We start from the raw sequence: 220,224 nt of genomic DNA on the forward strand, positions 1-220,224 counted from the left end.
AGAGGTGCATTGAGAGAAATACAAACCATGATAGTTTAAATGCTGATATAAGCAAAATTTGTATATAGGCACTTCGGTTATGTCAGTCTGGCGAAAGGAAAAAGATGATAAGGAAACCAAAAAAATCGCAAAAACGTGTCATTGGATGACGGACTTCTACTCTCTTACTGCTACTACAACACCTTCAGTTGCTGGCGATAGCTCCGACTCCACACCGGATCCAACAATCATTGCGGCGCCAACATTGTCAAAAAGTCAGCAAGAACTCGAGCTAATTGTCGAACATATGCCAGCTCTATCAAAAAAAATTAAGCGCGTCTCTAATTCCAAGTCGGAAATAGGTGGTTTGAAAGCCTATGAATCCCTTCGCTTATTAAGTATTTCCAAGTACTTTGAGTGCCGCCAAAATGGCATGAAGAAAGGTGAAGCATGCATGTAAGTAGCAACGACGCTTTGGCAAGGTGGCTCTATTTACTGCAGCCGTGCAATTGGCCATTGGACAAAGACGTATCTCGCTTTGAACGGTCACTTACCATCGCACCGTCAAGGAAAGCATGCCAAGCGCAAATCATTTTTGAGCGACGAGGATGTGAAAAAAGCATGTATTGCTTTCTGGAAGAAGACCAAGCCAGAGCTGCGCTCAGCTGCTTTGTTGAAAAGTGAGCTGCAAAATCGAATAATTCCAGAAACACTTGGAGTACAAGGATCTGTAGCTGAAGATACGATTTTGAACCATTTGCATGCATGGGGCTACAGATATAAGCGCTACACGAAAAATGTGAGTAGAAGGAATAGGCAGCAATGATGATGTATAATTACGTCAAATATTGACTAATCCTTATAATCCCATAATAAGATCTACTATGACGGACATGAAAGACCTGACGTTGTAGTATACCGCATTGAATGGGCAAAAAGAATGTTGGATTACCGAAAGCTGATGATTCAGTATACAGGTGATGATATGGAATAAGAGATCATGCCAGATCTAACAAACGGACGTCTCCGCCATGTCCTCGTCACTCACGATGAATCCACCTTCTATTCAAATGATGCCAAGGCTGATATTTGGGTTGAAGAAGGGGATACGGTGCTGCGAAAAAAGGGTTTAGGAGGCTCGATCATGGTCAGCGATTTTCTTTGCGAGTGCTATGGTCCAATGCGCCTTGATCCTGGATTTGCCGAACAGCACAATATTCCATTTGAAGCCCGAGAATATTTCAAGGCCAGTAAAAATAACGAAGGATATTGGAAGAATGAGCATATGCTCGAACAGTTAACAAAAAAGGCATTGCCGATTTTCGAGGCACTCCACCCTAGTTGCATTGGTATGTCATGCAGAAGGAAGTTATCTTCAAAATGACTTAAATGTATGCAATTGTTAGGTGTCTTCTGTTTTGACCAAAGCTCAAACCACAATGCCTATGCTGCAAACGCCTTGCGCCCAAGCCGGATGATCCTCAAGGACCAAAAGGTAGAAGACTTGAAGTACCCATTCAAAGCTCAAGGCTACACTTTGAATGAGAATGGATCAGCAAAGCTCTACGACTTTTACTACGAGGACAAGCAGTATACAAGACGCCGTAACGGAGCCCGCTATAAGCAAAGATACTTCAAAGGGATTCAAACAGTAAGATTAAACCATCACAATTTTTCATAAAGTGGGTAAGTACTCAGAACATATACTCTACAAAACATGATATTATAGATTTTGAAAGAAAGGGGCAAATGGCCTGAAGGTGGAGTACGTGCAAGTTGTGGCGCTGAATCAGCAACTAATATTCAATGTTGTGCTCGCCATATTCTTGCAAACGAGCCTGATTTTAAAAATCAGAAATCCGCTCTAGAGGAAGCTGTGAAAAAAAGACATCACAAGTTTGAGCTCTATCCAAAATTCCATTACGAGACAAACTTCATAGAATGCTATTGGGGCAGAGCAAAGCGTGAAGCACGTTTGCAGTGCGACTATTCTTATAGATTGCTTGAGAGAGTTAAACATAAATCTGATGATTACAAAAAATTCTTAATTTTTTTATCATCTATAATATTTATATAGTTAATATAAATAATTTAAAACAAATTGTTTTCTTTTTCTATTCTTCCTCCTTCTCCTCCTCAAAATAAATAACAATAACAATAATAACAACAAACCCTTAATAGGCTTTGTATGTTCTTATTTATATATATTAAAAAATAATTAAAATCGTTGATTTTTATGTTTTTTTTCTTTCGGAAAAACATAATTTGTATTACAAATAATTGTTTTTTAATTCAGCTACATTGAAAAAATTTAAAAAAAGTTAAAATATATATATAAAAAGTAAAATTATAATTTCAAATTAAACTTTATATTAAAAATAATAGAAAAAATAAGAACATATCAATGTTGTTGTTTGTTGTTGTTTATTGTTGTTTATGACATAATTAATATTTAAATAAATATAAAAAGATATATACAATTTTAATAATCTAGTGATTGATAAAAAATTAAGAAATTTTTGTAATCACTAAATTATTGATTAAACCTCTGAGCGACGTCTTCCAGGAATTCTAAATTCTGTTTCTTTGCCAATGATCTGGCGCTTCGCTGCCAAATCATAGCTTTATATAGAGATTTATGCTAGAGGGAATGTTGATGGCCGCGAAGTAGATGAGCTTTACAAAAAGCAAAAACTGTCTTCACCTCCATTGTCGCCCTAGTCGCATGTAATAATTTCCTTTTATAGTAGCGGGATTTCAAATCAAAATTTTGTTATAAATTTTCATTTTTGTCTATTTAAAATCGGTTGCACCATAAAAAAGGGATTGTAAACAAAAATTAGAAAAATAATAAAGGAAATGGTATCATCAGACTATCCATCCTATTGAATGAACTAGTACTTTGCAGCCTCATGGGTTCACCTATTCCTAGTCAATGTATTTATCTGTATAAACATGTGTATATCGGATTAATTATATGAATATCAAAAAAAGAGAGAGGAAGAAAAGTAAAGGAAGAGAAGAGAGAGAAAAGAAAGAGTGGGCAAGAAGAGACATTGTGCTACTAAAAATGATAAGGTCCAGTTAGGTCAACTGGCTCAGAATCAGAGTGTTCTGTTTCAGATCTAGATGAAAGAGAATGTGCATTTAAGTTTTCTGGAAGGGGAATATTCACATGGATCATGCTTTCGAATGCGTCTTGGAATAAGGGATACCATTGATCACCTCGGATTCTGGCACCACCATCTTTGCGGCCTTTAGAACATCGTAAACACACGTCGTCGTCCAAGATTCACACATAAAAGCAACCGCCATCCCTTAACATGCACCATGAAGAGCAGTGCACGCTTAAGACAAACGACATACTAAACCCTGCTGCATGTCCAAAGTAACCATTGCTCAAACGATTATGCTATGGGAACATAACCATACGGTCTTAATGAGGCAGCTACAGCGGCATCAGCCCATAGGACTTACATAGATTGTGAATACGTGTACACAGTGAAAAGAAAAAAATCATGGCTCCCAAAAAACAATGACGTAAAAACGTAAAAATTAAAAATAATCTCCGAAAAGAATGGTTCAGCTTCCTTTAGGTAACCTAATTTGGAAACGTGACCAATTTTTAAAAACCTTGGCTTGTTTTGTGAGTTTTCCTACCCGTTTTCAATTTTTCACTGAAACGGATTCGGTAAATACGTTTTTCCGAAACGAATGTATATTTACCCGGTGATATCCATACGTCTGTTGTTGTATATTTATGCTTTTTTTTGTCGATGTCTTCCCTCGGTTAAAATCATCCTTTGTTATTACTGATCCGTTTATTTCTCACCCATACAAATACTATATATGTTCGTGTTCGAATATGTAATTGTGGTATTGTTGAAATGATGTCCAACTTAAGTATATGATGTTTGATAATATATATGTATATATTTGGGCCGTAAGAATAAGGAATTGTGAGTAATATATAGAAAAAATGAGATAGGAAGTTAAAAAAAATGTAAGGGAATTAAAGGAAGATAACGGGTGTACCGATGATCATTAGAGTATGTTCTTCTTCTTCGTGCGTTTCTATGACGACTCTATCGATAAATAGTTGTCAATATCGTTACGATCGACAGCTCCTCAAATAACGCTGCGTTGCCGTTCTAGCAGCATAGAAGTGTAATAATCAATGCTTTCTAAAAAGCGACGACGAGCTTCGGAAATTGCTTGTTCAGCAGCACTTAGTCTTGCCCATTCATCTTCTTCATCGTCATCGAAGAAAAGAATGGTAGTGGTGGGAAGCGTGTTTGAAGTAGAAGGTGGAGGATCAGATGAAGATGAAGAAGAGCTTGGTTGCAAGGCCGATGTTAGAGACGTAGCGGCGACTGGGCTTGGTAACGATGGCGAAGGTGGTAAGAGTGCCTCGATGGTTGGTGGGAGATACAGAGATATGTATGGATAAAGATGACACTTGTAATCGTCAAATGAGTCAATTGTCTCCTTTTTACTAATGCATAAGAAAATTAAACCTACTTCTTTGAGCTGCACAAACGGAGGTGTATTGCTACGACATATATAATAGTTGAAGCGCTCCAAAAGTTGAACGAACATTGCGGTTGGCAGCGTAGTATTGACTGATCAAATGCTTGCAAAGCATGTATCGATTGGTGGTAAAAGATTGGCATCCACACGTCCAAGTATCGAGTGACACGTAGTAATGAGTGTTTGCATCAAGTCGTTGGGTTCCACCACGGTTTTTGACACGTTTCCACTCCCGTACGAATGCTGTTTCCCAATCCATAACTAATCTTCGCAAGAAAATTGGCATGCACTACTGACATCTGCTGTTCGATGATTGTCCACACGAGGAAGTCCAAACGTGGTCTGTTCTTATCGCCAAGGAAGTCTTTCTTGGGAACTTTCCATTGAGCTTCAATCATTATAGTTGTTCTGCCCATCGGAATAGCATCGGGAAGACTGCTTCATGCCCATCTCACCCACCAAACAGGAGCATACCATCTGCTGTACTATTAGACCCAAGCATCTGGCAAATCACGCTCCACGCACAGGTTATACATCTCTCCGACGGCCTGCAAATGTAGCTGCGCTGCTGTGCGGTGACCAACTATGAACATGTGTTAATATCTTTAGTAGCTCTTAAATGATGTATCGGCCTACATTTGATGTTTAAGCCTACCTCCTTCAAGTGGGATCAGCGGATGCCATTTATGATGCTACGCATCATATCTATTATCGCAGTCCGGTCAGCGACATCATCGCAGATTTTCCCTTTCTGTCTTGTGGAGGTTGAAAATGCATGCTAATGAAAGGAAACTTGAGCAACGCATCTCTGGGGATGTATCTTCTTTCATGTAGCTTTTCCTCCGCAAGTTTCTTCTTCACAGAGCGGACAAGATGCCAGGAGCACAGGCGAAGAACACTGCGATTACTCCAGACCGTCTCGATTGCATTTATCTGACCCCAATTTTTTGTCGGTGAACATGAGTCTTGGATGGAGACCAGCTTGTTTTAAACAAGTGAAATACTCGGCAAGCACACCTGTGCGAGCAGTTGTTTCATCATTGCGTACTACGCCACCCACATTAGCACGTTGATTGTTAGGCGTAAGCTTTAGCAACAAATACGCGATCAAATAGCCAACACCATTAACTGTTGCAACTACGGCAAAAAGCTCGTATCCTTCTCTATTTGTCGAATCGACATGGAATTCTTCTGCCAGTTGACGAGAACCACAAATTACGTCAAACAATGGCATAGTGAGTCCAACGGCAGTGCAGTATGTTTGTTCTGAAATAAAGATCTGTTTATGGTTCATTTATGCGTTATTAATGGATCACCTTATACTTTATTATATCAAGCCCATTTGTACAGCGTCCTAAAATACATGTATAATGATGGTTTTTATATACCAAAGATTCTGAACATACCTTCCGAACACCTTTTCTGCGGCTCTATCGATAATCATATCGGCCGACGTAAAATGGTTCCTGTGCAGGGTGCACTGGTTTGTAACTGCTTTACATGCCCAGTAATAAACCTGAGATTGCAGAACGCGGCCTGCAACATGCGGAAAATGCCGGATCACCCTACGAAACAAGTTTCGAGGTTCCACTTCGAGGGCATGCTCTGCTATGTAATCACAAACATCATGGGGGACTTGGGTCATCTCGGACAAAGGAGCGGCGTTATGTCCGTCACTAGTTCGATGTTGAGATGGGCGTAGTGGTTTTGTCTATCGACCAAGCCTCTTATATGACCACTACAGAAAAAGGTATCCATATGCATATGCAGTCGTTGACGATTGGCTATCAAGACCTGGCCTTGGACATCATAGTCATGGGAGCAGACGTAATGGAAGGACCATCCAAACTTTTTTCTTGGTTCTGTCACATGTTTTTGATAGTATCTGCAACCGTCGATACCTTGGATTTGAGCGCGAATACGTGTCAAGAGTTGCTCGTTCGACAGTGCCGCCATTTCGTCATCAAGTTGGAGATAGACATCAAGGGAATATCCTTCTAAGATCGTCGATCCAACTTTGCAAAGCCCTGTGAGAGGAAATCAGCTCGAGCAGCTCGTCCATCGTAATGAGCAACTGTTCCGAGATCGGCTTGCCGATGTCGCTCTGGCGTTCACGCCAGCTTCTACAAGTACGGTAGTTTTCACGATTGCCAATAAATATTTCTTGTGGTCGAAAACCTTTGCAGTTTGTGCATTTTCACAATGTTGATTCCTGCTGCCTTGCTGATGGAGGACACAATCGATTTTGTTGCTGGATTTGCATATTCATTTTGATTTTTATTATAACAAGGTGAACACTATGACTTTTACCATTTGTGTAACTGATGTCCTTGCTCGGGACAACTATTCACCGAATCCGTTTCCGTGAAAAATTGGGCACTTGAAGTTATTTACTCATACTGTACACACACGTACACACAGCATCCCATGTAGATATATACGACGCATACTTATACCATCCCTTTTCAGTATAGCCCTTTAATATTGCCATGTGTTATTTACATATACAAGAATACGAAATTTCCATCCTATTGTGCATCTTCTCCTTTGCTGTTGGCTGTATTTTGCTCTTGGTATTGCTGGGAATCGCTAGTGATTGATGATGACGTTTTTGGAGTGATGCCTCCATGCTGTGCCAGTTCATCGATGAACGCTTCGTGACGTAGACAATCAGCGACTCGTTCGTAAAGTTCCTGTTGCGAGCTTTCTTCTGCTGATGCCTTGACATCATTGGCCTTGTTTGTAGCGTTATCGTATACTTGTACTATTTGCTTCAAATTTTGCTTCATCCGCCGCAACTCATGTTCCTTCTCGATGATATCGTCTTCAAGTTGCGTGATTGACTGACCCAAAGAGCACAGCCAGGGAGGACTGTTTTGATTATTTGTTAGAGCGCACTTTTCATCTTCAAACTCTTACTTCTTTCACGTAGACATTGCTTACACGTTGTTGACTTTGACGTACTTTTGCTGCTGTGATTGTAGAGGAGACATTCTGTAGTTGTGGTTGTTGTTATTGCTATTGCTAGTGGGACCGTTCTTCTTGGCTGCTCTTGCTCTCTGTCCATGTGTCACGCTTTGCAAGTCATGTAAGAGAAGCGTGTACGTGTCGCTGGCACCTTGAAGTAGCGCAAGAGCTCGCTCACAAACTTCATCTACCATTGTGATTTGTTTGAGTTTTGTTATAAAACTGTCGCAAAACGAGTAGATGAGCAGAAAGACCAAAGAAAAATAAAAAGAGAAACAGGCGCGCATATTAATACCGGCATTATCATCATCTGACTTGGTTTTAATCGTGTTGATTTTGTGGCCGCTTGCCGCACTGTTCGCGTCAATAACAGTGTTGTCTTCGCCTTTGGCACATGGTCTCGTATCCGACGACGACGTCTGCACATCCAAACCAGCGACCATGGCATCATTCACAGTAACTTTGACTTTGTCGCTTTCAGACAAAGAAGGACATTCGATTGTCGATTTATCTATTTCAGGATATAATACAAAAGCAGGTGCATGAGCTTTGATAAGTAAGGATGGCAGCTACAGCATTTGTTTTACACGCCTATTGTTGAACTTGCCGAGTTTACCTGCTGCATTAGCGATATCATTGTTGTCAGTGGTTTCTGGTGAGAGGAAACTATCCTCACGAGATGCTTTGGTTTCTGTCGTTTCTACAAAAGGAGGCAAACTTAGTTCAGAAACTATCATCATACTTTATAAAACGCGAAAAATCTTTGAATGACATCTCACCATCATCATCCTCCCTCTTCTTCTTGCCAATATCTACATTGGCTACAGCAGAAATGCAGGTACCATCGGATATTCTCGTAGTCGTAGTGCTGTGGTCAGTTGCAGGAATAGCATCAGTATCGTTACCCGTAAAAGACTCGGTAGAAGTCTTGTGCGGCTGAGTAGTAGAACCAGCATCGACTACTTTACGTATATGATATTCATATGAAACTGTTAAATGATAATGTGCAAGTAATTTAATAATTTTGACGCCAGTCTACAAAGTACCTTGATCAACTGGAGTATTGTGAGCTTCTTTGTCGGACGTACTAGGTGTCTTTTCATTAGTTGATACAGCGCTATGGTGCGCCCCACCACTTTTGTCAGGCTCGTTTGTGGCGTTGTTGTTTCGGTCACTGGTAGCGGGAGAAATAGCTGGATCAGCGGCACCTTCTATACTATCAGTGGGTCCCATCTTTTTATGCTCTTGTTTAGGACTGTTTGTTTCGTTGCCGGTACTAGACACGATAGCCGATGTGAGGGTGGAAGAAGGGAGTGATGGATTGCTCGTTGGTGTCGAAGCGGTGCAACTTAACGATACTCCAGCGGTCTTTGTGAACGATTTAAATGACGCAGTAGCTTCTGATATAATAATATGTGAAAGCAGAAAAGGAGGTGAGAGATATACTTCATCGGTCATTAAAGCTGGTCAATGCATGATAAATTTACCTGATTTCTGTTGTCGCTGATTTGGCTGTGGGTTCGCTGAAGCAGTCTTGGAGGTTTTGTTAGAGCTACTAGCTTTATTATCTGCGTGGGTATGAGGTGTGACGATAACTTTTGCAAATGAGAATCCTTCTTCTGGCTTAGCCAGCGGTGAGTGTCCAGTGTCGCCGTTACCCAATTGCTTCCTTGGTTGCTCCCGTGACTCGGCCATCCTACTTTTGACTTTGCTGGGTCCGAACGGTGACCATACACGCATCATTGTCGTCAGTCCATTATCGTCACCGTTTATAGTCTGCTGATCACTAGTAGCAGGAGCAGGAGCAGCACGAAAACCCCAATGAGGCCCCTGGGTAGCTGCTGTCTTGCCAGTAGTAGGCGATCCAAATGTAAACGCAGGTGCAGCTCGCGATTTATCCTCCTTGTTGTCAACTGCTCTTCGTCTCGCCAGCAGTTGCTTCAGATCGGCAAGATATCTATCAGCCTTCTCCGCCGGTGTATATTCACTTGGGGCACCACCGAATGGAGACGGATTATTTTGAAAAGAGAACGATGTTTCTCCAAAACGCATTGCTGCTGGCTTGTTATCGGAGCTGAAACCAGGCATTGTTGGTTTGCCAAATGTCGGTACGGCAGTTACTATGGATGAGGAGGGCGAACGAGCACCAGGTTGTATTTCAAGGTTTTTGAACGACGGTAACGGTTTTTGTGTGCCACGTTGCTGTTGCTGTTGTTGATCAATTGCGTAGATGAACGGATTCTTTGCTAACAGGGGTCCGGCGAAATCAAAGCCTGTTCGTCCCGCTGGTGGAGAAGGTATATCTTGATACAAGGTTTTGACGCGCACCATGCCACTATATATCGAGAAAACCGTTTTGCTGACATCTTCATCATCGCCGCCACTTTGAATGTGAAATCCCTTAAGCATGCCTTCATTGGTCATATAGTACAATACTGGAGTTATTTGGTCATACGACGTCGGCCCAAACACTGATGACGTTGTGCTGTAATCGACCATCATGCCCACTGGATATACCATGTCGAACACGTTTGCATGTTTGTAGAGTTGCTCTTCCCGATATGCTCTCGTTGCCGCCTTGACGATCGCTGGTTGCTGACGATGCTGTGTTCTCCCATTATGATGGTTGCTGTGGCTGTTTTCCCGATAGTGAAAATGACTCGAATATCCAGGACATTCCCACGTCGCCCAATTCCCACTTTTGTCTTGACCTACGACCATGATACTATGGGAAAATGTACTGGCAACGATGATAGCGCATTTGACTTCGTCGCTGAAATCATGGATCACGTGAAGATAGAAATTTTGTTCCTCGTGCAACTTGGTTTTCCGCGTATAATCTGCTCCGTGGTGGCAACGATCACTACAAGCTGTCGCCATGGGTGCCACATCGCCGAGTATCACGTAGTTGACGGATTCTCTCGGCGTCTTTGGTCGCTTGACAATACGTGCCTCATTGCCGCTCTCATTTGTATAAATAACAAAGAGAGTATATTTATCCACCCAAACCACTTTGTTTACTATAGTTTCAGCATGTACACACCCGATTGTTAATTTTTGACAATTTCCTCCTCTTCATTGATAAATTATATATGAATCTGCCATTTTTGCTTCTCTCTCTCGACACATATATGAGCATATCCACGACTTACCATACCGTGATAACTCGTCTTTGCTGTGTGGTGATGGTATTTCATACTTTTTGAGTCCGAATATCGAATAAAAATGCAAGGATCCATCCGATAACCCACAAACAAAATGTTGCGCATGAGCACTCCTAGTATTGTCATCATCATTGGCCATAGTAAAAGACGATGGAGAGGTCTGAAAAGTGGGAGACCAGCACATGGATGTGACATTTTTATGTAAAACAGCTGCCTTGATGAACCCAGTATGCAAGTTGATGATACAACACGTATCCCAAATTTTTGAATTTGGACTTTTGATCAGCACAGTCGCCAGCTCTCCCCCTTTTGTATCTGGGCATATTTGGAAGTCCAGGATGTCGTTGCCGATATGAAACGACCACTTTGGCTCAACCTTGGCTTTCTAGGATGTTTTATTATGAACGTCAGTATATTCTGTTTATTCGCAACCACCAGGTTATTTTCTACCTAATAGATATCTCCATCATTCATTTTGCCGCTCCATATATGCTTACCTTATACAGAATATCCCTTACATTATAAACCACCGTTTTGCCTCCCGACAGACAAGCAATTACGCGTAGCTCGTCGCCAGACAGTCGCAAATGCTGTACCGAGAGTTTGTGTGGAACATTGATTACGGACTTCATTTGTCGTACTGTAGTTTCTGGATTTGACGCACGTAAAAGCTGGCGAAGACGCACCGTTTCTCCCAAAATGAACCCTAGATAATTTTTCCATACATATTCTGTTTAGCTTCCATGTACTTGATAATTGGGTTGTTAAGCTTCTATCGAGCATATGTGTATACACTATCTACTTTATTTGTCAACCACATTTAACTTATTACCATCGGTCGTAGCCGCCACAAAGTAGCCATACTTGTGCGAGCAAGCCAAAAGGGATACAGGAGTAGGATATTCGCTTCGAAACAGGCCAGTCGTGCCGACAGGAATTTGAGTGTCGTTGAATGTGAGACTTTTGAAATTGACACGCTAGAGTGCATCGCAGGCCAAAAAAAAAAAGATTAGACGTGTTGCCGAGCAATCGGTTGTGTCATTTTCCCTTTTGACTCTGCATATGAATGAACACGGTTCAGATTATTACATTGGTTTGCTTAATGTTTGCGACACTTTTATTTTCTGGCGTGGTGTTTGCTGATTTAGCTGGTCGTTTGTATGTACGTGTCATGTGCGAAAAGTAAAAGTGCGAAGGAGAAAGAGACAGAGAAAAAGAAAAGTGCGTATTTGCTGCGCAGTAAACGGCATCAAAGCGTGGACCTAAGCACACATTTTTTTTTTGGCAAATCTGTAAAACAAGCAAGCCACACTAGCTTCAAGGTCATGCTCTGCAATGGCAGCAAGTCAACAGCAGCAATTCCTCCTTCCTCTGCTCATGTTAACTTTACTACAACCATTTTTTCATTCATATTATCATGATCATTCCTTGATGTATAATATATCACAAAACAAAGGTACGTGCAGTAATCTAGTAATTAATCAATTCGGAAACGGTCCGATTCCGACGGACAGTAGATTTTCGAGAACCGATTAAACTTAAGTTCGGTTTGCTTTTCTGCTGAAGGTTTGAACATCATTTTCCTACAATATGATTACTATTACTTGCCTCTTAACCATTCTTTTTTTTTTGGGAGGGTCAATAAGTGTCAAGTAAAGTTGATTCTTCTTACCATAACTCTTTTGCAAACCATTCATGGGCAAGCACCGACGGATGGAAACAATCCACGTCGCTAATTTCATAAACCGTCTCATATTAGCATGATTGTCACATAATAGAGCAGAAGCCTTGTAAACACATTTACCTGATCGCTTCAATAGGGAAGCTCAAAATGTCCGTTTTGAGTGGCTGAAATGTAACTGCAAAAGAATCATTGGCCATGTAGCTATCAGCAATCGTTTGTAATCCAACATTATACTGCGGTGTCAATGTTGCCATGACTGTCCTGTTGGCTGGCGTATGCGCGCACTCGCATTCATGATCATGCAGCACAAAGTCCGAAAAAGGAAATGGCTGGCAGTATTCCGGATAGTTCTGTGACTCGACAAAGATCTCGTCCACCCGCATGACGCCCACTTTTTTTTGATAGCATCATCAGCACACATTTACTTGTACTCACAGCACTAACAACGTATTCAATTGTCATTACCTATTTGTAAAAAGACATTGCGGATTGTCAGCCGCACCCGATCAACAGCAGCAGCAACGTTCATGATAAACGGCGGCGGGAGCGACGTTGGTGTGGTGCATGAATGACAGATATCATTGCTTCCAATAAACAGCGTGAGTAGTTTCCAGTCCTGTGGTTTGATTGTGCCAGATACGTAGGCATCATCGAGTTGTTCTAAAAGGTAATCAATTTCGTGATCCAAGTTTGAACTGCGAGCTCCAGATTGAGCTGCATTCAGATAACCGATGTCGGGCTTGTATTGCCCTTTTGGACAAAACTCGTCACCTGGTGGAGAATAGAGACATGGATCTTGGGTCAGTTCAGGGCTAGGGAAGATTGGGACGCCTATTCAATGTATCTTGCTACGTATATAGGTTGAGCTTACCAAAACAAATGGTAAAAAGCTGCGATCCAACGGATGAGCCATATAGGGAGGGAGTATAATAGTGGATAAGATTCGGTAATGTAGTGGCACCAATGTCCTGCACAAAGATAATAGATGATGAGTAGGAGAAGAGCCATGAATTGTTAGCGACGATATTTTGCGGTATAAAGTTTGTATGCAACTGCTCGACTAGAGTGTTAATGAGAGCAACATACCCCACCCATAGCAAACGAGACACCACGATCTTCATTTAGTGTTTTCATGCTAACAAATCGATCATTCTGAAGTCCCTTGGCACCAAATCCAGCCATCACACTTGCAAAGTGAAAACGCAGAATTACAAAAAGAATCGAACGTTAAAATCCTTTCTCTCTCTTGTTGTGTTTTTTATACCTAAATAACATACACCCTTAATAATGAAAATATTCGTACCTGTCTCCGATACCAATGACCACCTTGATATCATCCGGCCGAAGATCTTTGACCGACTTTGCCCCACCATCCGGACGTGACGGAAGTCGTGGGCAACCGATTTCCAAAGGAACATCGAATCCGTTCGGCCCATTATTTGCAGGCACACCGCTGGGATCCACATAAGCGAGTGCTGTAGTTTTGAGTACGGACGGCATCAGAAATACTGTATAGAGGACCGAGAGAACTGATAATATGGCCGCACCGATTAAACATGCTGGTAAGGATTCGACAGCCTTAGCCGTATATGAATCATAATACAGCGTTGGATGGTGTGCTTCTGACCCAATGTTATTACCGACTTGCGCCCGGTCACTGTTTGTGCGATTGCCTCGTGTTGACTCTGTTTCTGCATCTTCTTCTAATCGAACAGGTGGGGGAGACGACGAAAAGGAAGACAGGAACGCAGATCCTTTTACGTAAAACATTGCTACTTTTGTTTTCCTTCTTGCAACTGAGGATCATTCCCAGATTATTATTATCATTTATATATACAAGGTCTCTATAAGTGGCATATTAAAAGGAGTATGCATAAATACCATCACAAAATTATGATAAAGTTAGACGGTATATTTGGACACCCGTCCGCTGTGCCAATCCTGGGACCCATTTGGCTTCTGGATCATTTTCTTCCTTGACCACACCACCTTTGCTATTGTTGTTTTGCTCTTGTTGCTGCTGCAAAAGGGTAATCTTGAATCCATGGTCTTGGCATGTTTTCCAAAATCGGTCTTCTTCTGTTGTATCCAATCCGCGTCGCTTATAGCCAATATAGATTCGCGTAGTAGATGGCACGGACAAATCTTCAAGTGCTTGAACCAGATCTTGGAAGAACTCGGCCTCGTATAATACATCCGATGCCACAATAATATCGGCCTTGCCACATGCTTCTGCTTGTTCCTTATTACCCCATAACAATGGCCGTATATTGACTCTTCTCGCTACCGGATCATCAACATCATGATTCAACTTTGCATTCACTTGGATCAACCCCATCGCTTCTTCCAATTCGGTAATGGTCACATTGATGTCCTTTTTCATCTTGTTGACATAGAATCCCAATAGACCTGTCCTATCAGTAAACGAAAAAGACATGTTGAGTTCTTGTTTCCAACACATAATTCTGTTACGCTCCCGTTTTTTCTACATTCTATATCAATCGTTTCATTTATCTTGCTCGCTCATATCTTCTCTCTCTCTCTCTCTCTTTTTTTTTTACCCTGATGATTACCCTGCACTTAGATCCACCACATGTTTTGCGTCCTTTAGTGACATGTTTTTGAGAAACTCAAGCATAACCACAGCTGAATCCCAGATTTTGCCCGGAATGCCCGCATCCCAGTATTCCTTGACCATGGTGTTTGAAAACAGTCGATAAATGTCGTGTTCCATTTCTGTACCTTCTGGCCAGGATTCGATTGGTGCATTGGTTGGACACTCGCTCTGTTGTTGCTGCGTGGACGCCGTGGCAACGGTATGCACGTGGATTGGGCCGACAACCAATGGTAAGATATTTGGCGACAACGCGCATGATTCGACACGCTCCATGTTAATATGTAAGTAAAAAGATGCGTTGCTTTGTTTATCGTTGTCGTCTTTGATGCTGCTGTCATTATTCTTGTTGGCGCCGGGGTGGTGGTGTTGGATGATTCGGTACTCAAACCCGCCTTTGCCTGATGCTTCAAATCCAACAACTGTCTGCTTCGTTCCCTGAACAGCTCTTGTCTCGATTGACCAAGCTTCTTTAGCCACAGGCTGCGAATTGTGTGTATTCAATAATTGACATTGTACGTGGACTTTGCCGTTAGGTTGAACGTCAGCGCGTCGAAATAGACCAAGTTCGTTGACGAGTAATAGATCGACGCGGTACCACTTATCCACCAGTATCTTTGAGACTATGGGAAGTCGCAAGTTGAATCGGTACAGTGCGAAATGACCGTCGAGTCGTGCCCGAAATTGCTCATCGCTTAGTTCTTCTGGCATTCGTTTACTTTGGAGTTTGTGTATTTTTTTGTTGTGAGGGAGGCACAAAGAAAGTCCGGTATGTTTTATTTATGCTTTGCTACCGACGCATACAAGAACACCTGCAATAACTAAAAACATACCAAGCCAAGTGTCTTTATGGAATTAAAAAAGTTGGGGATTTAGTTTTTAGTTTTCTCGGAATTTATGAAAAGAAGAATGTTTACCTCGACCACCAAGATCTTCCCCTAACAATAATCCCGTCAATAGTGAGAATATAAACGTCAACGAATTCGTAATGGGAACAGCAAGCGACATTTCTTATACAAAACAAAATTAGCTCTTTTTACATTCTATATGGTATAATGCTTCCCCTTTACTTACCTGATTTGCCGAGGGTATAGTAGTAGACAACGGATCCACTCAGATTAAGTGCCAAGGGAAGAATGTACTGTTTTTTTTCGCGTGGAAACGATGGTTCGATTAGCAAAACTATAGAGCTATGCTTCTTACATATCCTTTCCTTCCTTACCTGCCAGCGTGTCAATAGATAAAAGAGCTCGGCAAACCATTTGCGGTAACCTCCTTCTGGGTACCTTTGTGAGACCTGTTCAAGGCCATCTGTGCCCTTTTTGATAAAAGGATTGGTCGAGCCCCAGCAAATCGCAACTAAAACATCAAGAAGACTGGTTTGAATAACAACAATGGCTGTTGCAGCGAGCGAATTATTATGATCTTATGTACCTAGGATAAAGCCGCCGGCCTTTTCTATATATACAGTAGTCAAATGTAAGTTATTCAATGAAGGTGGTAGCAAAAACAAAATAAGTGTGAGTTACTAACTAACCTAGTATGTTGGTGAAATCCATTTTTGTGGGGAAGGAAGAAAGAGGACGTTCGTTCATGTACCTGAAATCGAAATCTGCATAAGAAATTCGTGACTCCTACTACCTTGTTTGTGCAGGATTACTATAGGCAGTAACCTGCTGAAACATGAGTTGAGACATGCAACAACTGCTACTATTCATTCTTTTTTCTTGCTTAGGATATGCGCGTAATGCAATACACGCAGTTGCGATTGTGTTTCTCACAGACAAGGACAGTGGCAGTAAAAAAAACCGCATGCTCACGCTATCGTAGCAGCTATGCCTGTGATTAAAGTGTGTTGTTGATAGGTAAAAAAAAGGAGAACAAATCAAAAGGCAATAATGATATACAGAGAGAATCAAAGTATGATATAGTTCTTATTGAATGAATTCACAACCCTTTATAAATGTCGTTTGCAATGCTGTCTCCTTTTGAATAAGCCGATGGATGAATCGCGGACATGCTGGGTATTGGACGTTTTCAAGATGAGGAAGGATGAGAAAGGTGGAGCTTGGATGCCATGATAATGGATGTTGTCTTGCGGGTGTGTAAAGAGTTATTCTTTTTTTTAATTAGCGTGTTGCTTAAAACAGTGGCAACGAGATACAGCCTTTTTGCAAACACTTTTTCCTACTGAAGAAGAAGTGAAGTCTGCCACGTTGAAGCTGGAACTCCAAATAGTTCCATGGGGAGTTTGGCAATTATGTCAAATCACACATCATTGCAAACAAGAAGCTTTACAATGTAGTATATTCTTTTTAATAATCGGTGAAAATCAATGAGTATCATAGCTATGGTCTCTTTAATAGTTTCGCACCATCGTACAGCGTAAAGGCAAACATCCTCACAAATTCTGTGAGCGATTCGCTATTAAGTTAAGATTTTTGATCCTAACGCGATTCCGGAAATGTTCCACGAAAAGAGAACTCAAGTGTACGGATGGTTTTATGAAGATGCACGGTCCGTCGTATTGCAACATGTACTATTTACCTCTTTATATGTGGCATATGAAACGGCAGCTATTGTACGTTGCTCAGCTTTTTCAAGAACACGCATCTCAAACAATAATGACCGTATGCAGAATCCTACCATAGCGCATTGGCATCCGAAAAAAAGAACAATTGGAACGATGTTTCAAGGATACAGCAAGAAGCATTGGATAACTCTGTATCTTCAGGAGGTGTGCAGTTATACCGAAGAAACGATGACTCGAATGAGGAGCTGTTTGGCAATGCCAATTGAGGAAGGCTTGGTAGCTGAGGTATTTAGCCAGAGTATGTAGTAGGACATAGGGCAAATATAATCAATTCATCATATATATATATATATCATTGAGAATGTTATTTTTGATAAACCGGATATAACATGGATGATTAAAAGAAAATACAGGATTACTTTAGATTATTTAAAAGCCTACCAAAAGTACCATCCATTCTGTTGTCCAGCTTTCATAGTCAGTATCATAGATGAACAACAGCATCTACCAAAAGGGGTCCAACGAAGTAGTAGTAGTTGTAGTAGTAAATATCTCCCCTCACATAACAACAGTTTGCAGTTGATATACAAATGGAGCACATAACCAGTGAATGAGGCAAGCATGTATTACAAGGCTTCATCATCCGTGTGCGACTATTACAACAAAGTGGAGATTATCTGCTCGTGTAATATTTTTCTTTCTGCTGTTGATCAACAAAACTGTGAATTATACTTTTGCTTTAAATGTGTATTTCTTGGAAACGAATATACCTCTTTGCGTTCTCTTCTTCTCTACGATGAGTCTGCCTCACAATCATATAGCAATCTTGAGTGTGGTTTAAAAAACTCCCGCTTCTAATTGATTATCGACGCAGAGTCCAAGAGTCCAAAGAAGAGAAAATCTAAATCTTGGAGCTTAGAGCAGATCGTTGAACGAACAAGTGACTTGATAAAAATATGCCGATTGGCGATCAAAGTGAAGAGCCTTCAGTAAAAAATCCACATGTAGTCAAACTACAATAGATACAGAGAAGGTAACTTTCCCGCTCCAGGCAACATGTCGATAGCAGCATAAGAATCGCGCCAACTACTGCAATTTTGACGCATCACCGCCGTGCTATAACTGCTCATACCAGATATTGTACACGAAACAAAGATTAAAAAAAACAAGAATGCATAAATATGTCTTTCCTCGCCCCACATATATATCAAAAAGGTCGTCGTACTAGCTGGGTACATTGAAGGGTATGTTTAGGTGATGGAAAAAAAGTAAGCCAGAAAAAAAAAACAGGACCTTTGTCTGCAGGATATGCTGTTATTGGCAACGGATGTATAAGCAAATAAGCATAGGCAGGAAGAACAGATCAGTTGATTCAGTGGAAAGACGATTCGTGGTTTCCATTAGAAACGTCTCTTTTACTTTCGACGTGTAACTATGTCTCTTTGAGCTGTAATATGTATGTACACTACTACGAGTGCATAACCACGGCGACGCACTACATGTCTTCCAGCGAGTAAACAGAGAAAGACATACCAAAACAGTATGCCCACGATGTGTTCAGAATGAGTTCATTGTCATCTGTAACCATAATGACCACTCGCGCTTTCCCTCTTCTTCTCAAATATCTCACCGACCCCTCCATTTTTTTCTACCCAGCCAGCTCAAATAATAATAATCTCTTTTTTTTTAATACATGTATATAAAAAGTGGATAGATCGCGTATAGAGAGTATATAGACACAGAGCAAAGAGCTTTTATATAAAGATATATATAAAAGAGGGGTCTTTATAGATAATAAACGGAAGAAACGGGGGGTGTTTTGGGTAGATAGGTGGGTATGATATATAAAGGATTGTTGTTTGATAATAAATCATTTTAGTTTGACAAAACCAACGTAACAAAGTCCACATAGTTGATACGACCATCCTTGCCAACCTCGACTTCCTTGAGCAACTCATCGACCTCCTCTTCCGACAACTTTTCACCCAGGTTGGTCAAGACATAGCGGAGCTCACCCGCCGAAATAAAGCCATCGCCTTCCTTATCAAAGACCTGGAAGCCCTGGATGAACTCTTGCGACGAGCCTGCAGGCTTGAATCCATCCGGTCGCGTCAGAATCGTCAAAAAGGTACCAAAATCAATATCGGCCTCTTGTCTTTCACTGCCGCCTGCCGATTTCACCAGTTCGCGGACTTCGGCTTGCGTAGGGTTCTGGCCAAGACCTCGTAGTAAATCCCCCAGATTGGCAGATGACACAGTGCTGTTGCCCTTTTTGTCATACAGCGAGAAGGCTTCTTTCCACTCGTCAAGTTGTTCTTGTGTAGGTTGGTTGGTGGGACTCATTGTGTTGGTTCTAGGCGATTCGTTTAGATGAAGAAAACTGATGGGTGGTTGTTTTTTGGTGAAAGGAAGAAATAAAAGGTACGCAAACCGGAAGCGGACGCGGGGTTTCAGGAGGGACAGATTCGGTCCGCATCGCATGTGACTCGTTCATCATGCGCTGCGCCCGTTTCATTCACAGCAGCAGCAGCAACCTCTCTTTTTAACTGTTTCCAAACCTTTCAAACCGTAAAACGCCATGGACGCCGAGACTGCCCAGAAGAACTGGGAACTCGAAAACAACATTGTCACGGTCGATCCGGCTCAAGACCAAATCTACTACTACGATGTTGAAAAGAATAAAGAGAATGTCAATCAACAGCCCTGGAAGACAAAGTAAAAAAACGCTAATCGCCTTCGTTTCTTTGATATCTCCACTTTTTTTTTTTTTGAAAACAAGAACATTAGCTAACGGGAGGCTGGGGGTACTTTTCTATGTTTTTCAGTCCAAACCATTACAAACATGTCAAAATCTCTGCCATTGCTCTCATTAAAATGGTAAAAGCTCGATTCTTTTAACCTAACCTGCCCCGTTCCAACCATCTCTCTCTATAACCTATTTTCGCCCGAAAAAAAGAAACTGATACAATGATTTTCTTACCAGGTGATGCATGCGCGTTCAGGTGGTAATATCGAAGTGATGGGTTTAATGCAAGGCAAAGTAGAAGGCGACACCATGATCATCATGGACGCGTTTGGTCTTCCTGTGGAAGGAACCGAGACGCGTGTCAATGCTCAAAGTGAGGCGTATGAATATATGGTGTCGTATATGGAAAAGGCCAAAGAGGTAAAACACGTCATTATGTGATCATTTTGGATACAAAAAAAAAGAGTCTAAAGTACTTTAAATAGGTGGGTCGGCTTGAAAATGCAATCGGATGGTATCATTCACATCCAGGCTATGGCTGTTGGCTGTCGGGTATCGACGTCAATACACAAATGTTGAATCAACAGTATCAGGAGCCCTGGGTTGCTGTTGTGGTCAGTTAGATGAAACACGAGTACTTGCTCCATGTGAATCGGCAATGTAGTGTTGACACATGCATTTCTATCAAACAAAACAATAGATAGATCCCAACCGAACCATGTCTGCTGGCAAAGTCGAGATCGGCGCATTCAGAACATACCCCAAAGACTACAAGGCGCCTGATGATGGCCCTTCACAATACCAAACCATTCCTTTGAACAAGATTGAAGATTTCGGTGTGCACGCTAAATCGTATGTATTCTCCCCTCTTTTTTTTTTCTACCTTTCGATCTGTGCTACTACTCACTTTTGCCTATGAACAACTTGTACAGCTACTATTCCTTGGAGATCTCACATTTCAAATCAACGCTGGATAACCAGTTACTGGAAGTGCTGTGGAACAAATATTGGGTCAACACACTGTCTCAATCACCGCTCTTGACTGTATGTACTTTTGTGAAGAAAGAGAGAGAGAGAGAGACGACCTCCAAACATAAGCAACTAACGAACGCTCTTTTTTAGAACCGTGACTATTCGATGCAACAAATGGCCGATCTGACACAAAAGCTTGAACAAACCAACGATACCATGTCAACGCGCATGGGTGGTTACTATGGCGACCGAAAGAAGCATGATGAAAGTCAGTTGGGCAAACTGACAAAGGACAGGTAAAGTCGTTTTTGTTCCCCCCACCCCTCTCCAGGTTGGGTTCTGAGCTAAAACAAAAGGTTGGTTTTTTTTTTTTGTTTAGCTCCAAGATCACAAGTGAAGCTATGCATGGCTTATTATCTCAAGTACTTAAAGATCTTATCTTTAACTCCACTCGATCTACTGTTTCCTCTTCGTCTTTACAAAAAACAAAGCATGTATAAAACTGAACTCCATAAACTGGATATTGCTGCTTTTCGCTTACACACACACACACACACACACACAAAATAAAACATCAAGACAATCTCTTTCTGATGCGGTTTTTTTTAATGGAATAATAAAAAGAAATAAAGAACAATACAAACGTTGGAAAGAAAGGTGTGCGTGGGTTGTCATACAAGAATGGAAAAGAGAACATTACTGATACAATTCATGCCCTTGGATATGTTTTGTCTTTTTTGGCATAAATAAACGAGAAAAAAAGTGTGTGTGTGTGTGTGTTTTGAGTGAGAGAAGAATATGTACAAGGCGAACCAATAAAGAAATGTGTTGTGTGCTTGTGGAAAGGGGGAGGAGGAGAGTGAGTGAGTGAATAGAGAGAGAGAGAGAGAGAGAGAGAGAGAGAGAGAGACAGAGGAAGGGCTGTTGATGTTGTTGTTACTATTCTTGTGCAAGTGAGTGAGTGTCTTTTGGGGTCAAGTAACGGAAACAGAAGGACGAGGGAGAGAGGGTTTCTTTAAATACAAGATGTCTTTTTTAAAAGGAATGCGCACCAGACAAGGTAGACAGGTCCGTGAATTCAGGATGAGGATGATGATGATGCTGCTGCTGCTGCTGAGGATGATGAGGATGATGATGGCTTGCTGCAGGAGGAGGAGGAGGAGGTGGAGGAGGGCCCGGGTACCCTTGCTGATGTTGCCATGGCAAGTATGAAGTGGTTGCAGAGTGCGATGGAAGGAACGGTGAAGGTGTTGCTGCTGCTGCTGCTGCCTGTGCTGCTGCCGCCACCGCTGCCTGTGCCGCTACTTGTTGTTGTTGTTGCTGCTGATGGTGATGTTGCTGTTGTTGATACTGAGCATTTGTAGCTGCTACAGCAGCGACTGCATTCTCTTGTTGTTGTTGACGACTCGCCTCCCGCTCACGCTTTTGTTTCCTCCATTGCTTTCGAAGCTCTTTGAATTCAGTCGGCAGACGTTTGGGACCCTAACATTAAATCTTGGAGAGTCAGCCAAAAAAACATTTTTTTATTTATATATATGATAATAAAAAGGTGGATCTAATTCTTACGTGATTTTGCATCGAAACATGAGCGTTGAGATGGTTCAAAGTACCATAGGCCTTGGCACATCCGGGATAGCTGCAATGATACAAACGCTCGACCTCGTGATACTTGCGACGAGGTCGCTTCTTGTGGTTGACGCCTGGGATGGGCACGAACGAAAAGACTTTTTGCGCGGCGTCCGAGGAGGAAGACGACGACGGGGTCGTGGTTGAGGCGGCTAAAGTAGCAGCTGCCATGGCGGCAGCTTGTTGTTGAGCAGCCATCACCGCAGCAGACGAAACAACACCGTCTGTGCAAGACTGGGGTGGCGAAGGCAAATGATGTGTAGTGGTGTGAGGCCCTGTACTGGCAGAACTAGCAGTAGTAGTAGTAGTAGTAGCAGCAGCAGCGGTAGGAAAGACGGGTAACATGGTGCTTGGAACAACGGGTTGATCGTAGGGTCCTGCTGCTGGTGGTGCAGTAAAATAAGGTTGTTGTTGTTGCTGTTGTTGTTGATGATGATGAGAAGGACGAGGTGGGTATGGATGATGATGAAGTTGTAGATCGAGTGGTGTTGTGGATGTCGTGGCCATGGTAGCTACACTGGTCGGATCGGCAGCAGCAGCAGCAGCAGCGGCAGCAGAGATAGTGCTTACAGAAGGGCTAGCAGATGCTGTTGTGGATGTTGTGGCAGCGGCTGGCGGCTGAGCATGCGATAAGACCGTGTGACGAACAGCAGTGGTGGACGAGACAGGCGGTAAGAGTTGCGACAAGGGAGGTAGTGAAGGCGTAGGCAGACCTGCAGCGGCGGCAGCGGCTACGGCAGCGGCAGCAGTAGTCGTGTTGTACGATGGCTTTGTCGAAGAAGAAGAAGCAGTAGAAGGATGATAATGGTAGTTGGAGGATGATGTGGTGGTGGCAGGATACGGTGATTGATAGAACGGGTGTTGTGGTGTTGATGATGAGTCCATTTTCTTGTTCTGGGTGGGGTGTTGACGATGCTCTCTTTTTTTTTATATAAGCCAGGTGTGTGTGTGTGTGTGTGTGTATAAAGAGAAAAGAAAGACGCAAAGTGACAAAAGGAAAGCGAGCGGATAAAGAAGGAAGAAAAGAAGAAGAAGAAGAAGAGGAACGAGCCGAGATGTTTTTGCTGTGTGCAGAATTTATGTTTGTCTCCATGGCCCTCTCTCATATTAGTGCTGTGGTGATGATGAATGAGAGTGTGTGTGAGTGAGTGAGTGGGTGAGTGGGTGGGTGAGTGGGCCCATGCTTCTTTTAGTAAAGGTCGTCTGTTTGAGGTATAGTTCATAAAGCACAGGAGCCAATGAATTTTTTCTGCAGATGATCTTCGGGCGTCGATCCCCCAGCTGGCTGTGTGTGCGACTCCCTTCCTATACTCCGTCACACCTTTCTTCTTTGCCCAAACGACCATGTACATATTCCTTGTAGAGAGAGAGTGTGTGTGTGTCTATGAACACCACGATCACCACCACTACACATCCCATTTTTTTTTACAAGTCAGCCATTCTGGCCTACTACCTTTTCTAGTAAGGCCCTCTCCTCTCTCTCTCTACCCCTTTGTGCACCCGAAATTAATGAACACAAGTGAACTCTTGGCAAAAGAGTGGGACTGATTGGGCTACTACCCTTTGGGGATCTACCTCTTATTTAAAGACAGTGATAATGATGACGGGGGCGGCCGTCGGAAAAAGGCAAGAAAGACAAAAAGAAAAAAAGATCGACGGCCGTCCTATTTTGAGTCTAGCTCTTAAACCCTAATGATCGTTTTGTGTTTCTTTTTCCAAAGAGCCCTACACGTAAACTTCCAAGAGTCGTAGTACTTGTCCCCCTCAAGTACATCCACCGTGGCCTACCCTTCACATGTGTCCACTAGATCTTTTTTTCATTTAAAAAATAACAAGGATCCCCTCCCCATCCAAGAAAGAAGTTTCTGAACCAAAGTAGTAGATAGATGATCTCTTGTCATATATACAGAGCCATCTCGCCCTACTATTTTTACAGAAAATCACATATGACAAAAAACAACCTATTACCCGCCCGAACCCACTACTACTACTACTACTACTATACTACGACTGATCGACTCCCCGATAAAGCAAGTTCTCGAATTGAAGCCCTGTCTTGATTGGAAGCCTGTCAGATCATTCCCAGAAATTTTTTTTTCCATGCTCCGCTACAAAAATAAAGAGCCGACCACTCACAAGCCGTTGCGGATATTGGCTTTTTTTTTTTTTTTAATTGGTCCCCAAGCTTATTGTTCGCCAAGAAAATCCTTTGGATGGTTTTTTTGCGTATATAAATGTATTGGAAGCTGTGCGCGTGCATGTGTGTTGTGTATATAATTTCATTTTCTCTTTCGTAAGAGTCAGAGGGGGACAGGTTGTAGACTGATAAAACCAGCTATCAGGGATACGATGATGGGTTGTTTGCTTGCTTGCTTGCTTGCTTGATTGATAGGAATTTGTTACAAAATGCTATAATGAGGGATGAAGAAAAGAAAAAGAAATAATTGCATGCCATAAAAGTGTGAAAGGGGAGGGAGGGGAGGGGATATCAACATTTTTTCTTGGAAAAAAACGTTAATGGGGTGCGTGTGTGTGTATAATGAATGGAGAAAAGAATAATTGCTTGCTTTTTTTTTGTTGTTGTTGTAGAGGATCATGGTGTTGCATGTTTGTTATTGTTGAGCTGAAGAAGAAGAAGAAGAAGAAGATGCTGATGATGATGCAGTAGGAATATTAGGCGTAACCGTTATAGTAGTAGTAGCGGTAGTAGTTGATGGGCGCACAGCGCTTTTCGCCAAAGAAGTACTCCTGCTTAGGCAAGACGCACGGACAGCAGAATACTCCTCTGGCGTCACGGGTGGTGACATGATGGATGCCGTTGCGTCGCTCCCATCCAAAGAAGCAGGTCCTTGTAGTGACGGCATACCGACAAGCTGCAAGTCGCCGTTGTTGTTATTGGACTGTTGTTCAACGTTACTACTGCTGGGCATGTTGTTATTGTTCACCGTCGTCAGGCTCTGTGCCAGCAGCGCCTCATTGACATTGAGTAATGATTGGAGATAATCGGGTGAAGGTCCACTGGTCGGCGATGCTTGTTGCATCAACAAGTGTAACGACTGCTGCTGTTGTTGCTGTTGTTGTTGTTGTTGTTGTTGCAGCTTATCTGCTGTCACTAACCCACCCTCAGAGCCAAGTTGAGATTCAGGTGAAAGTGGTGTCGTCGGGTATGGATCGCATATTTGTTCATGTTGCGATTGATCGAGAGCAACAGGGTGCTGGTCATTAGAAGCGTCGTTATCCAGTGGCTGTAACACGTTCTTCGAAGGCGATGCGTCTGAAGAGTCCGCTGCTGCTGCTGCTGCTTGGATTTGTTCCAATGAACCCATCCAACCAATGCCTGCACCACTGCAATAAAAATAACAAAGGAAATGTTGGTTGTCCATTGTCACAGATTTCACACACAGAATTTATATACAACAATGGTTTGTGGTTTTATTTTTTGTATAAAGTAACTGTATAATGGTAAACTGTACCTTTCTTCCCATTCTTGACCCATCTTTTTCATTACAAGTTCGAGATGCTCCCGTTGCCGCTCCAGCTCTTCAAGACTTTGGTCATAGTCAGAAAGTGTCTTGTCCATTCGAGCGCGTGGAGGGTTGAAGAGTGTTGGTTTTGAGTGTTTTAGTAGTGTTGAGTCAGATAGTGGAAGAGAGAGAAGATAATTGAATGGGGGTGGAAAAAGAACAGCAGTTCAATATATAATCGATTTTTTCTTAGACTTATGGGTTGTTGTTGTTGTTGTTGTTGTTGTTGTTGGAAAAGAGAATTTCAAAGGAAAAGAAAGAAAGAAAAAAGAAGTTGGGGGGGTGTTCTCAGCAAGTACTACTCTTACTTGATTGTTGGCTTTTTCAGGTTCCGGTCCTTGTTATTGGTTCGTAAATTGGAGGTACCACCACCATCCATAGTAAGTAGTAGGCCAGAACCAGACGTACGGCCCCCCTCCCGGCTTCTCTCACACTGGTCCTTGCATGGAATACTGTACAACTGATACAAGTATGGATGGGGTGTGAACAAGTGCCTTCATAGCGACGTGCATGTGTGCGGTGTGTGGCTGGAAATGGCTTGGATTAGAAGAAAAAAAAAAAAAGAAACCCGTGGCGCGTTTTCTATCTGATCTTTAAACTTTTTCCTTTTGGATCTGCCTTTTCGGGTCAAGTTTTCTTTTTTTTTTTTGCTGTTACCAATAAAGCCCTTATCTCTCATTGTAGCGTTGCTTATACTGCTCCATTCTTTGTCACTGACCCACTAACTACTCGTGTCAGTGGTGTGTGGGCAAATAGAAGGGGGAGAGTCATGGAAAAAGAGATTTTGAATGGTTTTGGGGGAAAAAACGAAGGGGTGTGTGTCCGGGTCGCACTGAGGGGCGGACCTTTTGATATTGAAAGTTTCTTGGAAATGAGCCACTGCCATTGGTGTGTATTTATCATCAAAAGAAGCAAAAAAAAAAAAAAAAAAGTGGTTCCCATGGTTTTGAACCTTGCGTCTTGTGCGAGAGAGCAACTTTCTTGATTGAAGGTGTGGGGGTTTCTTTTAATTGACGCGTGAACATTCTGTGTTGATGAAGGATGATGTGCCACTTGCATAATCACTTTTTGTTCCGGTGAGCCTCTTTTCACATGAAAAGGGGGGGGAGGGGTTAAGGCAATTGTGGTGGTAGAAGAAGAAGAAGAAGCGGTTCCCTCTCAGTGTATAGCGGGAATGCTCTTTGTCGATTGTACCGTCTATATTTATTCTTACGTTCGCCCGCTTTCTTTCACCCTCTCTCCCAGCCGGTCCGTCGCCATCCGAACAATGTTGCGGTACTCAAGGCCGAGAATACGGTACGAGCGGATATATGTGTGTGTGTGTAACCTTGACAACTTGTTCAACCAGCAATCATAAAAAGACTCCGCGCACAGACTCTTGGGGGGTGCGTGTATTGTACGAGGGCAAAAAGGAGGCGAAGAAAAATAGGGGGGGGGGAATCAAACACATCACCCTCCCCTCCTGGTCATCAACAGCACGCCTTTAGGCTAGTTCATTCTAAAAGGAGGGGGTGGTAGTGGCACTGCTGTTGTGTTCTATAGTCTTCCATGGGCGTGTTGTACAGCGTTGGTTTCCAAAAAGTTCTATTGGTGCTCAATTGGGTTCGTCATTCTTCCGCATGAAAAAATACAAACATGGTGACTTTTTTTCACACACGACTACCTGAAACCCAACAAGGATCTAGAAAAGCTCACAGAAGGAAGAACGTAGAACACGTCGCACCTAGCAAACGAAACTCGGTGGTGCTTGTATTCTGTAGCACTAAAGACGCACTCATCCGTTGCCACGTTATCAAGGCGTCCATCGTTACGCTATGCATGTTGTTCCAGATGCATGACATGGTACAGGCAGCAACAATACTCGAGAGGTCGGTTTCTTCGTTGCCATGAATGGAACTTTGAAAGGCTGGGATCTATTTCACGACGACAAAAGGATCAGACGCGTTTCAGAGTAATAAAATCAATGAACTTTGCAGAACCAAATACAGCAGATGGACCCAGTTTATCGGGTTCGCTTGGACTTGAACTAAAAGCATGCTTTTAATTCATATGCTTCGATTTATTTCGCAGCAGCGGTCAATATAAAGAACAAAGCATGGCGTTCCCCTACTATTTTATCGTGGACCTAGTGGGGCAAAAAGGGTAAAAGTTTTATAAAATAGCTATTCGCATAAAGTATCCTCAGAGAAAAGTTTATTTTCATATATATAGCGTCCTTCTACATTTGTAGGATACTACCTTACTTACTGTAACAAATAACAAATTGCTTGTTCGTGTCAAATAATCCTCCACGCTGGACCTGATTTTTCTAGCAATCTACAGTATCTACTGTCGCCTTCCTGCTTAAATGCAACGTGGGAGCATGAGACCCTTTCACACTGCTATAACCAAGAGTATACACGTTTGACCGGAAATAGGGAGACCATTTTTTTCTTTACAATACAGTAATAGATGTTACTTTTCAACGCGTTATCCAAAATGAACGATCGATAGTGGATTTGCTTCTCGATGACGGGCATATAGATGCTAGAAGAAATGGTGCGTAAATCTTTCAGGCCTTGGTTTTATATACGTTGATCACACGCTTCTGGTATTGTCACAAGTCGACTTGTTGGGAATATCGAATGGTACGTGGTCCCTCATATTTTTTATGTCCTCAGCAGCGCATAGTGTGCTAGGTGTATGCAGATTGCTATGCTATTTGCGCAGACATGGGTTGTTGTTCATAGTGTTGCTGAAGGATGTTTTCACTCGAAAAATTGTTGCATCGTCACCTCATTGATACCGCAAACATTGTTACTGCCTTATATCAATTCTGAAACAACCGCTTCCAGCGCCCTATAAATGTAAAAGGCCATGATGTATTATTGAACACTATCTCGTCGTTGCTATTTTTCCATCTGCACAAGACAGCAACCGTCAAGCATAAATAGATACTCCCAGTTTGGCAGGAGAAGCGTTGTTGAAACACGCCTCCCAACCCCCTTTCCTGTTTCATGCACACTGATTATCCTCTTTGTTCTAAAATTACACAACAGTATCAAAGTTGCTGGTGACGCAATCCCAGTTTGCTTCTTTACTCTCTTGAGAAAAATGTCAACAGTCAAGATCTACACTGTCGCTCAGCTACCGTCATTACCACATGAGATTCAGCATAAAGTTTTTGAGCGTTTGTCATTTGATGAATGCAAGAGATGCAGCCAACTGTCAAGAGCATGGCGATCGGCAGTACTCAATTGGCCAGGAATGTGGAGGTGTCTACAGATGAACAAAAAGTTCAGATACTTTCAAATCCATTGCGACCGTATCGAAAAGTCAGCGTTGAAGGGTATCGACATAGACACTTATTCTGGTAAAACCATACTTTGGATCAAACTAGTCAGCTTTTTAGCCAAGCAAAATTTCAATGCAATCAACTGGGGTACGTGAACGTAATGATATGGCTTCTTGGGAGTATATCAGCCTTGATATCAACAGCTTATTCTATATATAATAGCAAGGTTGAAAATCGATTTTCTGTCAAAAGACACCGCGCTGATGTTCCTCAACACGTGCGGGAACGCGCTTTCATACTTGCACATTTCCTTGCACTTAGCACGAAAAGTCGACTTTGCGGCGAGTGTCGGCCCAGACATGTTCGTTCAGAAATGTCCCAACTTGACGAAACTGACATTCATTGGACCCATTGTAAGATGTCTGCCTGCTACCAAGCGTCTGTTACATGATACATTTCTGCATCATCTCAACTATTAGTTGTATTTGTAGGCCGATGTAACCGAGTGGAGACCTAGCACTGCGTTGAAGAACATAAAGCACCAGCGTCTTACCGATTTGGCGCTCGTTATCTCCAATATTCACGACAATATGGATATCGTGACGTTTCTTAAAGCTGTGCCAAAACTCAAGTACCTGGCCGTATCATATAACATCGCGCACACAACCTCTGATCCATCGTTTCCGATGGAACTACAGCAATATTGTCCAGACCTAGCTACTATCGTCATTTCTGACAGTCATATAAGCCCATATGGTTTTCTAGATACTTACGACGAATATAAACCAAAAGTACGTCATGTAACTAAGCCAGGAGCGGAAGACCTTGTGCTCCATAATTCCGTATTGATGAATCAGGAAATGGCCGTCCTGTTTCGATATCTACTTTACAGTGTGCGCAGTAAAATCCGGTTCCTCAACATTTCAGGCTCTGCTCTGTTTGAACCTCGTTTGCAACAACTTAATCCAGCTGTTCCCCGTCTGATCGAGTACACATTTCCATCATTGACTCGTCTGGACCTTCGTCGTGTAAACACAACAGGCCCCTCGAATGAATTACGCAACTTGTTCACCCTATTGTCACCAAAGCTGACGTCTCTCTCTTTACGCGATTGTCGCTTTGTCGACGACGACTTTCTTTCGGCACTTGGCGCTCATGTTACGGGCTTACGCGAGTTCATGATATTTAAATGCAACTCGTTCAATAGCAATGCTTTAGTGCAATTCTTGGAGATGGCGGCAAAACCTGAACGTAGTTTGCAGAAGGTCGGATTTTGTTCGATCATGGAAGGTCTTGATCGGCACGTTCTCCACACCATCGCAACATTAAATACATGTGTCATTGACGATTTGACTATAAAACGTTGCGGGAATCTAACGGTTGAGGACTTTGAAGCGTTTGCTCACGCTATGCATGCTCAAGACAACAACAACAACAACAGTTGTCGGATGAAGAACATGGATTTGGAAATTCCAATCCGATACCCACAAAGATATTGCAGCAGCGATAAGAGCAAATTGCTTCTTAAATTGTTGGATTCCATGGCGGATACATGGAAAGTAGAGTTTTATGATCCGGGCCCTTATGCTTATAAGTATCAAAATCAGCTGCACACACATAGCACCTACAGAAAGCGCGAGCAAGGAGAACTGTCACAATAAAAGGTCCCACAAAAATTTACCCTGCAGGTTGGTCTGCGTTCCATTTATCACATTTGAGGCACAATATTTTGGTAATATAAGGTAATGAGGCACATAATGGTGATATACTGGTTAATCAGCGCACCATAAAAAGCAACAGGCGCAATGGATCCACCAGTATGGAAAAGGTTTATGGGCCAGCGCTGCGCGCGTACAATACCTACGTCCGCCCGATTCTGATATATGACCTAGCCATTACAGCTATGTCATCTAAACAAATGGAGAAACTACACAACGCACAGAAGGGTTGCAAAAGCGTTGAACCGCAATACAAGGACACAGTTTCCGACAATTGGTAGGATCGCCGTTGTTAAATCCATGTGTCTTACAGTGTTATTAATGACTAATTCGTACTTTATACTGTGTTTGGCCTGCTTGCTAGCGACGCAAGTGTGTCATCACCATTATCGCCACCATCAAACCTGTTTTGATGTTTTACTGTGTATACACTCTTTAAAAAAGAACTTCGACTCGGTGACTGTTGAGCTTGAATTCTCCAACAGCCAAAATATGTCTCAGAGACAAAAGAAGTCAGATTGGCTCATGAAGAACAACGTAACATGTTCTGTCTATGATCTGCGAAAGTTGAAGGGGCTCTTCTTCTTTATTTCATCTTATGGTAACACTTGCAATGCAAAGCATAGACACGTATAAGAGTAGGCATGTGGTATTTAGCGCTGAACATATTCCATAGGAACTTATCGATTTCACAACGATCAATTGGTATACGATACGTTGCACGTTAATCAGGTTTCTACTTTTCAAGACATCCAAGAAGAATTAAATAAACCTATGATAGATAACGCTGTCGGAGAGAAGGGTAATTTGAGCAAAGGTCGGTTGGGATGAGTTTTGTTGCTAAGAAGCTAAACATATCCTATAATTGCTATAGAGTGCCTTTCGTATCCACAATGCATATCATAGTAAAAAGTATATCAGTGATGTTTAAAGTGTGACTAGTAATATAATGAATTTTCGCGTTCTTCTCTTCATGTAGAAACGATACCAAAGAATATGTATGTGGTCTAAACAAGAAAACGGAAGCAATCGTTTCTCCTCAAAATGTTGGTCGTAGTTCGTACGTTAAACATCTGATGCAGTCGACCCCTTTTATTTCACACCCGTTAGCGCCCAACCCTCGGTGCTTTCAAAGGTTATATAGCTATCATTACTCGATACCTTTCAGCCCTTCCTATTTCCACACGAAGTTTGAGGATTTACGCTATGAAAGTATTGGGGGTCTATTGTTAGAACACTTTTCAAACTCAAATAGCTACTGTACTTATTATCGATAAACAAAGTCCTGGTAAAAAACAATACACATTTTACTTTTAATGATTATAACTTACAATAATACAGCGCTGATGGATATGTTATCAATAATAATTGAGGAACGGTTAGGTAGACCAAAGATTGATCTTTTGAATGAAGAGTCAATTTCCAGGCTCACTGACTTGCTCTTTTTCATCTTCATCAGCAATTTCGGGGGTGCAATTGACTCATTTGATGCGTTTGTATCTGTAACGTCTAGATTTTCCGTAAAAGTTGCGTTCGCTTGTTTCTGCAAGGGCAGGTTGAGCAGCGGCCTCGTAATCAAGTGCGTCTCCAGCAGCCAAGCAGTAATCCGTAAGACGACGTGATTGGAAAGACAACCACACGGGAGTGGATGATGATCGCGACACAGTCGATAGGTACGAGGAAGATTGAGCATAGACATCACCAAAGACGAAGGAAACCGGCTACGAGCCAGCTGGACGATGCTGGAGATGTCAAAGGCCGCATGCAGGGAGCGTGCACAACGCGGCACACAGAAGTTGAATGATGAGCGGGGACAACAGCAGGAAATACAGCAAGATCACGACTGCGGTGGACATGGTAACGGAGAGAAACTCGTGAACGGGCTTGAGCACAAAAATTTCAATGACACTGTAAACCACAAAATCTGCCGGTTTCTATGCAGTGTGATGTGTTAAGATACGCTTCAGTCTCGGTGCTGTGTATATTACTTGTAGGCACCGATAGGAAATGGATACAAATATGAGAAGTATGATATATAATATACATTGGCTGCGCTTGCCAAATGTAAAAGCTGGAACTCTGATAGCGAGGATTATGACCATTTATCTATGTACTCTTGCCAACACCTGCGGACGATTAACGTTTTCTGCGAGGACCAATAGCGTCCGCTTAGACCATTTGCATTTGTGTGAGGGTTGTATCAACTGATGCGTGTATAGCTACCACCGCCTATTCAGCCTATCCGGAACGACCGCCTGCGTGTTTCGCCAGTAAATACTGTCCCGTACAGTCAAAAACTATGATCTATTATCTATGCGTTTGTTTTAAAACATATCTTTTCATATGTGTCTAATGCGTGGTATTAAATGCGAGATTATATGGAGGAGAAGCGAAAGAATCAAATTTAAACTAATGTTGAATAGTAGGATTTCAAAGGTAGCAGAATACATACTGTAACACAAATTGCTTGTTCATTCATGATAACGGGTTCTTTGTAGCAGTACATATGTTTGCATCCAAAGCCAGCACAGAAAACAGTCCCCATAATAACGACATCCAGTACATCCAAAAGGCCAGGCTATTCGTCGAAAATAAAGAAAAGCCGAAGCGATTCCGTTCATGCACATCAGCCTACCGGGACCTGCAGGGGTAAGTTGTACGTAGATCAAATGTACTCAAGTCCATTACTAATACCAATGCAGCATAGTTTGGATGATAGTGGTACCGGCATGACGACAACGTTGGCCACATGCGGTGTATTAATTTGTGCCCTACTGGTTGCTGCAGTTGAAGTTGCTATTCGCAAAGTTGGTCTCAGAGCGCATTCCTTGGGTGTACAGCACCTTTATGAAGGTAGCACTAGAGTGGTCATTCTTCTATATTTCGCAAGTACTTCTTTTGTTCTAGGAGGAAGGTTGCGATGATGGCAAAAAGGATTTGGAAAAGACATGTTTATTTTTTATGGTAATATAAGCTTTTAGTAGTAAAATTATATTTAAAGAATCGTGCATTCCTACAAATGTTAGTAAGCTTTTGTCCGTGGTAACGATAGTCCTCTGATTTTTTTTTGTCTTTCTTTTTTTCTTCAATAATTTTTTTCTCTAACTACATAATATTCTGATTCATGGGATTCGTCTGTGGCAGTTGATATGGCCTTTTTCGTCTTGATAATGGTCGTCTTCAGTAGCTTGAGGTACATGATATCTTCTGTGTGATTTGCTTGTTGATATCTTCGGTTATTTTTGAATGTGTTATCATGTCGTGTTATTTTTGCGTTCGAGTATGTATGTCGATCTGTTTTCTTGTTTCTTTTTTTTTTTCGCGCAGTCTTCGCTAAATGCTCTGTTGTCTTGAGCTCGACGCGAATGATATTGAGGCCGTTGAAGTCGATAATAGACTGTGCTTGTGACTTTGTATCGATGATGATCCTCAGCGCTGTATTTTGTCTCTAAATCATATCAATAAGCCTTTCACGTTAGTTATCAAAGTCTTATTCCAAAGTAAATCCGTGTGCCTTGTTTGTACTTACTGTTGATTAATTTCACTTTATAGTTGCCCAAATCTTGCTTTTCAGTCTGGTAGTAAAATCGACTGCAATTCGATATCGCTTGGTATGTTTTGTATGTGATGCTGTGTGTCTTGTGTAGACTTCATCTTTTCTTCGCTGATTTCTTTCCAAAAGATTGTCTTGTATAAATCGCTGCTGTTGTTGGATGTGCTAGCTTTTGATGCGATGTTGATCGGGTATGTAGTGCCGTTGTAAGCAAACTTGCTTAGGGTGATCAGACAGCCACCGACTTGTTGACATTTTCTTGGTGCCGTATTGTACGAAAGGCAGTGATGATTTTTTTCTTGACAATTGTTTCTGACTTTTTGTTGCCTTGAATTTCGCTACTTTTGCTTTCCGTCATCTTAGACCGCGTGATGCTTGGTGTTGCTTTTACATTCTCTCTAATCTACTACTAATCTACTTCCTGATTTTCTTTTCTTTTCTTTTTTCTTTTTTTTGTTCGTATTTTGTGGGGCTATCGTTACCTGGACCGTAACTTACCAACGCTTTGTCAGAAGAGATTTCCTGGGTAAAAAATGTCGAATTTTGCGTTGCATGAATAGCGGCGTTCACTAACGATATGATTGTAGCAAAGTCACAATGAGCAGATAATTTTACAAATGCATGGATAGTCAATTGTTTCTCTTGGTTTTGCTTCTTACCATGATACAGCAATGTATGCTTCTTCTGTTTCGATTTCCAAGGTAGTGTGACCATGAAATTGTATTGTCTCCATATATACTAATGACTGTCCTTGTAGCTAACGCTTGATTTAGAAGAAATGACAGAAAGCTCCCTTGTTTGCTGCGTGCCATCCATTGATTTGTCATGGATACACATGCACGATGCCTTCCTTAAGGTAGTATCATCGAGTAGTCATGTCGCCCACCGCTTTTACTAAAAGATGAATCGATCTAAATGAGTACGTATAATACATACACCAGTGCTAATCGCCTCATATTCCGCTCCAAACTCATATCATGTAAATTCAAATTACCTTAAAAGTTCTCTCCTATCAACGGTCAAGCTGCTGCCATAAACAATATGTGTGTGCGAATGTCAATAATGCGCAGTTCTTGAATGCATGTCCCGTGCGACAGGAGCCATCGACCGATTCTCTCGTCGAGTAGCATTTATCGGTTGTGCGATCAGTGTCTTCAACGTGAGCTCGCCAGCATGCATTCAAAAGTCGGATACGGATAGTGCCGCCATTATTGCGTCTACGCAATGCCGTCGGATCCCTCTGGTAATAATGTGCCCCTTGTTGATAGTGACCTTTAGACGCAGTGTTTGCTTGATGCGTCTTGGACAGGTGTGCTTCTCGTCCCTTCTTTTGTCCCCATTGCTGCTTCACCACTAAAGCAGAAATGAAACCGCCACGATAATATGATACTGCTCCATCGAATAGCCGTGTCCCGTGTGCATCGTTGTCCTTGATATTCTTTGCCCGCCCATGTCGATGAGTTTGCTTTGTTGTTTTTCATGAGCAACTTTCAGATTGTTCGCCATCTTTCCCCCCAAGAAGAAATTGAATGTAAGAATCACATTTTGCCCGACTTGATATCGTTAAGATAGAACTTACTATATGCTTTGCATCCACCTAGCGTCTGAAGTGTTGTCATTAAATATGTCTCCTCGTATCTTGTCGCCAATTCTTCCCGTGGTGCAGCTTGGATCGTGTTGCCACCATAACGCACGCTGTTTACCAGGAGCTGTCGATAAAATGATACTTGTTCACATGGGCAGATGCATAGGGTTACGATGTGATATCTCTTGGTCCAGTGTCAAACAGTCGCATGTGTGGCGCTCCATAGATGCTTTGTTGCCAGTATTGATTGTCAGATGTGTTGCATTGCCACCGGGCTTCATTGCCGCAATAGCCTTCTGTGCTTGGTTGCTACCACATATATGCTCCAATGATTCCTGGTTGATTTTTCTTTGTCGCCAAGAAAAGAGGAGTTGCCACCTTGTAGATAGATTGTTGTTGAGGCAGCTTGAATAGTTGCCATGCGTGCTGCTACTGTAACGGTGCATACCGTTACGACGATATCCAACCTGCATGGTTGACGATCGACAACGCATGGTTCAGACGATAGGATGACTTGCGGTCAACCGCATGGTTGAATATGGAGTAATAGGCGTGGATATTCTAGATAGAAGTTATGATGTAGATCAATACTTAGACGATAGCTAGCCCCCTATTACTCGACGTATATATAAAGACGGGATCCTGAGTTATATGGATCCCTATCGTTTTATCCTTTGATATATCCGAGTCTCACCTTATTCATTGATCCACACTGTCTACCCATTCACGTTCCCGATTGTAAGTATCTGGGCCGACACTGTTACAGCTACCCAGTTTTTACTGTTTGTCTTTTGCACTCAATTGCCACCATAATAGAAGTCGCCAGTCTTTCTGCTTTGGTGCCGTCTGATAGAAATGATGAAGACGCATTCGAATGGCCGTCCATTGCCCGATGTTGTCCCCATATTGAAAGCTGACAATGCCAATGTCGTCTTTTTGTCGCCATGCTGCTGTCTCCACAAGTCTCCTCGTCGTAAACCGAGATAGATGAGGATTGTTTTCATCTCCTTGACTTGACGTTGACTGATTTGAATAGTTGTAATGAGTGTTGCCGTCACATTACACCTTGTGATTCTGAACGGATTGAATTGTCGTATGCATTGTTGCAGTTTTTGTCGCTGAAGTATCTTGCTCCATGTGGCCATCATAGGTAGCGATGGACACTGTTTGTCGATACGATGTTTGCCGCTGCTCCTTTTGTTGCCGCTTTCTCTTTGGGGTTTCACCACAAAAGTAGGGATGAATAATGATGATGATGATGATCGTGCCGTTGATGTGAAACCATCCCACATATTTGCCCGCATGCTTGGTGAATTGATCCGTCTACGGCCACACAGTTTGAAATTTTTGACCGGCTTGAGATTTTTGACCAGCTTGCATATTCCTCGTAAAGATGTGCCATAAGTGATTTATTGCTGCTGCGCCTGAGTATGACTCGCCCATAAATTATATGTCGCCTTTTCCGCCTGTCACTTTTTCGTCCGCTGAAAACAGTTGATGCCAAAGGCTGTCCACCCGACTTGCACTTGATCCGCCTATGCACGTGTTAAATGTATGCAATTTTCCGCTCAGAAGGGGAAGTGTCATATTGGATCACTTGAGAACAGATATCCGCACTCGCTTGAAGAGTCCTTGCCACTATAGCATCGCCAGTAGACAATAAACTTGCTCCTTCCACACTGGGAATATTCAATCCGAGTTAGAACGTCGAATGCAGTTGTTGCCTGGACCAACGGGAAGAAAACCAGAGGATGCCAACGATTGGATAATGCTGATCGATCTTGATAGTCTATCGCCAAAAGACTAGTCAAGCCAAAGACGGGATTCTACCAATCCTCGAATCGACATCAAGTAAAAGAGATTGTTTTTACTCGGCTAGCCTGGAAATCTGACGCCACCTGTAGCAGCATAACCATCATGGATCATCTACCAAGACCACACGAGACGATGTGATCAAGCCAAAGACGGGATTCGCACAACACCCCGAATTTTTACTCGGCTAGCCTGGAAAGCTGACGCTCTCCATCGCGGCGTACCACCCACGCCGCTGGCTGGACACCCCAACCCGCACACCCCAACCCGGATACCCCAGCTTCAAGGAATTCCGAGGCAAAGGTGAAGGCTGAGGCTGGACTAACATGGCTGTGGCACTGACTACAACCGGTGGAGGATCCAAGGTATGGAAAGGGCGAGGACAACTCCGGTTGAGCTTTCGGTGGCAGGGATTGGGTGAGCAATATTGCTCCGGTTGGCCAGGGCTTACGCAGGAACACCATCCACATGAGCTGGAACTGACTGGGATGACAACGTTAGAAAGGAATAAATTCCTAATACTGGGCCCCTCTTCGCCTTCTCCACACCACATCCGTGTCGAATGCGATACGAAGAAGGGAAGAAGGAAAGGAAAAAGGATATATCAGTTAGCAAGCCTCTTCTTATTAATATGGCCGTAGGTATTAAAGAAAGCATAGTACGTACCATAATCATACAAGCATGACACCTTGGGTTGTCATTTGCTGTCAAGAACCGCCGCTGTACATGTGCCTCGATGGTGGATTCCTGCTGCCTACACAACCAGAGCGTTGCTCACCTCCCCACCACCGGCTCAACCATCATCACTGTCCCTATGTGCCCCCCAAACCCCTTCACCCCTGGTAGCTGCAGCCAGTGCCGGCGCCAATGCCAACCCCAACCGCCTTTACCTCAAGAAACCATCCACTGAGATGCCCGGGCCACACCCCATCGCCTGACGAAGGCGGAGACCGCCAGACACACCCAAAACACGCCACATGCGCTCTATTTGAAATAAAAACAGTAAACTCATCAGCATCAGTACTGTATGCATCTTGCTCAAGCAGAACTGCTGAGACACTTACCCCGACCAAGCGCACACGTGCAACCACAAACATCACCTGACGCAGGCGTACACGACAACGCCAAGCACGGCACCAGAGGAAAAGAAAGAAAGCACGGAAAAGAGGAGACAGCGACACAAACGGCGGATTCAAAGTGGGCGACACCAGGAAAGGGAAAGGGGAGAGACCAAAGGAACGGAGAGAAACACGCACACAGACAGAACAAATGCCTAAAGAAGGCCATCTAAAGAGGACATTGCAATTAGTATCGATCTGGGCAATACAAAAGCACTCGACAGCGAAATCAATAGAAGATGTAGCCACTTACACGCCGACAAGACCTGCTCCATCTCGGAGACTCGGTCGATGTCAACACAAGCAGCCTGCAGCAGACCAGCAAAGAGCGCCTCATCGTCGCCAGACTCGAGGAGACGCTGCAACTCCTCATACTCCTCAAACGTGACACCCAAGTTTGCTGCCATCATTGCAGCAAACTCTGCACCGGGGTTAATCTTTAACCATAATTCTTTAAAAGGTTTTATTAATTAAGGATATATCCTTGTTTAAACATGTTTAGGAAAAATAAAAAATTAGATTATAATTTTTTTATTTTTTAAACTTTTAACTTTTTTTTTAATTCTTTAAAAGGTTTAGGTTTTATATAAACCTTTTAAACCTTTAAAAAAGTTATATCCTTTTATAATTGATTTAACACAGGCTAGGAGGTACGACGACGCCCAGTTCAATAAAAAATCAACGAAGTTAGATTTTTATTAGAACGCTTGACAGTGAAATCCTTAACTAAAATTAATTTACTATTTACAGTAATATTAATTGTTATGGATTGATACTCACCTTCTTCATCACCTTCTTCTTCTTCGTCGTCGTCGTCGTCTTCTTCGTCACCATCTTCTTCTTCGTCGTCTTCCTCGGTGCACACGTCGTACTCTTCTTCTCCTTCTTCGACATCTTCTTCCATGCTCTCTGGGCCGCAAACGACAGGAACGTGAGCCATTGGCTCTGGTGCAACGACGGACATGGGGGTGTTTGCGGAGGCGAAAGTGGTGGATGCAGCGATAGGGCAGGAAGAGACGGAAGGGAAGAATAGCTGTAAGGTGTTGCACTGGCAGTTGTGGTGATAGTGACAGCGATGGGTGGAGCGGAGGAGGTACGCAGAAGGATAGGGACGGGAACGGACTTGTTGATGAGGACAGTAGTGGCGGTGGGTTGAAAGAGCGACTGCGGGGACGAATGGAACGGAAGAAGCGAACAGCGGCAAGTAATAGTGGTGACGGTGGCGGTAGCGGATTTCACGCTGGGAGGTTAACTACTAGCAGCAGTTTTCATTGAAAACTATTAGTTAAGAATTATTTAGGGGTTGAGAATTTCTCTTGTGGTTGAGAATTTTCAAAATTGAATTTTATAATAATAATAAAATATGGAGCCTGAACTTAATATTGAAGAACAAATAAATAATGAAGTAGATAAAATTGTTATTAAAATTGAAAATTTTTAGATACTAATTGGCCTATAATACATTATAATTATAAATATAGAGTAGAAATAAAACATATAAAATTAATAAATGAAATCAAAAAAGAATTAGTAGATAAATTAGGATATATTGCAGTTTTTTTCTTTTTAACAGTAATATATACAAATAAGGAATATCCAGGACCATATTTTGAAATTGAAAAAGGACTATTTTTGTTTTATCATTTAGTTTCAGGTATTTCAGGAATAGATATAAATAGATATCTTCCTCAAAGTAGCTTTCATAAATATTATAAAAAATTTTGGATGGATGAAGAAAATTATAAAAGGATAAATAAAATTATAAATGAATCATTAAAAAATATGTTTTCTTCCATAAAATTAAGAGTACTATCAGCACATAAATATAATCCATCATTATTCAAACATGTAACATTAATAATTGATAGCCATGATAGTAGAATTAATTATTTTAATACAGATATAAAACGTGACAAATTATTTTCTTATAAATTTAAAAAAAATGGACTTAGAACTCAAATTATTAGTGATATAAATGATATGATATTATATATTTCAAAAACTGATATGTGTGCAGAAAGCTTAGATGGAAGTATGTTTTTATATATGAAGCTATATAGTAAATTTAATAATTATGATGCTTTAGCAATGGATGGAGGATATACACTTTTTGTTAATCAACTTATTGAATTATCTAGTCAAAAAGGATTTGATTTTAATAATAGTAAGTTTATATATCCTATTAGAAAAGATGTTAACGTTGATTTGAATGCAGATGAAAGATATTTTAATGATGTTTTTGGAAGTTTTCGTTCTAAAGTAGAAAATCAATTTTCTGAAATCGGTAACAAAGTTAATAGATTTAGTAATAGTAATTCAATTGCTAAAATTGATAATATCAAATTTTATAATTTACAGTAAGGGTCCTCACGGGCCGGGCCGGGACGGTTCTCTGCCAGAACCGTCCCGAGCACAATGTACATCAGAACCGACTCGACCCGGCCCGAGAACCGACCCGAGAACCGAGATTAGAACCGAGTTCTTCAACTGCAATTTCAAGAGGGATGGAATTACACAAGATTACAATGATAATCGCGTGAATCGAAGGGAAGGCGTAATTATTGTAGTGCATAGCGAAATTTGTGAATAGAAAATGTGTTTTATTTCAATTGTGGATATACAGTATGACCGTGCGTGGTTGATTGTTGAATTAAAGTATGAAATGTGTTCTAATCGCTGATCTGGTGGGGGGATTTCAGAGATTGCCGGAAAAAAGATTGCTGTATCAATTGTGTAATGACGTGTGTACAGATTGCTGAGAAGACAATTTTGACGTGCCTTTGGTTTGGTTCGCAGCATTAAACGCTGCGTGCTCAGCAGTGCTAATTATACTTATACTGCTAATAACGAATGGACACGAACGATTAAAGGAAGAACACTGAAAGCAAAAATCGCGCACTCAGCAGTGGTACAGCTCAGCATGCTGCTGACTTCTAAAAACTTCCTTTTACGAAATGACAGGCGAGGTATTACTTAGCACTATTTGAAGAGAAGCTGCCGTTTGGTATCATTATCCTCAACGCGTCATGGAAAGTATAAAAGCAACAACTTTATTTTTGGGCAAAATAACTCAACTATTTACTTACATACAGCTTGAACCATTCTACTCTATATCCGTACCTTTTTATATCACATCCAACGCAATGACCTACCCAAACTACTCAGTTGGCTCCAGCTCTGACGACGCTCGTGGTGCTCTTTCTGATCGCGTAAGATTAATCTAAGATACTCCATCATATGCAATATCACCTGCAACCAGCTGATGATAGTACCATTTTATAGAGAGAGTCCAGCCGTAATTCGTCCTTATCCAACACAAGTCGTTCGTTATCAAGTTTTGTTCCTCCTTCCCTAGCCCGTGATCAATCCAACGTCTCCATGGCGTCAGTCGGTTCGCATGTAATGGACACTGATGAAGAGTGCTTCGATGATTCCGCTTCCATGATCGACCACTAAGAAATCACACAGCTTGCCGGTGACGGCGCGAACATTGACACGAGCGGTAAAGAAAAGCAGTCAGTAAGCAGCTGGGTTCTCACTCATGAATACGGCAAACGCGTCTCTATCAACGGTCAACCGAAATCAAGTGCCAGCGGCCTGGTTGCAACAAGGTGTACGACGCAAAGCAAGGTAATACGTCTGGGCTTGTGAAGCACCTGAAGAATGTCCATCGAATCACGCAAACAACTGGTCCGCACGTTCAGGGGAACAAGCGCCAAGCCGGCCCAATGGACCAGCATGTCGAATTTAAGCGTAAGCGTACGTTTGAAAAGGGCGCCTTCCAACGACAATTCGTCAAATTTTTGGTCAAGAGCAAGCTCCCATTTACTTTGGCCGAAAGCGAAGAATTGCAGGAGTTGTTCTACATGGCACAATCAGCACCTACGCAAGAATCCGTCAAGCTTTTGAATGCTGACAGTATGTCGAGAAAGGTAAACTTCGTTTCATGTTTTGTTAAACAAGGATTCAGACATATACTTAACTTTCACTGAAATAGCTGGACGAAGAATACGTCAGAGCCAAAGAACAAACCGCCGCCTTGCTCAAGAGCGTGCCAAAAATTTCTTGCACCGTCGACAGCTGGACCAGCCCATTCCGGCAAGAATTTCTTGGTGTGACAGCACACTGGATGTGCAGATCGACGTGGACTCTGCAAGAAGTTCGCCTAGGGTTCCAGCCTTTGGAAGGTCCACATACTGGAGAGAACCTTGCCGACGCCTTCTTGAAAGTCTTGGATGAGTTCGATCTTTGTTCGAGGCTTTTCACAATTACGAGTGACAACGCATCGAATATGACCAAGATGATGACCGTAATCGAACGACGCGCGAAAGAGAAAGATTGGTAAGTTACTGGGATTATGCTGCTTTGCCAAGATACTCATAAAAAACTATGTGCTCACCAACAACTTATAAAACCAAGGCCATTCCGCAAAGACATCCATCATATCCCTTGTGTTGGACACGTCCTTAACTTGGCAATTTAGGATATCCTGCGAGTTGGTCTTTCAGCACAGGCACCAGAAGAAGAAATCGTTGACGACGACGAAGAACAAATGCCTACCAACTCTAATGTGCTGGTCAAACTACGAAGAGGCGTTACCAAGATAAGGTAGTCATCAGTTAATTAAGCATTAAACTATTTTTCAAGTGATTAACAGGTTTTGATCTATTACCTTAGATCGTCACCGCAACGCTTACAGAAGAAGTTCCTGTGTACCTTAAACAACGAAGGCTGTCCCAAACTCAAGCTCATTCCTGATGTCCGTACTCGTTGGAATTCGACGTTTGAAATGATCACGCGGGCTATCGCGGTCGAGGCTGGCTACAACGCAATGTGCACTGAGGCGCTGGCACAGTATAGGTTGACTGCACAAGAATGGGAGCGCCTGAAGCAGATCCGTGCTCTCCTTGAGCCGTTCGAGAAAGTGACCAAGAGGTTGTCAGCCAGCAAGTCGCATGCCACCATCAACCTCACCATCCTTTGCTATAACCATCTGATGGACAGGCTTGAGGACTATAAGACCAGCCCATCCACACCCATCGACCTGTGCGAAGCAGCGGAAGTCGGTCTCGTTAAGCTGCGAAAGTATTACGGCAAGACTGACACGTCCAACGTTTATGCGTGCGCCACTGCAATGGATCCTAGCCTGAAGTTTGTCTGATGGGCTAAGAGCGGCTGGGAAAGGGAATGGCAGGAGTATAGCCAGCAAATTGTCCGGGATACCTGGTCGACGTTCAAGGATCGCGCGGATGTCGATATCAAAGTGAGCGAGCAGCTGCAGGAGATGTATACGTTGTACCGGATCGACCGAAGCCAAGACGAATTAGAGGAATACATTGGCGAACAACCGATGATGCCAATGGTGGAAGCAGGCAAGCACACAGAGCTAATCTTCTGGGAGTCCCAGTCACAGAAATGGCCGAACTTAAGCAACATGGCTGTACAATACTTGGCGGTGCCAGCAACATCGACTCCTTCTGAGCGTTCTTTCTCGGCAGCTCGACATTTGCTACCGTACACCCGCAATCGTTTGTCTGAGGAAACTATAAAAAAGTTAATGCTTTTGAACTCCTGGTACCCTTAAAATTTTTTGGCTTTTCCTCTTTTCTCCTTTGTTCCTGCCAACTCCGTCCCTTTTCTCTTGTCTTTGCACTTTCTTTTTCATACTTTCTTTTACTCCACCCATTTCACAACCTTTCTTTTTTTAATAGATAGATATAAGTTATATAACATATTGATTTTTCTTAGAAGAAATAAATAAACCTACGCTCGGAAAAACACAACTTCACTCATCCCTCCATTAACAATTATTCTTGCACAGTCAATGCATTTAGTTGCAATGACACGACGAATCTATAGTCGGTTCCTCGGTTCCAACCAAAGAGAACCGAGTCGGTTCTGGTTCGGTTCTTCCATGGAACCGGCCCGACCAGAACCGACCTGACCCAACTTTTGGATCGGTTCTTCGGTTCCTATGAGGATCCTTAATTTACAGTTCCGTTTAGCATATTTATTGAAAAATATAAATAAATTTAGTAATAGATTTAATATAAATATACAAGCACATCATAAATCATGGGAAACTAAAGATTTTGAGTTTCCTTATGAAGCTAAATTAGTAGATATTGTTATTAGTAATTCTATAGAACAAGCAAAAAGAAAAGATGAAATGTTAGAATTACAGAAAAATTTATTATCTTTAAATATAAATAATGAAAGAATGGAAGTTGATAATTATAGTGACAAAAATTTAGAAGATAGTAGTGAAGATGATATACCAAAATTTAATGAAAAGAAACGGCGTAGAAAAGGTAAAGGAAAAGAAAGAGAAAATAATATACAATTTATAAGAAATATAGGAGATAATAGTGAATCATATGAAATAGAAAAAATTACTGGACATAAATATCAAAACAATATATACATGTTTTCAGTTAAGTGGAAAAATTATAATCATAAACATAATAGTTGGTTATCAGCTAATAAATTTAATGAAAAAGATTTATTAATAGCATATATCGAAAAGCATAATATAGATACAGAATTATAAATATCTATGGCAAAATACCATTAAAACATAAGAAAAAAGGATTCCCTATAGTTATTTTTATTAGTTTTCTTTTTTTTTCTTTTTTATAATAGGGTTATCTACCTCTTGTATAGTATTTTCACTTTTTATTATTTTTTCTTCCCTTTTTTTAGGTATATGGTCTGGATTATGTTTTCTACAGACATATTTTTTTTTATTCCCATTTTTAGTTATTTTTTTTTCCACAGAATTTGCCATTATTCTTTCCCGGTCTAAACTTATGAACACAAAAGTCATTATGCATAGAAAGGTATAGAAAATGGTCTGAAGAAAATAGTTTTTTTATTTTGTTATTTAATTTTTTTTTGAGTTTTTTAATAATATTTTGTTCTATAAAGTAATCAAATTCAGATTCTATAAAGGTGTTTAATTCATTACGTAAATTTAAAGATAACTGAATGTGGTTAATTGAAAGAAATTCATTTAGAGCAACCATTCTAAGATATTATTTTTATATAATAAAACAAATTCAATTTTGTTTTAAAATAATTTTTTTAAATATGCATGATTTCAAACTCCGAAGATAAGAAACTTCAATAATTTATATAAAATCTACCAAACAATCTCAAACATCAGCATAATGATTACCCCTCTGTGCGATAAAAAGAAAAGAAAACGCGTGACGTCACGGCCTTTGAAATTTTCATGACAATAAAAAAAAGTAGTTTCCAGCTCTCCTTTTTTCTTCTTTACTAGCATCTATATTCCAAAATGTCAGAAACCGATAAGCCCTTGTCTTATGCCCTGTGTGCACTGCTGATGTATCCAATCGCTTTAGCGTATATCGCCTGTCGTTGGCTAATTGCCACGGGAGTAAATCCTTAACTGTAATTCCTTAAAAGGTTTTATTGATCAAAGGTAAATCATTGTTTAAAGATATATTGTATTTTTCAGCAATGAAGAGACAGTCTCAGAGAAAATAAGAGAAAATTATTGGATAAAATAAGAGAAAATTATTAGATCAATTAAGAGAAAATTTTAGATCAATTAAGAGAAAACTGACCAATAAAATAAGAGAAAAACTCAGGAAAAATTAAGAGAAAAAAAAAGGGGCAATTAGTAGAAAGCTTATTTATGCTTTAATCTCATTATAAGTTTTTCTCCAGGGCTAAGCGCTTTTCAAAGAATCTGAGGGAATGGTGGATCCAGCCTTGGCAGTCTTTCTTGGTTACCTTGGAGCAGGCATCCATGATTCTGGGTGTGAGTGTCTCACCAGTTTCGAAAGGTTTTCTTTTGACACCATACTTCACCTTCGACCAGAATAGCTCAATTGGGTTTAGGAATAGTGAGTATGGTGGAAGATATGCACACCTAAAGCCTCTGCTTTCTATCAAATTTCTTACTGTAGCTGGCTTATGTATGGGAGCATTGTCCATTACCAAGTAAAAGCCCCTCATGTTGTTTTGGTCAAGAACATCCATCACATTACTCAAGTAATTTAGATAATGCTCGGCCCTTGTTCCAATTTTGGCTCTTGTTGTAACAACTTTACCATCTACTCTTATCTTCTTAGCTCCCGAAACCATTATTGGCTTTCTCAAAGAAATGTCAATAACGCCGGCACTTGAGATGGCACCCAGGATGGTTATTGTAGTGCCTTTTGAAGCAGGGGATAGTTGTCTTAGCAGGTGCTCCCTTCTTAGACCAGCCACGAGTGTGTGTCATGTGAAGATTGAATCCTGCTTCATCCAAAAATACGCAATTGTTCTCAAAGTCCATTTCTCTATCAGCTAGCCATTGAAGGATGGTCTCCTTTCTCTTCTTCAAAGTTTCTTCTGAATTTCTAGCAGCTGAAATCTTCTCCAACTTCTTCATAGATAGTGCACAGCTGGTCCTAAGATCTCTGTATACTGCAGATGAGCTTGCAGAGAGACTTGGAAACTCTATGATCAACAACTCGTGTATTCCAGCTACAGTTGTAGTTGAATGCTCATCAACAAGGTCGATAATAAACTTCGAGTGCTTCTCAGTAAGCTCAGAGACAGTTCCCATTCTGTATCCTCTTTTCGTCTGTTGAGGTACCTCCCTAGTTTTCTGCTACTGCGATTTGAAACGGTAGGCTGATTTTTCATTTATTCCTGTCTTTAAAGCTGCATCCTTTATAGGTACCTATTCAACTAACAGAGCAATAAGCTTGTTGATATCCTACTGAGTGTATACACGTCTAGCATTGCTAGCGTCGTCTTTTTTTTCAGTCAGGTCTCTGAGAGGCTTCTCTTCTTTCATATCGCTCTCACTACTCTGCACATCAGCTTCATTTTCCTCCTCATCCGAGCTATTACTGGGCTCAACACCCTCATGCCCTTCCTTCAGCTCCATCGTCACATCTTCATCTAACTCCATGGGGTATGTACTCTAGTTGTGATATTTCATAAAAATTAAGAGTTATAAATTTCTTAGGAGTTATAAAAATTCTTTATATTTACAAATTAATTTAGAAAACACAATAAAACATTTCAGAAATTTAATGAAATATCTACATATTTTTTTAGAAATTATAACAATATTTAAGAGCTTATTTTATTTATTTTGGTTTTTAATTATATTGAAAATAACAATATTATTTAATAATTCTAAACATTTAAAGAAATTGTTATATTTAGAAATTTACTTTACTTTAAAATAAATATAGATTTATCATATCTAACTTATATTTATTTTCAAAATTTTCTATAAGAACATTAATTATATAAAATATAAAATCTCTCTCTCTCTCTTCCAGTCTTTGTTGAAGACAAAACCTAGGAACGGAGTGAGCAATGGAGTGACCTCTAGGAGCGAAGCTCCGACAAAAAGGTTTAATATTTCTACTAGAAAAATACCTGCTGGTATTTTTCACATATAATAACTTATTATAATTCTTAAATATAAAAAAATACCCACTGGTGTTTTCTTTAAATTAATATTTTTATTCATTTTTAAAAAACCAAATTTAATATTTTAGAATTTAAAAATGCTTGGCATTTTAAATTCTTATGTAATAATAAAAAAGAAAAATAAAAATACTCAATTTTTATTTTCTTTTTTTAAAAATAATTAAATTTATTTAGAAAAAATACCAGTAGGTATTTTTTTAATATAATTAATATTAAAAGAAGAGGAGCTTTGCTCACAGAAAAAACTTCGTTTTTTGGTTCACCGTTGGTGAGACTGGAAGGAAGAAGAAGAAGGAGGAAGTTGTTTATATTTTAAGAATATATAATAACATCATAAATAGTATATTATATTTATAAAGTTAAATTTTGTTTTTAAAATAGATTATTTTAATATGCTCAATTTAAATCTCAGAAATAATAAAAAAGTTATTTTTAAAAGAAAATTTACAATAATTTTGTAATCACTATACTATGAGATGTTCTCCCATGGCTGATGCAGTGATGTTATACTCCCACTTCTTTCTCATCATCGACATTACACTGACAATAATCTCGGGTACAGCTTCAATATCTTCGTCGTGTAGAGAGATCTCGTTCATATCATAGTCAATATCCATTTTTTGTTAATAATAGTGAGAAAAGTGCTTTCTACTAATTGCCCTTTTTTTTTCTTTGTACACTCTTTCCGGAAACAATTTGCGCATGCAGCCATGAATTTTTCAGTTTGCCCTTTATTCAAGTATTACGGATAACTAATGCGCAAAACGCGCTGAGTAATCATCCAGCGATACCGGTACAATTACTTTTTTTGCTTCAAACATCATTTTCATATAGGTTGTGGGGCATCGATATTCCCAGGTTCAAATTTTGCCATACTTTTCTGTCAAATGCCCATCCAAACTCGTCTGCCACGAGATTCACGCCAGTTGCTTTTTTTATAAGATAGCCATGCTCTCTTCACAAGCAATGGACAAGAGTTTGGCATTCAATGATTGAGGAACCGCGCTCACTAGTCGCACAGGTTGCCGAGAAGCAGTTCCTTTCGGAGGTGTGTACCAGGTGTCCCGTTGCGGAGAGCTATCCTGCGTTGCTGATGTCATTTGTGCCTTGGGTAGATTCAGTGATTTTAATTGCTTGTTGCTGATGAGGTGTTCCATGACAAAGTTGACTGATTTGAGGACTTCACGGTGAAATGTGAGGAGATCTACCATAATTTTTTCAAACTTGATCAATTCAGCGGTGGATCGTGGTAACATGATATCAAAACGCGGTAGAGCAATATAGAGACCTTGATCTGATAGATGTAAGGAGAAAATCAGACAAGATGGTCCCATAATTTACACACCCCATGCTGTGCAGGCGCGCGATTCATATTGTACCAAAGACATCATTGCATCAAGATCGTCCTTAACTTCCCGATTGAGTTTTCCCTCGTCTGCAATAATTTTGTCGTCATTTGCACTGTTACAACAAGCTTCAACTGAACATACATCAAATTCTAAACCACCTTAGTGAACGACAAATCGCAAATCGATTTTGAAACCTGTCACATTTGATGCACCTGGGTAAAGTTGTTGCTTAGAAGCAGTGGAGAATGGGAATGTAGTTTTGCCAGTTTTGATCTGTATGTTGGTGCCAGCATGGAACAGCCTTCTAAACAGGGGGAGCCAAATGTACGCGACGTAGTCAGTTTCAGAGATCATAGTAGTGGGCTTGGCTTGGAGTAAATCAGATTCCTGATCCAGTAGATTCAGTACATGTTCAAGAATTTGGAGAGAAGGCATAAGGCTGGTAGAATGGTGCTTGCCATAGATTTTGTATAGATAAAGTAGTCCCATTTTGATGTTAGAGGTCTGCTTTAACGTGGCAGCGATGACTTTCAAGGTTGTACTGAGGGTAGGATTCAGGGGGGAAGTATCTGGGATGCGATGTTGTTTTGGAATAGTTGGTTGATTTGTTGCCATTCTGCGGATGTAAAAAGCTTTCACTGAGAAGTGTACGATTGATCAACCAGATCCAAGATCGACGATAGGCCATTGGACATAATCTTTCGCTGTCGCGAAGATAGGGGGTTTCCATGCTTATATTGGTCATGTAAGTTGGTTGCCTCCCGTTTGATAATTGTGGCAATGGATAGCTTAGTAGTGTCGCAGACAATACCATCTGTTTCAACTACTTCTGAGGAGAGGGGGGGTGATGACATTGCATTGGTTTCAAGAATAGGGACGGGTGAATGCAATAGTCCTGATTTTGTGGGCGAGAACAGCGATGGTTGCGTGTCATTAAGCTTCGGAGCAGATGATAAGCGTCCTGAGGGTGTTGATGGTGATATATCTGTGGCATGCTTTGGTGAGTTTTCTGTTTCAGTTAATGGATTGGATGTGGATGGCAATGAATCACTAGACAGTCGAGTGGATGATTCTTCTTCAGATAAAGATGGAATTTTCAAGTGTGAAGTTGATGATGATAAGTTTATAAGTCGTTTTTTGGACGAAGTCGAAGCTGGCGATGATTCCTGCAGTCGTTTGGTGCTTATTGACGATTGCTCAAGTTGTTTAGAATGCTGTGACATCAGTGAGCTTTCGATACTAATGATGCTAGTTTCCAATTTTGTTTGCGACCTCTATCGATCGACAATATCTTGTTGCAAAGCAATGGCATGATTGTCCCAAAAGTAATTGTTGATGACGTCCTTTTTCGCATTGCTCAGCTGTTTCTTGACTCGTGACACTTCTCTCATTATCTTGGTATTAATAAATGCATTGGCAAGTCTATCAAGGTCTTCGCCCATGTATATATGGCATGAACGCTTGCTGGTAAACTGCCTGCGAGAAAGGCTTTCGTCATAGGATGTGATGTTCCAGTCGGTGCATGCATTCGATTTCCAATATTCTACGAGGGAAAAAGAACAGGAGGTTATTTGTTTGATCTTTTTTTTAACTTTTGGTTTTATGAAGTGAGTGAAATACCATAATTAACAAGGCTGTCCTTCAAATGGAGCCATATAATATAATCTCATAGTCATCGTTTTCACTGTTCTTGTTGGTTTTGTTGCACTTGGACATGATCCCGTTTTTAAACTGCAAACAAAGCGAAAGTAGCTTTCACGATCGATTTTACAGGAAGAGCTCTTAATTTTGATTGTGGCTTAGTAGGCGTCATCGTTCTTTTTTTTTAGCCAACAAACAGGAAAAATATTTTTTTTTTCATCTTAGCCTCACAACATCCTTGACGACATCTTTAACGTGCTACTGTTTATCTGATGCTTGATCAGTTTTACAGTAAATACCTGCCCCATATGGTGCACGCCACCTTAAACCATACCTCCAGTAAAAACTACTGTCAATTTTTTAATTTAAATCCCCGGTATTTTTCAAATCCCGCATATGAAATGGATAGATATTTTTTTAACATGTTCTTTTTTGTTGTCTTCCAATTGTAAAGAGTCATCTTTGCCTTGATCAGTGTGTTCCTTGTTTGGTGAAGTCTCACCTTTGGTTGCTCTCATTTCGCTCCGTACAGAGAACACCATACCCCAATGTAGTAATGGAAAATAAATTTTCCATTTTTTTTTCCAAAAGAGGGCTTCTCGGAGGCCTCCAATTTTGGTAATGGCTTCTCCGATGGAAAGGCCTCTGTGGTGGCTCGCTCGGATCGATATAAAAGGAAACTGTCACTTTATGAATAATAAAAGATTGAAAGAAAAATACACCTCTATTTTTCATCTATTTTATCTGCTTTTATCAAAAAATGAACAATATTCCACCATCAGCTATTATTCGCAATCGCGTTGTTATTCATGCAACACCTTGGGGTATGTACAGAAAAGGAAGTTTCTTGGCGCGTTGCGCCTTTATCTCGATCCGAGTAGAGAGGACTTTAAATTTTTGCAAAACTGTTTTGGGTTCTCTGTTCGGAGCGAAATGAGAGCAACCTTTGTTAGTGCTGGAATTAGTATCTGCTCTTTGACAGGTACACTTCGCTCAACTCAGATAAGCTAGATTCAAAGGAAGTGCTGACTACTCGAGAATAGGACAATGTGTATACAAGGGTTAGTCTTGAGTTATTCTCAATTGTGATCCATGTTTGAGAGATTATTGATATGGTGCTAATTATGTAATATTTGATTCATCCGTGTGTGTGGTGTTCTCTCTACTGTATTCTAATGGTCACGAAGACGGCGGAGTGGGTTGACTTGTCTGGATCAATCTTAAAGTAGTGTGGTTTACCACAGATGGAGGTGCATAAGACTAGAATCTACTCACGAAATTCTATACGCAGCAGCAATGTATCAATAATTGGTGAAGATCTCATGTGATACAAATGTGGCAGATATATTTGCCGAACGAACGAAAGCTCCTGATTGGATTACGCTGGATTCGAACTACTGTCAATTTTGCCCTTCACTTATAAACTTGTTCTGACTTTGAGCGACAGTAACTCAAAACTTTATTAGAAAAATAAAAAATCGAAACCGATAACTTTGTTCTCCTGGTCAAAAGGAACATTTTTATTGGTTTAAAATTTTGATACCGGGTGCTGAGATGGTTTCACAGTAATTTAAAGTTACCCACTAAAGTGGTATGGTTTAAGGTGGCATGCACCATATGCGTTGAGCAGTGCGTCCCAGAATTGAGTCCCCACTATATCAGGGACTTGGGAAAAATATTTTTCAAAACGCGAATACCAGACTGCCCATTTTTATGCAGTGAATTTATTCGATATTTACAGGAATGCGAGGTTCAGGCACCCTATTGTAAAATACACACTACTTTGAGATTGATCCAGACAACTCAACCCACTCCGACGTCTTCGTAACCATTAGAATGCAGTAGAGAGAACACCACACACACAGATGAGTCAGATATTAGATAATCAGCACCATATCGATAATCTCTCAAACATGGATCACAATCGAGAATAACTCAGGACCAACCATTGTCAGTACTTCGTTTCAATCTAATATTGATAATCTCTCAAACATGGATCACAACCGAGTCAGTACTTCGTTTCAATCTAGTTTATCTGAGTTGAGCGAATTGTACCTGTCAAAGAGCAGATATCAATTCCAGCACAGACAAAGGCGAGACTGCACCAAACAAGTAACACACTGATCAAGGCAAAGATAACTCTTTACAATCGGAAGGCAACAACATCCTTCATCATGGCCGCCAAACTCAACCTTCCTATCCTTCTTCATCTTTAAAACATCCGAAATTCGCCATGTCCGCGATCCAATCATCAGTTCATCCAAACGGAAGTCTTGACCGCATCTTTCAACAGTATATAAAGGGTTGTGAATTCATTAAAAAAAATCTCACAATCGACTCTCACTGTATTTTCATATTATCTTTATTTAACCTCTTTTCTATTATTATCTACCCGCGTTTATCACACACCCGGCTTTCCTTGACTAAACACACTTCACTCTTCATATCATATCTCCGTAATTATGGGTGGTTCTGGAAGCGGACGAAGACAGCTTAATGGCACTCCTGTCCAAAGTCGAAACAGAAACAGAGATTTCGCTCTGACCGAGTTGTCTCTGCAGAACGATGCTGAACCTGCTGCAGCGACTGTCGAAAACGATGGAGGTATGGCTTACAAAGAGGCCAGAGATCGCGCTGCCCTCGAGACGTTTAGGCTGGCTCGTGAAAGCCGCCCTGCAAACACCATTAATCAGTACTCGAACCGTCAAAAAGAGTTCAAAGGATGGTGTACCAAGATGGGTGTGAGTCCCATCCCTGACGATGGAAAACTACACCTTTTTTTGAAAGAAGAGGTTGGTTCTCTTTGTTCACGATAAATACGTAGAGATGAATGAACACAATTTTATTGATCATAACTTTCTATAAGGTTGCTTTCCGAGCTCACCGAAAGCGAGGAAAGAAAAGAGCTGCACCGGAGGACGTTCATGAGCCTGAAGTGGGACCTTCACCTGTACTTGCTGCCGCGAATAGCTTGTCTGACGGCATTACGGAGCTCAACACACTGCCCAATGTCGATACAGCTTACGAAGTGATGGACATGATGGACACTATGGACGAGGCCAGAGAAGCATCAACGGTCGCTTCTACCATCGGCACCACCATCAACACAACTAGTACTACCACGACCATAACCACCAATAGCACTACCGCTGCCGCTTCCTCCTCCTCCTCCTCCTCCACTACCGAGCCGCTCATTAATCCAGAATTCGCTGCGTATGCTCAACTTGCTGCAGGCGTCTCTGGAAAGAGGGTGCGATACACGACCGTCGAAGCATATGCTGCTGCAATTGTCGACCTATGGGCCGAACAATGCTTAGTCGACAACACTTTCCGCCCGAGCCCTCGCGGAAAACGTGTTAAAGCGTTACTCGACTGGTTGCGCAGAGAGGATCAGAAGATTGCTCGCGCCAATTTCGATGATAGAGTAAGTTAAAGAAGCCATTGATTTTATAGCACAGTAACTTAATAGATCCGCTTTTCATTTAAAGGGTGCCTTCACTGCAGCAGACGGATACACAACTCATACAGAGATGGAAAAGATCGTCGAGCAGTTCTGGGCAAAGGGAACTGAAAACGGCCTCCGCAACGGCACCGCGTTCCTTTTGCAGCACTACGGTTTGCTTCGTGGCGAGAGCATCCGAAAGATGGAGTTTGCAGATTTGCAAACATTACATCTAGAGGATGAAGGTTCAAGTCCTTGCCATGCCCTCGTAATGGTTTTAAAACAAGGCAAGACCAACAAGTTTGGGCGCGTGGAGGTTGCTGGCTGTATGCGCAACAAAAACGTCAACATCTGTCCTCAAATGATGCTCGCTTGCTATTTGTTCAGTCGCTACGAGATAACCGGGGAACAATTTCCGGGTGTCAACAAGAACGTGGACTGGTTCCTACACAAAGTGATCAAGGCGTCGCCGACAGCTCCTGAAAAGGAGATGTCATACAGCCAGCACCTCAAAGCAATCACCAAGGCTTTCGAGGGAGCCTCGCTTCATTCGAAAGCCAAGACACATGCTATGCGTGGCGCCGCTGCTCGGATGGCAGAGATTGGTGGCTCGAGCGAGGGCGCAATTCGTCGTACAGGCCGTTGGAACACCAGCTCTTTGACGACCGCCTACCTCACCAACCTCCCCCACGAACTCCTGCGAACTCTTGCAGGTTTTCAAAAGGAACGCGGCTTTTTTTACCTTCCTCGCGCCAATGTTGAACCACCGGAAGAACTGCGCAAGCAAATCTTCAAGTTTGTCGATTACTGGCGTCAAAGGTTAGATGAAGGCAGAGTTGAAGAAGAATCTTGCGCCGCCGACATGCTTTTGAAGCTGTTGGATGAGCTGCGTGTTGTCTTTCTGCAGGATTCCGTTCTTCTTAAGAAACAGTATCCTCAGCATTACCTTTGGAACCATCCTTTGTTCCAAAGCGAGTTGTATCAGCTGTTCGAAAGGTAACTATATTGAGAATCATATATAGTGTGTTCTTATCCTTTTAACGCCTATTTGTTAGTTCTGTTGAGGCGGCTGTACAAGAGACAGAAGAGCCGGAGCAGATGCGACTAAGAAGGACAGTTCCCGAGATCGCACATCAACTCTCTGATCTCAACCATCAGTTCGCATCGCGTTTTGAGGCACAAGCTCGACACCAACAAGCGCAACATGAGGCTCACATGCAAGTCCTCCAATCACTGCTGTCTGCCATCACACCTTTGCAAGCGCTTGTTCCGCATATCAACAGCCTTGCTACATTTGCGCAGCAGCTAACAAGCTACACGTCTGGACAGGTGCCTTTGACTTTGACGCTAAACCTTGGCAACGCATCTCAGCAACAACAACGGCAACCACAACATCGGCAACCGCAGCAGCAGCCATCACAGCAACAGCCTCAACAGCAGCAACTAGAGCAGCAACCAGAGCAGCAGCAGCAGCCAGCAGAGCAACAAATTCAACAACAACAACAACAACCGCTGCAGGATACAGCAACCATCTCTCTTCCCTTTTTCCCGCCACCACCACCTGTGCAAAGGATCGCACTCGCGACGCACGCATCTGCATCACCATCAGCATCATTAGATCATCCATTGCCTACACCAGAGTACAGAATGTCACGCCATACTGTAACGCTTGATATGCTTTGGCGCGAATGGTACCATGGCTTGGCTGGTGGACCTGCAGTTGATGAATTGGAGCGCGAGCACGGCGTTGCGTGGCGGCGAGCAGAGTCAGAACGCCGGTTTTATAACCGAAGACGTATAATTATCGATAACATCAGAGACTATGCCACTCAACACAGACTGACCAACGAGGCAGCTGTCACAATCCTAGAAGCGAAAAGAAGCAGACAAAAAAGAACCTTGCATTGGATTGCTGAAAACCCAAATCTTTTCTTCAATAACTAGCTTTCCTATGCTCCCACTCACACGTCTTTATATTTTCCGCTTCTCTCGCTCTCTCTCTCTCCATCATCTATATGTCTCTTCGTTACCACTCTGCCTCTGCTGTTCTGCTAATTTTCTGTTGTGTCTCTTTGTCATTCTGTCTCTCTCGCTCTCTCTCTCTCTCGCTCTCTCTCTCTCTCTTCTTTTACTATCCCAGCTCACTTACACAACGCACACATACACATTACATTTAGTAACGTTATTTCACATGCGTTTGCATCATATCTTCTGAACTTTTCCCTCACCCTCACCTCTTTTACATATTATAGATTTCTTTTCACCTTCAATTTCTGCTTTTGCTCTTCATTGGTCATAGTCGCCTCTTTTTTCCACCAGCTTCGACTTTCTTTTATTCAATAACATTAACGATTCAGCCATTACAGATTTCCAAGCATGATTATTGTCATTACTAACTAATCGATAACAGTAGCATAAGTACGGGTTTCACTGACTGCAGGCAATTATTTTCGAATGTAAAAGCTATCATATATCAGATATCACAAGAGTACTATAGCTTACCTTATTTTTATGTAAGGACAATGGTGCGTGCTGCATTCTATGTTGTTCAAGACCAGACTGTATATTGCAAGGATGTTATATAAGGACGACGTGAAACAACTGCGCAACTCGTTGATGCTCTAAATAATAGAGTGGCCAGTGTTCTTTTGCGTTCTAATTCTAAGAAACCGAAAACACCCGTGGTCAAAGAGATTAGCACCAAACTGTCCTCTGGCATAGTAGATACAGACTGTTATTGTTGCACTTGATTATCACGCACTTCTTCTATGGTGTCATGAACCATGGTGCTGTCCTCAAATGAGAATCTCATATCGACAAGATATTGATCGCCTTTTACTTTACCAGATTGTTTTTCTCTCTACAATCATGTTGATCGTCTAGTGAGTATCTATGGTAGCTTATCTGTTGTCTAGGTTTATTACAATAAGAAAAACACGCGAGAAACACTGGCGTTTAACTGTTTGCTCTCTATTGTACTTATATATGTTTTAAGTATCGTGTATAATTCTAACATTAAGTTAGTGTACCATTTTTATTGCGATTTTCGCGGTCATCACGTAGAAAGATGTACAATTTGATTCAGTAATCGAAATGGTGAAGGTAGTTTTCAAGAGCAACCCCTTTAACAAAATTAGCTTCCGCTCGTTGTAATGCAGTATGGACTGCTTTCTTTACGCTGGGGGACTTGGAGTGAATATAAATCACTTATTTATTCCCTTTGAGCAAGATAACTGGCTTAAAAATTGACCAAGTCCCGTTGGGTTTCAATTCCTGGGGACCTCGCTGGACGCAGTGGGACTTTGAGGTTTTATAAAAAAAAACATATAATCACCGAATCATGCGTACTGAACACAACAGGCGAAGCTCCTACTATCGATTGCCCATGATGAACTGCATAATAAGTAATCTCTTCCTACTGTAGTTCGTTTTCAAACGGGAATTTCTTTATTGCTTTGCAAGTGTAAATAAATTTTTTTCAAGTAGGAGGAAAGGAAAATTACCACTGATGTGTTGCTGCTGGCTAATTCCAATAACTACAGGTGTATGGTGTATGATAGCAGAATTTTTTTTAAGTAAAAACATGCTCTGGATTTTTTGCCCTTCAAAATGTTTCAAAGGTGACACATAACTAGCTAGACTTTTTATGTGCTGAACATAAGCATCTTGTTTGTAACTGTGGGTGTGTAAATGCGAATCGCTGAACACTGCTCGATGATGGTTGGTTCAGTACTCAATGCAACAACGTCGCAACTGCTTTAAACTGTGTGTGAAGATAGCACCGATTTAGACTTAGACTGAATAACTACTGCTACTGCTCATAAGCGCCCTTTCGATGAAGGTGTATATGTACACTGCTTTATGTTCATTTGCAGTTTATCGCCGACGTCCCATATTATCTGTTCTTTCCCTCACAAACAGCAGCTGTTGCTGGTAATCCATATCACAAATGTGCGTTTGCTTTCCTGCCATATTGAAGATTCCACTGATGCACTAACGGAAGACATGTGGATTATGTAGCTAAATAAAGCTCTAACTAACTGGTGCGTTTGTTCTTTGCCCGCAGCACCATAGCATACATACAAGAATAGATTCTGTATTCTCTAACGAATACATCAGTATTCTCTTTTCACACACATTGCTTTTTGTTAAGTAATAGCATGATGCGGTCAGAGGAGCGGCTATAATTTTTGTTGCATACCTAATCTTTAACCCATATGCAGCTTGCAGATTTGCGGGAATGTAATATACAAAAACGATCTTTTTACATGAATATCATAAAAAAGGACATTATAAATCTCTGTTGCATGGTTGGCTATGGATGCTTGTCGTGTATTATTACCTGAATACAGTTTTCAAGGTTTTTTCATTGAAAAATATTACAAACCCTTTTTGTAGCCTCCGCTGTCAATAAGGCTCGGGTACTATGTTTATTATTGCATAAGTAGCTGTGGGTTGGAGAATAAAGTTCAGACTTACTTGTTTTGATCTGTCATCACCTGTCTCCTACTCTTTTGTCTCTCCATCAAGCTCTGTGAAAAATGCGAGGCATTTTTTTCCTCTACGAAAAGCACTGATTTTGACGTCTGAAGTTGGGGGTTACTGCCATAGTTGACGAAAAGCAGTTTTCAGGTCAAAAGCAAAAGCTGGAAATTACCCTTGCTGCTGCGGCAGATATCTCGCGATGAGTTCCTTACAAGAGCCGCCATAACAGTTATCATGCACTTTTTTGTTTACAATCAACAACTTCAAAATAAAAATGTATAGACTGGTCACGCTATTGTTACTACTGCTCACAAACAACATACTTGAGGACACTAACGTCCTTTTATTCTGAATACAGTGATTAAATAGATACATACCTGGGTTGTCGTAGGCTCTTACCGTGCTTTAAGCAGTAAGAGGCGATGCAGCACATGCGGCAATCAAACATTACGATCGGTATTTTCTGTGCCACCTGTAGTATAGTTATCTAGAAAGTTTGAATAGACATTGTTTACTGCGTGACCACAACCGTCATCATCGTCAATGGCTGAGCGACAGTGATAGTGACTCAGAACTGAAAGTCTGCGTTTTGGTTTGGGGGGTCCAGATTGTGATGTGGTCATTGACAATGACGTTGTGGAACGACATGCATCACAAAAACTGCAAAACAACAATGCAAACTCCGTGATACGCGTCTTCTGGCCTTTCAATACCGAGTAATCAGAACAATTTCGGAACTCATGATTTTCCACTACCACAGTCATGATGGTAAACACGGCAATAGCAATACTGGCAAAGAACAACGGACTACATTTTTAAAAGATAAACATTTGTTAAATAAGCGATAGCTGAGTGGTTTATGGCGGCTAGACAGAAGATGCTATTGTTTTGTTATCATGTTTTTTTAAATTCCGCGAATATAAACAAGAGTAACGCTGCTGCATATGTATACCAGGAGCGATTATTTTGACAGAAACGAGTAAAATACGCACATATTATAGAAATAGCACTGCTCCTGCATAAAAGAGTTATATATTGTATACAATTGTGGAAATAACGAATTTGATTGGTTTACTTCATATACAAATAATACTAAGGACATACTGTACTAGGCAGAAAGAGAGAAAATTATACATGTAACGATTTTTAAGGGGTGTGTGTGCTACTTGGTGATTATGATGGTGGCTGGATTGGTGTGGTGGATATTATGGAATGAGTAGTTTTGTGTAGGCTGTAGGTCAACTGACGTTGTTGTAGTGTGAAAATTCAAAGAAAGAGTGTGTGTTTTGTTGAAACAAAAAAGAGTATATACACGATAAATGGACTGTTTGATGAATGTGGAATGGAGAACAAAGGTGAAAAGACTGCGAAGGAAAGAGTATGAGTTATTTACAAGAAAGAATGAACAGAGAAATGGGATATCGCTTATTATAATGCCAAGTCGACGCGGTGTCGTTCGACATAGTCATGAACGTCCTTTTCATCCACCCAGCATTGATACTTGATGAGCTTTAGGAAGGCACGTTCGAGCATATTAATGTCTTCAAGTGAAAAGAGGCCACCACACATGTCACACAGTCGGCGATTAGTGATTGGACCCACATAGTAAGAGTTTGCATAACCGTAGTAACGTGCCCAAGATGCGGCCAACAAAGCCGAATCGGCCGTAGAGACGGCATTGGAGTGGGTGTATGTCGGCGCCCATGCTGTGTCCTGAAGGAACTTGGATGCCAGTAACAATGCACCTAGCAGCATGCGATGGCAAGTATCTAGGTTTATTCGTGACGGTGTGAGCAAATTTCTGACGATCGAGCCCAAAAATACCTCTTTTCTATTCACTAGAAAAAAAAATTCGCCGTATGGTGTTTGCCACCAACAACAAGAACACAAAAAATGATAATTACCATAACTACCGACAGAGTTTCGGGGAAGGGACTTTTTGGCTCGTTCCAAGTAGATGAGTGCTACAAGTGCTGTGCGGCAGTTGATTCCGGCTTGATGAGTGATTTTTTGAATAAAGTATACGAGCTCGGGGACGGGTCGACGCGGTTGTTTCTGTTGTTGCTGATCAATAGGCTGCTGTGTGGGAGAACCAGGTGCGGATGAGTTTCGTCGTTTGGACAGTGAAGAGGAAGGTCGACGTTGGTTTCGGAATGGGATGATATCACATAGTGTGATTGCCATGAAATCTGTTGTCGTTATCAATCATAAATACGAAAAGTGATCACGTTAGTATGTTGTCAATAGCCAATATATCAGTAGCAGCAGATGAACGTACCGATGAGTACAGATGGGAGCGGTCTCCAGCGACTAGATTCAAGCGTCTGCTGCTGTTGGATTGATGATGATGAATTCGCGCTTGATTGAGCTGAAGACGTTGGCTGTAGCATGGTGTCAAGCATAATTTGCATGATGCTTATGATTATGAGGAGTGAAATAGGTTTGTGAGGTGTTAAAGAAGAATAAAAAGTAATAAGTAGTAGTAAGTGCTAGTAAGTAGGAATAGAGGGAATCAAAAGAAAAGGGAAACAGTGGAGTGGGGGAAGAAGAAAAGTTGGCCCCTATTTATAAAGCAAACACACAAACACAGCGCACATTAATCGAGACCAACCAGCAACAAGAACATTCATTGTTATATTGTTTCCCATCATCAAACAGCTCTCCTTGGTCGTTTCTCTTTTTCTGTCGATCGCCCATTTCGGATGCCACTCCGAATTTATCAAAGCTGAGAGCGCACAAGATCGCTGCCATTCTTGAAGTGTATACATACCATCCTTTTGTGAAACCTGGTGTCGGTGAACTTTGATACTTTTGTCACGTCGGAAATGAAAATACACAATCGTAATGATGTTGGTGGGCGAAAACCACAAAGCATGTTTGCACTACACCCGCTTTATCATCCGGAATTACTGTTTACGGTAATTCCTACCTTCAATCTGCTCACGCGCTTGACAAGGAGAGAGAGTCCCAGGGGATATGCAGCTGAAGCAACCCACCCACTTACTGCACCCCATAGCTATACTTACATGGTACCATTTTTCCTCCTCATTGTGCCAGGGTTGGCAAATGCGCTGCTCCCTGTAGAAAAGACAAACGTGTGTTGCTTTGCCACTTTTGTGATAGCTAGATGGATATACAAAATACGCGTTGTATTGCCAGATACTCAAATAGTTTCAGTAAGTGCTGTTCTCAACGATAATTGCAAGTGAATGTACATTAGCCTGCTTGTATCAAGAGTACTACCCGTAGCAGCTTACTGTTCAAAAGGTCTGGAACGATTCCTTTTGTTTTATCGACTAACGAAGGAGCGACCCAATGATGAGACGACCATTATCAACAACAATAACAGCAAATTATAATGCATCTACACGTCTTCGCTAACTGCTTTTGTCCTTCCGGAATTTCCGGACGAGCTTGTTTACGCCACGTTAATTCAATATTCAAAATCAGCCCTTCGTTGGTTTCCTTCTCCCACCCCCGCCCAACTAACTCGCCAAGATAGATAGGGAATGGGATTGATTATATTTTATACGTTATGTCAAACAGGTATCTTAAGCCCACGGTCTTCCACAATGTTGAGTCGATCCAATGCTTCTGCTGCCGTAGATGGATGATGGAGTCCTGGTCGTTCGTCGATAAGGGCACCACTAAAAATCAAGTGGATTTCTTCTAAAGAGCGTCCCTAAATTTCATTTTGCGGGTTAGCGATGACGATGTTGACAGGCGGGAAAAAGAGTTAATTGTTTCAAGATTTCTTCTGCCTACTGTGCCACTTTCAAATCAACAAGTCGGATGTACTCTCTATACTTTGTCATCCAAACACACCCTCTTTTATGTCCCTTCTTTTGTTCCTCCGTCCCACCGCCAGAAAACAAAATATAGCTATTAACAGTTATATCACCAGGGCCCTCGATAATATATATTAAAGACTTACCCGAGTCTCGGGATAAAAGGCATGAACAACCCAAGCAATCAAAAGGCACGAACAACCAAAGACAACATATGTGCCCCAAGTAATATGTCGGAACAAGACTGGTGCGATCTGCGAGATGAACAGGTTGAAGGAGTAGCTCGCTGCAGTGGTCACGCCCATGGCCTTTGCGCGAATCAGTTGAGGATAAATCTCGGCTGGGTAGATCCATCCCAATGGGCCCCAGCTGAGTGCAAAACATGCAATGAATAGACACAATACGGTCAAAATGCTATATGTGGCAGCCTTGTTGTTGATAAACACGTTCTCAGTGCCATTCTTATCGCTGTAAGCGCCGAGTACCGTAGCCGTCGTAATCATACAAATCGCCATGGCAAGTGACCCTCCTGTGAGAATCCGGCGGCGATCCCACTTGTCAATCTGTGTTTTTCACAGAGATGATAGAATGCCATCATCAACAAAAGAATCAGCTTTTCTTCTTCGTTTTGTTATCATTGGTCCCGTGAGTTTTGAGTTTTGTTTGCTTTTTTGTCGTGTTATCAGAAATATGTATTTCCTTACAAAGAAAAAGACCGGGACAGTTGCAAGCATGTTCACCATGCCGCTCACACCGTTTCCTAATGAAGAAAATGTTAAAGGAGAGGGGAGTGGGGAGCGGTCAAAAAAGTCATGGGACAATATATCTGTTAAGAACTAACCGGACGACATTACGTACCCAAGAGTTCTGAATTTATCTCGGTGATCCCGGTAGATTGTAGAATATGTGGTAAATAATACCTGGCTTACGAGTCAACCCATATGCTTTCTTTTACTTCCCGTAAATGATACGTCCGTCAAGAAGACCATGAATTACAGCACGTTTCAAATACTTTCAGAAACTTACAAAAGTACATTTATGCCGGTAAGTTGCGTCAGCATATGAATTCCGACCCCCAGCAAGGTCCGCCTTCGATTGTTCTCGATACCTTTGTGCATCAACGAAGAATAGCTTTTGGAAGAAAAGTGCTTATCGAACGAAACATCTTGTACAATGCCAATGTATTCCATCTGGATCGAGTCTTCACCGACACTGCTACGAATACTGGTTAAGATAGTAAACGCTTCTGCCATACGCTCTCGATAGATGAGCCAACGTGGGCTATTAGAACTTTTAGGGCCGATCATGTTGTGATGGGTGTGTGTCACAATAACAAAGCATGTATACCTCTCAGGTAACGCGAATAGGCCAGCAAATAATAGAAAAGGCGGCAATATCTGGAGCCCTAAAGGAAGCCTAGAAACTCACGTGTGTGCTATTAATCAATAAAGATGTATTCGGAAGAAGACATAGCTTGTCGCGCTATCGTATGTATGCAAATGATGCGTAAAGGATATATGTTACCTCCACGACAAATTGGTGGAAATATGACTCGTTCCGTAGCCGATCCAAAATGCAACGCAAAATCCGAGTGTGACACCCAATTGATAAAAGGCAATGAGCCGACCGCGATGCTCGGGCTGCGATATTTCGCTCTGATCTATTACATTTGTAGCACATGAATACATACTCCTCCTTCCCCCTTAAGTATGGATTTTTATACAAATATGGAAATTGTTGTTCATGCTGCAAAAAAAAGAAACTTGCATAATGGTACAAGCATGCTAAAGATACTAGATGACGACGGTGAAGCATCGGCATAAGGATCAATAACAACAAGCTGATGTCGGCGTGCTTCTTCCGAGTGTTCATAAAATACAAGACAATTTACCCAATCGCATAGAATGAAATGATCCGGCCGAGTATCAAGGTTCCGATTGAAGTTGCCATGATCTGGACCAACGATCCTGTAAATTTTGAGATAGCAGCAACAAAAAAGTAGTTCCTTCGGCCAATCCGGTCGGCAACCGGTCCTGAAAGCTAATCTTATTTTGAATGTCCTGGATGTAACAAAGAGTAGCTGTGTGTGTTATGAGACTCACTATAGATCCAAAAACAGATGCAGCTAGTGGAATTGATACGATACTGGAGTTACTGGGTAGGTCACTGACAGAGAACGTTCTCTGGAAATCCGCCATGACTAAACATCCCGAGAGTGTGCCGCTGTCGTATCTTTATGATTTGATTATGCATACATTGTCATCAGCTCATATCTTTTGATTCAGCTCTTCATTATCGCTTGTACGATTTCGGCATTATATATTTACATACCCATACTATGCATGAGCAAGAGTTTCAAATGACATACATAGAGCGTATTTATCAACGGGTAAAGATGGATGCGTGTGGCACCTTATTTTTATTATATAACCATACTTACCATGAAACCACCAAGCGATACAAATCTATCTGATGAGCATATGATGAAACATCGAAGGCATGTCATTTTTTATCGATTTCATCATTGCCTTTTTGCGAGAGAGGACTTGTCTTACCCGCATATAACGTAGAGTCTGTTATTGCCAGATATAGGCATACAAGACCATGTCATTTCTCATATATGTTAACAACAGTTCTAAAATGAGTATTCAATATAAGAAGCAACGGATGCGTTATATTAAATTTGGATAGCTTCTCTGATTCGTGAAGAGAAAGGAAAGAGCGCGAGGAAGGGGATAGTGGAAATCTGCTAACGACATATGAAATAAGAAAAGCTATGCCGTCCTTGAAGCCGGCAAAGGAGGTGGCGGCAAAAGTGGTAAATGAAGAGAGCCGGTTGGGACTACAATATACAGTAAAGGAAGAAAAAGGATGGAGGAAAGGAATGACGGTGCTTTGTTCATTGTTTTTACAAAGTGCGCGACACTTGCCAGACGCGGACCAGGTTGTCAGAGTGACCAGAGAACAAAGTCGAGCCGTCAGCAGACCAGGCAAGCGACAAGCATTGAGGATCCTGGACCTTGTTGGTAGCAGTGAAAGTAGGGCGAAGCACCTCAACCAATTTCTTGTTCTCCAAATCCCAGACCTTGATTGACGAACCAGTGGCAGCGCAAAGCCAGTAGCGGTTAGGCGAGAAGATAAGTGCATGGACCACATCATTGGCTTCGAGCGAGTAGAGATGCTTGGAATCATTCAGGTCCCACAGCATGACAACGCCATCCTTGCCGGCTGAAGCACACAACGAACCATCAGGCGAAACAGTGACAGTGTTGACGTAGCCATTGTGGCCGATGAAGTTCGAGCGCAGCTTGAGTTTGGTAAGGTCCCAGATCTATTACCATGTTAATTACGCAGTTAGCGTCAATCCATTTTCCTTTAATATATCACAGTATTGTAGGAATCTCATCAAGAGGAAGAAAGAACAAAGAACGCTAGGTTGCTCGTCTTATCCGACATGTGTCTTCTCCAAACTTTCTTTCTCTTGCCACTGTAATAAAGAAGGCAAACAATTACCTTGACAACCTTGTCCCAACCACCCGAAACGATGACAGGGTTGGCAGGATTAGGCGAGAATTGCACACACGAGACCCAGTCTTGATGACCATCTTCAGTCAAGCTGTACTTGCACTCACCCCTAATAACATTGGCACATTACAGATCAATCAATAACTGCAATTCCTAAAATTTCCATATAACCACACCGCCACATACACCTCGTGCCTTGAAAAAGATCCAATAAACTTACAAAGTGTTCCACAACTTGATGGACTTGTCGCGAGAGCCAGACACGATCTGGCGGTTGTCAGCCGAGAAAGACACGGACATGACATCGTTCGTGTGGCCCACGAAGCGACGGGTGGTGGTACCCGTGTTCAAATCCCAGAGACGAAGCGTCTTGTCCCAGGAAGCCGACAAGGCAAACTGACCATCGGAAGAGATAGCCAAGTCTTCGACAAAGTGGTTGTGACCCAAGAGAGATTTGCGAGGAACTCCATAGTCAATTTCATCCCTTTTTTCATATATTTAGAATATAAAATACACAATCAGGGCAATCGTGAGCAATTTTTCCATTAGAAAAAATGGCATTCACTTCAACTTTGAGGTAGTTCCCAAAACTCTCTTTCACAACCTTGGATAAACTATAAGAATAAATAAATAGAAATTTACCTGACACGGAATTAGCATCGTAAAGTTCATTATTACTGAAACCTCTCTCCACGTCTTTCCTCCAAATCAACAAACCTCGTAATGTGCCAAACAATGATTGACTTGTCTATTAAATAGTTATTATTAGCATGAAGCTCGAGTGCTAGTATATTTTAAAAGGAAGCATGTTGCTGGGCGAGTCAAACTTACCGCGCGAGGCGGAAAGAATCATGTCTGGTGCCTCGGCCGACGTAACAATCGAAGTGACCCAGCCGTTGTGGCCTAAATCCATCCGTTAGTTTTCCTTCAATTTTGTCCATCCGTCCATCCATCCATCCATCTATCCCCATTTTTCGAACCTACCCTTAAGTTCTCCGCGGAAAGTGAGTGTGTCCATGATGAATGTGCTGTGATATAAGAAAGTGAAAGAGAGAGTATTCACCCTTACCCCCTTCTGCCAATTTTCTCGCACATTTCCAATTCCGGCACTGCCTGGACTTCATGCGCGTGCGATCATTAGCAGGAAACAGATCCATTCCTTTCTACTTCTTAGTCTTATCACTAGTTCTTAGCAGCAGGGTCAGGTATCGACTTCATATGCAACATGATTCTCAATCTCCCTTTACATAGCCTTGTAGCTCACCATGAAAAAGGGCTTGTCTTTCTTTCATGTTTCTATTGGATTGAGGATGCACGAAAACAATGAAACAGCATAAAGAATAGTATATGAAATCTTGTCCTGACTTGCGCTGTAATATATAGCGCTGATTTTCACTATGCCGTTGCAGAGGGCGAGTCGTGCTCAACACTGTTCAGGATAGCCCTGATAAAAAGGGCAAGCTTCTTACATATAAGGTCGAGCCGAGTTGTGTCCAAAACACGCATTGTCGTCTTTGTATCCATCGTTACTACTTTGTAGCAGCCTTACAGGATACACGCTTATGACGACCCAATCTTATTATTGTTGCATACAAGTGTAGCACTTTAAAAAGAGGTACAGTACAACAGCGTTGAATCCAGTCAGTTCATATAGTGTTCGTTGCATTGTACATGAACTTCCTCCTGTAAACGAATATGTAAAACTTCAATATAATGCATGTACATGGGCACCTCTCTTTAATTATAGCCGCTAAAAGATATATTTTCTACATTCTAAATACACCAAACTTGGTCTTTTCGATAGGGGCGTTTAAGCTAGCGCTCAGCGCCAGTCCGAGCACATTACGCGTGTCCCGTGGGTTGATAATACCATCGTCCCATAAGCGTGCACTGGAAAAGTAGGGATGACCTTCAGCCTCGTACTTTTCACGGATAGGTGCCTTGAATTTCTCTTCTTCGTCCACAGGCCACTCTTCGCCTCGCTTGGCCTTGCTTTCGCGAGTGATTTGAGCTAGAACATTGGCACTTTGTTCACCACCCATGACGGAAATTCGGGCATTCTATTGATATTTTACATCCTATTAGGGCCTAATACATCACCATTCAAAAGTGAGGAGGTAAGGAAAAAGAGTAAATCAACTTACAGGCCACATCCACAAAAAGCGTGGAGAATATGCGCGACCACACATGCCATAGTTACCCGCACCGAAACTGCCACCAGTGATCACAGTAAATTTGGGTACCTTGGCGCAGGAAACAGCAGTGACAAGTTTGGCACCGTTCTTGGCAATGCCACCTGCCTCAGCCGAAGAACCGACCATGAAACCGGTGATGTTCTGCAAGAACACTAATGGAATACCGCGCTGCGAGCAAAGTTCAATAAAGTGGGCGCCTTTAAGAGCCGACTCGGAAAACAAGATACCATTGTTGGCAACAATACCGACAGGATAGCCATGAATATGAGCAAAGCCTAGCAATAGGTTATTAGTGTGTAATTCATAGATAAGATAGGCAGTAAAAGTGGTATATAACCGGAGAGATATACGGAGTCGGGCATGTGTCATCATGTACCTGTTACCAAGCTTGTGCCATAATGTTCCTTGAATTCGGCAAATCGACTGCCATCCACAACACGTGCAATAATGTTCTTGCTGTCAAAAGTCTTTTTCAAGTTGTCACCAACAATACCGCCGATTTCATCAGCAGAATAGAGGGGATCTTCAGGTGTACGGATGGCAAGTTGGGGATCCTTGACCCGATTCAGTGTGCCAACAACTCTGCGAGCAAGAACCAATGCGTGTTCGTCATCCAAAGCATAATGATCCGTCACACCCGAAGTACGGCCTAAGTAGCAAACAGTATCAATCCAGGTTTGAGAGCGTTAAAGCTCTTGCTTTTTCTTTCCTTAACTTTCCCCCCCCTTTTTTTTTTATCAAATTATCCGCAAATCAGCTTACAATGTAAATCAGCACCACCTAGATCTTCTGCACTGATGTTTTCGCCAATAGCGGCTTTAACTAGCGGCGGTCCAGCAAGGAAAATGGTTCCCTGTTTCTTGACAATGATACTTTCGTCGGACATGGCGGGTACATAAGCACCACCGGCAGTACAGGAGCCCATCACAGCAGCAATCTGAGGGATACCCATGGCGGACATGTTTGCTTGGTTGAAGAAAATGCGACCAAAATGCTCACGATCGGGAAACACATCAGCCTGGCGAGGCAAGTTGGCACCTCCGGAATCGACTATCAAATAGAACGCAATGTGTTCAGCATAGACGCACGCAATATGGCTGTGCCATGCCTTTCTCCTTTTCCATCCAATTTGCAATGTTTTAGAAAACAGGTTTCTTAATTACCCAAATAGATACAGGGAAGGTTATTATCTTTGGCAACTTCTTGTGCTCGCAAATGCTTCTTGACTAAATGGTTTGACTCCACTTGAGTATTCTTGATGCCGATAAAAGTTTATCGCTTCTATATGCTATCTCTTACCTGTGATGGGATAGTAGGATCCACCCTATAGAGTACATGATCACATATTGAATATCATATCTCAAAATACAGTAATGAGGCCGGATCATTAACAGCAGCTACTGCTTACCTTGACAGTAGGATCATTTGCAACAATCATACATTCGACGCTAAATGCAGCAAAAAAAAAATGCTTAGTCTTCAATTGATCCCTTGTGGCAAAAAGTTCTTCTCACTGAAACTTACCCATTAACGCGTCCGATACCTGTGATGATGCCACCTGCAGGAACATCATCCTCGTATAATTCGTAACCAGCCAAAGGCGACAGTTCCAAGAATGGTGAGCTAACCCGTTAGATATTACCGTCAGTAAGTATCCCTTATGATTAGACAAAGCGGAGTCATTTCGTTTCCTTACTTTTGATCCAACAGACGATTAATTCTATTTTATCAGGCAGTGTGCCCAAATGAAATTAGCATGTGAATTAGATATCAGACTGGATATCCAACCCAACAACAACCACACACACAAGCCCATCATCGCATCCTTGTTACCTGTCGCGTGGCAGCAATTTGTTTCTGGACAAGTGTCGTTGACGTGCGCGTTCGCCACCACCTTAACGAGCGTGTCAGTCTCTTTCATATCAAGTCCGCGGCGTACACGCGCTTGCATACACTCACTATCTTACCCAGTTTGATTTTTTCAATTTTCAGTTCAAGGTCCTCAATGGCTTTTTGCATGCTTGCCGCGTTTTCCTACAACATAGTAAACAGACGCCATGAACATTGGAAGCAGGAATTGGGGATGATGATGATGCCGTCTGTCCAGCTGTTGTGGAGGTTCTCTTATTCTTGGTTTTTGTTTTGTCCTTACCTTGAACGTCGCGCTGGCAGCCTCGACTTTATTGGGAAGCACAGTGGCTTGCTGTTCGTGTATGGTGTGATAGCATCGTGAAACCGCCTGAAGAGTCAAGGGACGAAGCGAAGTCGAAACAACCGGTCGTATGCGAGCTGCGAGCATGGGGGCGACGAAGTTTGTAGGTGAAAGAAGCGTGTGGGCGTCGTGTAAAAGGTGGAGCGAGAATAAGAGGCGGGGGCAGTCGGCGAAAGTGAACACAAAAATTCCCACGCTTCAGACATGTATTTTTAAACTCCTCATTATCATCCATCCCCAATGCCGACCCACCAAAGTGCAAATGCGGGGTTGCCCGTGGTAATTTTCTTCTTTTCTATCTCACCATCAAGTAGGATTTATTGAAGCCAGTACTCATCTGTACCGCTGTAAGGGTGCATTGTAATCGAGACAGTTATTTGAATTGGAAAATATGTGTGGGAGGGGGTATAATGGAAATGTCGCTTCTTATGATACAACTTTAATCACTCCATCTCTGTCACCGCTGATGATCATTGGATAAGGCACTTCTGTCAAAATCACGTCCGTAATAGCGTCGGTATGGTTGCGTAGCAAATGCTGTTGCTGTGCAAAGTTTGTTTCACTGGGCGTTTGATGATTGCCGCGGCCACTGCTATTGCTGTCGCTGTATCCCATCTGCATAGAGGCTGCGGACGACGGGTTGCGTAGTGCATATGGGTATTCGAAATGGAACTTGATTTGATCATGGACAGTTGCGCTAGATAGGTTACGAAGAGCATCTGTTAATATCTCCATTGTTTGCTATTATACGGCATCCGTCCTACACATATTACATTCAATTCAACCAGAAAAATATATTTACATGTAACGCGGTTTTGGTTCATCCGAATCAAGTCCCAAAAGTACACTTGAGCTCTCTGCCCGTGCAGTATCCCAGAACCTGAGCTTGCGGTCTGATCCACCCGTGATGATAAATCGACAGTCAGATGGTGATACAATCGCCTTGATTGAGTTTTCCGCAAAGTGGACTTCATTAATGATATTGGGCTCTTCGAAAAGATCATCTTCAGACGGTGCTTCGACGAGCTATGATAACAGCACATGTATCATCAGTCCCGCACGTATCATTAACAAGCATATGACTCTCAATTGGCAAAAGTAGAAAAAAGCTCTATAGTGTGTACCTTGTAGTGATCCGTACGAATGTCATTGGCGGCTTTAGGCATATCTTCACCCAGCTTGACCGCAAAGACTTCAACACAGCGTAGCTGCATAATGTCCCAAACAGATACTTCATTGCTTCCAGCTGCGATAATGACGTGCTTTCCTTCAGCTTTTGGATCATGACTTAGCAGCATATAATTGATTCGACTTCCGCTGTGATGAAGCCATGACCGTAACGGGATCTGGAATCGTAGATCATACAAGGTCAAAAAGCCGCGCGTAGTTCCCACTAGCATCCACGTGTGAAGACGATCTGTTACGACGCTGCTAATTACACCATAACTCAAGGGGTTCTTCAATTTCCATAATGTTTCCATAGTCAGTAGATCCAAGGCATAGATGTTTCCTTTGTTGCTTGCAAGTAGCAATATGGACTTCGATCCAGCCATCGTGTTTGAGGCATCTGCAATAAATGGATATATTAGAAAGTGCGAAACTTAAATTAAATCAATACTACTGCCGTTACCACTAGTAAAATGCTTGATAGTCATAGCGTATTCGTTGTCCAGTTGGTGCTTCCTGACAGGAACACATTTTCCAAACTTCAAAGCGGAGCCCGCATTACGCATGTCCACACTGTAAAGAGATAGTGTTAATGGGAAAGGAGCACAGTTCGCATATCTAACTATGCTTTACTCACCGAAAGACATGTACACTTCCATTATCAGATGCAGCTGCAATACTGTATGTTTGTTGGATAAAAGTCAAGCATTTGATTCGGCCACCTAGAGTAGCACATCATTAATAAACGGTCTCCCGCCATATACCACATATCATTCAGAGAGTCTTTCTTACCTTGTTGATTATATGTCACGCGAGATCGATTGGTAACGTTCCGTTCAAGCCGAGAACAGTCCCATATTTTCACTGATCCATCATCAGAACATGATGCAAACAACAAATTATCCCACGAAATCGCCAGCTGATTGACAGACGCCGTATGCTCAGTAAAGTGAGCGACCAAGTTGCCTGGTATAACCACCCTTAATATACTTTGCAAATCGAAAAAAAAGAACGTACAAATAATTTGTGTCCGAAAAGAAATTACCTTCAGGTTTCCAGCTACTGATACTGCGGAATGAAGACGCTCCTTGAGGAAGTCGCCGGATCCGTTTCATAACAGCAGGATCACCAGCGAATTCTATACGAAATATTAGCCAACCTCCCTTTTTCGATGATTCATTGAGTCAAAAACGTACCTGGCATATGTGGTGGAAACGCCTCCTGAGCAACCTTGGTCAGCAAATTTTGTAAATGGCTATAGCCAGCTATAATAATGGGCAAAAATAGAAGAAAGAATAAGCATCATATTCAGGAAGAAGTACAGTATATCAATCACAGGATACAGAAGGTAACTTGAAAGACAAACCTGTAGATTTTCGAAGCTCATGGTCACTCTTTGTGTGTGGTCCTGCCGACCTTGACACTGTTAATGCAACACCTGTGTCATTGAAGTTTTACAAAGTTATGCTTTTTCAAAACGGAGAGAGCGGGGATATTATAATGTATACTTACCATCGAGCTTTGATGCGACTTCACCAGACCGATTCGCGCGTGGTGTTGGTGCTGAACGAACAGTAGCACGATCATCTGTACTCATCCTTTCGTTAAGAGACAGGTTATCGACTGCGTTAGAATGTTCATCTACTAGGCCAGGGAGGATGGCTTGGACATGTGGCTCGCTTGCGACACGGTTAAGCTTGCATACATCTTGTTTGGACTGAGTTTGCATCAATGCATTCCTATCGTAACCGACATGATTGTCAGCTTGACTATCTATCTGCAATATTACTCTAGGATAACAAGGGGACGTACTTTTCGGTTGGGCTCGTCTAATAAATGTTGCGTCATATAAGTTACTAATCCATTTTCAAAAAAGTTATTCTTTTGTGTGTGTTTACCGTTTGATTGGAGAGATCATTGGGAACGTCTGGCAGAAAGACTGTCAGAGGTGTTACGCCAATGCTTTTCAAAAAGACTTCGCCACTCTAAAAAGCATCAGCGTATGTTAGATGTTGCTTATCTTGTTTTACTGGAATTCTAGTGCATTGTTACTTACAAAAATGCTAAACTCGTCGAATCCTCTCGGTCGACTATTACAAGATGGCATATTAATTCATTGTTCCCTCATTCATATATCAGCACTATAAATGAAAAACTTGATAATTCTCTTTTTACCTCAGTTTGGAACGTGATACTTTGTACAAGTATTCACGCATGTATAATAGCTTCTCTTCGTCCTCAGCGTCCATTCCAATATTTCGCAAGCGCTCGAGATACCCCTCATCCCTTTTATCATATTGTTGATTTAGAAATTATGAATGGGGACAGCACGTCGGTTTCGTACTTACTCTTTTGATATTTGAGCTTGGTCGGATACATTTATATCGTTATTCGCGCTATTGAATGGCCAGTCTAGAAGTAGTATTCAATTATTGCTCCATGGAAAGAAAAAACGAGGAAAACAGTAAACTTACTTTGCGTTCGGCCCTCTGAACGGTAGCTAGGAAAAATGGCATTGGGTGTCTTTGACTTTTTGGCCTTGGGCACTTGCCAATAGATCGACTGTGATGTTGCTTTACCAGCCCAAGAAATGGCTCGTTCATAAACTTGACGTGAAAGCTAAATTGGGTATACAGTTAGTTTTGAATACGCAAAATACCAGTAAATAAATGACTTACCGGTGCTTTAACATTCTCCATAAGATGATACTCATCAATCTCAACAATCTCTGTCGTCAAGAAAGGCATCAAACGGGGGTATACGATACACCATAAATCAGTCTGTGATAGATTTTTTGATGCGGACGCAATAAATCCAATGGCGCCTACATACGATTTTTCATCAGCCTTCCATCTTTTCTTTTGCAAAAGTTCCTACTTGTGGCATCTCACGATAATAAATTCAACGTACCATAACGTATCCAAGTACTAGGGTGGCACATTAATGGCGCTACGGTACCAATAAGTTCCCACAGCTTGATCTTGTTGAAGAGATCCAGATCGGTCAAACTTGTTAATGAATTCAACACTTTTTCTATCACAAACTCCTCGGCATCTATATGAGAAGATTCAGTTACATGCATCCACAATGTATTCACCATCTCATACCTGTCAACGCTTGTATCATCAGAGGGAGTATATATTCATCCAAGCTTCTTGCACCAACATATGTTCCAACTCCTTTAATGCTCTCGAAAAATGTACTGATGGACATAATTTAGCATAAACATCAGTGTGCTTTATATTCCATTCCTTTCTTAATTGTTATTTACTACAAACCTTCGCAACATCCAATCCTTGTCATTGAGATATGTAATCATATGGCTGAGCAAGATGTCGTTAGCTTTCTGTCTTCCAAAAAACACACAGAGGCACGTAATGTTGGAAAGCAGCGCACGCTTCACAGTGCTTTCTGAGTCGATTAAAAGAGTCGTCACTTGCTCCTGGATAACAGACTTTAAATCTTGTAGCGAGGAGTCATATGTTGACTATTACACAGACGTATAAAGTGTGTTAGCAAATCAGACAGAATTCGATTGAAAAACTATTGCAACTATACCTCAAAGTCAAGCTCTTCAGTGTCGGCATCACCCAAAAGATAAGCATTGTTGTTCTTCAATAGCTGCGTCATTTCTAGGAATCGAAGGGCGGTCTCTGCCAAAAGCGCTATACAGCTGGCGTAGGTCGTTCGCACGAGGACATCTTGATCGGTAGCAAATTCTCGGACGCTTGGTAAGATATATTCGGGGAATATACGTGCGTTGATGGGTGAAATTGATTCCACCATGCATAACTGTCAGAAGATTATAATTGAGACAACCACCAGTAAGAAAGAAATATTATATCACTTTTTAACAGTTTGCTCTATAACCCTTTGTGCTTTTGTATATTTACCACTTGTGTGAGTGTTTTGATTGCATTGGCTCGCACAAGCGCTGTTTCGTCCGTGAGTAAAGTCATGAGATATGGTACAAGTCTGTCTAATTTGACATCATCGGGCAAATGTTCACCAAGAGCCAACAGTATATCTAGCGCCTTTAATTTCGAGCTTGGATATGCCGCATTGCGCAGCAAGGAGCAAACAAATGACAAGAATATAAGCGAGCCCTGTTCTGATGTGGCTTTGATTTAGTTCAGCGATAGAATATCCATTTACTCGGAAGAGAAGTATATAGCCTACCTCCAGGTTTTCGCAAAGATCCCGTCCGATTTGTAAATGCGCTATCTGGCTCGTAATTGGGAATATTCAGCGTTGGCGGTAAAATAATCTATTCACATAGAATACACTCGTTAATATATATACTCTTTTCCTTTGCTTTTTACAGAAAAAAAAATGACATCTTTTAATGCTTACCGCCGACGCGATTGTTTTGGGTAAATCTAAACATTCTCGTTGTCAGATCAAATTTCGCATTAAGAGTAAAATAATGGATTAATTAGCATTGCATTATACCTGACAATGTGCGTCGTCGCTCATCAATAAGCGAGCCGGTATCTGTATTAGAATCTCCTTGTGACACATTGGCATCCACAAAATAAGCAATCTTGTCAAAGTCGTGGTATATTCGCTCGATTTTCTCGTCTGCATCCGTAAGCTTTCGATTGGTAGTATTTAACCCCGAAATCGCCTGTGTAGTAGTCGATGCAGGTGCGTTAGGTGCAGTAGTACCGTCCTGTGTCGATACATTGTAGCCTTTGTCGGTGACTGAGCTGATATAATGATGTAGAAAGGTATAAAAATACCGAGGGAATGCCTTGTCGCACCTGTACGATAGTGGTTAGCACTTCAATTATCTCGGTAGCGCAGCGATTAATGCATTTTTTTTAAAAAGCACGAACCACTCTGCAAGATATCGATCCGCTGTGTAACGTGCATTGGGATCCAACTGAATCATATGCTTCACCATGTCCTAAATTACGACCGCATTAGTGTTTTCAATTTTAAAGATCTGGTAAGCTTTATACTTGTCTTACCCTTATATGTTCATCCTCAATCTTATCCAAGTTCGCATTTGGCGAATATTCATCTGACCGATACTTGAAAAGTTGGGATAATGAAAAGACAGATGTTCCCTCCAAAAAAAGCTCAGCTATAATACAACTGCACGACCATGTTTAGTACACATACTTTTTTTTCCATTCTCTTCATCTCTAAGCAATACCCGACAGAAAATATGTCCATTTCCGGCGTCAATTCGTCAATTTGATCACCAATACCCAAGTTTTTCTAATTAATCACTACTAGTTAGCAAAAGCATTCACTCTTTTTTTCCATTGACTTATAGCGATAACGGACTTAATCATACCATGCGTTGATCGATCTCGGTTCCAGACTGATAAAAACGTTCCGGAGCAATGTAACAACTACGCCGTGAAGACATATCAAAAAAGAACAAAAAGTCCGCTGGATCGTCCTGATTTTATGCAAAATACAACAATTTGTCAGGAACCCCATCAGCTCGCCTCGCCTGTCCATTTCATCCACATGCGTATAGAGTACTTGACTCTTTCAATAATCCACCTGATACATACTTCAGGAAGATATGTCGGCTTGTACGATGCAAAATCGACTAGGTATGCCCAATTCCAAGATGTCACCATGACATTTTCGGTCTTAATATCTCCATGATAGATCTTGCAAAAAGTGATAAAAATACGGGTGATGAGCAACGACGCCTATGAAACAGCTTATAGCCCTCTAAATCGAAAAGCATTACATTTTTCGCGTGTGCATCGGCAACTCCTCTTAGAATTTGATAAGAGATCCATTTCTTCTCGATAAGGGTCAAGAACGGGCGAGTACTGTCGTTTCGTCACGAGAACCGTTTTGTTTTTGTAAGCTGCACATATTTCTGAAAGGCAAAATAGGATATGCCAGATAAATTTGTAGTACGCTACCTTATTCTGTCGTATAGACTGCTGTAGAAATATTGTCGTACAATGTAAGCTGCCTTTTCGGTTTCGAGAATACGTTGGCATGAAAATGTGTTTGGGACATCGTTCAAGGCGTCATGTTCATCTATCCACAGAAATGATCGCATGAGTTTATGAAATTATACACCGACACTCTATTTTAACAAAAGTATGAAAGAGAAACCTTGCAGTTTTTTGACATTTTTTGAAAGTGACAGTTGGGGATCGGATTTGACGAATATCTTTACAACGACAAGTGAATCTTTATGCCGCCCGCATATGGTTTTCATAAAACGCGCATTGCCAATGCTAATTATAACTCTTTATTAATATTGTGACTCTGGGTATAATGCTTTCTAACAGCAAAGGTTACGTGTACCTTTTCTCATAATAAATGTCACCCAACTCGCTCACATAGCTGTCTATACCAGCGATCGCAGTGACATTGGATATTTTGTTGCCCATGTCGAAAAGGTTACGCTATAAGAAGCGAAAAAGTGGGGAAACAGCAGCAGAACAAGTGGAGTTTGATTCCTGTGATACGCAGCTGCTTGGGCCCTCTCATTGATTGAATGCGCAGTTTTTGCTATATTGACGGACAAGTGATTAACAGATAGTGTGATATGTTTTTGCTTGTTGAGAAGAGAGAACTCTGCGTAGTAGTTTGTATAGATGTCCATTTATTAAGCATTAGGTTGCTGATTAAACTGTATATCAGACGAAATGAATCGTTTATGTTCCTCCTATGTAGTAGACGACAAAAGCTAATACGTCCGACGGATGGTTTCCTTCCACACTTCTACCCTTAATGTACCCTTTCTGTACTGAACATGCTGTTGGATCTGGGTTTGAAGCGATTAGGCAAGCCGATAATAGTGAACACCCAGCAGACTAAACTACTATGATGTACTTGAAAAAAAGAATTGGGTAAATACCAGCGCCTTAGCAGATGGTTTTAAAAAAAGGTCAATTTAACATTTCTTATATGTAGGATGGCAGTGGTAGCTGATGGAAGAACATTAGGCAAAGATGTACAACAAGAAGCGATATCTCTAAAGTAGTAAATCTGGATACGATAATCGAGACTTCAGAGTGTTTTTTGATATACGTATGATCATTACACATAAACATTATCGCTTCCAATAGAGAAAGAGTCTCGATAATAGAAAAAGCTTCAATAAGCCATTCACATCCTGCTTTGTCTATGAAAGCAATCCACGATAAAGGGAAGATTTACACTGCATGCAAGTTAAACGCTATATCGAGAACAAGTAGCAAAATAGCTATACTTTTTCACCGATACATATGCAAGGTATCAAAAGTGTACATATCATACTCTCAGCCATGTAAAGCGAAAATGGAAGCACTGAGAAACGGCTATATGCTATGTTTATATGTCGGTTACATGGACGCAATAATAACACGTTTTCCGACGGGAAAAAAAGACAGGCACGTTTATTTCTCCCGCCACCCGTAATCGAGTATGTCTAGTAGCATAAACCACTCTAGAGCGACAAAAAGTAGGGATTTGTACTTAAGATGCTATGCGAGCAACTTTTTATGATCCACACTGTCCGATTGCGTCATGAGAAGCAAACGCTTTTCGATCCAAATTCCCGTTACAAGAACCAGTTCTCCCAACCTAGCACATCCCATTTATCCCGTCCAATCACATTTGAAGAAGACTTAAGCATGTTGATATTATGTTTATATGGACATGTTTACAAATGCATTTTATTCTCCTCTCTCGTGAGGGCAAGGTTTTTTTCGTTATAAAGTTCTATACATATGATAAAGAAAGAAAGGAAAATGTGTGGGAAATCGTTAAGGAGGTGTTTGTGGGATTGGAAAAATGTTTTTTTTAGACCTTCAAGTTCTATAAGAAAGAAAGAAAGAACGTTTAGCCTTTGACGGGACAAAAAAAAAAAAAAAACGGCGGAGTTAGTTATATTCTTCTTTACCTGGATGACAGCGTTGGTGTACTGGGTGTTGGTGGAGCGACCGCCCAAGTCAGCAGTAAGGGCCTTGCCCTCAGCGATGGTCTTGAAGACAGCCTGTTCAATGTTGCTGGCTTGCTCGTTCAAGCGCATGTGTCTCAACATCATGATACCCGACAAAAGCAAGGCGGTGGGGTTGGCCTTATCTTGACCCTACAATGTGCGTATAAAAAAAAGTGTCCGGCTTATGTCAGGGCTACCCTGAAAAAACAACAACAACAACAACCTTAAATTGTATAACAATAAGAAAGAGAGAGAGGGACAACTTACAGCAATATCAGGGGCGGTACCGTGGACAGCCTCGAAGATGGAGGCGTCACGGCCAATGTTACCGGAAGGAGTCAAGCCAAGACCACCGATCAAACCGGCGCACATATCAGACAAAATGTCACCATACAAGTTAGGCATGACCATGACGGTATCAGCGTAGATGGCGGGATCAGCGACAATCTAATTATGTAAACATATGTCGTCGTCCCATTAAGCATACTCTCACTATAGCCTGCCACTTTTATTTTCCCTTTTAATTTCTTAAAGACTTACGTGGAGACAGGCACGGTCCAAAAGGACTTCATCGAACTTGATGTTAGGGAACTCCTTGGAGACTTGTCGGCAGACATCCAAGAAAAGACCATCGGATAATTTCCTAACCGAATCCATCCCGTTTAGAAACACCTTCTCTACTTCTTTGACTCCTCTCTCTCACTTGCACTCCGCATGAAGAAAGATAGGAAAAACGAAAAACTCTTGCTTACATGATGTTAGCCTTGTGGACGGCAGTGACATGGTCTCTGCCAACCGACTCGGCGTAGGTGAAAGCATAACGAGCGACACGCTCAGAAGCATCCTTGGTGATTAACTTGATGGACTGAACGACGCCATTGACGACCTAATAACGTAGACACGTATACACACACACACCGAGAAAGATTAGACAAAGAACAGAGGAGCCTTCTACCATTTCTTCCCCGTATTACCCGCGCGCGCAAAAAAAAAACTCATTTTTACCTCGTGTTCAATGCCAGAGTATTCACCCTCAGTGTTTTCACGGATGAGGACAGTGTTGACGTTCTCATAAGGGGTCTTGAAGCCCTCGACCGAACGGCAAGGACGGACGTTGGCATAGAGGTTGAAGGTACGGCGGAGCGTCAAGTTGAGGGAAACGTGACCCTTGCCAATGGGTGTAGCGAGGGGACCCTTGAGAGCAACGGTGCTGGCACGGACGCTCTGGATAGCTTCGTCAGGAATAGCAGTCTTGCCGTCCTTGATGATGGGGGTGACGTCCACTTCCTCCCAGTCAATAGGTGTGTTGGCAGCAGCAAAAATGTTCTTGACCGACTGGGCAATCTCAGGACCGATACCGTCACCAGGAATAAGTGTCACGGTGTAGTTGCCCTTTTATTTAATTCCAAAAACCCATCCCAAATTAGAGTGATTTAGTTTGGAGCGAGAGCATGAACCTTTTTTTTTTTTTGGTCAGCAGGGCTTTAGTATAAAGCTACACTTACGTTGGCCTTCTTCTGGGCATTGAAGGCTTGGGTAATGGTGGGGGTGGCGGTGGTAATGGAGCGAGCCGCGTTAGACTACAGAGAGAGAAAAAGCAGGGACAATGGCGTGTGAATTGTCACGTAGCAACAAGAGCGAAGCTCAGGCAATCTGTTGAGAGGAAGAAGCACGGTACTTTACCTTGGCAGCAGACATGGCAGAGAGTTTGAAGGCGTTGGCGGCGGTGCGGGACAAGAGCATGGTTTATGACAAGGGTAGCTGTTTAAAAAACAGAAAAAAAGATAGGAAGCGACGGGAAGAAGTTGAAAATCTTTTCTCGTGAAAATTAAAGCTCTCCCGGTCTTGTCGGGACGCGCGTCATAAACATTTAGCCACCTCTTTATTACCAGCAGTCCCCTCTTCTTTTTCCTTTGCTGCTATACGCTCATTATTTGGTATACATGCTACTTATAATAGCGCTTCTTTGTTTTAGTCACTTTGCAGTCAAAAGTAGAGCGCATGGATATTTGCATATACTAATGAGGAACCCTCAACATCTGTGTATTCTGCAGGGCATGCCAGTATGGACGAAATAGGCATGGGTGTGTGTAGTGGTAGTGGTTGTATAGAGGAGGTAAATATATAAGAGAAGACCGTCACAATGAGCGATTCTGGTTGGCTGTGGGAGACGATTGCATTGTTTGCCTTCAAACAATGGCTTGACATATTCCACAAAGGCATTGTTTGGAAGGAGTTCCCATCCAACGAGAAGAGGCATTGATCCTGCAGAGATACGCTTCACTCGGATCTAACCGTGCGCAGCAACATGGACGAGACTCGGGAAATCAGGGAAGCGAAGGCATCATCGGATCAGTTTACCCCGCACTACTTTAAAAAGACGTCTATTTCCAAGAAGCCGCTTTGATCCGCCACCCCCACTTTGGATCGTTACAGCATAGCGACATACGTGCACCCTCACGACTGCTGCCATAGATACCATCCTGTATACGAATAGAAGGAATGCGACGAGAGCCTTGTACCAGCCCTTGGTGCTACTAGTACCATGAAACCGCCAGTCGACTTTTGATACAATGACGCAAATTGTAAAACTCGCTTTGAATGCAAAAATGCAATAGGTAACAGTAGGTAAGGACACCGACGACCGTGAGACCCCGGATCATGCCGAGATCAGGAATGCTACAACCTTCCCCGCACTATTTGATACGGTTTTCGGACGGACTGTACCGATGATTGCTCCGAAGAGGCTCCAGGGCGTGGTAAAAAAAACAGCAATGAAGAGTAGATCAAAAAAAGATTTTATATTACTTTTTTTATTCTTTACACAAAAAAAAACGGTATGAACACAGATTTATTGGAGGGAGGGAGGGAGGGAGGGAGGGAGGGACGACGACAAGAGGGGAAAGAAAATCAAATCAAAAACTTTTTATTTTTTTACAAAATCTTTTCAACCACGCCAATGTTCTCCTTCTCGAGCAACTCCATGATGGGGTTGTTGATCTCAGGAGTCATGGGAGCAAGGACACCCTTCTGGTTGAGCTTGCCGTCGAGGATAAGCTGGGTGGCGATACCGCAGGGAACACCGACCGTCTTGGCCATGGCAGAAAAGCCGCCGGGCGTACCATATTCGATCATGGTCGAAGTGCGGGTCTGGTGCGAGCCGTCCTTCAACTCAATCTCGAAACGATGCTGCAAGAAGCACATGTCGCGCTCGCCTTCCTCGTACTGCATCTTTTCTTCCAAAGTGGCGCAGAAGGTGTCCAACAAGTTGCCACGACGATGGGCCTTGACGTCGGAGAAGAAACCCAACCAGCGCATACCGTCAAGGATCTGGGCCAAGCGAGGGCTGTCGGCAATGCCGGCCTTTTCAATGATGGCGGCCTTCAAGGCATCTTCAGCAGTAGAGTTGATGCCGACGACCTGGGCAATGACCTGGCTCCAGGTAATGTCACCAGCGTCAGCAGCCAAGTGGGCAACGGGCTCTTCGCTCAAGAAGCCGAGGCTGACAAGAGCCTTGGCGAATTGGGGGAAACCGTCATAGCGGATGGAGCCACGGATGATGGTCTCGGCATCAGGGATGTTGTAGCGCTTGTCATAGGGAGTGGAGTCACGGTTACCATAGCCGACGAAGGAATAGCCGGGATAGCCAGTGTTGAGAACGCGAACAGAGTCCATAAGTTCAGGACCCGACACTTCAACGACCTATTCGCAGAGAGAGAGAGAGAGACAGAGAACGATTCATTAAGATATACGTCATTGCTGTCACCTAAATATTCATGCCGCAACCTCCCGCCACACTCTCACTTGGTATGTGTGCTTACCTTGCCCTTTTCAAGGTACTTTGCAGTGTTCTTCAAAGCCAACAAGACGCCACGGGCGGACCAGGAGAACTTGTAACCGAAGGGGTTATCCGAGTTCTCGGGTGCGGGGAGACCACCGCAGAACGAGATGAACTCCTTGAGCTGTCAATTTTAATTTTTCACACGCACACACACCAACAATAGGTTAGTCATTTACCCTTGTGGGGGGAAAACCACGCAGAACAAAAGAGGCCACTCTTTTACCTTGCCACCCTCCTTGTGGACTTCATCGATGGTCTTGACAGCGTACAAGTGATCGATACCAGGGTCCAAACCGATCTCGTTCATGACAGTGATACCAGCATCCTTGGCACTGTATATAACAACACCCCATGGTTAGAAACTCGATGGCTACCTTAGTGTCACCTTTCATTCCTTTGGGAGAAAACTTACGCTTGGTCATATTCCATCATGGCAGGCGAGACGTACGAGGTGGTGACGACATTCTTCTTGTGCTTGACAGCAGCGGCAATGACCTTGGCGTGGTAGATATAAGGGATCAAGCTATTTTTTCCGAGACCACGTTAGAAACAGCAACAACTCACCGCTCTTTTCTCCCTCAAGAACATACCTGATGGCAATGTCGTGCTGGGCAACGAGATCTTCAATAGCCTTGTCATCAGTGATATCGACGGCAACAGCAGTGGTGTTGTTGGGGTATTTGGCAGCAAGAGCCTGAGCGTTGGCCAAAGTGCGGCTGGCTACAAGCAGTACACGATGAGAAACAGCAGAATAGACACACACAACTTCAAATTTTGCTACTTTACCAACAGTCAACTTGTTCTCAGGACGACGAAGGACGTATTCGACAAAGGGAGCAGCGACAAAGCCGGATCCAAGCAAAAGAATCTTCCTGTTGTCGTCAAGAACGGTGAGTCTCTTTCTTTCTTGCGCTATCCCTCTAGCACCTGCTCCAACAGGCCTTGGCTATTTTCTTACTTTTCAGACATGATGGATTCTCTATAAAGACAGAAGGGAGAAGAGCGAAAAGGACGTGTGTATTAAAAAAACGCGGGTTTAAAAGGAAACAGTCAAAACCACATCGGAGATCGCTTTTCCCCATTTGAAAGCTATCAAAGATCGCGGCCTGTCATTGGATGAAAAGTACGAAGCCCGTCCCATCGAGCCTTTACCAATTCGAGGATTGCATGGCTGTTTGTTGCTGCTGCTCTTGGCTATCAATTCAATTTTTACATGTACACACACGTTGTCAAGAACGACAAAGTGTGTTGAATCGCCAAAGCCCTGGCCTAGAGGTTGCAAGGTGCTTGTGTTGATCACGATAGTCAGCAACAGCTAAGCAGCTTTAATATACCAGACGTAGTTTCAACCCATCATACGATGTTTTTCTAGAGGAGCGACAGTAGACACGTAACGAGAGCGATGGGAAGGGAGGGCCCCACACTCTGTTTGTATGCATGAATCCGTTTCGTCCTGAGAAGTGAGATTCCCACACCACTTTTTTTTTTCTCTTTACTTCTTCTTTCTTCTTTTGTATTTACAGTAACTCTTTTTAAAACTTTCCCCACTCTCTCTTTCTCTCTCTCTCTCTCTCTCTCTCTCTCTCTCTCTCTCTCTCTCTCTCTCTCTCTCTTCAGTTATAATGTATCCCGCTGTTATTGGCCGCACTGCTCTTCGTTCGCGTGTAGCTACACGTCAGCTCATTCGCTCCGACCTCTACCATTTCGAAAACTCAAATGGCCAGGTTAGTTGAACAATACCTTAAAAACGGGTCGAGGTGGAGGTGGGAGGGGGGTGTGGGGGAACGGTATTACATGATAAAAATTAACGAGTGTGGCATCAGAACCTTCCTTTCAAGACCAGCAACAAGACGGGCCTTGCTGTGAAGATGACAGTGTTCTTGGGGTTGGGCTTTGCTGCCCCCTTCCTCGGTAAGGTTTCTGCTGTTTTGGAGCTGGAGCAGTAGTCGTTGTTGTACTACGACAGAACAAAAAAAAAAGAGGCTAACGTGAGAGAGGATGATGATGTTGTCATTTGTATCCATCCCATTTTTACGAATAGGCGCGGCGTGGCAGTTGTAAGCTAGGTTTTTCTTTTTTTTTTGGGTGTGATGCACATACTAACAAACATGCTTGTTTGTAGCCACAAGGCAGGCTAAGCAAGCACAACGAGCAGCTGTCGTTGCTGCACTACACACACAGCCCTCGCATACAGAGCACAAGAAATAGATTTTTACGTTTTCCAAGCCCTTCGTTGTACGCACGCCATCTATTTCCAGTGCCAAATAAAAACAAATTATCTTTTCGACGATCCCTCCTTTTTCCCCTTCTTCTTTTCTTTTTTTCGTCTTGCTTGCTTGCCTGCTTACACTTGCTTGCTTTGCCTGGCGATAGTCTCTTTTATATTCTTGCGCTCTTGGATGGCAACTCGATGCAATTTGTCTTAACCACACAATTGGGTCTCGACCGCCATGATATATTTACTCTGCAGTACTGTTATGCATCCAGTGCCATTGCTGATAACAACAAAATCAACAATAATAATGGCAGCACTCCTGCTTTCCATCATCCTCCTAGTATCGCCTTCACTTGTTCTTGTTGCTGCCCAGGATGTTCCTAGTCCTACTACAGATGCTGATCATGATTTTACACGTCTGCTCGGTCTACCTCGCCACAATCATTGCGCGTTCGCGTCTAATAACTCGCTCTATATCTTTGGTGGCAGCCATCAGTCATTGTCATTGTCGACAACAACAACCCTCAATGATAGTGCATTCCATCTCAGCTTTTCCCCTTCCCTCGACGCTCGTCCCGCAATGGAGCAACTCGCTGATAGCCAGCAGCCCGCGCTTAACGACATTGCGCTTGGCGCTGGCTGTGCTGTCACAAGCTACGGTCATGCGCTCTTTCTTCCGCCGCACGGAGCACTTTTAACTTACAACGTGCTCACACACCAATGGACGACTTTTGGCGACCACGACGTACATGGCTCGCCTGCGGCATTAGCATCATTTAACGGAACAAGCTCGTTCCGGCGGCGCGAAATGGCCTCAGCCATGTGGAACGACATGTGGATTATTTTTGGTGGACGTGTCGATAATAGCAACAGCTTTACCCAAAGTACATTTGTTCTCGATGCACGTATGCAGTCTCCCTGGATCTGGTTCGAATCACCTATTACATTTTATACACCACCACCACCACCCTCATCACAACAGTCACCAGGCACAATGGTCGCCACGTCGCGTTGGGTCTTGTATTTTGCCATTACCACCGCCACCACCACTACCACTACTACTACTACTAGTAATAACACTGTAGCACCAATACCGTTCAACACTAGACCATACAATGTGGCGGTGCATTGCTTTGATCCGTATGTGCTACTATGGGTAGGCCAGGTAGCTAACTTTACCGCCTCGACAAACCATCTACACGCCGTGAGCTTCGACCTCGACTCTGTGCTCGTTGTTCCCGCTTATTCATCATCATCATCATCATTTAATAATACTACTACCATTACCGAAACCAACAGTAATAATAATAGCACCAACAGCGAAGAAACACGAATGGCTGTCCTGCCACCTCAAGGGTTATGGCGTTTAGACATGTCACGGGACTCAGCTGCAGGTACCGTCAATTGGATCGGTGACGCAAGGCCATTCCGGCCTCTCGAGGGAGGCACAGTAACAAGACTCACGGACGATCTAATTGTATTATACGGCGGAGCACCATTTAGTCATGACAGTTTACGATTCTGGAATATCACTGCGGGCAATTTCGTTGACCCAGCATGGTGGCGTGAGACACAGTGGAATACTAGACCTAGCGGGGATGGACCCACTACTACTGCTGCTAACGATAACGATGGTGGACCCAACATACTAGCCATTGTACTTGGAACAGTACTGGGTTTTTTGGGGCTGATACTAGTCATTCTGGCCATCTATTATTTCTGTTGTTATCGACGACGACGACGACGACGATGGGATGGAGCGAAAAAAGAAACACGATCCCGTCAAATGAGAGGACGATCTGCAACGCCAATTTCCATTCGAACCAATGTGTCGTCGTCCCTGCGTCGCGGCACTGCTGAGTTGTTTTCTGTGGAGAATAACAATAATCATAACAGAAATTTATCGCCGGCGACAACGACGAGCACTGCAGCAGCGGATCAAGAAGACGCGGGAACATGGGCTGTGCAGCTAAGGCGTACGCTTTCGGCAATAGCACGCAGCAACCGCGTTCCTTGGTCACGTTCTTCACCTCAGGCTTTGCAGGACATGATCTCGTCGGGTTCACCGTCAAACGACAGATTAATGTCTTTGTCGTCTCCTGTTGCTGGAGATGCGACAGCGGTTGGAGCAGCAGCAGGGAACAGCTACCATAATGACGACAACGACGACAGAACCAACAATGCACCTATCCCTCCTGGTGACATTGATAGTGAGCGACATCGACGGATACGTGAAAGCAGCAGATTTAGCGAGCATTTTGACTTGATGGCACCGCCTGAATCCATCCGTCTTTCGCAAGTCATGGAGGAAAATGACGAGCCCTAAAAAAAACCTTAATCTACTTTAATCTTTCTATTCTACACGTCTTCTTTCTAGCATTTCCAACCATCCCCTTACGTTTTAGACATAAGCATCTTTATACATACATATTACTTTCATCTATACATACTTTCATCTATACAACGTGCACTTGTACATGTAATTGCTGTTTCCTCTCTCTCTCTCTCTCTCTCTTTCCTTCCACTCTCCCCCATTGTAACGTTGTAATATTGTTCCCTACTTTTAATGGTTGCTGTTTGTAGATAAGGAAAAAAAAATAACCGTATACTATATTAAAAAACAACGCGTGGAAAGACACAAAAAAAAGTGACACAGAAATCTGGGCTGTGCTTCCCTCTTTCTCCAAGCAAACATGATACAAACTTACAACAATGCCATGAAATATCGGTGGCTCAGGTTTTACATACGGCTAGACTTATTATAGAGTATAGTGAGTCCTCTCTCTCTCTCCTCACTGATTATTTATCGTGACACGGTTTCATCATTTTGAGGCAACCGCTGCACCAAAAAAATAGAAAAAAAATAAGCCCATCACTGTTAGCTACTATTAATACAATTAACCTTTCTTTTCTTGATCTGAAATCGAGAACACACACTTTTACCCGGTTACAGATTATTCTCAGGGTCAGCACACTATCCTCATCTTTTACCTGGCTCATTGTGTAATATCATAACTGCAGCGGTAGTAAGCACAAGGTCTCTCCGAACTTTAAATCCTACTCTTGGAACTATTGGTATTCGGCTTTGTAACAGCAATTTATAAAAGCAAGTTACTGTAGCAGCTGACGATGATGAGCTAGCAGTACATAACATGGCTATCCAGTTCTTTTCAGCGAATGATATTGTAGTTGCGCCATACAGCAGAAAATGCATTGACCAACAACTTCAACAACTTTGTATACAAACATAGTTTAGGTGAATAAACTTGCAGCTATTTTTTCTTGTAAACAAGTTGGACGGTTCCCTGGTTGTTGCCATTATTTATTTCGTCGTTGAAAGTCTTCTTAGTCTTCCATTGATGCTGGTAGTGACTACGATCCGTCGTACGACTTTCCGACTTCCTTTGCGATACCAAGGACATACTAGATAAATGATGTGGTATCAGCGGGAGTGTTCAAACGTCAGAGTGATAGTTAGTCGATGTACACCTGTGATCTGGAGCAATTCAGACTGTCTGATTATCTTGGAGCGTCATACGATTCGTTCGAGAAATGTACTGTCCAGTGGGATGATGGACGCTCTTGAATTCTCCCAAATTTTTGCGAGCCAAAAATCGACTCGCTAAACTACTTGTTGATCCTGTACCTTATTTTTTAAAACAAACTCAAAAACAACTCCCACCACCCCCACAAGCACCTAACTCCCCTTTGCCTACTTCCGCTCCTATACTACTTTGCCCTCTTCCGTGAAGGAAAAGAAGAACTATGGAAAGCCAGGAGGGTCGCGAAGGCAACCTCAATTATTCTCCAGCAGAAGATCTTCAACTGTGTAAATCATGGTTCAAGTTCTCGATTAGTGCCGAAACAGGAACAGACCAGGATGGTGGCCAATGCTGGGAAAAAAGTTTGCTGTTCACTTTGCTTCGCATATCGAGGAATCAAGAGGCGAACGTACGGCCAAAGCTTTGATGGGGCCGTTGGAGTCGTAACATCCAAAAAGAAGTTGCAAAGTTCTGTGGACATTACGCGCTCTGCGACAAAGTGGTCAGAATGAGTTGGATCTGGTTAGTATTAATTTAAAAAAGTTAAAGAAAAAACATGTTTAGTTATACAGGGCCTGACATTAGTAACTTTCAGCGTACGCAAGCGAAGGAAGCGTATTTCAAATTTGAAAAGAAACAATTCGCTTTTGAGCTCTTGTTGGGAAACCCTCCGTTCTTTCGACAGGTGGAATGACAAGCTGGAAGAAATGAAGGCACCTGCAGCTTTCAATGTCGATCAAGAAGGCGAAAATGGTGAATCGTCGACCGCGCAACCCACCAACAAAAGACCTGACGGCAACAAAAAGGGAAGGGTTCGAACAGAGCTCAAGCGCGACTTTGATCAAGCGATGAAGAAACAAGCCGCATCTCTTGAAGAAACGAGAAAAAAGAGCAAATATTTGGAGCAGCTCGTGGCCGTAGAGAAAAGAAAAGCGAAGGACGACAGAAAAGAAAGGGATGAGAAGATCATGGCTGTCGATCCTTCACAATTGGATCCCATCCGCCGTCAGTTCTATGAGATCTGGCAAAAACAGATCTTAGAAAGATTGCTTGCAGGAGGAGCAGAAGATGAAGAGGATAAAGAAGACGATGGAGAAGAAGATGAACGAAGAAGTTGAAGAAGTAGAAGCAGTAGAACAATCAGGGGATGAACATGATGTAGTTGAGTAGGATTAAGATGATGATAAGAGTTTTTTTAATCAAGAAAAAGTATCCATCATTTGACTTTACCATACGATTTCCACAAATGTACAACAAGATCATCTTGTAGTTGTTGATGCTTCTGAGTATCGCGGATTTCTTGATATCGACTAAGATACTGTTTGAAAACAGCGTCATCACCGGGCACTGTTGCTAATGTTGTTGCTGCAACCTCTTCTGAATTCACATCAACACCATCTGAATTAGATGTGCTAGCTCGAACTCGCTTTCTGTCTTTATTGCGGCGTGCTTTTTCTCGGCGAGTTGCTTCATCATCATACTCATGATCAACTTCTGTACTGCGTCCATCCTCAATGGTCATATTGTGGAGAATAATGCAAGCTTTTATGATGTTGGTGAGAGTTGCAATGTTCCATTGTCTTGCTGGCTGCTGGATGATGTGATATCGAGCCTTTAAAACACCAAACGCGCGCTCAACATCTTTGCGCACGCTTTCTTGCATCTTGCTGAAATGCTACAAAGGATAAATGATTATTATATTGGCGTTACAAATCGAATAGTTTAATATACCTGTTCTTGAAGGTCATCAGGCATCTTGATGGATTGCACCAATGTTGCCCATGTAGGGTATATCCCATCAGCAAGATTATATGATACCGGCGGTGTACGTCCAGCAGCAAGATCCGAAAACAGAGGCGAGCGATCCAACACATTGATATCATTGAGGCTTCCTGGAAGCCCGAAATAAGCATGCCATATCCATAAATCAAAAAATTTGCTACTACTGTACTTCCAAGATTACCAGCTTCTCCTTCCTTGCCCCTGTACATCCCATGCGATGCTTTGGGACAATTCTTTTAAACCCAATGAGTGCAATCCACCGAGCCTAGCATCCCAAGGAAGCCGCGTGCTTCTCCTTGAGCTAACAGTCTTGCCATGTCTGTTTCATTTGGTGCACGTGAATACGTTTCACTAAATATATTGATGACTGCTTGACAAAAACGGAGCAGACATTGACGAGTAGTCTCTTCGCCCATACGTAAGTAGTCATCTACTGCATCAGCAGGCACACCATAGGCAAGTTGCCTCATTGCTGCAGTTGCTTTCGCGATGGCCGGAAACATAAGCTTGCCAGCAGCATCCTTCTTTTGAGTGAAGTAATCGTCTTGCTTACCCATCGCATCGACGATTCTTAGGAAAAGTGGGCGGAACATTCGAAAACGACGGCGAAATTTCTCTGGACCATGAAGTGGAACGTCGTCGAAATAATCATGTTGAAGCAACATTTGTACCACTTCGCGTCTTCTCTCTTTGTACTTTCGCCCAAAGACTGATCCACGTTTCAAAGTACCTCCTTCCTCAATCTCCTTCCTTAATGCTTTGCAATGCGCGGTGGTGAAGTTCAAGCCAGAGTAGCTCATCGGCATCAATGTCAGAAAATATTTGGGTAATTCGCGAGTGGTTGGCATGTTCTGAAAGAGTTCGAGATTTCGCGATACCGCTGGGATGCTTTAAACAACCCATAAATATTGCTCTCGTCCAAACTACTCCAGGATTAGGGTATATCACGGTTTCACGCTTGTGATAAAGGCGATCAGAAATTCTAATGGCAGAACCAGTCGGCGATGGTCACATGTATCTAGCAACGCTTTAAAAACGCACAAAAGCCAGTGTCGAATCGTCCAACTAACTACGCGAGATTACGTACAGAACGACCAAGACCATGATGAGCCACAGAGTGCCCTTCGTTAGCTCATGTATAGACTCAGTCAACAAGTTAGGTGGCCGAACTTAACATCAACACCAAGCACTGCAAGATTCAACCTCCCTAAGAAACGACTAGCTGCTTAAATCGTGGTTGAATAGCGCTCATTCTTCCACACTTGCGTTCCCAGTCCTCTTTATGACTCTGCATTTCTCAATGTTATATTTAAATTGGTGAAGCTTCCGCGTATATATTTGATGAATTGATGTTCAGCTCTTTTGAATGTTATTAAGATCCACAAGGATTCTAATGTTCTTTATTTTGAAATTAAAACGAAATGCCCTTTGTAAGTCACGATGCTTAAACAAAGTTAATTGAGAATCAGATCTTCGGCACAGTTTATGGTGTTTTATCATTTTCTTATTATTTTATCATTTTCTTATTACTTTAATGGCCAGAAGGCTGAAACCCGAAGGTCGAAGCCCGAAGACTAATTGAACCCGAAGGTCGATTGAACCCGTAGGTCGAAGCCCGAAGACTAATTGAACCCGAAGGTCGATTGAACCCGCAGGTCGATTGAACCCGAAGGTCGAAGCCCGAAGACTAATTGAACCCGAAGGTCGATTGAACCCGCAGGTCGAAGCCAGAAGATTAATTGAACCCGAAGGTCGATTGAACCCGCAGGTCGATTGAACCCGAAGGTCGAAGCCCGAAGACTAATTGAACCCGAAGGTCGATTGAACCCGTAGGTCGAAGCCCGAAGACTAATTGAACCCGAAGGTCGATTGAACCCGAAGGTCGAAGCCCAAAAGGCTGAAAGAAAAAGAAGCTCTAAAGGCTGAAAGAAAAAGAAGCCCAAAAGGCTGAAAGAAAAAAGGCTGATAGCTTATTGAAAGAAAAGAAAAAAAAAGAGTAATAATATGTAATAATGTACAGTACATAATACAAAGACAAAAGACGCCTACAAATTATACCGTGGTATACTGTATACGTTTTTGGTGGTGCTACACTGTAATATTACCATGGACATCCTTAGCAACATAACCTCTTTCGTTTATATGTACATATTATAGCAACATATATTTTTGCTACGATGGAAGCTCAAAGGCCATTCTGGACTCAATTAAGCGGATTAATTCAATGCTTATAAGCAGCAGTATTCATTGGATTACTTTCAATTGTTTCATTGATATTGCCGGCCAAATCATCAACTATTTTCACTTTGCTTTTCCAGTATGCAACTATCATATCGGCAATCTCAGTGCTAAAAGCGTCTTTATTCCCGGGCAGACAACTATCATATATAGGAGAATGGTTTAACAACTGCCAAATCCCATTAGTATGTTTCACACTACTGTAGTAGAGACTGTTCTCTTTGTCATGCTCTGTGTGTTTCGGTATGATTTTGAGATCACTAGCTTATAGATACAGTACCGCTCGTTAAACCGATCACCTCTGATTTTCGAGAAAGTGATCGGTTTAACGAATGATCGGTTTAAAGATTGAGGGTCCACTGTATGACATACATACTGCTTACCAAGCTGGTATTTTGGGGAAGTGATTGGTTTAACGAAATATCGGTTTAAAGGTGATCGGCTTAACGAGCGGGTACTGTACATAGACGTTACATTCTCAAATTCTATCGTTATAAACAGGATATTAGCTTGCTGTGATGTCTTTCTTCAACTACAGTCGTCCGACGGGCAGTGGTTTTCAATGAATAGCAATACCGGTAGTTGTATGCATCGTATGATAGAAATCGCTCTTGAAAGCCGTTCCTCAGCTCGTATTCAGCTCCTAGGGAAGCATCTTTGCAAGCAGATAAAGCTGCAGGTAACTCTAGCAGATTCACTTGGATTCAATGAGATCGTACTAAATTATCAATAATATGTTTAAAGTGATAAAGTAAAAAAAGAGAAGCTTACACAACGACAAACACTGTAAGAAAGATGTAGGTTGTGAAAGTAGGACTTTTTACTCAGGAATCTCTCCAGCAGTCTCTCCCTGCACGACCTGATTCTCGATTTCAAACCTGCCATCACGGTGAAGCCAGAGCTTGCAAATATGTTTCGTGCACGGGGTCCGCAATAGTTTGGACGTGAAGTTTTGCTAGTTTGGATTTGTAAGCATCCCGTATCATGCATAATGCAATGACGCCAAACAACCCTGACACAAGCCGCGCATTTGCTTATAACTTACTTGAGGGCCAACCAAGGTCTAGATCGTACAGAGAGGACATGTTAGAGCGTTTGTTAGAGACCGGTTTGCTCGACATAAAGTGTAGGTGTGGATAAAGAATAGACTTTGGAACGGACTTGGGCCACAAGTCATCTTTCCGCTCAGAATTCTCGTCGCATATCGAGCACACTCGTGTTTCGTTTTGCACAATGTTGTGAGTAAAGTCATTTGTTATTACTTCACATTGGAGAGAGAGGCGCAAAGACGTTAGAGAATGTGAAAGAGAGACTGCGTTACTTGGACGACGAGATCCTTGTGTAACTTAGACCCGTTCAATTGTTCTGCAGGATGACCTGTCGAAAGATATTGACAGTTTGCTGCATTTCTCCTTTCAACATACCCAGCGTGATATTGCACATGGGGACGAGGAGAGATCAATATCTACGGAAATCTAAATTTGTGCTCGATGACATGTAGTGATCTTCCGGCTACATAAAGCATAGTTGTTACAGGCATCTTTGGCGCAGCAGGACAAAGCAGGCAGGCAGCTGACGAAGGGCGATTAAAATGTCAAGAATGCATGCGTTTCCATTTCAGACGTGTGTTGTAATACTTGGATTACATTGAGATGATTAATAAGAGACAATGCAGCCGAGCACTACGCATAATCTGATTGCTTCTTCCACCAATCAAAGGGCATCCCTTTCTTTTCATGACTGAGATCACGATACCACACCGTGTAGCGAGCAGTGGTTTCGACGCACAGACACACTAAATTCATATTCCGTTCCAGAAAAAAAAGGATTATGATTGCTTCTTGGTCGATTCGCTCTCTTCCCTTTACTATTCCTGCCCATCATCCATTATCAGTAAAGAGTATAAAAGAACAACGGAAATTGGCAACCTGCCCCCAAAAAGAGTTACCATGGATATCATACAGCCTTCCGAATATTACGACGAAGTACGTCTTTTTTTCTTTCACTCGCGGTGGTGATTGGTTAATTAATGGTTTGTTATGATAATTAAGAAACACCCACAGCGCAGTCACCATCAGGGTATTTTCATCACGCTCACAGACATTGCCCATTGATTAACATGGAGCAGTGGATAGAGTATCAGACTGCGTGAAAAGAGACAATGTAGCACCACATAGTAGGCGGTTCTTAGTCTTCCTAATATGTGAGCTACAAGAAGAAGATTACTGCAGTCAGCCTTCCTACAGTAGTGCCTTCTTTTTTAGGCCTTATTCCATCGCTTTTACAACATGGCGACGAAATGTCGGTTTTACCGCTGCTGGTGCTGTTGTTACTAGAATATCTCATTGTCGTTGTTGTTTACTTGTTCAAGACATAGCACGCATCCAAGTACCATGCTAGATCCACACCCCCGTTGTATTCTGTTCGTAGTTCGCAGGATCCTATGCCATTCGAATGTAGATATTAGTTTTGTAGCGTGACCATGGTAGGACAATCAATATTGCATCGGCGAAACGCCTTGGATACAGTCATGCACCGAAGGATATCACCAAAAGAGAGCTCGTTTAGGATCACGGTGAGCATCATGTCCGTACGCTTTTCAAGCATATGGTGAGCTTCATTGGAGATGTAGAATATTGTGTCTGTCAGCGGATTATATCGGAACTTGCGGAACCCTCCTTCACCGTTATTCAGAACCCTGCGCATATCGCTATTGCTTTCTTGAATCTCTGTTGTCTGATCAAAAATACGTGCGGCGATACCATATGTCCTCAAATAGCCGGGGAAGTTGTCGACAAAGAATAAGGCATCACTATACACCTTAGTGACTTTCCCTGTTGCGCGTATGCTTTGACGCGGACTGCCAGGAACTGCTCTAGATATCTGTGTAGCTGAGCGAGTGCTGAGGTTGAGTCATGAACTGCTGTCGCGAGATTGCGTGCTTGGAAGGCTTCGCTTCGATTTATGCAAAGTGTCTTCCAGTGAAGCCAGCGATGGCAACTCGGTCACAGAGTCCAGGTGGGGATCAGGAGTTGTGACGATCCCATCAGTACGCCGTTGATAAGTACTTTGTGTTGGGCAACAGCGAGAACATGCCATACTATTATAGCAACGACTCTTAGCGGTCACTTATGCCTCAGTTGCCATCGCAAACGTCTATTACATCAAAGCGACAAAAGCTCGCGCGATACACGCTATTAAAAAACAGAAATATTTGTAAAGGGAAACAGATGGAAAAGTTATTTTATTATTTCAAAGAATGTAAGAAAATTAACAAAGGTGAAAAAAGAGTCTAGCTGAAAAAAAGAAGAAGGCATTGACAGTTCTCTCGTCCATTGATTTGACAATGAACGAGAAAGAAGGAGGTTGAGAAAAGGCACAAAGCACATTTCAACCTCCATGTCCACCACAGCCTCAGTCCCAGCTCGAAGCTGGAACCTACACCGCCAATCCTTCCAGCAAGCCTTCCGGCAAGCCTTCAGGAATGGCACCAATGCCAATGCCTTTTCCGTCAATTCCTTTTTCCGTCAATTCCTCAAGCGTTATTTCAGGACTATCTGACAGACCCACCATACTCCGGAGAGTACGGCAAGTCCAGGCTACAACAGACACGCTTGTGATCGTCCAAGGCGGGACCCGATCGTTCAGGATAGCCACTGAAGGTGATCGAGCTCTTCTTCGCGGGGCCGATGCGACTAATGGTCTCCCAAAATGAACAATAGACCTCGACGTAGCGCCCACCTTTGTGTCAAGCCAGGAGTCGAACCTGCAAACGTGCCCAGAAACACTACCGACACATTCAAAAAGTTGGTGGACCTTTGAAAAAGGCCACTACGGTTATTCACAGCTGAAACACAGGTGTGAGCGTGTGTAAAGCAGCAGAAGCAGTGTTATAAAGGAATTTACCTGTGATTGGCTTAAGGCCGCGTTTATGACGATTACGACTGCGCGAAATAGAAAAGCATGGAGATAAGGGAAAGAGAAGCGAAAAGGCAACTGAGCTGAGATAGCCGGACTTTATAACCATGGGAATTCTTATCGATTCTGATTGGCCGCCGCTTGAACAGCAAACTTCTCAAAGCTGCCCCGCGCAAATTTTGTGATTTGGGTTGGTGTACCCATAGTCGTATCCTAGAATGGACGATACTGCTTCTGTTGGATATGTAGTTCTGCACCACTCCCTCTTTCAATGAAGATGGTGATGAAGTACGCCATGCGCATGTATGGATAAATAACAAATAGTAAATGCACGTTATTTGCAGCTTCACGCGACAAACATGATGTGACATTTAAAAAGGTCGATAAACAACCTCTCTTTTATTTTTCTTAGCTACACATCTACCAGCTTTTGAGATTACTATTGACAAGTATGATACTCATAAGCTCAACTTTCAAATGGTAGTACAGACAGCAACAGCGCGACGCTTCTTGTCTTGCCTTCTCGACATCCACCTTGTCACGAGGATGCAGCGACAGTCTTAAGCTAAATATAATTCTCCCACATTGTTCTGCACTGAAACTCGAGCAGAAGTGCTCGGCTAAAGCTACATCCCCACAATCACTGAAGCATAGAAGCTAAATGGAGCAAAAATGTGCATATGTAAATTGTCACTGTAAAGTGAACGCCGGCTGTATACAATTGTTCTGAATTTTAGCTAATGCAAACTCTTTCAGATGAAAGATCAAACCACTCTATATTGTGATTATGGATTGTACTGATGTTTTGCGGCATAATATGCGCTTTTTAAAGGAAGAGCTAGAGGAGCCTCTCCTATGATATCATTCCTTACTCTTTAGAAGTATCAATGGTATCATCAATAGTGTTTATTAGTATGTAATGAGAGCAAGATATCGAACATACAGTATTTGCTTTATTTTATTTCTATAATACTCTTTTGATCTCCAACTCAAGCACACACTTAGACTAATCGTAATATGTACGCTCATTTGTCATCAGCTCTTTCTTTCGAATATATACGAATTCCCGATCTTAATAGATAAAGGGATTTGCGATTGTTGTTAGTAATACATAGCGTTGCTGGGGGTGTATGATTTGGATAGGATGAGTAACGATGTCGATGGGTCTTGTTTTGTAGGTAGGTCAGTTTTTCGTAGTAGAGCTTGTATGATACAAAGAAACTGCCATCATGTGTGCGTTTGTAAATCTTTGATGTAAGATAGTTGCTACGAGCTAAATCTTCTATATGGCAATAAATAAAGAGATGTGCTGATAAGCATGGGAGCTCACTATATAATGCTACTGTACAGCTTATCACAGCGAGACAAAAAGGTGAATCCTTCTTTTTGAAAAGTCAAATACAGACCGGAAATGTCAAGGTCGAATGTGTATGACTCGACCTATAGCTTGCATTGCTTTGCGCGAGCTTTTGAGTTCTAACAGTGCTGGGTTACTTCCAACAGTACTAATCGAACGTTCTGTGGATATTCAACATAAAAATGAGGTCCAGCCTCACCATTGTCTAAATCTAATCAATTGCAAAAAGTAGTGTACTACCTCAAACCCACAAGAGGCACTCCAGCCTGCTTTCCAGGTACCGCTGCTTTCACACAACATTAACCTCTGTTAATCTTATTTTTCACGATGATTCCCACTTTAGTGCATCCGATATCATACCCATCTTAGTCCGCCCTACAACGGCCCGAATGCGACCGTCTTATACCATGTTGTTGGTAACCTTTGAGGGGACGAACAAGTTGCTGGTTGAACCAACCGCCATTCAGCACCGAGGTGGCTTTTGCAAAGAAAAAAAGGCACCGGCACTATCATAGCACCGCAGATCGGTTCGTTATCCACAGCCAACCGCTGAACAATCCATGCGTTTATTCGTCAGATATAAAATCCATACGTTAGCAAGAATCCTCCATAAATAAATTCAAACACTATTCCAGTCTTATACATATCTGCAATACCCTCCCAAATCAAATGATATCTTACATAAACCTTAATAACCTCTTTCTTGTTCTTTAGTTTACATTCTTTTAACGATGTGAGGATACATCTTTCTTTCTCAGGCCAAGTGCTATGCGATATTGTAGACTATCATAGTCACTGTTGAGGCCCGCTAGAGATATAACCGCGATCACAGGGTAATAGAGGATATCAAAAGTATCATAGCTACACCCCCCCCCAAAGAGTTACCATCTCCATTCAGCATTTACCAGCCTATGCACCGTATTATCTGACCGCCTTCATTAAAGGTTAATAGATAACTTAGCTTTAACCTCCACTCTCTCGTTCTCAAAACAAGTCGTATCAAAACTACAGAATGATGATCTCTTTGTCATATGGGGACAACGCTTACGGAACCGCACTGGACGAAAATACAATTCGACCGACAAATCGTTCAAGCCATGCTGTGGAATTTAATGAGGGTTACCTCCATCTCTCTCATTGGTTACAAGCGCTTTGTCCACCCTCAGTCTTCAACTGCCAAGCAGCAATATCTACCGAGGCATCAATAACTCCACAAACCCGTATCTATACAGCATTTTACAACTGCTACCCTTCGACGAACTTAATGGCAACCCACGACGTCTTCCAAGAAGCACCGGTGCTCTCTTGTTCAAAAATGGCGGCGTTTCTGGCGTGCCCAATCCAACATTACACGCGCACACGACCTGGTGGCGCCTGCTAAGAGAGCGCATAATACCCACTCGCATCGTGGTCCAATACCTTTATGCCGGATCGTTCTCCATATGATATGTCATAACGAAGATTATTATATATGGTTAGAAAAAGACATCCTATATTGTTCAGACACAAAAGTAGGGCTACAAGGGAGAACCAGAGGATTGAAACTACAGATCGTAATAAGTGTGCCCCAGACCATCTCTATTAGTACACAGGAGAAGCTTTCTGAGCTTGCTGTATAAATTGCCACACACTAACGACAGGAAGGTAAATAAAGCGAAATAGAGTGATATATCCCGAACAATGATATTTTCCATTTTTTTAAACATTGAAATGTACACCAGAAGAAGAAGAACTATATGGAGAAAGGGGAAGCAAAAAAGAGGACACGAGGTAAGAGAAGGGTAAAGGGAGACTATATTGCATCGATGTGGGAACAGAAAATGAAGACGTAGAAAAAAAAAGAAATGTATGTTACATGAGAGAGAGAGAGAGAGTTGTTGCTGTTTTTTGTTCAGAGGGCAATGGGTTCTTGTGTGTTTATATGGTAGTAGGACATATTGCCTCCCTGTCATTGTGTTGTGTGTTTGCGTGAAAGGAAGATGTGTTGCTGTTGTTGCTGTGTATATAAAAATGCAATTATAAAATAAGAAGGGGGGAAAATATGCTTTTTTTTTAAAAAGAAGTTGGTTGCTGTTGTTGCTTATTTACCGAGATACGCTTTCAAAGAGGCGTTCAATATCAGTGGCGCATCGGACAAACTTGTATTCCCAGAACTTGTACGATGGGTTCTTCATCAATTCGATAAACGTGATCAGTAGACCCCATGGGTGTGGACGGTTGACGATCAATCGCTCCAGCAGCACACGTGTGATTTGTTCCTTGATAAACTCGTCGTTGGACTCTTTGAATAGCGAGAGCAAGACACAGCTGAAATAGTGCGTGTGGCTATTGGGATAGCGTAATTGGTTGGCAATCGCGCTCAAGTAAAGGTAGCGACCTAAAGAAAAGAAGGTGGGATGAATAAGTTTAACGAAAACACCTCCTCTCTCTTTTCGTATACACCGCTTTCTTTGTTTGCTTCTTACCTTCAGGGTCCAGTTGAACAAGAACTTGCTCAAGGGCCTTCCAGTGTACGCTTTGATGCACTTCGGTCTGCTTTCCAATACCGTCCAATCCGACGTAAAACACAAATGCATTGATCTTGGAGACATCATATTCACCGTCCGTTCTCAGTTGGTCGCACACTGTCGCCAAAAAGTTGCTAGGTGACTGCGTCTTCAGATACTCGTCAATCTGCTCCTTGAAATTGCCTGGTTCAAGTGCTGCTGTGTAGTCTGACAAGATCTGTGGCTCCACCCGGATCTCGGGAAGCAAGTCCACCTTCAACTGTGGAGTGAATGGATCGGGCAGACGCATGTTGCGAGGGAACGCGCTCAAGACCAAGTTGCGTAGTTGCACACACGATGCCGGAATGACGTCGCAGAAGCTTTGATGGTAGTCGCACAAAAACTCGGGGAAATCATGCAGTAGGACCAAAAGCATGCGTAGAGTACCTTTATAGAGCAGTCGAGTTGTGTCTCGAAGCTCGGATGATAGATATGGGCTCATGAATTGAAGGCCAGAAGACAAAAGGCGATGGAATAACGGCCAGCCCTATAGAGAAATGAAAAACCACACATTTAATGAGTTGCTTTTTTTGTGTGCGTACAAACTAAACACTTACCGCTTGGTTTTCGGTCAACAATAACTTGGGCATGAACATGCGATGTGAGATGAGCTGGAACCAGGCAAATGTAAAACCGGGGAAATGTCTAGGTTGAACAACATATAGGATATTGCCGATAGCCGAGAGTGCAGTGAAGCACAGAGCATCCGAGCCTCGGTGATACTCGTTCAATAAGCTAACAAACAGGCGCATAAATGGTCGCTGATCAAACTGCTGCTGCCGTGCTTCGTGATAACGCGCCAGCACAACAATGATGACCGACAAAAACTGGGTCAGATCGTGGTTTCGTTCTCCACTGTTCTCGACGAGCAACTGAGAATAGCCCATAAGAAGCTTGGCCAAAGCATCCATCGGAATGTACACGGACAGCTTGTTGGCATCCTTGTCCATCTGGCGCATGGCGTGCTCGACCGACGTTTCAATGGCAATACGGAAAAACAGCGACACGGCTTCGCTGTTACTGCCATTCTTGAAGATGCCTTGTTCAAAGAGCTGCACGATGAATGTGCGTCGCGACTGCTCGGTTGCTGCTGCAAGTTGGCAGTGCTTGACCCAATCTACAAACTGCACCCGGAACTGCTCACAGATAGATGCTTCGTACTCGCTTCGTTCGATGGCTGTCAGCTGCCGTATTTCGCTCATCAATAACTTGACGCTGTCGGGTGCAGGACTACGCAGACGGCTTATTGCCTCAAGGGATGTGATCATATCTTGTCTTGTAGCCAACGGAGGGTCTGCAAACAGCGTCGCATGGATCAAACGTGCCGTATAATCGACCGCACCAGTATGACCTTGTTCAACAAGTCGAGACAGTTCGCGATCATAGTCAGGCAAATGAATCATTCCACCTTTGATCAGAGCAAGCGTCACTGGCAGCACAAACTTGCGTTCATCGTCTGCACGTCCAATCCATGCCTTGACCTGCTGAGCAACCTCGGGCGAAATTTCACACAGACGGTCCAAGAGCACGACATGTGTTTCAATAGCCAGCTGTGTTTCACTGCGGTACAGAAGCTGCATGAGCCGCTGGGCAAGTTCACGGACAATTTCAGTCTTGTCGTAGCTGGACATCACCAACAACAGGATTTCACGGATGATCAAGCGGATGTCGTGTTGGGCAGGAAGCGAGTCAAAGCTTGGAAGGTGGTATTGATTGGCAAGGATGCTAAGATCAGCAACGAGTTGTGCAGTGGTGTCGATAATCTGTGCAGTGTTGCCAGGCCCCTGGGATCCTTGCATCGATACAGCATCGTAGCGTCCAGGGTGGCTCATACCGCCCGGTGTCATTGGGCCCGGGCTGCCGTACTGGTGGTGCTCAACGCCGCCGAGCTGATTCTCTGCAAGACCTTCGTTTGCGGCTGCGTTGTTCATCATCGACTTGAGTCGAGGCAGTCTTGCAAACTCTTCGTAGACCACAAGGTATCCTGGCTGGACGCCACCGGGCGTGATTCGGAGGGGAGGAGGCAGTCTGGCAACATAGCGTGCCATCGATGCGTATTCAGGGTCAATGTACGTCTGATCAGGTCGCTGTTCACGGTGATTTCGGCGTGTGGCATACGATTCCATGAGCGCACGATCTACCTGGGACTTGGCTTTCTGGATGGTCACTCTTTCGACTACGACACATGCAAGCTCCATGTTGTCCGCTGCAGTGAGGAAGGCGGCTTGCTCTGCAAGAGACTGTACATGGATATGAGGGTTTATCATGTAAGTGAAACATAGATTACCATAACAGCATTCTTCCTTTTAAACATACCTCAGCAATACCATGGTGGACGAATACAGTATGCAGACCAGAGACCAAAGTGGGCTTCAAAGATTCTTTGCATGTCACGATTGCAAAACCACTTGCCAATCCAGACACCATCATATGGGCAGCCTCGCGCATCTTTTCTCCGTCTGAATCTAACGCAAAGTCCTTGGCGATGATATCACGAGTCGAAAAGGCCGCAATACTGACGGATCTTTCGACGATAGCATGAACAACCTACATATTCAATTGTAAACGTTTAGCAAAACAGAAATAACCCAGTAATCTCTATTTCATCATACCTCTCGAACGCTCTGCAAAATGGATTGAACGACCACACGTCTCAAGTCTGGTTCGGTACTGTACATGTTGATTTGTGAATTAAAGGTAATATAGGGTGCGATTTCGGCAAGCATGGTAGATAATTCTGGCTCAGCGTGCGATGATAGTGCAGCCTCTGCATCCGAGCCAGCGGTATGCACCGAGGAAGCAACCGTGGGCTTTCCAGGTGTTGTAGTTGCTAGGTGGTGTTCACCCAGTCTGCCAGCAGCTGAGATAGCTTTCTTTTTTGGACGTTCAGCGTTAAGTAAAGATGTAGGCTCGATTTCTAATGGTAAAAGTTTAGTTGAATACGACCCTTATTTTGCATTATCGTTGTGCAACAGAGAAAGACTTTACCTTCCAGCCCAACATCAAGACTTTTGCATAATACTTCAATCTCAAACTTCAAATTCAACCGAAGGTCGGCTGAATGATATAGCTCGACCAATAGTTTCATTACTGCCATCAGCCATGGATTAGGCGGTCTAAATACGCGACTTTTGGCGCCTTGTTCAAGAACTTTGCACACGAATGGGATTATCACGATCAAACGCTTGCTGTCATAGCCCTCGAGCAATAGATCCTAAATGTTTAATACACAAATTAGTTTTCCCTTCCTTTTCCACCGTCAACAATAGAAAAGGAAATGTAGCCGATTACTTACCTTGAAAGACACATTCTTTTGCTTGAGTGGTCGATTTTTTGCAAGCGTCAGTCCGCCCAGCCATGCTCCCAGGTTTTTCAACAGACTACGTTCGCTGGATGAGGACGTTGTCTTGGCCGAATTGAGTAAGATTTTGATATTGGCAAAGGTCTCTCGAAGGACATGCTTGTACAAGAGAGGGCTTTCCAAAGCGTCCAACAGGAGGAGATAAAGCTCGTGGTAGTTGGGCTCGATGCTGGCGCGCTTGACGACAAGATAATCACTGAACCATTGATATGATGATGCCTCTAATTGCTGCTTTAAATCCTCCAGTTTGGAATCAAAGTTGTCACGAGCAATATTGTTGATGATGAACAGAATCTTGTCCTGAATCTTTTCGTCTGGGGTGATGTATTCGGTATTGCCTTCATCATATGGCACTCCAGGAACGTACAACGCAGTGAACACCGGTTCAGAGACAGATCGTTCATCACCGCCGTGGCCGGCGCCAGTGACGGATAGTACTTTAGCCCCTGCTGCTACTCTTGCTGCGTTGTTATCCGCCACTGTTGGTTGAGATGCAGGACCTGCTGCTGCTGCTCGTGGTGTACTGCTACTACCAGCAGGATCCTGTTGTTGCTGCAATGCTCGTCGTACAAACTGAACAAGATCCGGACTGACTTGCTCCAGATAGGGGATCTGCAGCAGTTGGCGACAGTAATCAGGCCATTCAGGAATCTGGCCCTTGAAGCGCAACAAGGCCTGAATACCGAAATTGGACATTTTCGAGCCAGGCTCGTGGTTCTGTAAAGCATCAACAACGAGGCGCAGAGCAATCGGTAACGCCGCTGGTGGCATCAATCGGTTTTGGATCATGGCGCCAAACAAGTTTGCGGTGATGGACAGTTCTTTATCAGGGTATTTGGTGAAAAAGTGATACTCGTCGAGAATATTGTGAATGATGCATTTGTAAACGTCGTTTTCGTACTTGACTGGCGAAGAACTAAAGCGCATGAGCAAGTCGATCATTTGGTCCATCGTCAATGTGCCACTGTATAATCGTACGTAATATCCGTTCGCTTCGGCTTCAATCTCCTGAGATACGGCATTCGCATCTTCGGTATCGGCTCCTGCTCCAGTAGCACCTGTAGTGGCAGCAGCAGCAGCAGCACTGCCACCACTCGCACTGCCAACGTCAGCTTGAATTCCTGCACTGGCCAGATCGGGGTATACTCTGATGCTTTTGGTTTGCAGTTCCTTCAAGAGACTCTGCTCCTCGGGACTCATCGGGCTAAAAGGATCCAGTGAAATAAAAAAAAGATGAGTTGAAAAAGAGGAGTTAAATTTATAGCGCGAAAAAGATGCTGATAGAAAGGAAAATCATTTGATCAATGTGTTGGGCAACTTACCATTCAGATATAGTTTTCAAAAACGTAGCAACGGTGTCCAATGACAACGGGATAGTTGTCAATGGTGCGTTAGGATCCGTCCGCTTTTGCTCGGCAGTGACTTTTTGCTCAACGAACTCCAACGATGCCTGCACAAGCCCCTCTTTGCCCGAATGTAAAGTCTCATAGAGCCATTTTGCCAAATTTAAATGCTGTCGTCGTGATGCCAAGGCTGCCATATCCATCGACATGAAAAATGGCAGATCAACCATGATGTCAGGGAAGATCTAAATAGTTTTTTTTTTTCAAATTTGGTTATTTTTTACAGTATGAAGGAGCATGTTCACTTCACACGAGCATTTTATACAACACTAAACAAATAATGACATACCTGCAATTCCATCACAATATCCATGACACGTGTCAGCGTTTTTGGATCCTTGTTGTACATTTCAATGAATCCTTGCTTCAGGAGCTCCGGGTTGGCCTGTTGAGCTTTGGCCAAAACTAATGTGCTGCTTGGGTTGCCCGCAAGGTAGTGTAAAAGGAGCTGCTTCAATAGCGGACGATGGAAAGAAAGCTTGATTGGCTATTTGTATAATATATCTGTCAGTATCAGTATCCTGAAACTGGGATTTGAAAAAGTTATGCTTGGCTTACAATGAACAACATACCTGAATTTGCACCATACCCAGGAACACCAATTCAGCGCTTTGATGAAGTAGCATGTCCAAAAACAGCTTGACGTCGTCCGTTGGGTTACTTTCGCCCATATTCAATACACATTCGATGAGGTCTAAAGAGTTCAATTGGCTTTGAACCAGCTGCAATGCCATGGACCGGGTTTCTCTCGAGCATGACTTGAAGTCCTCCATCTCCATGACTTTTCTTTTTGAACAAGCCAACACATCAACAAGCTTTGCCGGTGCACTGATTATTCGATATAGCGCGCTCACTTGACCCTTGACGTTTTGCCACTTGCCAAAGAATTTATTTACCGGGAACGGATGTTGGTTCTGTATTATTTATCATCATCATCATCAGTACATATTACATCTATTAAACCACCCATTCCCTTTTCCCAAATAATAACTATGAGAACTACAATTTTCACAAAGTTCCGTTACCTCTGAGCTACATTGCCATGCATGCACAAGGACGTTAAGACCCTCAGGATCATACAGAAAGAAGTCGTCGCAATCAAGGTTTTCAACCACCTTGAACCAATCCAGGCCGGGAGCCTACATATCGAATGGGAAACGTACAAGCATGTAAGTCCCTTTTTTCCATTGTACACGTAATATCGGCATCATTACACACACACACACACACACACACACACAAGATCACTTGTTCTAAACTTTCGGTCGAATTAAAGAGAAAACATACCACTTCTGTCACTGCAGTTACAAAATTTTGTACATTCCAGCCATACAAGGGCGACTTGGTATCTCTTTCATTTTGAGACCGAGACATCACTGCGAGGGCTTGACCCACATCCCTTTCTGTAAGTTTCAATCCGCTGAGGATATTGAGAATTGATTCGATAGATTCGCAGCATTCGTTTCCGGAATTGAGTAGCTTAGCACCTAGCGCACTGCTTGCCGTCGTTGAAGTTGTTGGTGCAGACGCCAATTTTTCACTGTGTCCTCTAATAATGTTATATTGTAAGATACACATGATTAATCATTCTTCACTAACTTTTACTACATATCCCCAAATATATCTAATTGAGATATATATATATATAACACGTACTTGTCTCTCATTTTTCCAATAATCTTCTCCTGTAATTCTTTTGCGCTTGGCTGCTGCTGTTCTCCCGACTTTTCCACGAGAGCTGATACTAAGTGAGTAAGTTCTTTTTGTTGTTGTTGTTGTTCCGTGCCCAGTAGGTTATCCACGCCAGCGTCAATCAGTTTGAGAGTCCAAAGAGCAAGCGGTTGTAACGATCCTCCAAAGTTACCAGCTGCTATGATAGTTGTTGCACCGCTTATGCTTCGAGTTGCTATTATTTGTGCTAGAAGTAATAGAATGGTTCCCAAGATATCAATAATTCGTAAGTTTTATTTTCCTTTTTTCTCCCTTCTCATCGCACTGTCACCATGTCACTCGTAGTGGTAATGTCACTCTTTGCACTTTTTCGATACCATCCCCCATCCCAACCCCTTTACAAACAAACAACAACGTGTAACTAAATAATGAAAAAAAAAAGAAACTCTTACCTTGAGATGCAATGGCTTCTTGAACGTCGACCAGGAGAGATGTTGAATAAAGGAATTGATCAAAAGCGTCAAGTTCGAGATGTTCAAAGAGGAGAGCCAGATCCACACGCGTATTGGCGTCTTGTTGACAAAAGAGTTGAAGTGCGTGTGCAAAAGCAATAGCGTTCTCTTTGGTTGCAAATGTGCCTGTGTCTTTTAAGAGGCGAAGGAGTTGAGGTTGCGTGCGTTTTTTCGCTTGTAGAGGTTGTTGTTTAAATATTTCAATTAAAATGTGACGGTAAAGGTATTCTCGTATATCGTTTCCGTGGGTTTCGAGCAGCTATTAAAAATATATATAATAACGATAGAACGCAGATGATGACAAAAAAATATTTACTTAATTTACAAAGATAAAATGAAAACAGAAAAAGAGAAAGAGAGAAAGAGAGAAAGACATGCAAGGAGGAAGAAGAAGAAGAAGAAAAGAAAAATAAAATAAAATATACAAAATAGTTTACCGAGCGAATCTCTGATGCGTTCCTTGCATAGTTCTCGTTGCTTAGATTGGATAATAATAGGACGACCTGTGCCTTGACAATGCGTACAAGACTCGATCGTTGTGATCGCGTAGATAATGAATTATAAGAGGGAGGGCTCGTGTTACTAAGTTCTGATCCACTACTCATGCTTCCAAAGAGAGGGATCAATCATGGACCATGGTACTTTTTTCGCGTAGAAGTTTTTTTTTGGTGGGTAAGAAAAAAAAAGAAGAGGGTACAGCGGGATTTCATTTCGAACAAAATGCTTACGTACTTGTTGCTGCCGCGTGAGCTTCTCGTATCATGATGCATATGAAGCCTACGATGCAGCATAATTCAGATGTATACTATTATTCAGTTAAAGATAGCCTATTTGGATATGCTCTTATCATACGATGGTACATAATTTTTGCAACGTATTAAGCATTCAACATAGAGTGGACTCCATGAAATCAAGGATACTGAAGTGGAGGTTGACACACAAAATTTGGGTTTCTTAATGTTTTTTCTCTCTTTTGTCTTTATTACAAAATACTTTTATCTTTAAAACATCCTTACATTCACTTTTGTATCAAATAAGCGTCTGCTCTCTCATTTTTGTCTGTACAATTAATCAACTCGTTAATATGATGACTGTTACATACATAGAACATCCAATATTGATCATTCACACTCTATCTTCTGAAAACCAGATATAATCTGTAAATGGGCTGGCTGTCAATGTGCCGCACATTTAAACAATAAGAGAGCCTCTATTCTTTTCGTTTTGTTGATCCACGGGTTATCCATTGTTATACCTCTAACAAAAACAATTTAGATACTGCAGAGGAGAAGTGTATCATCGGTTGCTTAGCTCACAAAGCATCAGTCGACTAGCAGGCTTCAGGTGATTCCATGGGAGGCCCGAACAAGATACTGCATGCGCTGTCGAGCCCAGTACGTACATACTAGTACAGACCGTTGTCAAGCAGAATAAAACCATCGGGAGGCAAGTGACCAAAGATCGTGCTGCGATTATTACCAACTTATCTTTGTTGAGAGAACCGTTGTTGTGAACAATGCTGCAAGGCCGATGGCTGCCCAGGATGTGCTTCCTTGGTGAATTGCTCTATATGCCCCAAGAACCTCGCAGAAACAGGCAATTGAGTTCTTGGAGCTCGTTGACGTTCGGTACACAACATGTAATTGTTTCGCCTTCTCTCATTATACGTTCTCAGCCTATGTTTGTACATATGGTAAATGTAAAGGGTAGTCTATCCAAACTGATAGAATCATCAAAGTTACATATAAACTTGACTTGTAAAAATCTATACCGTAGTTCTCGCACTCAAGAAATGGTGATTGTTGGTTGATTGTGCGGCACTACATAAAGCTATGTTCGATGACACGCTGAAAAGCAGTATGACCATCGCGCCTGACCACCTTCAGCAGCTTTTCCGACTTCTGTCCGCAAGTCGTGTCACATCGATCGACTTTCGACGACTGCTCGCTATGTGGAGCCATTATGGCCAAGCACCTGATCCACCGACTATTCCAACATTGACAAGCATTCGTATCAGACACCCGGACATTGGCGCAAAAGACGGCTCGGCTAGAAGATATTTAAAATGTTAACAGATGTATTCGTTGACCGCTGTCTCAACCTCAACACGCTTATCGTTACTCCTTGGCAAACCACCGAGGAAAAGATTCTGCGATTAGGGCAATCTGTGCTCCCACGATCCCCAACAGTACTGTTGTAAAAAACTATACATATCCAAGCAACCATCCCTCTACCGCATTACTGCATTATCTTTGAAAGTTTTGTAGTTTTCTTTTGCTTTTGTATATTAAGATACAGTAATGTTTGTATAAAGCTCCAGTCAGTGTGACAGCAATTTAGTAGATATCATACTAGTATTCGCGCTGTTGTGCTTAACGTTTGGGAGTTCAGTACTATGGTATAAAGCTCACTATAGTCCGACATCTGACGCATGGCGCACTTTTTTGTTATTTATACTTGTTCTGTGATGTTTACAGCACTACTACGGGAACACTACATAGTACATATGTACCATGTGGAATTGTGATGAGAGCGAACCCTGGCATACGCACTATGTATGACTTATCATTCCTGCTGGTCGCAACACCGAGAATATTAGTTTTGCAATGCCCTATGATATTGATTATCTTCTGTGATCGTTGTTCGTTCAATCAATAGCGGTTGTGCTCAAGAGTAACGTAATATCAGAGTTAGGTATCCATATGGGTTTCCGTAACCTTATTTTGGCGAAAGAAGAGTTATCAGAATTTGTTATAGCAATATCGAAGGCATGCTGTCGACACTTTGCAGAGCTTGTAAAGTTGCTCTTATAAAAAATCACATAAACTACACCGCAACTACATTGGTAGAAAAGTATCGACAGCTATACATGTACGTATACGCGTCGACATTTTACAGTGTTACTTGGTGACTACTTTGTACCTTATAGGTCGATTGCACAACTTGCTAGCTTCGCGAGTGCGTCATCATCATCATCATCAGGTCTGCCGCGGACGCCTAACCGCTCATCGACTTGATGACTGTAGGAGAGCTTAATAAACTGCCTAACAGCCACAAAGGGTCCCAAAGACAAAACGAAAATTGGCTCAAGAAGAACAAAGTAAGAGGATGGACGCTTCTGCGGTAACTGGCATGGAAAAACCGTTACAAACGGTTGGTGAAAGTATACGATTTTCCTCTGTATATTAGATCACGACTGTACTAAACGTACAACGCATTTCATTGTTTTGAAAATTTGACGGAGTGTTACTTTGGTTGGTCGAACTCGACACCTTTTAATTAATAGCATCCCCTATCGATGACTTGTGAATGTAAAAGCGTTCTTTTCCTTCTTTATACCTCAGCTGAACGTAGCACTTGGAATGTAAGTTTTCACAATTAGGCTTGTGGTATTGAACGCTGAATACGTATATTACATAGAAAACCGTCGACTATACGGCAATTAATCTGTATTATAAACTGGAGTCACAAAAATAAAGAATATATACAGGGGAATGATAGCCAACGAGAGCAAGAAGCATGGACTATCATGCTATGTTGTTTGATAATTTGTAATCTGCCTCTATTTCAGATTAAAATGCTTTTTTCTTTTGTGGAGAATGGAGGTGCTCTAACTAAGTGATGTACATCGTAAAGTAGAGCGCCTATATCATACATGGTTCATAAGCACTTACGTGACTATTTCAATAAGCTCAAGGTTTTTGGAGAGCAAACCGATTTCTGTAGAGAGCGCAGTGGATTGCGGATCAGTGTTGTCTGGGAGGGTATGTATTGCTATAAGGTGCACCAGGTGGCTGATCTCAGTGTGGAGCTTATGGAGAGTGTACATCATAATGTGTGCATTTGACAAGAACCAAACTCCTATCAATAGTTGTTGTTGTTGTTGTCAGGACCCATTACGCAAAAACGGTAAAGTATGCGACTTGTTTAAAATATGAACTAGTCATATCTTTATCAGGTCTTTCCTGTCAAGATTAAGCTTAAGCTGGTGTAAATAGGGATTTTATGGTCGTCTAATAACAAATTCTGTCTATTCACGATGCGACTTGGGCTTGTTGTTCCTGTAATTTTCTCTAGCTTTTGCGACGTGCACCCATTACGAAATTTGCCGCTGCATTTAAAAAATGGGGTTGCCATATGAAGTTGGGTGAAGCGTGCGATTTACCCAGTTCTTGCTCCTCCTAGCTCTTAGTAGCACTAGTGCAGCACTTTTTCTCTCTTCCCCCCCCCTCCCCTCAACCTTGTTGTACTAGAACCTTAGTAGGCTACCCACTTTTTATTTCGGCCTTTATTCCTTACTCCTCTTTACTTTATTCCACTTTTTTGTTGTTTCTTCCTCCCTTATACACATACACACATACGATGCAATAATGACGAACCCGTCGACTGATCCCGCATTTAACATATTTACGCTCCCGACAAACGTCGAATCGTTCATTAGCCCGTTCTGGGAAACCTTGCAGGAGAATAACCATTTTTTACTGCAACGGATAAAAACACGCAAGAGTTCAATTATGCGCAATGTGCTGGGCACTGTGCAGAATGTGTAAGCTTCTTCTTTTTTTTTCGTTGTCTAACAACAGGAATGGAGAGAGAGAGAGAGAGCTATTGCAATTGACAAATATATACGTCTTGTTGTTTTATAAAAAAGACTTGATACAAAGCAATCGCCATACCGTATCCTATATCGACGTGCAAACGGTACTTGTCTCCAAGTCGCAGTAGGAGAGACAGAGAAACAAACGGATCTAGCCTGGCGTTGGATCGAGGGTACATACATATCTCGTATTTCTATATAGTTGCATTTATATATGCAAATGGACTGTATAAAGTCTTTTGATATGGTCTGGACTCATATTTGTTTCTCTAAAACACAATATAGCCAATCTACTACCTCCGTTGACCGTGTTGGAAGATGGTGAGAAAGAAGAATTTGTTGCTACCAAGGTAAATTCCATTGTCACACGGAGAGGTATGTAGTATATATGCTTTGCGTTTCCGGGAGTATGTTATAAATATAGATTCACCGTGCGTTTCATTTTTGCTTAAATTATATCTTTCGCCATCCATGAATATAAATAGATGCTGGAACGGATGAAATCTCGACCGACGAAAAAGTACGCACAGCATCACGAAGCTTTCGTCAAACGTTCAATGTTCCTCCTATCGAGCGTCTTGTAAACTGTGAGTAAACGCACAGCCGAGGAGGCGAGGGAGACAGAAGGAATGATCTTTGCTAAGAATGCTTTACCGGCATAGATTATTCATGCGCTTATTATACCAACCGATTCACGAGCCAAGGCTGGCTTTATATCAGCGAGAATTACGTCGCATTCTATTCTTATCTACTGGGCTACGAGACAAAGCTGCTTGTAGAACTAAAGGCTATCCAAGATATCCGTAAGGAAAAGTCAAAACGAGGTGTATTTTCGGATGCGATCAAATTGGTGATGAAAGATAAGACCGAGGTAACAAGAATCTCATTTCAAGAAGCATATGGGAAAATACAGTTTTATTTTTTTTGCTGAGCCCGTTACTGGATGATTTATTAGCATTTTTTCTCCAATCTCTTCAAACGGGATCAGGTAAGCACTTGCTATCCGCACATACAATCCCCCCCTCCCCCTCAAAAAGAACTTGTCGAATCCTGTGATCATTTCCGCTTTCAGCTAGATCAGCTTGATAGAGCTGTACCGACGGATCAGAAAATATTTGTTTATTGACACACTGCTATTTCCCAGGTGTATGACACACTTGTGCAATTGACAGGCCTGGCAATGCAACGGGTGCTGAAGAGTACAGCACTAGAACAGGCGCCAGGTGGCGAAATTTCGATCGATATTCGAGACAGTGACATTGATGCGGCTAGCGACAAAGACCTGACAATGACAAAGGTGGGGGCTTTGCCCGCGTCCGAAATCCGCAAAATGATGCAGCCGCTGAAAATGGATTTGGAAGCACAAAAACGCGACGAACGATTCCGTGCACGGTTCCGGTTACCAGCGACCGAGCCACTCTTGATGAATGTCAGCGCCGCCCATTTCATTGAAACGGAAGAGGGTGACGAGAAACGAATTCACGGTCGGATGTGTCTCTCGGAAGCGTTCTTGACCTTCAGCTCAACCGACAGAGGTCAATACTACGAAGCAATCATACCCCTTTACACCATCCGTCGAGTAGAACGATTGAATGAAAAGATTCATCCTTTTGCGATAAAGCTTGTAAACTGGCACCAGGCTCATACGCAATTCCGTCTCAACGTGTAAGATCCTATTATTATCTGGAGATAGTGTCAAAGATGTCTGCAATTGGTGTGAAGTGTTAAGAAAGCGGGGTGGGGGGGGGGAGATGTTGATCTATGTGGATCATGCGGATTTCTTATATGTGAATTTTTAAAACCATCCTAGTTCGAAACAACAGTATGAAGAATTCTCAAATCGACTCACTGCCAATCTGCGCAAGCAAATCAAATCTATGAAGATGCTTAAACGATTCTTGACCACGTGTCCGTCAGAGCTTGTCGTTGCTGATAAGACAAATACAGAAATCGATCAATCACCTGGTGGACTTGGTCTCACCTTTGGGTTCCCTGGTGATGCAAAGAAACTCAAGGACAAAAGCAAAATGAAGTTATGGAAGAAATATTTCAATGGTAAAAAAAAAGGTGGCTTTACATGAGCCGATGTGTTATTTTTCTGGAACCAGAAACAAAAAAAAAAAAAAAAAAACGGGGAACTTTTAACGTGAATAGTAACTTGATTTGTATGACTTGAAAAAAAAGAGTACGGCCGAAATTTGACCATCGTCAAGACTGCACAGTTTGGTCGACTCGTCCGTGTTGGCTTACCGAACCGTTTACGCGGCGAAATATGGGAAACGTGCTCCGGCTCTATCCATCAGCGATTCATGAATCAGGGCTTATACACTAGAATTCTGGAGGAAAATAAGGATAAGACTTCGTTTAGTCTGGAGGAAATCGAAAAGGATTTGAATAGGTAAAGAAAGAAGGCATTTGAAACAGGTACAGTGTTTGTGGGTTACTAACTAGACATTCGCGTTGACTTGGGCCACTGTGTGCAGATCCTTACCAGAGTACTCTGCATACCAAACTCCTCAAGGCATTGATAGCTTACGTCGAGTTTTGAGTGCATATTCTTGGAAGGATCCCGAGCTTGGCTACTGTCAAGCCATGAATATTGTTACGTCGGCCATCTTAATGTAAGTCTTGTTCTATTGATGTAAGAGCGGCGGAAAGAATAATGGCAACGACGGTGTATACTAATCCGATACATGTATAGTTATATGAGTGAAGAGCAAGCTTTCTATACGCTGAGTGTACTATGTGACGATATGTTGCCCGGATACTATAGTACATCCATGTACGGCGCTTTGCTAGACCAGATTATTTTTGAGCACTTGCTAGAAAGCACCATGCCTGTATTATTCAACCACTTTAAAAAGACGGATATCCAGCTCTCAGTCGCTTGCTTGCCCTGGTTTTTAAGTCTTTATATCAATTCGATGCCTCTACTGTTTGCCTTCCGAGTCCTTGATTGTTTCTTTATGGATGGTCCCAAGATTTTGTTCCAAATTGGGTATGTAAAGATGTGTATATATATATATATACCACGAAGGAGTAATTTTTAAAGACAAACCTGTGCTAACGCCACTTTGTAAACAAAACAGGTTAGGTATGTTGTATACATTGGATAGCAGGTTATGTGTGGAAAATCATGTTATTGACGGACAGAAATAAAAAACAGCTATTCTCAAGATCAACGGTGACGATTTGATGCGCACGTCTGACGATGGTGCTTTTATGGATGTACTCAAAAAGTACTTTAACTCGCTGCATGAGCCGCTCTATCCGGATTCTGAGAACGTGAAAGCGCGAACGTTAACGGTAAGCGATAGTAGTATTAGTAGTAGTTTGGATTGGACAGTACTTGTGTGCGTGTGGGACCCCCTGCCGTTTCTAACTTGATTGTGTATATAAAGCGATTCAACGAGCTATTACTTGTCGCATATCGTGAATTCAGCATTATCAGCGACGAAAAAATCCGAGAACTTCGACAAACGCATCAACTCAAGGTTGTTGCTGGCATTGAGTCATTTGCCAAACGGTCGACGATTAGGAACATTGATGAAACAGCTGGTTTTTCTAAAGAGGAAATGGGTATCTTGTACGACAAATTCTACAATGTCCTATATTACCGCCAAAAGCAACAACAAAAGGGCGATCGAATGGATTATTCAGCGTTTGAAAAGTTCATTGGCACTTTGGCCGATTGGGCCAAGTTCCCCATGTCGGAACATCCAAGCGACCAGGATGAACGACAAAATAAGGTTGGTAAAACGTTTATGGTGCGACTCTATAAAAAGTTTGATCGAGGCGACCAAGGCAGCGTGAATCTCCAGGTAAAAGATTTTTGTATTACATTGCATTGAATCAACTCTCTCGGTTAAACCAATTAACCCTAACTAACGCACAAAAAAAAACAACAATGATCAGGATGCAATTATTGGTCTGGGTTCGATTCTCAAAGGAAACCACAACGATCAAATCTCGTTGTTCTTTGAGTTACACGACGTGGATAAGGACGATTATCTGAATCGAGACGAACTGTTGCAATTCTCAGAAACGCTACTATGGGTATTCCGGGATCAGCCTGACGACGATGAGGGACAGCATCTGCATGCCGTGTCGACGTTCCTACGAAACGCATTTGAGTATTCTGAAGTCAAAGAGGAAGGCTCGCAAGAAAAGTTTCTTTCACTCGCATCATTAAGGTATATTTGTTTTTCTTTTTAAAAAGAGAGATACTTTTTGATGATAACTGATTCAACAATTGCATTTTGTATCTAGAATGCTTGTCTTGGCGGATGAAGTACTCGAAACCTTTTTCGAGCATGAGTTCTCGAGCTCGTTCCGATTGGTGGAAAAGGCCGTTGAAAAGCAACGTAGTCTTGGCAGAGAAATCTTTGACAGTTTATTTGCCACAGGGGTCAGGTTTGCCAACAGTCGACCCAAGGTTCTGCCGCCATCATCACCCACCAGTGTTTCATCTCCCACAGGCAGCGCCAGCAATACCAGTGCGGCATCATTGTCTACATTGTCTCCACAGGTTACCATAAAGGATGCTAGTAGTGCTGCAACGGAACAGACGCCGACGTCCTCCCCAAGCCCCGCTTCCTCCCCCGCAGATGCGACCAGTAACAGCAGCACTGCTTCTACTGCTGCTGCTGCTACTGCTGCTGCTGCTGCTGCTGAGCATGAGCCACACAAGCCAGAAGAGGAAAAGACCAAGAAGCCGGATGAGGCTAAAAGGAACGATAAGAATGGCGATGGTGCTGATGTCACTGCAGCACACACTCAGAGCGACGATGAGGACGATGACGAGGACGATGACGATGAAGAAGGAGGGGATGTCTTGGAAGAAGTGGATAGGTTACTCAAGGAATATGGAGACGACGATGAAAATTAACCGCCCGCACTGTGAATTTTTCATTTCTATCTTCTTTCCCTCTTTCCTTTTTTAATTAACTGGGTTCATCCCAAAAGCCTCAACGCACCCACCTCCTTTCATTCACTCAAATCCCCACCCACCCCCCCTGCGTATATATTGCCTTAACTTACCCTCTACTGCTGTTGGCTCTCTATAAAGTGGCTGGTGCTTATAGCTTTGTGTGTGTGTGTGTATTCTCAAAACTAAAGACAAATTACACAGAAAAAACAAAACAAAACAAAACAGATAACAGCACGTTAGACTCGTTCAGGTCCTCTCCCCTTTTAGCCTGTCTTTCTATATTTTTCTTCTTTTTCTTCTTTCTTTTTTTGTCCCCTTCATTCTGCCTTTTTCCACTTTGTTAACAACCTAGTTTTCAAAACCACATGACCATTTCGCAGAGACCACCATCACCACCAACGCATTTCTTTCATACGGATAAAGCAGCAGCAGCACCTTACAATGACCCAACACCAACGAACTCAGCACAGCGAAACCAGAGCACTAGATGGTTAAGCGGGAACAACAATGGTCTATTCCGATTCACCAGTGCCTTAGGCCGTCGCTCTACCACTACTACTACTACTACTGCTACTGCTGCTGCTTCTGCTTCAGGTCCACCGCCACCCCCGCGTCATTCCTTACAATCCTCGCCACAACAGCAAAGAGGACGTTGGGAAAAAGTATATTTCAAAGAACAACCGAATTCTCGGGTCAGCAAAAGTCCTGCTGCTTCTCGCCAAGAAAGCGCAGTAATAAGTGAGACGACAACAGGACAAGGTATACAGCACATTTGTCAATTATCAAGTTATTAGAAAAAGGAACACTGTTTTTCTGTTTCTCTCTCTCTCTCTCTCTCTCTCTCTCTCTCTCTCTCTCTCTCTCTCTCACATTTTGTTGATTTCCTGTCCCTGCTACCAACGACACAAGGACAAAGACTAGATCTTGGACAAAGTAACATCGACAACATCAGTAACAATAGCAACCCCAACGCCACATCATCTATCACCGAGCCACAACCAGGAAGAGGAGCAGGAGAAATGTACAATACAACGTATTCTGCATACTTATCGGTTGTCGCCCGTGAGTTCCGACGACGGATAGTTCTGGTGGATAGAGTCAAGAACGGCATCGAGTATAAAAACGTCTTTGACGGACGAGAGGCTGTGGTAACAAACTCGATTATTTTTTGATGTCATCTGAGAAATAGAATAGCATTCTAAACTCAAGAACACCTGACAATAATGTTATATTCTGCTGCATCAGGATAAACTCACCAGCATAGTATCCGATCATAAACGACGGGATGTTGCGTTACGACTCGGACGGGCATTAGGAGCACAACGGTTTTTCCACGATGTCAATTACGAAAATCGATTGATCGATACGGATTCAGAGATATATCAATTCTATGACGATAACGAATACTACAGCTCTAGCAGCAGCGACGATACGAGTAGCGCGATTGCGTCTGCAGGTACCATGACAACTGCGAGCAGCAATATAAGTGACTTGTCGTCTGTGACGATGTTGCGTGATGCGGATGCTATTGCTGCTGCTGTCGCTGCCAATACGACCCCTACCACAGAATTCGACGAAGAAGAAGTAGACAATGATGTCGATGAGGACTCGGAAGGACCAACGTGGGATGCATTGCCTAATGGTGTGTTCACCGACTTGACACATTGCTATGTACCTACATGTGTTGGCCGAAAACCATGCTATAGTTTCTCATGTCCCAAACGTGAGGTAAAAACAACAACAACTGTATTATTGTAGTTTTCATGAGAATGCTATTCAAGGGAACGGGAAAACTGAACAAAAGGCCTGGGGATTATACAGAAATTACGACGACGGCAACGGCCCGAGAGCATTGATGCACGTTTAGCACGATCAACAACGCACGCTTATTTGCGACAAAAAAATCAACAATTATGGTCAACTGTTGTTCCAGTACATGTATCCGAATCCGTAACACCGAGCGAACGGAAGCGACAGGAAACCATTTTCGAATTAGCGTATACGGAAGACGATTTTGTAAAGGACCTTGAATACGTCAATGAGGTATGTTGTAACCCATTGCTGTAACATACGAGATGGCAAAAAAAAAAGAGATTGTAACTAAAAAGCTAATGGGATCTATTCTCATTTGTACTATGAAACAAGATGTGGATCCAACCGTTACGTAAAAAAGACATCATTCCTGTGGAACGGAGAGAGGCGTTCATCGACAAGGTGTTTTGCAATATCATGACGATCCATGAAGTCAATTTACGGTTTCTATCGGCACTACGTGTGCGACAAAAGGAAAACTTTATTGTTGCACACATTGGCGATGTTGTACTCGACTTTGTGGTCTTGTTGGAACCGTTTCTATTGTATGGATCGCGACAGCATGAGGCAAAATACATGGTGGACACCGAACGTGCCGTGAACCCCAAATTTGCTGCCTTTGCGGAGGTAATGTAACATGGATGAATGCGGGGGAAGAGGATTGGCTGCATAATTAAAGATTGTGTCACACACTCAAATTAAAACAATAGCAAACGGAGCGACACCCGTCTTCATACCGTCTAGAATTGGATGGTTACTTGAGCAAGCCCACGGCTCGGCTTGGTCGATACACTCTGCTTTTGGATGCTATTTTGAAACATACGACCGATGAGAGCCATCCGGATCGAGTGCATATCCCCAAGGCTACAGATATCATCAAGCGGTTTCTGACGCGTGTCAATGAGGAGAATGGCAAAGCCAAAAACCGGTTTGATTTAGAACGCATTGAGCAAAAACTGCTGTTTCGACACGACAAAATGGTACGGGATGCTTTTCTGCTTATTTACTTCGGCTATTTGTGCTGCGTATGTGTTTTTGGGCGTTCCACCACCACCACTTTTCTTTCGTAAATGAAAAAGTCGGGGGCAAAGTCTCTTCTTTTTTTTAAAAGCTTTGTATATGAATTCAGGATTTACGACTGTCGGATGAATGTCGCAAGTTTGTCAAACAAGTAAAACTGCGCAAGACTGCAAATCCAGATTCTCCCGAGTATCATTTGCTTTTGTTCGACCATTATCTCGTGATCACCAAAGTCAAATATATCAAGAGACATGAGCGTTTTGTGGTCAAGAGAAAGGTAACAAACCTCTTTAATGAAGATGCTTTTTTTTTTTTTGCTCACAGCATGTATGGTCATCCATTTAGCCCATTCCGTTGGAATTACTTGAAGTAACGTTACAAGGTAGCCCCAGCCCTCCGAAGCGAGCGAGCTCAATATTACCGCATGTTGGACCATTAGCTTACCATAACCCAGGCGCGGCAACCAGGCCATCTGTTGACTTGAATCGCAGTAACACGAGCGCTACGCTCAACGATCCACTAGCGCCAAGTCGGCTCGGGTATCCGATTACATTCCAACATTTAGGGCGTCGAGGGTCCGGGCCGATCACGTTGTTTGCCTCAGCGTTACCGATTTTGAAGCCATGGGTCGAACAAATAAAAAACCAGCAGGCTCTCAAGTCGCACCGCAGGCCTGTTTTTGAACTTGTACCCGCTGTTCAAGAACATCGGTTCCTGTATGATGCCAAGGTCAATCATATCGTCACGTTCAGTAAGTTACTTGTTGCCATGCATCGTTTTTTATAAGCTCATGTCAATGCCCCTCCCCACATACATATTTCAAATAACTGAATTGGAACAAAACAGATGCAGGAAAACAATATGTGCTGGCCACTGATGTAGGTGTGTTTGTTGGCCACACGGGCAAATCCAGCAGGCCACACAAAGTTCTTGCGATCGACAAGGCGGTACAGGTGCAAGTGTTGGAAGAGGCACAGCTCTTACTCGTGCTTGCAGATCGAACCTTGTGGGAATACAGCTTGGATGTTTTGAATGGTAAGCCCGAGCAACAACCTGCAGGCCGTCGTGTTCAGGCACATGTGCCTCACTTTCATGTAGGCACAAGCATGCATCGGCAACTCGTGTGTGTGCCACGCGTATCACCGCTCAATTCAACCATTACGCTCTTTGAACCGTCAAGACCACAGGAATTGTTAAAGAGCAAAAAGTTTTTGGGAAAATTGGTGCGTGTACCAGCGTCCGATCTCCATTTACGAAGGTACAAGGACTGTTACATCCCTTCAGAAGCGTGGGCTGTGGGACTATCCGCGAGCCAAATGCTGATCACGTGTCCACGCGGTATCGTGATGGTGGATTTACAGACGAGTAAGCCGCAACGTAAGTCTTTTATATTCTTTTTGAGAGACCAGTAGTGAACTGGTAGTAAGGTTAAAGCTGGAGTGTGTACACTGACAAGCTACGAATGGGCCATTATGTACACTAGAAATGTTGAATCCTGCCGACAGGTCTTTAAGCTTTGTGACTGAACGTGAGAAGGATGAATCGCGGATGAGCATACGGCCGCCAGTCAAACATATTGCAGTGTTCCGGACTCCGCGTGGTGACCATTTGGTCTGTTACGATGGTAAGCGATATAATGGGTGGCTGACAGCAGAAAGGAGATTTCGAAAAACTGACTCTATACAGAATACGCATTCTATATTGATGGCAAAGGGAATCGCACGTACCGGAATTTCCGGATAGAGTTTGAAGGTGCGCCGGAAGCATATGCATTCTACTATCCATATGTCATTGCCTTTGATCGCGACTTTATCGAAGTACGCCATGTCATCACTGTAAGTATCGTGAACTGGCTACACTACACGTTGAAAAGCGGTCGTCTGAAGCTTTATTTGATGATGATTGATAGGGAGAGCTAGAGCAAATCATTCGTGGCAGAGACATTCAATGCATCAACAACGGACACAAGACTGACAAAGCCTACATCTTTGGTGCCATGACCGATCGAAACGACGCCACGTTCCAGTACATCTTTCAACTGCAACCTGTTTTCGAAGACCCTTTACTTCCTACTACCTCTTTATTATAACATACAACAACCAGTCTTCTTCTTCTCCTTCCCTATCTTTCCCCTCTGCATCGAATACATCATCATCATCATCATCATCGCATCACTCATTCTTAGTTACTACTTTTTCTTCTCTTTACCATCGTATATCTACCATACCATTATTCGTTTTTTTCCTTTTCTGTCTTGTTCTATTGTATTACCTACCTTATTACTATACTTTTATTATTCACTCTTCTACTATATTATACGTATTAACAAATCCTTTATCTCCCTCCATCCATCCCCCAACCCTTACCACATCTTCCATCATCACCTCTTGACGGAACACGTTCCTTCTTCCCACTCCACATGTAATCATCTAGAGTTCAAAAAATGACCTTCGGCTTAAAGTTTATTCTTGCACACACACACACACACACACTCGCTCTCTCTTTTTTAAACAACACACGTTTTTTCCACTAATGTAATTTCTCACGTAATCGAGAGCGAATAAGATTTGAGGAAACAATTTGGAAAAGAGAATCCAACCATAGAATGACGCGATTTTTCCAATTGGAGCTCTTTTATCTTTTTCTTTCTTTTCCCCACTTTCCACCTTTGATACATACGCTTTTTGGTTAAATAGAAAAAACAATGGCAGCTACTACTACTATATAATACTATGACTACAACACTGGAACCATCGACGCCAGCCAACAACACCATGATCCCAGTATTGGATTTATCAAAGTTCCAACCCGATGATCCAAACAGCTCCGTTTCTACACAAGAGTTCCTTGACGAACTCTATACTGCCATGCATAAAGTTGGGTTCTTCTAAGTCCGAAACCACAGTGTGAAATCCGAGTTGTTGCAAGCAGGTTTTGAAGCAAGCAAGGCGTTCTTTGATCTATCCCTAGAAGAAAAACTCGAGATGGAAGAGATCCATTCGTCTCATTTTCGAGGATATACACGGTTATGTAAAGTATCCAATCATTTATTCCTCTTTATACATACATACTTATAAACCTCTGACAAGGGAACTATTATATATCCTACAATATAATAGATCACGAAATCACCGATTATAAACAAGACAATAGGTACATGATACATACGCATGTTGCTATGTTTATGGTGGAGCAGCAAGTTGTGGCACAGCATGACAAATTAACCGTATACATTTCTCACGGATATCATACATTCTACATACAGTCACTTCAGAAAGTAAAGTCGCTGATTTTGAGTTTAATGTCGTGCAAAAAAATTGTGCGTTCAATAATGATGTCGATTGATCCAAAAATAAAGTCGTGCTCACGTGGTATGAACTTCGTTTAATTTTAGTTGTCGCTTAGTAATTATCCAATTAAATTTCTTGGCATCACTTATTTCTAAGAAAAGGGGGGGGGGACGAATTTCTGTGTCCATTTTACTTTCTTCTTCCTATTTATAATTTATTTTACAGATATTGAAGATGAGTATGCAATTTTTTTATTTTATGAAGATGGACAAGGGCACGTTGTTGATGAGAATGGCGTTGAGCCGATGGATGTTGTTGTGGATGAGGAGCTATTCGCTATTGAAACAATAAGTTCTCGTACTCAGTTCCTAATGAATAAACCTTCGGAAAGGCCTAATCCTGTAATGCATCCAGTTATGGATAAGAGGAATAGTGAAGATATTGATATGGAACTATGCAACAAGCGACGCTATACGGTTTACTCTGATGAAGACAAGACTAGATTTTTTCATTTATTTTTTAGCAAATGCTTGAAAGCGTTATTACGAGAACCCTGAAAACATCTTTGAGAAGAAAAATAAGTCAGGTCGGCGTCGTATTCTTGGAAAAGAGCATAAACAGTTTCTTTTAAATTATATTGTTGAGAACCCTTCTGCCGTTGTCAATGAAGTGGTGGAAAGTTTGAAACAAAACTTTGAAGGTCTCAACGTTTCTCGTAGTACTGTTTACAACTTTATGACAACTCGGTGTAATCTGTCAATTAAGCAAGCACAGTTTCATCCTGTGGAAAGGAACAGTGAGGAAAAGATTCAGCAAAGATACGACTGGGTCCAAAGTGGCAGCAAACTGACCTGGATTTCACAACAAATTGTGTTTTTCTTGATGAATCAGCCTTTCACATTAATTTGAAACGGGGTATGGCTTGGTCAAAGAAAGGCACTCCTGCAATAGTTACAGTGCCTACAACGAAAGCAAACGCAACATCGATTTTAGGTGCAATATCTGCAAATGGCTTAATTAATGTTAGCTTGCGAGTTCCAAAGCGTATCAAAAAGAGAAAGCTTGGACGTGCGACTGATGGTTATAGCATAGGGACAGTGACAGGCCATTATCTAAGCTTTGTAAAGGCTACTCTCGACGAAATGGACAAGTATCCCGATATGAAGGGACACTACCTTGTCATGGATAATGCTCCTATTCACAACTCAGCAGACATTGGTAAGTATATCAATTCACGAGGATACAGATTCGTATGTCTTCCTCCATATTCTCCTGAACTGAATCCAATTGAGCAGTTCTGGTCAGTTGTCAAAAGTAAAGTTAAGTGAAATAAATTTTTGTAAAAAGAATTGCTAATGACTAGAATTGAAGCATGCGATAGCTTGTATTTGAGTGATTTCAAAGGCTTTGTTTCTCAATCTGTCAAATGCTTTGGTAAATGTTTAAACAAGGAGAGATTGTGAAGAGTTTTCTTCTTCTTTTTTTTTTGTGTAGGCTGTCTTTTTTTTGTGCAGGCTGTTTGTGCAGGCTGTCTTTTTTTTTGTGCAGGCTGTTTGAGTTTCAATCTATAACAATTAATTTAGCAATAAATTGCTAATTAATTTTAGTTATTCCTTTCACTGTCAAGCTAAGCTGCGTCCAAGTATTCCTTGCTTAGAGGAGGGAATGCTCACTACCGTTCCGCCACTATAAGTTTTGAATTAATCATTAAAGGATATTACATTTTAAACGATTTAAAAAAGGTTTATACAGAACCTAAACCTTTTAAAGAAAAAAAAAGTTAAAAAAAATCTTAAACGTTTAAAAAATAAATAAATTATAATCTAATTTTTTATTTTTTTATATATATCTTTGAACAATGATATACGTTTAATTAATAAAACCTTTTTTAAACAACAGTTAAGGATTAATCCCCTTTGTGCAGACTGTCTTTTTTTGTGCAGGCTGTTTGCGCAGGCTGTCTTTTTTTTTTATCAGGCTGTTTGTGCAGGCTGTTTGTGCAGACTGTCTTTTTTTGTGCAGGCTGTTTATGCAGACTGTCTTTTTTTTTGTGTACACTATCTTTTTTTCTTTTTGTCATCCTTCTTTTCAGCAACCTTTTCTTTTTATCGCCATGGTTACAATCAGCAGAGAACAGGCTATATGCATGTTTTACTGTGAGCCGTATAATGAATCAAACGTCGTCAAGTTATCAAAGTTGATTGATGACATGAACAATATCGAAATCTACTACTCGGACGATCCAACAGAGCCTATGTTAGTCTCACTCAAATCACTCTACGCTAGTCCCTTCGAATATCATCAATATCCTGCTTTGCTATTCTTAAGGTCTGTAAAAAGGACAAGGACAACAATCATGCCAATGGATGAGAGAAAACACAATTCATATATTTGTGTCGTATTTTTTTTTATTTAAACATACAAATTTTGGACACAATAATAAATCTTTCCTACTTTGATCTTTGATGTGGCTTCTTCCTGCATTCAAATTTTTTTAACATTTCTGGCTCATTCAATAGCTGATTTCGTTCATAGATATGAATGACGCTCTTGGTTAGCATGGTGTCGATCATGACTTTTTCAAGGTTTAGATGTTGTCTATTACAAAACGCAGTTAATGAGCTATTCTGATTTCACAGGGTTTCATAACTATCCGCTTAGAGGACGTATTGGTTTATTTCTATATTAATTTGCATTATCAGATTTGGTATCATCAGTTGGATTTTGAAAATCGGAATTAAATTCAATTATCAACAAAAATTGAATTTTTTTTATTAAAGTAGAAATATTTCAGTATATAATAAAGATGGTCTGTTTGAATAAAAATATTCTTTTTGATAAATTAAAATTAAAAAACAATTTAAAGACTAAGTTATGTGAAACATTAGAGTTAGAATTTGAATTAGATATAAAAAAAATTATTATAGAAAGAATAATAGAATTATTAACAATAAAATAAATGAATCATTTGAATCCGATTACTTTATATATTTAAATATGTCTAAAGATGTATGTACCCATACATACAAAAAAGGAAAAAGAGATGGGTTTTTTTGTCATAAAAAGATAACATCTAATGGAGATAAAAATACATATTCGTGCACTAAATATAATAAAAATCATATGCCCAAAAAAAGAATAAAAAAAGTACAAAAAGTGGAACTTCCTAATGTTATTGCTAATAAAGGTTATGATAAAAAAATAATACAAAAAAATAAAAAAGATATTAAAAAGGTGTTTAAAAAGAAAAGAACAAAGAGTATTTATTTATGTAATGGTAGATATATAAATTTAGGAAAAATAATAGAAAAGTTACTTGAATAAATAAAAATAAAAATATAGACATGTTCGATCTCTTTAAATATATAGGTAAGAGTATAGTCTTTTTTATTATTGTATATTTTTATCTTTCAAATACTGGTGTATAATATCTTTGGTATTAAATTCCGATTGTTTAACCCAAGTATTATCTTCATTACCATAACCCAACCATTTTACATAGAAACATATTTACCATTATTATCTATCATATAGTTTAAAATTTGTTCAACTTCATATACATCTTCTTTAATTTTATTTTTATTTCGTTTTCTTTTTTAGATGAATCTTGTAAAATATCATTATTTTCTATATCCATTTTTTAATCATCTACTTCAATATCTTCAATATTAAGGTCTATTATTTTAGCTTGTAATTCTATCATTTCATTATATTCTTTTTTTACTTTTTATTCATTATTAAAAACTAAATTAATTTTATTTAATTTTGAAGGAAAATCAAACCTATCACCATACCAAAGTTTATGATGTGGCTGAACTTCTATATTAAAATTTTCACAAAAATTATGTATATTTTTTATTAAACAAGCAATACGAAACTGTAAATTATAGTATTTTTTATCAGTCATTTGAAGTGCAGCTTTATTATTATTAAATCTATTAAATTTAGATGCTAAAATTGAAAAATTGATTTTCTATTTCGGACCTAAATGACCCAAATTTACTATTAAAATTTGATTCTGAAGCTGTCAGTTTATTATTAATTTCTTTTCTAATTGGATATACAAAATTTCTATTATCAAAATTATATCCATATTCAGCAGCATTTTCAATAAATTTTTCTACAAATAAATTATAACCTCCATCCATACCTAAACAATCTAATATATGCATATATTTATATAATTTCATATTTAAAAACATAGTACCGTCATTACTAATAGCACATTTATCGCTATTAGAAACAAAAATAATACTTTTATTAATATCTACTACAATTTGTGTTCTTAATCCTAAACCTTTTAATTTATATGAATATAATTTTTTAGTATTTTCATTAGGATTATAGTATTTAATCTTACTATCATGCCCATTTATAAATAAAGTTATGAGAAACATTCCATATTATATAACTTTAAATTTATCCTTTAATTTATCTATTTTTAAAGTTTTTTGACAATTTTAAATACTAAAATATATTTATTTTTTAATTATTATTATTGTTTTAAAGCTTTTATTATATTTAAACTTTTTATTATCTTAAAATCTCATTTTATCTTTAAAACTTAAATTATATTTAATAAATTTAAACCCCGCAACTACTTTGAAATACCCAATGTCTGTACTATGTTTCTCTATATTATTAAAACCATCAGGATTATAAGCCTTTGTAGATAATACTCTGATTTTATATTTAAAAATAAACTTTGTAAATCTATTTTAACTTTTTTATTTGAATCTGAATAATTACTAATCCAAAAATCTTTATATTAATCATAAAAGGTAGTATATGGAATTATATTTGCCATTTCTGGTCCTGTCCTTCCTGATACTATATGATATAATAAAATTAATCCTTTTTCTACTTCCCTAAAGGACCTAGATATTCTTTATTTGTATTTAAAATGGTTAAAAAATAATATACAGGAATATATCCTAATTTTTCTAATAATTCATTTTTTATTTCTTTCATAATATCATTATCTTTAATATCTTTTATTTTTGCTCTATGGTTAAATCTATTTCTAATTTCAGGCCATTCCTTATCTAAAAAATCCCATTTATTTAAAATTAATTTTTTCAATTTCAGTCTTTAATTTGTTTTCAAAAATAATACAGTGGTCCCCCGCTTTTTGCAGCAGCGGTTTTTGGTGGAAAAAACTGCAAAAAGTGGGGAACTGCAAAAAGTGAGGATGAGTATGAGATGTTACACAGACTGAGTCTATTATGTTAATCAAGTGTCAATGATAGGGGGTTAAACCTTAACTGTAATTCCTTAAAAGGTTTTATTGTTTAAAGATAAATCATTGTTTAAACATATTTAGGAAAAATAAAAAATTAAATTATAATTTTTTTATTTTTAAAACTTTTATCTTTTTTTTAAACTTTTATCTTTTTTTTTAAAACTTTTTTTTTTAATTCTTTGAAAGGTTTATGTTTCATATAAACCTTTTTAAACCTTTTAAAGAGTTATATCCTTTAAGGTTTAATATTTAATTTGAAAAGTAGCGGACCGGTAGGGAGCATACCCCCTCTAGGCTAGGAGGAACGACGACGCCTCGGAGTGAATGAAATGAACGGAGCTTGACAGTGGAAATCCTTAACTAAAATTAAATCACTGTTTACAGTAGATTTAATTGTTATGGATTGAAACTCTTGGTGGTGGTAATGTTGTGGGGCGTCAACATTACATCAACACCACCATAGGGGTGCTTCCATTTTAAATATAAATTATAAAAGAAAATTTATTTTCTTTATAATTATATTTATCCTAATATAAAAAATAGAAACATTTATGTTTCATTTATTTATATGGCTCCACAGCGGTAGCGAGGATAGGGCCGAGTAATGGGTGGGGGTGTTTAGAATAATATATAAAGTTAGCCCCCCACTGGAGGCTTTTAACCCTGGAAGGGTAACTTTATATATGATAGCGAATGAAATGAGCTATTAATAGAAAGGTAGCGAATGAAATGAGCTATTAGGGGGTTAAACCTTAACTGTAATTCCTTAAAAGGTTTTATTGTTTAAAGATAAATCATTGTTTAAACATATTTAGGAAAAATAAAAAATTAAATTATAATTTTTTTATTTTTAAAACTTTTATCTTTTTTTTAAACTTTTATCTTTTTTTTTAAAACTTTTTTTTTTAATTCTTTGAAAGGTTTATGTTTCATATAAACCTTTTTAAACCTTTTAAAGAGTTATATCCTTTAAGGTTTAATATTTAATTTGAAAAGTAGCGGACCGGTAGGGAGCATACCCCCTCTAGGCTAGGAGGAACGACGACGCCTCAGAGTGAATGAAATGAACGGAGCTTGACAGTGGAAATCCTTAACTAAAATTAAATCACTGTTTACAGTAGATTTAATTGTTATGGATTGAAACTCATAGTAAACCAATTAAAAGTGTCGGTGTTGTACTGAGGCTACTTATTATAAATCAACTCTTATATAAAAGGCTGTCGTCTCATTCTTGATGTTTATATACTGCACTATCGACACCTCCACACCACTATGGTAAAAGCAAAATACCCAAAGCTTACTGACGAGCAAAAGGACGCTATCTATCAACATTACATGTAGATGTCACTGGTTCAAGACTCTGTGTCCCAGGCTCTCGAGTTAATAGCGGAAAATTGCAGGTCCCCATTTTTGGCCTGCAAAATGCAAAAAGTGAGGAAACTGCAATTTTACTAAGTGATGAGCGGGTATGCTCCAACAAAATCTGCAAAAATTGAGGATCTGCAAAAAGTGGGGCTGCAAAAAGCGGGGGACCACTGTACTAACATTATTTTCAAGTTCCATTTTATATGAATGAAAAATTCAATTTTGTCTGTAATATATAAAATAATTGAATCTTGAGAATCAAGGTAATACCGATTTGTCCCCTTACGTCAAGAATCCGTACAAGTCATTGCAGTTGGTTGATAAGCCGGCATAGTCCAATGCTACCAAGCAAATTTTTTCTGTATTCGTAATCTACACCAGTATATCTAGTAAAAAGAAGCAATCAACAAATTTGGATACAATGAGACACTGATTTACTTACCTTGAGTATTTCCTTCCATAGATAACTGTGTGAGCAGTTCATCTTTCTGCTTCATATCTCGTTCAGCCAATGGATCATTAGCCTGAGAATTATAAGAGACGAACACGTGGTTGACTAACGATCGTTCTTTTAACCGTTGACACATGAGATTCAATAATTTGATCCGTGTTTCGTGGTCTTCGGCTCCTTCCGACTTTCTTGCATAACCCAATATTTTGAATCCTTGCTTCTTCAAATTTCGAATCTCTGTTTGGTATTCAGTCAGGAATCGAACAATCCTTTTCACGATTTCGGCTAAAATTTCAAAAAAAATTAATCCGTTGCATTTGTATTCTTAGAACACATACAGTATTCATCCCGTCTTACTAAAATATTCTTCCTTTAGGATGTATAGCGACCGAACAGAGATCATTGAATTATTGGTATAACGTTTCCTTTTGGGCTTGCACATCAAAAAGTCAACTTTCTTTGATGAACACCAGTTTCCGAAAGACGTGACACTCTTGTCGTTGAATATTTCTGTGTGTTGCAATAATGTTGAAAATATGTCGCCATTCGTAACATTTTTCTTTTCATAGAGTTGGTCGTTACCCAGATCATAAGGTAGAAAACATGTATTCAAGAATTGCACAACCTGTTGTTGATTCGCTGTATAAAAGTAACAAGAGTGTTAATGTTGGTGTATCTAGTATCAGCTGTGCTTTCATTTTTTTTTTGTTCACTTTACTGAGAAACATGTGATCCTGAACCATTTCATTCTCTATTATACGCGACGAAATCACATTTCTGCTGATGTACGTTTTGAATTTGACAGGGTTTTGGTTGATTCTTGTTTGACAAATGAGCATAGGCTCTGTTGGATCGTCCGAGTGGCAGATTTCGATATTGTTTATGTCATCAATCAACTTTGATAACTTGACGACGTTTGATTCATTATATGGTTCACAGTAAGACATGCATATAGCCTGTTCTCTGCTGATTGTAACCATGGCGATAAAAAGAAAAGGTTGCTGAAAAGAAGGATGACAAAAAGAAAAAAAGATAGTGTACACAAAAAAAAAGACAGTCTGCATAAACAGCCTGCACAAAAAAAGACAGTCTGCACAAACAGCCTGCACAAACAGCCTGATAAAAAAATAAAAGACAGCCTGTGCAAACAGCCTGCACAAAAAAAAGACAGCCTGCACAAACAGCCTGCACAAAAAAAAGACAGCCTACACAAAAAAAAAAGAAGAAAACTCTTCACAATCTCTCCTTGTTTAAACATTTACCAAAGCATTTGACAGAATGAGAAACAAAGCCTTTGAAATCACTCAAATACAAGCTATCGCATGCTTCAATTCTAGTCATTAGCAATTCTTTTTCCAAAAATTTATTTCACTTAACTTTACTTTTGACAACTGACCAGAACTGCTCAATTGGATTCAGTTCAGGAGAATATGGAGGAAGACATACGGATCTGTATCCTCGTGAATTGATATACTTACCAATGTCTGCTGAGTTGTGAATAGGAGCATTATCCATGACAAGGTAGTGTCCCTTCATTTCGGGATACTTGTCCATTTCGTCGAGAGTAGCCTTTACAAAGCTTAGATAATGGCCTGTCACTGTCCCTGTGCTATAACCATCAGTCGCACGTCCAAGCTTTTCTCTTTTTGATACGCTTTGGAACTCGCAAGCTAACATTAATTAAGCCATTTGCAGATATTGCACCTAAAATCGATGTTGCGTTTGCTTTCGTTGTAGGCACTGTAACTATTGCAGGAGTGCCTTTCTTTGACCAAGCCATACCCCGTTTCAAATTAATGTGAAAGGCTGATTCATCAAGAAAAACACAATTTGTTGTGAAATCCAGGTCAGTTTGCTGCCACTTTGGACCCAGTCGTATCTTTGCTGAATCTTTTCCTCACTGTTCCTTTCCACAGGATGAAACTGTGCTTGCTTAATTGACAGATTACACCGAGTTGTCATAAAGTTGTAAACAGTACTACGAGAAACGTTGAGACCTTCAAAGTTTTGTTTCAAACTTTCCACCACTTCATTGACAACGGCAGAAGGGTTCTCAACAATATAATTTAAAAGAAACTGTTTATGCTCTTTTCCAAGAATACGACGGCGACCTGACTTATTTTTCTTCTCAAAGATGTTTTCAGGGTTCTCGTAATAACGTTTGACCCATCTCTGTGCTACTCGGATATGAATACCTAATTGCCTTGCAGCAGCAGAAGCTTTCAAGCATTTGCTAAAAAATAAATGAAAAAATCTAGTCTTGTCTTCATCAGAGTAAACCGTATAGCGTCGCTTGTTGCATAGTTCCATATCAATATCTTCACTATTCCTCTTATCCATAACTGGATGCATTACAGGATTAGGCCTTTCCGAAGGTTTATTCATTAAGAACTGAGTACAAGAACTTATTGTTTCAATAACGAATAGCTCCTCATCCACAACAACATCCATCGGCTCAACGCCATTCTCATCAACAACGTGCCCTTGTCCATTTTCATAAAAAAATTGCATACTCATCTTCAATATCTGTAAAATAAATTATAAATAGGAAGAAGAAAGTAAAATGGACACAGAAATTCGTCCCCCCCCCTTTCTTAGAAATAATTGATGCCAAGAAATTTAATTGGATAATTACTAAGCGACAACTTAAAATAAACGAAGTTCATAACACGTGAGCACGACTTTACTTTCTGAAGTGACTGTACTACTATAGAGAACAAGTGGATATTGGCCGTGAGTTTCCAGCTGAGCCAATAGACGATGGAGGTCCTCTGTATGCATCGCTGCGTGGACCCAACCTGTGGCCAAAGAGCATACCCGACTTTAAGACAACCATCTTGGATTTGATGCAAGCGATGACAGATGTTGGCATTATCATCTTGAGTGCTATGGCGAAAAATCTGAAAGTGGTGGATGAAAAGGCGTTCATGGAAATGTTCAATAGCGACTACAGCGCACGTATGAAACTGACTCGGTATCCTGGCATGAAGAATACAACCGATCGTCCGTTAGAGCATGGATTAGGTGTTGGACCACACAAGGTAGAGACAGATTCGTAATAAGGAATGTCATGACACGTCTTTTTGGTTCACAAGGAAAAAAAAATATATTCCAGGATTATGGATTTTTAGCTGTATTGTTGCAAGATCCCATTGGTGGCCTTCAGGTCCAAACGCACGATGGTCAATGGATTGTAAGCTCTCTCTCTCTCTCCATCGTCCACCTTTCGCCAATTGACTCTATTACCTTTTTTAATATATAAGGATGCAACACCAATCCCGGATACATTCGTAGTCAATATTGGAGAAACATTCGAACGGTTGACACGCAAAATCTTCATCGCTACGACACATCGGGTATTGAATAACCCAGAGGATCGGGATCGATTCTCCATTCCAGTATTTCTGGCAGCCTCTCTTGATACCCGCGTTCCTCAAGTCATTGCGTCTGCGGTTGAGCTAGACAACAAGAAAATTGTTTCTGATGTTCAGGAGAACCAGCTGTTGCAAGAAGAGGTTTACGGTGTCAACGAATTGAATGGCTATATGCGCAGCCATCCGCGAGTGCGTGATCGATGGTACAATTATGATGAAAAGACCAAGCTTTGGTCGCGTCGCGTTGAACCTCTACTACCGTCTGCCCAAAATAGTTGTAGCTCTTAAATGTATATATCATGCACATTCGCTAAGCTAGAAATTGTGTTGTTGATGCAATAAATTTCTGGTAGTTTGCAACAAATGACAAATACAACGCTGTCTTTCTAATCGAAAAGACCGAAACCAAAATCGGTTATAAGTTGCAAGTTCTTCCGTTTGTTCGTGGGACCACGAAAATGCGTGTATCATAGTACAATGGCATCTTGTATCAGGATCAATAGATGTCAAACGACAACACTTATCAATGCCAATCATCGTTTTTTTTGTGCTTACAGTAATTCGCTTTAGTCCACTTTGTTATAAACATTCTAATAAACTTGCATCACAATCAGCTACCTACAGCTTGTTGTTGTGTGTCAGATCCAGACATCTATCATTTGGTCTTCATATATCCCACATGATCAATAATGCACACTAGTAAATAAGGATTTCCTGCTATTACAGCTTCACTTCTGTCCGTTTACTGTTCCAGACCTGTTGCTTTCATGCATTGTATTATCCGACTGATTAACGCCTGAAGGGTTGTATAAGCCCTCTTACTATTTTAAGGCGTCTCATTGGTTATTCATTGACGTTACTTTTTGTGCTTACCCCATGTGAGACTCAAAAAAGGACCATCTTAATTTTTCGTTGGGGGCGTTTCTTTGTCTTTAAAGAAACTATTAAATGGGATATAGCGTAAAGAAAAAGTTGAGTACGTGCTTTTGCCTCTGTAGAGGATATGCGTCCTTTTTCTCAGGAGGCTATGCTGCCAATGCCGTGTTTAGCATGTAGTTATTACAGTGTGCATATAATATGCCTTTTTCTTCGGTCAGTTGAACACTTTGATAGAATGTGCACTCAGCATAATCACATTCTTAAAGTACATCATTGCATCTTATGTGTTTATCACCATTAATGGATGGATTCGTTCAGACACGTATCTACCAATCATCCTGGCTGAAGGACAATCTAGTACATACTATGATATTCTATCTTTTCCATACTACAACAGTTAAAAAAAGATTTAGTCATTACAACTTATCTGGAGCTACGTAGAGAAGCAACACGAGGAAACAAGCATACTTACAATAGACAAAAAATCATTACAAAGATTCTGTCTAGAGATAGATGCTATCCTGCTACTGCTAGTCTATAATATTAGATAGAAGCGGTGTTGTTTCTCGTGATATCATGGTACATATCAACATGTTGTTTGAACAACGGGATGATGGGCGTGTATGTATGAGTGGATAAATCACCCTCTTATGTCTCGCGGAGTTGCCCAAAAAAGGAATACACACCTAAACGTGGAACGAGAGAAGCAAAAAAAATAAATCTTAAACTCTTACCAATACCATTGATTTATAGAATGTCGACAAACTTCATTGGTATCGTATTATGGAGGGTTTCTTTATCTTTTTGTTTACGTTTTCACTGTGAAATATTATATTAACCTTTCGGTTGTTCCGGGAACGGGGGTTCTCAAATAATACATTAGGTTTGGTAATACAGCCGAATGAACCATTGACACTTGCCATCGATGAAGGCATTCATTTCACAATGGCAAGTAGACCTATTCAAAAACCGCGTTCGAGAATTGTTGTCTAAGAAGAAGAATAGGTGGTGCCGAAATTCACTTTTATCCCGTCCTCGAAACTAATTAGTACGCGATATGTGTGTATATATATATATATAGGCCTCACTGATTGACGATGCAAAACCGGGACGATCCACACTAAAAGTACGCGTAAGGGACCAAGAATTTGCCCTTTGCTCGCTCACGTTCGATGAGGTAATAATAACAACATAGAACAGTGTTAAGCTTTCTCTTCTCTTGCGTACCCTTTCCCCCTATTATTTCTAACACAACTTGAATATAGGTTGAACAGCAAGCTCTAGATGTCTATTTTAAAGATGTGGATGAACCAACTTTAATATTAACTGGAGTCAAGTAACGTATCGAATTCAATGTATCTGTTGTTGTTGTTGTTGTGGCGACCAAACACGATCCTATTCGGGAAAAGCAGAGAGGCTAGGGCTTGGAAGCTCTTGAATGTTGAAAACCAATGCGCCTTTTTTCCATTTCTTTTAGTCCGATCAACCTTACTGGTAATATCATGCTAGAAGACGGCGATTTCGTTCCCGAAGAAGAAGATGAAGAGGATGATTATGGCCCGATACAGTTCCGTGATCCATCCGATGAACGGTTCCTTGGTGGATTTGAACTTCGGCATTTCGGCCTTGAGCCCCATTATTCGTTTTATCCCGACAAAATTGATCTGCGGAAAGAAGAGTCGGATGAAGAGGATACCATGCTACAGTAAGCATTAGTCTTCACTTTTTGTGTGTGTGTGTGTGTGTAATCAAGGGATGGTTTGATGACTCAACATACATGTGTTTTTCGTCTTCTTAGTGACAATATCGCCATGGGATTAATCAATTCTATGCTGAACAGCGGCAATGAAGTCAAAGTGAAAAAGGCAAAAGCTATATTAGGTAAAAGAATATATACCTTTCCAAAATTCCAAAGCCTCCTGGATTGTATATATCCTTCAATGATACTTTCTCGAGATGCTTACTATGTATGATGATATAGAAACATTGAAATCAAAGGCAAACGACACATCCTCACAACAGAATCATGGAAAGATATCCAAAAAGCAAACTTCAATTAAAAGTAGCAGTGGTAGTAGCAAGTCACAGCAACAACAATCTAAGAAGAAGGACAAGAAAAAGAAAAATAAATCATAGCTACAAATGGACATACATCAATACATATGTCGCATAACCAATGCTTCTTTGACTGCTGTATTTCACAGTTTGCTAGTCACAGCAACCACCACTCTACACGAATGTGTTGATGTGCACGCTTTATGATATTTCCTTAATAATGTATCCCGCAGGAACATGTACAATAGTACAATCACAGTACGCCAGCTAATTAAACTGCCAAGAGCACTAGCATATGGAGAAGAAGAGGAAAGACTATATTTATAAATGTAAGCTGTTGGCTACTACAATTATCTTCAGGGTTGGACACATGGCAATTATGGCAGATGGAGGGAAAGACAAATGGCGTGGTTATGTAGCATGCATACTCCAGTTAAAGAGATGGGAGGGGGGGAATATCGTTATGCAAAGTCGGACGTGTGATAGATGCAGAATATTGGGTAAAAGGGTTTTGTGTATTTTTGTTTTGTGTGTTTACAGGCGTAATATACAGGGAAGGAAAAGAGCATGGGTGTGTGTGTGTGTGTGTGTGTGTGTATGTGAAGCGGTTAGAAAAGTGCATTTTGGTAAAAGGGTCTTTTTCGTACTCTTGCTTTTGTTTGATATACAGGAGGGGTGGGGAGCCGATTGATTGTTTGTAAGAACAAGTCCTTCATCAACAGATGCGTGCACCAGCAAATGCTCGAGCACCGGAATAACCAATGACGGCAACATATTGCAGATCAATGTTTTCCGAGTCTCCTTCAGCTCTTAGCAATTTGATCAGTACGTATTTTCCGACCCTATATTCTAACAGTGAGTCATTCCGAGTAACATGTAGAATCGTTAATAAAAAAGAGAGATGATGTACCTGTCGTCGAGATGCACACTATCCTGTCTATTGCTCGACATGCTGAACCACGCTACTGGATCCGTATCATCAAGACAATCAAGACCACCCTTTAATCGCACGTATCTCTCATAATCGTTTTTTGTGAAATGATCGAATTTTGCAGTACCTAATAAGAACATTGTATCAGACCCGTAACTGTTTGTTAGGCAACCCAACTCCCCCTCCAAATGGATAACTTACTGTCAATGTCGATTGGGTTATATGAAACGAAAAAGAGACCTTCTTTGCCTATTTATTAGTAATTTTTTGTTCTTAGTAATTAAAGGCCTTTTATTTCCACGTTGTTCTTTTAATGCCATACATGGTGCAGTAAATCTAGTAGACAAAGATTCACAGACAAAAAGATGTGAGTGTGATGTTTGGATATACACGTGAGATAGAGAAGGTTGTTCTTAAATTACCCTTGTTGCGGCGATTTGATTACAATCTGGGAAATCACGCAACTCTTGTCCGCCATGACCGGATTGTTCACAGCCGAGCCGCAGTATTGCATGAGGATATTGATCGTGCCACTTCTTCCGGAGCTATTAATCAAAACAGTTTAATGAGATCCATAGTAGTTTACTATTGCTGCTGATGCTGCTGCTGCTACGGCCGAGATAAATGTGCTTATTTACCAATAGACTGAATCATCGTTTTGCAAGATATTTTCGACACCGAACAATGAGCTAAAGTTATAACAGAGAGCCGGAGTTCCAATCTATCAGCATTATGCATATGCAAAAAACAAAGCTGCTTGTGCTCCTTCCACACACACACACACAGTATCTCTCTAGTTGGACTGCTTACCTCCCGTCGTCATCTCCATCGTCGTACTCGTACCGGTACTGTCCGCCATCATCCATGACAATATCAAAGTCCAGTACCTGATGCTCTGAAACCGACCGCCGTTCGGACTTTTTGCTGTATCTGGTTAAATCAACCGCTGTTTCACCGACACAGTTGTTGTTGTTGTTGTTGTAACTCCTATAATGATGATAATGGTGTTGATGATGGTGGCGTATCCAGGGACTCATTCGAGAACGTGTTCTTCGTATCAGACGTGGATCTCGATTACTATTAGTGCTACTGCTACTACCAGTACCGATACTGGAAAGATTACTCTGAAGATGATGATGACGGTGAGGATGTTGTTCGTAGATACGACGCTGATGGTGTGGTGACTGTGGACGGCTGTGATGTTGAAAGGATCGATCATGAGGCACTTGCAACAGATCAACGTCGTTGTTGCTGTTTGTAGTGTTGCTGTCGTCATAAGACCCGACAGGAGTGTCATTTCCATTTGCCCCACCTGCGCCGCTTCCGCTGCTGACACCATCATCGGCACTACTGCGGCGTATTATTGGTGGTGTACGTAAAAGCCATGGTGGGACATCCAACTGGTAAAATCGACGTTGACGATGCAAGGGTGCGCCACCTCCTACGATGCCTCCTACTACTCCAGCTTGACTCGTAGTAGCAGTGGCACCGTCGTCGCCGCTGCTGCTGCTATCGCTACGGTCACTTCCACTACGGTGAAGACGGCGACGGACTCTTGCTGCGGATTGTTGCTGCTGCTGCTGCTGCTGTTGTTGTTGTAGTCGTTGATAAAATTGCGTCACGGATGTAATTTGACCGAGGGAGTAAGAAGGGTTGTCATCGTCGTCGTCATCATCATCATCATCATCATCCACGTCGCTATAGTGGCGCATGGTCACGTCTTGATCATCATGTATAGCAGCAGGTGCAGTTGCAGTGGTAGCTGTCGTTGGCGTAGATCGACGGAAAAAGATAATCGGAGGAATCTCGTCGTCTTCCAACATAGGAGATAGATCGTTGAATGCAACGTTGAGAGCGTCATAATCAAGATCCTCTTCTTCGTTGTCGTCGTGGAGGTCGCTGTTGTAGTTGCTGTTGTTGTTGTATGGAGTTAAAGCAATAGGCATTGTATGTGTAGATGTGCTTGTGGTTCTGGATGCTCCTGCGGATGTGTGTGTGTGTGTGTGTATGTGTTTTTGTCAGAAGGCAAAAAGAAAATGGAAAAAGGTACTCCCCCTTTTTTTTGCTGTTGTTCGCAGGTGTTCAAAAGGGAAAGAGAGAAGGAAAAGAAAGAGAAAGAAAAAAAGAAACCCCGCAGCCTTGGGAGGGCTCTTAATGCTTGAAATCAATATCAGTCTAACCCTACTCGGTCACACGCTATTATTTACGCCCGCAGCGGAGACAAACCGTCAACAATAATAGTCTCCATTTGGGCTCTCGTTGTAGATCAAGCTCATTAGCCATAAAGCTCATTTGGATTCTCATTCCAGTCGAAAGATTACCATAGTCTTATTGAAAAGTTCTTTTGGAGAGTAGTATTGAGCATATGTGTAAGGCGCAGTAATGATATATTGGACTGCGGGAACCCAAATCGAGTCGCTTTACCCAAGGATATCATGGTTGGATCCGTTGTCCTCCTTTCTCTGTCTTGTATCCATCATCACTCACCTTTGCTGCATAACTTAGGTGAATACACGTGTATACACATTATGAGTCATTCATATAAAGTGCTAGCGTGCGCTCGGGCCGCTCACGCTTTTGATCATGTTGATCACTCAAAAGTAACGTGACCGTTTGGATTGTAATGGCGTTTTTCCATCATTCTTACATGGTACAATAATATATATTGATATACTGCGCAACATCTTTTGAAATATACATCTCTCTCTACATACACGATGATTCTGTTACTTTAATAATTTAAGCTTTCACTTTCATTGCATCGCGCTACTGTTCATGATGCTATATGCAGACAAGCGTGTCGTGCTGAATACAGCAGCAGATGCACTTCGGTCATAAAAAGTGTTGTTTGTGTTGTACGTCGTCTCGCCGTTTCCTATCACTTTTGAAAGCTTGCTCACTGAAAATGTACATTCACACTTGGTGTATGACTCTCATTCGATAGTACGCATGGACTCCTTGCACTGATAGGGGTGTCGAAGGGAATACCCCTTCGTGAGCAAGACGGAAGATTCTGAGACATTTTACTACTACTAGGCATAGCATATTCATGGGCACGCTCTTCATATAGTCTGTTCAGAGATATTTAGAAACAGGAGCTGGGCTTTGCACAGTAATATTACACTTGTGTGTGGTCTTACCACCTAAATCATTCAATTTACCAACTTCATTTACCTGGACCATCACAGCTTAATACAGGGCCAACATGAGCACTTTCTTTCGGAAACCCTTGAGACATATAGTGTAAACAAAGTCGTGAAAGTGCAAAGCCAGAGAAGATATATCAAATCAATTGTACACCAACACCACATCGACAGTACAGGACTTTACTTTTCACAATCGAAAATGACGTTTACTCAGCAAAAGACTTTTTCGCACCCTGACCGTCGATCATTTAACATCATACAACATCAAATGCTCTTTATGAAGGCGCGCGGATATCACTATACATGCGTCTCTAAGACCGATTTTGTGCCCCCAGTACCTCGAAAAACGAACTTCTTAACAGTTCTTTCAAGAGGAACTTCAGTTTAGTCGGTTGGCAAATCCGAGGCATTATTATTATGTACAACAAACAGCCGATCGAACACTGATGCAACCAAGTGTAATGAAGCCCACAGATATAAAAGTACATAACTGCATCTCTACATATCCTGTATCGCCTGTGCTCTGATACGATTGTTTACAAGTTCAACGCAATATCCTTATATATTACCACGGACATACATACTTGTATATATGGTATTGAATGACGAATGTTGCTTACACACTGGGAAGTTTATAGAAGCTTGCACACAATTCTCAATCGCTTCTGTTACTATGATACTACAAGCTTTTTTTCTTTTAAAGTTTTGCCAATGACGTTTACTGTCGGTACAGGTTCTAGATCACACAATACATGCCTCGTTTATAGGCTAAACGACGTTATTCATTAGGTCATTATTGTTGGGTTGATGCAATCCGAAGGGTATGTAACTTTTTGTGTCCAAGAAAATCCATCAGCGAGCGTCATGTCGTATTTGATTGTTGATGAACTATTGCTCTCGTCAAATTACTCCAGGATATGGGTATATCACAGCAAAACGGATAACACGAAGGTTCTACGCATGTGACAGAGGCGATCAGATATTCTAGAGGCAGAACCAGTCAGCGATGGTCAGATGTGTCTGGAAACGCTTCAAAAACTCACAAAAGCCATTGTCGAATCGCCCGATCAACTACGGGAGAATACGTACGGAATTACCAAGACCATATTGAGCCACAGAGTGCCCTACTTTAGCTCGTTCATAGATTCAACCATCAAGTTAGGTGGCCGAACTTAACATCAACACCAAGCACTGTAAGATTTTTCAGATTTGATTGTTCGAGAAACAAGTTCTAGACACGGTGAAGGGGAACCTGGCATAGTCTTTTTGAAACTAGGCAATTTCCAAAGCAATATTCCGCCACAATTTAACGTCGTAACTGTACATAATATTAGTCTCATTTTAAAGCTAAAGACCAGCTCTTCCTTTTAATAACCAGTTGCTTATGTGTCATGAATGGAGAAAGAATGAAGGGGAAGGAGTAAGAGTCTGACAGGACTCGTGGGAAGGCAAGTTCCCGATGCATGAATTTTCTGCAATTGCTTCCCGCTGCACCCTAGTACGGGAAAACATTGACGAAGGGTTGACGTGTTTGTTCAATAATTCTCTGACGTGTTCGTTCTGTGTGATTGATTGGCTTTAAGTTACTGTATAAATACCAGTGGACGTAATCGTTTTTTCTTTTTTTCGATTTCATCTTTGAGCTGATGCAAAAACTCCCTTTTCCACGACCCGCTCAATTGTTCGTGGTTTCTTTCTTCCAAAAAATGCTACGACCCTAAAACCGCCAAGTGCGGCTCAAGAGTCGCGCTTTACAACAACTTGACGGCATCGAGCTATATAACACCATCATGAGAAACAGCAAGCTCCTAGGTTTAAAAAACAGCAGTAAAGCACATAGACGCAGAGTATGTTTGACTCAGAGTTTATGTAATTTTATTAAGTGGCATACTAACGTATCCTATATAGTTATTGCTATATTCACTTCGCCACCCACGTCAATGCTTCAGTGTTTTACAACACATACCAAGGGCATCAAAACTCTATGTTTGGTTTGCGCGAGGTTGATGTGCTGCCCGCGATGGAGAACGGCGAAGTCGTTGTTTGTCGTCATGAAGAGTGGACTTTTCAGCTCCCAGCTCTGCTGCGGCGTCATCTCTAGGCAAAAGGTATTTGATTCTTTTGCATGAAGATATTATTTCATTCTTATTGGGGCTTCTGGAAAAAGATAATGGTTGGTGATATTCCGTGCTAATTCAACATAATTTATAGGTTCACAGAGGACCGACTAGCTGAGATGCTTGTAAAAAGAGCAAAGAAGATAAAAAAGAGACGTCGAATTGACGATGAGATTGACGAAGTCGACGAACAAATTGACATGGCAAGATTGCTTTTGCAATAAAATGCACTACATAATTCAATTTAGTCATACAATGTTGATTGTTTGTTTATTTGGGCGTTTGTGCTCTAAAACCCAAGGCAAAACTCGATTTCCAAACAAGAACGCTTACGGAATGAGTATTTTGGATTAGGGTAGTCTGCATCAGGCGTTTTGCGCCATTAAGCGCTTTTATCGTCAATCATATTACTTTGTTGATAGACCGTCGCATATATTGTTAGAATTATATATATATTATATGAGAAAGAGAAGCACAGCTAGCTATAAAAGCTGTTTTCCAAGGAAAGCATTTTGAGTGCTTAATCCATCCAATACAGCCATGCTCCATAGACGTTTTGACAGCTTTAGTTAATCTTGATATCAACTGTTCCTTTTCACTCAACCTATGCCTTCTTCCGAAACATATATATCAGAGTAATTAGTATTGAGGTTGCTTGTAATTATAGTGATTAAATCTTGCATACTCACCCATATTTACTTTTGACCACAATACTTCTACAATACAGTAGGAACCGGCGTTTTGAAATTGCATAAACAGCATGGGGTATATCAATACGTTATTGTTACACGCATATTCGAAAGGAGCCATTATTGGTACTGTACATCGATCACAATCGCTGTACTTTTTTAAATCTGCTCTGCCTCGTGTTCCGCGGAATCATTTTTGACACTTGATTAATGCAAGACACCCCGCCCCTTCTGTTATTGACGGTGGCACAAAAGATCATTTGACATATGTCATAATAGAAAAAAAATAAATCCGCGTGTTTTTCTTCTTGTGTATTTCTCTTCATTGGCAGTTAGCGAAATGATAGATTTGCTTTATGATGTGCATGAAAAGAAAAAAAAATCTGTGAGTGTGCGTGGATTTTATCCCCAAAAATTATATATACAATAAGACGGTGAGAAAATATACAGTAAGAAAAAAGATGCTTGAAGGTGTGGGAGGGACGAAGGAAGAAGTAGCTGTTAATCCTTTAGAATTCTTTAAAGTAACGACCATAAGGGTCTGAATGCGGTAAACCATACGGCATCTTTTCTTCTGGATATTGGTCAAAGTTGCTTGCGTCGCCGTCGCCTGAAAGCGGAGGAACATAGGGTGCAGGGACTTGGCGATGTAACATCTTTTCAAAGTCCATATCACCAAACCCTATCGTCAAAAAATGTAAATGTTAAACTGTCTATGAAAACACAGCAAGTAATAATCATATCCTTACATGGATGCTCAGTCACATCGCGATAGCCATTCTTCAGATTTCCATAGCGTCGCGTCAGATCCGAGGTTAGCAAGTGTTTGAGCAAATCGCGTGCCTCGGCACTGAAATGGGGTGGAAACTTGAGTTCCGAGGTAAGAATCTTCTCGTACAGTCGAAACTGGCTTTCGTCATAGAAAGGTGGATAACTAGAAACCCACATACACACACACACATGTCAGACCTATGCACACCCTGCCAAATCACATGACTTTTTTTTTTGTTTCTTCTTACCCTGCCAGCATTTCATAGATGAGGATGCCCAATGACCAAAAATCAACTGCTTTGCCATACCCCTTGGATTGAATCACTTCGGGTGCTTTTGAGCGTACAATACCGAAAGATATGAGTCCAACGTACGTATTCAGCCAGAGAAAATGATTAAACTACTCCCTTACCAAGATAGTCCGGAGTTCCACACAGTGTCCATGTCACATCGGGCACCCGTTTGGCAAAGCCGAAATCAGTAATGCGAATATTGCCGGTCGAGTCAATCAAGATGTTTTCGGGTTTCAGATCTCGGTAGCATACATCGTGCCCATGGAGATATCTACACTCGTTTTTATGCATCAGTCTCTTTTTTAATTATTATTTAATTACGCTTGCACGTGAAAACATTGTAAGCAGGACATGTCACTTACACAATGGCCAGTAAGACTTCTGCTGCGTAAAACTTGGCCGTTGATTCAGAAAATCGCTATTGACATTGATATAAAGGTCATCAGGATTATTACAACGTATGCAAAGAAAGAGAGAAAAGCATGAATGTTGCCGACCGGTCTACCCATTATGATACACATACCTTGGACTTTCGTAAATACGAAAACAATTCACCACCGGGCACATAATCCATGACCATGTACAGATTAACATCATCTTGGAACGTTCCCCAAAGATTGACAATAAACGGATGTGATATGCTCATCAGCACGTCGCGCTCGTTTTTCGTGTGTGCCACTTGCTTGAGTCGCACGATCTCCATCTTTTTGAGCACCTTGATGGCATAGTATCGTCCGTTATGTTTGGATTGAACAAGATGGACGCGACCAAATGATCCAGTGCCCAGCGTACGCAAGAGTCGAAAGTCTGTCAGTTCGAGTTTTGCATGCTCGCCCACTTGCTGCTTTTCGTCTCCTTTTTGTTCTTTTGCTGCTATTTGACCGCCTTCTTCAACAAAATCCTTTCCATGTTGTTTGTTTTCCATGGCTGAGCTCTCTGACACAAAGTCGCTGGAAAAGACGGGTGCATGTGTCGATGCGTCTTCGGGATTGTCTTGGTCGTCGTCCATGAGGTGTACTACTTGATGTTCATCGTCATCTTCAGGCTGTTGTTTCTGCTCTTGATCAGTTCGTTGTGGTGAACATGGTGGTGATGATGGATACACTTCTTCAGGCGCTAGCTGTTGCACTATACAACATGATTGTTTTTTTAGTTGTTGTAAAAATCCAAGTCCTTATTGTTGGCGCATAAATGCTGAGAATGGAAAAACCAAAATTTACAGAAGGGTGGCTGACTGTTTCGTAGGTGAAGCGAAGAGGGTGAAGAAGCAGGTTGTGCTGGTGCAAAGAAAAGTCAATTTATCAACAATGAGGTTTATAATGTAAACCAAAGGAAGCCCTGCTTTTCTTACGTGGGTCGTTCATATGTTTTTCTGCAGAGGCACGAGGTGTCGGCGGCATACATGGCGACGTTGCTGACGATGTTGAAGACACGTCGAGTCGATTGTCCTCTTGCCGGTGCGGGAGCTGGTGGACGGCTTCGAACTTTCCTTGAGGCGATGACGATAAGGGTTTCCTCGCCTTGTCGATGATTTTGCTGATCATTGTCTCGAGTCCTAGCTAGTGGTAGCAGTAAGAAAGAGAAGGGTTGTGTGTGTGTGTGTAATATAAAAAAAAAGAGAAAAAAAAAAAGAAAGGCTTAAAAAAAGTTGCCAGTGCTCGACGAGTCATTTTTATTTAATGCAAAAAACCTTGTTTCTGTTTCAGATGTTGAATTTTGTTGCTGGGTCGAAAATAGTTCATCCCCCGTTTCATTGCTGCTATTGTTACTGTTGCCAGGAAAATCTCTGCACTAGTGCACTTTTTTAAAGTGACATCATGTTACTTCTTTAAGGATCTGTCAACAGCAACAAACGTAGAAGACCTTGTGATGATATGACCTGATACTGGTAGTGTCAGCCAAGCACTGCTTTATTATTTAGTTGGCTCTAAACTTATCCGGTACAAAATCACCCTCTCTTTGTCCTTCCTGCTGTTCGTGTTTGTTATCCTTTGCCTCTTCTTGTTCGTCGTCGTCGTCGTCGTCGTCGTCCGTGGACCATTGAGGTTGTTCACTGTGGTGAAACGATTTAGGTGTACCCTTTTGCGGTGGGTGATGGTCCATCCATTGCTTCTCCTCACGCACTTCCTCGGGTGTCCAGTCCGGTAACTGGCTCTTCATGTATTCCGCCAGCGAAATCATGCCATCCTTGTCCTTATCCAAATCTTGCAGTGCTCGATCCACAATCGTGCGCACATGGTGTGCATTTGGATCAATGTCTCGCTCCAGCCCATACATTGCTCGTAAATCGCTTTCGTCCCAATACCCATCACCATTGCTGTCGTGGATTTTGAAAAAAGCAACTTCATCCAAAACTTCAACTCCATGAGCGTCCTGCATGTGTCTGGTATTTGTTGTTGTCCACATTAGTTTTTCCTTTTTCTTCTAGCGCCGTCGCCTTCACACCTCCCCTACACCTTTTTTACTCCCAGTAGGACATACTTGTCTTCGAAATTGGCAAAATGCATTTGTTGCTCACTAGCAGCAACAGTCAATATGCTAGCGAATGCACTGAGAACAGCAATGAGTCTGGTCATAATGTATTGTAATTGTTGTTGTTGTACAAAAAGGACAAAAAGGAAAAGAATGCTAAAAGCTGAGAAAAAGGAGGAGAAAGGTGTATTTTTATCGCATGTCTGCATACAACTTTCGCAGTTTCGGATCAACCCACTTTCGTCGCCGTCTCTTTCCGCCATGACGCCGTCGTACACTTTTCCTTGCAAACCGTGTCGCTAGCAAGGCCTCCATCTCTTCATCGCACATGACACAACCACTGACAGGTGCTTTATTTTGGTTCTCTCGGAACTCGGCCTTGAGAATCACCGTGCCACAGTCTTCACACATTTCGTTTTGCAGTATGCTGACATCTAGAGAGACAGAAAGAGAGAGACAGACACACACACCACGTGTTACATGTAATCCAAATTAGCATTAAATTTGAGGGATAGATGCATATGTGTATACATGTATACTTTACGCTTAATGGTATCCAGAAAAGTAGAGACAATGTTACACTCATTGCAGCTGAGTTTCCATCGAGGGGCAGACGTTGCATCCAGAACCAGACGCCCTTGGCAGGGATCCACTTGTTGTTCGGATTCGGGACATGGACAGACTGCGTTGCGTACCATCGAATGTTGACACGTAGGATGGAGACACTGATTACATCCCATGCCTGCAGATAAAACATCAGCAAAAGTTCTCTTTTCTCTTTGATGTAGGTCTACAAAGATACAGGTGGCTTTACCTTTCTTAAAGTTTTCAAAAGGCGGATGGTTATAACAATAAGGACAGATCGGGTATCCAGTGCCTTTTGATCCTGTCGAATACAGTACCAATTCAAAGTCATCCAAGGGCTATACAAAGAGATTTTAGAACAAACAAACAAATACTCTCTCTATATACATATCGCTTCCCCTTTTCCGTGGTCCAGCCCTCCCACTACAGCCTGTTAGCTTGATGTAAAAACAAAACTTACACATCGAAGCTCTCGGTATAACTTTATATTTCCATTCATTGGAAGAGAATATGTCTCATCACACGTTGGGCAATGCAGTCGATTTGGTTTGAGAGCAATATATTTCATATATCTAACAAAAGAAGAACAAGAGGGTTACTCGCTATTGCAGGTATGCATACTTGTGTCGTACTCGTTTTACCTTTTACATTTACCGCACTTGGATAATGGCTTGCCAGAAGCCGCCAAAGTCGAGAATGTTGCTTCAAATAATTCATCCATAGCTTCAACCTAAAGGTATTTTCCCATGGATACTGTGTTACTTTTTAAACTTGCATCATTTTCCCTTGAAAACGCTAGAAAGAACACAGATGATGGAAATTGCTTACATGCTTGACAAAGTAAGCAAACTTGCTTTCAAACATGTCCAAAAAGTACTGCAGGACTTCTTTTTGAGAGGCCTTGCCTGAGGCGATCAAGTTTAGCTGCTGCTCCATATCTGACCGCATCGTTGGGAGGGACAATTCAGGATCGATTTTTTCTATTACAGCAATTTTGATTTAGATGCTATGTTAGACTTCTTTCCGTTGATGTGTAGAATCTTTACGGAATAGTTCAAATCCTTACGATATCTAAAAATATTCAAGGGAAAAGGGCAGGGTGAGAAGAACAAAGGTTTTTGCATAAAGTGACAGGTGTCAATACAAAGATCACATAACATAGTAGCATGTAATCTTAAGCCAAAGAAAAAACCACACACACACACACACAGAGAGAGAGATATAATGGATATATGTACTTTACCCATGAATGAGAACAATGCCCAGGTTAGTCGGCACAAGGCGTCGTGCTCCACTGGTCACATTGACATAGTTCCGTTGACAGATATTGTTAATGTGTGTAGGAATACTGGCGTCTGTGCCAATGCCGTTTTGTTCCATCAATCCAATCAATTCGGCCTCGGTCAAATAGTCGGGTGGACTCGTCTTGCCTTCGCGTAATGTGAGAGACGTGATCGCAAGTGTCTCGTCCTTTTGGAATTCAGGGATCGGTTCGTCCGGCTTGGTCAACCAATGCATCACTGCTGAGAAACCGGGCGATATTGTTTGTGATCCTGTATATAACATTGTGTTGTTGTTACCGTTGAGTTATGTATTTCATAAAGCACACCATAGCAATACAGAAAAAAAAAAGGAGGCCATTACCCTTGCACTCGAACCGTTCGTTGCCAATCGCAATCTTTGCGGTGGTTGTTGTGTATTGCAAATTGGCACTGATGGAACCGATAAATGTTCTTGCGATGAAATCGTAGATACGCCAGGTATCGCCATATAAATCACCTTCCTCTGCAACCCGCATAGGTGTACTAAACGGTCATCGATAAGTTCCACTTGATTGAACCACAAAAGAAAAGAAGAGAACTTACATGGGTGGATGATCACCAATATCTACACCACCAGTGGGTTTTTGGAATCCATTCAGGAGCAAGTCTTCACAGATATGACCCCTATGTCATTTATATTCAGGGCATTTATGATAGAGTGCCAAAACAGAGTTAATAGAGTGACACATTTACATACACGCTTGGCCCTCACTATGAATTACCAATTTGACTGATTAGATTGTTCTTTGAGCACACTTATCAAGTCGAAACTTTCGGGATACTTTGATGTTTCGGTACGTGGATACGAAATATAACCTTGTGTATAAAGCCGTTCAGCAATGCTCATCTGTTGAGTAGAGTTATCGAGCAAAAAAAAATGTATAAGCATAAATGGTGTCCTCCCTGTCGTTCTTCTCCTTCTGTTTTACATTACACTTTCACTTGGACTGATGCCTAATCCGGAGGAGCAATGCTTCAATAACTCAACCTAGTAACATATACATGAATTTAGCAAGACAACAAAATACTAAATATCTATAACCCAATCCTATCCCGTCTTTTTAGCTAAAACAACAACAACAACAACAAAACTGGTTTTTTTTTTTTTTACCGTATTTAGCGCATGGGGTCGTTGTCGCGACTTTTTCTTGACATCCACACTCAAAACTGTAGCATGTTTCGACTCGATGGAGTTCAAGAACAAAAGTGCGACCTGATGATCATACAACCGTTCCCGATCCCACGTCAGTTGCTGCGCTTGATTATCCTTTTGGATAGTCGCCACGAGGGACCAAAAGGCTTCTGGTTGGAAACTTTGGATACGATCATGCCGTTCCACGCAAAAGGAAAGCGTGGGCGTTTGACAGGGTCCATAGCTGATCACAGTGGAATCGAGGTTGCCGTATTTGCCTTGGAAAAATCGGGTTTGGAAACGTGTGAATGCAACGCCTACTTTGAGATCAACTTCTTGACGCGCATCCACCGCTATAGTAAAAAAGAAAAAAAAAAGGGGGGGGTTCTCTAATTTAGAAAAAAAGTTATCCTTTTGCTTCGGGAAGATATATAAAGGATAACCAACCCTTGGCTTCGTTTTCATTAGGTGCACCCAGGTTCTGCATGGCGCGTCGTACTTCTTCTGCCGTGATTGCTGAAACATAGAATGCATGTCCTCATATCAATATATAATATGCCAAGACCCCCATCCCTTTCGTTTTGTCCATCATCATCCTATCGAGACTCTCTCTATAAAAGATAAACATTTTTTTTTCTTATGTTACCAGAAAACCTTGCACGCAAGATTTGCGCGGGCTTATTCATGTTCGGTTTACAATTGCCTAAATATCAGGGGGGGGGAGCCCATAATTCTTTTTAAAAAGTGTCTTTCCCATTAGTGTGTGTTCCCCCAAAATAATAATAACGTTACCTATCACTTCAAAACAAATATTTTCGCCCTCACGATCACAATCGAGCCACAGAACCAAGACATCCACTTGTTTGGCCTCATTGACCAAATGCTGTGTCAATCGCATTTTTGGGTTCGATTCCGATTTGCGCACCGTACCACTAAACAATAACTGTGGTTCGATCGCCCACGAGTTATAGTCGGACGTGAAATCCAAGGTGTACACATGGCCAGTGACGGACGTGAACCGGATCTGTGCTGCTGGATCGTTACGAAACGGGCCTATCCATTCATGGACTGGCGTTGTGCGTCGATGCGTTTCGTACTATAATTTAAAAAATGGTCAATAGGTGTTTTAAACCATAAAGCTGTTTGGCTTGTAGTTACGCGTTTTGTATGTGTGTGTGTGTATCTATAGTAGTTTAAAAAACAGTTGCTTACACGTCCACCAGGTGCTAATAGTCTACTTAGTGATTCGGCTAATGAGGGCTTTTCAGCCACCTATACACCATTAAAGAGAATAGGCAGAAAACAACATCAATAAGCTTTATGTTTTAATGGCACGTTTGGCAATGGGGGATATTTTTATTTTTTGTAGCTCATTGGCTTTACCATTAACACTCTTGTTTTTGGTTCTGGCATAAAAAAAGATATGGTTCCACAAGCGCGTTTCGAATCCAGGTTTTAAAATTTTCGAGAGTAGGTTTCTAAGAGTAAATGTTATGTTTTTTTTATTACGAAGAATAATATCACAAAGATAAAAAAAAAAGATGTTGCGAATGCAAAAGTAAAATATATATTTTGTGTGTGTGAGGGGTTGAACAAGTGGAAGTTTTTGGTAGTTGTAGTAGTAGTAGAAGAAGAAGAAGAAGAAGAAAGCAGGAAGGGAGAGGGAATAAGACTATGTGCTTTGGACGAGATGATTGATAATGGTGATGGTTGTGAGGAAAAAGGGACGTTGATTGCTTTTTTTTAATGTGGGTATTGGCCCCATTGTCCTTGCTGGTTATTTGAAGGCGGCATGAAGCTTCCTCGTTGGTCCATCGGTGGCATAAAGCTTCCTCGCTGGTCCATCGGTGGCATAGGCGGCATGACACTGCCACGCTGGTCCATGGGCGGCATAAAGCTGCCTCGTTGATCCATTTGTTGTTGTTGTTGTTGTTGCATCATCATGTCCGGACTACCAAAGCTATTTACAGAGAGTGTGCGGGAGCCACGGTTCATTTGAGGCGTCATCAGGTATTCGCCACCACCATACTCGGATCCAGCAATCACTGAACCAGCATAGCCGCCTCCTCCCACTGGCGCACCACCGAGCATGGGACTCTTGGACCGTGGTCGTCGTGTTGGATCAGAAGCGACTTGCGTGTCGCGATAATAATCATAATCACCACCGGCTTGCGAACCACCGCCATACATGGTACGATTATCATAGATCACCGAACCACCTGAACCAGGAACCATTGGAGGAGCACCTCCTTGCGAATAGTAACTGCGATAGCTATGGCCGGTGACACCAGTCTCGCGCGAGCCCGTAGATCCCATCTCCCAAAGCTCTTGCTCATAGACACTCCATTTCTTGAGCGGAATCATCTTTTCGTCAAACTTTTCGTCGTCGTTCATGATGATCTTCTTTTGTTTCTTGTCGCCGACGACCACACGCGTGTTACCCCACGAGAAATCGTCAAAGTGCCAGAATGAATAGACGGGCAAGAAGAAGGAAAACACCGGGATGGCGAGAATGTAAAAGATCATCCAGCCGATATGTTGCCATTCGCGTTTCAGGATAAACAGCAGCGCTTGCAGACCATACACACCTGCCAACATGGCCAGTGCCAAGATGGGGATTGGACCGGTGCCGGAAGCGATGATGTAGATGAGATAGACGAGATAGACGACAGAGACGGGCAGGGTCAAGGTACCGATCAAGTCGATCAAGACGACGAAACGCATCGAGAAACAGCAGAAACCACACAAATCGGGAAGCAGGACCAGTTCAAACAGATTGTGGATGGTCGAGTTGATCCATCGACGACGTTGGGATAGCAAGACCTGCCATTGTTCGGGAGCGACGGTCTTACATTGGGCATAGGGCGTGAACTTCATCTTGTATTGCGGGAAATGCTTCATCATGAGTGTTGTCAGGTATCGATCTTCACCCAGGTGGAGCAAGTTCTTTTTGTGCAGCGTGTCGACGTTGTTGTCCGAATAATCACCAATCACCTTGGGCGACACGATCAATGGCTCGTTCTTGACGGGCGTGCGGACACGGTACATACAGAAACAACCGGGCAAACACGTGACGGAACCAAACAACGACTCGAACGCCTTGGCCAAATGATGGGAAATATAGTACTCGTACACCTGGATCATGGTCGTCAACGACTTGTCTTCGTTCACCAGCTGCGTTTCACCACAAAGACCAATGATACGGCCATCGTGAAGCATGGTAGAAATCATGTGGTTCAGCGCATTCGTATGGACCTCTGTGTCCGAATCAACCATCAACACATATTCATAAAACGACGGGTTGACACCAATGACGTTCTTGATTTGATGATACATTTCCAGCTCCAGCGGCGTCATTTCACCGTCGAAATGGACCTTGTTCAAAAAGTTCATGCAGATCAATTGGGAGTCACGCTTGCCTCGATTGCCCGGTTTGGCACGTTCAGAGGCCTTGCCGACCTTGACGACAACGATATAGGGCACCACATGACCTTCGCATTCGTACAGACCCGAGTAGACTTTGCCATAGTTGAGCTGCTTCGAACCTTCACCGATCGATTTGAACATGAGCGGTTCGGGATCGTTCTTGGTATCGTAGCCGAGGACATCCAATACGATACGGGGCGTAGGACGATCGTTACCACCACCCATAATCATACCGTCAGCAATAATGAAAATCAGTTTGCGCTTGTCGTCATAGTTCATCACTGTCAATGAATCAACTGTCTTTTTCAATGATTCTTCGCCTTCGGTGTAACAAGGCACTTGGCAAATGACAAACTTGTCGTGGTCTTCGGGCGTGGGCGCGCCACCGAATTGAAGTGCGGCCAAAAACTTGACGACGATGACCAAACACATGATAATGGCGAAACTGAGCAACAGGTAGTTGGTGAATGAACAACGGGGCGAATCGCGTACATCCATGTCACCGATATAGAAGAAATTGTTCAGACAATTGAGGTTCATGTTACGTTCTTCCGCGGACATGGATGCGGTATACGTGTTCCAGTTGTCGGTTCCATCAGTACCACTGAACTTTTTAAAGATTTCTTCAACGTTGGTCGACAAGAACGCATAGTCGTTGGCATTAGAGCCGCTGCCATAGTATTCGGATGTGGTGAAATAGTCGGTCAAGTCATAGACCTTGCCGTTGATGGCCATGGCATACCGACTCCAACCTTCATAGTCTTCCTTGAGCGTGTTCATTGGAATAACAAGGCTGCCCTTTTTGTAGAGTTTCATCTGTGGCAAAAAGTGGTTCTGATACCACGACTGGCTTTGCATCTTTGTCAACGACGTGATGGCCAACTGGTCACCCGAATAGTGTTGGAAAGGACCGACCACGATCGACGTGTTGGCTTGGATTCTGATGGTGCTCGAAGTGACAAGACCAGGACAGGCGACCGTTAAAGGTGGCGGGATCGTGTAGGATACATCCATACCAGCCAATGCTTCCATTTCGTCCGGACCCGCAGGCAGGGCCGTGGTTCCGTGTTCACTGCGTGCAAATCCAGTCACGTCATACACCACACCACGATGGCTGACATACATGTCGTCCTTGACGTTGTGTGCGTTGACATTACCGGCCGAATACATGGTCCGCGTGCCGGGACATACGACTTCACCAAGTCCAACAATGACGAAAATGACCACGGCAGAAAAGAGGAAAATAAGCATACAGATGGTCACTTTTTCGCGCCACGCAATTTGGACATCTTCACGTTTCATTTTGCCAAACCATCGTAAGAATGGCGTCGGGATCCACCAGGTCATGAGCCACACGAAACGGACCCACCAGATACGGAGGGTTGTGATGGGCATTTCTTCGACTTGTTCGTTTTGTGGTGCCTGATAGTCTTCCACCATCTTGCTCATATCCATGTTGGGGCCAAATCTATTATACACAGGGTATCAGCACCATTTTGTTAAAAGTGGTTGTGGTCAAAAAAAAAAAAAAAACAAGCTTACCCTTCTGCAAGTCCCTTCATACCCCATTCGGACTCTTCGCCCCACTGACTGCCATCCACCTCGCGCTTCATGCCTCCGTAATCGCTTTCGATATAACTTGCGCCATCTTCAAAGACCGAGGACCGTGGCATTGCACCTGCAGCAAAACCGGCGCCGAGGCCTGCTTCGCCATAGCCGGCACCAGGAGGAAGTAATCGATCATTGCTGTCCTGATAATCATAGAGTTGCTGGTTGTGATGTTCAACGTCCATGGTATCGCTCATCAAATCAGTATTGCCATCACCACCCACAACACCGCCTGCTGCCTTCATCCGTGCACGTTCTTCCTTTTCCGCCGCACGTAGATTGTCCTCGAGCTCCTTCCACGTGTCAAACGATAACCAAATCATGTCGTTGCCGACATAGGCTTGTGTCTGTGTCCAATTCATGATGGCACACACCGACTCGGCCATGCTCCGCTCCGACTTGGACTCATCAATCTGTAACGACATGACCAATCGTTCGTATCGTATCAGAAATTCACCAAACGTGTAGTAGTTGGCATATTCTTCGCCACAGCGTAACGTCAAGTCGGGCAACAAGAATGCGCGGACTTGCGACTTGATGCGTTTCATGTCAAACATGTCGGCCGTCTGCATGTCATTAGGCCGCAGGTGGATGATGTTGTAGATACGCGTGTCTGACATTGTTGCGAATAGGTCGCGTAGTGTCATGTAGAGCTGGTCAAGCACGGTCGTCACTTCTACGTTTCTGTAGTCTTGATCATCCTTGCCCTCACTCTCTTCTGCTGTTTTTGTAGTGCTGTCCTTGTTGTCGTCGGTAGTAGCAGCAGCAGCAGCAGCTTCAGCATTACGTGCTGCTCGTCGTTTTGTGCCTGGTCGCTTCATGGAGGGTGCACGTGTGGGTTTACTCGTCAACTGGGCCTTGACAATCGTCCGTTGATCCTTGGGATGCGACTCGGTCGCCATGGCCGAGCTCTGAAACAGATTGGTGACAAAGGCATTGGAGCTATTGTCACGCAACAGGGTGACAAAATCAGGCGACAAGCTGTTCAAGTTCTTTTCTACGAACCCATCGACGGTGTAATGGACAGTGCCGGAGAAATGGTTGATACCGAACGAATAAGTCTGTGTTGTCTTTGCAAATGACGAGTGAGAACCATATTGTCGTTGTAAGTTGGCGAGCAAGTTGGCGTCCGTGGCATCCGTAGCACCGCTTTGGTATTTGGCACAATCGCGGTCGATCAAACCGACCATACCGCCCAATGAAGAGGGTTTTGCCAACGACTTTGGATCACTGTTGCCGATCAACAGATCCAAACAGCCCGAGTTGTCCATGGTCATGACGTGTGGCAGTGGAACACCGTCACGTAGCATGAGTTGATTCACTCCTTCGTCGTCATTGAAGCGTTGGTTGATCAAGAACTGATGCACTCGCTCGTTGGCAAAGTTGGCCGAGAACTCTTCATAGCCATTGTCCTTGAAATTCTGGAAACCAAACTGGTCAAGAATACCGACAAAGTTGGCCGGCTCACGGTCGGAGTAGCAAATCTTGGTGTTGATTGACTCGACGATCCAGAGGAACAAGACATGATACAAAGCCTGTGCCAATTGATCGCGCTGTTCGGTGGCGCCCTGGGCATTCATAAACGCGGTGCACAGTTCCTTGCGGATCAAGCGAAGCTTATAGGTCAGCGCGGTTTCAAGTTTGGAGGGAGAAACTCCGAGCATGGCAGAGACGACTTCCAACACCTTGTGGTTCTTGACACTGCAGGTCTCCTGGGCCATCATGTCGCCCTCGCGACTGTCGACAAACTCGAGGTTGCCCAGATGCAGGATGGCAGCAAGCAGCTGGAAGATCTGGGTCACTGTTTTGGCCTTGAAGCCACACACCTTGAGCGCACTCTTGAGGTCGCTAAAGCTGATTTCGTCGTTCCGGTCGCTGACGGTGATGCATTTAGATTGGTTGAGGTAGTGGAAGTAGTCGAATGCAAAGTTGATGTGCAGCGCGTTCTTTTCGTCAAGGGTCGTACCGGCCATCAGCGCATAAAAGACATGGTAGGTTCGCTCGTTGAGCGGGACGGTTGACACGCGTGCCTTGTCAAAGGCATAGGTGAGCGTCTTTGCGCCGAGAATGCGGCCGCGCTCGCTGAATTGCAGTTCTTGGAACATGCCAAACTTGGAGGCCGAGCTGTTCTGGGTGGTGCGTGCATGGCCAAAGGACTCGAGAATGACGGCTGCATTGCGGATCTGCTGCTGCAGCTTGTTTTCCTTTTTGCTGTGCGTCGATAACAACGTCAGCTGCGTGACCAGATGCGATCGTGTTGTGCTCTTGCCGGAGCCGGTGATGCCACTGTTATAACCATGGTTGCCGGTATGGAAAGTAAGTAACTTGCCCAAAATAGGATTACAGCCCTCCAAATCAAGTGCTTTACCCCCCCCCGTCCCACAAAACCAAGTGACCAATGGTAGCACGTTTGCTTCTCCAGTACAAACCCCTCTCCTCTTCCACCCATCCCCCGCCCCTCTCTCTTAGGCCCCCTTCACTCCCCTTCTCCTTAATCAATCTATCTCTTTCTGCGCTGTGAATGCGTCTGTTTCTCGCTCACTACTCGCTGGATGATCGATTTTCCTTGTCTCTCTTTTCCTTCTTTCCTTCTTTTGAGAAAAATAAAAAAAAAAGCAAGACCACACAAACCTGAGAACGATGCTCTGATCCTCCCCAGTCCGTCGCATATGGAAATACACTCTGGCGGCCAGATCGTAAACATGTGGCTGGAGGAACGGCTTGTTCTCCGACACGTCCCTGTATCCTGCGTCGGCGTATGCTTGCAGCGTCGCATCATTCAATGTCTCCAATGGCTGGTAGGGATTGATGACTATCAGGTTCGAATGGCCTGCACGGGTATAGACTTGGTTGCGCTTGAACCGGCTCTGCAGAAGATTGACGACGCTGTCTTCAGACGGTGGCTGATTTGCTGTGGTGAGCAAGCACGCCAGATCAGTTCGTGAGTCGTCTTGCATCGTTTGTTGCAGTTGTATTCGATGCTGGTGTTGTTGTTGTTGTTGTTGTTGTGGTGGTGGTGGTGGTGATTATGTGGATAGATGCTGTACTTGTTGTGAATTACGGATAGGAGAGAGAGAGAGAGAGAGAGATAAATTAGAGAAACGATATAGCCGGTTCTGTTGCTGTTTATCGAATGGATGCAGTTGAATGGATTGGATGATGATGTATACTGTGTAATATGATATATGCTATGAAACAGTGCACGCGCGTAAGACATCTACCAACCAATTAACCAGCCCCCCCCCCCTTTTTTTTTTTGCGAGTGAGAATAAAGAAAAAGGACGATGTATACTGTGAGTGTGTGAGAAAGATTCGCTTTATTCTTCCCCTTCGAGATGAAACCGGTCGCGATCTCGATGAATGTTTGTGTTGCTGTTGTTGTTACTGCAAAAAAAATAAAAAATAATAAAAAAGTGGTTCTAGATGTACAGAATGGAGGAGAGGTAGATGGCCACCGAACGACGAAACGACGTGGTAAGAGAGAGAGAAAGAGAAAGAGAGAGAAAACAAGACGACACACCAGTGAAGCTAGTTGAGGTATACGCTCGGTGGATGTAAAAAAGAAAGAGAAGGAAGAAAAGGAAAAAGTGAAGAAAAGAGGAGAGAGGAGAGGATAAAAGAAAAAAAAAAAAAAAGATGCTGGGCCTGCCGTGCTTTGGTGCTACCATGGTCTATTTTCGACCACAGCAACCCTTACCGAGTTGCGACGTGATAAATTTAGCACCGTAAACTCAAAAACCCTATAAACGCACACACACACACACTCTCTCTCTCTCTCTTTTTCTTTTGACTATGTAGAACAGTGCAACAAAGTCAGCTCTTAGTTCAGTAGCAGCTACTACCTGCGGATGGATAGCAAAGATTAGCCATAAACCTGACTGACAGACATAAAAGCCCAGCTGTGTTTGTGATCGCGGACAAAATACAAGCACACACACACACACACACAACGCAACGCAACGCAACGGCACACACAGAAAGAAGGTATACAAATGAGACGATAATTGGCATTCTGTGCAACCATGAACGGAGTGATTCTATCCCGGCCCCGCTTCCTTTTCATTCAACAAACTCCTCCTCCCCCTCCCCCAAACCCAACCCCGTCTCTCTCTCTGTCTGTCTGTTTTGTTCATTCTGTTCCTCGGGGCACAATGGGGCCCGCCCATGGTGGGAAATGAACAAGGTCATGACAACATCCCAGCTCTCGTTTCTTCCCGTGATAAGTTTGGAACTCGCTTTGTGTTGTTGGTTACATGCCACGCACGCTATACGAGAAAAAGAATAAACGGTTTATTTTAGCGTCAGACCAAAAAAAAAAAAAAAAAAAAAAAAAAACGCTGCTTTGTATGGGTCGCGTGGCAGCAGTAGTGGGAGAAGTACTCAAAGTGAAATATCACGAGCTGTGACCATCGATATAGGTTAAGCAACCCGTGTCACCTAGGTCATAGAAAAAAACTCTCCCCCCCCCATAGTTACAACCCACCTTCTCTTTGTATTGCATTACATTGTACTAAAGCGTCGAGACCCATCTTGCTTGCCACTCTTGCGCAACATCGCGTTTCTTCATATTAATCAAGTCCTCGCTCTCCCCAATCATCTTTGATATAAAAGAAGAGTTACTGTAGGCAAGAAGACCGCCTTTTCAGTCTGGAAGTCGATCTATGGATCTATCACTCCAATTTGAAGTTGCATGCATATGTTTCGGACGAGCGGGCATTGGATCTTGTATTTTTTTTTTGAGCGCAATGGGCTTTGCTTAGTATAAAGCTGTTGCACCGTGGTTCTACTATGCTGCTACCATATCCTATCATGACTTTTTGCTTGTGCTCCATTCGCTTTTCGAGACTAAACTTAATATGAAAGCAGGACAGGCAAAAAATAAAAAAAAAAAAAAAAAGTGACGCTCGACAGGTTATGTCGGTACATATGTAACCACTCTGTTGGCTATTATTAGCAACAACGGGTGACGATGACAATGCAGCCGATCTCTTTCTTTTCTTTCTATCAGTGGAAAATTGCTACATACTAATTGTTGTTGTTGTTGTTGTTGTCTTTTTCATGTTGTACATACTATATTCCACCTTTAATTATTCAGAGATTCAAACAAACAAACAAACAAACATACAAATAACAACGCAGTAAAAGCAACAAGGGCTCTGTTTCTCCCGCCTCCTTCTCACCGATGCACCCGACACGTGCATATCGACTTCAAACACATAGTAGTGCGTCCACGATAAATTCATTGTTTATTTGTTGATACCCAATTCTCCTGGGTGATACGAATTTGAGACTTTTTCCTTAGTTGGAGGTGTGGCTCTTCTTTAGTTAACGAGACTCAAATCATCTATAAATTAGCACTAAAGAACGGATTGCATGTGCCAAATAAGATGGTTGTCAAGTTACCATCAAGAACCTCTGTCATCACTCTAAAGTCACTCTTTCGATTGTATATTCCAACATGTCTATGCAACAGATAACAAAACTTCAAGAGACGCCGCCATCGCACCTTTGAGGACTCCACCTTATATGGTCTTACTTTTCACATACATAAATAGACGTTTTGATATACAGGTCGATGAGACTAATACAGTGGGTGTATATATACCGATCAATCTGTAGTGGGATAAACCAGCAAAAACATGCTCCGTCACTATGTGGTGACTCATGTACTACAACGCTGTCCACACTGTCAACGCGGGAAAAGCGCGTTTCCGCGTCTTTCTTCTTTTGTTTTCTTTAATCTCCCGCGCACTCCCAAAGTACATGTTCTTTTTATATTTAAAAACCACCACCGCGTCCAGACGTACGATTTTTTTCTTTTTTGGATAAAAAAGAAACCGAAGGGTTAGGCTATGAATTAGAGTCGGAAAAACTCATTTTGAACCATAATGCTCGTCTTTTTCACCAAGGTCTACTGCCATAATTATGTCTTTCTCTCTGTTTACCGAGTTGTTTCTCTTAAAATTCAAGCTTGTCATTTGATCATATATTGATCTTGTTGATCCATCGCATATGAATAAGACATGTCGGGTATCCAATGTCGTAAAAGATGGATCCTGCAATGTTGACGACGGCAAGTACGGACAGCACAAAAGATAAGCGCCGCCGCCGACCATCATCAGACATAGCGTCGTTGCTAATTTCGCGCTTGTGGACACATCAATACTACAACTTTGCGAAAGGACTCATGGATTACAGTAGCTGGACCAGAAAAGACCTAATAGCATCATCGTAGAGAGTGGTGAGCTCAAGGCCCTAGAAGCCAATTCAACTACTGTAATTTGAAAAAAGTGATAAACTGTATTACCATCCTGGTTATGAGAACCACTTGCTCGTGAATATATATCACTATAGAGAACTGCCCTCCGCGAATCCTATCGATTTGCGTGAGACCTGGGGGTACGATGGGAGTTATTTTTTACGAACATTCCTCAACCCTTTACTAGTGACCACTTCCAACCTCGATGATTACATATTAAATCCTCCAACAATAATCATTAATATCGATAATCATCATCCCACTTATCAACCTTAATACCAATTCTTCCGCTTACTTACATTATTATAATAACCGATAGTAAAACGTATATATATGTTGCCATGGTCTTTAAATAATAAAACATCATTCAGTTATGTTGTTTTTTTTTTTGCTATATCTTGTTCCTTTTTCTTCACTCATCATATCTGGTCTCTTACCTTCTAGTTGTCTTACTGTAGTCTCATCGTTCCTGTCCACACCTTACATTAATTTTAATCATGGCTTACAAATATTTATATGCAATCTCGAAAATCCAACCCACAATAAAAAACCTCGAGTCATTTACGCTGATAAATATAAAAGTAAAAACAAACGAAATGTAAAAAATACAGTATGTCTTGATAGTAAATTATACATATAACGCAGGACAGAAAAAAAGATTAAATTAAAAATGATCATCTAAAAAAATCTGCTACGTATAAACAACTTTTCATTTTGTCCTTTATTTTGAACTTTAAGCAGATATGATAAACAAATGGATTATCTTGCAGATATTATTTTGTTGTTGAAAAAACACTATGAAGGATGTACTGTAAGTACTATGAGAGATTGAAAGAATCGAATATTGACCAGATTAATATCATGTTACATAATATTATATAATAGAGATATCAAGTGTATCTTTCATTATCATTTGTATGGAATTGGAAGAATGGCAAATTTAATTACTGTATCTCTGAAAAAATAATGGTACATTTTATGTAAGAGTAAGGCAACATAATCTTTCCAATCTCCAATTTGCCAAATGTTCGAAATAAAATCAAAAAGGAGAAAATCACTTGCATTTATCACTGTACAGTATGTAGTTACTAACTATTGTGATGATGCTAATGGATATTATAAATATTAGGTTTAAGTTTGCACTTTGCGATCTTATTAATTTGATAAAAATGGTACCTCGGACAATACGATACAGCTTTATAATGATCAGAGCATACTGTTGTACTCGCGAGGAGGATGCTTATGTTTTTTATTGCAGGCTAATGCTTGGAAGATGATGTTTTATATCATATCAAAGAAAAGTCAAGCATACTCTATCAATATATGCGGCGGTCTATCAACAAAGTAATATGATTGACGGTCAAAGCGCTTAATGGCGCAAGACGCCTGATGCAGACTACCTGATCCAAAATACTCATACCATAAGCGTCCTTGTTTGAAAATCGAGTTTTGCCTTGGTTTTTAGAGCACAAACGCACAAATAAACAAACAATCAACATTGTATGACTAAATTGAATTATGTAGTGCATTTTATTCTTGCTATGTCAATTTGTTCATCCAGCTCCTCAAGCTCATCGTCAAGGCGTCGTCGCTTGTTCACTTTTCTGGCTTTTTTTACGAGCATTTCAGCTAGTCGGTCCTCGGTGAACCTATAAATTATGTTGAATTAGCACAGAATATCACCAACCATTATCTTTTCCAGAAGCCCCAATAAGAATGAAATATTATCTTCATGCAAAAGAATCAAATACCTTTTGCCTAGAGATGACGCCGCAGCAGAGCTGGGAGCAGCCGAAGGTGGTGGCTGTGGTTGTCCTTGGAGGGATGATGACGCCGCAGCAGAGCTGGGAGCTGAAAAGTTCACTCTTCATGACGACAAACAACGACTTCGCCGTTCTCCATCGCGGGCAGCACATCAACCTCGCGCAAACCAAACATAGAGTTATGATGCCCTTGGTATGTGTTGTAAAACACTGAAGCATTGACTTGGGTGGCGAAGTGAATATAGCAATAACTATATAGGATACGTTAGTATGCCACTTAATAAAATTACATAAACTCTGAGTCAAACATACTCTGCGTCTATGTGCTTTACTGCTGTTTTTAAACCTGGCAGCTTGCTGTTTCTCATGATGGTGTTATATAGCTCGATGCCGTCAAGTTGTTGTAAAGCGCGACTCTTGAGCCGCACTTGGCAGTTTTAGGGTCGTAGCATTTTTTGGAAGAAAGAAACCACGAACAATTGAGCGGGTCGTGGAAAAGGGAGTTTTTGCATCAGCTCAAAGATGAAGTCGAAAAAAAAAAGAAAAAACGATTACGTCCACTGGTATTTATACAGTAACTTAAAGCCAATCAATCACACAGAACGAACACGTCAGAGAATTATTGAACAAACACGTCAACCCTTCGTCAATGTTTTCCCGTACTAGGGTGCAGCGGGAAGCAATTGCAGAAAATTCATGCATCGGGAACTTGCCTTCCCACGAGTCCTGTCAGACTCTTACTCCTTCCCCTTCATTCTTTCTCCATTCATGACACATAAGCAACTGGTTATTAAAAGGAAGAGCTGGTCTTTAGCTTTAACATGAGACTAATATTATGTACAGTTACGACGTTAAATTGTGGCGGAATATCGCTTTGGAAATTGCCTAGTCTTAAAAAGACGATGCCAGGTTCCCCTTCACCGTGTCTAGAACTTGTTTCTCGAACAATCAAATCTGAAGCATGCAGGTGGCTCGTGTCAGTTGCGACAGTGCCCTCTTCTTCCTTCCTTTTCAAATAAACTGACTATGTTCATCATTCAGCAAAAAAAAAACTCATGTAGAGCAGAGCCGTGGCTATAGAATGATACCAATATTGATACACGCCAAATGATATACGGCGACACTATATCTAATAATGTAAAATGATCAATGATAAACGATCGTTTTTCTACTGCACTGTTGACTGAAACATGCATTGTGCTCTTTCTTAGTGTTGACCTCATCGCCTATGCGCTCGTTTGGCCATTGGACAACAGACAAATCACGCAACTTTCCAAGAATCTATCATAACCGATTGTTCCATTTATTCACGAACGAATCTCATATATGTACTGTATCGGAAATTATAATACAGCTAGTAGATGGAGCTGAAGAAAGACATTGACGGACAATGCTAGCACGTTAATGAAGGGCGAGTATTGGAATAAAGAGCAGGCGACGTCGTTGACAGCGGTAATGAATTGCATGTCTAATGGAATGAAAAGAACGGTGGTGGTTGTGCATAGTATGGTAGTAACAATTGGTGGTGGCAGTGGAACGTATCGTAATTTCAGGCTCCGGTGCTGCAAGGACAGGTTGAGCAGCGGCCTCGTGATCAAGTGCGTCTTCAGCAGCCAAGCAGCAATCCGTAAGACGACGTGATTGGAAAGACAACGACACCGGAGTGGATGATGATTGCGACACAGTTCACAGATACAAGGAAAACCTGAGCATAGACATCACCAAAGACGCAGGAAATCGGCTACGAGCTAGCTGGACGATGCTGGAGATGCCAAAGGCCGCATGCAGGGAGCGTGCACAATGCGGCACACAGAAGTTGAATGATGAGCGGGGACAACAGCAGGAAATACAGCAAGATCACGACTGCGGTAGACATGGGTAACGGATAGAAACTCGTGAACGGGCTTGAGCACAAAAATTTCAATGACACTGTAAACCACAAAATCTGCCGGTTTCTATGCAGTGTGATGTGTTAAGATATCATACGCTTTAGTCTCGGTGCTGTGTATATTACTTGTAGGCACCGATGGGGAATGGATACAAACATGAGAAGTATATAATATACATTGGCTGCGCTTGCCAAATGTAAAAGCTGGAACTATGATAGCGAGGATTACGACCATTTATCCATGTACTCTTGCCAACACCTGCGGACGATTTAATTTTCTCCAAGGACCAATAGCGTCCGCGTAGACCATTTGCATTCATGTGAGGGTTGTATTAACTGATGTGTGTACAGCTACCACCGCCTATTCAGCCTATCCGGAACAACCACCTACGTGTCCCTCAAGTTAATATATAAAGTTATTGTCCCGTACATACAGCCATAAACTATGATCTATATTCTTTGTGCACTTGTTTTAAAACATATCTTTATATATGTATGTGTCTAATGCGCGGTATTAAATCGCAAGATTACATGGAGGAGAAGCGAAAGAATCAACTTTAAATTAATGTTGGACTTTTAGTAGGATTTCATATGTGGCGGAATACATAACACACATTGCTTGTTTGTTCATGATAATGGGTTCTTTGTAGCAGTGTATATACTATCTTTACGATTTTTTGCGCCCAAAGCCAGCACAAAAAACAGTTATTATAGTAACAACATCCAGTACATCCAAAAGGCCAGGCTATTCGTCGAAAATAAAGAAAAGCCGAAGCGATTCCGTTCATGCACATCAGCCTACCGGGGCCTGCAGAGGTAAGTTGTACGTAGATCAAGTAGTTTTTCAGAAATATTCAATTCCGTTACTACCAATGCAGTTAATTTAGATGATAGTGGTACCGGCATGACGACAACGTTGGCCACATGTGGTGTATTACAGTAGTCTTTGCCCTACTGGGTTGCTGCAGTCGTAGTTGTTCGCAAAGTTGGTCTCAGAGCGCATTCCTTGGGTGTACTTTTATGAAGGTACAGTAGCACTAGAGTGAATCACTCTTCTATATTTCGCAAGTACATACTTCTTTTGTTTTAGGAGGAAGGTTGCGATGATGGCAAAAAGGATTTGGAAGAAACATGTTTATTTTTTATGGTAATATAAGCTTCTAGTAGTAAAATTATAATTAAAGAATCGTGCATTCCTACAAATGTTAGTAAGCTTTTGTCCGTGGTAACGATAGCCCTCTGATTTTTTTCTCTCTGTTTTTTTTTCTTCTATAATTTTTTCTTCAACTACATAATATTCTGATTTATGGGATTCGTCTGTGGCAATTTTTATGGTCTTTTTCGTCTTGATAATTGTCGTCTTCAGTAGCCTGAGGTGCGTGATATCTGTGTGATTTGCTTGTTGATATCTTCGGTCCTTTTTGGTGTGTTCTCATGTCGTGTTATTCTTGCATTTGATTATGTATGTCGAACTGTTTTCTTGTTTCTTCTTTTTTTCTTTTTTTTTTTCGCGCAGCCTTCGCTAAATGCTCTGTTGTCTTGAGCTCGACGCGAATGATATGGAGGCCGTTGAAGGCGATAATAGACTGAGCTTGTGACTTTGTATCGATGATGATCCTCAGCGCTGTATTTTGTCTCTAAATATCGATAAGCCTTTCACGTTAGTTATCAATGTCTTCATCTAAAGTGAATCCGTGTGCCTTGTTTGTACTTACTGTTGATTAATTTCACTTTATAATTGCCCAAGTCTTGCTTTTCAGTCTGGTATTGAATCGACTGCAATTTGATATCGCTTGGTTTGTTTTGTATGTGATGCTGTGTGTCTTGTGTAGACTTCATCTTTTCTTCGCTGATTTCTTTCCAAGAGATTGTCTTGTATAGATTGCTGCTGTTGTTGTATGTGTTAGCTTTTGAAGCGATGTTGATCGGGTATGTAGTGCCGTTGTAAGCAAACTTGCTTAGGGTGATAAGACAGCCACCGACTTGTTGACGTTTTCCTGGTGCCGTATTGTACGAAAGGCAGTGATGATTTTTTTTCTTGACATTTGTTTCTGTCTTTTTGTTGCCTTGAATTTCGCTACTTTTGCTTTCCGTCGTCACAGACCGCGTGATGCTTGGTGTTGTTTTTACATTCTCTCTAATCTACTACTAATCTAATTCCTGATTTCTTTTCTTTTCTTTTTTCTTTTTTTTCTTCTTTTTTTTACTCGTATTTTGGGGGGCTATCGTTACCTGGACCGTAACTTACCAACGCTTTGTCAGAAGAGATTTCCTGGGTAGAATATATCAAATGTTGTTGCATGAATAGCGGCGTTCACTAATGATATGATTGTAGCAAAGTCACAATGAGCAGATAATTTTACAAAAGCATGAATAGTCAATTGTTTCTCTTGGTTTTGCTTCTTACCATGATGCTTCTTCTGTTTCGATTTCCAAGGTAGTAGGACCATGTAATTGTACCGTCTCTATATCTTTCAATGTCTGTTCTTGTAGCCACCTCCCTTGTTTGCTGCGTGCCATCCATTGATTTGTCATGGATACACATGCGCGATTCCTTCCTTAAAGTAGCATCATCGAGTAGTCATGTCGCCCACCGCTTTTACTAAAAGATTAATCGATCAAAAATACACGTATCAATGCTAATGGCTTCATATTTCCCGCTCCAATTTCATATACGGAAGTTCAGATTACCTCAAAAGTTCTCTCCTTCTAACGGTCAACCTGCTGCCATAAACAATATGTGTGTGCGAATGTCAATAATGCGCAGTTCTTGAATACATGTCCCGTGCGACAGGAGCCATTGACCAAATCTCTCGTCGAGTAGCGTTTATCGGTTGTGCGATCAGTGTCTTCAACGTGTGCTCGCCAGCATGAATTCGAAAGTCGGATACGGATAGTGCCGCCATTATTGCGTCTACGCAATGCCGTCGGGTCCCTCTGACAATAATGTGACCCTTGTTGATAGTGACCTTTAGACGCAGTGTTTTGCTTGATGCGACTTGGACAGGTGTGCTTCTCGTCCCTTCTTTTGTCCCCATTGCTGCTTCACCACTAAAGCAGAAATGAAACCGCCACGATAATATGATACTGCTCCATCCAATAGCCGTGTCCCGTGTGCATCGTTGTCCTTGATATTCTTTGCCCGCCCATGCCGATGACTTTGCTTGTTGTTTTCATGCGAAATTTACAGATTGTTCGCCACCTTTTCCCCCCTAAGAAGAATTTAAATGTAAGTATCATATTTTGTCCGACTTGATATTGTTAAGATAGAACTTACTAAATGCTTTGCATCCACCTAGCGTTTGACATGTTTTCATTAAATATGTCTCCTCGTATCTTGTCGCCAATTCTTCCCGTAATGCAATTTGGATTATGGCGCCATCATGAAGAACGCCGTTCACCAGGGACTGAATTTTGTTCATCATGGGTAGATGCATCAGGGTTACGATGTGATATCCCTTTGTCCAGTGTCAAACAGTCGTATGTGTGGCGCTTTGTAGATGCTTTGTTGCCAGTTTTGATTGCCATATCAGAGGATGTGTTGCATTGCCACCGTGCTTCATTGCCGCAATAACCTTCTGTGCTTGGTTGCTACCACACCCATTTGCTCCAATGATTCTTGGTAGATTTTTCTTTGTCGCCAAGAAGAGTTGCCACCTTGTAGATAGAATGTTGTTGAGGCAGCTTGAACAGTTGCCATGCGTGCTGCTATCCAGTTTTTACTGTTTGTCTTTTGCGCTCAATTGCCACCATAGGAGAAGTCGCCAGTCTTTCTGCTTTGGTGCCGTTTGATAGAAATGATGAAGACGCATTCGAATGGCCGTCCAATGCCCGATGTTGTCCCCATACAGTATTGAAAGCTGACAATGCCAATCTCGTCTTTTTGTCGCCATGCTGCTGTTTCCACAAGTCTCCTCGTCGTAAACTGAGATAGATGAGGATTGTTTTCATCTCCTTGACTTGACGTTGACTGATTTGAATAGTTGTAATGAGTGTTGCCGTCACATTACACCTTGTGATTCTGAACGGATTGAATTGTCGTATGCATTGTTGCAGTTTTTGTCGCTGAAGTATCTTGCTCCATGTGGCCACCATAGGTAGCGATGGACACTGTTTGTCGATACGATGTTTGCCGCTGCTCCTTTTGTTGCCGCTTTCTCTTTGGGGTTTCACCACAAAAGTAGGGATGGTTAATGATGATGATGATCGTGCCGTTGATTTTAAACCATCCCGCATATTTGCCCGCATGCTTGGTGACTTGATCCGTCTATGGCCACACAGTTTGAAATTTTTGACCAGCTTGAAATGTTTGATCAGCTTGCATATTCCTCGTAAAGATGTGCGATAAGTGATTCATTGCTGCTGCGCCTGAGTATGACTCGCCCATAAGTTATATGTCGCCTTTTCCGCCTGTCACTTGTTCGTGCGCTGAAAACAGTTGATGCCAAAGGCTGTCCACCGAGACTTGCACTTGGTCCGCCTATGGACGTGTTAAATGCATGCAATTTTCCGCCCAGAAGGGGAAGTGCCTTATTGGATCACTTGAGAACAGATATCCGCACCCGCTTGAAGAGCCCTTGTCGCCATAGCATTACCAGTAGACAATAAACTTGCTCCTTCCACACTGGGAATATTCAATCCGAGTTAGAACGTCGAATGTAGTTGTTGCCTGGACCAACGGAAAGAAAACCAGAGGATGCCAACGATTGGATAATGCTGATCGATCTTGATAGTCTATCGCCAAAAGACTGGTCAAGCCAAAGACGGGATTCTGCGAATCCTTGATTCAATGCCAAGTAGGAGGGGTTTGTAATGTTTGCTCGGCTATCCTGGAAATCTGACGCCACCTGTAGTAGCATAACCATCATGGATCATCCACCAAGACCACACGAGACGACGTGATCAAGCCAAAGACGGGATTCTCACAACACCCCGAATTTTTACTCGGCTAGCCTGGAAAGCTGACGCTCTCCATCGCGGCGTACCACCCACACCGCTGGCCTGACACCCCAACCCGGACACCCCAGCTTCACGGAATCCGGAGGCAAAGGTGAAGGCTGAGGCTGGACTAATATGGCTGTGACACTGACTACAACCGGTGGAGGATCCAGGGTATGGAAAGGGCGAGGACAACTCCGGTTGAGCTTTCGGTGGCAGGGATTGGGTGAGCAACATTGCTCCGGTTGGCCAGGGCTTACGCAGGAACACCATCCACATGAGCTGGAACTGACTGGAATGACAGCCGTGGGAAAGGAATAGATTCCTAATATTGGGCTCCTCTTCGCCTTCTTCACACCACATCCATGTCGAATGCGATCCGAAGAAGGGAAGAAGGAAAGGAAAAGGGATATATCAGTTAGCAAGCCTCTTCTTATCAAAATGGCCGTAGGTATTAAAGAAAGCATAGTATGTACCATAATCATACAAGCATGACACCTTGGGTTGTCATTTGCTGTCAAGAACCTCCGCTGTACATGTGCCTCGATGGTGGATTCCTACTGCCTACACAACCAGAGCATTGCTCACCTTCCCACCACCGGCTCAACCGGAGTTGTCCCCATGTGCCCCCCCAACCCCTTCACCCCCGGTGGCTGCAGCCAGTGCCGGCGCCAATGCCAACCCCAGCCGCCTTTACCTCAAGAAACCATCCACTGAGATGTCCGGGCCGCACCCCATCGCCTGACGAAGGCGGAGACCGCCAGACACACACCCAAAACACGCCGCATGCGCTCTATTTGAAATGAAAACAATAAACTCATCAGCATCAGTACGTTATGCATCTCGCTCAAGCTTAATGCTGAGACACTTACAACCAAGCGCACACGCGCAACCACAAACATCGCCTGACGCAGGCGCACACGACAACGCCAAGCACGGCACCAGAGGAAAAGGAAAAAAACACGCGGAAAAGAGGAGACAGCGACACAAACAGGCGGATTCAAAGTGGGCGACACCAGGAAAGGGAAAGGGGAGAGACCAAAGGAACGGAGAGAAACAAGCACACAGACAGAACAAATGCCTAGAGAAGGCCATCTAAAAAGGACATTGCAATTAGCATCAATCTGGGGCAATACGAAAGCACTCGACAGCGAAATAAAAGAGGATGTAGCCACTTACACGCCGACAAGACCTGCTCCATCTCGGAGACTCGGTCGATGTCTCCACGAGCAGCCTGCAGCAGACCAGCGAAGAGCGCCTCATCGTCGCCAGTCTCGAGGAGACGCTGCAACTCCTCATACTCGTCCAACGTGACACCCAAGTGTGCTGCCATCACTGCAGCAAACTGTGCACCTTCTTCATCATCTTTCCTTCTTCTTCTTCGTCGTCACCTTCTTCGTCGTCGTCGTCGTCTTCGTCTTCGTCATCATCTTCTTCTTCGTCGTCTTCCTCGGTGCGCACGTCGTACTCTTCTTCTCTTTCTTCGGTATCTTCTTCCATGCTCTCCGGGCCACAAACGACAGGAACGTGAGCCATTGGCTCCGGCGCGACGACGGACATGGGGGTGTTTGCGGAGGCGAAAGTGGTGAATGCAGCGATATGGCAGGAAGAGACGGAAGGGAAGAATAGCTGCAAGGTGTTGCGCTGGCGGATGTGGCGGTGGTGGCGGCGACGGGTGGAGCTGAGGAGGTGCGCAGAAGGATAGGGACGGGAACGGACTTGTTGATGAGGACGGTGGTGGCGGTGGGTTGAAGGAGCGACTGCGGGGACGAACGGAACGGAAGGAGCGAACAGCGGCAAGTAGTGGTGGTGACGGTGACGGTGGCGGATTTCACGGTGGCGGGTGTGATGACGAGGTGCGCGGAAGGATGCAAGGACTGTGTGGTTGCGGCGGTGATGGTGGTGGTGTCGATGATGGGGTGTTGTTGGCGGCGGCGTTGATGGCGGCGGTGTTGACGAGAGAGACAGGAACAGGAACAGGAACAGGAGCAGAAACAGAAACAGGAGCAGAAGGAACGGACGGGGCAACGAGCGGCAAGTAATGGTGACGGTGGTGGCGGATTTGATGATCCCGGTGGTGGTGGTGGTGAGGAGCGCGGAACGAAGAAGAAACCGGGTGTTGGCGACGGAGGTGTTGATGATGGCGGTGACGGGGCTGGCGGCGAACGGAGCGCACAGAAACAACAGGCACAGAGGCCTGTTCGTCAAGCGAGCCAACCACACCATGGTCCTCAGCAGCAAAATCACCTGCTACTGGCAGCTGCGATGGGAGCTGGTCCAAGGACGCGGAAGAAGGCAACGTCACTGGGGACGGATTACGCACAACTTGGTCAATGGGAGCCTCATCGACAACTGCAAATGAGGGGACGTCGATGCCGTTAGGCACAGCAGGGAGGATATCGACCGCAGGTGGCAACGAAGGCGAGACTGGAAGGCTGGCGTCAGCACCCGAAGGCTGGGCATCATTCTTACGAAGAGCCATTGACTGCACACTCAACTCATCCAGCTGCACAACGTGCACGGGAGCAGGAACAACCACTGCAGGAGCCGCCACTACAGCAAGCTCTCGAGCGCCGGCCTCATTCAGGCCCATGGCGGGACGCGTCTCACGGCAACGGTATTCGCCCAAAGGCAGAAACAAACTGAATGTCGCGGGCAGCAACAACGACAGAAAACCGGACGACGCAGACAAGGACGGCAGCAGCAGGAAAGAAAAAAAGGGAAATGTCGCGGCAATTAGCCAACGACAGGCGATATACGCTAAAGCGATCGGGTACATCAGCAGTGCACACAGGGCATAAGACAAGGGCTTATCGGTTTCTGACATTTTGGAATGTAGATGCTGGTAAAGAAGAAAAAAAGGAGAGCTGGAAACTACCCTTTTTTTATTGTCATGAAAATTTTAAAGGCCGTGACGTCACGCGTTTTTTTCTTTTTATCGCACACAGTGCCTTCTCTGTAGAAGCATGTGAGAGCAGTAAAGCGCACTAGTAGTAACGCGTAGGAAGATGCTAAGATAGCCTCTTTTTTTTGCTGCGACGTCGCTATGGTTGCGTGCTGTTTCCATGGCTGCATATATGTTTCACATTTGCGCTGCTCCGCTTGTACGTTCTAGGCACACCCGTGTCATTTTCTTTTTTCGCCATGGCCAGTGCGTCTACAGCAAAATGACTCAATATCGGGTGATTATCAAAAATTAAGATTTTATGTTACTGGTTTATGGTGCTATGATACTAACTTTTGATTTCATTGACTAGACTCCTTAACGACTCAATGTTTATTGGATTTAAAAAAACATATAATCACCGAAGTATCATGCATATCATATTATAGAAAATTCAAGGATAGCGACACAAGTGAAGCTCCTACCAATTGCCCATGAACTGCATAAGTACATATTTCCTTCCTGATTCGTTTCAAAAGAGAGATTTCACCTATTGCTTTGTATGTGTAAAGATAGTAAGCAGGAGGAAAGGAAGATTACCCCTACACAGTGTTCTTGCTGGCCAGTTCCAGTAACTACAGTACAAGAAGTTATATAAAAGTTCATGCTCTGGATTTTTGCCTCCTTCTACCCCATTACGATGCGCCAAAGGTAGCACATAACTAGCTAAGACTTTTATGGGTTGAATATAAACTTCTTGCTTGTATGCTAGCTGTGGGTGTATAAATGGTGCGGATCGCTGAACACTACTCGATGATGGTTGGGTCATTACTCGTCAATGCAACAACGTCGGAACAGTTTTTATGCTTGTTGATTGTATGTGAAGATAGAGCCGATAGACTGAATAGCTACTGCTATTGCTCATAAGCGGCCTTTCGATGAAGGTGTACAGTGGCCGCTCGCTATGAGTGATATTCGTTATAGTAGCATTTCGATATAATTTAGAGGCCACATCAAATTAAGCTGAGAATTATCACTAATTCGCTATTGCGATATGATATACGATATAAATGTATCGATAGATATATCATAACATCAAGCGGAGCAATATTTATCTATCGAAAAAGGATAAAAAAAGACTAGTTTCTGTACTGTAAAGCATTTTCAGCATCTAGCTTACGCATCTTTTTTTCTAACAAGCATAACACTAAGCTAAGGGTTCAGGACGTCTTCATTCATCGTTGCGTTTAAGAATTCGCTCATATAATAGCTGCTTCTCTCCCTTTTATTGTGTGGTAGCTTATGTGCTTCCTTGTTCTCATACTGTCTTCTCCAAATCTCCTCTTACTGTATTCATTGGAAAACACCTACTGTATCCGTATCAGAAACAAACCTATGATTTTTTATACACAATAACATCAGCCCCTATGCACGTATCGAAAAACTATTGATTGCCAGGTTGCTTATCTTTATGCACAATTGCTGGTTTTTACTGCTTCATGGGAGGTGTAGATTGTCGTTTTGAGTATTATTATTAGGAGTGGCACTCCATCAACGATGCGCTTAGAGCCAAGTGCAATCCTATCAGCTGTAATAAGGCGGGATGACATTGGAAAGATAAAGGGAGTTTATTATGATATCAATAAAACTCATAGTGACAGCACGCGACTGTAGAGCTTCTCCTGATGAGCTCTCCATATACTACCATGGGTAATTTATTTGCCAAACCTCATTAACATAACTACAAAACATCTTGCGGTTGTGTATATGTGTCAGGGCGAACACAAAGTTGAGTTAAATTATCTCTTTTAACAATGCTCGAGTATTAGACTTCACAAGATGATATCAACGCACAGGTTCCTCTACGACGCTCCTCATAATAAATGTCCACCGTCAGCCTTTGAGGGATCACCACCTCACCAAAGCCAAATGAAGGCCGGTGTTGCAATTACAAATACCAGTTGTGAACAGTGCAATCCTTGAAGCCTCAATCCGAGCAGCAGTGTCCTCTCCTTCAAAAACCCAAGTTCATATATCATTAACTTATACGTCAAGGTTCCAACGGATTCGTCTTCTACTACCCGAGCTTGTTATTGCGTTCAATACTTTATATTGTTGACGTCATTGTGATGAAAAAAAGATGCGGAAACCCCGGAATTGGGCGATGCTGGTGGATCAAAAAGATGGTTGCACACAAACCTGCAAAGATCAAACACGCTTTTAGAATGAGTCATTCTTAGATCGAGGGGACAACCAACTAAAAACAAGATCTTTTATGGGCGTCTATTAACATGTATAAATATATCTAAAGCTAAGGTATCGATAGACGTATGTATGCAAAAAAAAGGAAAAAGATGATGCAATAACAATAATGATTAGATTAATAGATAATTAAACGAAAAAGAAAAACTTTTTTAGATTTTCATGACGACCAGCTCTTGTCGTTCGCTGAATGCTTGATGCCATGTCTTGAGTTGTTCGAGAACAACAAAGGTGATGATGGTTTGTGGACCCAATCGGATAAACGCAGGTGTCCAGCCTTTAAAGAATGCGCGCATGCCTTCCATCTTGTACATTTGTCCCATAACCTGTAACGATGATATTTTCCGCTCCTTGCCACTGGCTGCCATAATTCGAGTCTTGATTACGTCTACGGGGGAACACACTGTCGTTGCCACAAGACCCTAATAGACCATCACGAACAACAGCATCAACATCATCATCATCATCATCACGACGTAATTATAGCAATAAATCCAACAAAGCTCTTTTTCCTCCACTCAACCCATTTTTGTATCAGTAACACACGTACCGCCAACACACTTGATGTGAAATGAAGCGTCAGTCCATCTTCTAAAGGCGAATGTCGCAACAACAGGTCTTTAAAGATATCGTAGGAAACGCACTGTGACGAAGTCATGAGGATCGCTCGGTTGACGTTCGGGCCCAATCCTCGAAACAGCGACGATACACCTTCTTCCCTGCTCATCCGAATAATTCCATCCAAAGCGCTCTTGTAGTTTCGACGTTGATGCGGTGGTAATTGACCGTCGTTTTGCATACGTACCTGTCAAAGAGAAAAAGGTGTTTAGTTGTTTCTTCTTTTCCTCCCTTAGGGTCCCAATTGCTTAAAGATAAGCAAGTCATCTTACATTGAGAACATCGGCCGGATTTCCGCACACTCCACCAAGAGCACCAGCAGCACTCGAACAAAACAGCAATTGCCATACAGTAGGGCCTAGTCGTTGACAAACTCAATAAGCCAAAAACGAACTTTTTCCCCCGTAAATGTGTATATACATATATCAATAGCTGAAGCGAACTTACTCTCTGCCTTTGTCAGCAAACCTTGCTTGAGCTTCTCATAAGCACCGAATCGAGCAGTCGAATAAGTCGCTTGTCTCAAAATACTTGCTGACAGTCCAGCATACAGTCGCAAGAATCCCTCATTCCGTGCAATCATGATCATGGTCTTTAACATGCTGACCTTGCCATTGCCCTTCAAGTTTTGCAGGCGGACCTTGGTCAGATCGAGGGGGTGGACCACCATTGCAGCAACACATGACGACACACCACCAAAATAGAACGGAGTCGATCGCTGTGTCGTGGTAGTAGTAGTAGTAGTCATTTGTCTAAAGGCTGGTTTATTTTGGCGAAGGGTAGAAGGTGAGAGAGAGAGAGAGAGAGAGGGGAGGGAGGGGGTTGGAGGAAGGAAAAGCAAAAGGAGAGAGAGACAGGAAAGACGAGTATTAATTATAAGAAGGAGGCGAAAGATTTTCGAGGAAGAAGGGTAATCTATTTCCAGGCACGACGAATATACACTATCATTGTTTGATCCCACATCAAGCAAAATTATGCCTGAAAGACTATAACATTGTGGAATGGTAATAGGGTTCCGGTGGAAAAAAGGTTTTCCGTGAACGCCCGAAGTTTTGCGTTTGCGCTAAATACTGTATGCAAGAGCTGATTTTCAGCAGGCCCGTATCAAATATATCATCGTCGAAGCTTCGGTGCTGGGTCATTTGTCAATTAGAGATCGTCCCTTTTGTCTCCGCACGTACTCTTTTCGTTATTGTTGTTGTTGTTGTTGCCACGAGTCGTTTTAAGATGACTGTGGTTAGTGGTTCCATGTTTGTTTGTGATCAGATCACCTGGGCCTCTCCAATAGAGTTACAATATAGCTCACGTTAATGTTTTACACTATATGAGCAATCGGTGAGTATAATGTGTTTTGCTGTGCCTATCACCCCCCACCCCCTCCTTCTTTTGAATCTCGCATCGATATGCAGGTACCAACAGCAAAGAAGAACGTTCTTTCTGGCCTAATTTTATTATCCGCCGTCGCATTTGCAAAACCATGTCTTCTCACTCGCTACGCTTTACATACTAACAAAAAAGTCGCGTGAGCATCATAATGTACCAATGTTTCGTCTGCGCGTGCTAAGATTCGTCATATTGCGAAGCCCTAAAACGCTGAAACATGAGTAATAAGTTGCTTAGCGACGAATTCGGTAGTATAGCAACCAGGATGATTGCTGGAGAAATTTATACGAAAGATTTTTTAGTAAAGGAGGAAAAGTGGAGCAATGCAGTGTGTGCATGTGCATTCAGGAAATGGCAAAAATAGAACAAGAGGTGCGCTTTCATTTTCATATTTAGCACGGAATCTCTCTCATGTCTTCTTTCTTATGTATCATTGGCTATGATTATGTAAACCATATCATTCCGATGATGATGGTATCAATGCAAGCATTGCAAATGGATATGTAGAGAATGCATTTCTCGATGGTGATGTGTTATAGCGTGCTGTTTTTTTTTTGGCTCCATGTTAATAGTAGCTCTTTAAGCGCCACTTGTCTAATGATACATATCAGTGTGCTTTATGATAGGATAGGAAGGCAGGTACTGACGAATGTTTGCTTTTTCGCTAGATGATCAATCTCATGGACGAAGAAAGGGAGCACAACAGCTGAGCTACTATATAGGCACGATATCCAATACTGTACAGTATCGTGCTATATATGCAGTGTGGCGTTTATAGTGTCGTTGCTGGTCCCGCTCTTTTGCTGCACGGAATTTATACGATATAGTTATGATGAAAGAACAACACCCTTATTTATATACCTTCAATCGAGCAGATTATAAAGGGGAGTTCACAATCAGACTCCTTGTTTTATGATCGGAATTAACCCTCTGTAGTGAATGGGGTTCCTTGTATCTTTCTTATAGCAGTGGTTTGTGGATGATGCAGGAAACATTTGTTGTTGTGTCTGACGGCAATAAGGGCCGATAACAACTGCGGGAACAGTGGCTCTTGAGTAGTAAAGCAGCAGCTGGCATATACCCGCTGTACTACTTGCAGTTGGAGCTTGACGGCGAGAGAGAAGATATATATATACCCCATTTCTGACGCCCGGACCAGGTGTGGGGTGGGCGGAAAAACAGTTTTCCTTGTCCGAACCAGATTATGCGACGTGTGTCGGCTACTAGAGACCTCAGTTTTGACATATGGGCAAATCAAAAAAAGAAAAATAGAAATGTTTCGCTCTCTGTCTCTACCCTCCCTTTTATTCCTTTCCCCCCCCCCTATTTCTTATTTCCTCATAAGTATCAATGAGCACATCCACAAGCACCATTACACGATCGACGCCGTTTTATTTTGGTGGTGTGTCGTCATGCATAGCGGCCATTACGGTCCATCCACTCGACTTGACCAAAGTACGACTGCAGACAATGACAGGCAATGACAAGGTCGGCATGTTGAAAACCATGCTGTCCATTGTTCGGAACGAAGGTCCTTTACGTTTATACGCTGGTCTGTCGGCCAGTATATTTCGACAGGCTACGTATGCAACCGTGCGACTTGGCGTATATGAAAAACTTAAACAGCACATGCTGACAAAGACTGAGAGTAGAGATTTCTCACACAATTTTTTTTTCCATGTTGAGAGATGGAAGGGTCGCTAGTGTCAGTTTATTAAAGATACTGACTGTCATTTTTGGTTTGTTTTGAAATAATAGAACCAAAAGTATGGCAATTGCTTTTGTGCTCGACTACTGCTGGTGCTTTAGGTGGGGCATGCGGTACACCGGGTGATATTGTTAATGTAATAACGCATGTCGATCGATCATCATACCAAAGTGTCTGTTGGGTGTGTGTGTGCGCATGGAAAGGACTAACTTGTGAAAGGGAAATCGATAATATACTAGGTTCGTATGCAGAACGACGGCCAATTGCCTTTAGTTCAAAGACGCAATTACAAAAACGCCGTGGATGGGCTTCTCCGGATCAGTCGCGAGGAGGGTGTGTCATCATTATTTCGAGGCCTAGGTCCCAATGTGAGCCGGGCTATTCTTGTCACATCGGCTCAATGCGTATCTTACGATTTGTTTAAGGATCTTTTGGCTCGACACTCGCCAATGAAGGATGGAATGTCGCTGCATTTTACCGCTAGCGTACTGGCTGTATGTATCATGTAATGGTTTTATTTGTGGGAGGAGTAGATTTGTTTTTTACATATTGGGACTATTCAGATTCTTATACTAATGATATTCTTTTTTTTTTTTTGAATGTCTCAAGGGTCTAGCAGCAACGACAGCATGCTCACCAGCAGATGTCGTCAAGACACGCATCATGTCGACTAGTGCCAAGGACGGCAAAGTATCGTCGCTTTCGGTTGTGGCACAAATGTACAGGACTGAAGGATTAAGGTCTTTTTTCAAAGGTTGGACACCGGCCTTTATACGGTTGGGACCACAGACCATTATTACCTTTGTTGTCCTAGAGCAGTTGAAAACTTGGTATCAGTCATTCCATCACGATAGACCGCTAGTTGCTGCAAAGATTTAAACTACGCTATTTATAACAGCAGCAGCAAGCCTACTATATACACCAGTATAAACCCCACTTTTTCCAATGTTCCTCGTTATTTACGCTTTACTATTACTACTTCTACTATTACTACTGCTATTTCTGTACATAGGTCTCTGTCGCCTGATTAATACATGTCTTTTTCCATCTTTTGTTTCACATACTGACTGCCTGTCAAACTGAGTCATCCTTGCATTATTGTATGCATTGCTTTTTACTTGGAATCTCCGTGACATCCTGTTTCTTTCAGATCAAAGCCTTCGTTTGTTGTTCCTAGTCATCCGAGTCTTAGTCATTCCAAAATAATAGTCAGCCAGTATTTCAATGATGATGATACCATCAAGCGGATAGAAACTTTGGTGCACGTATCAACAACATCATATCATGGAAAGTCGCTGGTGCAATACATAAAAGACGAAAGTAATTGTTTTTGAATGCTTATCAAAACAACTCCAGTAAAACATTCGCTCACATATAGCTGATACGGTAGAGAGGTCATTCAACTATATATCCATATTATTATATTAAATCCACAAAAAGATAGCAGCATTAGTTGTTGCTGCTACTCAAACGCATGTATCATAGCAGTCAACAGCTAGTGTGCTGACATGGCAATAATAATTAGTAGCTTACATACTGATTAGAACAGCAGGTTAAGTACCACCACCTTTCTAGAATAACCTTGAATTATTGCCTTAGTAACCGGAAAGAAGATTACCGATCACCACATCTATATCAATCTAAATTAGAACTCTGTTAGGACAGGACACCAATTCTATGTTTTTGCATTTGCATGTAACGCAACTGTAGCAAGATGTGTGGCCTTGGTATGTATATAGAAAGTTTGAATCAACTATTTAGAAAAACTGCCCACATGTATATGCTTTGCTTATACATTTATATGACAGCGCTGCTGTATGTAGATAGTATCATCAGAGGTGATAGGAAGAATAAGCTAGACCGCGCAAATAGTTAAATGGATCGCATGACCAAGATAGATTGTGCGTAAAATGAAGCTGCTGGATGCAATCACAAAATTCAATACCCGACTGGTTAAAAGTGATCGACGCACTCGACCTTTGCCTTATTAGTCAAGGAATAGGAAGAAAATAAGGGGGGGGGCGGACAAGATGCTGGCGCAAGAAGATTAATAAGGTGGTAGAAAAAAAGAGGTGGATGTGTTGTCACTCTTAAGAAGAAGAAAGAAAAAAGTACTATGCGCTCTAAAGAACAGGAGGCCTTATTGTGATTGTTGGTGATACAGTCTGTTACACCGTTCATCTCTTACTCTCTCCTTGTCTCTTGGAGGAGGATGTAAGTTGCTGACAAAAGGTCGTCTTCTTCCAAAGGAGGACACAAAATAGAGATTTTTCAATCGTCAGGGCAAGAGCTTCTTGGCAATGTTCCAGAAATAATGAACTGCATGGTACTCGTATCAACGCCATATCGTTTATGACTTGAGTCAGGCTTGCTCTCCTTACATAGCAAAAGACGCACAAAAAAAAAGCTTAATAAGAGTACCGTCATCCACATACACGCCAGTGCTTCGTTGTCCTGGCAACTGTATCCTGTGGACATCGACCCGTCACTTGGAAGAACAAAGAAGTAAACATTTCACTCAATTAAGAGGGAAAGGGTAAAGTCTCTCTTTCTCTTCTTTACAATCAATGATTGTTTTCTCTCTCTTTCTTCTTTTTTTTTTTTGGGAGTATTTCCAAATCTTTTTTTGCTCGGGGTTTGTTAGCCAGCGATTCAGAAATCATCCACTGAGCGGAAACTGGCGAAAAAACTCATAAAAAATTGAAGAGAGCGACTATTTTTTTTTGTTTTCCTTCTGGTTCAGTACACTTTGACCTTAACGTCTTCCCCCCCTTCTTCTCTTCACCCTTCTCGCAAAACGGAAACAACAAGGTGTTACTGATTAGGAGCCTTTCTCACACACCCTTTTTTTTTGAGAGAGTGAAAAAAGAAGAACGGCATCATTGCAATTCACACCAGTTGACTTTGGTACGTACGGATGGAGAGATGCGTGAGAGGGTTTGTGTGTATATGTGTGTGGAGGGATGAGTGTGACGAGAGGGGAGAAGGAATCATGATGACATACATGGAAGGTGGTGATCGCGCGCGTTTTTTTATTTTTGGATAAACAGGTGTGGTCTTGATCAAACCTTCCAATTGGCGGGTGGGTGAGGTGAAGGGCGGGGGGGGGGTTATAGAGTGGTGAAAGAGAAGAGAAGAGGGAATGCGAAGCAAAAGAGAGATCGTAACAAGAGAGGGCGGGCCCTGGAATGCAAGTGGCATAAGAAGAGAAAGAGAGGTGGTTTTTTTGACTTTCTGCTGTCGCTCATGGGGGATGCAGAGCAAGAAAGCGGAGCGGAGCATTGGTGGGGCAGGGGTGGTGGAACATGAAGACAGAAGAAGAAGAAGAGAAAGTCGAATGGTGTTCATTCGAGAATGGGAGTGGCATGTGTGTGCCCCAAATCAACAACGACAAAAAAAAAAAAAACATCGCTGACATGTTATTTTTTCTTTTATTTTGGGTCTATTATAGAGGAAACCGTTTTATTCCCGCAACCAGCGTAAGAGCTGCCCCTCTTTGGTCCTCCTCCACCCACCCCCTTGTGCGCGCGCCTCTTACGAAAAAAAATAAACCAGAAACAGCATCGAAGGCCAACAAGTGAAAAAGAACTGCGGGCCGGCTCTCTCGTTTTCCAATTTATATACACAACACAAACACGGCAACTGCAAGCCTTTCTATTCTTGTGATAAGCACTGAACGGGCATATACATTGCTCTCAGTACAGCCAACACAGAGCATTTCTCCAATACGAAAAAACGCCCACTCCCATTTTCTATCGTTTTCCTCGCATCAATCAAGTAACTATGGCCCATCCACAAGACATGTATCAAAAGTTCGTGCCGTCGCCTGGTTACCAAATGACAGGCACTGACCAACAAGCGCCAATGCAACAACAACAGCAACAGATGCCGCAACAGCAACATCCAGGTCTTGGAAACATGCAACCTGGCTACTCGCCTGTCGATGCTTCTGGATATCCAATCCAAATGTATCATCCACAAGCATATCCACAGCAACAGCAGCAACAGCAACAACCCCATCCTCAGCAGGCATCGCCCCACATGAACTATGGCAGCGGCGGCGGCGTCCCTCCACAGGGTATGGGCTACATTTCAAACCAGCAGCAGCAGTTCCAGTCACCGCCCAGTCATATCCAATATCAAAGACCACCCACACCTACACAGCAGCAGCAGCATGGATATCCTGCAGCTGCAATGAACCATCCTGGTATGATGTACAATAATCCTGCTGCCATGATGTCGCCACAAGGCATGCCATCAGCACCACAGGGGATGCCACCACAGGGAATGCGTCCAATGGGTGCAGGAACACCACCATCAGCAGCAGCAGCAGGCAATCCACAGTTCATTAATACCTTTTCTCGACCTTCAAATGGTTATCATCCAATGGCTACCGCTGGTGGTGGTGGTGGTGGTGGTGGTGCTGGCGGTGGGCCTATGCCAATGAATGCCTATCCTCCTCAACACATCCCACAACAGCAATCCCTTCCTCCCCAACAACAACGACAATTCATTCCAGCACAAAACGTCCCTCAACAACATCAATTCCAAATTTCACAACAGCAACAATACCACCATCAACAACAATTGTACCAACAACAACAGCAGCAACGTCAACAACAACCAAGAGCAGCAGCAGCAGCCAGACCCAAACGTCCAACGCGAAATGTGAAAAAGAAGGTCACGTATGACGAATCATCCGACGACGAAGAGGAGGATTTGGCCTTTCTGGAAGAGGAATCTGAACAATCGGAAGAAAGCGAGTTTGAGGATGACGAGCCTGTTGTCAGTTTGAAAAAGAAGGGAAAGAAGGGTCCACAAGCGACGAATGCGACCATTGAACCAGAAGAAGTTGTTGTTATTCCTATTGGAACAAAGGTAAAATGGAAAAATAAAAGACATGTGTTGTACGTTTTTTAGGGGGTTCTAATAATTGAGGTTTCTATTTAGGTGTTTGAGAAAATCCTAGATTATCGTCAGAATGAGGAAACGGATCAAGATGAATTGTTGGTTAAATACAAGGTAATTGGCGCTGGTTGGGGAGAGGGAATAAAAAACGTGGGATTGAATTTGAAGTTGGGGTTCTGATATGTTTATTTGCTGTGTATAGAACATGAGTTTCCATCACGTGGAATGGGTTCCTCTGAAACGCATTGAAGGCGAGCATCTAGGCAAGCATCGTGTCAAGAAGTTCTTGCAAAAGTGGAATCAAGATGGCCAACGTGGCGAAGACTTTAGAGATCATTTGAAGGTGAGTATCCGTGCTATTGTAAGTGTACCTAACGAGGTTAATAACCGATTTTTTTTTTTGGATAGGTGGACCGTGTCATTGATGAGGGTGAGTTGCAAGACCCGGCTTCAGGAGAAACCAAAATCTTCTTCCTTGTCAAATGGAACGGTCTTTTCTATGATGCCAGTACTTGGGAAACAGAAGAGGATTTGCGAAAGGTAAAAGTGAAAATCAAAAAAAGGGATAAGCAAGTTTACATGTATTTTCAAAATGAAGGCTGAAACAAAAAGGACATTTGCTTTTTTTTTTTTTTTTTTGAATAGATCGATGCTCTCAAAATCGACGAGTTCCATCAAAGACGTCAAATCCCGCAAGAAAAACTAGCCAATTCACCACCACGTCCTACGCCCATGACACCATTCCAACACTATGATCAGTCGCCCGATTATCGCTACACCAACGAGCTTCGATCATACCAGTTGGAGGGTCTAAACTGGCTACGCTTCTGTTACCACAACTATCGCTCATGTATCTTGGCCGATGAAATGGGCCTTGGCAAGACCGTACAGTCTGTTGCGCTCCTCAATGACATTTACTACACTTTGGGCATTCGTGGTCCATTCTTGATTGTTGCACCATTATCAAGTAAGTTTTTCAGCCTTTAATGTTTGTTAGAACGCTTGAGGGGGAGGTAATGTCATGGATTGACTTTTTTTTTTTCTTTACGTTCTAGCTGTGCCTCATTGGATTCGTGCATTCAATGCATGGACTGAGCTCAACGTGATCGACTTCCGTGGTAGCAATCATGCACGCAGCTTGATTGTTGAGACGGAGTTTTACTATAAGGATATGCAAGGCGCCATCATCCCCAACCGATACAAGTTTGATGTCCTTGTTACGACTTATGAAATGGTAATCATTGTCCAGAAAATGATGGATGGGGATAAAAGGAGAGGCGATGGTATTAAGCTCTTTCCAAATCTGGAAATTTCAATTTAGGCTTCCGCTGGTGCATCATTGCTACGTGAAGTTCAATGGAAGGCAGGCGTGTTTGATGAAGCCCATCGATTGAAGAACAAGGTAGGTGTTTTCTATATGGGAAGAATCTTGCATGAATTTCCTTGTGGAACGTAATACTAAAAGGATAAGCATGAATCTTTTTTTACACGCACAGCAATCTAAAGTATTGGAAATCCTCAAAACCTTTTACATTGAGCACAAGCTTCTGTTGACGGGTACACCACTGCAAAACAACCTCGACGAACTCTACAGTTTGCTCAACTTTATGCAACCCGAAGTCTTCAAGTATGTGATAACGAGACGGATATCGTTTGTACACGTTCAACTAACCAAACATGTGTCTCTCCTTTACTACCTTGATAGTGATGAGCGACTCTTCTTTGCAGAATTCGGAACACTGCAAACGGCTGCTCAAGTCGAACGTCTGCAGGCATTATTGAAACCAATCATGTTGCGACGTTTCAAGGAAGATGTTGAAAAGACAATTCCTGTCAAGGAAGAAACTGTGATCGAAGTCGAACTGACCAACCCTCAAAAGAAGTGGTACCGAGCGATTCTGGAAAAGAACTTTAGTTTCTTGAAGAAGAATGCCAAGAGTAAGTTTTACTATTTTAAAGAGAATAGTGGACCTTCCCCTCCCCGCTAAAGTTGTGAAATGTTCTACTAGCCAACAAGGAAATGCCACACTTGCGCAACATCATGATGCAGTTACGCAAGTGCTGTATTCATCCGTATCTTTTGGAAGGTGCCGAAGAAGTGATCCTGTCTGAATGTCATGCAAGTGTTCCTCGGGAACAATTCAACTGCTTGGTCCAATCTTCTGGTAAACTGGTAAGTCGAGCCCTCACCCCCTTGAGGAGTCTTGTGATGTACTAAGGATGTTTGTTGCACAGGTGCTGATCGACAAGCTTTTGAGAAAGCTGATCAAAGGCAACCACAAGGTTCTGATTTTCTCCCAGTTTACAAGGTAAGATACAGATCTGTTCTGGGTGTTTTTGGAGGGATTGTACTCTAAATCTGGTTCTTTTTTATTTTGTTTCTTTAAAAGCTGTCTCGATATTTTGGCAGACTATTTACGTGGTCGCAGCTACGCTTACGAGCGGATCGATGGTAGTGTTCCTGGTGATCAACGTCAAGCAGCCATTGATCGTTTCACTACCCTTCCGATCCAAGAGTCATTCGTGTTCTTGTTGTGTACCAGAGCTGGTGGTGTTGGTATCAACTTGACTGTAAGTAGTTTTATTTGCTTTCCAGGTTTTATGTTGGTGTTGTTTTTTGCACGAAAAGATATCTAATGCTTTAAACGACGACAATGTACATTACTATAGGCTGCCGATACGTGTATCATTTTCGACAGCGATTGGAACCCTCAAAACGATTTGCAAGCCCAAGCGCGTTGCCATCGTATCGGTCAAACAAAACCTGTTCAGATCTATCGTCTTATTTGCCGCAACACATATGAAAAAGACATGTTTGATCGTGCCGGTATCAAGTTGGGTCTCGACAAGGCTGTAATGCAACGATCCGGCGTCGCTACTACCGATGATAGCGCTGGCGGCTCGAGCAAGAACGAACTGTCCAAGAAGGAAATTGAAGACTTGTTGAAGAAGGGTGCTTATGGTGCTATGCTCGATGATGAGGCCAGGTACGAGTGAATATATATATATATATATATATATATCTCGGAATGAACTATGTTTATTTACCTCTTTCTTTTTTCATTTTGTCTTTTGGACGGAAAAATTCACTAGTACCAAATTCTGTGAAGAAGATATTGATCAGATTCTCGAGCGACGTACTACCGTTATCCGCCACGAAGGCAATGAAAAGGGTTCCGTTTTTTCAAAGGCTACATTCTCTGCCACCGAAGACAGCGTGAGTGTCGAAATTGACGATCCCGACTTTTGGGAAAAGTGGGCAGCAAAAGCAAACATTGATGCTGCAGAGGAAGTCGACGAGAACAATCTTATTGTGTACGAACCTCGACGAAGACGTACCGTTCAACGCTTTGGTAGCCGTCCTATCGATGGCTCGTACTCATCCAACGACAATGCCGAAGATTCAGATGCGTACGAAGAGGAGCAGGAAAAGACGCGAAAGAAGGACCAAACGCGGGCATGGAGCTTATCGGAAAAGACCAAATACGAGCGCAAGCTCATGATTTATGGCTACGGTCGTTGGGATTTGATGAAGCCCCATTTCCCGCGTCGATCTGAGAAGGATCTGAAATCAGTCACGCGTGCCTTGATGCGCAAGGTTGTGCCTACCATCGAACCCAACAACGAAGAGGATCGCAAGCTGGTGGACGATATCGACCAGATTCTGGAATCCGATTGTCGAGACGAAGTCCGTGGTGATCGCACGGTTCCATATTCGGGTGCTACCAAAAAGCAAATCACCGAGTTTCGGTCATTCCTTGATCAAGCTCCGGCTGAGTACGTTGAACATATCGAGCGTAAAGGTCGTAACTTTTTGTTACGTATCCAAATGCTGTATTTGATCCGCGATAAGATTGTGCCTAAACGTTGGGAGGATGCCAAGGAGTTGACAATTCCCAAGGTTACTGGCTCTGCTCCTGCTCCATGGTGGGGTGATGATGAGGACCGTGATCTCCTGCTCGGGATCTGTAAGCATGGTTACCAACAGTACCTTGCTATGCGCAATGACTCGGAGTTCTGTTTCTATGGCCGCAAATACGACGATAGTCGTGCTGGTTCACTTGAGGATGAGGATTCGGCTCCTATCAGCAACGGCAAGAAGGAGGAAGCGACGCCTGAAGTTGAAGAGAAGGAAGACGAGGATGATGAACGACAGGTAAGAAATCAATCAATTTCATGAGACATTGCATGTACCCTAACATTTCTTTCTATAAGGTCTATGTCTGGCCTTCCAAAGCTGATATTGGTATGCGCTTGCGCCGTATCATTGCTGCCTTCCTCCGTGAACAGGCCAACGATGCCAGAAAGCGCAAGGTCCAAGAAAAAGAGCAAAAGAAGGAACGTGACCGCAAGTCCAGAGCCAAGGAACGTGAATCGCGACAGGCACAAAGAGCGCGTGCCAAGCAGCAAGAAATCTCGAATCGATGGACGAAAAAGAACAAGGCCGACTTTTTGCGTACCATCTTGTCTTTTGGTCTCGAAACGCATCCAGACGAAACCGATGTACAATGGGGTCGTTTCAAGGAAATTGCTGGGCTAGAGAAAAAGACGGACGAGTCGTTGGATCTGTACCTGCAAAAGTTCTTGGCGTCGTGTGAGGAGACGCTGAAACGGCCAAAGCCGGAGCAAGAGAATCAGAAAGCAACGGGTAACCATGACGATGACAACGGCACCGGTGGTGCCAGCGTCAAGGCTGAAGAAGATTCTGCCTCCCCTGAACCATCGCAACAGGTCAAGTCTTTACAAGCAGCTCAAGATAACAACAACAATTTGACAAGCCGTGATTCGAGTGTCGAGCCTCCACAGTCTCCTCCGCCAGCGCAGGATGACAAGCATGCTGGTGAACGCGAAGAGCTTGGTGATGCAGACTTGGTGCCTTATGACAAGGCTCGACGTGCACTGAAGCGTATAGAACAAATGAAGACGATCCGTGAAAAGGTGATGGTTAACCCTGAGCTTGATTCGCTCTTGGCAAATGCTCGCAAGACGTCAGGATTGCCAAAGTAAGTTATTTTTTGTCACGATAGCTATTATCAGTAGTTGTTTCCAGCAAAAAAGAACAACAAGGTGGTTAACCTTGTTTTTTTCTTTGTGTTGGTCTTTTATAGCTGGTGGGAAGTGCCGCGCCATGACAAGGGTCTCCTTCAAGGCATTTGCACGCACGGCATTGGTCGCCACGACTTGTTGATCAACGACCCAGAACTTCCATTTTACGACAGCAAGCAAAAGATCATGGAACAGGACGGTGACATTGGCGTAGGCGAAAATACAGATACTGTCATGGACAAGCTGCAGTGGCCCAAAGATCTAGTCATTGCACGACGTATTGATGCATTATGCGACCTTGTTCTTAACCCGAAATCGCACTCAAAACGATTCAAGGGTGGCCGTAAGCGCAAGGCTCGATTAATATTACCAGCAGGGTCAGGAGGAGGAGGAGGAGCTGAAATGCCAAAGCGATCCTTGAAAGGAGGCAATAACACGACGAACTCCAAATTAAAACTGACTGTCAAGGAGCCAGAAGAAAGCAGTAGTAAGGACACGGGTTACAATAGCAACGACTTGTCTTCTGGTTTGGATTACAGCGACGATAGCGGTGAAGATACGGATACGATTCTGGAAGAAGCAACACAACGGATGCGCAAGCGTTACAAGGGAAACAATGATCATTCTGAACAACAGCAACCATCATCATCAATAGCACCAGCACCAGCACCAGCATCATCATCATCATCACCACCACTACCGAAGCCGCCACAATCATCATCGTCATCACAGCGTCAAGTAGCTTCCTCCGAGTCTTCTGACGAGAAGCATTCTGTGGTCCCTGAAGCCGATATTATATCCGCTGCAGATGATGATGATGACTACTCGACTGATTCTGATGACCAAGACGAAGATGTACACATGCGCGATAATGATGAATTTTAAAGAGACAACACACCCACACACACACACACACACACCCATTGTATCATAGACGACAACTTTTCCAATTGAAACCTTGAAATATAACCCTTTCCCTCCCTCATCCCTTTCTTCCCTCAAACCTAACCCATACACACACACACACGACTTTTTCCTTATAGTAGCTCCACATTCTGTGCTTGTTTTGCGTTTTCCCTTCTTTTTCTTTTATATTTTTCCAAATTATACATATATAAATTTCTCTTTTTCTTTTCTAACAAAAAAAAAAAAAAAACTACAGGACGTAGCGATAATCTGGATGTCTATCGCCAACAAGTTCTCCTCCACCATACTGTGCCAACTGCAACTCCTTTTCGTCTCTCGAAAGCTTTTCCCGTCTTGCATTTTCTCTTGCCAGTCCAAACCGCAAGACCAAAACAGCCACCAATTGTGCCGCGACACACGCACACACAATAGTATTTCCATTCTTGTATTCTGGAGGATCATAATAGATCTGACCGCCAATGATGCCACCGGCCAACCCGATCGAAACAATGGTAGCCGAAGCAATGGCACGTCTTGTCAATCCGCCAAAGTTATTCGTGAACCAGGCCACTTTGGCAGGCACGTTGGCGTAGACGGCAGTGACAACCAAACACGAAGCAGCATAGTGTGCGGCGACACGTTCTTGAGGAACAATAATCAGTATTAGAAAGCCCACGATGCCAACGAGCTCACATCCAACCATGTGGAACGATCGTTCAAAGAAATGATCGGAACTGCGTCCCACGGAAATGGTGGCAATAAATGCCAGAAAGTAAGGAGGTGTTGTCAGGGCCTGTGCTTGTGCGTCTGTCCACTCTCCCATACCAGCAACAATTGAGGGTAGGAATAGAGTGACACCGTGCATAGAGATGGCACCCATCAAATAGATGAAAATGTAAACGTAGAGTTTCCAGTCTTGATATACGGATGCTACCTGCGTCCAGGAAAAGGATTTGTCTTGGCTGGCACCCGCATCTTTTGTTGTAAAGGAACATTAAAAGTTACTTTCATATGAATGTCAATCGAATCATCAACAATCAGTACCTTCAGTCAAGCGCTCAATTTCCAATTGTCGCTCATCCTTGGTTAAAAATTTGGCCGTTTCTGGTTTATCTGGCAAGTACCATCCAGCGAACACGGCGATGAGAATGGACGGTGCTCCTTCAATGATAAATAACCTGTATTGTAACCATACACGGTTTAGTTGTTGTTATCTGCATTTGTTGTTTTCTATTTACCATTGCCAAGTAGCCAGTGTGTGCGTGGGAATTTGACTTATGCTATACAGCAAATGATAGGAGTAGATGCAGCTCATTATCAGAAATGATGGCCCTGATGAAATCTTATACTATGCGTAAAATTTCTGACTTACCCGTATGCTAAAAGCCCACCAAATGCTCCTGCAAGGGATCCACATGAGAAGAATAATCCAACACGTCTTCCGTACTCTTGACGGGTGTACCACAGACTCAGCACTATTCGTTACCGTAGTGTTAAATACGCCATATCCTCGAAATCTATCTTTTAATCGACGACTTACTGTAAATCACACCGGGAAAAAAGCCTAATTGATAATCATAACGGTCAGACATTTATTAAAACACTCTCTTCATTTGATGTTTACTTTTAACGATACGCTTATGGAGGAAAACGAAGATCATTATTATAGTTACCTGCTTCAAAGCACCCTAACAATAAGCGGCATACAACCAATCCAGCGAAATTTTTGGTAGCGGCCATGGCGGTGGCGACTGTACCCCATGCTCTATATGTATTTGGTAAAAAGAAGCTTAAAACACGCAGCAGGGATGATAACAAATGACTAAAAAAAAAGGGGGGGAAAGTATGGGGTAATACTTACACCATCAAAAAAGAAAGCCAAATTGCCGGGCGCCATCTTCGCATAATGATATTTGATGGGACCTGGAAAATAATATATCCCACGAAAAAGATGGAAAGACTCCACTGATATTGGAAATGGTTCATACCGAGGTCGTCCTCCAGACCGCCGAGTTTTGCATTTCCGATATTGGACCTATATATACCCGTTCGTTTCATCGTCGTCGTTAGATTCAAGTATTTTGTACATGAGAGCGGTGAGAGTTTGATAACAGTGATTATAAGTACGCACCGATCCAGAAAGCATAAGAGATACAAAATAGAGAGTAATGGAACAAGTCGCATGTCAAGTTTCCTACAACATTGTGGTATACACTCGAAAATTAGTTTCACATATTTTCATTCTGCTTTGGATGATACACATACCGTAAAAGCGCGGATTTGAGGACTTCTGCCTCAGATGGATCAAGGACTGCTGGCTTGGTGGTGGTAGTAGTAGTAGTAGTAAGAGCAGTAGCCACAGCATTATCAAGGTTTGTTTTCTCATCTGTTTCTATAACAATACTGTCATGTTGTTGCCCTATCATATTCGTAGTGTTCGTCATTATAATACTCTGAGATGATTATAATGAGGAAAGCGAATGAACAAGGGAGAAAAACGGAGGTGAGTAGTAGAAATTAAAGACCTCAACTTTTTCAATTAATTTTATTGCACCTGCATAAATCTTTTTTTTTTCAAGATGTTATCAATCACTCATTTGTAATACCACTCATGTATGGATACAAAAGAGGCAAACAGCAAGAAGAGCTACAGCATCAGAGTTAAGGAGAACAAGCTCGCTGTTATCGTTGTATGCGGCATACATATTCATACACAAGTAGTAGTAGTAGAAGGAGGCATATAGCATATCACTGCACGGCCGTTAACGCTATAGATCAATGAAATGCGGGGGCCAACATCTCATGAGCAGCAGAGAGCAACAGATGCATGAAGCTGGATACAACCATTGGATGCGTTTGATACAGCTTTACTACTACATAACGGGGTTTATGCCAAATATGTTACAAATCCGAAGAGACGCACATAGTTGTCATCAGGCTGGGAAACATGTCTAAACCCGAGTCCCAGTATGTAGAAAGCAGCCCACTTTTCTCTCAAAATGCATGAGATTCTATCACGCAAGATAAAACCCCCTCCCTTTTACCTTTCTTCCATTTTAGTGCTTTTGTTTACACATTCGACCTTTTGGATCAAAGAAGCTCCCAAGGTGCAACCTTTTGCAGCTGACGATACATGTATATTAGTGTGCATAACCAGCTGCAACGACAACAACAACGGCGTACATAACAAAGTTATGCACATATTGTCATGTAAAAACGCATTTTTCTTATGCATCACAAAGAAACTTCCAGGCGCCACCTAAGCTTGACTCACTCTAGCTTTTTCGATTTCGACGGTGCCACTCGAAGAGAAATCATGTACTTTGTACACAGACTGATGCTACTGCTGCAATATAATTAGCTTCAACTGACAGTCAATTCAGCGATGTACACTAGTTTGAACTTTTTCCCACCCCCTCCTTAAACCCATTGTTGCATGGAACAGCCCAGCATTCTATCTGTAAACAAAGCAGGTGTTTACATATGTCTTCCCAGCCATTCGACCATCAATAAGTTTTCTTATATGTATATAAAATTTGCAGAAAAAAAAGTTCTTTGCTGTACCATAGCCCACTCTAATATTATTCTCCCAAAGGCAATCCACACATCTCACAGTTAACGGCTCCACCAGGATTGGCAAAAGTACAATGTCGACACGATATTTCGGTAAACTCGGATGTAGCTGGCGTTGCAGCGCCTGAAGTTGTTGCAGATCGCGTCGATGGAGTGTTGTACCGAACGTTCCCTTCTACAAAGTAGAAACATTTCGTTGTGAATATGGATACAGTGTGTTCTTTTTTGGCTGTATTGAAAGCACAAGGATACAAAACGTACCTGCTTCTTTCAGCAATACTGTCAACGTTTTCCATCCATCCATTGTCTCTAGTATATCTCCTGAAACATCACGCTGTGTTGCGATTTCGCACACCCTGGAAAATTCGGATGGGGTGAGGGTATTCAATGTAGCAAGGAAGCATAAAACATGGAAGTCGGATAATAGTTTTTTGAGTTGTTCATGGTTCGATGCGCTGCTCAAGTATTTGGCAAGAGTACCGACATCTTGGGCGTGTCTATTCTCCACTGCAAAACCTGGAGATGCAACGAAAAGTGGATCTGGCTCATGAGGGAAACCGTTGGTTACCTGTAGTAGGGAAAAAATCAAAGTAAATTATGGATTGCTACTTGAAGGCACACACAAGATACACGAAGAACATACGTTAACCAGCAGATATTCGACCGGGAATGTGGGCTTGGCTGACTGCTTTACAACAACACCGTATTCGTTCTTGAATTTGTAAAATACTTCGGGAACATAGCGCTCATGTGCCACACTATCACGCACACGCATGACAGAGGGCTTGCGGCTAGGCTCAATGATATCTGCTTCTTGCAAAGCAGTGGCGGTTTCCGATACCTGATATGCCTTGACATCAATGTTACCCTCCAAATCGCCCGAGATGACGCATGAAAGGAACTTGGAGCCGTATTTGCCAGTGGCCGAGTGTCTGCATGGGCTGGGATGGCGTTTTTGCATCTCTGCAGCAAAAGCGCATTCGAGCGAGGACAAAAAGTACGAGTCGACGTGGCGTTTGGGGATCACCGTACCCTTTCCTGTGCCGTCATCGATTAGATCGGTAAATACCATGCCAACCAACGAGAGTCCGCACGCTTCTGCAACCTTGTTCACCATGGTTTCCTCCTCGTCCCATGGCAACGCCAGCTTAATGCCATCCACATGATTTTCTTGTGGCGGTTCATAGATCGCCTCCACAACTGCCTTGATGCCAAGGGGAACGTCAAGGTACGGTTCATAACGACCATACAGATAACCAATGCGTTGACATCCTGTGCTACGCCATGAGTTCAAAAAGGTATCCACTAACCCAGCAGATGAAAATTCAATATGATCCACCATACGGTATGTCTATTACGTTTACATTCATCGTATTATCCGCAACAGTTAGAATTCTGTCACCTCTTTACTAAATTTCCGTTGAACCTATTTAAACGTAGTATCACTTCCCCCTCCCACCCCAACTAAATGTAAACATTACCTGTCTCTGTAACGTGATTGCACTTGGCTGACACTTTGTGCAAATACCCTCAGGCCAAGGAGCATGGCCACCAGTACATGGTACTTTGACTTTGTAGTTTGGTTCTTCGAGTGGCGGTAATTGTTTTAAAACTGCTGACGAAGGTGCACTCGTCTGTTTAGCTTGGTCAATTTGTCGAAGATACGCATGGAAGGACATGTGCTTGATTTTGTGCTCTTCTAAATATCGTTGATCATACGGCTAATAGCACAACGTCAATTGAGTATGATTATTCTCGTTTTAAAATCCATCCTCGCTCTTTTTGTTTATGTTACCTCCAAAGGCATACAATAGTCGCACATTGCATTATCACCGTGTCGACAGCTATATAGAAGAATATAAGCAACCAAAAAACCCTGTCAGCAGTTACGGTAAAAACAAACTTACAAATCCGAATCTTTTGGTCTTTTGATAAGTCCACGTTGCTTTTCGAGAAAGTCGTCAACATTATCCTGCTTTACAGACGCAAGATCGTCAATCGGAATATACCCAGAGGCGTCTCTTGGCTGTGGTTGCGCAGGTGCAGAGGAAGAGGACGGAGACGCTGCGGCATCGGTGGTGCTGGTAAGTTCAGGAAACGAGACATAGACTATATCACCGTGCCTAACGATAAATGAGTAAGAATATAAAAAGGGACTGAGTGATACCGTAAGGTTATAATAAAACGTACTTTAGATCAGTTGAGCCAATCGTTTTGTCTTTAAGCTGAACAATAGGCGTTGCTGCATCAGGCTGAGGCTGGTCACCAACTGCAATCGTGTCGGGATTATCAAGTTTTAAAGTAGACGCGATCTGTCCGATTCAATAGCGTTGGCGTGGATCGAGGAAAAGGCAGTGCGTCATGTGTAAGCACCAAGTAGATAGTTATATTAAGCCCAAGATTTGCAAACGCACAAGAAGCAGAAAAGAATACCTTTTGAGCCAAAGAAGCAAAGGTGTCGCTAGGATCGACTTGGATTCGGCTCATGCCTTCCTTTGATCGAATTCGAAGAAGCTACGGCATAATTTCAGCAATGACGATAATCTAATAACTGAGCACTCGCGAATAAAAAGCATACCATGGTTTCTGTAGAAAGTAGCGACAAAACATATGTGATAAATATAAAGCCAAGTAAGTTGGTAGCCGATACTTCAACGGTCCTTCTAAGTAGTGGTAATATGTATACCTTTGTACGTTGGGTCGTAGACAACGCGAGTTAAAACGTGAAAGGGAAGGAATCGCATACGTGGACGTCGGACCCTGTCCATAATTTATTGGAATTTTTGACTTGCAATATATTAGTGCGCAATGCAGCTCTGTTTCACCTAATTAGACAATGGACATACGCAGCATTAATGCAAAAATGACATCCCAAGGTCCAATCACTAGAAAGCTTTTTTTATTGAGCCAAAGCAAGCGCAGTAATAATGATGATAGTACAGATGAATTATTATAAAAACAGCAACAGGAGCAGCTTTTGTCACGTAAGCAAATCCCTTAAATGATCTTCAAACCGAGATATTGAGATCACAAGTGCTTTGACGTCCATACCGGTTAAGCTAGAGGCAAGATTCAAAAGAGCCTGATACTCCTTTGGTATGATATTATACTTTAATCTCCAATACAAGGTATTGTCATATACAGAGCGTGAGGCAAGAATTTGATCCTTGGCCTTTGATGGATCCAGACGACTAAGGCTACCAAGATCTTGGTTTTGCTTTGGAGGAAAGAATATCGCGTCATGTCGGCTGGTCGTGAATGACGTTGGATTTGGTCTCTCGCTACCAAAGGTAACCACTACAAAGAGAATCATGGCAATCAGTAAGAGCCTACTGGCCCATAATCCCTTCCCTCCCCCTTCACTTACTATTTTTAGGATGGTAACCAGCAGATTTGAGTGTCAAGGCAAGATTCTCAAGAAATCGAGTTCGAGATGCCATGTCACTTCCAACTTTCATGATATCTCTGTGATATATCAACATTGTTATTGTAAGCAACAACCGACGATTTTACAAAACAAGCATATGCAAAGAATCATACCTTTCTTGATATAAGCGTTTATAACGCTCTGTAGTGGATCGTATCGTGTCTACTATTGCATCTTTGTTGGGTAGTTCAGGGAGTGGGCGGTTTCTTTTGCCTTGGGGCTTATCGTCAAAATAATAGAGAAACTTGAGAAGAATGACAATGGTCAAAACCGCCTGGATATCATCATGTCTTTCATGGTCTCCCAAACAGGAAGCATGGTTCAGGATGCCATCCTGTATTTTCTCGATGATCGCTACAGCATGGCTCCTAAAGGTATCTTTTTAAACGAGCAAGAAAATATAAGATCTCAATGGAAAGTTCATATTTGAAATAATAAAAAATGGATGTGACCAGCTGTTAATTATATTATCGTACCTGGTAAACCAAAGTGCGGATAGAGGCGATGCATGATGACCGGTATATTGGCATCGGAAAAGACCAAGCCGCAATATTGTTTATAGCATATACGGAATCGAACTAAGGAAGCATATAAAATGTGGATACTCGGGATATGCTTGAACGTGTATATGAATGCCTTGTCGAGATGGCGTACGATTCTTTCAGGTATACTATGCAGTGTCTCCATATACGGCAGCTGGGATGTTGTGCACCATCGGTGGACATCTGAGAGTAAGACAGGAAGACGTGCGTATTTGAATGTCAGGAAAATGAATAGGATGACATTTGAATAACGTAGCTGCGGCCATGCGTGCATATATTTTTCCTCGTCGTTATTATCGTCATTACTGTCGACATTGTCGTGCATTACACCCAAATCTACTCCAAGTTCGTCTTCGACAGTTATGGTTGCAGCAGGTAATTTTGCCTCGTTGGCGTCAACATCGCCTAGCTCTTCCTCGTTTTCGGCGAATATATCAAACGTAACTGATTTTTCAGTGGATACGACATACAGCTCCCATAAATTTTGTGCAATCCTCTGAATGTCGTCTGGAAAACCGAATTCGCGTACACAGTGTTCGACAAGTATGCTCAGTCCCTTTTGACAGATTTGTAAAATGACACTGTCCCTGTCAGCACCGATGAAACCTAAATTGATTTGTTTCGAGATCAGAAAATATAAGCTTTTTGATTACAGTCTAGGTCAAAAATAATATATGCTGCTTACGGCCTTTATCTTCTTCTACATTTGAATGGACCTTCTTTTGTTTCCGTCGTTTGCCCATGTATATGATTCCTTCGTCTTGTGTCTCTTCAGTCCAACCAAGTAGTACGTGACCATTCTTGCACACCATCGTGCCGTCCGACTTCTTTTTGAATCGTTTCGTTCCGCATCGTTCACAGGGGTTGCTGCTTTTCATGACTGTTGGTAGAGATGCAAATTATAATGTTTGTCGAAAGGGAAGAGGGTAGAAAGTGATGAATATTACTAAACAAAATTATTGATAGTGATGAAAAGCTCGCGTGTTGCAGTGTATGTATGAGAATAACGTATGAATGAATTTATGAATGTGCAAAGGAGGTTGATAAAGAAAAAGAGAAAGGTGAAAATGTATAAAAGCGTGGCAATGTGTTGGGCGATGTTTTGTTGTTGTGGTGAAGAAAGCGCAGCGACAGGATTAAATCTTTTTGTTTTCGCGATCCTCAGTGGATATCGTATAAGAGTTTTCGTCGAGTATCCGATCCAGTTCGTACTGTAGATTTTTGATACAAGAGGCCTCTACAAACAAATGCGTTTCGTCGAGATCTTCAATGACAAAATTGCCTTGCTTGTTGAGGTTGAGCACTATTTGTTTGACTGTCGTATCACACTCTAACAAAACGCCTTTCACTGCCTTGACCATAAAGAATTGTAAGAGGACGAGATCCACTTGGTTGAAAGGGAAGAAAAGAAAAAAAGTGCTTGAATGCGAGAATGTGACTATCTGGCTGATCTGGCTGCGCTTGCTGCTTTTTTTTAAATCGCCAGTCCGCTGCGCGCCGTATCTTATATATTTTCTTCTTTTTCTTTATATATCCTTTTTGCATAATCTTTACCATGGGCTCAATGTGGTGGGGACAAAATGCTTTCGATGAACTCATTGGTAGCTAATACACGTTTATTTTTCTCGGCTATGAAAAGAAACAAAGCTCTAACTATCACATACATATATGTTAATACGCAGAGAAAGCTACGTCGGAACTGCTACCAGCGAATCAAGAAGACGTCGCCCTTCAGTTTATGATTAGTGACCAAATCCGCAGCAAAAAAGTTAATGCTAAAGATGCCATGCGTGCACTGAAAAGACGCCTCGAGCATAAGAATCCAAACGTTCAAAACGCCACGTTATCGGTAAGCCATAAAAGAGAGGGGAGGGGGGTGAGAAGAAGGAACTATGCTACAACAAGCCCCACTTCCAACACATTATGCTCTGTGTATATTAGCTCACTGATACTTGCGTGAAAAATGGAGGCGACCAATTTGTGCGTGAAATAGCTAGCCGTGAGTTTATGGAAGCCATTTCCTTCCTGGTGCACTCACAGGTACGTTGGGAACATAGCATAATGTATATTTAATCTATGTATCGGACGAGCCAATAATTGCTGTTGTGACAAATATCATCGCTTAGAGCACAGAGCATAACGCGAGACTGCGTGCTCTGACCATCCTTCAGACATGGGCACTTGCGGCCAAGAATACACCGTCGCTTAGCTACCTGACCGATACCTACAACCTGTTTCGTGCAGAAGGCATCGTGTTCCCCGAACCTCAAGAGTTGGTCAATTCGTTTCTTTTGGAAACCATTGCGGTAAGCGAGGCAACTACGTGTCCATATTTCATTCATAGATGAAGAAATTTTGTCTTTTCGGTATCAACTGACAGCACCAACTAATCTAGCCTCCTGAATGGACCGATTCCGATGTGTGCGAACGTTGCAGAACTGCCTTCACACTCACCAATCGTAAGGTATATTTTCCGGGATGGAAGTGCTGGATTTGAACCAAAGCATAAAGTGGGGATGATCCTTGCAGAGATAACTGAAGTCTTTTGAATTGCAGCATCATTGTCGAAACTGCGGAGGCACATTTTGCCAAGAATGTTCTTCCAAGTCACTACCGTTGCCACATATGGCAATTGATGAAGCTGTTCGCGTGTGCTACGGATGCTATATCAAGCTCAAATTGTCGCGTGTTGCCAAGAAAGAAGGACCACTGCCACCCTATCCAGGCGCGCCTCAACAACAACAACAGCAACACCAAGCAACGTCATCGTCAGTGGTTCGCACACCTGCTGTTCCATCTTCCACACAACAAGCACAGTCTACTACTGCGGCACAAAATGACGATGACAAACAGTTTGAAGAAGACTTGAAAAAGGCCCTCGAGCTTTCTAAAAAGGAGGCTGAACAAAGTGGACCATACGGCCACGGATATGTATCCACTACCGCTTCAGCGCCAGCTAATGACAAAAAAGCAGCAAGCAACTGGGAACCAGCTCCAGCGTCCAACAAACAACAAGAAGAGGAAGAGGAGGAGGAAGATCCGGAACTGGCAGCAGCCATAGCCGCGTCGTTAAAGGACATGGAGGATGCTCAGAAATCGACGTTGGAATTTTACAGCAACCAAAAGACAACAGCACGTATCAACAGCGATGAAATGTCACCTGTGGAAATGGAAAACATTGAACTTTTTTCGCTTTTGATGCATCGTATCAACGATACTGGAAACAACATTGCAAACGACGAACAGATCAATCGCCTCTACACACAAATTGGCACGTTACAACCTAAATTAGTCAGGAATCTGGATGAGGCTAGTCGGAAGCACAGTGAGTATTAGATTTTCTTTTCAGTGATGGAAGGCTTGATAGTAAAATTATCTATTCAACTGCTTTCTTTTGTATAGAAAAATTCGCTGAGCTACATGAGAAGCTCAATATGTCTGTCAAAGCGTATGATCAGCTGCTTCAGCAACGAGTATCTAACTCTTACTATAATCGAGCACCATCTCTGTCGACAGGAGCTCAAAGCTTTTACTCGAGTCACTACCCAACTAGTACTGTACCCACTTCACCTATACAACAGCAGCAACCTACTTCTTTGTATCCCACCATGCAAACTCCGACCAACAACAGTAGTACCTCCACATATCCGCAACCATTACAATCTTACAGCGGCAATGGTCTTAATGCGCCACCAGCATCACATCCTTCCTATCAGCCAGAGCCGCAGCAGCAATACCATTATGGATCACCAGCTCCTGCACATCAGCAGTCAGTACAAGCTCCAGTCTCAAAAACACCTCAACCTCAAAACTATTACCCGGCGCAGCAACAACAGCAACAGCCATACCCACAAATACCACAACAACAACCAGCAATGTATCCTGCTGCTCCTACCCATATTCCAACATCCACACCTACCCAACCACCACAACAGCAACAACAACAACCAAAACCGATCGATGAAGCACCTCTCATTGAACTTTAACATTAAATCATTATATCATTATCATTATCAATATATTTTTTTGGCGAAATATAAATATATATCACTACCTCTTCACATTTTCTTCCAGAATGTAAAGGATTAATATCTATGCTGATCTAACAGACACTGCTTGGTCCATAAGATGCTTCACAGCCATCGCACGATATGACTCAAGGTCAGGTACCTGAAGACCAACAACCTTGGCAGCGTCATCCCATTTGCGTACTTGAATTTTCAAATGAAAAAGAGGATCCTGTTCAAACGCTTTCACCTGGTTAGGGGTAAATGGGCCTCCCTGAAATGGTCATAGTTAGCATCCGTGTGTGCTACTACTACTATTACTAGTATTACCCCACCAACATTATCTTGATAAGACGTAGTACATTCTGAACTCCTTTTCTTTTCTCTCTCTCTCTCTCTCTGTTGCCACGTACCTGATATTTCAAAGACAACTTGCTAGCACCACTCAAGCCATCGTAGTACGTGTTATCCTTGCCAGTGAGATAACGCTTGACCGGGACATGCGATTCCACTAACTGGGCCACTTTTTCAGAAAAACCTAGTTTTCGGAGATACTCGGCGCCGATACGTTCGTGTCCAGTTACTCCCACACTGATTGTTGCATTGTATCCTGGCGTTTTTGTTGCCGTTGGATCCAGTTCCGTGAGTTCGGAGGCGTCACAGATCATTTGTTTTTGATCAGCAGAAGTTGCGAATTGTCCAATGTCATGCAAGAGCGCAGCCAGGACTGTTTCATCGTCGGCGTCTATTTTAAAATAATACCATTATGTGTTATCAGTAATATCATGCTATGTTGCCAAAGATTCAATAATAACAAAGGCAGGACGCTCCACAATCTCTTACTTGCTTCACGTGCCTGAGCCGCCGCCTGAAGACTATGTTCGAGTTGTGAAATTTTTTCGCCAATATAGTTCTGTTTGCTTCCGTCAACAAGAACCTGGAACACAGAATTTACAATTCGGTTGGATACTGTGTCATTCATTTGTTTTTTGATAGATAGACGCGTTGGTTTCAAGTTATAGGGTAAAATATGCAATTGAGAGGGAAAAGAGAAGAAAAAAAGCCCTTATAAGGTTTTGCACAGTTCCGCGGATCAAAAGCGCGCGGATCGAGAAGACACATTTGCTTTGTAATTTACCTGATTTAGCCTGGCGTTATCTTCTGCACAGAATTGCTTCTCACGTATAATACGTAAGGTGCCTGTGTATGACGATGGACATAGAGTGCGCGCAACTCCCTTTCCTCTCTTCATCCCACCCGACCCCCAATATTCCATTCTTTTGGTGACACACGTGAATCGGCCCTATTTGGAAAATTTTAACAGTTGTGTGAAAACCTGGGTCCCTTCTTCCATTTTCTCTTTTTATAGAAGGGTCCTGCAACGCAATTACGTTATGCTACGCGGGTACGTGAGGAACATGTGCTTCCGAGGAACGGTTGTCTTGAACTCTCTCACTAGACTGGCCTCTTTTTTGGAATCTTAGATTTGCATTATCATATATAAGTCAAACAAGTTCATTTTCTTTTCCAAGATAAAATCAAACTGTCACTGTCAAAGCTATTCAACCCAATTCTCCAGATAACAAGCAACAATAGCCATGGCTTCTTCTGTGCGAAATACCCAGCCTTATGTGCTTTCTGATAAGCAACTGCACGCGTACAAGGACGATGGTTTCTTACTTATCGAGGACTTCTTTTCCCCGCAAGAACATGCTGCCCTGGCGAGCTACTGCCAAGAGTTCCAGAGATGGGGTAAAGAAAAGGGAAAGTGGATGCAATATTATGAGGTCAACACCTCAAGTGGCGAAAACCAACTATGCCGTACCGAGAACTTTACTCCATTTCACGAGTCCATGGCAGGCTATGTCAAAAGCAAGCGTCTCCTGGATGTTCTGCAAGAACTCCACGGTGAAGAATATGTCCTCTTTAAGGAGAAAGTCAACTATAAGCTTCCAGGTGGTGGAGGTAAAATTGCAAGAGAACAATCACAAGGTTGACGTATCATAACGATTAAATATCATACTATATATTATGTTTGATCATCAAATTATGGCAAATAGGTTTTCCAGCACATCAAGACGCTCCTGCATTCGTTCAGTTTGGCCAGTCATCCCATATGACGGTAATGTTTACCATCGATCCTACCACAAGTGAGAACGGCTGCTTGGAAGTAGTTCCGGGGTCACACAAGAATGAATATGAGCGAGGAATTTTACCGCAAGAAAAACATGATGGGTCAATCTCAACAGATTGGTGCAACAAGCAAGGGTGGAAGCCTGTCTACTGCAAACCTGTAAGTAACAAGTATCCTGTTGATATCATAAAAAATCATCTCTGGCATAAGTATGACACATACACTCTTTTTTTCCCGTATATTATTTTGCAGGGATCGGTCCTGATTTTTGGCGCTTATTTGGCTCATCGTTCTGGGGACAACAATACCAGCAACTCGAGAATCGCTGTGTATCTCACTTATAATGCTGCTCGAGAGGGTGATATGCGTGACCACTACTATGCAGAAAAGCGAAAGTTGTTCCCGCCATCTTATGAGCGTGAGGAGGGCAAGGATTACAGTAAGTGGCACACTTTTACGTCTCTATGTTAACTTAAATCTATTGTAGTTTAAAATTAGCACGTTTGCTTACACTTACTGTTGCTGTCTGTTGTTTACTTTTTAGGTGAAGGTGCTGTCATCTACAACCTCGCTACTCCCATTAAATCATGAAAAGCTGCGCATCATAGTTTCTTTTCAATTACAGTAGTATCAGCTCATTTTGCTTATGACATTTTAATGATATAAGTACTTCAACCTTTCTTCTCCTATATATACTACTACTACATAACTATACTTTGTTCCATGATGTTAAAATTATTTGCCGTGCATACAATCAATCCTCCGCAAAGGTCAACCTTGGTAAAGCAAACCGTCAATAAGAGTTCTTTTTCATTTGTCTATACCAACATGATCGTATGTCAATCCAGATAAAATATCCTGTGATTGGTAATAGCAGATGCAGTTAATTATATGTACAAGCTTTTTATGAGTTGTATCAGATATGTAGTATTGTATATAACAGATATTGATGCAGTAACAATGTCTCTATTGTATATATATTTTCAGCTTATTGCTTTCACCACGTGAGTGTAAGTTTAAGAAATGCGTGTCTTTTACAAAGCTGCGGCTACCGAAGCGTATATTCCCACTTACTGCTAACAATCGTGTCTGTTTCCCGTAAAGCTTTCTTGATAATTTTCCCTGACAGCCGGTTGCTGTTTGGCCATAAGATACTCGTAGTGCACATCATTTTTTTTTGCCTCGGAAGTAACTGAAAAGTTGCAAAATCAATGGATACTTACAATGAAAAGGTATATGCTAGGCATATATAGGTACTTCTTCGTGCAAATTGTCCCACAATCTCTCCCATCTCAGTTAAACTTGAAGAATACTAATACAGATGTGAAAAGAGCCTATCTCTCCATGCTCTATGTTACAAAATATTTGTGATCCTTTGGAGCATGCGTTCGTGTTGGCGATCATATAGAATCAGTACATATCTGCAGCACCAAAAACAGACGATATTAATTACCGAGTATTTTAACATGTAGAACTTCATCTACTCCAACAGCAACAGCAACAATAGCTGCATGTTTAACCACGAGTGGAATGAAACTTGAGGGTGGGTTGAAAATGAATAGTCAAACTTATGAACAACGGTTGGCATTTGTGGAAGAAGTAACTCGTGTGTAGCCGTGTGTTTTGTCGAAGAATACAAAGTTTGAAAAATAAAGTTAAAGAAGAACAACGCGAGATAAAATATATTTATATCAATTGTCGAAGAGTACAAAGTTTGATAATCATTACATGAAAGTCAAAGAAGAGCGCGAGATTAGATATATGATATCAATCGTTGAAAAGTACAAAGTTTGATAAATGAAGTCAAAGAAGAAGAGCGCGAGATTACATATACGATATCAATTGTCGAAGAGTACAAAGTTTAACAGATTTTTACATGAAAGTCAAAGAAGAACGCGAGATAAAAAAAAAGTGCCCTCAACAAGCAGTTTGCATGGCCTGAAGGCTACACAAAAAGATGAAGAGTGCAAGAAAAAGATGAGTCTGTGTGTGAAGGGAAGGGGGAAAAACGCGAGGTAAAAAGAGTGCCCTCAACAAGCAGTTTGCATGGCCTGAAGGCTAAACAAAAAGATGGAGAGTGCAAGAAAAAGAAGAGTCTGTGTGTGAAGAGAAGGAGGAAAAACTCAGTAAAAAAAGTGCCCTCAACAAGCAGTTTGCATGACCTGAAGGCCACACAAAAAGCATGAAGAGTGCAAGAAAAAGGGTCTATGTGTCCCAAATCATTTAGCTTTTTAAGTCAATCAACCACGAACCCAAGCCATCCTTGGTACCAACGAGCGGGGAGCCATGGCTACACATAGTTTCGAGAGTCAAGTGCAAGCCATCGGTTGAATACTGCTTGTGCGTGGGGAGAAACTTAGAGGGAAGAGGGAAGGGAGAGGGAAGAGGGAAGGGAGAGGGAAGAGGGAAGAGGGAAGGGAGAGGGAAGAGGGAAGAGGGAAGGGAGAGGGAAGGAGAAGGAAAAAGAGTTGACTCTCAAAATACCCAAATAAACGGCGTTTGCTGAAAAGTCGGATGCTGTTGTCAATTGCTGAAGCTCGGATGCATGGAGTCGATTGCCGAGTGTCGATCAGGGTTAGACCAGGACCAACGGAGGCAAAACCAGGACCAACGGGAACAAGACCAGGACCAACGGGAACAAGACCAGGACCAACGGAAGAGCCAGAGCCAAAGGAAGAGCCAAGGGAAAGACCAGGAGCAATCAAGGGAGTGAAAGAAAAAGAAAAAAAAAGTGCCCTCAACAAGCAGTTTGCATGACCTGAAGGCCACACAAAAAGCATGAAGAGTGCAAGAAAAAGGGTCTATGTGTCCCAAATCATTTGGCCTTTTAAGTCAATCAACCACGAACCCAAGCCATCCTTGGTACCAACGAGCGGGGAGCCATGGCTACACATAGTTTCGAGAGTCAAGTGCAAGCAATCGGTTGAATACTGCTTGTGCGTGGGGAGAAACTTAGAGGGAAGAGGGAAGGGAGAGGGAAGAGGGAAGGGAGAGGGAAGGAGAAGGAAAAAGAGTTGACTCTCAAAATACCCAAATAAACGGCGTTTGCTGAAAAGTCGGATGCTGTTGTCAATTGCTGAAGCTCGGATGCATGGAGTCGATTGCCGAGTGTCGATCAGGGTTAGACCAGGACCAACGGAGGCAAAACCAGGACCAACGGGAACAAGACCAGGACCAACGGGAACAAGACCAGGACCAACGGAAGAGCCAGAGCCAAAGGAAGAGCCAAGGGAAAGACCAGGAGCAATCAAGGGAGTGAAAGAAAAAGAAAAAAGGAAAAAGAAAGTGGCTTGAAAAAAATGGGCGTATTTACATCTTTTGAACTCAAACCCCTGTCTTTAAAAAAACACGTCACTGGCCTTTGATTCGTCGCTTAAAATAATGTGAGAAAGCAAAAGGGTGAGGGAAGAAAAAACATGTGCAGGAAGAGACATAGTCAAGCGGCCAAGCGGTCAAGAAGAAGGCGTGTGTGATCTGCGTGTAATGGTTTGCTCTACGAAGTATGTTTCACCGTATCATGCAGGGCGTGTCCCGACGGTGTCGCCGCTTGTTTTCATATAAGAAGGTACGTGCACACACAGGGTTTCAGCAACACCGCCCCTGAGTAAAAGTGTCAGAAATGGTTGAATTGTGAAGTGGCATTGTAACAAGAAGCTCACATAAGAAAAAGCCATATTACTTTTGTGTCAAACCAAAAAAGAATGCTGCCTTTTCCGTATATGAGAAGAAGCGTTCAAACTAAAGTATAGTTGCTTTGATACGATGACTTTCAAGTGAATAATGCACACTGTTACCTTCCTCTTTCTCTTAATATTTCTGACACTGAAGTTTAGCAGCTGTTGTAGCCATATCAACGTACAGGCTGTACGTATGTACTTAGTATGTACACAGTCCTAATAAAGTTGAACGTGAAACTGTGTTCTCCACGCTATCCTTCAAAGCGTTTCCAAGCAATCTAGTTTTTACAACAACTGGACAAGCAAACCGACACAACGGTTGGATTAACCTCATCGACTCGTCTCAGCTACTAAAAAAACACAAAGTACGATTGAATAGGCAGAGCGACTACTCGAGTACCCCATATGCCACGACATTCTATGACGGATCAACGACATCACGTTTTGCAACGGAATGTACTTGCTCAAGTCAAGCAGCAACAACAGCAGCCCCCAAGAGCAGCAGCATCAGAGAAGATGACATTGTCAACTTTTAAAAAGCTGTTTGACGCGCTTCCGTCGCGTAATCTTTCTGGCAAGGCAGCTTTGAGTACCGCGGCGGGTTTCTTCTTTCCATGCTGCAAAACCGAATAAGAGTGGCAGATCTTTTGTCGCGTGCTAGATCCTATCTGAATATGGGCATGTCGGTCGTAACATTTTGACGGGTTACTGCAAGTCGAGGACTGTAGCAAGAGCTTGTTAAAAGCGTTGTCCTGGCGAGCATGGTAGCAACATGAAAACTAACGCCTGATGATGATCAATGATACGCGTAACGTAGGTTGAATGGCGTACGCGGTGCATCACCTTTGCACGTAATACAGGTTCTGTTATAGTTTACTCGTGTTCTGGACGCTTTCATGTCGCTACACACGCGCAAGATGCGAACTGGATTCGTTTGTTGGAGCGATGGTTATCATGGGGTTATAAAATGACTGTCATTTGTTTTAGGCTGCCCATCATCCGCGTATACAGGCAGGGCAGCAGCATGGAGGATAACTTGACAACATTCTGACAAATACACTTACGGCGACAGCGCATAAACAAGGTTTTTGCGAGTGCAAGCACAAAAGCAGCAGGGGCGGTTATGTAGGTGATTGAAGCCAAGGGCAATTTCTTGAGCGTTGCATCAGGCTTTATACTGTGTATACAACAAAGCATCCGGTACTTTGAACACCATTGAAGCCCCCATTACTGTGCGCTATTCCTCCCATCCGTCACGATTGTTTGTGGAGAAGGTAAACCTGTACTACAAGCTGCTGTACATGTCATTTTAACAACTGCTGCTGCTGCTACATACCATGTTTCTTTGTCGCTGTACACCGTTTGTCCTTTTCCTTCTTTTGGTGCCGCTGCTTCTCCAGCAACGTATTGTTTCTTTACTTCTCTGCATCAATCTACTCTTGTCGCTTCTGTTTCTGCTCTCTAATGCTATCATATCCGTTGCTGCTCATCAATGGATCTGGTGATTGGATATACTCTTATTATTAAGTTCTTCAATAATATCTTACCTGAACCGTTTCCGCGATATTTTCAAACATCTTCTGTGTCTTCGTTTACACTTTTGCGTAGTACCTGATTCGTACTGTTGCTTATAAAGTTCCCGCTAAGCAGATTCTTCCTTGCTTGTCTCTTTTGACGTGTTATTTCGCCTCGACTCGGCCAGTCCAAACATTTGGATTTTGTGAGTTGTTGGTCAAAGCCGGCACAGTACCGGTTAGTGCAAAGATATATAGGAGGATACATAAGGGCATTCAACCTTTCCATCTTTGAAAATAAGCACTATTTTATGCATGTAGCATCACTAGGTATACTTGATGTATGTGCATACTATAGACTTCATCAATATATCTCCAACAGCTTGTGTATATAGAACCGGCCGACTTCGTGGGTGTTGGATGCGTAACGGTTACATCTTTTTCTTTAACTGGTCGAGGTGAGTTAGAATCCAAGAAACCTGGTAGGTTACTACGTAGTGAAGCAAAGTTATAATCACATTTTCGACGTGCAATAGCTTTTGCGCCTCCCCAATAGCCCTCTATCTAGTTGGTTTCACAGTGGTATCGTGGGTAAAACTTGCAAATGTGCCCTGCTTCTTGTAGCATAGATTTTTTGTTCTCGAAAACCGGGTTGCTCCCAGCATGCATATGGAACGGACAGCAAGTAGAGTCTTCATTCGGCCCGTTATCGTCGCACTTTGCCTTCCAGTATTTTCCGGCCGATTGTGTTCGTCCCAAAGCCCAGGCTTCCGTTCTTGTAAGATCGGCTGAACACCGAGGGCTGTTCATTCCGTGATCTCCTTGGATTCACCCTTCTTGCGCTTAATGAGAGTTGTTGATCGATAAAACGGCTGCTCGACCTTTTTGTAACCGTCCATATACTATCCTCATCGCTTTTGCTATTGAACACGGCTTGACATCTTGCCGTTCAGTCCAAGTCGCGATACAAGGCGTGCATCACTGGCATGCGCACGATGATTGCTGGACTGATAAAAAATAGAGACGGGTACGACACTCAGAGGATGCAGACTTTCAAAAAGGTGTATTGCATCTTCTTGTAAATGCTTAAGTAAATCCCCACTGTCCGTTGCAGCTTTAACTTGGCTTGTTTCTTTAGAAAAACAATGTATCATAATGGATCGGTAAGGTATCTATTCCCTGTGTTATAAAACGGTATCGGTATCCAAGACACTAATATATGTATATTATAAGGCCAAGGATAGCCGTGTATTCTTTGGCGCACTTGAACTATCATATCTCTGAGAAGATGAAGTCTTGTCAGCCTTGCATTGAGAGAGCAGAGATAAAATTAATCATTACAACAAACAAAGTACATATCACTTATACCGAGAACATTACCTTGGATGCACACAGGAGGGCTATCATATACTACACGCAACCAAGCTGATGTACAGCAGCATATATATAGTAGCTGTAGCACACAGTGGACATACTCAAATATAGTAAGCCTTCATCAGCCACGCCTTTCTCCCTAGTTTTGCTTTTTGACTTCTCGTTGTCCTTCTCTAGATGACGACTGTGTACTCTTCACGGTATATTATATATGACCTAAACTATTTCTGGTTTAAAACTACACAGGTACCGATGCTCAGCGAGCGAGCTTCTAGGAACGAACCTTTCGAAACTCAGATATCTATGTACTGTAAACATGGTCTTCTCATTCGCCCTACAGTAGACCCTCGTTAATTACATAGCGCGGATTCCCAAATTTGTGTGAGATTAGTGAGTGTTGCAAGTTAGCGAGAACAGCTTGTACTAATACTCCCTGCTATTCTTATTTGTTTGATAGCTCCAATAACTTTAAAAATAGTGAGGGATGAGAGTTATCGGGTTTGAAATTGAAGGGGGTCGACTGTAGTAGAGCATCACAAAGTTTCGAGTTCGTATCTACCTCATGTAATTGACAAAAAGCGGCGTTCCTTCCTGAGATAATTGATGAAGCCATCTACATAGTTTATTATCATACCATTCGTTGGTAGCGATGCTTACAACTGCCAAATCGGGTAGGTACAAAAGTGTAGCGCCAAAAGTGGGGTGGATTTGATTATGATATCTTAGCAGATATGAGTGTATCGGAATTCATTAATTGCGCTGCACTGGATGGTATAAAACTACATAAACGCCGATTTACGTAGTATCGCGTTAACTCACAAAAACAAATATGCATGTCGATTTCTAAGAGAAACTTACGGCTACAGTAGCATGTCTATTTAACGAAACAATTCACTGTTCAGCTTGATCTTCCATTCGTGTTTGTTGATCATGTTGTTCCGCAGCTGTTGATTTTCTCCATCCAAGTGCCGCTGTTGCAGACATTATAATAACGGCACCAACAACGCTCATCCAGTCAGGATATTCTTGAAAGATGAAGAGGCCAAACAGGTACGCGAAAACAATTTCATTCATACACATCAATGTGCCAGGACCAGCTGGTGCCATCTGCAATCTGTATATTACAGTAAGATAAGCTAGTTGTGTATACATAGTGGCTCAAACAGATACATAATATGCTGTTCTTTAAGTTTTTCGTATGTATCATTTACCCTTGATTCACGAGACATTGACCAACAAATGCGCAGACGCCGGTTAATATGAGTGCTGTGTACTCTTTCAATTCCGTTGGTGCGGCAAAGTCGCCGAAATTTACACTGCTTACGATTACTGCAATAAATCCGAATGAGAATGTGTGATTCAGAAAGTGCGCACGTTTGCCTATTTTGCGCACGGTGATGTAGGCAACAGCCGATAATACTGCGGCAGTTATTGAAGACAGGATTGCAGTTGCACGCGAGCTGCTATTATCATCGCCATCTCCAGCGACAAATAGCAATGACGACAAGCTGTCTTTGTTTTTGTATATGATTGTATCAGCATATTCATCCGGTGTAAAGTTGTTTATATTGTTGCTGAATATAAAGCTTGGTTTTGTTACAAACACTGCGCCAGCCATGCAGAAAACTGCACATACACGATCAAACCATCCAAAAGGCTCTCCAAGCAATATGGCCGCAAGAATAGCTGTAAACATCGGATGCAAGTTGATAATCACTGTGTAGTGTAGTGTTTAGAATACAGTGTAGCCTCGCAATCTGGAAAAATGAAAGTTCTGGTTTCTCTTGTTTAATCTCACCTGTTGCATCTGCGAGGGGTAGCTTTGTTATCGAGTAATAGTGTAATGCCAGAGCAATTGCTCCTATGAGTCCTCGAAATAAGACCCATTTTCGTACCTCGGAAGGGCCGAGCGGATGGATGCCTAGTAAGAAACACCCCGCTAAGGCCGAGCTTGCTTGCACAATGGCACGGACAAAGACAATTTCTGTCGACGGAAACGAGGCGGCACCGATTTTTGCAAATAATCCTGCCGTCGACATGCCCAGTGCCGATATCGTTATGAGAATCAAGCCGGCAACTTCTTGTTTTGTCTTCGCCACAGGAGTTGTCTGATTTTGTTGTAGTAGTAAGGGTGCTGTTTCATTCTCTGCTGGCAGTTGTTGGATATCTATTTTTTGGTGTATCATGTTGCCAAACAACAGATTGATAAAGCGGAAAGGAAGAGAGAAGGGAAAGAAATGTAATGGAGCAACACAGATATGCATATTGATCCACAGGATTTGCAATTCTGTACAACAAAGAAGCAGCCAGGTGACCTGGATCATCAGTTCCCTCCGCTCGTTCTTCCAAGATATACAAGGATTAGGCCGCTTTTTCCTATGCTGAAGATATTTATATTGAGAGACATGCTTCTAAAAGATTATACTAGGCTAGTTGCCGGAATGGAGTCCGATGATGTGGTTGGTTAACGCTCTTCTAGCCGCGCTTTTATTCTCAGATAAACAATAAAAGAAAATTCATTCTACAATCTAGTACTTTAGTTCTTTCTAAGCTATGTATTACAATTTTTTTGTCTAAGTATATGATATTATGGGAAGGGCCAAATCAAGCGTTGATACCAAGGGCGGGTCCCCACCACATCATCGGACTCCATTCCGGCAACTAGCCTATTGGTTGTCGTTCCTAACCCAATCGTGGTTGCCTCCATTCCGTCCTCAGATGTGGTTGGTGTGTTCTCCGTGGACGAAAAAATTGTCGTAACTACTTGTCTGCCACGTGCATGTTGGTCGCGAGGGCGATAATAATAATGTTCAAACGTCTCGCTCTTCTTGCTCCAATGGCCATGTTCCTTGATCATATCAACGTCTATGCCTTTTTCAGCAGCCTTTGTACTCGCCGCCGAACGCGTGGAATGTGCCTTAAAAATGGTAGTATCAATGCCTGCCTCGGCCATGACCTTAGTAACCCAGTTCGCAACGGTTACAGGACTTGCTACTCTTGGAGTCTTGTAAATGTTGGCTAAAAAGAGTGTTTGATCTGTAGGTAAATTGCAGCGCAACGGTTGTGATTTCTTCATCCAAGTGTGTAAGGTGCGGACAGGGCATATGGATTGGTCTGCAATGACACCAATTTTTGAATCTTTGACTTGGCTCTCTTTTGGTTCTCGAGCAATGAGGGTCATGCCAATACATTCTCCGTTGTCATATTGTATATGCACGTCTCGTAGTTGCAAGCGTCCAATGTCCGATCTTGTGCGCCACATGGTTGCCAAACACAGTAACATGATGGTTTTCTTTTGGAGTTTGTCCATCGGCAGTTGCTCCGTTGGGCCCCATTCCTTCAGTAAGGTTATCACCTTGTCCGTATCCCAAATTTCTTGACTAATATTAGGCATCTTGAATGTTGTGCGTCTTTTAGCAGCAAAGAACCGTTTGACGTCTGGGTGCTCAGCAATGGGCTGTCGCCATGGATGTGTGACGCCAAACACTGACGCAATCGATGATCGCATTCCATTGAGGGAATCATATCCTAAGTCTACGTTGGCTTCCAGGAACTCTACCAGCATCTTGGGATTATATTGTTCCGGGTCTTGAATAGGAACCTGATCACGACACCATTTGGCATAACGAATCCAATAATGATTGTATTTCCTTCTTGTTGATGAACGGGTGGCTTTTGTTAAAAATTTTGTCGTTTCCTTGCTATAGCCTTCTTTGTGCCATGTGCGTTCAATAATCGCCATGCGACTAGGTTGATTCGTTGGTTGATCGGCATTATTAATGGTGGGTCCCGTACTTGGTTCAAAATCATCGGCCACCAAAACTGGGTTGGCCACATCGGAGTGACCAACACGGCTTGTTGCACTCGATCTTGATTGAATTTGCGGATGACTTTCGGAATCAGTTGCCATGGTGGATGAAGGTACAATCCGCGTTTCGGCCATGGTTGTTGGAAAGCGTCTACTGCTGCTTGATTGCCATCCGGTTGTCTCGCCCAATACGTCGGAAGTCGATTGTTGTGCCTCCCTGCAAAAGCGTCGATCGTTAGCGGTCCCCATTGCTGTAGAATCTTGTAGAATTTGTTGTACGGCAACGTCCATTCGTAAATTGGTTTGCGCTGTCTGCTGAGCCGATCCGCCGCCACGTTCTTGACGCCCGCAATATGAGAGAATCTGACTGTGAGGTTGTAATCGAGACATATATCTTGAATGTCTAAGGCGAGTTGCTGCAGTGATATGGATGCCGTACCGCCTGCCTTGCTTGCATATTTTAGCGCTGTTATGTTGTCGGTGTAGATGTGTATTGTTGAGTTTGCAAACCGTTTTGCATGGATCTCCAACGCTATCTTGATCGTTGCTAGTTCTCGAACATTTATCGATTCGGATTCTTCGTCGGTGCGCCAATATCCTGCGAATTCGCCTAGTTCGGATGCTATTCCCCACCCAGACGCCGCCGCATCTGTATGGATGGTTACTGCCGGTAATTCTGGTGGTGGTCGATGGATAGGTAAGCCATTCCGGCTCTCTGCGAGGGTGAGCCACCAATTCAAATCCTGTATTGCCAGTGTGGTTAATTGGCATGGAGCCTCCCACCCTTGTCGTGTCTGTTGCAATGTTGTGGTCAATGCACGCTGTATGTGTCGTATATGGAGTAGGGCATCGCCAATTGCTGGAATCATCGCTGTCATCTTGCCAAGTAATCCGGCGATCCATCGGCACGAGAACACTTGGTTTTTGGCTTGCTTGATGCGTCGCACCAGCTTGTTCAGTTTGTGTGTTGGCACTTGGATAAGTCCCGTGATCGTGTTGAATTGAAAACCCAAGAATTCTTGTACTTGTTTCGGTTTGAGGTCGCTCTTCTTATGGTTGATGATGAAACCCAAGGACGTGAGATGGTTGATCATTTTCTCGCAATCTTGTTTCAAGCTGGTTGCCGATTGATTCAATAGACACACGTCGTCGATGTAGTAGCAAAATCGCATCCCCTGGCGTCTGAGTGGTTCTAGGGCATATCGAAGTAGTTTCGACCACACTCGTGGCGCCATGCTTGCCCCAAAGGGGAGCGACCTGTACCGCATCACTACACCATCTTTGGTCTCGAATGTCAAAAAGTCTCGCGAATCGGGGTGGATCGGAACCACCGTGTACGCATCTCTCATATCGATTTTGCAGATAAAATCCTTGGCTTCGATCAAATCCCGTAGGGCTGGCAAACCTTCCATCCGAAATTTCTGATACTGGATGAATCGGTTTATCTTGCGGCCATCGAAAATCGGTCGAATCTTCGTAGGTTCTTGGATGGTAAACAATGTCGACAAAAACCGGCGGTCTTGGGTAGGTGATCTCTCTATCACTTGTGCTACTTGAAACTGTGCCACGGCCTGGTCGATCCTGGTCTGTGCTGCCGCATCCTGTTGTAACGTCTTAGTTTGTGTAAGAGTTACGAATCCCGTTTAATAGGATGGATAGTATAAGAAAAGCTGATAAATGTGGATGAAATGCTAAGTATTAAGCAAAAGAGATGAAATAGAAGTGTGGGAGTTCAACAACCAGGAATTATTACGTCTGGAGCCACAAAAGACAATCCTTTTGATAGGAAAGGGAAAAGCTAAGTTAAGAGAAAGAGAAGCTAAAGAACTGAACTGTTTATTATTCAATACAAAATATTGGTCTATTTATACTAATTCTAATACACTATCTATATCTAATCTAATTGGTGCCTGATCCAATGGATACCGCAGTAGTGCGAAATGGTTTTGCACCTGGTGTGAGTTGGTTTTGCACTCGCAGTAAGAGTGGTGTTGCGCAGTAAGCGTATTGTTGCGGGTGTGAGATAAATTTGCACTCATAGTTACACCAAGTCTGTGATGAAAATGATAGAGAGTAAACTGACAGATAGTGATACAAGTAGATTACAAAGTCAATACTAAGGGGAAGAGCCCGTTTATTGATACGAATGTATTGGGGACAACAAGGTAGGTTACATATCCTGGGCCCCTTAAGGACGCACGTCCCGGGCGAAAGCAAACGTATTTGTAGATGACAAGGTATTGTAGTAACTATGTATAAGAGCGTGGAGCTTGGAATCACCGGTGATGTAGGTGTCGTGTATGTGTTGTTTAAGATACACGCGGATAGCTCCTTGGCGTTCTAGTTCGCTCGGAATTCTTGACAGTACTATGGCTAGACGGTGTGCGATACGATTTGCTAGTAAGCGGCGGTTGGCGTCGAGATCCTCCTTTAGCTGTTGTTGCCAGAGGTGTAGTGACACGCAATCTTGCGTGAGATCGTAGTAAAGGCCCATCTCGGCTCGGCGGTTCCGAGCTTCTGGATCCAATGCGGGTGGTACAAATTCCGGGTCGACTGAACGATACTCGACTCGTCCATTATTGTTGAGAACCAGGCGAGGACCAGGCGCGTCGGCATTGCTTCCCCAGGGCGAGGGATATTGCTGCAGAGCCGGTTGTTGGGTATTGTTTGTTGTATCTGGTGTCGTGTCGAGTGAGTGCGGTGTAGCTTCGTCGTGGACCCAGGCAGGGGTGCTGTTAACCGAGATCGCATCCGGGAACATGCCCGAAAAGTCCGGAGTTGTAGGTTCGTAGGGTGACGAAAAGAGGGACATGTTAAGGCTGTTTAATGTGGTCTAGGTATTGTATTTTCTTTGGTTTCATTCACAGATTCCGGTGTATTTATACTTTAGATTAATAGTGGCCCGAATGAAGTGTGAAGTGATTTTGCACCTTCATGGTAGTGATGTGTGAAGTGATTTTGCACCTTCATGGTAGTGGTGTGTGAAATGTTTTTACACTTGTCGGGTTATCGAGGTGTGAAAGGATTGTGCACCTTCATAATAGCGAGGTGTGAAAAGATTGTACACCTTCGTGCACTTGCGGGGTTGGAGCGGCTCGATGTATTTGTGCCACCAGCTTCAAATAAGCTTTGTGGGGTACTTTGACAGGTTGTTATGGCTTGATAACTTGTTGATCAAATGACGAGTTTGAGAGTGTATATGATGTTAATTTTATTTTTATTTTTATTTTTTATTTTTATTTTTATTTTTTGCCTTGTTTTGTTTTGTGTTATTGATTATCTTCTATTATATGTATAGTGATGTTGACGACTATGATATAAAGAGGTGGGGCGATGGCTCGTTGTTGAGTTTTCGTCGTTTGTTGGGATTTGTGTCGTCTTCTGGAAAATGCTTGTTCAGCAGATTACGAAAACTCTTGCCTCGTGCCAGTTGCGTCGTTGGTAAGTCATTGAGTTGGTAAATGTCACGTAAGGTTTTATAGCGGTTTTGTGCATTAGCGCATTTATTGCGTAAATGCGGACTATTCTGGATTACTTGATACAGTGTTTCGGCCGTCTTGATTCTATGTGCGGGTAGTCGAATTCTGGCCTCTTCCCATTCTGCCAATTGTCGAATCATCTGTACCAGATCGGCTGGCAAGATGTCATCCAGGGGGGCTCCCAAAAACGCCAGCACCTGCTGGATGTCGAAGGTGGTCGCAGCAGAAGAGTCTTCCATACAATTGTCGGGTGTGTTTACCGCTAGAGGCATGATATTGGCCATGTCGCTGACTTGTTGTGCTGTGTTATGGTCCATGAGGGTCAGAGACTGGTTGGCCGGTGGAGAGGCAGTGAGTGTAGGTCTAAAGTGGACATCTGGCAACTTATATATACACAATCTGTTGCCGTGAAATACTCCGCGTAGTATGTCTCCTTGTAAGGTTTTGAGCTGATAACCATTTTTGTTGTTAACTTGATGGACAATATAAGGTCCCAGCCATTTGAGTTCGAGTTTTCCACTCCAAGATGTTTCTATTGCATTGTTATATACAAGGACAACGTCGCCGACACTAAATGGTGGTTGCAATAGGTGGTTGCGTTTAGCTAGCACCTTCTTGTCAATGGTTTTCTTCTGATTTTCCTGAGATATCTTAATCGTGGCCGCGGCTTGTTGTCTAATTTGACGTAACTTGTGAAGTTGTATCCTCATGCGTTGTGCAATCTGTTCAGGTGTCCAGTCAAGATCGGCATCGGTGCGCGTGGATTCGTCCATTAGTCTATCGAAAGGTGTATTGGGATCTACTCCATACAACATGGCAAATGGACTTTTTTGTGTGGAAGCCTGACGGATCGTGTTGTATGAGAATAAAGCTGCGGGTAAATAGGTACACCAGTCATCACGTTCTTTCAGTGGAAGTTTTCGCAGGATTAAACCAATTGTTTTGTTCAGACGTTCGACCTCTCCATTGACCGATGCGACAAAAGGACTAATCTTTTTGACTGTAAATCCCCAAATCTTTTGTACTTCTTCCATGAGTCCGTTTGCCAGAGGTTTTCCGTTATCATGGATCATGGACGAAGGGGTTCCAAATTTGCAAATGATATCCTCGTATAGAAAGGTTGCAACTTCCGTGGCGTTGGCATGACGTACGGCCTTAGCTACTGCCCATTTAGTAAAGTAGTCGATACACACAATAATGTACTGAGACCCGCGTCGCGAAGTCTTTAGGTGTTTAATGTCTAGGCCCCAACATCGAAATGGTTCGGGTTCTATCGGGATAGGGATAAGCAACTCGTTGCGTGTTTGCTTCTTTTGTCGCTGACAATGATCACATCGAGAAATCGCGTCCTTGATATCTTTTTTCATCGTCTCCCAGAAATATTTGCGCGAAATTTTATAATATGTGTTTTCTGTGGCGAAATGGCCTCCGAAAGGGTGAAAGTGGAATTGCCAAATACAGTTATCGGCCTCCGATTTGGTGAGGACTAATCGTGGTGAATCACCGTTGCGTCGGTACAGTCGATCGTTATATGTGAAGTAGTGTTTGCTTTGACTGTCAAGGAAACGCTGTTGTTGTCTCGTGATGCCCGGAGGATACTCGAGAGTATCTAGATAGTACTGTAGCAGTGATAATTTGATAGGGTCCATTGTT

At 42.3% G+C, this 220,224-nt stretch overlaps 56 protein-coding genes across 56 annotated transcripts; 14 read left to right on the plus strand and 42 right to left on the minus strand.

Annotated features, from left to right (window-relative positions):
* Window positions 1-3,894: 3,894 nt before the first annotated feature.
* On the minus strand, window positions 3,895-4,764 carry BDB00DRAFT_514016 (uncharacterized protein). Its single transcript, XM_053117676.1, has one exon. The coding sequence runs from the start codon at window positions 4,576-4,578 to the stop codon at window positions 4,108-4,110; it is 471 nt and encodes a 156-aa protein (XP_052977373.1). The 5' UTR covers window positions 4,579-4,764; the 3' UTR covers window positions 3,895-4,107.
* A 2,747-nt stretch (window positions 4,765-7,511) lies between these two features.
* Window positions 7,512-11,965, minus strand: BDB00DRAFT_513814 (uncharacterized protein). Its single transcript, XM_053117675.1, has 10 exons — window positions 11,730-11,965; window positions 11,473-11,617; window positions 11,159-11,346; window positions 10,629-11,025; window positions 8,964-10,496; window positions 8,523-8,873; window positions 8,256-8,435; window positions 8,093-8,176; window positions 7,772-7,987; window positions 7,512-7,698 (listed from the first exon to the last, which is right to left on the minus strand). Exons 1-10 carry the CDS (start codon window positions 11,811-11,813, stop codon window positions 7,691-7,693), a joined length of 3,186 nt encoding a protein of 1,061 aa, XP_052977374.1. The 5' UTR covers window positions 11,814-11,965; the 3' UTR covers window positions 7,512-7,690.
* Window positions 11,966-12,440: 475 nt separating this feature from the next.
* BDB00DRAFT_767667 (uncharacterized protein) lies at window positions 12,441-13,824 on the minus strand (the record flags this gene model as incomplete). Its single annotated transcript, XM_053119689.1, has 5 exons — window positions 12,441-12,715; window positions 12,790-13,095; window positions 13,196-13,292; window positions 13,411-13,510; window positions 13,628-13,824. 5 exons carry the CDS (start codon window positions 13,822-13,824, stop codon window positions 12,441-12,443), a joined length of 975 nt encoding a protein of 324 aa, XP_052977375.1.
* A 391-nt stretch (window positions 13,825-14,215) lies between these two features.
* BDB00DRAFT_789777 (putative methyltransferase-domain-containing protein) lies at window positions 14,216-16,497 on the minus strand (the record flags this gene model as incomplete). The annotated part of the gene is made up of 7 exons (XM_053120899.1): window positions 14,216-14,738; window positions 14,898-15,561; window positions 15,856-15,876; window positions 16,013-16,079; window positions 16,161-16,336; window positions 16,373-16,396; window positions 16,476-16,497. 7 exons carry the CDS (start codon window positions 16,495-16,497, stop codon window positions 14,216-14,218), a joined length of 1,497 nt encoding a protein of 498 aa, XP_052977376.1.
* Window positions 16,498-19,122: 2,625 nt separating this feature from the next.
* Window positions 19,123-19,964, minus strand: BDB00DRAFT_834536 (uncharacterized protein). The gene has a single exon (XM_053124334.1). It carries the CDS (start codon window positions 19,950-19,952, stop codon window positions 19,347-19,349), a length of 606 nt encoding a protein of 201 aa, XP_052977377.1. The 5' UTR covers window positions 19,953-19,964; the 3' UTR covers window positions 19,123-19,346.
* Window positions 19,965-21,813, plus strand: BDB00DRAFT_834537 (JAB1/Mov34/MPN/PAD-1 ubiquitin protease-domain-containing protein). Its single transcript, XM_053124335.1, has 8 exons — window positions 19,965-20,186; window positions 20,297-20,348; window positions 20,455-20,637; window positions 20,703-20,831; window positions 20,918-21,069; window positions 21,150-21,261; window positions 21,340-21,485; window positions 21,569-21,813. Exons 1-8 carry the CDS (start codon window positions 20,050-20,052, stop codon window positions 21,687-21,689), a joined length of 1,032 nt encoding a protein of 343 aa, XP_052977378.1. The 5' UTR covers window positions 19,965-20,049; the 3' UTR covers window positions 21,690-21,813.
* A 411-nt stretch (window positions 21,814-22,224) lies between these two features.
* Window positions 22,225-22,986, minus strand: BDB00DRAFT_767617 (uncharacterized protein; the record flags this gene model as incomplete). The annotated part of the gene is made up of 2 exons (XM_053119684.1): window positions 22,225-22,671; window positions 22,756-22,986. 2 exons carry the CDS (start codon window positions 22,984-22,986, stop codon window positions 22,225-22,227), a joined length of 678 nt encoding a protein of 225 aa, XP_052977379.1.
* Window positions 22,987-25,251: 2,265 nt separating this feature from the next.
* Window positions 25,252-26,643, minus strand: BDB00DRAFT_514186 (uncharacterized protein). Its single transcript, XM_053117677.1, has 2 exons — window positions 26,289-26,643; window positions 25,252-26,160 (listed from the first exon to the last, which is right to left on the minus strand). The coding sequence occupies exons 1-2, from the start codon at window positions 26,393-26,395 to the stop codon at window positions 25,428-25,430; spliced, it is 840 nt and encodes a 279-aa protein (XP_052977380.1). The 5' UTR covers window positions 26,396-26,643; the 3' UTR covers window positions 25,252-25,427.
* Window positions 26,644-29,230: 2,587 nt separating this feature from the next.
* Window positions 29,231-30,654, plus strand: BDB00DRAFT_514204 (uncharacterized protein). The gene is made up of 4 exons (XM_053117678.1): window positions 29,231-29,760; window positions 29,836-30,026; window positions 30,105-30,404; window positions 30,506-30,654. The coding sequence occupies exons 1-4, from the start codon at window positions 29,433-29,435 to the stop codon at window positions 30,515-30,517; spliced, it is 831 nt and encodes a 276-aa protein (XP_052977381.1). The 5' UTR covers window positions 29,231-29,432; the 3' UTR covers window positions 30,518-30,654.
* A 3,394-nt stretch (window positions 30,655-34,048) lies between these two features.
* On the plus strand, window positions 34,049-34,351 carry BDB00DRAFT_834551 (uncharacterized protein). Its single transcript, XM_053124336.1, has one exon. The coding sequence runs from the start codon at window positions 34,061-34,063 to the stop codon at window positions 34,253-34,255; it is 195 nt and encodes a 64-aa protein (XP_052977382.1). The 5' UTR covers window positions 34,049-34,060; the 3' UTR covers window positions 34,256-34,351.
* Window positions 34,352-35,245: 894 nt separating this feature from the next.
* BDB00DRAFT_514263 (uncharacterized protein) lies at window positions 35,246-35,991 on the minus strand. The gene is made up of 4 exons (XM_053117680.1): window positions 35,855-35,991; window positions 35,620-35,740; window positions 35,544-35,590; window positions 35,246-35,453 (listed from the first exon to the last, which is right to left on the minus strand). The coding sequence occupies exons 2-4, from the start codon at window positions 35,709-35,711 to the stop codon at window positions 35,299-35,301; spliced, it is 294 nt and encodes a 97-aa protein (XP_052977383.1). The 5' UTR covers window positions 35,712-35,740; window positions 35,855-35,991; the 3' UTR covers window positions 35,246-35,298.
* A 1,239-nt stretch (window positions 35,992-37,230) lies between these two features.
* BDB00DRAFT_514235 (uncharacterized protein) lies at window positions 37,231-38,004 on the minus strand. The gene has a single exon (XM_053117679.1). The coding sequence runs from the start codon at window positions 37,771-37,773 to the stop codon at window positions 37,267-37,269; it is 507 nt and encodes a 168-aa protein (XP_052977384.1). The 5' UTR covers window positions 37,774-38,004; the 3' UTR covers window positions 37,231-37,266.
* Window positions 38,005-38,379: 375 nt separating this feature from the next.
* BDB00DRAFT_834583 (uncharacterized protein) lies at window positions 38,380-39,245 on the minus strand (the record flags this gene model as incomplete). Its single annotated transcript, XM_053124337.1, is given in 3 exon segments — window positions 38,380-38,521; window positions 38,539-38,821; window positions 38,948-39,245. Coding segments are annotated over 2 exon segments (274 nt in total), but the record flags the coding sequence as incomplete, so codon positions are not given.
* Window positions 39,119-39,466, minus strand: BDB00DRAFT_834588 (uncharacterized protein; the record flags this gene model as incomplete). Its single annotated transcript, XM_053124338.1, has 2 exons — window positions 39,119-39,265; window positions 39,346-39,466. Coding segments are annotated over 2 exons (186 nt in total), but the record flags the coding sequence as incomplete, so codon positions are not given.
* BDB00DRAFT_514274 (uncharacterized protein) lies at window positions 39,381-40,410 on the minus strand. The gene is made up of 3 exons (XM_053117681.1): window positions 40,231-40,410; window positions 39,653-39,820; window positions 39,381-39,568 (listed from the first exon to the last, which is right to left on the minus strand). Exons 1-3 carry the CDS (start codon window positions 40,361-40,363, stop codon window positions 39,555-39,557), a joined length of 315 nt encoding a protein of 104 aa, XP_052977387.1. The 5' UTR covers window positions 40,364-40,410; the 3' UTR covers window positions 39,381-39,554.
* Window positions 40,411-47,155: 6,745 nt separating this feature from the next.
* BDB00DRAFT_914682 (uncharacterized protein) lies at window positions 47,156-47,968 on the minus strand (the record flags this gene model as incomplete). Its single annotated transcript, XM_053128692.1, has 1 exon — window positions 47,156-47,968. A coding segment is annotated over one exon (432 nt), but the record flags the coding sequence as incomplete, so codon positions are not given.
* Window positions 47,969-50,372: 2,404 nt separating this feature from the next.
* On the minus strand, window positions 50,373-51,067 carry BDB00DRAFT_767547 (uncharacterized protein; the record flags this gene model as incomplete). The annotated part of the gene is made up of 2 exons (XM_053119678.1): window positions 50,373-50,829; window positions 50,853-51,067. The coding sequence occupies 2 exons, from the start codon at window positions 51,065-51,067 to the stop codon at window positions 50,373-50,375; spliced, it is 672 nt and encodes a 223-aa protein (XP_052977389.1).
* Window positions 51,068-54,091: 3,024 nt separating this feature from the next.
* Window positions 54,092-54,885, plus strand: BDB00DRAFT_940524 (uncharacterized protein; the record flags this gene model as incomplete). Its single annotated transcript, XM_053129351.1, has 2 exons — window positions 54,092-54,646; window positions 54,721-54,885. Coding segments are annotated over exons 1-2 (495 nt in total), but the record flags the coding sequence as incomplete, so codon positions are not given.
* Window positions 54,886-61,209: 6,324 nt separating this feature from the next.
* On the minus strand, window positions 61,210-62,171 carry BDB00DRAFT_874660 (uncharacterized protein; the record flags this gene model as incomplete). The annotated part of the gene is made up of 3 exons (XM_053127249.1): window positions 61,210-61,550; window positions 61,686-61,970; window positions 62,060-62,171. The coding sequence occupies 3 exons, from the start codon at window positions 62,169-62,171 to the stop codon at window positions 61,210-61,212; spliced, it is 738 nt and encodes a 245-aa protein (XP_052977391.1).
* Window positions 62,172-63,703: 1,532 nt separating this feature from the next.
* BDB00DRAFT_767591 (general substrate transporter) lies at window positions 63,704-65,767 on the minus strand (the record flags this gene model as incomplete). Its single annotated transcript, XM_053119680.1, has 9 exons — window positions 63,704-64,132; window positions 64,274-64,329; window positions 64,428-64,489; window positions 64,596-64,850; window positions 64,917-64,985; window positions 65,094-65,261; window positions 65,333-65,362; window positions 65,461-65,609; window positions 65,672-65,767. The coding sequence occupies 9 exons, from the start codon at window positions 65,765-65,767 to the stop codon at window positions 63,704-63,706; spliced, it is 1,314 nt and encodes a 437-aa protein (XP_052977392.1).
* A 449-nt stretch (window positions 65,768-66,216) lies between these two features.
* On the minus strand, window positions 66,217-68,157 carry BDB00DRAFT_834603 (WD40-repeat-containing domain protein). Its single transcript, XM_053124339.1, has 6 exons — window positions 68,079-68,157; window positions 67,926-67,997; window positions 67,812-67,842; window positions 67,315-67,578; window positions 67,083-67,203; window positions 66,217-66,900 (listed from the first exon to the last, which is right to left on the minus strand). Exons 1-6 carry the CDS (start codon window positions 68,110-68,112, stop codon window positions 66,478-66,480), a joined length of 945 nt encoding a protein of 314 aa, XP_052977393.1. The 5' UTR covers window positions 68,113-68,157; the 3' UTR covers window positions 66,217-66,477.
* A 601-nt stretch (window positions 68,158-68,758) lies between these two features.
* BDB00DRAFT_914695 (methylcrotonoyl-CoA carboxylase beta chain) lies at window positions 68,759-71,308 on the minus strand (the record flags this gene model as incomplete). Its single annotated transcript, XM_053128693.1, has 11 exons — window positions 68,759-69,154; window positions 69,239-69,564; window positions 69,666-69,938; window positions 70,052-70,339; window positions 70,453-70,515; window positions 70,589-70,613; window positions 70,698-70,737; window positions 70,814-70,912; window positions 70,986-71,009; window positions 71,123-71,183; window positions 71,257-71,308. The coding sequence occupies 11 exons, from the start codon at window positions 71,306-71,308 to the stop codon at window positions 68,861-68,863; spliced, it is 1,545 nt and encodes a 514-aa protein (XP_052977394.1). The 3' UTR covers window positions 68,759-68,860.
* Window positions 71,309-71,766: 458 nt separating this feature from the next.
* On the minus strand, window positions 71,767-79,106 carry BDB00DRAFT_930702 (uncharacterized protein). The gene is made up of 34 exons (XM_053129012.1): window positions 78,960-79,106; window positions 78,765-78,889; window positions 78,566-78,686; window positions 78,385-78,469; window positions 78,200-78,301; window positions 77,974-78,081; window positions 77,830-77,894; window positions 77,642-77,768; window positions 77,507-77,577; window positions 77,121-77,431; window positions 77,022-77,047; window positions 76,848-76,935; window positions 76,562-76,788; window positions 76,227-76,460; window positions 75,947-76,155; window positions 75,776-75,870; window positions 75,579-75,722; window positions 75,347-75,492; window positions 75,143-75,287; window positions 75,017-75,080; window positions 74,844-74,954; window positions 74,725-74,758; window positions 74,567-74,653; window positions 74,481-74,497; window positions 74,181-74,407; window positions 74,035-74,106; window positions 73,865-73,933; window positions 73,714-73,806; window positions 73,461-73,634; window positions 73,306-73,390; window positions 73,132-73,241; window positions 72,626-73,068; window positions 72,304-72,527; window positions 71,767-72,198 (listed from the first exon to the last, which is right to left on the minus strand). Exons 1-34 carry the CDS (start codon window positions 79,043-79,045, stop codon window positions 71,928-71,930), a joined length of 4,596 nt encoding a protein of 1,531 aa, XP_052977395.1. The 5' UTR covers window positions 79,046-79,106; the 3' UTR covers window positions 71,767-71,927.
* A 1,175-nt stretch (window positions 79,107-80,281) lies between these two features.
* On the minus strand, window positions 80,282-82,391 carry BDB00DRAFT_834610 (isocitrate dehydrogenase, NAD-dependent). Its single transcript, XM_053124340.1, has 8 exons — window positions 82,264-82,391; window positions 82,086-82,160; window positions 81,586-81,972; window positions 81,333-81,466; window positions 81,121-81,223; window positions 80,848-81,027; window positions 80,542-80,730; window positions 80,282-80,456 (listed from the first exon to the last, which is right to left on the minus strand). Exons 1-8 carry the CDS (start codon window positions 82,321-82,323, stop codon window positions 80,442-80,444), a joined length of 1,143 nt encoding a protein of 380 aa, XP_052977396.1. The 5' UTR covers window positions 82,324-82,391; the 3' UTR covers window positions 80,282-80,441.
* A 1,123-nt stretch (window positions 82,392-83,514) lies between these two features.
* Window positions 83,515-87,387, minus strand: BDB00DRAFT_883930 (saccharopine dehydrogenase; the record flags this gene model as incomplete). Its single annotated transcript, XM_053128281.1, has 7 exons — window positions 83,515-84,282; window positions 84,402-84,542; window positions 84,645-84,753; window positions 84,834-84,944; window positions 85,012-85,141; window positions 85,208-85,367; window positions 87,340-87,387. The coding sequence occupies 7 exons, from the start codon at window positions 87,385-87,387 to the stop codon at window positions 83,515-83,517; spliced, it is 1,467 nt and encodes a 488-aa protein (XP_052977397.1).
* Window positions 87,388-90,401: 3,014 nt separating this feature from the next.
* Window positions 90,402-91,296, plus strand: BDB00DRAFT_874667 (uncharacterized protein; the record flags this gene model as incomplete). Its single annotated transcript, XM_053127250.1, has 2 exons — window positions 90,402-90,587; window positions 90,751-91,296. The coding sequence occupies 2 exons, from the start codon at window positions 90,402-90,404 to the stop codon at window positions 91,294-91,296; spliced, it is 732 nt and encodes a 243-aa protein (XP_052977398.1).
* Window positions 91,297-96,661: 5,365 nt separating this feature from the next.
* BDB00DRAFT_874670 (uncharacterized protein) lies at window positions 96,662-97,771 on the minus strand (the record flags this gene model as incomplete). Its single annotated transcript, XM_053127251.1, has 2 exons — window positions 96,662-97,073; window positions 97,641-97,771. 2 exons carry the CDS (start codon window positions 97,769-97,771, stop codon window positions 96,662-96,664), a joined length of 543 nt encoding a protein of 180 aa, XP_052977399.1.
* A 3,786-nt stretch (window positions 97,772-101,557) lies between these two features.
* BDB00DRAFT_883931 (CCR4-Not complex component, Not1-domain-containing protein) lies at window positions 101,558-108,157 on the minus strand (the record flags this gene model as incomplete). Its single annotated transcript, XM_053128282.1, has 12 exons — window positions 101,558-101,850; window positions 101,939-102,506; window positions 102,577-104,259; window positions 104,336-104,566; window positions 104,632-104,936; window positions 105,008-105,233; window positions 105,315-106,584; window positions 106,703-106,968; window positions 107,073-107,270; window positions 107,356-107,697; window positions 107,809-107,922; window positions 108,071-108,157. The coding sequence occupies 12 exons, from the start codon at window positions 108,155-108,157 to the stop codon at window positions 101,558-101,560; spliced, it is 5,583 nt and encodes a 1,860-aa protein (XP_052977400.1).
* Window positions 108,158-113,113: 4,956 nt separating this feature from the next.
* On the plus strand, window positions 113,114-114,287 carry BDB00DRAFT_515007 (uncharacterized protein). Its single transcript, XM_053117683.1, has 4 exons — window positions 113,114-113,512; window positions 113,618-113,736; window positions 113,849-113,938; window positions 114,049-114,287. The coding sequence occupies exons 1-4, from the start codon at window positions 113,337-113,339 to the stop codon at window positions 114,156-114,158; spliced, it is 495 nt and encodes a 164-aa protein (XP_052977401.1). The 5' UTR covers window positions 113,114-113,336; the 3' UTR covers window positions 114,159-114,287.
* Window positions 114,288-114,319: 32 nt separating this feature from the next.
* On the plus strand, window positions 114,320-118,655 carry BDB00DRAFT_515001 (rab-GTPase-TBC domain-containing protein). The gene is made up of 11 exons (XM_053117682.1): window positions 114,320-114,434; window positions 114,708-115,228; window positions 115,374-115,618; window positions 115,748-115,961; window positions 116,047-116,184; window positions 116,265-116,561; window positions 116,653-116,657; window positions 116,730-116,869; window positions 116,965-117,384; window positions 117,479-117,756; window positions 117,833-118,655. The coding sequence occupies exons 1-11, from the start codon at window positions 114,417-114,419 to the stop codon at window positions 118,449-118,451; spliced, it is 2,895 nt and encodes a 964-aa protein (XP_052977402.1). The 5' UTR covers window positions 114,320-114,416; the 3' UTR covers window positions 118,452-118,655.
* Window positions 118,656-119,338: 683 nt separating this feature from the next.
* On the plus strand, window positions 119,339-123,553 carry BDB00DRAFT_834665 (uncharacterized protein). The gene is made up of 12 exons (XM_053124341.1): window positions 119,339-119,641; window positions 119,739-120,221; window positions 120,315-120,536; window positions 120,639-120,932; window positions 121,016-121,285; window positions 121,435-121,602; window positions 121,671-121,707; window positions 121,780-122,076; window positions 122,172-122,702; window positions 122,809-122,949; window positions 123,012-123,160; window positions 123,235-123,553. Exons 1-12 carry the CDS (start codon window positions 119,513-119,515, stop codon window positions 123,412-123,414), a joined length of 2,901 nt encoding a protein of 966 aa, XP_052977403.1. The 5' UTR covers window positions 119,339-119,512; the 3' UTR covers window positions 123,415-123,553.
* Window positions 123,554-132,016: 8,463 nt separating this feature from the next.
* On the minus strand, window positions 132,017-132,653 carry BDB00DRAFT_767602 (uncharacterized protein; the record flags this gene model as incomplete). Its single annotated transcript, XM_053119682.1, has 2 exons — window positions 132,017-132,312; window positions 132,392-132,653. The coding sequence occupies 2 exons, from the start codon at window positions 132,651-132,653 to the stop codon at window positions 132,017-132,019; spliced, it is 558 nt and encodes a 185-aa protein (XP_052977404.1).
* Window positions 132,654-133,807: 1,154 nt separating this feature from the next.
* On the plus strand, window positions 133,808-135,396 carry BDB00DRAFT_930711 (uncharacterized protein; the record flags this gene model as incomplete). The annotated part of the gene is made up of 4 exons (XM_053129013.1): window positions 133,808-133,824; window positions 134,387-134,714; window positions 134,789-134,866; window positions 134,937-135,396. The coding sequence occupies 4 exons, from the start codon at window positions 133,808-133,810 to the stop codon at window positions 135,333-135,335; spliced, it is 822 nt and encodes a 273-aa protein (XP_052977405.1). The 3' UTR covers window positions 135,336-135,396.
* Window positions 135,397-136,642: 1,246 nt separating this feature from the next.
* Window positions 136,643-138,169, plus strand: BDB00DRAFT_515453 (uncharacterized protein). The gene is made up of 7 exons (XM_053117684.1): window positions 136,643-136,699; window positions 136,810-136,874; window positions 137,008-137,103; window positions 137,192-137,262; window positions 137,404-137,631; window positions 137,725-137,807; window positions 137,908-138,169. The coding sequence occupies exons 1-7, from the start codon at window positions 136,681-136,683 to the stop codon at window positions 138,060-138,062; spliced, it is 717 nt and encodes a 238-aa protein (XP_052977406.1). The 5' UTR covers window positions 136,643-136,680; the 3' UTR covers window positions 138,063-138,169.
* Window positions 138,170-138,696: 527 nt separating this feature from the next.
* On the minus strand, window positions 138,697-140,858 carry BDB00DRAFT_789799 (uncharacterized protein; the record flags this gene model as incomplete). Its single annotated transcript, XM_053120900.1, has 8 exons — window positions 138,697-138,823; window positions 138,892-139,039; window positions 139,114-139,161; window positions 139,235-139,248; window positions 139,335-139,457; window positions 139,551-139,601; window positions 139,723-140,442; window positions 140,734-140,858. 8 exons carry the CDS (start codon window positions 140,856-140,858, stop codon window positions 138,697-138,699), a joined length of 1,356 nt encoding a protein of 451 aa, XP_052977407.1.
* A 4,515-nt stretch (window positions 140,859-145,373) lies between these two features.
* On the minus strand, window positions 145,374-146,853 carry BDB00DRAFT_767664 (kinase-like domain-containing protein; the record flags this gene model as incomplete). The annotated part of the gene is made up of 6 exons (XM_053119688.1): window positions 145,374-145,546; window positions 145,614-145,798; window positions 145,884-145,968; window positions 146,048-146,199; window positions 146,291-146,346; window positions 146,452-146,853. 6 exons carry the CDS (start codon window positions 146,851-146,853, stop codon window positions 145,374-145,376), a joined length of 1,053 nt encoding a protein of 350 aa, XP_052977408.1.
* Window positions 146,854-148,567: 1,714 nt separating this feature from the next.
* On the minus strand, window positions 148,568-152,877 carry BDB00DRAFT_834702 (DNA topoisomerase). The gene is given in 18 exon segments (XM_053124342.1): window positions 148,568-148,834; window positions 148,945-149,142; window positions 149,215-149,323; window positions 149,446-149,557; window positions 149,627-149,715; window positions 149,814-149,965; window positions 150,213-150,217; window positions 150,229-150,538; window positions 150,630-150,790; window positions 150,851-150,931; window positions 151,030-151,154; window positions 151,242-151,295; window positions 151,419-151,792; window positions 151,887-151,955; window positions 152,086-152,142; window positions 152,232-152,535; window positions 152,652-152,711; window positions 152,823-152,877. 18 exon segments carry the CDS (start codon window positions 152,850-152,852, stop codon window positions 148,593-148,595), a joined length of 2,532 nt encoding a protein of 843 aa, XP_052977409.1. The 5' UTR covers window positions 152,853-152,877; the 3' UTR covers window positions 148,568-148,592.
* A 305-nt stretch (window positions 152,878-153,182) lies between these two features.
* Window positions 153,183-159,142, minus strand: BDB00DRAFT_767675 (chitin synthase; the record flags this gene model as incomplete). The annotated part of the gene is made up of 4 exons (XM_053119690.1): window positions 153,183-156,333; window positions 156,408-156,543; window positions 156,589-158,759; window positions 159,105-159,142. The coding sequence occupies 4 exons, from the start codon at window positions 159,140-159,142 to the stop codon at window positions 153,183-153,185; spliced, it is 5,496 nt and encodes a 1,831-aa protein (XP_052977410.1).
* A 10,050-nt stretch (window positions 159,143-169,192) lies between these two features.
* On the minus strand, window positions 169,193-170,967 carry BDB00DRAFT_930720 (uncharacterized protein). The gene is made up of 5 exons (XM_053129014.1): window positions 170,887-170,967; window positions 170,107-170,863; window positions 169,860-170,015; window positions 169,661-169,790; window positions 169,193-169,595 (listed from the first exon to the last, which is right to left on the minus strand). Exons 2-5 carry the CDS (start codon window positions 170,629-170,631, stop codon window positions 169,435-169,437), a joined length of 972 nt encoding a protein of 323 aa, XP_052977411.1. The 5' UTR covers window positions 170,632-170,863; window positions 170,887-170,967; the 3' UTR covers window positions 169,193-169,434.
* Window positions 170,968-171,242: 275 nt separating this feature from the next.
* BDB00DRAFT_834758 (uncharacterized protein) lies at window positions 171,243-171,561 on the minus strand (the record flags this gene model as incomplete). Its single annotated transcript, XM_053124343.1, has 1 exon — window positions 171,243-171,561. A coding segment is annotated over one exon (198 nt), but the record flags the coding sequence as incomplete, so codon positions are not given.
* A 404-nt stretch (window positions 171,562-171,965) lies between these two features.
* On the minus strand, window positions 171,966-172,316 carry BDB00DRAFT_834764 (uncharacterized protein; the record flags this gene model as incomplete). The annotated part of the gene is made up of 2 exons (XM_053124344.1): window positions 171,966-172,116; window positions 172,194-172,316. Coding segments are annotated over 2 exons (189 nt in total), but the record flags the coding sequence as incomplete, so codon positions are not given.
* A 612-nt stretch (window positions 172,317-172,928) lies between these two features.
* BDB00DRAFT_515932 (uncharacterized protein) lies at window positions 172,929-174,309 on the minus strand. The gene has a single exon (XM_053117685.1). The coding sequence runs from the start codon at window positions 174,146-174,148 to the stop codon at window positions 173,153-173,155; it is 996 nt and encodes a 331-aa protein (XP_052977414.1). The 5' UTR covers window positions 174,149-174,309; the 3' UTR covers window positions 172,929-173,152.
* Window positions 174,310-176,619: 2,310 nt separating this feature from the next.
* BDB00DRAFT_767606 (mitochondrial carrier domain-containing protein) lies at window positions 176,620-177,833 on the minus strand (the record flags this gene model as incomplete). The annotated part of the gene is made up of 4 exons (XM_053119683.1): window positions 176,620-176,889; window positions 177,018-177,272; window positions 177,358-177,443; window positions 177,533-177,833. 4 exons carry the CDS (start codon window positions 177,831-177,833, stop codon window positions 176,620-176,622), a joined length of 912 nt encoding a protein of 303 aa, XP_052977415.1.
* A 1,881-nt stretch (window positions 177,834-179,714) lies between these two features.
* On the plus strand, window positions 179,715-181,222 carry BDB00DRAFT_516008 (mitochondrial carrier domain-containing protein). The gene is made up of 4 exons (XM_053117686.1): window positions 179,715-180,116; window positions 180,227-180,312; window positions 180,416-180,670; window positions 180,786-181,222. Exons 1-4 carry the CDS (start codon window positions 179,819-179,821, stop codon window positions 181,053-181,055), a joined length of 909 nt encoding a protein of 302 aa, XP_052977416.1. The 5' UTR covers window positions 179,715-179,818; the 3' UTR covers window positions 181,056-181,222.
* Window positions 181,223-182,969: 1,747 nt separating this feature from the next.
* On the minus strand, window positions 182,970-183,742 carry BDB00DRAFT_516065 (uncharacterized protein). The gene has a single exon (XM_053117687.1). The coding sequence runs from the start codon at window positions 183,522-183,524 to the stop codon at window positions 183,066-183,068; it is 459 nt and encodes a 152-aa protein (XP_052977417.1). The 5' UTR covers window positions 183,525-183,742; the 3' UTR covers window positions 182,970-183,065.
* Window positions 183,743-184,514: 772 nt separating this feature from the next.
* BDB00DRAFT_834779 (SNF2 family N-terminal domain-containing protein) lies at window positions 184,515-191,286 on the plus strand. The gene is made up of 16 exons (XM_053124345.1): window positions 184,515-185,054; window positions 185,127-185,198; window positions 185,287-185,427; window positions 185,493-185,624; window positions 185,730-186,051; window positions 186,140-186,318; window positions 186,406-186,486; window positions 186,581-186,711; window positions 186,790-187,022; window positions 187,094-187,257; window positions 187,320-187,393; window positions 187,475-187,655; window positions 187,755-188,071; window positions 188,178-189,240; window positions 189,300-190,087; window positions 190,193-191,286. Exons 1-16 carry the CDS (start codon window positions 184,563-184,565, stop codon window positions 191,013-191,015), a joined length of 5,193 nt encoding a protein of 1,730 aa, XP_052977418.1. The 5' UTR covers window positions 184,515-184,562; the 3' UTR covers window positions 191,016-191,286.
* Window positions 191,268-193,382, minus strand: BDB00DRAFT_834781 (major facilitator superfamily domain-containing protein). The gene is made up of 9 exons (XM_053124346.1): window positions 193,302-193,382; window positions 193,168-193,230; window positions 192,898-193,071; window positions 192,710-192,801; window positions 192,577-192,600; window positions 192,409-192,511; window positions 192,275-192,316; window positions 192,081-192,214; window positions 191,268-192,011 (listed from the first exon to the last, which is right to left on the minus strand). Exons 2-9 carry the CDS (start codon window positions 193,218-193,220, stop codon window positions 191,287-191,289), a joined length of 1,347 nt encoding a protein of 448 aa, XP_052977419.1. The 5' UTR covers window positions 193,221-193,230; window positions 193,302-193,382; the 3' UTR covers window positions 191,268-191,286.
* Window positions 193,383-194,617: 1,235 nt separating this feature from the next.
* BDB00DRAFT_789809 (NPL4 family-domain-containing protein) lies at window positions 194,618-197,190 on the minus strand (the record flags this gene model as incomplete). Its single annotated transcript, XM_053120901.1, has 9 exons — window positions 194,618-194,784; window positions 194,871-195,177; window positions 195,253-195,960; window positions 196,091-196,330; window positions 196,405-196,453; window positions 196,517-196,732; window positions 196,800-196,921; window positions 197,043-197,123; window positions 197,188-197,190. The coding sequence occupies 9 exons, from the start codon at window positions 197,188-197,190 to the stop codon at window positions 194,618-194,620; spliced, it is 1,893 nt and encodes a 630-aa protein (XP_052977420.1).
* Window positions 197,191-198,266: 1,076 nt separating this feature from the next.
* BDB00DRAFT_516211 (uncharacterized protein) lies at window positions 198,267-199,651 on the minus strand. The gene is made up of 3 exons (XM_053117689.1): window positions 199,264-199,651; window positions 198,513-199,184; window positions 198,267-198,404 (listed from the first exon to the last, which is right to left on the minus strand). Exons 1-3 carry the CDS (start codon window positions 199,454-199,456, stop codon window positions 198,391-198,393), a joined length of 879 nt encoding a protein of 292 aa, XP_052977421.1. The 5' UTR covers window positions 199,457-199,651; the 3' UTR covers window positions 198,267-198,390.
* A 63-nt stretch (window positions 199,652-199,714) lies between these two features.
* BDB00DRAFT_767641 (TFIIH subunit TTDA/Tfb5) lies at window positions 199,715-199,939 on the minus strand (the record flags this gene model as incomplete). The annotated part of the gene is made up of 1 exon (XM_053119685.1): window positions 199,715-199,939. The coding sequence occupies one exon, from the start codon at window positions 199,937-199,939 to the stop codon at window positions 199,715-199,717; it is 225 nt and encodes a 74-aa protein (XP_052977422.1).
* Window positions 199,940-200,142: 203 nt separating this feature from the next.
* BDB00DRAFT_767657 (uncharacterized protein) lies at window positions 200,143-202,564 on the plus strand (the record flags this gene model as incomplete). Its single annotated transcript, XM_053119687.1, has 8 exons — window positions 200,143-200,179; window positions 200,261-200,427; window positions 200,520-200,641; window positions 200,725-200,884; window positions 201,135-201,350; window positions 201,396-201,903; window positions 201,981-202,130; window positions 202,359-202,564. The coding sequence occupies 8 exons, from the start codon at window positions 200,143-200,145 to the stop codon at window positions 202,562-202,564; spliced, it is 1,566 nt and encodes a 521-aa protein (XP_052977423.1).
* Window positions 202,565-202,670: 106 nt separating this feature from the next.
* On the minus strand, window positions 202,671-203,567 carry BDB00DRAFT_789812 (uncharacterized protein; the record flags this gene model as incomplete). The annotated part of the gene is made up of 3 exons (XM_053120902.1): window positions 202,671-202,859; window positions 202,999-203,330; window positions 203,429-203,567. 3 exons carry the CDS (start codon window positions 203,565-203,567, stop codon window positions 202,671-202,673), a joined length of 660 nt encoding a protein of 219 aa, XP_052977424.1.
* Window positions 203,568-204,088: 521 nt separating this feature from the next.
* On the plus strand, window positions 204,089-205,711 carry BDB00DRAFT_834805 (uncharacterized protein). Its single transcript, XM_053124347.1, has 4 exons — window positions 204,089-204,550; window positions 204,646-204,878; window positions 204,972-205,158; window positions 205,264-205,711. Exons 1-4 carry the CDS (start codon window positions 204,184-204,186, stop codon window positions 205,308-205,310), a joined length of 834 nt encoding a protein of 277 aa, XP_052977425.1. The 5' UTR covers window positions 204,089-204,183; the 3' UTR covers window positions 205,311-205,711.
* A 1,172-nt stretch (window positions 205,712-206,883) lies between these two features.
* On the minus strand, window positions 206,884-207,639 carry BDB00DRAFT_516336 (uncharacterized protein). The gene has a single exon (XM_053117690.1). It carries the CDS (start codon window positions 207,497-207,499, stop codon window positions 207,029-207,031), a length of 471 nt encoding a protein of 156 aa, XP_052977426.1. The 5' UTR covers window positions 207,500-207,639; the 3' UTR covers window positions 206,884-207,028.
* A 4,241-nt stretch (window positions 207,640-211,880) lies between these two features.
* Window positions 211,881-213,495, minus strand: BDB00DRAFT_960079 (EamA-like transporter family-domain-containing protein). The gene is made up of 4 exons (XM_053129705.1): window positions 213,083-213,495; window positions 212,496-213,000; window positions 212,143-212,398; window positions 211,881-212,063 (listed from the first exon to the last, which is right to left on the minus strand). The coding sequence occupies exons 1-3, from the start codon at window positions 213,468-213,470 to the stop codon at window positions 212,176-212,178; spliced, it is 1,116 nt and encodes a 371-aa protein (XP_052977427.1). The 5' UTR covers window positions 213,471-213,495; the 3' UTR covers window positions 211,881-212,063; window positions 212,143-212,175.
* A 3,784-nt stretch (window positions 213,496-217,279) lies between these two features.
* Window positions 217,280-217,884, minus strand: BDB00DRAFT_834813 (uncharacterized protein; the record flags this gene model as incomplete). The annotated part of the gene is made up of 1 exon (XM_053124348.1): window positions 217,280-217,884. The coding sequence occupies exon 1, from the start codon at window positions 217,851-217,853 to the stop codon at window positions 217,281-217,283; it is 573 nt and encodes a 190-aa protein (XP_052977428.1). The 5' UTR covers window positions 217,854-217,884.
* Between the last annotated feature and the right edge of the window lie 2,340 nt (window positions 217,885-220,224).

Source organism: Zychaea mexicana (assembly GCF_025766255.1).
Source record: "Zychaea mexicana strain RSA 1403 chromosome Unknown BDB00scaffold_62, whole genome shotgun sequence".
Lineage (NCBI taxonomy): Eukaryota > Fungi > Mucoromycota > Mucoromycetes > Mucorales > Lichtheimiaceae > Zychaea > Zychaea mexicana.

Bases quoted from the DNA above. Each gene is read 5' to 3' on its own strand.
- BDB00DRAFT_834805 (XM_053124347.1), top strand. From the start codon at position 204,184: ATGGCTTCTTCTGTGCGAAATACCCAGCCTTATGTGCTTTCTGATAAG. The intron at 204,551-204,645 runs GTAAAATTGCAA...TATGGCAAATAG, and splicing joins TAAGCTTCCAGGTGGTGGAG to GTTTTCCAGCACATCAAGAC. The intron at 205,159-205,263 runs GTAAGTGGCACA...TTTACTTTTTAG, and splicing joins TGAGGAGGGCAAGGATTACA to GTGAAGGTGCTGTCATCTAC.
- BDB00DRAFT_514016 (XM_053117676.1), bottom strand. From the start codon at position 4,578: ATGTTCGTTCAACTTTTGGAGCGCTTCAACTATTATATATGTCGTAGC.
- BDB00DRAFT_514186 (XM_053117677.1), bottom strand. From the start codon at position 26,395: ATGGACAAGACACTTTCTGACTATGACCAAAGTCTTGAAGAGCTGGAG. The intron at 26,161-26,288 runs GTACAGTTTACC...TTTTTATTGCAG, and splicing joins GGTCAAGAATGGGAAGAAAG to TGGTGCAGGCATTGGTTGGA.
- BDB00DRAFT_834610 (XM_053124340.1), bottom strand. From the start codon at position 82,323: ATGCTCTTGTCCCGCACCGCCGCCAACGCCTTCAAACTCTCTGCCATG. The intron at 81,973-82,085 runs GTAAGTGTAGCT...ATTAAATAAAAG, and splicing joins ATGCCCAGAAGAAGGCCAAC to GGCAACTACACCGTGACACT. The intron at 80,731-80,847 runs GTAAGTTGTCCC...CGCACATTGTAG, and splicing joins GTACCGCCCCTGATATTGCT to GGTCAAGATAAGGCCAACCC.
- BDB00DRAFT_930702 (XM_053129012.1), bottom strand. From the start codon at position 79,045: ATGGGCAACAAAATATCCAATGTCACTGCGATCGCTGGTATAGACAGC. The intron at 78,470-78,565 runs GTAGCGTACTAC...ACGAAACGACAG, and splicing joins AGTCTATACGACAGAATAAG to TACTCGCCCGTTCTTGACCC. The intron at 77,048-77,120 runs GTATAATGCAAT...GAGAATGTTTAG, and splicing joins GCGACGACGCACATTGTCAG to ATTTACCCAAAACAATCGCG.
- BDB00DRAFT_834702 (XM_053124342.1), bottom strand. From the start codon at position 152,852: ATGCCAGAACCAAAAACAAGAGTGTTAATG. The intron at 149,716-149,813 runs GTAAGCAATTTC...AAATACCTTTAG, and splicing joins TTGCTTACTTTGTCAAGCAT to GTTGAAGCTATGGATGAATT. The intron at 148,835-148,944 runs GTAAAGTATACA...CTGTCTCTCTAG, and splicing joins TTTTCTGGATACCATTAAGC to ATGTCAGCATACTGCAAAAC.
- BDB00DRAFT_930720 (XM_053129014.1), bottom strand. From the start codon at position 170,631: ATGCGGGCAAATATGCGGGATGGTTTAAAATCAACGGCACGATCATCA. The intron at 170,016-170,106 runs GTAAAAACTGGA...TTGGCGACAAAG, and splicing joins TTGAGCGCAAAAGACAAACA to AAAAATCTACCAAGAATCAT. The intron at 169,596-169,660 runs GTAAGTTCTATC...AATTCTTCTTAG, and splicing joins AGGTGGATGCAAAGCATTTA to GGGGGAAAAGGTGGCGAACA.
- BDB00DRAFT_834779 (XM_053124345.1), top strand. From the start codon at position 184,563: ATGGCTACCGCTGGTGGTGGTGGTGGTGGTGGTGGTGCTGGCGGTGGG. The intron at 185,199-185,286 runs GTAATTGGCGCT...TGCTGTGTATAG, and splicing joins AATTGTTGGTTAAATACAAG to AACATGAGTTTCCATCACGT. The intron at 187,394-187,474 runs GTAAGATACAGA...TTTCTTTAAAAG, and splicing joins ATTTTCTCCCAGTTTACAAG to CTGTCTCGATATTTTGGCAG.
- BDB00DRAFT_834665 (XM_053124341.1), top strand. From the start codon at position 119,513: ATGTACAATACAACGTATTCTGCATACTTATCGGTTGTCGCCCGTGAG. The intron at 120,537-120,638 runs GTATGTTGTAAC...CTATGAAACAAG, and splicing joins ACCTTGAATACGTCAATGAG to ATGTGGATCCAACCGTTACG. The intron at 121,286-121,434 runs GTACGGGATGCT...ATATGAATTCAG, and splicing joins TGTTTCGACACGACAAAATG to GATTTACGACTGTCGGATGA.
- BDB00DRAFT_514204 (XM_053117678.1), top strand. From the start codon at position 29,433: ATGTCAACAGTCAAGATCTACACTGTCGCTCAGCTACCGTCATTACCA. The intron at 29,761-29,835 runs GTACGTGAACGT...TATATATAATAG, and splicing joins TTTCAATGCAATCAACTGGG to CAAGGTTGAAAATCGATTTT. The intron at 30,027-30,104 runs GTAAGATGTCTG...TTGTATTTGTAG, and splicing joins TGACATTCATTGGACCCATT to GCCGATGTAACCGAGTGGAG.
- BDB00DRAFT_514274 (XM_053117681.1), bottom strand. From the start codon at position 40,363: ATGTCCGTCGTTGCACCAGAGCCAATGGCTCACGTTCCTGTCGTTTGC. The intron at 39,821-40,230 runs GTGACGAAGAAG...ACCCCGGTGCAG, and splicing joins AGACGACGAAGAAGAAGATG to AGTTTGCTGCAATGATGGCA.
- BDB00DRAFT_834537 (XM_053124335.1), top strand. From the start codon at position 20,050: ATGGACGCCGAGACTGCCCAGAAGAACTGGGAACTCGAAAACAACATT. The intron at 21,070-21,149 runs GTATGTATTCTC...CAACTTGTACAG, and splicing joins TTCGGTGTGCACGCTAAATC to CTACTATTCCTTGGAGATCT. The intron at 21,486-21,568 runs GTAAAGTCGTTT...TTTTTTGTTTAG, and splicing joins GGCAAACTGACAAAGGACAG to CTCCAAGATCACAAGTGAAG.
- BDB00DRAFT_515001 (XM_053117682.1), top strand. The intron at 115,229-115,373 runs GTAAGATCCTAT...AAACCATCCTAG, and splicing joins ACGCAATTCCGTCTCAACGT to TTCGAAACAACAGTATGAAG. The intron at 117,757-117,832 runs GTATATTTGTTT...TTTTGTATCTAG, and splicing joins CTTTCACTCGCATCATTAAG to AATGCTTGTCTTGGCGGATG.
- BDB00DRAFT_514235 (XM_053117679.1), bottom strand. From the start codon at position 37,773: ATGCGGGCAAATATGTGGGATGGTTTCACATCAACGGCACGATCATCA.
- BDB00DRAFT_513814 (XM_053117675.1), bottom strand. From the start codon at position 11,813: ATGACACGTACATACAAACGACCAGCTAAATCAGCAAACACCACGCCA. The intron at 11,618-11,729 runs GTAATAATCTGA...GATGCACTCTAG, and splicing joins CAAACATTAAGCAAACCAAT to CGTGTCAATTTCAAAAGTCT. The intron at 8,874-8,963 runs GTAAATTTATCA...TTATATCAGAAG, and splicing joins TCAGCGACAACAGAAATCAG to CTACTGCGTCATTTAAATCG.
- BDB00DRAFT_516065 (XM_053117687.1), bottom strand. From the start codon at position 183,524: ATGAACACCATTCGACTTTCTCTTCTTCTTCTTCTGTCTTCATGTTCC.
- BDB00DRAFT_834536 (XM_053124334.1), bottom strand. From the start codon at position 19,952: ATGCGATGCGGACCGAATCTGTCCCTCCTGAAACCCCGCGTCCGCTTC.
- BDB00DRAFT_834551 (XM_053124336.1), top strand. From the start codon at position 34,061: ATGACGACAACGTTGGCCACATGCGGTGTATTAATTTGTGCCCTACTG.
- BDB00DRAFT_834781 (XM_053124346.1), bottom strand. From the start codon at position 193,220: ATGCGACTTGTTCCATTACTCTCTATTTTGTATCTCTTATGCTTTCTG. The intron at 193,072-193,167 runs GTGCGTACTTAT...GGGTATATATAG, and splicing joins CTCTTATGCTTTCTGGATCG to GTCCAATATCGGAAATGCAA. The intron at 192,012-192,080 runs GTACTGATTGTT...TTACAACAAAAG, and splicing joins AATTGAGCGCTTGACTGAAG to ATGCGGGTGCCAGCCAAGAC.
- BDB00DRAFT_516336 (XM_053117690.1), bottom strand. From the start codon at position 207,499: ATGCTTTTTGTGTGGCCTTCAGGTCATGCAAACTGCTTGTTGAGGGCA.
- BDB00DRAFT_514263 (XM_053117680.1), bottom strand. From the start codon at position 35,711: ATGACAAATCAATGGATGGCACGCAGCAAACAAGGGAGCTTTCTGTCA. The intron at 35,591-35,619 runs ATATGGAGACAA...TTTCATGGTCAC, and splicing joins ACAAGGACAGTCATTAGTAT to ACTACCTTGGAAATCGAAAC. The intron at 35,454-35,543 runs GTAAGAAGCAAA...TCATATCGTTAG, and splicing joins GCATACATTGCTGTATCATG to TGAACGCCGCTATTCATGCA.
- BDB00DRAFT_960079 (XM_053129705.1), bottom strand. From the start codon at position 213,470: ATGATACACCAAAAAATAGATATCCAACAACTGCCAGCAGAGAATGAA. The intron at 213,001-213,082 runs GTGAGATTAAAC...TACACTACACAG, and splicing joins ACCCCTCGCAGATGCAACAG to TGATTATCAACTTGCATCCG. The intron at 212,399-212,495 runs GTAAATGATACA...TGTAATATACAG, and splicing joins CAATGTCTCGTGAATCAAGG to ATTGCAGATGGCACCAGCTG.
- BDB00DRAFT_834603 (XM_053124339.1), bottom strand. From the start codon at position 68,112: ATGGACACACTCACTTTCCGCGGAGAACTTAAGG. The intron at 67,579-67,811 runs GTTTGTTGATTT...ATATGAAAAAAG, and splicing joins ATTGTTTGGCACATTACGAG to GGATGAAATTGACTATGGAG. The intron at 66,901-67,082 runs GTAATTGTTTGC...ACATGGTAATAG, and splicing joins GTTGGGACAAGGTTGTCAAG to ATCTGGGACCTTACCAAACT.
- BDB00DRAFT_516008 (XM_053117686.1), top strand. From the start codon at position 179,819: ATGAGCACATCCACAAGCACCATTACACGATCGACGCCGTTTTATTTT. The intron at 180,117-180,226 runs GTAGAGATTTCT...TTGAAATAATAG, and splicing joins CATGCTGACAAAGACTGAGA to AACCAAAAGTATGGCAATTG. The intron at 180,313-180,415 runs GTAATAACGCAT...ATAATATACTAG, and splicing joins CACCGGGTGATATTGTTAAT to GTTCGTATGCAGAACGACGG.
- BDB00DRAFT_516211 (XM_053117689.1), bottom strand. From the start codon at position 199,456: ATGAAAAGCAGCAACCCCTGTGAACGATGCGGAACGAAACGATTCAAA. The intron at 199,185-199,263 runs GTAAGCAGCATA...AAATCAATTTAG, and splicing joins TGTAGAAGAAGATAAAGGCC to GTTTCATCGGTGCTGACAGG.
- BDB00DRAFT_515453 (XM_053117684.1), top strand. The intron at 137,263-137,403 runs GTAACGTATCGA...CATTTCTTTTAG, and splicing joins TTAATATTAACTGGAGTCAA to TCCGATCAACCTTACTGGTA. The intron at 137,632-137,724 runs GTAAGCATTAGT...TCGTCTTCTTAG, and splicing joins GAAGAGGATACCATGCTACA to TGACAATATCGCCATGGGAT.
- BDB00DRAFT_515007 (XM_053117683.1), top strand. From the start codon at position 113,337: ATGACGAACCCGTCGACTGATCCCGCATTTAACATATTTACGCTCCCG. The intron at 113,513-113,617 runs GTAAGCTTCTTC...TTTATAAAAAAG, and splicing joins CTGGGCACTGTGCAGAATGT to ACTTGATACAAAGCAATCGC. The intron at 113,939-114,048 runs GTATGTAGTATA...GAATATAAATAG, and splicing joins TTCCATTGTCACACGGAGAG to ATGCTGGAACGGATGAAATC.
- BDB00DRAFT_515932 (XM_053117685.1), bottom strand. From the start codon at position 174,148: ATGTCAGAAACCGATAAGCCCTTGTCTTATGCCCTGTGTGCACTGCTG.